This window comes from Tetrao urogallus (genome assembly GCF_951394365.1).
Source record: "Tetrao urogallus genome assembly, chromosome: 2".
NCBI classification, from domain to species: domain Eukaryota; kingdom Metazoa; phylum Chordata; class Aves; order Galliformes; family Phasianidae; genus Tetrao; species Tetrao urogallus.
The window spans coordinates 26,383,557-26,654,298 of NC_136814.1; the positions used below are offsets into that span (position 1 = coordinate 26,383,557).

At 42.5% G+C, this 270,742-nt stretch overlaps 3 protein-coding genes across 7 annotated transcripts; 1 reads left to right on the forward strand and 2 right to left on the reverse strand.

The window, feature by feature from the left end:
- Positions 1-4,853: 4,853 nt before the first annotated feature.
- Positions 4,854-6,804, reverse strand: MCFD2 (multiple coagulation factor deficiency 2, ER cargo receptor complex subunit; the record flags this gene model as incomplete). The annotated part of the gene is made up of 3 exons (XM_079532873.1): positions 4,854-4,985; positions 5,798-5,957; positions 6,665-6,804. The coding sequence occupies 3 exons, from the start codon at positions 6,802-6,804 to the stop codon at positions 4,854-4,856; spliced, it is 432 nt and encodes a 143-aa protein (XP_079388999.1).
- Positions 6,805-7,469: 665 nt separating this feature from the next.
- Positions 7,470-168,659, forward strand: TTC7A (tetratricopeptide repeat domain 7A; the record flags this gene model as incomplete). Of its 5 annotated transcripts, none has more annotated exons than XM_079532944.1 (20): positions 7,470-7,632; positions 8,256-8,419; positions 9,954-10,122; positions 25,625-25,755; positions 27,413-27,534; positions 34,982-35,060; positions 38,126-38,286; positions 38,717-38,780; positions 46,752-46,889; positions 47,306-47,389; positions 58,244-58,348; positions 68,599-68,737; positions 75,122-75,179; positions 78,055-78,127; positions 83,625-83,785; positions 117,580-117,696; positions 120,729-120,826; positions 125,650-125,784; positions 136,587-136,789; positions 168,438-168,659. In XM_079532944.1, the coding sequence occupies 20 exons, from the start codon at positions 7,470-7,472 to the stop codon at positions 168,657-168,659; spliced, it is 2,586 nt and encodes an 861-aa protein (XP_079389070.1). The 5 variants fall into 5 exon arrangements, with proteins under 5 accessions (XP_079389070.1, XP_079389071.1, XP_079389072.1 ...); XM_079532945.1 differs by having other exon boundaries at positions 68,599-68,716; XM_079532946.1 differs by having other exon boundaries at positions 27,422-27,534; positions 68,599-68,716.
- A 39,690-nt stretch (positions 168,660-208,349) lies between these two features.
- Positions 208,350-210,773, reverse strand: CALM2 (calmodulin 2; the record flags this gene model as incomplete). Its single annotated transcript, XM_079550238.1, has 4 exons — positions 208,350-208,378; positions 209,513-209,648; positions 210,521-210,627; positions 210,704-210,773. 4 exons carry the CDS (start codon positions 210,771-210,773, stop codon positions 208,350-208,352), a joined length of 342 nt encoding a protein of 113 aa, XP_079406364.1.
- Positions 210,774-270,742: the final 59,969 nt, after the last annotated feature.

A 270,742-nucleotide genomic window follows, 5' to 3' on the forward strand; every position in this document is an offset into this window, starting at 1 on the left:
GGGGACGTGATGGATGAAAAGCTTTACGTGAGCCATCAGTGTGCTCTTGCAGCCCTGAAGGCTGACAGTATACTGGGCTGCAGCAAAAGAGGGGTGGCCAGCAGGGGAAGGGAGCTGATTGCGTCCCTCTGCTTTGTCCTTGTGAGGCACCATCTGGAGCACTATGTGCAGGTCTAGGGCTCCCACTACAGGAGAGTTTTGGAGCTATTGGAGCAGGTCCAGAGGAGGGCCATGAGGATGATCAGAGGACTGGAACATGTCTCCTGTGAAGAAAGGTTGATGGAACTGGGCTTGTTAGCTTTGAGAAGGTTCTAGGGAGACCTCAATGAAGCCTTCCAGTGCTTATAAGCAGTAGAGAGACTGACATTTTACATGGTCTGATACTGATAGGATGGAGTAAATGGATTTAGGTCAGATGTTAGGAAGACGTTTTTCACTGAGAGGGCAGTGAGATGATGAAACAGATTGCGCAGAGAGATTGTGGATTCCCCCTCCTTGAAAGCATTCTACCCAAGGTTGGATGAGGTGCTGGGCAGCCTGAGCTGGTGGGTGACAGCCCTGCCCATGGAAGGGTGGTTAGAACCAGATGAGCTTTAAGGTCCCCTCCAACTTAAGCCGTTCTATGATTCTCTGATTCTGTGATATATACATACACACTTATGGATGACATATTTTTGTATGCTCTCCACTAGCTGACCTAGTTTCTTCTTTACAGATCTCTCTCTCATGCTTGTGGTCAATTAAAATGTTATACATTAGCTGACTTGTGCTGAATTTCCTTACCTTCCTCAAAAGTGGTATAGCTTGCAATTGGTTTCTTATTAGCATTTGTTGAAGGAGCTGACAGCTCTCTGTAATTTGTTTTTCCCCGAGGTTTGCCTTCTATGAGATCTTCCCTACCCATTCTCTGGGTTTATTGACATCTGCCTTCTTGACATATATTGCTGTCAGTCACTGGGATTAAGTGGCAGAGGTTGACACTATTTCATTGCAGAACTGAATTCTTGTAAAATGTCATACCTGACAGTATACTTTGAGTCGTGTGTTACACTGCCCTCTACCTAAGTGCAAAACTGCCACTCAGCTGAGCAAGGTAGTGACAATTAGAGCATGTATTAGCTCTTATATTTAGGATGTTTCAGAATTTAGAAGAGCAGGAACAAAAACGTAACCGAACTTAAACTTTCTGTAAGGCATAAATAATTGATCTTATAATAGATCTCATTCAATACAGACAGCTATCTGTGCCAATGAAACATTCAGAGCACAAACTCTTTCCAATGGTAAATAACACAAACTAAAGTATATAATGATCCTTGTTCTAATTTGTTGGCTAAAAACTTAGAATTGTTTCTTGATGCAGTAGGCAGACAGTGACAATGTCATGGGGGAGATGAAGAAAGTAGGAGATTGTACTTTAAGCCAACGCTTAAGCTTAACATCAGCTCACACTGTAAGTATGTCTCATAATAACTCTTACTAACATGAGATGCAAAAATGGTGAGGCTTCAGGTCCTACTAAAAACCCCTAACATTTTTTAACGTTGTTTGAGACTACTGTTGATACCTCAGCGGTCCTTCTCATAGTGGTCAACAACTAGTGATGGTCAAGAAGTCAAGTCAGGCCTGGTGCTTGCTTTATAAAGCCTTCTGTTACAACATTGTTTTTACTGACACTATTACATCAGTTGCTTTACTGTCACTTCAGGCAGGTTTGAGTCCCTAAGCAATGAAAATGAATTAGTAGTAACCAGCATTGTATTGGCAACATGCTCTTGTTAAAAGACAGAGGAGCAGGCCTTGCTGGTATTCGCAGTAGTGGTTGATACTATAAAGAAATCCATTATGAATCACTGCAAGTTGCATACTGCCAAGAACAAGTTTGTGGTGTTGATACGCTATCTAGCGGCTGTAAGGAGGAGAACATCATTCCTGAATTACTGTTTCCACTCTAGCAAATTGCCAATATTAAGAAAATGCTTTAGATGAGATCAGGATTTGTAAGTTTAACCATTTCGTAATGAATTTAAGACATTTTGAGGCTACAAGTTATGAGCCAAAAGAAGATACTGAAGTTTGTGCAAGTTTGCAAACAAAACAGTTGCTGAAAGCATTTTTGGCATTAATAATTTGCACTTTTTAAAAAGGCTTCTCCCCTTTTGACTGTGATCTAGGTGGACCAGTGACCAATAGCTCAGTTTATGAATATTCAGGAATCAGTTCAAGTGTTTTCTTTAGCTGCTGATTAGGTAGTATTGTTTAAGGTTGAAGCAGACAATCTAGATGCTTTAACTAAACTAAATGGTGCACAGTAATGTAAGGCCAGATGTACCTCTAATGGGGAAAACTAATTCTAGTTCCCTGAGATCATAGACTTGGAAGGGACGAAGACTGCACAGGTTTTATCCTAGTTTTCTGTTTCTGACAGGGATGCAGTTAACACTCAGTATATCAAACACTTCTCCTACTTTATTATCCATTTATTATCTTAACTGTGAAATAGATAGTACTGTTCTTCAGCAGGTAAAGCAGCTTTTTAGCTGGTGAGTACTTCTGCCATAAAGGCCCTGTTTTCTCCATTAAATACTCAAACTGGAGAACACTGTATGTCCACATGACTTGTACCACCATATTTAGGGTACTGCATGAGTTACAACAAGCACACAAATTACTTAAACTATAAAAAAAAAAAAAATTAAAAAAAATTGACTCAACCTTTTATCTTTAAGTGCACTTAATTAAATGGATGTCTTTGTTTTAGGATGATGATTAAACACATGATGCTGCAGGTTTCAGCTTGGATATTTCAAGAGCTGTACATCTTTCTAGGAAAGCAGAACTTTTACTTTACTCTCTCTTAAAGCACTGTGAAATGAAAGGTGCCAATTTTATTCTCCATTTTTGGCAAGCAATTTCTCAATTTGTACAAGCTTCTGACTCCATAAAAACATGTTTAAATTATTTGGTAAAAAATGCTATCCACAATATCTGTATTTATCATCATTACTCCTGATACAAGACATCCCTTGCCACATAGGATAACTATTAATAACCATGTAAACAAGATATTTATATAAATACATGCCACGTAACTGGTTGCTAGACTAAGCTTAAGCATTTTTCTTAGTCTTTAAGACTACTGCACTTGATAAGTAAACAATGATTCTTAAGAGCTGGACACAGAAGTCAGTTTCTTGGTCCAATGTAATTCCAAGAAAAGCTTATGAAATAAGCACGTAAGAGTTGCCAGGATCAATAATCTTTAAATGTTCAGAGCCCTTTGTCTCCCTTCCCTTCCTATCCATTAACAATTCTCTGTACTTTCTTCAGATTCAACTTTCACTCCAAATTTATTACCATGGAAATAAAAAATAATTATTTTGTTTTTAAGATGTCTGCTAGTAACACAGATGGGCTTTCTATTGGAAAATTAAGCACATGCCTCACTAGAACTTCCCACATTACATGTTGGCTCCTAAGTGCTACAATCCCAACTTCTTTTTATTCTTTGTACAACCAGCATGAGCCTGGTCACAAAGTAGTTATTACAAAAAAAAAAAAAAGTCCAACACAGGATCCATTGTGCAAACATTTAAACAAATGGAATAATTTCTTTTACAAATGTGTTTCTCTTGTATAAGAATAATTTTGTACAGAAAATAGCTCTTTATGCACTTTACAGAAATGCTAACATTTAGATTTTCTATTCATGGACAGTGTTTGAATGCAATTTAAGATTTCAGCTATGCTTAATAGTTACCAAATGTCAATAAAGCAGCAGTACATCATTGTACATCACTGTACATCACATCCTTAAACTGCTTGACCTAGCAAGTTTTGAGGACAGTGAAAACATTCCTAGAACCATGTTTGTTTACAAACATTCAAGTATCCTTAAACAGCGATTAAATACCTCCTGAAAGTAACACTGTAACTTATGTGTCAAGAAATATGAAATTAAACCTCAACAAGGCAGCATTACTTGCTCACAGATTATCCTGCTGGCTAATACTTTAAGAACCAAATTGAAAAGAAAGTTCAGCATTGAGCTGGTTTACAGTTAATGTGACCTTCAAAACGAGATAGCAGAAGGTATTCTAGTAGATGTTATGCAGCATTAATACAACATTGTATATGAATTAAAAATACTTTCATTTTCTTAACAAAAGACCACGAAAGGTAGAGAAAAATTTAAAAATAAAAAGTAAATTTGTGAAGGATGAGAAGAAACTGAAAAGTGTACATTTATATATAAATGTGTAAGGGTATGCTAGCAAGTACATATATTTAAAAATACTCGATTTCTTTGGAGATAGTATTAAAGTCCATACGGTATCAGAGGGACCTCAAACACAAACCACCTTCATCTTCTACAATTGCTGTTTCAAGCACCATACTATGAAAATTTCCTTTGAAATTAGCAAAAAGGAAATTTCTTCTTTATATACAACTTTACGCAGTCATCATCTTTTCTTTCTAGGTATGTCATAAATTAAAGTAGAAGACGTAAGCAAACAAGTTTTATACAACTCAATTAAAAAAAAAGAGGAATTTGGATTGTATTTGATTGTATTAAGTATTCACATTTAGCTTAAGAGTTTGCCAGCTGTGGCCTATGGAAATATTTTGATGCTTCCATCATTCGAGATTCATATACGTACCTACTTTTAGTCAAGCGTGGCTACCATTCTGAGATTAGCCAGCCTCTTAACACATAGAGTTTGCAAACAAATTCAACTGGACACTTCAGCTCACAAATACCTCAGCACAAAGGTTGACATGATTAATAAATCACATTATACTGGGTCACATTCCCATTCTGTTAGATGGAGAAACAAGCCCCCTTCAAAACCTTATTCCAGTGATTTTGCAAATTCTGCATAGTCAATGTATCCATCATTGTTCTTATCATCATCTCTTAAGACGTCATCTATTAGACTAATTAGCTCCTCTTCTTTCATTGCCTGGGTATTCTCACCACCTTCCTACAACAACAAAAAAACAAGACAACAGTTAAGCCATCTTTCTCATGCAGCGGCACATTTGACAGATTACTGACAACTGGTTTTTGTTAAGCAGCTCATGTTTGATGTTTAATGTGGCACTAGGTGTTATGTAATTATTTATTTCAATATAAGCAAATTTTACCAGATGCAAGCTATTAAGTCTACATTCTCTGCCTTTCAAAACAATATACATGAAGTTATATTCTGAATTGTAATTTTTGAAAGGTCAGTATGAGATACTGTGTCAGCATTATCTTTCCAAAGCAATTATATCTCCATTTGTCCTTAAATGTTCATAGCCAGGATGACAATGTGTTTAGGAAAAGATAAAGGCACGCTATGACTGGTTCTTGTCACACTATGTGCAGAGGTCTCCTGTACTTTGCATACTCACAGCAGCGACATTTTGGAATTGAAAACAGCAGTCTCAGGACCTGCAGCAGCATCACCACATGCTACTTCAATAACCTTGTTTTAGCTTAATTCCAATTTGGATAATTTCCCTTTCTCCTCTCCCCATCTCTGCCAATTGAAGAATCCTCTCTATCAAATCACTTCCACTCTTCATTCACACTGAAGTTTAAACTACAGCGGAATCTTCTTGAAAACTGTGATGTGAAACACTGTGATGAAGGCAGGACTTTTATAAGTCAAACCAAATGGGAGACAGTCTCATTTTCAGACCAAACTGTTGTACTGTAACTGCCCTGAAGGTGTATTGTAGATGCTCTACATCGAACTGCTTTTCAGAACTTTTTCTAAGCATACAAACTATTACAATATTCATCTACCTCTTTGTGGACATGTGATATAGCAGTAGCAAGCTCTAACCCATCTAGCAAATTATTGCCATCGTAATCATGCATTTTGAAGTAATGCAGCTGCAGCTCTTGTGGAGACATCTCAGACTCCGGTTTTTCAATAACTCCTTCTAAATGTTCCATGATGTGGCTATGGAAAAAAGAAGAAAAAAAAACACGACAAAACCCAGTGTTAACAGTTAATTATTAATTCTTGATTTACGTAAAATTTAGTCTTAGATCAAGCAGCCAAGTACATGGATACCACGTATCTCTAAAGCACCCTGCACACTGCCCACAACTGAAAGGTATTTTATAATGAAATGAGGAGGGTACAAAGGTTGTTTGCTACAGGTGCTGTGGTGGTCTCTGGTATCATAGATAGCTGTCCCTGTTTCTTCTGGCGTACTTAACAGATTATAGAAAAGTGAAGCAGTGCCCTGAATCTCCTTCTGGCTGCCTTCTAAAGCCCAGTAACTGGAGGAAGATCGCTCCCAGTCAAACGTGAAGCAGGGAATGTCATTGCTGCCAAGTCTCTTTTATGTATGAAGAAGCAAGGAAGAATAAAACTCTCCCCTACCTCTTCAAAACACAGCTTTGTTTATGTTACGCTGATCTAGGTAGCCAAGATGCCTGTAAGGAATGATTCATACTGTGAACGGGACTAAAGGTCCAGTACGACCTTTCCATATACCTCACATCCCTACTAAACTTACTGAGCGAATGCCTCATCTCTGACTCCACCCGTTCATACAACACCGCGAGGACAGAGGGTGCCCCAGGCTGCGACCCAGCTCACGTAACCTGACTTCAGAGACGAGCAAAGCACGGAGAAGTTCGTACTCGCAGAGCACCTACTCTTTATCCTGCACCAAGTTCTTATCGAGGCGGCCGTGTGAGGACAGACTCTCCGCCGCGGGCTCCTCGGCCGGGACAGGGCCGAGCCATGCGGCCACCAGGCAGAACAGCAGAGGGCTCCTAAAGCTCACGGGGGCCATCGTGGTCTCCTGGAAAAAAGAACACACACACACACACACTCCCTTAGACCAAAACGGGACGAAACAGCCCGGCCGAACTCCAGAACGCAGCCCTGCCCGCGGTAACGGGGCCAAAGTTCGCGCTCAGCACCGCGGCGCATCGATCCGGACACCGTGAAGCCAGCACAGCCGTTGTTTACATTTATCCCCCGCCCTCCTCGGCGCCCAGAGAAGGGGGCCATGACAGCGGCCCTACGCCCGGCCCTGCCCCTCGGCGCGGCTACACCGCGACCCGGCCGCGCTACGAACCCGCCGGCGGATAGCGGCCACCGCGCCGTGCCCAGCAGGTGGAGCCTCCCCGCGCCGGGCCCACCACCATCACACCGCCCCTCTGCTACTGCGCAGGCGCGCCCCGCCCATCGGCCGCACCGGACGTCACCGCCGCTGGAATTCCACGTGGAGCATTCGCTGACGGCCAGGTAGAGCGGGCGGGGCGAGGGCGGGGCTTACAGTGAGGGGCGTGGTTCGCGCGATTGAGGCGGGCCCTGCCTCGCGGCCCCTAGCTCGCCCGACAGCGCCAGGGGAAGCGTACTTACTGTTCCCGCCCCGCCCCGCCCCGCCGTGTCTGGGCGGCTTCGTGCAGGCCGGGGGCTGCCGCCGGACAGGGCGGGCACGCGCGCGCTAAGATGGCGGCTAAGGGCCCGCTGTCTCACGTGAAGCTGGAGGGGGAGATTGAGCGGTGCCGGGCGGAGGGGCACTGGGGGCAGCTCCGGCTCCTGGTGCAGCAGCAGCTGCTGCCGCCGGCGCGCACCCGGCGGAAAGTGGCGGCGGGGGGCACGGAGGAAACGGGTAAGCTTCTGTGCTCAGCGGGTCGGAGCCCTGCTGCGGCGGGGCTCGGGGGCGAGCGGGGCGCTCCGTGCGCGGGTCACTGTGCTCGGCTCGGCGGAGCGCTGTGCTGAAGCCCCCCGGCTCAGGGCTCCGAACCGGCCGTCTTCTGAGGATCCCGTCTGGGCTGAAGCGCGGGCTGCGCCTCGCCTGTCCGTGGGAGAACCGCTGAGGAGCGAGGCTGTGGCGCGTGGAGCTGGGACTTTGGCTTGTTCCCTTAAGCGTAACAGCGGTTTGGTTGCTCTGAAAGCATTATCTGTTGGTTTGCAGCCGTGTCACTCTAGCGCGAGAATGAACTGTGCTGTCAAAGCTATAGGATCCTATTGGGGAGAGATCTTCAAGTTAAAAGGAAGTGTCATAAGGTTTCAAGTAGCTCGAAGTTAGTGCAACTTCTCTTCCCCCTTCCCTCCCCCCCCCCCATTATTTCTTACTGTCTCTAGGGGTTATTACTATTTCTGTCTCTTGAAGGTGGTGCATTCTTTAACACTATTTAATTGCTAATTTAACGCTATTTATATTATAAAAATAGCATTCTTGAGTGATCAGCTCTTAAGTGATGTTTCTTGTTGATTGATGTGTGCTTTCAGAGGACTATGGGAGTATGCTGCTTGCAGAAGCTTTGCTGGAAGAATGCTTGAAGGAAAACTTTGCCAAACTGAAGGACTCTGTTCCACTGACAGAGAGGAATGAGCCAAAACTGAGTGAGGCTAAGCAGCATCTGACCAATGTCTTAATCAGAGGAAAACTGCGAGTAAGTGGGCTCTGTCACTGTGATTCCTGTTAATCTGATATTTTTCTTGTGCACTTGTTAGCCTGATAGGAAGGACATTGCCTTATCACGTCCCTCTGTGTACCATGCTGTATTTGTAGGCATTACTGATGTACTGGTAATTCAGTGCCCCTTTGCAGTGTCTTCTGTTGGATGTAGTGCATCCAAACAGATGATGTGCTGCAAATATATAGTGTTTATTTTTGATGAGGAAGAGGTAGAGCTCTCTGCAGTGTTGGGGCATGGCCACAGAACAGTGTTGCTGGGTTAGCCTGTCTGCTGGACCTCCTGCTGCTCATGGGCTGAGGGAACTGTGTGCAGCTCCTGATGGATGTGAGACCTGCTGTGAGCAGCTGCTGGGTGTCTGAGTTTGTAGCGCAGGTCCAGTATTACAGCCTGGCATTTCTCTCAGCCTCTGCTAGAGAAGTTAGGTGAAATTGTGCCTCAGGTTTATTTCATGGTCTGGGTACATGGTTTGTAGCTGCACATAAGCTAAGCTGCAGAGCTTTAGGAAAGTTTCAAGATCAACAATTGTTGGCATCCTTGGAGACACAGTTGTAAAAATAGCTTTAAGAAGTCTATGAATTACAACAGTCTGAAGTTCTAGACTTGTATTACTTTTAGTCCTGAAACTTATGGGCTAGTTATCCTTGAAGTGTGTGTTATACTTGGATTGCTTGCTGTGGCACACATGCTTAGTTTTTTTTTTTTTTCCCAGGGGTGCTCCTTGTTAACTTCTTGGAAGTATATTTAAAAAATATATGGTTAGGGAAGGAAGCATAATGCGTCCAGCTTTATAGTTCAACCCCAGTAACGGATGGAACCACTGAATTTTCTCAGGTCTTAGTGTTAGGTTTGGCTTCAGGAATTGCAATTACTGTTTCTTTCTTGGAGATGACTTAGCTACTGATGTAAGATTTGGCCTGTATTGATTGAGTGTGTTGAGAAAAGGAGGGCAAAGAGTTAGGAATCACTTCATGCTTTCTGAAGCACAAGAAGGGTCTGAACATTAGTATTTTACTGAGATTTTTTTTTTCTTCATCAGTTTGTATGGATGTTTTCAATCCTTAGGAAACCAGTCAAATCTTAAAAATGGTAGACATGCCTTCTTTTTTTCTACCTTGAGAAAGTTTGGGAGCTTTCCTGCTCTTTAGTTAAAGGTATGGAGGAGAGGATAGTAGCTGACTGAACAACACTTTCTCCCTAGTTTCAATGCAGGGGATTTATGCGTATGTGGCTAGTTCTGACACTGGTAAGCTTTTGTGTTAGCAGAGGCTGGTGAATGAATAGAATAGGGTCAGCTACTTCAGAGTAGGTCCTTGACATCTGTGGTTTGCTTCTCTCACAAGCTTATCCCAAAAATCACTAGACGCTTAAATCCTTCTTACTCCAACCTGTGTAGTTGGCAAGGTTAAGAATAAAGCATTCTTAGTTTTGCTCAGTTTGTTCTTGAGTACCTCATTTGTGCTGTCTGTTATTTACCATGTATTCACTCTTTCCCCCACCTCCTTTTCAGCCTAAATATATGACCGAAACGATGCTGATCCTTGGAAAGCTTCATTATGTAGAGGGATCCTACAGAGATGCCATCAGCGTGTATGCAAAAGCAGGAATTGATGACCTCTCAACAAAAGATGAACCTTTGTACATGCTGCGTCTGGTGGCTGAAGCCTTTGTTATTAAAGGTAAAGGATCACGTATGTATATTTGAAATATGCTGTTGAGGTTGAAGTTACATTTCCAAGATTGGAACAGAATTAGGGCAGTGTTGTACCTTTAGAAAATCCTACTGGCTGTGGTCGGTGTAGCTTAATTTTAAAGGCATTATGGAGTCTTAGTCCATGGTTTTTAAAACTGGCTGACTTGCAAAAAAAAGCTTGACATTGGAAATAGTGTGGTAACTGTTGGCTGTGAATCAGCAACACACCTATGCTATGTGTTTTTGTGAAAATCTAAATCAACCATTCAGCTTAATTGGGGCCTGTGTTTTCTCATAGAGTTCATCCACTTGTAAATGTTAATGATTTCTGTGAAATAAACGAGGACATTGTAACCAAGTGTTAAACTCTGGACTAATGCAATATGTGCTTTCAAATCAGGGTAGTATGTTTTCGCAATGTATATCACACGGAATCAGGCCTATTGTACAAACAGGAATCTCCTTCCCTTTTTATTTCTATGAATGTTGCACTGAGAGATTTTAATCAAAACTGCCTCTGTTGATAGTGAAAGTGTGTTTCAGTTTTGAGTGGGTGAAAGGAAGGCTCTAGTTGGATATTGATTTGGGAGGGGGAAGATCAGTAGCCTTCTCCTTCATTTGCTTTCAGTTTCTTTATAAATGTTGCTCAAGTACTGCTACCTATCTACTGCTTTCTACTCTTTTCAGCATGTCCACCAGCTAATTAGGTGAATGAGAACTCTGTGATGATCAGATACCTTCAACTGGTATGTAAAAGAGTGATGCCAAATCAACCCAACGTGCTGTTTGACTGGGCTGCTAGTATTGCTGATGATAATTGGGTGTTCTGTGAACTCACACATTCTCCTTTTTTTTTTTTTTTTTTTAAAAGCTGTTTTTGCTGCCTTGCTTGCTTTGGTTATGTTTGCTGTGGCACTGGTTGAATCTGCTTTGTTAATGAGCTTTTGTGGAGTAGGACTAATTTACCTGTAACTTATACTAATGCTTGCATGGTACAGAAGAGTGAGTGACTACTAGTCCATTTATTGTAGGGTTTTTTGTTTGTTTTTTGAGACTGACTAGTGGTACACTCTGGGAATTGGATAAGGTCCTTGGTGAGATGAGAGTATAACAAGGTATGCATGAATGCTGACACAATTACATTGCCCTGGAAGACTTCTGTGGTAGATGATGGCCACACTGCCTTATGAAGATGCAGGAGGTGGAGTTGTTTAGCTCAGAGGATCAGGCTTTAATTTTTTTTTTTTTCAACAGGTTAGTGTGGAATACAAATATTTTTTTTGCACATGTGTTTGTTTATAAACCATAAGGCGCTCCCAGTATTGCAAAGTTACCTCTTTGCAGTCCTGTTTCCCAGCATTTATCCTCTATAATGATTACTTCCAGATTAGCCTGGATATCAGGGTATATAGTAAGTCACTTGATATCCTACCAGAGCTTTTGACCAAAAAGTCCAGCAGAATGGAGCTTGCCCAGCTAACTTTGAAGAAAGTGCTCACTCCTGGGATCATGGTTTCAGCATTCTGTGTGATCGACACACCAGTTTTACAGAAGCAGGTGCTAGAAACTTGCACAGGAAACTGTGACAACAGAAGTGTGGATTTAAATTTTGTTTTCAAAATGTGTCTGCCCAAGCTACAGCTGCAGGATAAGTAGCAGAACATGAATTTGAATTACTTAAAATTTACTTAAATGTTAGTATAAGGACTTCTTCCTTTTTTTTTTCATTTGGTGTCTGTGTAGAAATTCTGTTGATCCATAATGCCTTTGGTTGAATTACTGTTAGCTTATACAAGCTGAAACCTTCTGTAAGGCCACTCATGAGAATCACTGATAACATTTCTGCAGGGATCATTAATGCAACAATCGAAAAAAGCCAGAACCCTATCTTTATTTTCTCTTTATTTCAGGAACTTCAATTTCCTGCTTAATTTTTCATTCTGATCTTTTGTAATGGGAGGAAGGGGCCAGAATACCCATGTTCACCCAGTAACACACCTGAGCTTGTTACCACTTAATATAAACATGAAGCCATCTTGTTTTTTTGTGTAGGTAGTACTGTTCTCAAGGATAGTGCAGGAAGGATCACAAGAAAAATAGTCACATCAGAGGCACTCATACTTAACCATTTTAATGTTGGAGACAAACTAAAACACAGTGAGAAAGAGGATCTGTGCAAATCCAGTATGGGGTAGAAATGAAACATGAGACAGTGAAACTGAGGTTGCTTTCTTAGAGCACCTTTTGAATTCCACAATACTGAAGGCTGGATGCTGAGCTAAATCTGAGTGACCTCTGAAGAATGGTAGCAGGTGGTTGTTTGATGGTATGGTAAGAAGAGATACAAATTTGCTGCCTTACTAATTGACCTGTAGAAGTTGAAGAGCAGGAAAAGTTTCCTTGCTTGCCTTGCTCTGTTGGCTTCCACGCAAATTGAGTTCACACATGAACTCCTGAAATTGTTTATGATTACTAGGGTTTGAGTTACCAACAAATTGCAGGATAAATGTCGGAAGTTAAGATTCTTTCAGTATCTAAGCTGATGGCTTCTGCTTCTCCTGTTCTCAAATCCCTGCACTGAAGGGAGAGGAGTAGCACATCATAGTCCTGTGGGCACTGAGTGGAGCACTAACAACAGTTTGATTCTTAGCAATGACTGTTAATCTCTGTTGTGAGTTAATGGGTGGTTGGACTGTATGTGTCTCTCTCCTTCTTCCTCATCTTCTGTGAGGTTAATTCCACCTTAAAACCTCTACTTGGTTTACAGTATGGCAGGTAATTGCTGATGCAAGTAGTTGCGAGAAACCATATTGAGTAATAAAACTTGCTTGTGTATTGCTTCTTATTCTTTTGGGATGCACTGTGGTTTTGTTACTTGTGTTGCCCATTTGAGATATGCAGACAGAACTACAAAACTGCACATGTAAATGTAAGTCCATTGGCTTGCTTTCCCTCTGGCAGTGCTTGCTGCGGAAACTGCAGTGATCCCCATCTGCTCCCAGTGGATAGATCTCTCGACTATGGTACAGTTGGTCACAACCTAACCCTTTTCAAAGCAAAGTATCTCTAGCCAGGACTTAAGCTCACCTAAATTCCTTATTTGTGGAATAGTTGTGTCTAAATAAATTAGCTTTTGTAGCTATATGAGGGTTATATATTCCTATATTTTTGTGTTTGGAGGTTTTAATTCCCTAGCTCACATCACTGATCTCTGCAGAAATGTGAATGGAGTAATTTCTTGCCTGGTGATATTGCTGCTTTGGGTATTTGGCTTTTTACAGTGAGTGTCATTGAAATAAATTTTATGTAGACAAGTGAAGTTCATTAAGTTGGTTGTTCAGATAGGAACTTAGAGTTGTGGAGAACTGAAGTGAGTTGCTTTCTGTCATGCTGTGAGTCAGTGGCAAAACTGAAAAAAGGAAGTAGGAAAAAGATCTCCCATAGCTAACTTGTCTGTTGACTCAGTCATTTTCTGTAGTGTCAGAGCCATTTTAAGCTCTTCTAGGGTAGGTTTTGTGTATATATATTAAAAATATGAAAAAGATGTAATGTGAATTGCATACTTGTGCTGTTTTTTGTTCTTTTTAAACGCTTTTTGGATTAGTCCCAATGGAATTGTGCTCTCTCCTCTTTTGTTTCCTAAGTACTTGGTGTGAGTGCAGGGAGGTGGTGCACCCAGAGGTCTGAAGCCTCTTTTGTTTGGGAGCTGCATGATGCCCAGCCTTTTTTTGCAGCCTGTTGCCAACCTGAGTCATGAAGGCGTGGGGAGGACTTAATCGGCATATGGGCCCTTGGCTCTGTCATGACTGGCAGTTCTGGAGACTTCTGCAGCACTTCTGATGGGATGTGCAGTGTCAGAGCTGCTGTGGGGTGAGTCACTCCGTAGGGAGGAGCTCCTTGCATCCAGCAGGGCTGATGCCAGGCCACTGACTTCCTATCTGAATCTCTGCATGCGAATCAGTGGTGAAATAAGAATGCAAATAGTTTCTAGCTGCTTTCCTGGGAAGTAGGGCTTTAGCAGTCCCGCTACCTCTTTGTTTCCTTTTGTCCATCCTTTAATGATTTTTGTGTCTTTACTGCTAATTTCAGCAGTATCAGATCTCTCAGTGTGAGAGACCAGGTCTGAATCTGTACAGTCAGAAGCTTGCAGTGCTGGGCTGACTCATGGCCTCCTCAGTCGGTGTCTGATGCGGATGGAGTGAAGGCCTGGTGTGGTGGCGGCTGGAAGGAAGCTGTGGGGTGATGTGCTTGCGGGAGGCTAAGGAATGCTGAGGTGAATCTCTGCTACGTTGATTTCTAACAGCTGTGAGATATTTGAAAACCTTAGAAAAGGAGCCCTGTTGTATCAAAAGGTTTCAATATGGAGCTCAGCGTTTTTGAAATCTCAGAAAAAAACATGTGGAAAAGATAATTAAATGTTGTGACTGTGAGAAGCCTTGGGGAGTTTGTATTTTGTTACAAGTCAACCACGAATCACATATATAAGAATTTTTTTCAGTCCCGTGGCTTGGAACGTTCTGTATTTTGTCCTATACCCTACTTCAGCCATTTGAAGGTGTTGAAGAGCAGTAATGTGACCCTTCTGCAGAACCATAAGGTCACGATGCCAATGCTTCTAGACCGAGCCATGCGCATGCTTCAAGTCAGCCACTATTCTTTGGAGCTTTCCCAGGAGCTGTGAGTTAGACTGATGGTAGCAGAGCTCTGAGCCCAGCATGTGAGGGCTTTTCCAGAGTTTAAAAATCCGTCAGGGATTCTGGGTTTAGATCAGCTCTGTGGGTTTTCAGAGTTCTGTGTTTGTTTAGTTGCCTTTAGGACTGGTCTCACACTTGCACGTTTCTTGTAAGGTTGTGTCTTTTAAAACTTCCAAGGTGAGGTCAGTATTGCTTGAAAGGATATTTTTCTGCTTTCTCTCCATGTAAAATCTCAATCTCAGATTTATAAAACCGGAACTGATTGCTTGCAGGTTGTAACAGTGCTCTGGATGGAAAATGGTGGTATCACAAGTATGCAGAGAAACAAATCTTTTAAGAAATAATAAAAAGAAAGATAGAACTTTTAGTCAGATCATTTGAGAACTACGTACTTGGTTTTAGCATGACTTGTAGATGGATCAGTTTGTGCCTCATTTTTTTTAATCATCTATTTTAAACTTCCTTTTTGCTTCTTCATTACATTCTTACTGTATTTCTTGTTGGTTTGAGAAGTATTAAAAATGTGGGTTTGCATCTGCTAAACATAGCTGTGGTATTATCATTATCTTTCATTCTACCTAATCAGAAGGTACTTCACCTATTCGTTCATATGCTTCAGGGAAGTCCTTTACATTTGCATGTCATTCATTATTTTTTAATACTGTTTTCTACAGCACGACTAATTCTCTAGGTGCAATTAAGTGCTGTATTGATTCTTCAGCTTTGAAAAGCTGTTCATTAGATTAAACAAATGGAGTTAGATGAGAGGAAGAAAGAGAGGAGGGGGTTGGTTTTTGTTTTTGTTTTTTCTTTTTTTTGCTTCATGGAAGAGAGCCTTTATTTTCAAGACTAATTTCAGCATTTCATCAAATTCTAACTTCAGTTTGCTTTCTTTTTTTTACTTAATGCTGCCCATTGCGTGCTGTGAAGATAAATTTTGTTCAAATAATTAAATAGTTCATGTTGTGGGCTTAACTCAAACAGTCATACTTCTAAGGAAAGTCCTTCCAAAACCTGAATTTCTAGTTAACTTTTGTGGTGTGGCATTTCTATGTACTTGGTCTTTGTTGAATAAGATGGCAATACCCAAACTAGTGAGTGTGCTGGAACAGTGACTGAAATAATTTCAAGAACCAGCAGTTTAAACAGTTGCAAGTGCAGATAAGCTGAGTTTAGAAATGCTGTGTAGTTTTGCAGAGTCATAATCTATTTTGTTATCCTCCTTTCAAAGGGAATTCACATTTCCAATTTCTTTTTGCTGGAAACATGTTTCGTCCAGGTGACAGTTTACAAACATGTTGCAGGCTAATTGTATACTTTCTCAGTTTGTCCTTTTTTCTGAGGACATAGAAGCTTGCAAGTCACACTCTCCTTTCCCAGACTAGCATTTAGAATGCTGTCCTGACTGTTTGATGCCAAAAAAACCCCACAACCATCACATCTATCCTTATGACTGTGTATTTCTGTGCCTGGTATTGTTCCATTGGCTGATCATAAGAGGTCAAGTTGTCCAAGAATAACTTTTCTGTAGAGCATAAGATTCCTACATCCTCTCTTTTTTGCTGTGTAAGGATATGACTTGTCTTGATAAGTAAGACAAATGTAGAAGAGAATTATTGGAAGGGTGATGACACTTTTCCATGTTCAGATAAATCATTTTCCTTGTCCTTTCTGGGCTGTAATAAGGGAAAGTAAAACATGTTGTAATTGCCTGTGTCAAGATAAAGACGATCCATTCCTGCATTACAGTTTGTTAGCCCTGTGACTGTAAGGAACACTTACAGTTTTGCTGTGGTACAAAGGGAGAATCCAGCTCTTCCTCTGTCCTTCCACCACTGCCTCTCACCTTACGTACATCCCGCCTGCATTGCTGCTTCTGGCTGACGGGAGGGCATCTTGCTGTAATGTACCCATAGAGCAAAGATGGGTGATAGGCTGTAAGGGGCAGGGAAAAATCCTGAGGGTGTGGATTCCCTCCCTGCTTACACCAATTCACTTTGGTATCAATATGGCACAATTGTCAGCGTGGCCTGCTTACTGTAGGCTTTTACTTGAGGGATTCTAAACATCTTCTACTCTAATCCAGTTCAGACCAGGAGAGCTGTTATCTGAACATATTTTGACATGGCTGGGACCCCCATTCGTTGCTCTGGAGCCTGGCAGCCTTGCAGATGGCATTGCTGGTTAATGCAGGAAAGTGTGGTGTAGTCTGATGCTGAGAATAAGGCATTTTGTTTGCAGAGCTTGTTTGCACTTTTGCTTAACAAAAACTGTCTCTTTTAAATGCTGATGCACATCAGAGGAAGAGACTTTGTTCTGTACCTCATGTATGCTTCAAAGCTACTGCCTACAATTATGTCAACTAGACAGGGAGCATGTAGTTTATTTGTGCTGACATCAGGGTAGCTGTCTGGTAGGCAAAAGCTCTGCTTTGTAGATGCAGGTGCTTTGTTAAGTTGTAGTCCCTTTTTTTTTCCTCTTCAGCTGCAAAAGTACATCACAGAATCACAGAGTGGCCTGGGTTGGAAGGGACCTCAAGGATCCTGAATCTCCAGTGCCTCTGCAACAAGCAGGGCCACCAACTTCCCCGTTTAATACTAGACCAGGCTGCCCAGGGCCCCATCCAACCTGGCCTTGAACACCCCCAGGGGCATATTGAAGTGTACTCTGATTCAGGGACTGCAGTTTTACACAAGAACTTTCTCACTGGTGCTGCTGCCTGGCAGTGATGCAGTGAGCCCAAACACTACATCCCAGTGCTAGATTATCAGTGCAGCCACACTCTGTTGTGCCCCGTCCGCTTGGCTTTTCTGCTTCTCCACTTTTGCCTGCTGCATTTAGACTAGAGACAAATGTAGTTCTTTGTCTGTGAAAGTATGTGGATGATGTTGACCAAGTCAGCAAGTTGTGAGAGAACGCTGCTCTCACCTGTTTGCTGTAGTCCAGCAGTGCCATCTCCTTTACTGCCGTCAGATGTATCATAGAGTGGAGGTGTCCTGGTACAAACCAGGGATGTACAAATGCTCCATTGGGGTTCAGAAGGAAAATATGTAGGTTGCTTTGAAAGCAATGCCTTTTATTTATTTTTGTGGAAACTGGAACAGATGCAGAGAACACAGTAGCACTATCTGGTACAGCAAATTCTCAGCTGCAGAGTGCTATTTTTCAGTGTAGTTGCCACCGTTAGATTCTCATTTTTCCAGCAATAAACAAGAGTCTATGAAAATCTGCATCCATGAAGGTGATCCACTGTTTCACAGCTGCTATGATGGCATCCTTGCTTAAATGCATCACTCACTACCTCAGTGTGCTTGCATGCCTTGTTTGGTCTCCATAAAGCTTCAGCAAATATTGATGAATGGCAGTGAGTGCCAATTTTCTGCATGGAGGAATTCAGACACTCCTTTGCTTCATGTGCACTTCCATATCAGACACCATTGCGTGAGACTGCCCTTCTGCTGCCATCTGACATACAGTGGAATAGTGGCAGGAATGTTCAATATCTACTGCCTATCACTAACACCTGCCTCTGATGTCATGGGCCAACATCATATAATAGAGGCATTACTTTTGGAGTAGCCCTTGTACCTTGAAGATTTCTATCAAGGTGTTGTGGATTGCTGATAATGCACGCAGAAGTGAGCAATAAGAAAATGGTGGAGCTGACATTTGTATTAGTATGAGCCTTTCATTAGTCACATTCTGCAGTCCTTGCTTTTACCTTTGTAATTAGGTCACACCAGAGATGCTTGAAGTCCAGCAACATTCAATTCAGTAACTAAAAAATTTAACTGAATCTCGCAATACATTTTTAGCAGCCTCTTTTAGGATTTCTTTCTCAATAGCAGAAGGGCCAAACCGCATACCGTTGCAGGAGCACTTGTTCTTCCTGCTGTGGTAAATGGCTGAAATGATAGAAAGACAATACTTTCACAAGCTAAAATGTATTCCTTTGTTAGCAAATAAATACTTTGCTTGAGATTTGAAGGAAGAAGTGTTACAAACAAGCCACTGAAGGAAAAACACTGGAGAATATACTGTAAGGTGTAAACGATTTCCTTAATAAAAGCAATGCTTCTGAAAAAAAAAAATCGTGCATGTGTAACAGCTTTTGGAGCCACTGCTTTGCAGTTAATGAAAAAGGGGTTTCTAGGATAAGACTGCAGAAGTGGCATCACAAGAAATTTGTTATCAGTTGTAGGTAAGATTTTGTAGAAAGAAGAGAAACCAGGAGGTGCACAGAGTGATCCAAGGTGTTAACAGTTTGGTAGTTCTGTAAACACAAAACCTTTGAACAGTAGAATTATTGCACTACTCTGTGATGCGGGGGGAAGTGAGCAGAAGCATCTTTCACTCACAGCCTCACTGGTTTTCTTGTGGACAAAGTGCTTAAAAGAGCTGTTGAACTTAAAAATGTTTAACAAAAGATGAGCGCTCCAAATTTGCTCATCTTTTCTGTGATGACAGATGGCTGTCAGTAGCATGCTACCTAGCATGTTTTTAAAAAAAAAAACCAAAAACCCAACATGTTTTAGCTGTCCTTTCAAGGTAGAGGTGATGTTTTAATGGCGAGGAAGCGACTGAAGCTGTTTTTACAGCAGATGTTGGCAAACGTTTCCATCATTGTCTGATTGTCACTATTTTTTTGCTGCAGTTGCTGAATATGCTACCTACAAAAACTCTTACCTATACACAAATTTCTAACCCATTTAAAAATTGTCCGAATAATGAATTTTGATGGGTTTTGAACCTATTTATTGTTAACATTGTTTATGACCAACAGGAAAGAGGGAAATATACTAGGTGAATTTAAAATTAAAAGAAATGTAGTCGGTGCAGCCTACAGTGCACTGCTTCCCTTTGGGTCTGCATGCCTTTGTCAGCTATGGCAGCCATTAAAACTGAGTATGAAATTAAACCCAAGAACCAGACTTTTCAATCACTGTATCAGTGTAAACCAAAGATTTTTTTTGCCAAAAAAAGTGCAGAACCACAATCCATCACACGGCTCTCTCTAAAAATATAATTCCTGTTTTTCTAATGATGCAAAAAATATTTTGTACTGTTAATGAAATTGAAAAATATTTTTAGTTTTCCTTTATCTCATTCTTCAAATTTTATTTTAGTAGGTTTTATAACATGCACATTATATTAGTTTAGAAGTCTGTGTATTATTTATGAATGTACTTATTGGAAATGCTTGCTCAGGAGAATAAGGATGTATGATCAAAAAGATGGAGACTGCTTTGTTGTCGTTTAAAGTCCAGGTTCAAAGATCTGCTGTGAAGCTGTAGAACAACCAGCCTGCAGGCGTCACATCTTGATATGCTCAGGAAAACAGATGTCCTTGGATTGAGGTGGCTGACTTTTGTGTTGCAGGGAGGCGTGCAGAGCCGATGTGGAGCTGGTCAGGGGGAGGTGACTGAAGTGGCTTCTCACAGCAGTGCTTGCCATCCCCTGGCTACACGTGTGCTCAATCAGGAAGGTTTCCTGGTTTTAGAGATCAGCTAGAGCTGTAGGTGCAAGTCTAAGCAGTTGATGTTCTCCTTTGCATAATGAGCATAACAGTGTTAGGATTAGGTTATTGCATCCAAAAGTTGAATGTCTGGGAGTAGGTGTTGAGTTCTGCTTTGGTGCAGCTAAGCAGCCTTGCAGAGGCAATTTCCCTGTTTCATTTTCCACGTTGTGGATTAAAAGGTCTTTGGAGGGTTTCAGCTGAGGTCACGAGTTTTCTGCACTTGCTGTAAGATGCAAGACTTTTGTGTGGCAGTAATTTGAAGCAATAGCACAAGAAGCTTGTGCAGCATTCTTGCAAAACAAAACCTCTTTCCTCCTGCCCTTTCACAAAATGTAATATAAATATATGGATATATTTAAAATCCAGGGCTTCTAGGCCTTTCCTGCTCCACTTGTGTTTGCATTGCAAGAAAATGCAATTAAACTGATAGGCCAGTTGCTGGGAGGATAAGTCAAGACCCCTGGTGTGAATTATTCAAGCTGCTGTGAGTTGTGGCAGAAATAATACATAACACTGGGTCTTGCTTATGTCAAGCCAATCCAGACAGCTTCGTTGTCTTGTTGAAGTTTGGGCTTTTTGCTTTCCAAGACATCATAATGTGATTGCTTGGTTGAGAGCTGTGCTGTAAAGTTGGCCTCTTGGCTGACAGTGGGAGGATGGCCATAATACCAATTCTACAAGGGTTTGGTTGTGCCTTTTAATTCTACTGTCTTTGAAAGAGTGTTTGGTGCATCTTTGAATTTTAGTTCATGTGTGTGTATGTGTTTCAGGAGCTGGTCTTGTTTTGGCGTGGGCTGACTTGCTAGAACTGTGCTGAAGTGGCTGCAGGTGCCCAGCAGAAGACATCCTGTGCTGGAAGGGCTGTGGGACTGAGGGTGTGCAGCTGCTGTGCTGTGGTTGACACCCTGGCTTACCTTGGGACAAATTATTTATGTTCCTGTAGTAACATCACTGCATGTCCTCAGCTTAGCAGCTCTGGCTTCTGGCCGGGGTAGCCTGTCTCTGTGGCTGTGAGCATAGGTATGTCTTGAGTTGCAGGCTGGAACTGATGCTTTTGACAGAGTTACAAGTCCACCCTAAGCTCTTTTTTGAGTTCCTATCGATGTGCTTGACACAGACATAACACCAGGCCACATGGAAGCCTATGTTAGAATGAAAATGATGAGAACTGTGATTAGACTGATATATCCCTCCTAATTCGTAGGAGTAATACTGCTATGTGAGGAACTAGTTAATGAATTGGAAGAAGCAGGCTACCTTAGCCTTCTCTTCTCCCTAGCAGCTGTGCAGTCTCCATCTATTCACAGAGGCTTAAAGACCTGCCTGGGTAAAGCCCTGATGGGGCTGTGCTGACCATTCTTCAAGCAGCAAGTCGGGCTATAAACCTCCCAGGACCCCATCCAACCTGAATTTTGCTGTGATCTCTTATGTCAGTTTGCACGTGTGTTTTCCAGTTCTTTTCATAACGTCACTTCAGAGCGTAGGAACCACATGACATGTTTTCTTCCTTTGGGAAGGACTGGATGAGATGAAGCTGGAAATAAACCTTCCTAAAATGTCCCCACTCAGGTTTTCATGAATGAAAGCAGTGCATTTCAACTTCAGGAAGGAATTTCTTCAGTCTGTGACAACTCTTATGTCCTTATGGTGTGTTTCTTTTCTGGCATAAATGCAAATTACTTTAGAATGGCAGAAGAGCAAGCAAAAATTAGAGAGATAAAGAGCCAGAGATGATTTTTTGGAGAAATAACGGAAGTGGATGGAAGCCTTTCCTTTATTCAAGAAAGAAAAGTAGTGCTTCTATACATAGAAAGCTGCTGTCTCTAAAGTAGGTAGAAGGAGTTTATTTTTTTATGAAAGATCTTTCTTTAACTTGAGCCAAATCCATTAGAAAATGGTATCTTCTGTATGTGAAATGTTTATGTAATATGTATTTGTGTATATTTGTTTACTTAAATCTGGGCATCTGATTTGTATGAGAAAAATCGTGGTATAGGTGAGTTATAAGTTGGTGTTGTCTTAAAGTAACTGGTTTTAAAAAATTCCTTAACCAGCTATCCAGAAAGCTTGTAGCTTTATGTTTTGCCCAGAAGTGAATTCAGTCTCAGCAGGAGCTATGCTTTGCTAAGTCCAGTGTGACACGTACCACGCATTTAGTGGTCTCCTGTGTCTTTTGGGGAATTGAGTTGAATTAAAAATGCATGGAATTCTGCAAAGGATTGTCTTTGCTGATAACTGGAGAATGGAGAATAGTTAGTGGAATTTGTGCCGTCGGGGCTGGTGGCTATTTAAGCAGAGCTATCCACACGCAGCTGCACCTCAAGCAAATCTGTAATTCTTGGGACTTTGCACTGTGAGAGCTGAATGGACGGCTGCAGAGTAGGAAATTTGTCCTTTATCTTTGTCTGCTGCATTTGCTGCCTGCCTGCTCTGATTTTTCTTGTATTTCTGTGGTGAATCTGGTTCAGATTCTGCAGAAAATCTTATGCTCTGATTGCATCAGGTCAGCACATACAGTATGAGCAGGAAGCGCTGTGACTAATTTCACATCATGTGGGTCATTCCTTTTTGCCCTTTGCAAGTGGAAAAATGTGTGCAGTGTAGCATACTGTCTCCTTTCAGTATGTTATACATTGCTCTGTGATCACTGTAGCAAGAATTCTTTTTGGAAACGTTGGTATCCCCATCTTCATTCTGCTCCACCTCTGTTTGTGTGGCTGTGCGGATGGGTTTGTTTGTTGTCGCTTGGTGCTGGCAAAGGCTGCTTGCTTTCCTCCCCCACATCAGAGCTTAAAGATAGTCGCTCCTTGCAGTGTGCGGCAGCCGGTATGGAAATGGTTTTTGTCAGCCTGTTCTGTGTGTGACATCTCCCACGATTGCTGCCCCCACACAGACGGTGCTCGGGTGGCTCTTGCAGCATCCTGATCAGAGTGGTGACTCTGAAATGCAACACTTTGTTGGTTTTATTTTTGGTTAAGGTGGATGGCTCGAAATTCAGAGGTGAGTTGAGTCAGATCTGAGAGTAATATTCGTAAGTCGATATAGCTTTACCACTGGATGTTTTCTCTTGAGAATTGAGTTAACATCCTTTTTTCCCTCTTAGTATGTAGAAACAGAGTGAAGAGAAACTTTGAAATAGTAGGGAAAAAATCTTGACATAAAGCCAGAGGCTTTAAAAGTGGATTGGAGGACAAAATCTGTTGGATTTTCTTCTATGCAAGATGGATGTCAGTAGAAAGGAGGCAACACAGAATGGTTGTTAGTGGTAAGCAGCAAGATAATTGTCCCCAGGATTTTCAAGGGTGCAGGATACTCACATGTGCTTCTCCTTGGTGGATCCTGGGGGGTGTGCCATGGATCTTTGATCTGGGACAGGGCAGTGGGGAGCCACCCCCTAAAAGGACATTGAGGTGCTGGAGCAGGTCCAAAGAAGGGCAACAAGGCTGGTGAAGGGCTTGGAGAATATGCCCTAGGAGGAGAGGCTGAAGGAACTGGGGCTGTTCAGTCTGGGGAAAAGGAGGCTGAGAGGAGACCTTGTTGCTCTCTTCCGACATCTGAGAGGTGCTCACAGCGAGAGCGGGGTTGGTCTCTTCTCACTGGTGACAGGATGAGGGGAAATGGCCTCAAGTTGCTCCAGGGTAAGTTCAGGTTGGATATCAGGAAAAACTTCTCTGCAGAAAGGGTTGTTAAGCACTGGAATGGGCTCCCAGGGGAGGCAGTTGAATCACCATCCCTGGATGTGTTTAAAAACCATTTGGATGTGGTGCTCAGGGACATGATTTAGCGGAGGGTTGTTGATTAGGGTAGTATGGTTAGGTTGTGGTTGGACTCGATGATCTTTAAGGTCTTTTCCAACCTGAGTGACTCTATGATTCTATGTGGGGCTTCTTCCACTGAAGTAACTGCTCGTGTTTGCCTCAAAGGTAGAGCTTGAGACAGGGAAACTCCTAGCACAGTTACCAAGGGGACAAAATAGAAACTTTGAATGTGAAAAATAAACAAAGCTAAGAATGTCTAGGAGTCTCAGACTCCTCTAGAATGAGTACTTCTACACATTGTTCATCAAGGAGTAGCCTGGCTCCCCTTTGCCATGGAGTCCTAAGGTGAGCTCTGTGGGGTGCCCTAGATTATGTACAAGAAAGGTGTGGTTCCTGGTTTGAGCTGCAGCTCTTCACATGGGGCACATTCTTTTGGCATATGCTATGGTGATCCTTATTGCTTCCCTGGAGAGCCTGTCCAAACAGCTCATCCTTTTGACCTGTGTCAGGAAGGCTAGGGTTGTGTATTACATCTTACAAGCTTTTCATTAGTATTGGAGTGTTGTTATATACAAAATTTTCTGGGAAATGCATACTAAACAATCTGTAACCTGTGTGGACTACTGGGCATCTGTGCAGTTGTTTGATGTAAAAGACCCAGGTTTCCAAGCAGTGTTGTGGGGGATAAGAATCTATATAGATCAGAATAAAATCAGTCTGCATATACATAGCCTCTCCAAGGGGATTTAGGGAAATAAAGGATATAGCAGTGAGAGGTCAGGCAAGGACTGGATAATAAGGGATTTTTGTGTAGGGACAGCAGCTATGGGTCTCTTTTTATGTGCTGTATGATTGTTAAAGGACCTAATGGTACAAAAAACAAATGTGGGTTGGGTTTTTTTTTCTTCTCTTTGGAATAGAGGGTGACTTTGTAGTTTTCTTGTGCTTTTCCAAGAACTCTCAGTATGTCCATGTGCAATTTGCGAGTGCTTAGATTTTCCACAAAAGGCTTCAGGTCTTCCAGTTCTGTATTGTTGTCTTTCTCCAAGTTTCTTCCTTAAAACTGCAGCTATTGAAAGCTTCACTTGGAATAGTGGATGCTCAGAAATTCTCACATCCGTTGCTAGGTTGTTTCTGACAACATTTATAACATTATTAAAATTATATTTTATAAACAGCATTTATATCGAATCACCCAAAATCTATAGCCATATTTGGAAATATAGGCCATAATTTCTCTACTTGCTCTTCCCTGACAGAGGATTTGTGTGTCCTTTCTTCATAAAATGTTTGAAAGGTGCTGTAGGAGCATGCAGTGGTACCATGTTAGAGCAGCATGACAAAAATGCCTTGCATGTGTAAGAATTTTGTTTTCTTGGGATTTTTTCCTAAAAGCCACTAAAACTGTGGGGAAATCTACATATGGAAAAACGTTGCGGTCAGACAGTAAATGGAAGTATAACATGGCTGCGTTGCTCTTAGTGGACTCCAGTTAAAGAAGGTGTTGCTCTTTTACAGGTCTGTCTCTGGAGCGCTCAACCAACTCAATAGCCTCACGTGCTCGCCTGTGCGAAAGGGAGGAAGAAGTCATGACTTGCTTTGAAACTGCGTGTGTCATTGCTCAAGTGTACCTGCAGGAGCTAGAAAAGGTAAGAAATGTGCTCAGGGTGTTGCCTGGTGACTTGAGTAGAACATCCAGGAATTTTGGCTGCAGAGTGGTGGTGAAAACGTCAAGCAATTATAGATAATGAAGTGAATGAGAACAAGTCTGAAGGAGCCAGGTGTCTTAGCATTTCTGCAGGCTGAGTTTTTTAGTATAAGCAGTTGCAAAACAGCTGTTTGTCTGGTCTCTGCCAGTTTCTTTTGAAAATGTAGAAACCAGTTTTGCCTGCAGTAAAGTACTGAATATTTGGTACGCTCAGATCCTTATCTCAAGTTCAGCTCTTACTAAGAAGGATTACAGACTTTATGGAGCAACTGCTGCCATGAAGGAGCCCTAGACATTTAATGTATCTGCCATTTATATGATACACAGTACTGGATATTGAGATCCCTAACAAGCTAGAAGTTACCTTTTGGCTTGATCATAGCACCTTAGCTGCCAAAGCTTTGCCATTTCCAGGTAAAAGTGGAGGAACCTGGATCAATAACAAGTAACTGCTCAACCTGATGTTGGCTAAGGATGCTGAGTAAGATGAGTACTGAGCTCTGTGTTGAGCTGTAGTACGTGCCAGTTCCTTGCTGGGTACATGCTTAGGTATGTCTATCTCTGTAACTTTGCCTAGCAGCATTTAACAGGGACACACCATAAGTTTTCACGCTCTGTCCTCTGCCACACACTGTGCTTGACATGAGCAGCAGTGAGGCAATGGACATTATCTGTTATTCTTTACAGCCTTAGACCTTCTGACCAGATATCCTCCTCTCAGCAGCAAGGCTGCTGGTTTTGTTTTCAGTTGTGTTAAAACAAAAATAAGCTTAAACCACACACAAAAATTCAGTAAGTAGCCAGCTAACAAATTGTTTGGTCTGTTTCTTTGCAAGAAAAAGCTAATTTACCTTTTTATTTAAAGTGAAGTGTAGCCTTTTCCTTGCAAGAGGACCACTTCCTGCAGTGCTAGGCACTGAGAGCTTGTGTCCACCAAGAAAGGAAAAAGTTTGAACGTTAATTTGTTCATCATCTAGACTCAGAAGGATGGAGGATTCCTGATTCACTCAGAGTCCATAGATCCTTTTTATTCCTGGAAATAAAATACTACTTTGGAGAGTATACACAGTGCAATTTCTAGCAGTGAAAGCTGTTTGTTAGCTGATCTGGAAGGTAGAGCTTCTAAGGAAGCCAAAGCAAGAAGACTCAAAGAGGAAATGCTGCAATTCTGCCATCAAGACTGCTTGTAGGTTACTAACCCTTACAAACATTTGTCATGTTAAGCTAGGTATCCCCACTTAAACATTGTGTTTCTATTTCTATGCAAGATGCTGGCTCTGTTGGTCGGAGTTGTACTTCTGAAGGCCTTGGTATTGATATGTAGCCTTCTGTTTTATTAGAATGGAAAGTAGCAGATGCTGGGTTTCAAAGCTCACATTGCACACGGAATATTTCACAGAAGTCACTATAGTTTATTTTAAAGTTGTCTTTGGAAGGTTTTTTGAATAGAATAGAATAGAATACCTCATGAAGGTAGGTTTTTAAGTAACCTGAAGAGGAATCTGATGACAGAAGCTAACATTTTATTTTTGGTATCTTGTGGGGAAGTGACTAGTTCAAAGAGGTGTCTGTAATCCCACTGGTTTCTTTCCTCACAGACTTTAAACAACACACATTCAAGGAATATGAAGGGCAGCAACACAACATACTCTGAGTTTGAACTGTCCTACTTCCTGGAAGCAGCTCTACAGAGTGCCTACGTGACTCATTTAAAAAAGGGGTAGGTGGATGCAGATGTTAGTAGAAATAGATAAAAAATAAAAAATACCGCATATTTTGTCTCAGAACGGATGAGACTTACGTCTTCATGTGTTCTGTTGTGACTTTTTTTTGCTGCTGTTGATTTGCTTCAAGTTTTCTCATATCCTACCCCTCCCATCTGCCTTTCCCTCTCATCCTAAGCCCAGACTCACAAGTAGGGTGGGGTTCGACTATTTTATTGTCTTGACTCAGCTCTGTTCCCTGTGGAGATGAGGAGTCTGACCATAGAGAGCGTGTGGAATGTAAATACTACTGAGTTCTTTTTGAATATTCAGCCCCAAGGCCTGGTGTAGAGCTCAGTGAAGTCTTAAGGGTTGTTTTCTTTTAGTTATTGAAGTTCTTGAATGTCTTGATCAAACCTCCGAATCTGTGTGCTTTAACTAGAAAGAATGTCATCTTTCAAAGGCCATTGGTGAGAGCACAGCAACCCCTAAAATGGGCGGTATCTTCAAATCTATTTAGCTGATGGAGAGATTGCTGTGTGGGGAGAATGTCCTTTTATCATGTGTAAGCAATACTTATACGAGTTCATCCTTCCCTAGTCCTGTGTTTGCAGCAAAGTATCACTTTTGTTCTTAAGGAATCAGATAGTGAATTTCTCACTGTTCTGTAGAATATAATTGGTCAAAGTTTTGTAAACTTTTTTAAGCAAACCATCTTTGAAAGTATTTCATTTTGGTGGGTTTTATAATCTTCACACCCAAAGATGTTTTCTCTGCTTTTCTTTTCTCCTTTTTCCTTCTGAATGAAATATGGAGAGACAGAAAAGAAGGAAATGAGAAAAAAAAAATCACAGCAAAGATCGTTTTAAATTCTTCTGTATAAAAAAGAAACCAAACAAATTTTGTTTCTGTTGCTGGAGGAAGGACTGCTTCAGTTCAGTTTGTTTTTTTCTTTTTTTTTCCCCAGTAATGATTTAAATGCATCGATGAATATGCTTGATGTTCTCTATTGTTTTATTTGTAGCCAGGATTAAAAGCCTTTGTGTACAGTGCAGTTGTACTTACTATAGCATGTCCATACAGGGTGCCTTGAGGTAAGCCTTATTTAACCCAAAGGCTTTATTCATAGAGACCAGGTGTTGTGAAATGACCCCTTTAGCCAACTGCCTGCAAGTTTATTTGTAAAGAAGTACAAGGTCCCAGGTGCAAGATGTAGTCCCAGTGATACAGGATACACATGTGGTTTTCCCATGAGAGATGGTGGTTGACCATCTGTTGCTCAAAGAGTGGGCTTTACTGGCCCTTTGCCATTCTGGTAGCAAACAAAAAGCTCAGGTCTTGCCAGTAAACTCATTAACTATGTAATAAAATAAAATCTCATTTAGAACATATGGCACTGATGTCCTCTAGGCACCTTTTGAATAACAAACTCGCTCATGTTCATTTATTCAGCAACATTTGAAATTAAATCTTCATCACTTCAATATATCCAGTGGGTTGTTTTAGCTATTACTGTGAGCCCTGGTTGCTCTCTTTCCACGTTATTATAATGACAGCCTTTTAAAAAAGAAAAAAAAAACCCAACTCTACAGGAAAACAGTTGGGAATCAAAATACATGTGTGAATTAAGCACCACTTTGATTACATGCTGAATCGCTGCAATAGCAGCAAAATGTTCTCTGTAGCTGTCTCATGATGAAAAAACAGCCTCATTACTGCCGTGGAGCTGACATGGCTGTGACAAGAACAAAGCCCAGTTCGTTTGGCACCTCTTCCAGTGCAAATCAGAAGCAAAAGCCAGTGAAATTAAAGGATCACAGGGAGGAAAATGAGACAAGTGGGAATCCCCTGTTTGTGTCTGTGCCCCCTGCTTGTATATTAATGTGCAGTTTTTGCCACAAGAGGGCATAAACAGCTTTGGGATATGTGAAGGAAAAGGGTGGGAGGGTGAGAAGGGAAGAGGCTTTTTCAGATATTTTGTGCGTAGGTCCAGGGAGGTCCATGCCCTTCTCCTGGGCAGCTGTGTACAAAACAGGACTATAGGGGAGCTGAGGTGTCTCCCTCAGCAGATGATCCAGGAAAGGAATGGTACTGTCCTGCTTTGTTCCTGCTGGCAACCTCTTGGAACATGATCAGGGATCATAAAGTCATACAGTGGCTGGGTTGGATGCGACCTTAAGGATCATCTAGATCCAACCTCCCTGTCATTGGCAGGATTGCCACCCGGCATGTCAGATTAGGTCAGGGCCCGTCCTACCTGACCTTGACACCTCCAAGGATAGGGCACCCACAGCTTCTCTGGGCATCCTGTCCCAGTCCCTCACCACTCACTGAGTAAAACATTGAATTTAATGATCCTTATGTTCCCTTCCAACCCAGACCTTTCTTGGACACTGTGATGTGACTTTCCTGTGTATAGCTCTAGACAGCTCTCTGAGTGGACAGCCACCTCTGGAGAGCAAATAATCCAGGAGGCAGAGATGTCCTTTCCTCTTTCAGTGCAGGTTTAAAAGAAGGCACCTTCCTCACTCACATGCACCCATGCAAAACAAAGGTGCATGGTGCTAAGGAGCAAGCTGTGAGGGTCAGCAGGTCCTACAGCTGTGGCTATTCTTTTCCCTCTTAATAGATGTTAACTTAGAAATGCTGTGTTGCTGAAAGCGCATCTGCTGCAGTTGCAAATAGGATTCATCTATATGAAGTAACAGTTATTTCTGTGTGACTCTTCTAATGGTATTTGAAGTATGCATGGAGTAGCAAAGGCAAAGGAAATCAAAACGTCAGGGCGTTCCAGAGGAAGTGATGGTTTTGGAAGCTCTATGTGCTTCTGAAAATAATACTTACTTCTCAGAAAACCATTAAGAGCTTAGTAAAAATCAGATTTCCTTATGATCCCTCATGCTCGGGACCTTAGATACTTTGGAAAGCCCTGATAAAATTGCCTGCTAGGGAAAGCTTATGCAGTTCTTTCTTTTTATCTTTTCCTGTCATTTTTGCAGAGCCCTCAGTTCCATTTTTTGAAATGTTACAGGCTTCTGTTGCAAGGGCACTTGGAAAGAGTAACTTCATGTATGTGTTAGTGTTACAGTACAATCAAACAAAATTTTTGCCAGAATATTAATCTTTTTCTGAGGAATTTGTGTGGGTTTGCTTGTCATTTATCTCTTCTTCAGTCCTCCCAGTCTAGCACCTAATACAGGAAGCTTAGGACACTGCAGCTGTTAATTCACAAGTGAGTCTTACTGCCTACTAGATGAGTCTATGAAGGCTGGTCTGAAACTAATGCCTCTTATTTTATTATGTTGGCTCATGGTCAGAGGTGAATGTTGGTGGTACAGCAGTATCTGTAGAACCTTCCTGCCGCTTTGCCATTACCTGTTGTTGCTGTGTGATAGATGGCAGCAGAAGGGCAGTCTGACACAATGGTGTTTGACATGGAAGTGTGTCTGAAGCAAAACTGCGTCAATGAATTCCTCCATGAAGAAAAAATGGTACCCACTGACATTTCATCGATGCTTGCTGAATGTTTATGGAGTCCAGACACTGCTGCAGATTTTTATGAGTGTGGCATGCAGACTCTTACTCATTGCTGACCAAAAAAAAAAAAAGATTTGTAGCTGAGAGTATGCTTTATCAAGTAGTGCATTTGTGTTCTTTGTATTGGTTGTAGTTTCCATGGGAATAAATATGAGACATTGCTTTTGGAGCAGCCGACCTAGATAAGTGCCAAAGTTTTTTTTTAGTTGGTTGGTTAGTTTGGGATTTGGGGCTGTGGTTTTTTTGTTTGTTTTTTTTGGTGGTTTTTTTGAGTCTAGCTAGTTTGACAGGTTGACATTGGGAAACACTAAAGTGATTTGTTGTAGTTAGTTGTCTTGTATCTTTCATAAGAATCTGAGGTCTAGTCCTTTGAATACTTTTTATGCCTGTGCATGAGCTGCTGTTTAAGGAGAGAGTATGAATTCTTAGAAAGCTGGGAGAGATGTAGAAGGAGCTTCACTTCATAGTGGGCATGGTATTCCCACTTTTTGTGTGCTTTCCCCTGGACAAGTGACTCTGCAAACTGCCATGTAGCCATCTCCAGATAATCTCTTCCATTTGTTAGTGGCTATTTTCACAGTTACTAAATGGGGATAAGAACATGATCTTTTGGGGTCTACCTGAGCTCATTATCTGTATTTTTTTTTTCAGTGATTTTGCACAGAAAACAATGTATTTCTTAAGTTTCTTGCCTTAAAATTTTGTGTGGTGTTAACTAAATAATGTGACATAAAAGTGATATGACTATTTCCATTCATATCTGGTAATTACCCTATATTAATGAGGGTTTTTCTACAAAAAACAAACAAACAAAAAAAGCAAAACCAACCAAAAAAACAATCCATAGAGAACAAAAAACCACAGCAGCAAAAACAAAACAAAAAGCACAGATTTTCATTCCATGCTGGACTGAGTCATTACTCGATGTGCTCTCAGTTGCTGTTTACACTGATGATTTTCTGCATTCCTCTTTATTAAATTAGCTGTACTTGAATTCTAAAGCACATTTCATCATAACTTTTAAAATATCTCTCTTACCACCTTTGTGGCTAAAACCACAGCAGTTCATTTAATGGCCAGGTGCTGTTTCTTTCTGGTTTCTCTTTTTTTTTTTTTTTATTTCTGTGGCATTTTAGCAGTGCAGTAGGAGCCTACAAAATCTTTCAGCTCATTATTTCCATAATCTAATGTTGACTTACGATGCCTTGATTTGAACCAACAGTACCTGGGATTTCCAGGTAGTCTGTTGAAGTCATGAGGTGCTCGAGATTTTTTGGTTCCTGATCTAGACAAGATCAAGTGGATTTGCAATGGATTGCCAAGGGCTATGATTACATCCTCATCCACTCGTCTGCATATACTTACTGCTGTTCAAAGACCTACTCTTCTTTTTTGTATTCTTCAGGTTCTATTTTCAAAAATCTCATCATTTGCATGCTTTGTATGTGAAAGGCTTCTGTTAACAGAGCTGTAAGTTGGTTATTGTTATCAGTAGTATTCATGCTTATAGTGAAGCCTGTGCTTCTTGGCCTTCCAGTGCCTTGGAGTGGAAATGGGAGCTCCCTAGTGAGGTGGATTTGTTCAATAGCATTCAGAACATAAAAGCAAAGCCTTAGACCTGTAGAACTGGTATTGCTGTCACATGCTTTGTATGTTTCAGAGTTAAGAGCTTGGAGCGGGTGTTCTCAGAGAGGCTGACCACCATGTCCCTGTCTGGCCGTGGTGGGTGCAGGCTGCCTCTTGCAGCTGTCTGCCATGTGCTGCTACTCCTGTGAAGATGTTTTTGGTGTTTGTCTTGTGGTCTGTGTTCAGCCCCAAAGATTTGTGGAAGGGCCAGAGCTTCCCGTTTTTTCCTTCATTTACCTCAGGTTCATATTCCTTACTCTTCCTTTCCCCATCAGTTCAGAACAGGATGGTCCTCCTGTGAGGCATCGACATTGTTTATGGCCTTGTCTAAAAGCTGGAAGTTAAACAATTCTGTAATGTTCTGAGGAAAACTGTCTGTTTTTTAGCACATTCTCTAGGTTTTCAGTCTCTAACTAAAAGCCAAATGCGGAATTAATTGGCTTTGTAAATGATCACTAATCTTCTTTCTGTTACTAGTGAATGGAATTCATTGATGCTTTTAAGACAAATACCATTATCGTAACAAGAAATCCAAACGTATGCATTCTTGAAAATGTCATGGAAATATCATGTACAGCCTTTTTCTTCTTCTGAGCCTCTTAAGGAGCCCAAGGAAGCACAGGAATGGCCTATGCTTTTTAAGTAACTGAGGGGACCAGGTGCTTTCTGTTCAACCGGGGAAATGTCTTTTTGACTCTTCAGCATGAAATAGCCTGTGAATTATTCTGTTGGCTTTTGTGTGACTGCTTGTGTGTGAATATCACCACGTATCTAATTGCTTTCCTTAGTTTAAGATTCAGAAGTGCGTGTATGTGTGAGTATTCTTCCCCGAACCCACAAAATGCACCAGGTATCTTGGCTGTTTGGAACATTTGCTGAAGCTTTAACGTCCAGCTTACAAAAACTTCCTCAAGGAAGTTTTCCATCCGAAGCTGAGAACATCTTTTACTTAGGGGAGAGTGGAAAGGGAAAAAAGAAGAGATGGCATCTGGTAAAACTTGCATTATTTTTTAATCTTCCCTCTTTGCATGTCTGTAGATCACCCTCAACTGGATAGTTTTCAGAAGTCTTTTCTCTGAGTTTAAAACTTGAAGATTAAACTTGGTTGACAGGAAGGCCACACACATTTGCGTTGTGTGACTTGACGACTGTAGGCCTTAGGGTGGCATTTCAAGTAGCCAAGTCTTAAGACAAACAGCATCAACTTAATTTATTTTTTTCCCAGAAAATATTTTGCGATGTTTCTTCAAATGTTTACCATTGATTTTAGAGCACAAGAAGATTTGCAGTGCATGAAACACAATCTGTGTAATTACCTTCATAATTTAAACTGATTCGCAGAGGTGGTTGTTATGGTGTGTGGCTTTTTAACAAAACCAAGATGCTGCCTGCACAGAAGATTTTCCTGGAATAAGTTGAAGTGGCAATTTAATATACCAGAACTACCGCTGTCTGAATGTCTCTAATTCAGGGCAGCATTGCTCCTTTTCTGTTGGCTTGTATTTCTTTGTGTAGTTACCACCTTTCAGAGAAAGTGAGCAAAGCTGTTTTGTTACTGTGGTGGTAAGGCCATGTTCTTAACCTGGAGGAGCTTACAAGCTTCAGGTGCTGATATGTCCAGTGTTTAACTGTTCCTCTCTCCATCTCTTTCAGCACTCAGGCACATGGTTAAGATATCATTTGGCGACTAGGCTGGTTTAATTGCTAATGGTGTATGCATAGTAATGTGAAGATTTTTTTTTTCCAGCCTAGCCCTCTTTCACTGGAGGTTAAGCTGTGCTTGCAGTCAGCTACTCAACTTAGCTACTGGACAGTAAACTCTTTAAACTACTGTAATTTCATTATGTGTCTTGACTACCAGACACAAGATGCTTAAGTACCACCTGAAAGTCATCATCGTTTAAATCATGTATGCTCAGTATAATTCATACCAGTCCAGTCTGAGTGTGTGAAGAGGAGATGTGGATGCTTTTAAGAAGCAGCATCCGCTTTATGAATACGAACTATGAAAAGCTTCCAAATGTGCCCTCTGTTACTCAAATGCGAATGTGATCTTCTCTGAGGAAGCCATCTGGAGCAGGCATGCTACAGTCACTGCCTCACTTGGTGCCATTGTCCTCTGCCTCAGAGTGACTCGTCTCAGTGCTGCACACTTGGTGTGAGGGGTTCCTTTCTTGGCTTCTGTGAATTTCAAGTTTGTTGCCCACCTTTGGGTGCACCATCAAAATATTTCCTTTCATTCATTGCTGGTTTGCATTTGCTTTTTGTTTCATGGTGTTTTTTTTTCTGCCTTCTCCTTAGCGATATTGTGAAGGGAATGAGGAGTCTGCGAGAAGTATTACGGACTGTGGAAACAAAAGCTACTCAGACCTTCAAAATGGTAAGGGGAATGAACGGGAGAAGGGAAGGTGGGTGTAATGTGCTGTGCAAGGAATTCTGTTTCTTAACCACTGCTGTAGGACAAAAAATTTTCTTCACTTGACTGCTTGGAATTTTTTGTTTGTTTTAATACTTCTGGGAGTTATATTTGTAGTGATGCACTTCATTCAAAGTGTTATCTAATCTAAACCTCTGAGCCCTCAGGTCTGGACATATGGGTTACTTTTCTCTCACTCTCTCCTTTTTCTTTTTTTTCCACTTGCAGTACTTTTTTTTGACTGTGGTTTAAATAGGAATAGGAATGAATTTAGTTTGACAGTGCTGTCCCTTATTTTCTTTGTCTCTTTTGTCAATGTGTGCATGCACAACTTTTCAGATTTGCATGTAGCAGCATTAAGTACTTCTAGCTTTTGCAACAAATAAACAGCACTTTTTTTAGACTAAAGTGCTTCTGTGTTCCTCATATAAAACTCACTTTGATACAATGTAGTGCAGAGTGAGTGTTATTTTTTGTGTTGTTGTTCCATGTCTTGTAAATCCTGAGTACCTCTGATAAAGAAATTGTAGAGAAAGTTATGTGCCTCATTAATTGGGTAGTTTAACTTAGATGGTTCTTTCCTACCTCCACTTTAAGAAATTTTGTCATGAAGTTACTCAGGATGTGATGAAATCAACAGCATGGAGAATAGCAGTCCTGAACGTGAATGAGAAGTTTGCAGCCTTGGAAGCATTGCACTAATATGGCTAAACTTGTTTTGTGTTTTGTTCAGCTTTCTCTGTGTTTTGCTTAATATTTTGAAGGTGGGGAGCACTGGGTTCCAGTGAATGGGACTGATCTACGTGTGTCTTCTTCACATGCAAATGCAGAGCTGAAATGAAACCCCAGACAGAGAGGGTATCCTGAGTGCATTTTTTGCCTAGGTTTCTCATATTTGTCTATTTTGGAGCTTCTGTTCTAGAAATGTATCTTCTGGTTGCCTTCAGATCACCTTCCCTGCATAGTCAAGAATGCAGATGCACACACCAAAGTTGGTGCAGGGAATTAGAAAAGGTGACTTAATTGTCATGCTCAAATGGTCACATCCTTTCCCAGAGTGAGATCAGGACTCGGGATTTTTTTTTGCTCATCTGCTTTATTGCTATGCTGAAATGAACGTAACCATCTGCTGTTCTTATACCGTGACAGAATGTGATACTCAACTGCTCCTGTCCCAATGCAACGGCAGAGAGCTATGCAACACCCTTGGGGAAGAATGTTATTCCTTAAGGGGAAATTTGAAGATGTCCATCCAGTAGTTTTTCCTGGGATTTCCATTTTACTGGAAGTTGTGTTTTCATTTTCTTGTTTAGTTTTGAAGAGCTGTCAAGAGGGCAAAGGGAAGAATGTGCTTAATTAAACACATTTTTCATGCATGAAAATGAAACACAATTTTCTTTTTCCTAATTTGTGGGATCACAGTGTTCTTTAAGCATAATGATGCTGCTTTTTTTAGCCAAAGGCAGTAATAACATAAATCACAGTCTTGGCCTGTTCTGGTTTGTTTGGTCTTATTCAAAACAGGAGTGAAGCTAATTTACACAGCTACTGTACTGTATGTTAAAATCAAAGAAAATGCAAGTATGTGGTTCTTTCCTTTTGAAAGGCTTATCACAAACTGTACTGCTTCTTTTGTGTGAAACAGTAAAGATCTTTCTGTTGCTGGCACAATACTCTTCCCTCCATTCTAAGGCTGTAGGAAAAAATACAGGAGAGTTGGCTCCTTGGGGTAAAACTGACTAAATAATTACACACTGAGACAAAAAATGGTACTGGCTAATGTTGCAGTGCCCTCAGCCATTTTGCCTGTGGTTGCTTGCTATAAAAAGCATAGAAAAGCTTAGTTAGAAACAGAAGGCTTTCTGTAGGTTGTCTCTAGGAGTGTGGGGAAGGTCTCAGGGTGTCCAGGGAGTTGTGTGTGACAGTATTTCTTTAAGGCACTGCCGTACATCCAAATCAGTTTGCCATTTGCTAGATACAGCTATGAAACCTGTCTTTATCTGATGTTGAAAGGGCAGTGTGTGCTAGTGTGGCTGCATTTTAGACTAACTCAGATTTCATGTGTGGTGAGGCAGATGAAAATAAAGAATCTTGCATCAAAATAAGTTATTTTTCTGAATCTGATCACATGGATTTTCTTTAAACTCAGGGTGATTTATTTAATCCTACAGATACAACAGCTCAAGTGGAGTAATGTTTCAGTTTATCAATCATACTTACTCTTAAAAGAGAATGACTTTTGGCAGGCTCATACCACGTCATAGCACATAAATAGCATAGAAAATAAATATGCAGCAGTCAAAGAAAAGTTAAAAAATGTTTACTGGTGTTAGGACAGGAGGGCTGAAGTTTCAGTCTACCTCAGTTCTGTGCTGTGTTTGCTGTGGTGTAGAGCACCATGCTACTGAGAATTCCCAGAAGATACCCCTTGTTTTGATTTCTGCACTTGTTCGCATGCTTATCTATTTACACTGGGGAAAAAAAAAATAATTAGGGGTTTATTGGATGAGTCTAAACAGAGACAAATGCCAAAGACAGCTTCGCAAAGTCGAGTTAGCTGGCTGCCTTTTGGGCTCAACTTGACAGCTAATAGATATGAACTAGAAAGCAAGTATTTAAGGACACTCAATGGTCAAACTAGGGCATGTGACATTGCAGTCTCGATGTAAAGTTCCTAATCTTTTCTCTTCTTGCCACTATTGCATCAACAACAAAAGAGAGGGACAAATAATACTGAGGTGAGGCTATGAAGAGCTGCATTTACACCAACAGCTGAATGCTTGCTCTTTTAAACCTCTAGGCTGAGACTCACTCACAAAATCTTGGTGCTGCAAAAGCATTGGAGTACCATTATACTCAAACGTAGTTACATTTGTGAGACTCTCAGCAGTCTGTGTGGCAGTCAGTTGTCTTCATTCTCTAACTTGTCCCTTGTTGTTAGGCCTTTGTGATGTGTGTATGGTTGTTAGGTGTGTGGGGTGTGTGTGAAGGCTTCACTAATGCATCTTTCTCTGTTTACTGATCTCTAGACTGCGGCCAAACAGCTAGGCCAAGTGCTTCTCCATTCCTTGAGTGAAGACTGTTACTGGAGCCCTTTATCTGACCCTCTCCCTGAGTTCATGAACAAGGAAGATCAGTCTTACATTAGCAATGTGCTTTGTCGGAAGCCTGAGCTATACACAGAAGAGAAGTAAGCATTTTTTAATTTTGGATTATTGACAGAAGGAAGAGAGGATGTTTGAATGCACTGCAGTATTGCTAATTATGTCACTGATTGATGTAGTAGCTTTGGGAGTTCTTGTTTTTGACTTCTTATCAAAAAGCCTGGAAAAATAAAGCATTAAACCTAGAGTATTTGATTTTTTTCCACATGAAGGTAGAAAATCCAACCAAATAGCTGTCTTTGCTAAGAAGTGGAAGTAATCTATTTATGGTTTGAAATAGCTCATCTTGGATATGTTTCAGAGCTTTTAATTGTGTAAACCTGCAAAAGAAGGTATTACCTAACAAATGAATTATGTATGAGATGTTTCAAGTTACTGCTCCTCTTGTGAAATGAGAAGGGGAGGCTGATAGGATAATTCTTGACCTTCTTCAGAAAAATGTGTTCTGTCTTTCAGTGTTTACTGCCCTCAGGACAACGTAGAAGAGGCTCTGCTTCTCCTCTTAATCAGTGAATCCATGGTAAGCAAAAAAGGAGTTTGTAATATTGATAGCTCAAAAAGAATATCTAGAATTTCCATGTCAAGTCTTCTGGTTGATTTTGTGTACAGAATCTTCCCTAAATAAAGAGAAATGAGGACTCTACTATATTAACAGGAAATGCCATTTCTTCCTTTACTGGTGATATCACTTCTATTAAGTGAAACTTCAGTGAAGGATTTGCAGAATTACCAAGAAAAGGAAATGCCTGTGTTCAGCATAGCTGCATACAGTTTCTCTTCAGTGCCTCTGCTTTACTTTTTCAAGGGCTTTTTCTGCAGTTAGGAAGGGCTTTTTGTAATTAACATAGAGACGGCTGGACCTGGGTCTTGTAGCATGCCAAGTGCAGTGGTACACTTCTGTTAAAATCAGAAGAGCTCGTGTCAGTGTGGCTTGTCTGGGCTGATCCATGTAGGAGGAAGATTTGGAGCAGCAATAATACTGACTGCTGCAGCCATCTCTAGGGCTGGGCTTGCAGTTGAGCAATCGTATGGGCTCTTGAGCACTATAGTTTTGTTCTGCTGAGGGTAATACAGGTTATCTCTGTGTTATCCAGTAGTATGCAAAATGATGAACCGATCTTATAACTGTTACGGATGAAGCAGTATGAAAATGCTATTGATAGAGTCTGGATTGCTGTGCTGACTTCAAGATTAAATAAGTATGCTTGTATTTAAGTACTGTCTTACAGGAACTGTCTGGAGATAGATGGAAAGCATTTTGATCTGCTGCACAAAAAGCCCTTAAATAAACAAAGGTCTGTGGTAGAGCAGCACAGGAACGATAACAGACCGTTTTTGGGGAATAGAACATCTGAGTATCCACCTTCCTCTTGAGTTAACAGTAGGCTTGCCATTGGCTTATCATTTTAACTGCTTAGTTTATTGTTTCTACTGCTGTGGAAGAGGAAATTTTGCTTAATTCATTATATAATGAGGTGTCTTTTCCATTACACTGTTTTGTTGTAAGCTAGTGAATTTTCTCATGTACAGGTTTGTCTGGAGATATGTTGGTTTTGATTTATTTATTTGTTTATTTATTTTTATGTTTTGAATTTGCTGAAGCTTACAAAAAATAAGTTAACGAGAATAAGATTTCCAGTCGAGGTCTCCCTTGCGATATAATGTTAACAACCAAGTAAAACACATTCCTTCCTGCAGGGAGTATTCGTGGCAAGTGATAATGATATGGTTCTGTGAGCCTGTAAGCAACATGATTGGTAATCCTACATATTGGCTGGATTGGTTGTTCTTTTGGTTTTACAGTTTTACAGTTAAGAACCTCTTAAAATTAAACAGAAGTTGTACAATGAAGTTAACCTGTTTGGAGCTATCCAGCTTCTCTGACACTTTGATTGCTCTATCAGAGCAAAAATCACCAGAACAGTACTTTTGTCACTTTACAAATCAGAAGGAAAAAAGAGCAGCCATGTCACTATAATTCTTTTGCTGGACTGTAACGCCAAGGGCTGTTGCACCTACTCATTTCTGATTTTAGCCACTCCAAAAAGAGCTAAGTGGGACAACGTGGGAAGGAGTGACTGAGAACAGGCAAGTGTGTCAGCACATGAAGGGGGCATGGAACAAAGACATGTCCTGTGCAAGAATGTTGATCATTAGAGAACCACAGTGTACATATGTGAGAAATTGGCTGAAAGAAAATGCATTTAAGGTGTTGTAAGCCTCATCCTACTGTCCAAAAAACCTTCTCTGACTCTTAGTGGTGCTGGGTTTCAGCTTGTGACACCGTGCTTTTTGCTTCTTTGCCTCTACTTCCATTGCTTTTGAAGGGTGTAGCCTTGCATATTCTGGTGGAATGAAATGAGAGTATCTTCTAAAGTGTTAATAAAGTGCTCCTTCAGTGTTTTGCTCACTTAGAGCCTAAATATGTAAAAATCTAGTAGTGTGGTAGACTCTTCCATAGCCTTAAAAATGTTCCAGAAAGTGTTTTAACACTTGCAGGAAAAGCTTTTTCCTCGTGGTCCTTTTCTTAGTTGCCTCCTGTATTTTATCTGTTCTTTTGATAACAGGAACCTGTTTCCCCAAGCAAAGACATCTCAGTAAACAATGAAAAGCATCCAGTTATTGGGTTTGGCACATGCTCATCCTTTGTGCCAGCTATTATTTAGCTGCCATGAATGGCTGTGGAGCTCTCGTGGAGGAATCTGGTGAAACAAATCGGGTATCCTCAAGAGTACCACAGTCAGGGCTGTCTGTAGGGGCGTTGGAGGCCTTGTGGCTAGGTTCTCATTCCTTATGCACAGCCTGAGCAATGGTTTGGATGGATGGGCTGTTTGTGAGAGGAGAAAAACGCACTCCCTCTAACCTGGGAGGAGGCCAGCTTCTGCTGGCTCTCACAAGCTTGGGCTGCATTAGAATGATGGGTTCTAGTTATGCACTGGAAAAACGGGCCATCCTATTTTTAAACTGCCAGCCCCATTTCTGCCTGTGTTTAACCCATCAAACCCAATGGCACTGTCTCTGGGAGGGCTGAGTGCATGCCAGAGCTGGACACGGTTCCTTGCCCCCATGGTGGGTGGGAGAGGTGCTGGTTCTGCTGGTCCTGTCAGCACACTGGGGCTGTTGTGCTGCTGGAGGCAGCAGGGGAGGTTTGGCAGTACTGATTCTTAACCGCCGTTCTGTTTGTTTCAGTGTCTGTTCTCAGAAGTGCTGTTGGTTGTGCTGCCCCTTAAGATCAGCTTGAAGTTTCTCAGAACATGGAATGGAATGCTTTCTATTCCTTTTAGTGTGTATTTTTTAAGTTTAAAAAAGAAAACAAAACCAAAATAAGTTCTTGATTAGAAATCTTCCCTTCTTGAATCAGAGGTCTAAAATACAGTCTTGAATCCTTTATTTGGGCCTTGGCAATGCTGTCTCTTACAGCTAGGGATTCTGGCTGGTGTGGTCCACCAAACATACCAAATAATGTGACTTTTTTAAAAATCTTGTTGATTCTGTGTTCACTACTGTCATACTGGAAATGAAGCTCCTTGTGTCCAAAACTGATAAATTCTGTTCCTGTGTAACGAAGATTAGAAATGTCATCCCCATCTTACCTCTGATTTGAATCCCTAAAGGCTATTTGACCTTGGAAAGCCTGAGAACGCAGAGCAGATGGTGAGGAGGGAAGTAAGATACTGGGACTTGTCCTGTTCTTTTTGCTGGTGAGAGCAATCTCATGGTTCTCAGCACGCCTTTAAAGGAGTAAGTTTCAACACATTTGTATTTAAACACAGAAACACTTAAAATATATTAGCTCTGCAGTTCCTTACTTTATAAAATAATAGCATCCCACAACTGAAAGAGAAAAAACTTATTGCCTTTATGGAACCTTTCTTTCCTTTCCTTCTTTTTTTTATTATGGTTCCAAGCCCAGTGATGCAACTGGGCAGTCATGTATTTCTTTGAGGATCTTTGACTATAGCAGATGAAGGAAAAAACTGGGGACAGGATTGCCTGTTCTGTTTGTTCCTTGCTTGCTTTGTCTTTATGGCTGTGTTGTGCCTCCTTGATAGAAATGGAGTTACTTACTCATTTTAATTGAAGTTGCTACTCATACAAACCAAGTCCTTTACCATGCTCTGCTGTGTTTGTGCTGTGGGTGAGAAACTCAGCCTTCCAGCCTCTTTGTATTTATGGGCTTTTTAGCTGAGACAGTTAATGTGATCTTTTAATCTACAGGCTGTTGCCTACCAGAAATGAGACAGATGCCACGCGGTTCATACAGGCAGTAAGTTTTCATTCTCTGAGCTGCTGCTCTGAAATCGAGCAAGTTGTGGTATCTCAGTCTGAGCAGATGTGGGAGTGGTTGGGGTTTAGTATTTCCTCCTTATTCTGCCTGCTTCCTGTTCTCACAACAGCCTTGTGGTCAACCTTGAGCATTTTCTTTGTGTCTTCAAGTGCTGCATAGAGATCATCAGAAATGTAAGATGGGAATTCAGCAGCCTTTTACATCTGAATGAGTCTATGCTACTGCAAGGAGTTCATTCATTTTGTTGGCAGTACAGGCAAAGCAGCCTGAATGAAGACCCAAAGGATGTGGGCTGAGTATTTCCCATCTCTTAGCAGAAGCATCAACTGCATGATTTTAAAGCCTTGTTGTCAGTCTTACACACGTAGCATTTGTTTTTCCTCTCTTAATGTTAGTATTGAGTCACACCAATTACATTATTACAGTACACTGTAGAACATGCTGCAGTTCTGTATAGATGGGTTGCAGTGGATCTGGCAATTATGTCTCTTTTGAAAAGACACAAGTTGAACATTAGAATGCCCATGAATTAAGGGGCAGGCAGCAGGCACTCATTAAAGATTTTAATTGCTTTCTTTTTCTTATTTGAAACAAAGCAGGGGGAGCCATCTTTCAAAGAGAGCAATTAAAGGATACTTCATAGCTAATTGTAGTGTGAAGGGACTGCTACATGGAATATGCTCTATTGAGATGCATATGATTGCTTGATGTTTTATTAAGAAGCACATCTCTGTACTGTGGTAAAATTCGATTTTCTGCAACATAAATATGTGTGTGTAATAACTGCTGAAGTAATGGCTGTTTGGATTTGCTGTGGGCCTTTTCCTCTCTACAGATACATGTAATAAACATACCATAAATAAGCTGCAATTATCACGTGGCTGTGGCACAGCAATGTCAGTGACGTACAGCAAATCCCTGTGGATAGGTGGGTTGTCCTGATGCAGATGTGCTGTATATGTGGGTATGAAGATGCAAGCTGTCCACAGCTCAGCAGGACTGTATAGGCCAATTGCTGATCTGCATCAAAGCAGACATTCCCTGCTGTAACCTGGCTGGGCCTGTGCAGCTGGAGTGCCTGTGCTGGGCCAGAGACACCGTCATGGGGTAAGCTGTGTGAGCTTGTGGCACCAGTTGCAAGCCCTTTTGGGTGCATGCATCCTGCCACTGCTAGGAGGGTGCTTGCTGTTATTGGTGTTGTGTCTGTAATGAATCCCAAAATATGCAAACACAGCTCATCACTGGGTTGCCGTGTTACCCCAGATAGAGAGGGATTGATTTTATATTTTCCTCTGTGAATACAAGTCAGTCCTGCTGCTAGCGACCTTCTCCATCCTACACGTTCTTACAGAGGGTCTCTTCTGCCGGCGTGACTCACCCGCTCTCCATCCTGCCCGTGTGCAGTGAGGCACATCTGTGTGACAGTGGTAAAGGGAAGAATCACACATGGGGGTGTCAAAAATGTATTTGTAGCTCTTCTGATTCTGCTTAGAGTGGAGGAGAAAATAATGCAGTGGGACAAATCAGGGAATTGTTGCTTACCGATGCTCTATTTAGAGATCAGTGTTGGAGAAATAACCCTTTTTCCAGTTGTGTTCAGGAAAATTAGTGTAAAGAGCAGAAACACGGGTGTTAAATGATGGAAATGGCTTGCACCTGTGTTGACCAGTGACTGTCAGGATTTCTGGCTGCCCCAGTGATGTTTACACAAACATAAACAAAGACAGGAAGAATGGTGCTACAATCACAGCACCCATCATCTTTAGAAGCCAAAGAAATATTTGCATTTTTCTGGGGGATTTCAGGAAGTATTGATTCACACTTCCCTCCTCTTCCCTTCTGTATGTAACACTGCAAAGGTAAATGGTACCCTGAGCCTCGGGATGATGGTTTATCTTATTCGTACACAATCCATGCTCTTTCTACTACTAATGCATCAGTTTGTTGTGAGATTTGGTGTTCTATAAACAGCTCTGCATTAACATAAGGGTTTCTTGATTTTTGAATAGCTGGAATTAGTAATTGAAGATAGGGTCAGTATTTACATAACCATTAAAAGTTGTGAGGATGGAAGTGACTTGATAAATTTGCTCAGTGGCAACTTTTGTATGCGGAAGTAGAGTGATAGATTGTAGAGACCTTCTGTGGCATTGAGATTTAAAAGATGGAACAAAATACGGTTTATGACCTTGTAAAGAACATTAGTCATGCCTATGCATATGTTGTTTTTAACTACTCACTGCCTAGGTGAAGTACAATGTGTACGATATGTTCAGTATGACTGCAATTTTAGAACATTACCTCCTAGTAATACATCCCATTCCTACTTATTGTGGAATTAGGGCATGTTTTTGTATCTAGCACCAACATCTGCTAGCAGATGTTAATGGGCACTCTCCAGTTCTAGTTAATTTTCTATTTGTGCTAATGCGGCAACTCAGAAATCGTAGCTTGGTGCTAGATGGATACCCAAAAAAGCATCAGGCTATAATTGATTCTAATGGGAGGCTGATCAGACTACAGAACACGAGGGTGCTATTTTCTATCCAAAAAAAAGTCATCATTTAAATGATGTAGAAAATCATGTTAATGCTGTTGTATATACATAGGAGAATTCACATGGCAATGAGAATTGTTCTGTATAAGCTTTAACTCTTGTTAAAGTAGTAATCTTACAATCTCGGAAGCTTTCTTTCTTTGCTTTTTTTAAGAGGCTTTTAAAAATTTTATTTATTTAAGTGTCTTGGAGTTAAATCCAAACAGAGCCTGGAGAATTTTTTTAGTTATATCTGCTAAAGACAGATGAGCCATGCTTCTCAACACTGGTTGCAGAATTTTCTGTTTGAAGTTGCTCTCATTGTCTTATGCAGTGTCTCTCAACACGTCTTGTTCTGAACTATCTTTTTTGATCACTAATTGTCCTTTGCAGTAACATGAGAAAGAAACCACTTTTCTTGCTACAAGAGGTGGTATAAATTTTTGCACATGATCCAAACACTGTACTGAGTCTGACCTGTCAGTTTGACTTTAAATGCATTCACTGTATGGCTCTTGGTTGTGATTTGGTTGTCAGTAACTGTGTTTGCTGTTTCAGCTGTTATAAAGTGCTTGGAACTGGGTACTACACAGATAATGTAATGACGATACTGTTACAGCTTAATCATACTAAAATATGTGTGGGTTTCAAGGGCTGTATGTTCTGGAAATTTTTATTTCATTTAATTCTCATGTTTAACCTTTTTAGGAAAAAAGAAAAAATCTCCCTGCAATTAAAAAGAAATAACCTCCTTGCTTTGGGGAGGGAATGTTTTGTTTGTGTTTGCTTTGGGTGAAATTGTTGGCAGTGTCCTAATTTTTCTGATCTTTTAGGTGTCAGATCTGAATGTTTTCTTATGTTGCACCCCACTGAGCTGGGATGCCTGGGGTGCTGTCTCTGTGTGGTCAGCATGCTCAATAGCATACAGCTCTGTCTTTCTCAGAGGTCAGGCAGGCTGAGTGAAGCCCAGCCTGAATGTTTGGAAAATAGAAGGAGTTTTCTCTTTACTCTGGGATTAAGATTTTCCTCATTGTCCACAGAAAGCAGAGGCTGGGATCTTGAGGTAAATTTCAGTCTATGACATATGATGTTTTGGAACATCACAATTGTAGGCAATTGAATTAATAAAGAACACAGATTTGAACAAGTTGTCAAAGAGGTGATGAATGTCCCATCTCTGGGGACACTCAAGGTCAGGCTGGATGGGGCTGTGAGCAACCTGATGGAGCTGTAGGTTTCCTTGTTCATTGCAGGGGGGGAGTTGGACCAGATGGCCTTTGAAGGGTCCTTTCCAACTCAAACATTTCTGTGATAGATTAAGGATAGCTTTGGATTTTTGATTATGGAGAATCTAATCTGTTAGGTTTGTTTTCTAACTTTCTGATTCTGTGAAACAAACCAGATGAGGTATTCATACAGATCCTTTCTGTATGTGCAGCTGTCTTTTTGAGTTTACTTTGAGTGTGGATAAAAATCAAGTCTACTTCTGCATGGGAACATCTTCTGTATTTTTTTGTATTTTTAATTAAAAAAAAAAAAAAAAAAATTAAAAAAAACCCAAACTTGGTGATTTTACTTGGCATGCTATGGGTGATCGGCAGAACTTCTGAAGGTGTCAGTTCTGTTGCTGTATTGATGTCTGACTGTCCATTTATATCTGTACCCAGGCAAACCGGGATGCAGTGATCAGCCGTGCCCCTGACCAGCAGGATGACCGTGCCGTCAGCTTTCGGGATGCTTCTGAAGTCTATGACCTTCTCAGCATCACTCTGGGCAGAAGAGGGCAGTATGTCATGCTTTCTGAGGTACCTCTGGCTTCTCTTTCAACTTCCAGTTGAAATGTGCAAGAGTGACCCATATAGTCTGTAACTGCTGGTTCTTCATCAGAGAGGTGAAAAATCAAGCATGCTATTTGACAATTAGTAGAAACAGCTGCAGACCTACAGCCACACAGGCCAGAACTGTTTGAGACGTTAAGCTAATTTTTATGTAGGCACTTGAATAAAGCAGTCCTAATTTAAAGTGATGTTGTATGCTAGCAGGCCCCATTAATTAAGAGGAGGAAGATGATGTCATCATCAAAAAAACAACCTGACCTTCTTCACAACTGGTTTTCACTCCTTGTTTGATTTCTGAGTCATGCCAAAGCATCAGTCTTGACAGATGTATATTTAAACAACAATAAAAAAAATCTGACTTTTCTCCAATGTTTGTTTCTCAGTGCTTGGAGAGAGCCATGAAGTTTGCATTTGATGAATTCCACCTCTGGTACCAGCTTGCCCTGTCCATGGTGGCTTGTGGAAAGGTAAATTTGAAATCAAAGGACTTTAAAATGGCAATTTTTCCTCCAGTGGAATGCATCTAGGTTATCTTTTTGAATGTGTTCAATTGTGTTTTGTGTGGGTAGGCGCCACCAGACAGTTTATGTGAAAGGACAGTGCTCCCCTTTGAGACTTTGATTGCACTTCGTGTATGTGCGCTTCGTAACCTGTACTGTTCTTTCCATGTAGTGTTTAATCTTCATTATCAGAGGGAAAATGGATTTTACACATGGCTGTGGATTGACAAGCATTATATTCCTTTCCATTCCATGCTGTTTCAACGTAAAGAGTCTTAGCATAAGATGGCTACTGATGTCTCACTGTCAATCAACTCTGTGTTTTTGGGCAGTTGACTTAACGTCTCTTTAAGTTGTTTTTCCATCTGATCATAGCATGAGTTGGACTGGAAGAGACCTTAAAGATTTTCAAGAATATGTTGATGCTTTTTCTGTAGAAAAACAAAGGATGTTTGAATGCATGTACTTTTGTCCTAACACAAGTTTTTTAAAATTAATGTAGTATTTGTCAAAGTTACCAGTAAGCCACTGATTTGTCTGAAGTCTGGTTGCAAAAGATAGGCAAAGGTAGTACAAATCTTGTCTTAAAAGAAGAGATTTCCTGCAGGAAAAGTAGGTGATTAAAAAAAAAAAAAAAAAAAAAACTGGTTTGTGCTGAGAGTCTCTACCTACAACTGTTAGGAATTGTGAGCAGATTAATGCTGTGTGGTAAAAGACCGTTATAGCATAGTCTTATACTGCATGCCCATGGAGTATATGTGGTCAGGTGGAACTTGGCAGAGATCACCAACTAACTATCACGAGCCACATGATACCTTCTCTTGGCCTTTCATGGCCTTGAGCAGAATTGGAAACTGTATTTGGAGTGAAAGCTGGAGATAAATACACAGTGTAATACTTTTGCAAAAAAAATTGTCATCCTGCAATTTATAAGTGACAGTAAAGCGTGGAAAATGTCTGAAGGGATTCCTTTCTTTTTATGAGCATAGACAAAGCCTTAAGCTGTTGGGTTAAGAAAATGGCAGACCAACAAGAGAAGGTCTATTAAGAGCATCAAGGATGTCTAAGGGTATAGTTAAGAACACTGTGGAGAAAGGCAAAAAAAAAAATTTAGCCTTGAAGGGAGAGGGAAAAAAAGACCAAGATAAACAAATCTTCAAGAGTTTTTGTAAAGAGGTGTTTCATTCTGTCTGTAATGAATAGGATAAGATGTGGTATCTTCCAGTTGCAGCAACCCAAGTTCATGTTTCCAATTAGGAAGAAAAAAAATGAATTGCAGTACACTGGAAAAGACTGCCTGTGGAGCTTGTGTGGAGCTTTTGTCACTGGTGATTTGTGTAACACCGTGGATTACAATTGGATATGGAAAATGATAGCTTGACTCAGTCACATACACGGAAATATGAAGCTCCTGGAGGAATAGGGGAACAGCAAGCTTGGTGTCATGGTGGTAATACCTTGCGTTGGCCTTTGTCAGTTGAGGGCTATAGAAGTTGGGTGCAGCTCCCCTGGGCATTCAGCTGGAGCTAGCACATAGCTGCCCTCTCTGCCTTTCCAAATCCTCTGGAAACCTGATTTGTTGATATTCAGGGTAACAATGACTAGATACCCAGTGATGGAAGGCGTAGTATCTACCCATAAACTCTCTTGACTTAACTTGGAAGGTTTATTGCCATTAAAGGTTGTGTAGCCTATTTCTGATGGCAAACAGTGCTGTAACCTGAATCATCTGTTCTAGAGCAAACCTGGATTTTAATTGCTGATAGTTGAGAGTGTATCCAGAGAGTAACTTTGGTTTATTCTTAGACTTGTCTGTAAATGAGAGAGATGGAGCTTGATCTTTAGCTTCTAACAATTTGCATGAGAAGTCTGTCCTCCTTATACACTTGCATATCTTCTCAGCTTTTCTAGAAGCTACTGTATACATGAGAGAGCTACGTAAGCATCCATATCTCTGTAACTCTGTCCTATCTTTTCAGATATCCTATTATGTCATGTCTTTTTGCCTGAACTTCTAATATTTAGAAGGTAAAGTGGCCTGATCTTGCCTGTTAACGTAAAAGCTCTCAATTTTCTGAGCCTCCTATGGGGCAGAGGAGATTCCCTTACACAGCAATCTTGCCTGTGCAGCATTTCGCTCCTAATCCACAAGTATTCTCTGAGGGTTCCTGTCGTATACTCTGCAATGCGTCATCTTGCTAATGGGAGATACAGCATACATTTTTATTCTTCTTTGCAGCTTGATAGCAGAACAGATTTCATTTACATGAAAGTACTCTAGTGCAGCAGGAAGAACTGCTGATAACAGTGTAGCTTGCCTAGAATGCAGAATGGAGAGCACACATGAGGTTTTATAGGTAAAAGATCTATTTTCACCTATCTCAGTCACAGCCAATTCCTGATCTTATTTCTTGGTAATGAAATCTCACATCCTGCAGTGTTACTTGTTCTGCAGTACAGCAAATTGTGCTCATAAATCTTGGGCATGACAGGAACCCTTTTACCACCAACCTGTGAATGCTGGAACTTGGTCTTTTTTTTTTTTTCTTTCTTTTTTTTTTTTCAAATACATTTTTAGGATTTGCACAATCTGACTTTCTTAAAAATGCTGTAAAGGTCTGTCTTGTCCCCTGTTCTGTGCTGTGTTGTTCTAGCCAAAAAATTTCCAAACGGTGGCTCTCAATTTTCACAAGTGATCACTGTGAATGTTAAGTCAACCAGCTAAGATTGTTACTGTGTGTATGCTTGAGTTTATTCATTAGTTTAAAAAGGATGTGCCTTAATAAAAATAGGCATGCCACTTCAGAAATTTCTTACAGAGCAGGCAAGGCCTTAGGGATTTATAAAACAGTGAATAAGAAAGCTCAAAGAAGCATAACCTTCCTATTGTTCTTCTATCCACTTAAAGCAGTAGAAATAATGGAGTGACAGCAATTTAACTTGCCTGTGCTTCTCAGAATCTCCCTTAATGAGAAAAATGGTGTCATCTGGTTCTTCTTGTGGTTTTTTGTTTCGTTTGTTTTTAAGGCTGTTCTTGGGAATGCACGTACTGTGCATTTTCCAAACAAAAGGAGCATTTTTTTAAAATTTATGATTGCAGTATGGCCTGAAATTTGAAATACTTTTATGGACAATTTTAGATGAAATGCTGGGAAGGCATAGACAATGGCATGAGACATACCTGCTATAGAAAGGGAAGACTGAGAGATGTCCTGTTTCAGCAAGTGTAGTTCTGTATAGGCGAGAGAAAAGCTTAAATCAGACTGATGCAGAACCCTTGTGCTTCTGCATTGTTGCTAGAAAGCGATGCAGAACTCTGCGCAGATGCTTTGAGTTGCTTCTGCTGGTAGTAACATTCGTAATTTGGTGACATGACAGCCAGGGGTGGAGTGGGCATAGCAGCTCCCTGTGCCTGCCATGCGCAGACTGACCGAGCCCCAGTGGTGAGCACTGTGATAGCCTGATGCCATCTGGCACAGTCCTCAGGCTGTGAGATGAGCCACTGTCCTGCTGCCAGCCTAAAATGAGTGCAGTAGGTTGCATCTGCTTGTCTTGAGACTTTCAAAAAGTAAAAATGACCTGTTTTCAGAAGAATGGCAAAGGAGCAAACTTGTATTTACAGAGTAGAAGACTGCGTACGATGAGAATCTGCAGCTTTTCAGCTAAATGTTTTGCACTGAAGGCCATGGTGATAACCAGCACACAGCTGCTGGTGTCTGAAGTTGGAGGCAAAATTGTCAGTCTAGGTGATGTATTATAGGCAAGAGGGATGTGAAATAGGGTCCTCGTGCACTTGCAAGCATTTCTCTGGCCTCAGACCAGTTGGATCAGTTACATGTTCAGACTCTTGTCCCTTTCCACACTTCACAGCCCCACACAGGACCCATCCCGAGTCCCAAAATGTCACTGGAGCTCTTTGGGATTAGAGACCCTGAGGTACATCATGGGATTGAATTCTGACTTAGATCAACAGTATTTGATGGTTTTCTGGTTCTGCATCACGTGTTTTTTTTTGTGCTGCAGCTGAAGGGAAAGGTGAACCAATAAACAGTGCACCTTGTGAAAGCACGCATAAAGCAGTGTTGATGCTTCTCTTTTAAGTACCAGTCCAAGGGGACAGTATTTGTCTTTCATGACGGTGATGTGCTGTTTCCCCAAGAGTGGTGAGGAAGGATTCTGCTGCAGGGAGAACTGAAATTATTAGGTGAATGATGAATGTACTTGATCTATGAGTTCTGGATGTCCTAGCTGAGCCTTTCAACCTGCAGCAGTCTTAGTCAGCTTTCATGTCCAGTGGATATTTATTGCTAGTATATTCATTGCATGAAACGTTTTCATGCTCAAATTTAATATTTCTGCTCTATTTATTATTGTTTTTTTCATTACTGACTTAAAAGCTCTAGGATTGTTTATATGTTTCCTGACAGCAGAAATGGGGAGCGATACAGTCTCGGCCTTCCTGAGGGATGTCAGGAGTATTTGCTGAGGGGAGACAATCTGCCCTTGCCCCTCACTCTCTCATACTCATTTAGGGGATGAAGAACAGCAGGATGTCAATGAGAGAAGAGGTCTGGAGTTGGTGGAGAGGCTGCAGAGAAGAGCCTCTGTGATGGGAGTCCAATGGAGCAGGAGGAAGTTCTCTGGAGGCAAGAGCTGTGCTCAGCAGACCTTGTGCTGGGGCTGCCGGTGCCTGCAGAACACCATCACATCAGCCCAGTGCTTGCCTTCAGGACAGCAATTGCATGAGTCCAAAAACAATTGTGTGGTTGCTGATCCCCCTGTTCTGAATGGCTGCCAGTAGAGGAATTGAAGCCAGAAGGATGGCACTTTGCAAAACCAAGCAGAGAAACCTGATTTCAACTGCGCAAAATGCTCCTGTCTCCTCTTAGCCTTCTTGTGTTTGCTCATGTTTAAGACAAGAAGGAAGAAAGAGCCACACTTGTCTACCTGAATGGTTCTTAATAACATAGCACTTCAAGGAAGCATCTGATGCTATACAAAGGGAAATAATTGCATCCTCCTTGGCACCTGTGATTCAGCTGGTTTTAGGAGGGAGCAGGCTGCAGCTGACCCAGAGCCTGGAGTGCAGTCATGGTGCTCCCTTCAGCTGCTCCGCAGGGGAGATAAAGCAGCCTTGCCCAGGGCTTGCGCCAGCAGCACTTCTAGGGCTTTGAAACCAGCCTTACACAGACATGAACTTTGGTTTCTGAGCCCTTTGAGAGTTGCTGATATGTGCTGGTCATAGCCCAAATAGAGACAGCTAATGTCTGAGCTGCTCATATCTGTGTTGCACCCAAAAAAGGAATACTTCTCCTTATTTAAAACAGTGCAGCAAAAGCGGATGTCTTTGGTAGCTTCAAGAAGCTTCAAGTTTGACTCAGCCATGTCTGCAATGCCAACATACAGCTTTCCAGAAGGTTAGAAAGAAAGATATAAATATATTTGATACATAATTCTGCAGCAACAGCAGACAAATTTTCTGATTTAGGCTGTTCCTTCTGTTGGTTTTTTTGCTAAAGCTTAGGCTGGTTGCTAAGCAACTGGCAAAAAAATAGTTCATTTCTCTTCGCATTGCAGGCAGGAACCTTGGGAGCAGCAGAGGTCTCAGATGGCTCCTTAAATAGCATTGCTGGGGACTGGAAGTTAAAATATTGAACAGTCATTGGTTAAAGATCCCGTTACAAAGGTCAGCCATCTCGGGGATATGCAATAGTTCGGTTTCTTTCGGTGCAAAAGAAAGATCAGAAGTGTATGTGTGTGTGTTGTAGGCAGTGCTAAAAATGGAAAATTCTTGCCTGTTGAGCAGAGTACCTGGGTGGGCTGCAGGGTTGCTTTGAGGCTTTAACTCTTTTCGTGACAGGAAGTGTGAAGTAGGGCATTTGTCACATTATTGTGGACAGATTTGTTCTATTAAATCCTAAGATTTGAGAGGTACTTCTAAAAGTGAATGTATGAAGCTGCTTAACTGCAGTGTTCCAGTTTGCAAACCATGAGGTAAAAGAAAAAGCTCCCTGTATTGGAAGAAGCGAATGTCTTTGGGGAATGTTGTTTATATTGAGGGATTCACAGAATTATATTGTATATTATATATATACATTATATATATATATATGTTATATTAATTCAGTGAACAGCTAACATCAGAATAACTGATACCCATGTTCTCAATTGCTTTCTCCCTCTTATGTCATCTTCCCTTGAGGTTCAAGATCTCTTATAGTTAGATGGCTGTGAATCCCAGGGTAAGGGAGGTACTTATTCTCACATACTGGCAAAACACCCCTCCCCACTCCCAAACATCACCTTCCCCCCAAATCCCCTTCAGACAGCATAGTTTCTGTGATCAGGCAGGAAGGTTCTAGGAGTAAAGCAACGTTATTTGTGAAGATTCAGCTGTGTCCTGAGCTGCCTATTGAATGGGGCACAAGGCTATCTACCAAGAACACCTTCTTGAACATTTTTTTTCTCTCTGGCTGGAAGATATTACTGAAAAGAAAAAGTCAGGGAAGATTTTTTGGAACCTCTGCAAGAGAAAAGCAACTGTATATGGCGTGTCAGGTCTGGTTGGCACAATTTGTTGTCTAGAAATTCTTCCTTTTACTTACTTTTTTTTTTGTCTTCTAAGTATGAAATGAATTCTCTGACATCCTTCTTTTCTTTGGTACAGTGGAAGAGAAGAGGAAAGAAAGATAAATAGTATTGAAGTGCACTAGGAAATCCAGTATCTGGGCATCATCAATCCATTTACCTAAATGGAGTGCAGAAGCTCTTAAGCCTTTTTGAAAAGCAAGGAAACTAGCAGTAAACTAACTTTTCATTCTGTACTGATTGATCATGTGCAAACATCTTTCAGGAGCATGCTTGTGTACTTTGTTGTATAGTTAGCAAATGGGGAAGAAGACTATATTTAGTATTTGAAATAAGAGTTTTTGGTTGTTTTATTCCCCTATAGGATTCAAAATCATGGTAGCTTTAATTACTTAGGGGAAGATGTCTTTTGCATCCTTCTTCCCAATAGCTTCTTTGTGTAATCACAATTGCACTCTGTATATTGAATGCAGTGCATGGAGCTCTTTCAGAAGTTAAAACTGAAAGCAGCCATTTGTCAGTGTTGGCAGTTACTTCCCTGCAACTGCCTTTCCTAATTTTCCTTCTCAGCAGAAGGAGAATATTGTTTGCAAATAGATTAGGTGAAGAAAAATTAACAGAGAGAAGAATGGATTCCTACGTAGATACTGGATTTAAACATGGAACAGTAGTGCAATATCCTTTCTCTGTTGTTGGAAAAACCTTAGAGGTGGTATATGAAGGATGGAGATGCTCAACTCTTGTAATAGAGGTTCTTAAGTCCTTCAAAGAGCTCACTCTTTTGTGGCGGAACATTCCCATTAAGTCAGTATTTTCACTCCATAATCTGTTTTGAGGTCTATGCCTTGGTGGACCTAACAAAAAATAGAGTCGTCATGGATCTCCTTAAACCTGGTGAGGATCTCAAGGCTGAGAACTCCTGTATTAGACCTTCCATAAACAAAATTAAAACCCACACAAGGCCTTTTTCCCAGTGAGATTTCAGATGAGACCCAGAGGCAAACCCATTTTTTTCCTGAAATCCTTGAGAACTGATTCCAGTGCAGTCTTTAGAATCCAGCAATTAGAAATCCAAACAGAATTTAATTCTGGCTAGGGTTTGTTTTTTTAAGTGAGCTGCTCTGAAGCTCAGAATTATGAGCAGGAAGCACACAGTCACTTGCAGTTCAAGCTCTGCTCTTCTCAAAACATGCCCCACCAATAAATCCAATCATTATTGCCTTGTAGAGAATCTCACAAACAATGCTCTTGGCTGCTTGATCCACCCACACTAAGTGAAAGAATATGTACGTTTTAATTGTCAGATTATTTCAGTGTTGCACAAATGCTTTTTCACAGTAAATATTTTTGCTAACCAATGACGTCCATGTTCAATACTTGATGTTTGTTCCCAGCCAAATGCCTGTAATGAGTATCTGTGTCACAGCTTAGTAGTATATTTCTCACCAATGTCCTCTAAGGTTCCATCGGGAGTGGGATATTCTTTCTACAGTTATTCCTTGTCTAACAGTTTCATCTAGGTGTAATTTCTGCTAGGTGAAGTTTTTGAGTTGAAATTATATAGTTCCCTTGAATTTTTAAATGCGGCTGGATAGAAAGGCTTCATGTCACTCTGTTTCTGAAACCATTTCTGCTCCCTGGATTTAATTGCAATTTTTATAAACTTGCTTAAAGTGACATATCTTTGTAAATGTTTTAAGAGCAGTGTGGGAACAGTGTCTCTCCCTTTGTCAATTTGCATTCAGAAGCTCCCGAGTGCATGCAATAAAGCTGCTCTGCACAGGGAGAGGCGTTTGGGTGTGGACTCAAGGCAGGATTTTGTGCTTAGTTGCATTCAGCAGTGGCTGTTGTGCTGTTGGCTCCTGAACTGTCTCTGGACAGCTTGCAGAAGCACTTCTTGGGGCTGTAGGGGCTGCAAAGCTGGCGTGCATCCTGGCCAGCCTTACTCAGTGGTCTGCAAAAGGGGACAGAGCTCAAGAGGAGCTGGCAGGGAGCCAGGCTGTATGGCTTCTCTTCTGGAGTGGGCCCTGAAAGATTTTGCAGCTGTGGCTCAAATTAGAACAGACGTCTCGCTGCTCCAATTTGTGCTGGCTGGCATCATGGCTGTAGCCAGCACCCAGGTGCCTACTGCTTTCTCCTTCAGGGAACTGAGAAACCACCACCCTGTTCAGTCAGTATAGGATTTTGAAAAGCAGTGGCACTGGACAGGGTATACTCTGTATAAACTTGGCCCTTCCATTTTGATTTTGCCTGGTGGGATAGCAAAGGTTGGAGGTGTTTTTCAGCTGCACGCGCACTGGCAGATGGGGTGGCACATAGTCCTATGGTGCTGCTTGGGTTTTTGGTCTACAAACACCTGTGGGCTGGAGTAGAGGCACAAAGGAAGATGATGTGCTGGGCTAAGACACTTCTGAACAGCAGCACACCCACTGGTGGTACTGGAAATACCAGCTTCCGGCAGTGCAGGCAGCCTTCTGTAAGGGGAGGATAAGATGCCCTGAGATACTATTTGTTCTAAACAAATAGGTGTCACGAAGGTTCATTCTGAGGGATGAGAGTCATCTAGTAACAGCAGATGTGTTTCTGTCTGTAATTCAGAGCTGAAGTCTTTATTTCTGAAAGGAGTGAGGTAACAGTTTAAATTCTGGTCTTTGCTCTTAGGCAAGCATCCTTCTGGCTTTGGAAAAACTGTTGAATTGTCTGAAACTGTAAAACAGCAGATATTCCATTACTTGTACTGACGGTATTTGATGGCCCACATAGGCGGGGAGCAATCTGGAGAATGTAGGGCCAAGATTCTAGACCATGCTACAGGTACCCAAGCTTTCAAGCAGGAGGCTTCACACTGTGCCACTGCAGAGCCTATGTTCTCTTTTATAGAACTCATCTTTTCCTTGGCAGAACTGCTGTACATCCCTTCTTCCCTTTCCAGGGCTCCCTTCCAAGCCAGTTTTTAGCCAAGCTTTGAATCCCTTAGCAAGAGCTGGACCTTCAGTTCTGTGGAGAAAAGAGGAGGCAGGCTGCGCCAGATCTGTACAGTGTGAGGGAGGGGAAGTGCTGATAGCCCGTGGGAGTGTGAAGCTGTCGTGTGGAGCTGCCAATTCCTTGGGATTAGAGAAGACTCCAGACCCAGCAGTGTGATTGTCAGGAGGTCTGGTGGGGAGAGTTTTTGTGGGTCAGGGTCGGGAGGAGATGGCCATGGCCTGATAGGAATAGCCATTAGTTTGGTTCTGCAAGCTTAGTAGTGCGTTTACTGCTCTCCTGTAATGTAAAAAGTCCATGGGTATTTGACATGGTTAGGAGCAATGGGGCATGTAAGAAGAAATTATGAGAAAACTTCCCCTCGAGTTCCCAGGTGAGAGCATTAGAGGGGCTCTGAGTCATTAAAGACGAAAATTAGAAATTTCAAAGAAACTGTTTTGAGCATGATGGGGTGGGCTATGAAACTGACAGAGCTGAGCAGACCAACCTGCCAGTCTCTCAGACCTGAGCTTTCCTTATTCCCCATTCAGCTTTCTGAAATATGGCAGCTGTGAATGGCACTGCTGTAAAAAGCAGTGTTTATAGAGCACATTGAATATCAGGAGGGCTGTGTGACTGCTTGGCTTCATAAACACCATTCGTGCATTCATGAATGGTAACCTAACACCAGGAAGATTTCTATGGGCTTTCTTCTCATGCTATTCAGACCACCCGCTGAGGAATGTAGTGCTCTGCAACTGCCTGCTTCACCCTTTGCGTGGTGGGATCCCAGTTGTATTCTTTTATGTACTAGAAAAGACAGAAAACGGTCTACAGAACAGATTATTTTAGCTCTCTGAATATAGTTGGCCTAAAATGTAATGTACTGTAGGATAAGCTCTTTATGATCTCTTCTGGCTTACTAGAAGATGATTGCATACAGGGAAAGCTGTGTCAGAGTTCTTGTGAGTTAGAAGGGCAGCTTTAAAATTACCAGCATGTTAACAGCTTTTTGTGTAGTGCACAGACTACGCTGGTTCTTTGGTGTATTTCTTCTGAATGTGGGAAGTGTGTGTGTGTTCATATGCACACGTGTGTGTCTGTCTGTGCAGGTGAGAATAAAGTTGCTAGCTTTTTGCCCATGTGATTGTTTTTAACCTCATATCACTGTTTTGTATGTTTCACTGAAATATATTGTGTGGACCCCATAACAACATTGTCTAATCAGCCTTTTTTTATTTCTTCCTTCTCTCTCCCCTCCTCCTCCTCCAGTCAGCATATGCTGTATCAGTGCTCAAAGAGTGTGCTAAACTGCGACCAACAGATCCCACCGTTCCTCTTCTGGCTGCCAAGGTCTGCATTGGGTCACTGCACTGGGTAAGCAAGCTGATGCAATTGTCATTGTGCAATGTGTCTAATGCTGCAGTGACAGTACCATTGTGTAGTTGGAGTGCTGAGAATGGAAATCCATGTTAAAAATCATACACATAGGCACACGTTTTGAAGAAAAGAAAAATATTACTAATAAATATTGCAGTAAGACACAGGAATGGGTTTTGCTGGCCTTTGATCAAAAGGATGGGATAAATCCATAATGGCTATTCTTGAGACTGCCTCTTCAAATGAGTATCCAGAGGTGGATCTGCCATGCCGCTAGCCCCTGGAAGACAAAAGTTAATAAGTGAGTCTGACCCTTGAACTCCTAGATAGCTGAGGTCTGCTGTATGATTCAATCCTTTGTTCTTAAAGTTCCCGTGTCAGTGTTTTCTGTTCTGGATGTGTTAATGTATGCTCCAGAAGCAGAGTGGGAGTTGAAGTCTGTGCCTGTGAAATTCTCATTATCCCAGGGAGCTGAAACATCTGTCAGTCCTATACTGTTTGGTTTTATTAATTGAATTGCAGCCTGCTGTTTTCACCTGTCCTCACCACGAGGTGTCCCTGCAGTCAGTGAAGGATTATAATTGCTAACACAAGTAAAAGATACAAGAAAAAAAAAGCACGAAAGAAAATACCAGAAGAATCTGCTCAGATTTTGGTGACAAAATATTCTTCCTCCTGCTGCAATCCTCAGCATCTCTGTATGGTAAAAATTGGTATAAAGATGAATTTGACTGAATGCTATCAATTTACATGGCTGTCAATGAGAAGACTTGGTTATGTATGTATTTGAATCAACTGTAATTGTTGAACTTGTACGTGAGTCAGCAGAAACTGGGAAGCATTGTGTTCTAGGAAAAAAATCCGTCAGGTCTGAGGGTGATGGGGGAATCCTTGCTGACCTACATGACTTACAGAGCAATTTAGCTCTCTTGTAACCTTAGCTTAGTATGTAAGTTTTGACGGCTGAAAGCTATTGAGCAGCTTAAAATAATACAGTAAATACATTTAAATAAAGCCAATACTTTTTTCTGATTCTTAGAGATTTTAAAACTACAAGCGAGTCAGACATTACAGCTGTATTGAAGACTTATTAGCATCTCTGCTGATGGTTTCAAAACATCAATTTATTATTAGTCTAAAACATAATGCTGAGGTTTTTTCTCTGTGTAGGCTCTGAAGTTAGAGTTGCTTCATGGGTTGAATTCCTATATTCATCTGGAGTGATAGTGGGGGACTTGGAGTCTAAGAGCTTACCCTATCAATTCTACTGCCTCAATGATTGCCAGGAGGAGGGGAAAAAAAAAAAGCTGGCAGGAACAGTCAAATTTAAGGAAAATCTTTCAGAAATCAAGCTAGGAGCCTATTTTGCCTAGGAGCCAGGACTTTAGTATGTCAGGCAAACTTGAGATCTCCTTGTTGCCCATAGTTTTTCAGCTCTTCTGACTTCCTGCTTGGTGAACAAAGTGAGGGGCACTTGAACTAATAAGGAAGGTGTTCTGTGGGACCTGATACTTACAAACAAGAACTGGTTGGGAATGCAAAGGAGAGTAGACTTGACTACAGTGACCATGAAATGTTTAAGATTAGGATGCTGAGAGGAGGGAACAAAGAAGATAGCAGAATTGTCCATTCAGATGTACAGGAAGTCAAACAAGAGTGACAGGAGCATGGAGAAGTGACCTGGGAGGAGTGTATGAAGACACTGTCCAAGTGAGCAGGGAAAAACTAGAAAAAATCTCAAAGCCCACCTGCAATTGAATCAGTCCACCATTCACATGGATGTTAATTGGCTGGAGAAATGGGCCTACAGAAATCTTGCTAAGTTCCACGAAGAGAAATGCATCTGGGGAGGAATAATCACATGCTGGAGTGCCAACTAGCTGGAAAGCAGCTTTGCAGAAAAGGACTTGGGGTTCTGGTAGACAAATAGAATATGAATCATCAATGTCAACTACTTCTAAACAGAAATAGTGGCTTCAGAGAGGCTGTGGTCTCTCAGTATTTGCTTGACACATGACTTCTGCCTTAATTAGACTTTGGACAAAATTCTGAGAGAGTGTATTCATCTTGAAAGACTCCATGCTAAAATCGAGATCCCTGTGATGGTCTGACATTTAACAGGAATGGTGAAGTTTTAACGAAGGCACTGTGCTAGATACTGGGTCATTGGTGTTTGTTGAGGTGAAAGGACCAGATTTCTGTAAGGTGAGAAAAGAAATGTCAGACTGCTTGTTCTTCTTATGTTACCCTGGTGTTTATGCAACTTTCAGTAGTGAGGACAAAATCTCATATGGTACTGTTAAAGTCTGATGCCTGTTATGGATGAGGGGTTGAATGTGTAAGTATTAGCCCAAATTAAAGATGCTGCTTTGCCAGTAAAATAGGCAAAGGTAAAATTTGTTTTTTTCCTTGATGCTTCTCTTCAACATCACTTTGGATCCTCTAGTGCAGCTGACAAAGAAAGAATGCTTTGTTTTAGAGACATATAGAAAAAAAGGTGAAACTGTACCAGTCACAGCTCTGTCCTCAGTCAATCTGGTATGTCCAGAATTTCTCACACATGGCAAAAAATGTTAAAGCAACAGTCTAATCTTAAAAAAATAGAAGAAAGAAGAGAGAAGAGAACTGTTTTTGACTATTTCAAAGAAAGGGTTTTTCCCTCTAACAGTTGCTTTTTCTTTGTATGGAACACTTTCCAGTGTTTTTGGATCAGAAGTGAGGTTCAATCTGAAATAATAACATTTTTTCACAAGAGCATAATTTTACTGTAGTTATTTAGAAAATAATCTTATAAACTCAAACCAAATCCAGTAATATTCCTCTCTCCTCTTCTTTTTTCTCAGTGGCCTATACTCTATTCTGACACCAAACTTTAATGATGCCATAGAATAGTTTTAATTAAGGGGAGCCAGAGAGAAATCTGAGCATCTTAGCATGATAGGTTTCTGCATTTCATAGTTAAAGGGATGCCTCTGATACTATTGGCAAACTCCACTGTCTAATAAAAACCTTTCTGCTTAGCAGAGCTGTTTTTCTAAATGTCATCCTTACAGTAATTATTTGCATTTAAATTACATGGCAATCACAACAGAATTGAATCATTTAAACTGGAAGTGAACAAATTGATCAATGCCAGTATAAATAGAAAGGAGGATAGACAGGGCACTGGAACAATCTAATGGACAAATATCAACAGTAGCAAATATTCAGATGCATCTTGCTTTTCAAAACATACAGAATGAATAATTTCTCAGTTAGGAGGTTTATCTGTGTACTTCATTGCTAGTTAGGCAGGAAAAGGGCAAAACCAGATCACTGTTTGTACAAACAAAACATGCTGTTTGTATGTCCTACATCTGTCTATTGTGTGCTTTTGGTGTGATGTTGTATTCAGTTCATTTATAGTCTGTGGACTAGTTTAGTCTTACTTCAGTTACTAGCAAAAAAAAAAAAAAGACAATTTATTCTGTCAGATAAATGCAAAATGATATGAGGAACACAGAACAGTCTCCTTCCTAATTAATGTAATGGTCATTTTAACTTGTTTTGCTGACTTTTTACATGGAATCTCCATACACTCTGAAAAACAAAAACCCAACCCAAATAAACTAATTGATACCATTCTGATTTGGAACAGTGAGGATACCCAGATCATGGAAAAAATATCACAGAGCAAAACAAAAGTACAAAATGTATGCATTTGTACTGTGCCATGCAAATCAATGTATACCAGATGTGGAAAAGAACTGGATGCAGTCAGCTTCTGTTGTGACATTATGACTGGTTTATTAGCTGATGTAAATTGGCACTACTCCACTGCCATATTTCTAGCACCATGCTGGCTTACATCAGCTCATGATCCGCCCCTCAACCATTAGCTTTCAGAATTTGGCCTGCTTTAAACATCTCAATGAAGTAAGGAATGTTTCCATTTTCAGAATTATAGATTTTCACAAATTAAAGGAAAAAAAAAAAACACCGGAGAGTGAACAGCAAATTAGTCCTTCAGTTGTTCTAAAGCTTACGCCAAATGTCTTGGAGGACCACTTCAAAATAGTGCACCTATATGGATCACACTTGTCTGGCCAAGATGCAGTTTGACCTGTACTTAATAAAGCTGATAGCATGCAAATTTTTTAACAAAGTTGGAACTCTTATACTGTATTTATCCCATTACCCTGGTGTGTTTTAAAAGAGTTTTTATGGTGAACTCAAAATTGCTTTTGAGGTGCCATGCTGCCTGGCATTCCAGTTTGCCAAGATTTCAGCAGAACGGTCTGATGAACTTAAATGTGAACAATTGTATCAAGGGAACACAAAGGCTATTTGTGTTTAACCAGCTGTCTTCTGGCTTTCCAAAAATTACTATGAAGTTTTGGACTACTGAAGTTCAGAGTGTTATTTTAGATTTTCTTAAAGTCCCTGTAGCTTGGAGTGGAGTGTCCATACTGGGGTTGTCCTGTCTTGATCTGCTGTCAATTTAGAGTGCCACTTTGTAAAAGACTTGCTGCAGTTTTCTCCTTCACTTAGCACTCCTTCTCAGCTGTACTGGTGGAGATTTTGAGCTACAACATGAGTTGTTGTTTTTAGTATCTTTATATTAAGGTGCTGGTAGTTTCACTACTCATCTAGGTTCCACAATACAGTTGTGACAGGTGTTGTAAGAATATTAAAAACTGAACACTAGGTGTCAAATACTGACTTTATCAATTTTATAAGTATTATTTAATGGCATCGATAGTTACTAAGATGCTTTCAATGGAGATGCATTCAGAATTTGATAAATACCCATAGAGATGAATTGTGATCTTAGGATAGCTTGAATCTTCTACGACAGTGGTCTAACAGAGAGTAGGAGGGCGTGAGACATGCTCTTACTGTTTCCAGCGACCCACAGTTGACACCACAGAAATAGTACTGTTTGGAGTTAAATGTGTGTAATACCACACGATGCCAGTGTTATCAGCTAGCACAAAGTTTTAGAGAGACTTCACCCTATGGCAAAAACTGCAGCACGAGTGCGTGCTGCACCTCACTACCACTTCCCTTGCTTCTTTTGACTTGCAGATCCTAGTGTGGGAAAATGGAGATTGTGTTGTCTGTTAGGGCAAAGGCAGAAGAGCAGCAGGGTAAGGCCAGGTCAGACAGTGCACGAAATCTGTAAAGTGTAAGTTGTACGGTGAGGTCAGTACATGGTGGGGGCAGGAAGGAGGGTTGGAAGGTTGGCAGCATGGAGATTTAGAGTTGCATGCTTCTGAGGTAACAGCTTATCGTTCATTACTTTCACAGACCACTTAATCCAAGAGTGTTTCTTTCTCTTCTCTCTGTTGTTGACCCTGTCATTACAGATGATAAATGGTGTGCATGTGCTTGTACCCAGTCACCTAGGAGCCCTGGAATTGCATGGCATTGCGTAGGTTTTACTGTGGTATGAGTAACATTGTAAGATCAAATCTAGCCCCATTATCCGAGTTATTCCACCTGCTAAGCAGACTCTGTAAAGGACTGACATCACTGTGAGGAGAGGCTACTGAGAAAACAGTGAATGGTGAGGAGGTGCTGAAGATTTCTTCCATCTTTTAAAATAGATTCTCACTGACATCACAGCTTCTGTTACTGAGGTAATCCAAAGGATTTTAGATGTTAAAGGCAACCAAGGATTTTATACATTTTCCTTGTGAACAAACCACTCTTGATACAGTGGAGGAAAGGATCAAGTATTACTAAGTACAGTGGGCTGGGTTTACATGCTGAATATGTTGACAAGCAATCAGCAATATTGAAGGACCAACAATAGAAAGCATGGGATTTTTTTATTTCCTGGCATGTAATGTGGTTTGTGTTGTATATTGTGAACAGCAGTGGGACAGAGCTTTCTGTTACACAATACCTTACTGGGCACTTTTTTCCTATGTAGTTTTTCCCTTTTCTCTTAATCTTCTCATTATTTAATTTTTCCTGTTCTTTACCCTAGCCTCCAAACCTACAAGCCTGTATAACAAAGAAGATAAAAGCCTAATTCATCTAGTTAACAGTATATAGCTTTGTGTGGAAGCTCTTCCTATAAGATTTGGATCTCTGAGATACTTGGGTGTTTCTCAGTCCTGGGGTGCCCAAGCTCCTATTTCACTAACCTTGTCTGCTGTCCTAGTCCAGTGTCACGTGCTGTGTTTCCTGCCTCCTCCCTTGTGCACTCCCCTTCTCAGCGCAGTAGAATGTCATTTCTGTGCTGCAGTGTAACGTCAGTTTTGCTTGTCTTCATCTGTTCTAAATCCATCCAGGTGGGAACTGCAGTCCACTTGCAGTCCTGGAAGGTGTAGATTCAGTGGTGTAGGGCTTGAGCTTTTCTAAAAACACACTGGGTGGTGGTTGGAAACCAGCTGGATGGCGATAGGCCAGGCGACAGCACCTGCTGTTCCCCACTTGTCAGTGTGCCTCTGGGCTTGGCTGCAGCACTCACCTAACCTGCGGTCAAATAACAGGAGTAGCTGGAACAGCCTACCCTCAGGGTTGTGCAACTACTCTGTTTTCATCAAAGATGATAGAGGAGGTGGAAGGGAAAAAAAAGAACAGCAACGCAGCATTACAATCTTATCAGTGTCAGCTTGTGGTTTGGCAGCCTTTTTCTTGCCAGGTGCCAGCTGCATGCTTCTTTTCTGGTGTGGGGGAAAAGTTATTTAGCTAGTGCTTCCAAGTGCCTCCTGACAGGTAGTATAGCTTCAGTTCAAAATATGGAAAGTTCCCTTTAGCTTGTTTTCCCCGACACCTGCTTTCTGCCATACAGATCTGAGAAGGCAGGAACCTCTCTCTGCAGCCCTTTACTCAAGAAGCTATTCAGTAGGGAGTATTCAGAGGAATTTAGCAAGAGTAAGGGCCAAATCAGAGATGTAGATGTGTGGGTATAAGACTTTGGGTTTTATTGTTTCTGAAGGAATAGCAAGTAATGATTCTAAGGGAAGTGAATTCAAGCTGTTACAAGCATACTGACGACCAAAGAGATGCCTTTTTTTGCATTCTTGCAAGCTGCTGTTGGCGCTGCTGGCAACTGGTTAATAGCAGTACTTAAGCATTTTCTGGTGGTGATGTGATGCTGTGCCATCCCTGCTGTCTGGGGGACACCTGGCATCCTGTGGCCTAGAATTTGCTAGCAATGGTCTATAAGATGCAACAGTTTTTATCCATGTTCCTTGCCCTCCCAATGCAGCATTGCACCATTTTAAGTTGGAGTCCTCATTTGAAGTGAACAAACTGTTTGAGTTCCCTTCATGTTGAGTCTGGCCATCTGGTTGTGCAACTGGAGTAGGAATGGCTGTCTTCTGCTGTGCCTTTTGTGTCTTAGCTGACTTCTGCATAGCTTGAACTTGCAACTTCTGAGAGTCTCAGAGTGAGATTTCACATGCCTCTCACCCCATGAGGAGAGGGGAAAGGAATAGTAGCTCCTGCTGCTTCAGGATATGTGGCAAACCATAGGAGCTGCAGCTGAGAGAAGTCGTACCTAGTGGGATCTAGAGGAATTGAGGCCTGATTCGGAGGCTTCTAATCCTCCCTTTCCTGTTGTTATAGCAGAGTGCGGACACCTCATGTGTGTAAGGATCCCCTTGGACACAGCTCATCTGACAGATCTCAGCTCAGGCTGGCTCCTGGCGCCTCAGTCAATGAAGTGTGTAGAGAAGGATTTTTCACCTGGAGTGCGGGCAGGTTAGGGGCAGTTTGCACTGCAGAGTTGAAACGTTGCATTGGATGATTTGAATGGAAGGTTTTGCTTTTCATGGTTGCTCAGGGTGATTTAAGAGCAGGCAAATGAGAGAAGAGGGGGCAGATGGCAGTCACAGCAGGGCTGGCAGGGAAAGTGGCTGAGTGCTGTAAGTAGGAAAAGTAAATGTTCTCATAAGCAGAACCAGCTGCTGAGCTGTGCCGAAGTTTACAATGCTGTTTTTTTTTCAGTGCAGCCTTCAACTGACCAAAGTTTGCATTCATGAGAGCCTTTGTAGCTAGTCAAAGTGCGATTAGTGTTAGTATGAATAAAGTTTACAAGAATATTGCATTAGAAGCGCTCTTTCAGTCATTCTGAGAAGCTGTGGTTTTAATTATTCATACGAAATATTAATCTGGCACTCAGAAGTGGCCCTAGATAAGTGGCAGGCAAGAAAACTGAAAGGTGTGTTGCTGATTTATTCAGTGTGGGCCATCATTCAGGAACTAGAAACACCATCAGGTGACCATTCTGAGAAACAATGGAGCAAAATGTCCTCAATTTTAGACGTCTCCATTTCAGCTCCAAACCTTTCATTTAATCTGTTGTTTTTTTTTTCACAAACTCAACCTTCCCCTACTCTTGTTTGATAGTTATTAGAATTCCTTGCATAGCTTTTTTCTTCATCTGATAGAGACTTCTTAGCTGAAGGTGCATGTGGGGAGGAGAAACAATGAAGAAATAGAGTGGGAATAGTGCTGTTTATGGTAGCAAAAGAGGTGCATAATTAAATTTCTGATTGCAGAGATTTCATGCTTTATGTAAAAGTTCCTGAGAGTTGAAGAATTCAGTTATCGTTTCATGGGGTTTTTTTTTTTTTGGTGTTTTCCCCTCCCACCCCATGCCGAGTCATGGGACTTTTTCTTCTTCCATTGTCCTAGGCTCTGGTCCAGAATATGCTTTAGTTTGTGGCAGGGAAGTCGGTAGAGCTGACTACAAGATTAAAAAGTATCCTGGAACAAACTTCAGGCTTCCTGTTGTGATTGTGAGCTTAAAGGGTGGCATCTGAGCATCACTGAAGTCAGCAGAATTATTTCCAGTGTTTGCAGTAGACTTTGGAATATACTGTTAAAGATGATCCTTGCAATTTGCTTGGTGTTTCTGAGAGGTATTCCTTTTTCAATTAGTATTTTTCAGAGTCATTATTGGCTAGGTAATCAGCAACACTATGGCAGTTCATAGTGCTTCCAGTCAACAGTTTGATGACCAAATACATTTTGGTCCTTGGGTGACTGTTGGCCATTGACTTATTGGAGATTTTGGAAATTTTAAATTATGGGCCTGCATCTAGTTTGAAGTGTTGTGGCCTCTGGGAGCTGCACAAATGGGGAAAAGACCCAAGCAATGGAGACTCCCTCTTCATTTGCAGACTTTTCAGTCTTTTTCCATACACAGATTATCAGGTAAAGACTTCGTTGTGTTTGATGTCATCTAATAAATACCAGCTCTTCTGTTTATGTAGCTGCTAATTCGTGTCATCACCTGCATGTCTACAAGGGATGTAACTAGGACTTGACAGGCTGCTGTGTATCAAGTCAATTCTATTCTTAAGTAATATACACACAGATTGCTGCAGAAGGAGAATTTCTCATCTGATGGTATATTTTTGATTCCAGTTCCTTATGAGTTTTCAATGTCAAAGAAATATGAGGTGCTGAAATCTGACAAAACTGAGTAATAAGAGCCCATTTCAGTTACTGCTGCAGTATTTGCATCTAAAATGGCTGGATTTCAAACAAAAATATTTCCCCCAAACAAAGTAATTCCATTCCATAAAATCGGTAATCTTGTCATAAAAGTTTCCAATAGTAGGATTTCTGGGGTGGTGTAACGCTGTCTGATTGCTGGTCCCTCTGATTATGGCTGACAGGATCTGCAAATCACCTTGTATGCACATGAGGTATTCCTGTAGGTTCTGTGCCTTTCAAGCATCGCTTACAGCTTTTGCCTGTACTTGTCTAACCTTGACCTTTCCATATACGCCTACAGGCCTTAGTCTTTTCTATGGATTAAGGGTGTGTTAACCCTTAAGATCAGAAGTGAGGAGCACTATTCGAAGTTTTAAAGGCAATGTAGAGAAAACCTAGAAGTTCTTCCTTTAAAGGAAGACACCTGTTAGAACTTTTTATCTACTGCCAGAATAGTATGTAAGTAGCTAGTCCATTGATATTTAAGATTACATTATTTCCCGGTAGAGAAATACAAAAATAAGATATTCCTTAACCTTGAACATCTGGAAATAGTTTAGGGCAGGTGCTTAAAACAAAACCAAAACCTTTCTGAAAACTGTGGCTGTGCATCAGGGTCTAATAATCTGGTCTTCTATGTTCTCTTGTCTGTAAGTGCTTAGTCACTTGGGCACTGAAGTCACTGTTGTGTCTCTCAGATGACTGTATGGGTATGTATAAAAGGATAACCTTATTGAAGCAGGTGTAGTAGACATGCAGTTATCGTAGAAATGCCTGAAATTCTCAACCTCTGTCTTCTTTTGCAGCTGGAAGAAGGAGAATACTTTGCTAAAATGGTGATAGACCTGGGTGAGGATGCTGGAGAGTCCCTGGCAAAGGGTTACTTGGCACTGGGTCTGTCATATAGTCTTCAGGCTACTGATGGTGAGTTATCCTGTTTGTCAGGTGTGCTATATGAAACATCTGTTCTGATTCTTGGGTGCAAGCAGTAGGAAATTAATTAGAAACTTTGCCTTTAGTGGTGGCTGGATTTAGAAAATAATCAGATCCCAAGACAAGCAGGGACTGTTCAATTCCTCAGAGAACTGTCCTCTATGGTAATAAAAGTGAAGCTGTTAAGTAAAGGAAGAAACTCAAATCATTGCTTAGGAGATGTTTCTCTGACTGTATGCAATGATTCTTGGTGTGATTCATTTAGATATTTGTAATACACTTATTTCACTTATTTGCACAACAAAAAATGGAACTTTCGATCTATTTTCGTATTTTTGTCACCCACTCATGTATCACATAAAGAAATCCAGTCCAAGAACTGGAGGCAGAAATGCCTGACTTCGGTTCCTGGCATGATACTCATTCCCTGCAGAGATTCAACCTCTCCCTGATGTAGTTTCTTTCTCTGCTTAGAAGTAAACAAGATAAAAATATCTCTCTCATTGGTACATATGGATTGACTAGATACAAATCACTGAAAGTAAAAACTTAATTTTTTAATACTGATTACTTGGTTTTTATGTGATTAGACTGTGCTTCTGTAGAATTGGTGCTTTGTAGCCTGGAGGGCTGAAAGTCCTGGTGGCTGGGTGAGATCTAGATTTGACCTTCATCAGGCTCACAGCTGGGGACAGCCTTCCTTTCTCTGTGATTTCTAACATAGGTAAAAGGCCTCCTAATACAGCTTCTTTAAATAATAGCTGAGCTGTTTTGTTTCCTAAGCAGTTTGGCAGTCCAAACCACATGTTTTTCTGTTAGATGTGTTCCACAGAAAGAAATTTCTTAGGGCAAATGAGCCTGAAACAAAGCTAAAGTGACAGTTCGTATAGCGTTGTGGAAGTGCTCAGATCTTGCAAGTTACACCAAAATTCTGTAAAGCATGTGATTGAGGAAGTGGCCTGTACTCTTCAGTAGTGCAGTATCTTGGTTTTTTTTCACCCAGTCATCAATCAGGCCTTCTGAGAACAGCTTTCCAGCATGGAGAAAAACATGCATTGTTGCTTTCTGTAGTTCTCCATGTCTCTGACTTTGAATAGTTCCCCTTACAAAGGCTGTGTCAAGAAATGTGTGTCCTTCCTAATCTGAATTTTGTTGTTTTTGTTTTTCTTAATGTTGTTTTTTTGTTTTGTTTTTAAATAGTTCATTAAACATTGAGTTCTGCTTTACAGCCTAGTTCCTTAGGGCATTTGGCCTAGATTTTGTATGAACTGTCCCTAAAGCTGTATGAGATCCCAGAGACTGTTTTCAGAGATAGGAAGATTTTTGTCTTAAGTCCATTACAATCTATTTATTATTCTCTATGGAAAGAAGAAGGTTTTTGAAGAATGGAGTTGTAGAGGCATGTATTGTGGTCTGGCTCTAAACATACCTTGGTAAAGCAAAATGGAAATTGGAAACTCTCATGGAAGAGAAGTTTTCCAGGTATACAGCTGTTTAGCTCAAGTGTTGTAGTAAGTGATCTTTGTAACATAAAATAAACAATCATTGCAACAGTTACCTGGTATGATTTTGTTGTGCAACATTGAAATACCTGCCTTCTCATCTTCTTTGTATCTGTAGCCAGTAGATCAGTAGAACCACTGTGCAGTTATTTGGGAAAAATCTGAAGCATGTATTTTCATCTTCAGGCTACATTTTATTAATTCTAATAAAATAGATCATTGTTCTTCAAAAACATGGTAATCATGGATACACAGCAGCATTTTAGTAGCAAAGTCAAATTTACACTAGTGAGACATTAAAAAACAAAAAACAAAAAACAAAAACAAAAAAAAAACAAGCTTTTGTTAGTGAAGAATCACAAATAGAACACGTTGAAAGGAAGACAACTACTCTGCTATTATGCTGTTTTATAGTCTTATGTCACTGTGTTTGTACCAGTTTGTAGTGATATATGCAGACATGCAAACATCTGTGTGTATATATATGACTTATGTAGCTTCCCACTTAAGCTGATATTCAGTTAATCATCGTGTTCAGAGATCTTCAACCAACTGTCTTATAAAGGTTGCAGCAGTAATATAAAGCTGCCTTCCAACCGAGGTTAGATTTTCTCTCTTTAATATAATTTCAGTAAATATTTATCATCCTGTGTGCCAAAGGCGCTGAGGAGCTGTATTGGAGCCCTTCCTTTATGACCACTTTTTAGCACGTGCATTTAGCAGAGATGAGAAGATAGAATCCTACTGAATGATGATTCAAAGAACTCATGGGAGCATTCGATAGACTCATTTTACAACTATTAGATTTACTCCTGGATGAAATAAGATTTTCTGAAACTTGTGCTGGCTATAAGTATGTAGCTTTGCAGTCCTTAATGTCTAATTATGTGGTTTTTGGAAGAGGACTCTATGAAGTTGCTGAAAGATGTGTCCTCAGAGGAAGTCATAGCTGCTTTTGTCTCATTCTTAAAAGCATATATTTCTTGTTCATACAGAATGTCCATACATCTAAATTTTCTACATCCCAAATTTGTTCCCAATGATGCAATTTTCAACAGCACACCTTTTGCTTCTTGTAATTCCAGTTTTGGTGTAAGCTGCATTGTCAATTTTGCCTCATGAAGGATTCACTAGAGAAGGGAAAAGTGAGACGAATTTAGCACAGGCTGAAGAGGAGAGACAAGTCCAGCATGCTTTGTGAAATAAAACTGCTCTTATCTAACGTCAGTTGCACGCATACTGTTAAAGCTCAGTACAAGCAAACAACAGTAACAAACCTTCACTCTCTTTACAGAAATGAAAGAGTGTACTGCATCTCTGTTTTCATTTAGAATTCTGTTGCAAGGCCACAAAGTCAGAGACTGAATTGGAAAATTTTCCTGGTGTTTATAAATAATCGGTAAACTGTTAATGGTAAATGTTAATCAGTATGCTAATGTTAATCAGTACCAGTTAATGTTAAAAAGAGACATTAAAATTAAAAATGCATTATTAGTGAACAAACACACCTTTTTTGCATCTGGAGATGACGATCAGCACATGCAATCATAAATTGTGATTTTGGATACTGAAACTGCATAACTTGCTGTATTAGTTGTCAGAAATGTATTTTTGAATTCCATCTCTCCAACCCACTTCTTAATATTGTGATTCACGTAATAGAAGAGTGCTGGAAAACACAAACTAGATTATTTTCTCATAAAATTAATGTGCTACAAAAATAGACCTGATTATGCTGCAGTTGCTTATGGTTTTTCAGTCCACAGTGTATGGACTGTCTCAGTGTATATTTAGTTTTGATGCTGACCCCCAGCATTGCTATTTCAGTCTATGCACTCACTGCTTACTATGCCGCACCTTCCTACTAACACAGTTTACCTTCCTCTGTTTTCAAATGTGACTTCAGAGCTTTGTATTTTGGTATCCAAAGGTTGAAAAATCTGCTGATTTTTAGTCAACAAAGAGTGCTTCAGAGAGTAAATATTAAGCTTCTAAGGTGATGTTTGAAAAGTACTGTTCTTAGAGGAACATCTGAGGTTTTAGAAACTTAAAATCCCCCGTGCTGTCTCTCTTACTTCGGTTAGACTGTGCTTTGCTCTGCTTTTATTGTAGTCTAAATAATGTGTTCTGTTGTCTTTTTATTTGTAAAACTGTCACAGCTGAGCTCTTGCTATGTAAGAAAAAAAAAGTCTAATTCTGGTAAGGAGGGGGAAAGGGCATGTGTGAGGAGGGGCATCGGAGTAGGAGGAACTTGCAGAGGTTTTGTCAACTTGAAGCATAAATATTGAACACTGAGTCATGTCATCTCTGTATTTATTCATCTAGCGTGTACATGTGTTATCTCTGATGAAGACCTAGCAATATATGGGAGGGAAAGGAGCAGTAGAAAGAACCTAAAAGATCGCAATAAAGATGTTCCCAATCTGTTAACTATTTCAGCTTGCTGCTCTCATGTCTGCCCTCCAGTACCAGTACATTTGGGAGTTTTGTTCATTTTATGCAAAGCTGACTTAAATGTGCTAAAAATAGATTGAGCTGAGCTAGATGTGTAAAGGTACAGTGTTCTTCCAAACCAACCTTCCGAGTTCAGCTCCCTGTTTTTCTGCATTTTGTTTGAAAATTTTTGCCATATTGAGGTAATGATCAATGGCCCAGCCTCTCTTGCAGACAGATTTTGTGTAAAAATGCACATTTTTCTGCTTTGAAAGAGAGGGAAGAACTTAAGAATTGCTTTTAAGAGCTTCCTCTTAACTCTACTTGGCCTCTGTGCTTGGGATTGGTCTTGAAGACTGTGTTGTAAAACATTGGATCAGAGCCTGTGAATCACATTTTGAGCTTGGTTTTCGTTTAGCGGAAATACGATTTGATTTTAACTATAAACGTGTTCAGTCATCACTTCAGCTTTCCTTCTCTTTCATCTCTCCCAAAATCACTTAGTTGCTTTTTTATAGAAATGGAAGAACTCAAATTTCGATTTGTTTGGCCAAATCAAACACAAATCTAGAGACAGACAAGCAGATTTGCAACTTTGCAACTGAATATGCAGTTCATGCTGTGGGAAGTGGGACTCGCATGTCCCACCTCATCAGTGCCAACATCATTTCCACCAAATGTTGGTACTCTTACTTTCTAAGTTGAACAGCCATTCAGTCAAGTCATACCAGACTGAGCCCAAAAGTTCTTCTAGCTTTTCCTTTTCGTGGTTATTTGGAGGGTGAATGTTAAATCTCTTTCCATCTTCCTCATTGTGTAATGTGTCTCTAGAATTACTTGGTTGCGTGTATATATATAGGGAATCTTGTAGTTTCCATAAGGAGCACAATCTCACATGTTCTTTCTGGGTGAACGCTCACAGCTGTGATCAAATCCTTTCTAGCGTCTCTTCAGGTATTTTTACATGAATGTCAATCATGATTTTCTAAAATACTTTTCTGTAAGCTTTGCCCCTTCATTGTTTTTTTGGTATTTGGCAGTGGACCAGAATATTCAACTTAAGGATATTGAGAGTGAAGTGTTTCCAGCTTTTTATAAATGCTATGTTTTGCATGAAAGCACATATTTTCAGATTTGTTCTTTGAATTATGTATTTTTGTTCAGTTTTTACTATTTAGAGCAGAATTTATGAGGTAAGCAGTTTTTTTTATTTATGTGATTTGGAAAATCCTGAAGATTGCTGTTCCTCCCAGATAGAGCTGATGTTTAGAAGAACTATTGAAAGGCATAGGAGTGAAAAAGGTTTGATGACTGCAACTACTTAGGAAAAATAAATTGTTTTTAAAGTTGCACTTACTAGCATGTTGGATAATCTAAAGAAACTTATTACCTTTGTACAACTTGTAGAAGAACACAACTCTTAACTTATGCGAGTATTTGATTTTGGGGGGGTTTTGTTGCTGAAGTAGATACTATTTACTATCTTCCCTTTTTGGGAAGCTTGATGAGCTTACATTGGCTTGACATAGGAAGTGAAATATATTTATAGGTGGATATTTGCTGAATGATTAACTGCTTGTCTCTTTCTTGTACTGTTGATCAGCAGCTTCCAAGTTCAAAACAAGTAGAATGAGAACTGCTATGTAAAATCTAAAAACTTGAGATCCAGAGCAAAGCAGCCAACTAGTGTGCTTCTGAACTTTGTTGTTAGCTTTCCAGATATTCTGGATTTAAGGCAGCCCTTCTTCTCTAAGTTCTTCTTCCTTTAATGATGATGGTATTTTATGATGCTCTGGTGTAACAAGAGATTGATGATTCTTCTCATTAGAGCTCAAATTAAGTCATACATCGGATGAGCCTAGTGGATGGGATCCTTAGGCAATTAGATGCACCAAGGAGGGCATAAGTGGCTCCTCCTTGCCACTTATCTGCCACATCTGAAGTAACCTGAATGTTTGTTGTGTCCAGGGGAAATGCTATGTTGTCAAGGACTGTGTCATGGAGTTGTAAATCTGGCTTCTGGTATTCCTGTTCCACCTGCAACATCGTCCTACATGAAGATGGTGTTGGAGGCACTCTGAGTCAAAATGCCAAGCTAGTTACTGCCATTAACATGTACACTGGGCTGGCAGAGGTCTAGAATCTAGTTAGATACAATAAGAGATTGTGTCTCCTGATCGTTCCAGACCCCTTTAGTGGCATACGTTAATAAAAAATACTTCAGAATTTCAGACAAGAGAGTTTGAAGAGTTGTTAATAGAAAAAAAAATGGAGAATTTGAGTTAAAATATTATTTTTGTGCTGTCCATTAAAAACAAAAGGGCATGTTTTCCAGCCCTGAGCAGGCACCATGAGATTGCAACACTTTTCATGCTTCTGGTTTGAAGCATGTGTAGCTGTTTTTTATTGAATCTGAAACATTGAATTCAATTCTTAAAGCACATTGTATATTGCCCTGCAGCTACTTTGAAGAGCACTCAGGATGAATACAACAAGAAAGCACTTCAGGCTTTGGAGAGGTGAGTAAGAATGGTACTTATTCCTGTTTTATGTAGTTCCTTTGATGAATCCAGAATAATTTTTAAAAAATGTTTTACTTTCTGTATGATGTTACTCAGAAATTTTAAAAACACTTCCATAAATTTCAGCAGTCACATGTCAAAAACATCCTTGTGATGGTGAAATGTGGCAATTATTTGGTTGAATATCCAAGGTAAGAGTACTTGTTCTGCCTCTAAAAGCATTGTGCAGGTGGTAGGATAGTTAACATTTATAAGCGTAAATGCTTACAGATCTCAAGTGGCAACTAAATGGAAGCTTATGTGGTCTAAGTCTTGGACTGAAGTATCCAATTCTGGTTTTGTTGTGGTCATAAATGCATTATAATAAGTGATGAAAACTTGAATTCTTTGGTATCTCCAAGTACAGATACTGTACAGTGTAAGTACAGTACAGATACAGTAGCAAGTTGAGCACTTTACTGGATCCTAGCTGCTTTTCTGATGCTGTCCAAAACATTTTTCCTGCAGTGATTGCAAGGAGCAAGTGGCAGTAGAAACTTGCTTTTGCCAAACTGAAACTACGAATGTAATTCTGGATATTTACCCCATAAGGATCTGAAAGATTAAAAAGTATATATTTTAAAAGCCATTTATATGGTCACTATTTAGATCAGCAGTATACTTAAAGTCACACCAATTCCCAGGCTCCAATGTAATACCTTCACTACTGCCCAATTTTTCTGTAATTGCAGTGCTGCAGTGCTTTTAAAGTGCATTTATTTTTATGCTTTGACCTTTCCCACTGGCTGTAGCTTGTTTTCCCCGTATCTTAACACTAGCTAGGAAGCAGACAAGCTTCTAGTCAGAAATTAGGTACTCAGATTTCAGCCAACAGGAGTGTTCTGACAGTAACTGCTACTATCTCCCTATATGCATGGGTTTGGTTTTCTTTTCCTTGTTGGGTTGTTGTTTGTTTTTTTTTTTCCCCTTGTTTTTCACCTCTTTTTAAGTTACTTCTAGAATTTCTCAGACCACGGTTTGGCTTGTAGCCATCCTTATCAGTGGCCTTTTCAGCTGGAAGTTTGAATGAAGTATTTTTCTAGTACATTTTGAGGAAATTTAATAGTAGTTTGAAAACTCTGTCTCTTTTCTGTTCCCCCTCAGTCTTCTTTTCTCCAGGCTGAACAGACCCAGGTTACTCAATCTTTCTTTATACGGGAGATGCTCCAGGCCTTTGATCATCTTTGTGGCCCTCCTGGATCTGCTGGCCATGGTCTTTTTAATTAACCCTAGGATTCCGTTGGCCTTCTCGGCCACCAGGGCACACTGCTGGCTCCTTGCCAACCTGTTGTTCACAGAAACACCCAGATCCTTCTCCACAGAGCTCCTCTCCAGCAGGTCATCCCCTAACCTGTACTGGTGCATGTGGTTATTCCTCACCAGGTGCAAGATGCTACACTTGCTCTTTTTAAACCTCACCGCTAGGTTAAACTAATTGTTCCCTCTCAACTCTCCTGTCTGTCCAGGTCTTGTTGAATGGTAGCACAGCCTTCTGGTGTGTCAGCCACTCCTCCACGTTTGTATCATCAACCTTACTCAGTTTTTATTTCCAAATTCCTTGATTTTTCATTTGCTTATTCTTGGCAAATGAGTAGTTTTGGCAGGTTTCTAACCACTAGCCTTGCCAGCTTGTCATTTCTTCCTCATAAAGACTTTTGACTGTGATTGCTTTGAACAGTGCAGTGCAGGTGCAGGCTTTTTTTATCATCCCCGAGCACCACCCATGAAGAGGTCAGGAATGTCAGCTTGCTATAACGAACCTTCCTCTTCTCCATCTTTCCTATGTGCAATGGCTTTACTGCATGACAGAGCCAGGAACGAGCTTCTTGCATCTGCAACTCACTCAACGGGGAAAATCCACTGGTATTGGACATGGGCTGCTACATGGAAGGAGCCAGTGTTCAGCATTGCTGCTAGGTTAGGTACCTTAAACTTTGCCTGGTAGTTAGCCTGGTTAAGGGCTTCTCTGCAGAGTGGTGAACTCAGGTTGCATTTTCATGCTGAGCATAGCTGGGGAGGAATGGTTCTTCCCTGTCTGTCCAGAATTGAGTTCTGGAAGCCACATTGAGTTCTGGAGATGCTGCAGTCTTCACTAGCCAACCACTTTCTGCAGTATGAACTATTCCTAGCCATTGACCAGAAGTTAATATCTGAGAAGTCCAAGCTGGTTTAATGGGAGAAGCCCTAGCCTGAGACACAAAGGCTCTGGTTCTCGACTAGGCTCAGCTTCTGCCATCAAAACCTGAACCCTCCTACTGAATCTTCCGTTTTCAAATTAGGAGCATGCTGTCAACAGTTAGAATAGGAGATTGTAGGGTGGAAGGTATTTTGCTTTTGGGCATTAGCTTGGCATTAGCAGATATCTTGGGCTCCTGATCCTGTTCATAGCCAAAATAGTAGCAGAAATGATGATTACTTTTTGGTGCCAGCCCAACCCTCTCCTATTATTTGAAAAGTGGTAATATAGAAACAAGTTAAACAGCTATCTTGTTTCACCTAAGTTACTTAAAATAATGCCTTAAACAGTTGGTGTCGTGAATTAAAGCTATTTTCTCCATTAGATATTTACGTTCCAAAATATGTGCTGACAAATGAACATTTAAGTTATATAAACCCTAACAGTTGTATTTTTCACCTGTTTTCCTGCGAGCTTGGCTTATCCAGGTAAGTGTCAGTGTACTTTTTGTCAAGTTTCAGTATGCTATCCCATTACTGGTCTAGTTTTCTATTGGACAGGGCTCAGGTTTGTTCTGCTCGTGTGTGAGTCATGGCAACGTAGTTGTAGAAAGTACAATCTAACAGTCACTTTTCTTTTTGTGTTGTGTTCTTAAAGAGCACGGGAATTGGACCGAGACGATCACCAAATCATCCTCTACTTATCGCTGCAGCTGGCTCTTGTCAGACAGGTATGTGCAATAATTAGCAACCACTGAGGCATTAAGAAGGTGGGAGAAGGACAGTCATTGTACAAGATCAAGCCATGCTAGACAGGGTTCATTCCTACCTTCATTAGTAGTCAGTAACAATCAGAATTTGTTTGTGTAAGATTTTTATTTTTTGAAGCAGTAATTCCACAGTGCGTGTGACCCCTGGGAATATCGTTTCCAATGTTTTTAGCCCTAACTTCTGGGTGGTGCCGTTCCCACTCTGAGCAACTTTGTCTGGGTAGGCTGAGTGAGAGGTATTTACTCTGGATATCATGCTGCGTCCTGCCACAGGCTGCTCTTGTTACTGCCTGGTTCTGTATCGCACCAGATCTCGTGTTCTCAGCACTGGGCACTGGTTTATTCCATACTTGGGCACATTCAGCGTTAGACTTTGACGGGTGCTGGAGCTCTGCAGTGAGTGGGATTAGTTGGCATTTGAATGCTGCTGCAGGTGTTAGTTCATAAACATTACACTGATCAGTAAATACACTGCACCATCTTATTTCTCTGTCCCTTCTTTTTAAAAGCCAAAGACTTTAATATTAGAGTTGTCTCTATTTATTAAATGCTCTTCTAGCTAGATTTGATATTTCATGGCCTTTTCCTTCTTTGGCAGGCTTTCTGCTTGCTGTGTCCAGAGTCAAAAAGTTGGATCCTTTTTACTTTCCTGAGATAATTAGGGGAGTTGTGTGTTCATTAGGTTAAACTAATTGTTCCAGGAGAGCACGCTCTTGATAATGTCGCTTTTGTAACCCTTTAATGAGAGCGCTGTGTTGTGAGGAAGCTTGCAATAAGAAAGGATAATTAAAATGGCTTACTTACGTTGTCATCAGCCTACTGCCTGTTTTATGATGCAGTTTGCTCAGGGTCTTTGGTTTAAAAATACCCAGCTACCCCTCTTTCTCCCACAGCTTCTGCCTCACAGGGATGTTGTTTGATTTGCTTCCCCTTTTGCTTCTTGCCCAGAATAAAAGCATTACAGCTTTTCAACTGCTGCTGAGAATAAAAATATAAATATTCAAAGTAAAAGAGATCTTCATGGTTATTTGTTCTTTCTTCTCTTTACCGGACTATTGCAGTTTAACTCATTATGCTTTCTTTTTCTCCAGTTATAGCCTTTTTTTTACAGTGCTGTTTCATGTTCATCTTTTCATTATTCTTTACACCCCCCCCCCCCCCCCCCGTTCTTTCCTTCAAACTCTTGTCCTTATGTTCACTTTCTCCTGTGTCTTCCTCACCTGTATGTTCTTATCCTTGATGTTTTGCCAGTGGCCTCTGCTACCCTAGCTGTGTGATCTAAGTGTGTTATGTAGTGTCAGCCTGAGCCCTGCTATGTTGCTCTTGCTCTTCCCCATCTAGTGAGATATAAATCTTTAACGCGTGCTTGCAGAGAAGGAGATACCTGAGATATCTTTATTTTTAGACTGCTGTAAAATATCATACTCTTCTTTTGCCAGTTTACGCAATGATAAAAATTTGGTAATGTGTTTTTAATATGCTTAATTATTTAATGTATCCAATATATTATCCTTCTGATTAACTGAAAGATAAATGATACCTTTTTTTTTTTTTGATAGGTTGCATTAACTATTGAATGTCACAGGTAGGGTTTCCATCAGGCTATGCTGCAGTACCATACACAAGATAATATCTGATAATACCTCAGCAATCAGCCTTTTTGTTTCCATAGCCAAGGTCAATAAGTGGTCAATTTCATACCTTACCTGTATGAAAAATCTAGATATCAGCTTGCATAGATAAGAGAGCATTTTCATGGAACAAAGCAAAAGAGGCAGATGACTGGTAGAGTGCTGAATAAAGTTTGAGCCATCATCTTCCTTGGAAGACTAAAATATTTCCAATAGCAGTCAGCCGTCTGCCAGCACTGGGCACATGGAGGGAGAAATGGAAAAATATAAGCCTCCCTCCAAAACACATTGAGAACGCGGCAAGAAGGGGAGTGGTTATAAAAAGTTTTCATGGAGTTGGATGTTGAATGCTATGATCAACCAGAATAAAAGATGGCGTCATGCTTGATGTTCGTGGTATGGACTGTGTCTTAAAGAACAGAGTAACTGGAAGGACAGTGCCATCACTCTGAGGTTAGCTGGTGCTGAGGTGGGTTTCTCCAGGTACATCTGGATCATCAGTCTGATGACCACTGGCCAGGCCAGTAGACAAGCCAGGCTCCCAGCTCTGGGCTGCTGGTTCAGCTGCCTCTCTTGTTTCTGTGGTAACAGAATGTGGATCAGCACAAACAAGGTAGCCTGAAGATTTTAAAGCTGACTGATTTTTAATGCCTTGCCTTGCTTTTTTAGCAGGCCAGTTTCTATGGAAATGACTCTAGAGAGTCAGAGCTCATGTTAATTTTAAGTGCTGATTCCATTCTCCTTTTGGGGATGGTGTTCTGTGTTGTGTGTTTTTTTTTTTTTTTTACCTCAAATGCCATGTAAATCAGTACCGGATACATGAAAACAACACATGGGTTTTCATACCATTTTAATATTTGATTTGACCTTTCTTTACATGAAAATAGGAAGGCAAAGACAGCCATGGCCAGCAGCTGAGAATTAGAGGTCTCACTTATCAATTTCGTCTGTGGGCTGCCAGCAGACCCGAAGTTTCAAGTGGCAATATCCAGAAAACACCTACTGCCTTCCTTCCAGTATATAAAAAACAGAAACAGGAGTTATGAATACCAGAGAAAACATTCCAGTTGTTTTCTCTGCAGTTTTTATTCTGGTTTCAGGGAGGAGCAAATGTGTTAGCTTTTGTTTGCCTGTTTCCATTTAGTGGCTGCTAACGGGGATAGCTGTGTTCTTTGTCCCAGACCTGCTAAGGCCTTCTCTGCTGAAGAGCAACATGCAGCTTTTCTGTCAAGGTCTTGATTTTTCCAGTGATGAAGAACAACTTGCAGCAAGAATTAAGTTCTAACATAGCTCACAGATTTGTTCATGCTTGCTTTCTGATGGTGTGCAGCAGGTCTGTTTTGAGCAAGCATTCTTGACTGTCAATGAAGCTTTCTCTTTTCTCTAATCCTTGTACTATAAAGGCAGATGGAAAGGGATAGCTTTAGTGGTTAATTAACTGCAACTCACAACTGATATGAAAATGTAAGGTCTGAAAACTCATTTGGATCAAATACTTATGAGATCCTATTTCATTTAGCACTCTCAATGTGTAGGTGCGTTCTACCATTGTGAAATGGTAGAAAAACATCATACTATTTTCCTTTTTATACCTACAGTTATAACTTCCAAATGGTTTTAAGGAAGCATGTAGCATTATCAAAATAAAGCCTATTATAAGAGGCAGTCTAAACAATCCACAGTATTTTATTAGTGCTGCAGGATGCTATTTCTGGCTTGCTGCAGTATTTTTGCTTCCTGATCGATGTGATCTGAACGTACCTGTGTGCCATGCAGAATAGATGTGGTATATTTATTAATGGAAAGACGAATCAGAGAAGGGTAGAATGGTCTAATTGCTGGCTCCACTTGGACTTGCTGTCCAGCTGAAATAGGATTACTTTAAGGCGTAGCACTTGTGGGGAATTTAAACTGGCAGCCTACCTCTGAGTTTCAGAGTGCCATCTGTGCTGCCAGCTTCCATCTTTCTCATATTACATAGTTACTTAAATAAATAAGCTTTGGCTTCTTCAATAGATCAATGATCTCTACTTTTCAAAAGAAGTTTGTGTTTGCTGCTGCCAAATATCTTGTTTTTATTGTTCTAGAAATTCAGTTTAAATTTTGTTGTGACTGTTTTGTTGAAAGTTATTGTGTGTTTCCTGTAGTTGAAAAGAATATCCTGAAATTATTAAAGGGTATTTTTTTTTACTGGTGTTGACCACTGCAGCAGGAGAACTGTAGGCTACTAATGGTGTTACAGGGCTAAGGATTTTTGGGGGGCTTAAGTTAGAATAGTTAGGGGTCAGGCAGCATGACTAATGTCCAAAACCAGTCATTTCCTGCAACTCTACAACAGGTTGCTCAAGACCCTCTCTGGTTTGTTGTTTGTTTGTTTGTTTTAGACCTGGGGATAATGAAAGTCTTGATGGCAGTCTTATTTTAGCAAGCCAGATTTATACATCTCTGGTGTACCTCCTGAACAGCTTCATAGACTGGCAGACCTGGACCTACAGCAGTCTCACATCTGTTGCCCTGCATCCAAGTTCTCTTGTCATTGACAGCATTTTTACATAGTAATGAAGAAGTGTCCTAGGAAGCTGCTGAAGAATCATTGATGATTTCAGTCAATATATTTACGCTAGCTTTGCAGTAGGCTACAATAACACATGACAGACAGTAGTTCATTAAAGCCGAGAACTCAGTCGTATATCCAAACCTGAACCTAGGCCAGGACACTCGGCAGTGTCACCAGATGCCAGTTTGGGGTTATGTCTGTGGATCAATCACTTATCTGCAGGCTTGCATGAAGGCACCAGTAATTACTGTAGTTAAGTATTTTTGCTTGCTTAAGTGCAGTAAGAGTGAAAAGTCATTTGGACATTTGCATGAACAAAATATGGACTGGTCTCTTAGAGGTATGTCTGGGATCTAGATGTTCCACAGACTGTTGTGACTGCAGGCAGTGTAATGGCTGCTCTCCATTGTTATGTGCAACCTCTTCTCCTGAGTGAACTGTGGAGATGGTGGGAATTTCGCATTGCTGGTACGCCAGGCCAGAAGAAGAAATCTATATATTGTTCTGTTTTGCTTGCTGCAAGCTTTCAGGGCCAAACACAGATCTGGAAAGAAGCAAATAAGAATAATTTCTAAACTAGAGGAACTTAGAGAAAATTCTCTGTGTAAAACTTACTGGTAATCAAAGAAAAAAGATCTACTAAAAAATTCCTTTTTGAATATATAGCTGAAGTTACTTGGTCACTAAGATCTTGTGATATAAATGCATTTGTTACAGATGTTAGATTTTCTGCCAAAGGGGACTTGGTTCTAAAAGACATGCCACTGATGTGTCTGGACTACTCTTCACCTAGCTGATATTTATTTTTCTGGTCGTATTTTGAATCTTGCCTCTTATACTTTTAAGCACTTCTACTTAGTTTTTATGTGCCTGATCCAAATCACAAAGAAACACAACGCTGCTAACATTTGTAATGCTGTCACGCTGCTGAAGTGGCATCTGCCCATCCTAGAAGATGGAGTTGAGAGTTGGGCCCTTGTAGCGTGTTTTTACAGTGTAAAAGCACCATGGATTAATTGGGTCTAGACTGCTGCTCCTGCTCATAAGCAGTAATTCAATAATGCTGCAGACTTTTTGCTAAAATGTGTGGGTTTTCTCAAGCAATGCAGCCTTTTAATTTTGGCAGGCTGTTCAGATAGTAGAACTCTTCCTCATAAGATGCCCAAATAAGATTTTTTCAGAATTTCAAATGACTATATTTGCTCTTATCTTTGGGAATATCTGAAGGAGAAAAATGTTTTCTTTTTATGTCTACCCCATTTCCTTCCAGATTTCTGATGCTATAGAATATCTTCAGGAAGCACTACAGCTGTGCAGAGATGACATGAACTCACTACATCTACTGGCCCTCCTCTTTTCAGCTCAGAAGCACTATCAGCATGCACTGGAAGTTATCAACATGGCTGTTGCTGAGTACCCAGAAAGCTTTAGGTAAGAGTTATTACACATTTTCTTATGTGGTGCATCCACTTGGGAATGATGCTAACTAGCTCTTTTCTTCTTGGTTATACATCAGAAGCCTGTTAAATCAGGTGCTACTAGTATGTTACTCTGCATGTAGGTATACTGTAAAGCTAAAATATGTGAGGCTCAGTGTATTTTGTGTGTGTGTGTGTGTGTGTGTGTGTGTGTGTGTGTGTGTGTGTGTTCATGGTCTTTATATAGTAATCCTTGTGTTTGCTTGCTTTTCTGCTGTCTGCCTTTTGGTATTGTGCTGATGGTATTTTCTTCTACATACATTCCTGTACATTTCTATACATCACTTTTCACATGTAGAGGAATGAGTTTGAGACACCTATGATGATGTCTGTATCAAGAATTATTTTGTAATTTGGTGAACTTCCTGGTTAAAGAGAAAATATCATTCATATATTGACCATTGGTTTGATTTTCATATATGACACAATTTGCTGCAATAACACAACTGGGGGAAAAGAGCAGTTGAGTGTCATAAACTGTAATAATGTGTCGTTGAAAAAATGGTTTGGCTGCCTAAAACCAGGTTTCAACCAGCACAGATTTCCTGGAGCAAGAATTTTCCACTGTTTCCACTATGGACACTCGAAGACAGCTAAGGCAGTGGGTGGGTGAGAAAGAAGAAACTGGTTCTATGATAAACAGAATATTTGCAATATGAGGTGAAGCAACTGATAGAAGTCTGGGATCCTTTCTCTAATACTCATAATCTATGTTTCAGGAGGGGGTCAGAACAAAGAAAACGTGGTGTGCAGAGTCAGCTTGAAGGGCTGCTGGGTAGGTTGCTTTGTGATGTCTGGCAATCTGATTTCTCTAAAGCAGGAAATAACATCTCCTCTGCTTCTCAGTGCCAGTCTTCATAGAAAAAAACTTGCAAGGAAAAGCAGAATGGTTTGTTTCTGTGAGAAGTGTGACAGTGAAAACCACAGGTTCATATCTACTCCTAGATGCAGAGTTGCTAGAATGTGTGCTCTTTTGCTGTTGTATGTGGTGTTTCATGTAACACAACTAGCAGAGGGGCTCATTTACAGATATGCTAGGGTGCAGGAGCAAGGCTGGCTTTGTGTTCAGCTGCTCTGAGTAGCCTGTCTCTGTGAGTCTTTCTCTAAACCCACCAACTGATGAGTGAGAGAACGGAGAAAGAATGTTAGAGTTGCAAGAAAGAAAAATGGAAAGAAAAAAAAAAAACATTTATAAAAATGAAAATTAAAAAAGAACAACAGAAATCCAGTGGAGGGAGAAGCAAAAATAATATACATAATATAAATATACAGTTTAAATATAGCAAGTATTGCAACTGTTTCAGTCTTTGAAAAAGGATCTAAGTGCAGCTTGTGATAGGAGAGCTCTACTCATTGTGAAACTTCTTTGTAGGGAGAGAGAGCTGATGCTATTATGTAGCTCTAGTTTTAACTACCTTGAAGGAAAATTGTGGTATGTTGAACTACTGCATGAAATAACTATAGATTACCTCATGTAAATGGTACAGACAAGTTCTACTGCATTATTTTAAAGCTATATTTAAAAGAGGTTGAATATTCTTCCCAGTTCTCATTGATAAGAACCAGGCAACTGTGTAATCTGGTGTTTGAGTGTTCCTTTACTAATGACAACTCTTCTTGGATGCATAGTTTGATTGCATGTACTGATATGCCAATAAAAGCAGATGAAAGCTGCTTTAAGGGACCTTAGAGCACTATATAAGGCAAAACATGAAAGTATTACCTGAATGTATACCCTAAACAAAAGAGAGAATAATACATAAAAATAACACATAAAAATTAAGTTCTCAGTTAGCCCAAACATCTACTGTTTCCTTGGTCTCTTGCTGTATATAATTAAGATGAGTTTGCTCTTACTTTTTTTTTTTTTTTTTTTTCCATTGAATTTTTTCAGTATGTATTTTAAAGAAATAGTAATTCAGAATCACATAGTTGGTTAGAGTGGTTCTCTATGCTGCACTGCTGAGCTAACATGCAACTTTCTTTGGTGTGAGCCCCATAAGACTGACCTAAATATGTCTGGAAGTGCCCCTTGATGAAGTGCTTAAACTTACACATTTACTTGACAGTTCAGTGCTCTGTGTGGTGCATAATGAGCAGAGATAGAAAGACTAGACCCTCAGAACAGTGAGGGATGAACTGAATGTTTTGGATCTAGCCATTGGAGCAGAATGTTAAAGAACAGCTGAATATCCAAAAGCACTACAAGAAAAATGTACTTAGGAAGAGCACTATTGCTTGAAAAACTGCGTGTTGTAACAAGTACATTACATTACAGTCTGACTGTAAATGACTGAATTTGAGCACTTGAATGTATCTTCAAGCAAGACAGAAAAAGATTAGATAGAGGAAGAGTGGGAGCTACCTAGGTTGGAAACATTGCAAGGTGGGGTCAACCAAAATACGTAGTATGTATGTCATATTTACCATTGCTGAAAAAGATAATATCATAGAATCATAGAATCACTCAGGTTGGAAAAGACCTTAAAGATCATCGAGTCCAACCATGACCTAACCATGCTACCCTAACCAACAACCCTCTGCTAAATCATGTCCCTGAGCACCACATCCAAATGGTTTTTAAACACATCCAGGGATGGTGACTCAACTGCCTCCCTGGGAAGCCCATTCCAGTGCTAACAACTTTCTGTAAAGAAGTTTGTCCTGATATCCAACCTGAACTTACCCTGGAGCAACTTGAGGCCATTTCCCCTCGTCCTGTCACCAGTAAGAAGAGACCAATTCCGCTGTTGCTGTAAGCACCTTTCAGATGTCGGAAGAGAGCAATAAGGTTTCCCCTCAGCCTCCTTTTCCCCAGACTAAACAGCCCCAGTTCCTTCAGTCTCTCTTCCTAGGGCATATTCTCCAAGTTCTTCACCAGCCTCGTTGCCCTTCTTTGGACCTGCTCCAGCATCTCAATGTCCTTTCTTTACTGTGGTGCCCAAAACTGAACACAGCACTCGAGGTGAGGCCTCACCAATGCCAAGTACAGGGACAGGGTAACTTCCCTAGTCCTGCTCACCACACCATTCCTGATACAAACCAGGATGCCATTGGCCTTCTGGGCCGCCTGGGCACACTGCTGGCTCATATTCACCTGACTGTACACCAAGGTCCCTTTCCATCAGGCAACTTTCCAGCCACTCCTCCCCAAGCCTGTAGGGTTGCCTGGGCTTGTTGTGACCAAAATGCAGGACCCTACACTTGGCCCCATTGAAACTCATACAGATTGCCTTGGCTCATTGATCCAGTCTATCCAGGTCCTCTGTAGTGCCCTTCTTTCCTCAGGCAGAGTAACTCTCCCTCCCAACTTGGTGTTGTCTGCAAAATAGAGATAATAGCAGTCTTTACGTGGGAGATATCTCCTGATAAATGGCTGACTCTTACAGAAGCAGTGTGTCTAGAAAAAGGCCTTATGTTTTTGTATCCTGCTGGTGTTGGTATGCTCTTAAAATAAGTCAGTGAATGCAAGTCCACCACAATCTCAAGTATGTTTAGGAGTAAAGAATCCTGCTAGCTTCAGGTATTTCCCATGTAGGTCAGTGATGCTGATAATTATAAGTCCTTCTTAAGATGAATTCCTTTGATTATTTTCTAACTCAAAGGTCAGTGTTTCACATGGGATCAGCTGAGATTACTCTCCCAGGCTTGTCTTAAGGATTGATCTTTTACCTGGAAGAAATAATGTTAGTGAGCATCTCTTGCATCCCTCAGATGATCTACTTAAAATTAAGCATTGCTTATTTAGAAAGAAAGGATTTCCATTTGTAAAGCCTGTATTCGCATCTCACAGAATGTTCTGTGCAGAAGTCTCATAGGTCTGATAGCCTGCAGAAGTTACCACAAAGACTGGATGATATGTTCTTTCCTTCCTGTTTTACTAATGTAAAATTGGTTTTATCATTCTGACTCTCCCACTCTTTCAGAGACTGTTTTGGTCTTAGGTCATCTTTTAGTTGTACTTGGTTAGCTCTCAGCACTGGAAAACAAAACAATTGTTAGAAAGCTGGAAATAGGCTATCAATTTTACTGATGCTGTGTAATGGATCCTGGACTACTTATCTGAACCTTTTCTGTTGTTTGCTGGCTTGTTTTTTCCCTCCTACATGGAACCCTACACTACAGTCTTAAGGCATAACTTCCAGCAATTTCTAGTCACTGCCCAGTGTGACTGTGCATGTTTTGTTAAATGATCCCATCTTCACAGCAGTTGTACATTTGACTCCTGAGTTGTAATGCTTTTAAGTGAATAGCCTTGAATATACCTTTTCTTCCTAAGCTATAAGTCACAACTGTGCTTACAGAGTCTCAAAACTCATTGTAAAGAGAAATAACAGAGAATTAGGCAAAAAGAGGCAGGTGGGTTGCGGTTTGATAGCAGTACAGCTGTCAGTTGCAGATGCTTTTGTTCTGTCAATGTACTTGATGCTACAGAAGCAATTACTGTAAGTGTAGTGCAAAGCACTCAGAAGGCAAGAGATATTAAATATGTATCCTGGATACTACCAATAAAGTGAAGTAAATTTTGCCTGGAGAATTGCTAGTGATGATGTTTTAGCAGAAAGCATTTTTTTGTTGTTTTGGAGGGGGTGTTTGTTATGGCCGGCCTTCGAAATACAGTCATCTTCTAGATTGTAAGTGGTCTACTGACAGCAAGTGTCCTTGACTTCATCACTACTGTACTGATTTTATTAAGGACATGTAAAGTAATCTTCTGGCAACATTTATATGTTATAGTCTGTTGCAGACTTACTGTTGAGAGAGCAATTATGTGATATGTAAGTGATGTCATTGACCAGGTGCTTCTGCTCACTGCAAAATAAACAAACAAAGCCAACAGCATATAATCAAGATCTCAAGTGCATTACTAATGTATCATCTTCAGTTTTTCTATTACTTCTTAGACTATGTATTTTATGTTGAAAATAAACAATTCATGCTTGCTTTGGGCAACATCTTTGGGACACTGGTGAAGTACTACTTACTGACAAACCATAAATTAGAATTGTCTTTTTGCCTTTAGTCTTCATGGAAAATAAGGAGTCAATTGTCCCTAAATTGCTGGTTTGTAAACCTTTGTGTTATACCTAGTCTGTATTACAGTTTTTATGTCAGCATAGTTGTAGCCCCTTCTCAACTATCTGTGCTGTTTTACCACTTTTCTCCTGAAAGTGGTGGTGGCCTCACTTCGCTTTCAAAGCATGGCTTTAGAGGATCAGATCATCATGTTTATATGATTCCATTTCATCATTATGCAAGAGGCAATGAAGCCTGGTACATCTTGTGAGCAGTCATGGTGATAAAAACAGCTTGTTAAAATTCTCAGAATATTGTATAGTATTCTGAACTCCTCAAGGACACAAAGTCTGAGGATCTAAAGCAGCAATAAATTCATATTTTTCTGTAGCACATAATCATGTTACACAAGTCTTGGAATATTCAAAACTCTGAGGGTGGAGCTTTGTAAGTTGACTTCTTGTACTTGTGTGTTCGCACCGTGGTTCATGGGAGTAACCCACAAATGTTTTCTGTATTGATGCCTTAGGTGACAGTACAGAGTAGTAATAAAAAGAAAGGAGTATGTTCTTGGGATGATGTGACCCATCTGTGCTATAAGAATACAAAACATTTTAGGCATCTATGATTCACTTGAACAAGAAGGAGATATATCAGAAGGGTTGTTCTACATTGAGTTTTTGCTGTACTAACCCCTAACATTTGCTTTTGTTGGTTTGTTAGGTTCTGTTTTTGTTTCAGTAAAATTAACATTAAAAAAAAAAAAACAAGTGATATATTGCAATAATCATTACTTTACTCTGGGGAAGTGGGAATGATACGGAGCATTTGTATGCCAAATATATGAAAGAAAATCTTTAAGCTCCTCTCCTGGCTCTTATTAGTGGTAACATACTTAAAGCTGGAAGAATTTTAGAACTAGGAATCTAGGTTTGTTTCTACTTTGGATTTATTTCCACAATTTTAGCTTGTTTGGCTTTGGTTTTTGCCCTGGATAATTTTCTTTTCTTGTATGAGAAGGAAACAGAAAGCACTTTTATGTTATCCAAGATCAGATTCCCCTTCTGGTGGATTTTAAAGAAATACATGCACCCTTTTCTAAGGATGACAATCTTACCTAAGACAAAAATGCGGTAGATGAGCATGATAGTCTTCCATCTGCCAATTTAGTGTAGTGGGAATAAATATCCCCTATCTAGTTTGTGTCTGTGTATGCCATGTGTTAGTGTACGTCTCAATTCATTTTACAATTTTATGGAGATATTCAGTGATACCTGGGGATACTTCCATGCCCACACAGTACAGGTTTCAGAAAACTAATAAAAGGCATTTGACAGAACTTAGAGAGGAAACCTACTGCAGACTTGCTTTCTTGGTAGAGTATGAAAGGAAAGAGCCATGCTGTTTTAAAAGCAACAGTTTGAGTTTTTCCTTTGGAGGAAAAAAAAAAGAAAGAAAAAAAGATTTCTAAGAACTTTTTTTTTTCTTCCACCTAAGAGTAAATGATTGCTGTTGCAGTTCATTTAAGATCTTTGTAGAGAGCAACAGGGCTTCCAAATACTGTTTTTGGCACTGGTGAAGTAATGCAAGTTCTGCGGATACGTAGGCATAGGCATCACTTTCAGAAAGCAGGAGTATGATTTGAAACACTATACACAAGGTTCTGTACTTAAGAGCGATTTATTTGTGTAAAAGCAGGAAATTCCGTAAGGAAATGTCACTAACTTTGTGTTTTAGATTTCAAGCTCAGATTTTGTGGGCTTCCCCGTTGGTTCCTGCTGTGTGCTCGTTGTCCTTAACATTTTGTTTAAGGCTTAGTGACTACTGATAAGCTAGAGGAAAATAAAATCTTTAAACCACTTTGTGATAGTAATAACTAGTGAACTTATTCGTGGATCTTAAAATTTGTGCTTCTTTCAAGGGTCAAGCCTCAAGAGAATAAGTTTTGACTATTCAGCACAGCTGCTTTTTGAAAGAGCAAAATGTCAGTTTTGTATTCATCTATTCAAAATTAATTCCTTTCCATTAGTTCCCTATCTGAATAGGAAGTTGGATGTTTTTCAGTTCCTGCTGGCTCACTTCGGTGTGTTGTATATTCTGCCCTATCAGTTCCTGTCCCCACACACTTTTCTCCCTGCTAAATGTCATTTTCTTTCCAATGGCTGTAGGGAGTTCTGCTTTATATTCAAAGGATGTGTTTAGGAGCCCTGACTGTCTATGTTGAATGCCAGAGTATATTGAAAAATAGCATGTGCATGTTGATGAGGATTAGCAGAGAGTGAGGTTGCCACCAGGAACTCTGCTGACTGGAATTCGTCTATGTTGTTCACACATGGATTCACACGGGTGAGGAGGGGCTTGGTGATTGGGATCACTGTGTTTCTGCTAGGCACTTTTGTGAACTCCAGAGGCAGAGCTGGGTAATGGAAACCAGAATGAGGACCTGAGAATGGTAATGACTGCACAGGAAGCCCAGCTCTGGGCTTTACCTGCTGCTGGGCTTTACCTGCTGCCAGGCTTCGTGGGGAGGCTACATAGGATGCCATCATTTACTAGCAGCTTCAGATATCAGGTTCTGCTGACATCACAATGACAGCCTTTCTGAACTAAATACTTTTGAGACTGTTCAATTATAGATATGAAGGAGAGAGCAAGATGCCCTTGCTTGGCTATTTTTCATCTTTGTGTATCTGGAAGGAAAAGGAAAAGAAAGTATGTTGTCAAACATGCAGATCTGATAATCTCAGAGTGCTTCTTGAGGTTCCCAGAAGCCAATCACCAAAGGTATACAGGAATAGATGTTGGTTTTCTCTGTCTTACCAGAGAGTTCTGTTTTTACTGAAACCTTTGAAAATGGAAGGGTGAACACAAGTCTCATTTTTAGGTTAGAATTTATTTTTTGGAACAAAGAACATCACCTTTATTAGTGTTCACTGAGAAACAGATGCTCAGGTACATAAAGGCATGGGTGTCATACTTAGCAAATTGCTCTTTGATGTAGTAAATGGCTTTCCAAGAAGTTTGCAATGCAGTCAGGCTGTGTTTTTCTACAGATGAGAAAGGGTTTTTTTTTCATATCCAGCTGGAAATTCCAGACTTGAGTGATTTCTACTGTAAGGTCCTAGGAGTGTTTATCTAATGAAAAAGCACAAAAGAGATTGATTTTTATTATTTTCTGTGAAAAGAAAAGGGAACGAAAAGTATTTAGACTTTCTAAAGAACTCATCGGGGAACAGAAACTAAGCATAGCAATTTTTCAGTCACAAATGTTTTTGCCATCTGAAAACAGAGAAAGCTTTGCTCCTCACTCTCTCAGAGTCACTAGTAGTAATTGCTTCTTATGTGGTAAGTCTGCTTCTGCTTCTGTTGACAATATCATTAACGTCTGCAGAACCCAGTATGTGAGCAGACAGAGTCATATTATTCAACATTAGTCAATATTCGTGTTACTTAATATTTTTGTCTTCTTTAGTAAAGAAAGCAATGAATGGAGACACTATAATGGAGAGACTGCAGTGTAGAAGTTCTGCATTATCATCATGCCTTTAAATATAAAAACATACAGACATATTCCTCAGTATGTGAACATTTTATCAAAATAAAAAAAAAAAACAACCAAAAAACCAAACCCCAAACAACAGATAGTGTGAGTCATTTTAATCTTTGCCTTATTCATTTGTAGCTTAGCTTGAAATTTTCTATTATGTATATAGTTCAGGAATAAATTCGTCTTATGACCATATTTTTGGAGGAGGGACAAATATGAGGATGGAGAGCTAGGTGATCTAATCCAGTGTCATTAGCAAAGTTCTTCTTGCTGTATATTTCTCCTGGAAATATGAACTGCTGGAAGTCTAACAGGCTAAGAAATGAATGCAGTGACCTCTGCTCCATATGTCTCTATCAGCTGGAGAACTGGGAGGAGGCTGGTAACTAGCACCTCGAGCGAGGATCATAGCAGTAAGCAGTTGCACTGAAATTCATAGTGAAAGGACTCCTGCATATCTTTTTTCCTCTGGAATCTGGCCATCTGAGCACTTGCAATGATTTGAAGTTATTTGGTAGTTTTTCCTGCATTTTCTCAGAACAAAGTCGCTGTCTTTCAGGTGTTGCTAGAACATACTGCACAGTAGGGCTCTGAGCCCAGCTGAGAATATGGCATGCCACTGCAATGCATTTGATGAACAGAAGAGCAGCCAGTTGGTCCTTCTGCAGGCCTGCAGGGGAGCTGTATGACCAGTTAAAGGAGGAAGCCATGCCTCTCACCCTGTAATTTACCCAAACAGTTGTTCTGTCCTGTTCAAGAATTAGATATTTGGTGCGTGGAACAGAAAAAAAAACAACTGTGTGGTTTAATAAATTTGTTTAAGTGGGAAAAGTAGGGATTGCCTTTTTAAGGTGAGTGAGCCTCCTTCAACCCTCTCTTGATTATTTGCAGAGGAAGTGTTTGGAGAGGTTGCTTAGACAGTGGGTGACAAAAATGGCACTTGAGAGGAATGTGTGCCCTCTGCCCACCTCCAGGCCCACAAGGAGGGTGCTTCCTGCCAGATTATGCTGCAAAAGAGATGTGCACCAGATGCGAGACCCTCTTAAAACAGCTGTTGTGTGCAAGGGAGTACCAGTTGCATGGCAGATATCTGCCCTGCTGGAAATACTTCCCACAGGGACCTGCAGCCCAGCTCCTCAGGGCACTGCTGGCAGAGCCATTGTGGGGACATGGGCCTATTAGGGCCATCTGCCCAGCTGTTTGGTCTTGCAATCTTGAGTCTTATGGAACCCATAGGCTGCCCTTAGCATCTCTTTGATTAAACATTGACTGTGACTGCAAGTTAGATGAGCAAAGCAGTCTGTGGTAACCAGGGCAAGGTAGCAGATGAGAAAAATGCTGAAGGTTCTCCTGGGTAACACAAACCATATACGTGCTAGTGCTGAGAAGTGCCTGAGGCTTAAAGATCCTTGCAAAACTCCCACTCTGTGCAGCCTTACCTCAAGCACTATGTGCAGTTCTGGGCCCCACAGTAGAAGAGCATATTACAAAGATGTGAGCAGATTAGAGGGCGAGATGAATGAGGAGGGGCTGAGATCCCTGGGTTTGCTGAGCTTAGAACAGAGGAGCTGAGGGGAGGCCTGATGGCGGCTGTGGCTCCTCACAGGGAGCGGAGGGCAGCACTGAGCTCTGCTCTGTGTGACAGCGACAGAGCCCAAGGGAACGGCATGGAGCTGTGTCAGGGGAGGGGCAGCTGGGGGTTGGGGGCAGGGCTGCACCAGAGGGTGGTGGGCATGGAACAGGTTGCCCAAGGCAGTGGGCACAGCTCTGAGCTGCTGGAGTTCAAGGGACAGTTGAACAGTGCTCTCAGACATGGGGTTTCGGTGTTGGGTGATGCTGCATGGAGCCAGGGATAGGACTTGATGATCTTTGTGGGTTCTTTCCAACTCAGGTTATTCTATGATTCTATGGAATGTATCGGGTTAAAACAAACAAAGGCACCTGGTGAAACTACTGGTGAGTGGAAACAGTGTTCCTATGTGGGAATGTTCCTGTGTATCTAAGTGGGTTCCCACTTGAGATGGTTCATGCCACCACCAACCAGCTGTGCTGATCTCACTCTTGGGGGGGACTTTTGATCAGTGTGGGAGGGCTTTAATCTGTGCTTTTCCTACACCTCCAGTAGGATGTGTTTCTGTGATGGATGATCACACACCCCCTACTTTCCAGAGCTGTGGCTCTCTTGTGTAGAGAGGCTTGTTCAGAGCTGTGCGCTCCTATGTTGGGAGATTATTGCTTGGAGAGGGTGGGTTCGTTTGTTTTTGCATCAGGACTCATTCACATAAAACTGCCCATTGGAATCAGGATGCATATACTGAATTGCCTTTCAGTCAGGAAAAGTTCTTTTGTTACTAAACTAGATGGTACATTCTGCTGTTCCTGTAGTGCTAAAGCAGATGGAAGTGTTTGGAATCTCCTTTGTTGCCAAGGGTATAAACAATGTCAAAGGGCTCTACATTGTCAGTTTAGAAATGCCAGCTGGAAAGAGGTTTCATTTTTAAGTCCACTTGAGAAAAAAATAAGGGGAGGAGCCAATATATGCCCCCTTTTCAGCCTTCACACTGGATGATTTTCTCCTGCAAACTTTCGATAGTAGAAACTACGTTTTTAGATACAGCAGTATTCAATTCTCATGCCATATAATTGATCTGTGCACATGAGCTGGTGTCTCATTTTACAAGTACAGCAGTATGTACTGTGAATCTGGAAATTCTTGGTGTAAGCAGCATTGTAACTGAGCAACAATTTGTTTTTTTTTTCCTCTAACATAGTAAAGCAAGGAGGCATTGTAAAATTGCAGTACCAGGAAAAGGTGGTAGTAGTATGCACAAATTATGTATTCCAGCAGGTACTCATTATTTGCCTACATGGACTATGTCATTAATCTGGGATTAGCTGCAAGATGTGGAAGAGACAGAAATCATGGTTTTAGGTGTCAGTCTGAGTACTGTTATTACAGGGAAGAACTAGTGAAGCAGTTCTGTATCCAAATGGCACCTTAAGGAAATCATGTTTCTTTCAGGGTAGGGCAGATGTGCTCTTCAGCACTTATGGGGCTGTAATAAGCTGCAAGATGGGTTGCAAATGATGCTGCGAATGAGAAAAAAAAAAAAAAGAAAAAAAAAAGCATGTGTCTGTATCATTAAGGACAAAACCATATACAGGTTCTCACAAATGAATGAATAAATTCTGAGTGTTTCCTCTGATGTGTGAACTCCGAAATTAGCACCGCTGAGTTCTGCACTCTAAGAATAGTACAGCATGTCAGCAGCGAGAGAGGAAGGAAAAGGAAAATCAGGAGAAATATGACTTTCCAGCCTTCCGTAACTTTTGAATTGCTTGAAGCTTAAGCTTTGGAGCATACAGGCTATATCTGTCACTGCAGAAGTTAACTAAATAGCCCTGCATCAGCACTGTAGTAGAAAAATTACTAGTGATTGGCTTTACTCCAACCTGAGAGAGATGCTTACTGCAGGAAAACAAGTATACAAACAGGACTGTATTTTCTGTCCTCAGCACTTGTAAGTGCTTATCTTTGCTTGCAAGCAGGATCTCTTTGGACTGATGGCCTTTTAATAAAAAGCATAGTGTCTAGATTTCAAGCAAAAGAGAAGGAAAGCCACTCTGGCAAAGCTGATATGCCTGACTCAAGTAGGGGAAAAATTACACCTGAGAATAGTGTAGATGGCCTGAATCTGACTGGAACATAGTAGCTGAGTGTGAGCATCCACTGGCTACCTTAGGCAGCGAGGACTTGTCATCTCTGTTTCCACTGGGGATCTTATAAGCCACTTTTCCAATAATATACATAGTAACATGGCTGAAAATATTTTCCAGAAGAAAAACAAAAATGTGAAGCTAGAATACATTAAAGGCCAAGGGAGAGAGCATATATTTTTCTTGCTGAAATTAAACTTATCAGACTATGCTGGTTAAAAAAAAAAACAACAACTGGCAAAACAAAAAATCGTAGTGCTTCAGTATGTGCCTTTCCTACCAACTGCTCTTCAAAGTACGTTACATGCATTTTTTCCATGAAATTCAAAGGCCTCTCAACAAATGTTATTAAACTTTATTGCCACTTTCTCTTGTACATGACAGCTGCTGCTAACAGCATAATTGGCTGGGGAGGAAGTCACTGTGTGTCTTGTTCTGTGCATGGTCCCTCTAAATTCCTTCTGGCACTGACAACGGCTTCGGTATGTATTACGAACAATGCTGCTTATGCTTGCAGCAGTTTAATAGTGCCATTAAACTGCTTCTCCAGAGTATACAGTAATCATCATTAACGCATGTCAAGTTTGGTCTTTGAATAGAGATTGAAACAGGACCGGTAGTTTCTGAAGTTTAAGGCTGTAGTTGTGTGGAGGTTTTATGTAACAAATACCTCCAGCCTTAGTCAGGGCCACTTGTAGTGAGAGTAACTATAGCAACAAAACAAAATTTCTGGCTAATGAAGGAATATTTCCAGCCAGTAGGACATCAGTCTCTGATCCAACCCCTGAAATACATGTATTTATCAGTTTTTTGTGTAATGCTATTTTGATAGTTACTGCCATCTTGTCAAAGATATATTTTTTTTTTTTAGAAAATGTCATTTCTTTGCTTTCAATGTGTTCTGGGTTTTTTGTTGTTGTTGTTGTTTTGGTGTTTTTTTTTGTTTTTTTTTTTCCATAAAAATCTGTGGAGGGACTGTTCCATTTTTTCCCTTTGAATGGAAACATTCTGATTGTTTATTTTTTAACCTGCTTTCCTAAAGAAAATAGTGCAGTTGGGCTTTTTATAACATTGAACGCTTTTGAAAATACTGTCTGATTTGAAACAGGTTTTAGTGGAATGGTAGACATCCCGTCAACTAATATTATTGCCCAACTTTCCCAGGAGCAAATGGCTGCATGGGGGAACCCAGACAAGGAGGTGCAGTGCTTTGCTGTGCTGTGTTCAGGCTGGCAGCAGGACAGCAAGCAGACATGGCGGGGACCTGCCACATGGCTCATGGCTCCAGGGGGGTGGACAGGGTGGTCAAAGCTGTAGGGAATTAAATGCCACTGGGGAAATGAGCAGTTTATTGCATTTAATGAAGAGACTTGTGAACACATATTGTTTCTCTGTCTTACGCAGTCATTGGCATTCATAAGAGATGACAGCAAAATGAGTAAGGAAGGTAATGAGGGATGCTGCAAGAGGTGATCAGTGCAGCCATCCAAATGCGCATGTTCTGGAGGTGCAATAAAGGCTGGGGTTTTGAGGGGCCCCCAGGAATCAACCTCCTTAGCAGACCAGGGAATCCTAGCCTAAAAGCGACAGCCATTTATATAATGGCAGGAAGAATTATTATTCCATAAATAAAATGGTAACATAAAACCTCGGTTAGAGCTTTTCTTTTGCCAAACCGATGTTATGTGAGGAGCAGGAGTACATTTTTAAAAGAATAATGGCATTTGCTGAAGCAAGCTGAAATTGTGGTGCTAGACTCTGGCCTTGCCACCTCAAAGCTGTAATAGCATTTGGATAGTCTGTGTGCAAGTCCTGTCCTTATCCCAACTTAATAAACCAAAAAAGCACTAGTTTTTAAAGAGATCCTTGATCCTATGCTAGCTTGTCTGAATAATTGTCATTTCTAAAGTTCAGTAATTTTCTGTTCGAGTGGGTTAGCGACACTTTAAGTGCACAAACCTCCAATAAAATTAAATGTATTTTTGGACTGGACTGCACCTCCTCTTTCAAGCAACAGCTTCTTGCTCCTAATAATTCCCTAGCCATTTAGCAGCAAGGGCAGCATGCAAGTAAATTGAGATGTGGAAAACAAGGGAAAGCAGAGAAAAGTGTAGACTGTTATTTGGCTTTTTGAAGAGCATAGGAAGTCTGTCTGATGCATTTGTGTAGTTTTCTGAGGCTGTTCCTGCATAGAATCATAGAATCATTAAGGTCAGAGAAGACCACTAAGATCATCTAGTCCAACTGCCAACCCATCACCACAGCCCGCTGACCCATGTTCCTCACAACAACATCTACACATTCCATGAACAGCTCCAGGAATGGAGCTCCACCACTGCCCTGGGCAGCCTGTTCTGATAGAATTAGGCAGTCTGGTAATGCCCTTTTTCTACATAGTAAGAAAGGTGTTTGTCTATCAGTAAGCTGGAAGGAGACAGTCATTCTCTTGCAAAACTGTGTTTCCTGGATAGTATATTGCTATAGTAAACCATATCAACCCCAGGCCCTGCCTCTTTCTGATAGCATTCTCTTTGACCTTGCCAGCGTCCTCGTGATGTATCACATGTTTTATGATCTGTCTGTACACCAGTGAAAAGATGGGGCAGAGCAGCAGTTTAACAGGGAGTAGCATAGCAAACGTCAGATTATGCTGTAAGAAAGAATAATCTGCCCAGCTCAAGTTGGTGAGATGGTTGTAGAGAGGCAGAACGTAAAGGCCAGCACTGGAATTTTACCATATCATATGATTTAACACCTACGTTCATAGAAAAATGTGACATAGACTCTTTAATATCTTCAGTTAATTAAAACTTGGGGCTTACACTTCATCTAAAATGATTTAATGGCTCTAACAAAATATGGGAGCAGGTATTAAAAAGGATGAATCTTAAGGGGATGAATGTAATCTTAAAGACCCAAATAAAAGCAATTTAGTTCAATGTATTAAGGAAAGCTGGCCAGATATTACTGAATCCATCTCTTTCATTTGATGGTTGGAATTTTTCTTTTGCTCCCCCCAAGTCAGCTACAGCACTAAATCCTATAATAGAAACCTTCTAAAATTAGTAGAACTGGCTGAGCTTTCCATCTTGCTGCACTGTTCTGGTTAAGATTATTAATGAAAACCTGAACTTTTGCCTTTCTTTCTCTGTTTTATAAATTAATAATAGGATGAGTTAATGCAGGCGGTAAGTTTCAGGCTTCATTTTATATCATATCAGCTTGTGTTGTTTTCCCTGAGTATTTAACCTTGTGGTGTTCTGTAGCGGCTCTAACACTAGAGGTTTGGTTTGGTTTGGTTTGACATAAGTGCAGAATTATGCTCTTGATTTGTGGTCCACAAGTTAATGCTTGTGGATTGGACCGGCTCATCTCTTGGATTCTCTAGAACAAAGATCCTAAAACTGTAGATCACAACTTTGTTCTGGATTGTAATAGTGTTAGCAGATAGCATTGCAACAGTCAGAAGTAGGTCAGAAGCAATCGTGGCTTCCAAGGTTGTCCCTTCCTTCTTCTCCCAGCCCACCATGCTCATAAAAAGTAATCCTAGGTGCTTTGGAACTGGCCTGCGCTCTAAAATGCAAGGAAAAAAGTGACTAAGGATCCAAGCAGAATGGTTATGTTGTTTCTTTCACTCTGTAATTTAGACCTCCTTCCTGAGTAGCAGTAGTAAGCAACAGAGTTGCTCATTTGACAAAATGAGTTGCAGTTTGATTTCTATTTATGGCAGCAAAAGAAAAATTTGTCACATGAATGTGTCCTGAGGCACAACAACCCATGGGAGGGGAAAGGGAGGTATGAGTCCAGTGCCCTGGCTTTTGGTTGCAAGAGGAGTTTTGCAGTGTAGGTAGAGAGGAAAGATGTACCTGAATGAAACCTCTTGTCTGCTGCTGCAGGTGCATGAAACAACACTAAGCGTGGTGTTTAAAAGACAGGAGATGGTTCACAGTGGTGCAAAGCTGTACCAAGCTGTGCCATGCAGCCGCATCAATGCAATTAGTTAATTTAACAAGAGAGCACATGCAGCTTAGGGGAGAAATGTTTCAGTGGCTTAATCCGTTTCCCAGGGTTGTCTTTGCTGGAATAACTTCAACAAAACTGTATTATGAAGCAAACCGAGTAGATTATGTTTTACAACTTAAATAGTATCTAGATGATAACTCTTATGGGCTTGGAAATTTATGTGCTAGGATTGTTGCCATGCAGTGGCTTTGCAAAGGTGATATTTTTGTACATCAGGCTTCAGATGCCCATTGGCTGTAGTCCTGAATATAGCGATCAGAATTTGTATCCCTTGGAAACAGCAAACCATGCTCAGAACAGATGGTAGTCTGAAATACATGGATCTGCAAGGTTTACTGAAGCAGACTTCATCAGATTTGAGTGAATTAAGTGCATGACGTTATTTACAGTTTTCAGTAGAGAAGCTTTAGTACAACTGGAATGACACTAAAAATCCTGCACTTAGAATGACTGAATAGCAGGTATTACCTGGAAAATAAGTTTATGTGTGGAGAGACCTGACAAACAAAGCTGTGAGCTTGGCATAGAGTGGGAGCAGAAGGGGAACATTTAAAACGGGAAGGCCTATATCTGTATCAGACAGGCAAATGCAGCTACTGTGGAAGTTTATTATAAATAAGGAACAAGGTGGAAGTAAAAAAGCACAAGGAGCAAATTCAGTCATGCCATAAGGAATCACAAATCTGACCCATCAAGGATCCTGTCAGCTTCTAACAGAGACCATGTTTCTCTGAATTAATCCATTCTGTGTCTCATTCATGCTAAAAGTGCCCTGAAGTTCATGTGTTCATGCTTTTAGTAACTTCTGCGGGGATTCCTGGAGAAAGATACTCAAGGCTATTGTTTTGAATACTCTGTGTACAGGAATTGACTCTGAGGACATAATTCACGGTATTGTACAGTTAGTGTGTTGGAATTTATGCTGTTGTTTCTGCTCAAGAAAATAACTTGTGCAGGCTGATGCAGGATTTCCTTGAGCCACTGGATAGCAAATATCATAGTTATCCTGAGCAAGGATGTAGTTGTGCGGTGCTGGGATTGCACAAGTGAAATGCTCTCACATGCCTCCTCAGGCAGCATGGCAGTAAGCTGTACCAGCTCTGTACGTCACCCACTGACATCCCCTCTCTTTTAGCTGTTTCCCTAGGTAGCCACGCAGAGTGGGCTGTAGCTGAGTCAGAACCACAGGGTACATGAAAGCATTAATTCACTGCTGCAGGTTTGAGGAGCTGCTTCACTCAGGCAGCATCCCTCCCTGCCCCCTTTTTTTCAACCCCTCCGAAGGCCCTTTTATGTGGTAGGTGGACTTGATACTTTCACATGCTCATGCCCTTTCTCATACCTGTAATTTAGCATAATTATGACTTGACAAATGCATGCAATGTGCTCTCATCACCGTTCAGTTTGGTACGTATATCTAGTGAAGTTTTCATAGCTGGCTACTCCATTTCTCTTCTGCTTGGGGTCATCTTGTGCTGAAGCCTGATAAACAGGGTAATTATATGAAAAAGGATTACAGCTCCGAATCTTTTCCAGTAAGGCTGAAGGAAGCTATTACTTCATATTCTGTTAAATGGCACATGGTAATTCTAAACATCTTCTGGATTTCTAAGGAATTGAATAGAATCTGTTCAAGAACAAAGAACACCGATTTTTATCTGTATGGTTCAATAGTTTTTAAGCCCTTCTCTTTACAACAGGATTTAGTTAATGGCATATAGCTGCAGTCAAGAAAAATAAAAGTGTCACGTTTCTCTCCAGATGCATCTTGGTCCTGGGGATCTGATGCAAAATGTCAAATTTCAGGTGCACACTGTGTATTTGAACTGTGCTTCCTCTGGATGTCATTCCCTGAGGGAATTAATTATGGTAGGATATATCACATGCACAATGACAGGCTCTGTTAAGCCTTCTCGAGGCAAAGCTGCCGATCAGGTCAGTGAGAGCCTGAGTGCTTTCAGTTGCGCTGGAGTGAATAAGGAGTTCTGTGCAGTGGCTTTGGGTATCCTTTCAGCAAGGTACTTCAGGACACAAGAGTGCAAGTACAGTGCCCTTATTGTGATGGGAGCAGGGAGGAACACTGCCCATGTGTTGGATTTATTGGTTTAGAAAGGAAGGGAAATAGAAATTAAATTGTGCACTCTGGATTATAGTTGGCTTTCATGGTGGCCTCATTCAAGAGGGAAAATAAAGGCATACATAAATGCAAAGCATTTTTTATGCCTAATGGTTAAAAGACAGGGCAGATATGATACTGTTATACTTTGAGGTTGACATCTGTTCCTCCCCTTCAGACTTATTTCAAGGAAACATTGGTACATGCTGCTAGCTTATCAGAAGGCACAGATTATAAATACACGCTTCTCATTTATCCCAGTATGCTCAGTTCTCTTATTCTGCAGAGAGCTCTGTACTGAATTACCAGGATACATGAAAGAGAATAAATGTGGAGATGTCATTATGTCCTTGTCAGCAGGAGCAGGTGCGACAGAGCTCACTCCAGCCCCTTTCTGTCTCCTGTCTCGGATGGGCTTGGAGGTGCAGCGTCTTCCCCCAGGCACCTCTCAGATCAGCTGCAGGGCTGCATCACCAATCAGCGTCAGCAGCCCCGCAGAATAAGCCAGGCATTTCCATGAAAGGCTTCTCGGCACAAAGGAAAAGGGAAAATATAAAGCTTTTCCTCGTGAAAGGCTGGGGCTTGCTATTTGTCATCGCTTCTCTTCCTTTCCTTTTTTCAGTTGCAGTATCCTTATGGAAGAACTGAACAGTTGTGTTTTTTTGGTGAGTCACCGAGAGTCTTTCAGGCAGCTCATTCCTTTTTTTAATTTGTGGGCTAGAATTCTGAAAATCTATGGTTTATTTAAGGGATAAGGGAGGAAGTCAGCTGGTACAAACTGATCAAATTGCACTGACGCTGTACTTCACTTCTGTGTTTATCTGAGGTGTGCTGGTTTTAGGGAGATGAAGACAGCCTGCCTCAGCTTTTCTGACTTGAAACTTGACTGCCAGATCCCCAGTTAGTATGAAGAGATGAAAATCATTCGTTTCAGTTGAACAGAGCTGACTCCCTTTGGTTCTCTGGTCCTGATTGTTCAGTTCCTTGTAACTGTTTCACTGCAGCTGTTAGCTCCAAATTATGGAATAGAGTTCAGTTCTATAAAGCACTATGATGTTAGAAATACGTGAAGATCAATGGTTGTAAAGTGCTGGACCATTTCTCCAAAAAAACAAAAGGTCTCAGTAACATGTGGATAAAGAATCAAAAAAGGTATCCCACACCACTAATCCCATCACCTGTACTGAACTGTATCAGTGAGACATTTTTTCAACAGCCGAGCTTATTTTACTCTGTAGTATTTAAGTTGTATTCACGATTGCTGACTGAGGAGCATTTTCAGGCTATTACTGTTAAGAAGGCCAAATGTCACCATTTTTGAATGCTTAGAATATAATAACTATGCATGTTTTCCCTCAAGGATTTTCTTAATCACACATGCGGTGCTTGAGATCTATAATACTGTGTCATCTTTTATCAGCACATCTGGAAGACCTGTCATGTTGGGAAGATACTAGATGTAACAGATACTGTAGAAAAAGAAACCATTAATCTGATTTAAGGTTATATCTTCCATGGATTATCTCTTTTCTTTTTTCTTTTTTCTTTTTTCTTTTTTCTTTTTTCTTTTTTCTTTTTTCTTTTTTCTTTTTTCTTTTTTCTTTTTTCTTTTTTCTTTTTTCTTTTTTCTTTTTTCTTTTTTCTTTTTTCTTTTTTCTTTTTTTTTTTAAACCTTGGCTGTGTTTCTCATCTTTCTCTTGAGGTTTTCTGTTTTTGTTGGCAGTTAGTGAAATTTGTAGAGTATTTCTGACAGGCTGAGAGACAATGCTGGCATTTCTTTGTTAGTCAGGAGCAGTGACTCAGCTGAAGCCTTCCGCCTGCGGAAGACCTCATACAGGTGTTCGCAATCGTTAGGGACTCATCGGTCTGTCCATCTACCTCGGTGCACACCAATGTGGTGAATGGTAAAATGGCACTTACTGCAAGCAACACACTCTTCTTATAGTTGTCCCTTATATCACTGTGCTACCAATCACCCTTGCTACGGTTATCTGTGCCCAATAGACGTGTGGCATGTCTTGTCTTGCCATGTCTCATCATGGTTTCTCATGAGTCAAGGAGCCCCCGCAGAGCCTGATGATTGTTACAGCCCCCCTTTCACGTATTCGCTAACCACGCAAGGGGGCCCACACAGATTACGCCTGGTTACGCCTGATGACCTTGACAGCCCCCACTTTACGTATTTCGTTGACTACATCTCTAACTTGCGTATTTTGTTAACTACATCTCCCCCTCCCTAAGCTCAAGCAAATCTACTACAACTCGAGAGGACCCTAACCGCGTACAACCCGAAATCCCCGCATTGCGCCTATACATGCCATTGTCCTCTCGGTTAAGCCTTGCCCCGTTACATCGCGATTTGCCAAATAATCCTACCCTAATGTCTTAAACCATACTTATAAATGTAATATACCTATATGCCTATATATAATATGACTATAAGCGTAAAGCATATTAATATTAGACCTAATACAACTATAACTGAATACAGAATAGAGTTAAACAGAGTTAAACATTCCCGTCGCTTTGGTGGACCATCCCAGAAGCACTTGCCATCAGTGGTGTTCTCCGTCCTTCTTTACTCTCTCTAGGACACGATGTATCTCTTCTGTGTCATGGTGAACGGTGATCAAGGTTTTCTGTCCATTATCTCTTACATGTTTCAGCAACTGGTGCAGGTCATCATGTTGCAAAAGCTTCCTTACCAAGTTCCTTCCTTGGTAAGCCAAAACGAGATTCATCCCACTTGGAACAGGTGATAGGTCTTTAATCACCGTGTAATTATCCTGCAAGAACTGATGTGATGTCACTGACACTTAATAATTAAAGCCACATCCTACAATACTAATAAAGTTATAGACAGAGAGATTAGAGATTAGAGTGATTGCTGATAGCTTCAGTGGCACTATCTATGAGTGTGAAATTACAAAGATCCTTATACAAACATAACCTTTCCCAGTATATACCAACATTGTCTCAGGTACCTGTTGGAGTGTACCTCAAAATGAAAAACATTTGTTCAATAACAAGGCAGATGTCTCAGGCTTTGAGAGCATTGCTCTCACAAACCAGCTGTATGGACTTGCTTGTTCTCCAGGCCTCAATCTGGCCACCTCTCCCTGAAGGGAAACCATTCTGATGCCCACAATGTATACTGCACTGGCTTAAGCACCATGCACATAAGATTTGTTACATGAGGAAAGAGAAGGCCTGATGCTGTCAGGACTTCTAATGCATTTAAAGTGAGGGGTGATTTCAATCCCCATTTCTCTGCACAATCTATCAGGCGTGTGATGCCTTTCAGATCAAGGGATACCTCTTCCGGGCCTCTGTTATCATTCCCTACTATCAGGAAGATCTCCAGTACTCTTCCTTCCTCTATCAGGCTAGATCTATACTTCTCACAATCTGTTAGTGCATCTGTCTTAACTCCCAAATGCAGATTCACCTCTCTCCTTTCACTATCCTTTTCAGACACAGCTGGAAGCTGCGGGCTCCGCACCGCTCCCACTGTGCCCATCTCCCTTTGATCATGCACTGACTGTTGTAGAGGCTTCTGATTGGTTGCATGCGCACTCAATCTTGTAAAAGGATGTGTGGGTCGAGTCAATGGGTCTGAACACTGTGGCAGAGAGTGGGTCCGGAGACTATCGTTATTTCTTTCTCCGTCGGGTGCAACCTGAGCAGAGGGCGCCGGCCGGACGCCACCTACTCCTTCAGACGCAGTCAGGGTGGACAGTGCTGGCCGGACACTATCATCCCAGCGCCTGTAAGTTACATCGCTTCCCTTTCTCTCTGCTGTTTTTTCTTCTACTACCTCCCTAACTTTTGACCAATCCGTACCCGAGCCTTGCCAGCAGTCCCCACCCCCCTGGGTGTTACTGCATTCCACCTCCTGAGAGGAGACAGCAAGTGTCCCATCCCAGCTCACTATTCCCCCTGCCCCCACAGGTGGTGTTAGGTTACACAGAGAAGGATACAGCGGTTGTCCTGGATACGGCTGGGGAGTTTCGGCGACCTTGGATTCCTGCACTTGAGCCGTTTTGCAAGATAAAAGTGCAGACAGTTCAGCGCAGTCTTCTTCTACTTGTTTATGCGAAGCTCGAGCCGAGGGGGGAGCAGAAGGGGGTGCCGATGGTGCGGACGAGATGTTAGTCGCCATAGCTGAGAGCATATTTGCGGTGTTCTCTTCCTCAGGGGACCTGCAAGAAAGTACGCTTCCCGCGCCGTTTCTCACGGTGTTATTAAATTCCAAACCCATCATAACGCGCGCAGCTTCAGGAATTCTATCTTCTTCTCTCGCGGCTCGGAGAGCGCCGAGGACCAACCCCCAGATTTTCAACTCTCCTGACTTCCCGAGTACCATCGCCCGCTGGGAAAGCGCTGCGGTGATGGGATCCCAGGACCCCGGGGTATATAAATCTGAGGGAGATGTAAGCAATCCCTCCTTTTGTAAAAGGGACAACATTGCCCCTATTTCCTTCTTAGAAGGAGAAGTTTTCCCGCAATAGGTCTTACACGCGGACGAAATCACCTTTATGACGGCCTCCATGTTCACTCCGCCGGGTGTTCCTCCCCCGCGGATCACACAGCCACCGGGCTTCTCTTCCGATGGCTTCCTGGGTCCTCGGCAGGTTAAGCAGGCTCCTGGCGCCGTGGAGCCCCCTCCGACGCTACCCAGCTTCCACTCTCCTAAGCCGCAGCCCCCTCTTCTAGGGTCATCGCCTCCTTCCCCACGGGAGACGGATGAGAGTAGGATCGCCACGCCGCCTGTGGCCGACCACTATTCCCTAACGATCACGTCGGGGTCACCAAATGAAGCCTTCCGCCTGCGGAAGACCTCATACAGGTGTTCGCAATCGTTAGGGACTCATCGGTCTGTCCATCTACCTCGGTGCACACCAATGTGGTGAATGGTAAAATGGCACTTACTGCAAGCAACACACTCTTCTTATAGTTGTCCCTTATATCACTGTGCTACCAATCACCCTTGCTACGGTTATCTGTGCCCAATAGACGTGTGGCATGTCTTGTCTTGCCATGTCTCATCATGGTTTCTCATGAGTCAAGGAGCCCCCGCAGAGCCTGATGATTGTTACAGCCCCCCTTTCACGTATTCGCTAACCACGCAAGGGGGCCCACACAGATTACGCCTGGTTACGCCTGATGACCTTGACAGCCCCCACTTTACGTATTTCGTTGACTACATCTCTAACTTGCGTATTTTGTTAACTACACTCAGCTTATTTGTACAGCATAATGCGCACCTGCTGGAGTCGTATGTGCAACATTGAAGTTTCCGGCAAAGCTAAGAAATGAATCTTCACTTCTACAATAGAGCCTGCAAGATTCTGAACTCTATCTGTGTTCACCAGGGTTGTATGGGGCTCTCTCCTAAGAAAAACTTGTGGTGAAGTAGTAATCAAGGAGTCAAGCTGTGAATATGCATTCTGTAAGTAGGCTGATGAGTATAGTCTTTTTAGGAAGAAAATCTTAAGTACTGTTTTATGCTTAGTTATATGTTTGTGCTGAAAAAAACAAAACTATTCCAGTTAAGCTGAAATGCTTGAAGGGCTTTACACATAAGTCAGTGTCTGTATGTACACTGAAGAAACTGGATTTATTTGGAAAAAAAGCTACAGTTGGTTGGACTGTATTTCCATTGTGCGTTTAAATCATCACGTCACAGAATGGCTTGGGCTGGAAGGGACCTTTAAGCCCACCCATTTCCAACCTCCTGCTGTGGGCAGGGCTGCCCCCACCAACTCAGGCTGCCCAGGGCCCCATCCAACCTGACTTTGACACCTCCAGGGATGGGGCATCCACAGCCTCTCAGGGCAGCCTGTGCCAGCACCTCACTGCGCATAACTGGAAACATATAGTGCTGGTGGTGCACGTCTTAAGTTTGGTTTTGACACTTGGTAGCAGTTGTAGAAAGGTATGAAGATAGGACATCATCCTGTTGTTGCCTATACTGGGAAGGTAACATGATGAAAAGCTGCCAGTCTCAGGTCTGCATGTTCTCAGACCTAATATAGATTAAGAACTATGAGACCTGACCCTGCAATTAGCTTTGTGCAGAGTGAAGAAAGGAACTTTGGTAATATGTTTGCAAAAACAAGCTGTGGTAAAGAAGCAGGCCAGTGTTGCCATGAATGCAGTTTTATCATTTTCTTAAGGCAGAGTGCAGTGCAGCACCAAATGGTAAGCACAGGTTTTGTTGGGTTAACTGAAGCTCACCGGTTAAAGGAGGAGTGAAAGTGCAGCAGCACATTCCATAGCACTTCTGACTGCTGAAATCTAGCCCTAGATCTGCCTTAAAGGTCATGCTCCTGTGTCTTCCTGCTGCTGTGTTCAGCTGGCAGTGGTGCTAACACAGACTGTAATTACATCATGGCTTTGCTTTGCAGATGTAGATAAATATGATTCCTGCTGGTAGCAAAATATCCATTTCTTTCTCTCCGATTTTCTGCAGTGAAGTCAGCAGTTTTGTGTCTACTTACCACAACATGGATTTGTTCTAGATTCTGTGGGGCTTTCCCTGAAGTAAAGGAGCTTTTATCTGCTTGCTTCATTCCTGCAACTTCTTTCACCTTTCTAGTGTGCCTTTGCCTTTTTTCCCAGCTAGCAGTGAAACCTTCTCTCCCATAACTCCCTGAACATCTTCTCACAAAAAGCACTGTTTCTGAGCTGTCATACTGTATGGTGGGTTGTCATAGTCAGAACACAGGCTAAAACTTGCCCACACGCACCTGAGAGTCAGTATGCTATAGTGAATTCCTTGGCTTTTGGCAGGTTGATTTCCGTTGTCACCTTCACTGAGAGGCATGGGCAGTGAGCTTGAAATATCAGCAGACAGGCTCTGGCCCCTCTAGTGTTACTCATGTTTACACTCAGTCCTCTGTGAGAGTCTCTCATAATCTTTCTCCTCAAAAAGAGCTTGATCCACCAAGGTCCTTAAGCACATGCTTAGTTTTAAGTGGACGAGTAATTGACTTGTTGATTTCGGCAGGACTACTCATGCTTAAAGATGAAGACCTTTTGTAAGTGCTTTGTTGGAGCAGCGCCAAAATGGAGTAAATCATATTGCCCTAAAGCAAAGCGATAGAAGGAGTGAGGTCTATTTGACAGCAGTGCATAATGCATTTTAAAAAGAAACAAATGCCTTGTTTAAACTAGGCATATTGTTCTTATAGCAAAGCTGAATTTTGTGTGGTTCTCTCCTCCTAATACATTGGGTGTGTGACGCAGTTTTTCTGTTAGCTCCAAACATCTCCGATATGGAAGATTTTGTTAATGTGTTAGGTTGGGTAGAAATGTTTTACTAATCCTGTGGGGAGAGTTCTGCTTTACTATATTTTGTTGTATAATTTATACAACTGTGAGCACGCTATTACTTCCTACTACTTTGACACTCGGTTAATTAGAAAGTATTTTACTCTATCTTAGTGATGCCACACAGGATTCAGACTTATCTTCTCAGGCAGAAGACATGTACTTGGTTACAGTTTAAGGTGACTTGGAGGCTGATGTTGAATGCTACTTCAGTAACCACAGTCCTGATATTCTTTCCTCTAAAAGCTGCCTAAACTGCATCTCCTAGAAGCTTTTCTGAAAAGCACAGCAGTTGAGAAGTGTAAATGAAGCATCCAGTTCTGCAGTCTTTGGGGAGAGGAGGAATTGGCAGCGTAAAAAGTACTTCGACTTTGTCCTGTAAATGCTCTTTTCTTGTCTGGCAGGATCTCAGCTTAGCAATTAGAGAGCCTAGGCCTTGTTTCCTTTTTCATTTCTGTAAATGGAGAGTCCAGTGGTTGTGACAGCATGGTAGCTCTCAGTTCTGCCCTTCTAAATTAATTTCTATTTAATCAGGACTGGCTGGATTTACCCAAGGGCACATCTGATGACATCCTGAAGGCTCAGGCCCAAGAGATGAGAAAATGTTTTAAAAGTGGTGACAGTTTTGTGGGGTCCCAACCTCCTTTCCTTCCTGTCCACAGATTACTCTGAAGTTGCGAGCACCAACATTAATAGATTAAATATAAAAGATAGTAGGAAGTGTTGGTGAATAGATAGTAGATAGTAGATAGATGATGAGTAGATGATGAATAGATAGTAGATAGTGTTGATGAATAACCTTTGCAGAGATTATTCCCGCTGTCTATCCTGCAGGGAACAGAACATGGCTCTTGCGTGTCATATGGGCCATATGATGCTGGTCCCACTGTCTGCCCTGAGTGGATGTCAGGGGGAAATTCTTCACAGAGAAGTGGTGAGGTACTGGAACAGGCTGCCAGAGAAGTTGTGGATGCCCCGTCCCTGGCGGTGTTCCAGGCCAGATTGGATGGGGCCCTGGGCAGCCTGGTCTGGTATTGAATGGGGAGGTTGGTGGCCCTGCCTGTGGCAGGGGGGCTGGAGATTCATGATCCTTGAGGTTCCTTCCAACCCCGTGTGATTCTGTGATTTCTGAGTGCAATGTAGTGCACCAAGGTTCCCAGTACACTCCTGAAATAGCACTGCTAAATGCACATTTTTGTGTGGATCCTGGCCTTTGGAGGCTTGAAAACTGTCCTTTCTTTTTCTTGGTACTCATGCAGAGTCGAGTGCGATGGCAATTATTCCTTTTAGCTGGGCTTGTCAAAAAAAAAAAAAAAACCAACAAAAAAACCCACAGTAATTCACACACACACACACACACACACAAAAGCGACCCAACACTTGCAAACTAAACCTCAGTTTAAGATCTTTCAAAATGTTCCAACACAATATCTAGTATGTAGTCCTAATGGAAGAAGTTGATATCAACACTCCACATAGCAAGACTGTAATCTCCTTTTTCTATTTAGTGTAAGGGTAGTAATTTGGCTATGCAGTCAGTTAATGTTCCTTAAAGCACTGCTGTATCTGCATGATGGAAACCTCCATCCACCATCTTGTGACAATGCAAGTAAACAGAAAAAATGGGCGGCTTAGATCTGATGACCCAGGCAGGTCAGATAATCCTGGTGACTTCTGCCAGACTGTGACTTTGTCACATCTGTAGTGAAATGCAAGTGCTATGACCAAGGTTGGTGCTTTTCCTTCTTGTCACAAAGTTAACACTGTTTTTGGTGAGTAGCTTTTAGTCAGAAATTTCTTGTTTTCTGATGAGAAGGTTTGTGGGGATCATCTTGGTTTTTACCAGTGTACTGTTCTGTGAGCTGAGCCAGATGCTTTCATTCTCCTGGCAGTTTGCTTTCAGAACCAGAAGGAAAAATTCCTTTGTGCTTAAGAGTTTCCAGATTTTGCTGTAAGCAGTTGTGAAAATTATCTTTGTCTTTACTCAGGCTAGATGTAGTGTGAAATGCATGTGTTTTTTGATGACACAGAATCATTTTGTTGCCAGCTCCTCATCAGGGCGAGAGGAAGGTCAAAGTTCCTTTCAGATGTGTCACCCAAAGGATCCTATATAACACAGAGAAAAAAGAGAAAGAGCAGGGCTTTCATCACCTCTGCTAACAGCTAGCTCGATTCCGATGTTCTTAACAAAAAGCAAAATATTGCAAATCTAGGCTTCAAAATGAACATTCTAATTAAAGGAAAGGAAAAAAAAGAATGCTGATCACTCATTTTTGTGCCTCGGTTTTTGGGGTGTAGCCAGATATGGCTTAGTTCTAGAGAAAGATGGAGATGAAGACTTTCAATGCTTTCTTTTCCAGCAAGTAATTGTGTTTTTTCTTCCAGCAGACTATTAGTTGCTTTGTTGTTGTTTTTTAAGTGACAGCCTGCGTATGTTTAGTGGATTAAGGGGATTTGTTTCAAGGCCTCCTTCTAAGTGTAAGTAGCAGTTTCTGGGTGGGCTGTATTAATAATGAATCATATTTGCACTCTGCATCACAAGTGAACCTTAAGGAACTGAATGACCAAATAGGACTGGCTGCAGACATGTTTGTCTTGGAATGTTTGGATCCATGCATAGTTTCCCTCCTACGCTGTGTACAGGAACTTTCTAGGTGCCTTTTACTGGGGGGCTAAGCTTACAAAATTACCTTCATAATGTGAATGTTAAATAGGTAAGAATCTACCTCTCTGGAAACTGCTCATCCTGTGCAGTCATGGCTTGTGGAGCAGCAGTAGCTGAATTACTCTTGTGGAGAATCTGGGCTCTGAACAGGGCATTCTTCTAAAGAGGGGTGTCATCTTTGAATCTGCTTGTTTTTCCGGGCTGAGGCTTGTGGTTCTTGTCTTTATTTTTTGTTGATATTGGGGGGGGAGGTGGGGATAAATGGGCAATGAGCCATAGGCAGTATGTCTGTAAAAGTATATGACCAATTTATTTTTGTAGGGAAAGTGATAGATTACATGGCACAGCATGAAGTTATAAAAGGAGGTTGCAGTCAGCACTGCTGGCATTAATTTAACTAGAGAATGTGCCCTTAAATGTCAGGAGACTGCAAGAAGCACTGAGTTATTTGAGAAGACAGCAACTTTGATGTTGATGTTATCAAGTAGAATGTAGAAGATTAAGAGCAGCTTACCAATTTTGCCATTTTTTTCATATTGATAACATGGCAAGGGCTTTAGCAGGTGCTCTGGGAAGGTTAATTGTTACGATAAAAGAACTTGAACTAATTGGCTTGTGTAGGTGACTCACCATTGTAGCTAAACTCAGCAACGATAAACTAAACAGCTAATTCGCTGTGAAGAAACTGCAGTTCTAGATACAATTTCTCTTTGTACTAGCAGATAAAACAAGACCATACAATCTGGGTTATAAAAAGAATACAAGCTGTAATTATATTTATGCTATCACAAAATGTAGGAATGGCCATTCTTGATCAAACTAAGGGCTTCTCTGTCTTCAGCAGGACATCTGGTGAATGCACAGGGAAAAGCATGCAGAAACGTGGCAGTGGGATGATCCTTCCCCTCATGTGTTATCCCTGCTTCTGTCAGCTGAGTCGTTCTGAGGCTTTCTGTGCCAGACGTTGCATTAAGGCAGAGTTTAATGCCTCTGATGGGTCTGTCATCCATGAATTTGTCTAATCCCTTTTTGAACCTGTTTATGTGTTTGCTCCCAGATCGTCCCCTAGCAATGGGTTTTGCATTTTACTTTTGCATTGTACAAAAATACACTTCACTTGCTCATTTAAAATCCACAGCTTCATTGCTTTATTGGATACCCCCTACTTGTTCAATTAAAACAACACAGACTGCTTTTATTTCTTATTTTCTTCACACTATTCGTGATTTTATAAGTCTGTCATCTCTTCTCCCAGTCTCTTTTCCAGGCTGAGAAGGCCACTTAACAGCTCCATGCACCGAAAGCATTCCCAAACTTTCATCATTCACCTCATCTTCTCCATCCTCTTCCTAGATCTGTTAAATCAATCTGTGTTCTGTATCACCTTGTAGCCTCCTTTTGCATCTGCTACCTTAATGGGGAGGAAGCAGATTCAGAGAGTTCAGTGCTGGGGGAGCATTGTTGGGCCACCTACCCACAGGTCATGGCATCCCCCAGGTTTTCATTGGAGCTGGAATGGTGTATTTCTTTGTGTTTCTGTACGGAAAAGGACCGTACGTAATGCTGAGAGGTAAGGGAGGGTAAGCTAGGCTGTGCTTCCCAGTGGCACTTGCTGTACCAACACCCCATTAATCTGTCACTGGATAAACTGCATTTGCTGTCCTCAGAGCTGTGACCAGGACTCTGGTTTCTTTCTCCAGGCATAAGGCTGTAAACACACACAAACAGACATGCACATGCATCCTGTCATTTAATGAAGGACACACACAGGCTGCAAACATTAGTTGCAGAGGATCAGTATCTTCATTCTAAGGTCGATAATTGTCTCCACAAATTGGGACGTATTACTGCTGTGCTTGGTGACAGAGTTTTGTTTGTCTGTTTTTCCTTTGCATGCAGATTCAGAATAAGTCAGCAGTTGTGTGTGTAGGTGGGCAAAGTCTAGGTCAATAAAGAAAGACTTTGGGAAATCATGGCCTTGATCTGGTAAATCTCAGAGACGTTGATTAATTAACTTCATTAATTGACAAGCTCTGATGAACTGAAAGGGCTAAAAGCAGCCGGTGAATGACAAAACATATAGATAAGTGATAACATAGTGCTTATTATTTCTAATTCAGTCTCTCAAGCTCAAAATCAGTGGAATGTGGTGTTGTTTGTATTTGTATCGATTATTGCTTGTGATGTAGTAGAACAAAGAGATCCCATTGTGGTGCTGTAAAAATGCATCATTACTACATTTAAAACTAAAAACTCCATTTTAAAGAAGCTTTAAGAACTCTTAATTAACCATTTAATAAATTTACTATATTTTTAGAGCATCTGCAAAGTCAGTAGGTTATTATTAGACATAGCATCTCCCAACTTCATCCACATTGATAATATGCTGTAATAGTGAAACCTAATTTTTCAAGCTTCGCAAATGAATTTATCTAAACAAAGTCAGCTATATACAGATTTTAATTTGAGTTAATGTTGCTGTGATTGATCAGTATGTTTACTTGTGGCAGTTACTTGACCTTATGGCAGGGAACAGAGACTTTTGATACTGTCCACGTAAGTGTTAGAAGAAAACCTGTGCTGAGAGGGAGCTTAGAGTCCAGTATCAAGAGAGTAAGCACTGGTTATTTTCCACTGTTGCTGTTCCTGAAATTGTACACATTACAAGAATGACTTGGGTTTTTTTTCCTCTCTTTTCCTATGCTTATGTACCTGCAATTTATGTATTTACTTTAGTTCAATCTCTGTTTTCATTTTCAGAGGCTAACAGAATTAACAATGACTATATTGATAATCTCAGGGCTATTTTTAGATGTGGAATCTCTTTAGGAGTCTGCTCTGTTTAATATTACAAGCATCATATGAAAGTACAGTAAAATGATACTAAGAAAATACAATAAAGTGAGATCTTCTGCGGATCTTTTGTTTATGCACTTGAGAGTTGTGTGCAGACACTGATACAACATGATACCCATTAGATTTATTTGTTGCAAGAGTGCTATCTCTGTAATAAAATGATAAACTTGAGATAAAAATGATACTGTGCCATCTACTTCATTGGTCTCTCTGTATTTTTATTTATCTAGTTTTACTGTTACAAAACTTACTAGGAGCTGAGAAATGCAAACAACATATAACATATATAATGCAATGATTTTCTTTCCAGCTTGCAACTGTCATGTTGAATTTCATTGTTTACTACTGTTGTCAGTACAGCCTGAATCCTTTTGCCACTTACGTTCTTCCTGTTTGCCTTTTGGTTTTGTTCATTATATTATTGCTTGATAGCATGAACAGCAGTATTCCAGAGTCTCATTACCACAACAGTTAACTATGCATGGTATTTCTAAGATCTGCTAATGTTCCATTGCAGTGACGCTTGCAAAAATTGTGTTATTTCTTTGTTATTTTTTTTTAACCTTTGTGTGCCTATGTCTTACAACTGATGATAATATTCTGCTGAGACATTGTTATGTTTTTGTTAGGGATTTGCTCTTTTTCTGTATTTCATTAGTTGTTCTCACTCTTCAGATAGAATTTTGCATCTTCATCCAAAGAAGTTGATATGTAGTCACTGTAAAAGCAGCAGAATGATGGAAAAAAAGAATGTAATATTCACCTTCATAATGCTTAATTACAATGTTTAAGTATACTGTGTAGTGATTTTGTGTGCGGATAACTAAACTATCTATATCCATACAGGTATGAAATGAAGGAGGAACACTGTTAATGTATCCCTTCTGCATAGTAGTTTGACTGTTAACAGATTATTCATTCTTGTATGTTCTATTTGATTAGTATTAAGAGTGTTATCCTTTAGCATCCATGAGCGTGGTGTTATTTGGGGATATAATACGAGTATTTTCTTCTCAAGGCCCTCGGGTCTCCTTGACCACTACTCTTCTGCTGCAATGGATGTCATACATTGGTTATGAAGGTCTTTCACCTTGAAAGTTTGGATGGTTTAAAAATATTCTGCACTTGTAAAATAACATCGATAGTTCATGGTAGTAGGTGCTTGGACTGATAGAATATTTTTCAGAATTGAATTGCCAAAAGGGCAATGAGTGATGGTGCAGGTCCATTCCTCCGCTGAACAGACTGCAAAGAATCTAACTTGTGAGCCTCTCCATCAAGCCCATAGCTTCAATTTGTCTAATACCATTGCCTTCCAGAAGTTACCCTGTCTTGCTGAAAAAACTTTAAAGAATGTACTCTACACACAAGGTAGATGCTGCAAAGGTTATTTGCTTTCATAATTGCATGTTTGCATTTACTCACCATCTTCATTTGATAAGTTTCAGCTTCCAACAAAACCTTGAATCTTCTGATTTTCTGTTAGATCTAAACCTCACTATTAAGTACATTTTCTCCATTGCAGGCTGAAGCAAAATATTTTCTCTGCTGTTCCTTGGTTAAACTAAATCAACTAAGCTTCTTGAGCCTCTGATGAACTACATTTTTGGGGGCTCAGTGCACTAGTATAACCATTTTCTGAACCTCATCCAATTTGAGTTGCAGATGAGAACTAGACACTGGATACTATTGTAGTATGTGTCTTGCTGATGCTGTGAACAGGAATAAGAAATTTTTTTTACATGTTTGTAAGAGACAGTGTTAAAAGCCATTCTAGCAGCAAGTGGTGAGTTGTGTCATTACTGAATCTGTCTTCTAACCTGAAGTTGACCTAATTCTGCTGCATTCCCATGGTCTGTGCAAGTGTGTATTCTCTAGGTACAAGAACAGTAGCTGTTCTTACACTATGTAGTACAAAAACATACCAGGGCTATCAGCTGTCTTGCCTAGGGGCACAAGATGATGCCAGGTGGAGTGAAGAGGAAATATTTCCTTCCTGTGAGGCATTACATAATTGTTTAAGTATATTAGGTGCTTTGGATTTTTCCCAAACATATTGTCTGATATTTATTATGTAAGTCATTGTCATAGGAGGATGGCAGACTGAAAAAGCATTCTGGTTTCTGTGTTTTGCCAGTTCCTTTTTATTTTGTTTTTAATGCTGTCCACAATAAAATGAGATTCAATGTATGCTTCACCTTGTTGGCATTGTAACACATTGCTTTTAACACATCCTGCCAGCTTTGTGATATAGATCTGACTGCAGCTGAGGAATACTGGTAATCCTCTCATCTCCTTGTCAGGAACTAAAGTTGAGCCAAATTAAATGTTTTGTGTTCCAGTGTTTTCTTTTAGAACTGGACATACTAAGAAAGCAAAATTGCTGGCTGCCAGGATCTTACTAGAGTGATACTGATTTTCAACATTTATGAGGTGCCAATAAAACAGAAGTTGTTCTTTTTCATCTTGCAGCTTGCTCTTCACCAAAGTGAAGCTGGAATGGATTCATAAAGGACCTGAGGAGGCTCTGGTGACATGCAGACGTATGTTGCAGATGTGGCAGATGGCTTATAGTGTTTTACAGCACAGGTAGGCTTTCTCCACTGTCCAACTGTTCAGATTTCACAATGGGGATGTAGCTATCTTCTTTAATTGTCCAGATACTTAAATTACTTTGTGAAAGGGATAATAAGTAATAATAATATTCAAACAAGCAACAGAAGTAGATTTTTATCCACGATTAAAAAAAAAAAAAAAAAAAAAAGAATTTGAATAGTGCTGAAAGAGGTCATAGTTATGTTCTCTTTCTGCCATCTGCTTCCCCTCCAGAAAAGAGTTTAGAAAGTGTGAAGGTTGACAGTTTGAATTTTCTTCCTTCTCTCTTCCTTTGGTTATTTTCACAGTCATGATACCAATGTACAGCCCTTCCCCCCTTGGAAATGTCCCAACACTATACTTACCTCTCTCTTGTAATGTTTGTAGAGGTTGTGTCTGATGGAAAATAAAACATGCTTGACAGCAGCGGTCATGGCACCCAGTTGATAAAGAAGTTTTATTGTTCCCCTGTTTGTGAGTACATTTACACGGGCTTTATAAACACCAGAATGGTGGTACAGAATGATGCGTGTCTAGGTACAAGCTGTCCTTAAAGGATTCTTAGTAATTCCGTGTTGGTTTAGCAAATGAGCAGCAGACCACACACTACATATATTTACACAGCACTAGAAATAGTCTCTTACATGCTGGAATCATTGATTTCCATAGCCTTAGTGTCTTTAGCTGATGATTCAATCTTGTATTTTTCACATGAATAATCTTTACACTCATGAGTCGTCCTCGTGAAGGTGATCAAATCCACACTGAACATGTAGAACTGGATGTGACTTACTGTTGCAAGCTGGGGGGTTGCAATCTTGAGACTGAAGGGACTGAGTTGGAGAACAGACAAATACTTCAAGCATTTGGATTGCATTTGGATCTCAAGCTGTGCTTTGGCTGTTATGTTTAAAAGACCAAGATGTGACAGCTTTAGGGGCTTTTGATAAGCTTTAGCCATAGAAGCCTAAACAAAACAAATTGCTCTGCTTTTGCTTTTAGGACCTCTAATGTGTATTTCATTGCTATTCCCAGTAGTATTTTTTGGCTTTCTCAAAAAAATGCTTCAGAAAGCATCTTGCATTAGGAAATAGTGCTTGAAAAGTAGCAGAAATTAACTTGGTACCTGCAGTTTTTGACTGGATTTAGTGCTGCAGGAAGTACCTTTTTTAATGCAAATTGCAGCACTATCAGCTAACAAATATTTAAAATATTCTGGGTTGGGCTTTCAAAGGAACTGAAGGGGAATTCTTATCAGTGGGACTTAGAGGCAGCCATTTGTTAGGGCCTCTTGGAAAAGAAAAGCCTGTTTTTATATGAGGTTGAGAGCTGTTACACTCCAAACTCTTTACTAGTTCAATCAGTAGCTAATCACCCACAGTTAAATTGCACTTCAGTTGCATTTGGTTGTATTGTTTGGCCCTGGTTTCTCAGCTGCACAATCTTACTGTAACTTTGTCAGTCTACAGAGTCTTCTAGGGCCCAGTACTTTCTCCCTACTTTCTCCCCTGGCAGGTATTTATGTACCATGCTAAGTGCCTGTCCTTTCTGTAGTAATCTAACGCCTAAATCAGTGTTCGGCCATGTGCCTAAGCACTGACCTCACGGTGACTGCTGCATCAAAGCACCATGTTAGTAATATTATAAAGCAAAGCTGGCAGGTTTGCACATACCTCTGCTGTTCCACCAGCATCCTCCAGCCAAGGCAGTGACACTTGTGTCAGTGATGGCTGAGCAAGACAGAGGTGCAGGACTAAGCATTGAATTCTCCCTTCTATCTTTCACCACATAATAATTTCAAATGGGACATCAGTCTGGAAACCAGTATGTAAAACGAGGAGGCCTAGTCAAGGCCAGACTTAGATGAGCAGTCAGTCGCCGAGAATTCATGGTCCACTAACAAAAACTGTAATGTTTGATTCCTAAGCCTAGTAAGAGGTTAATTAGCTATTATAAATGCGATTACCAGTATGACAAATGACAGTAAGTGGCTTTCAGTCCTAGACTGTTTGTTGGCAAGGGCAAGATTTGGTTTATCTTCTGCTGTTGTTTTTTGTGATTACAGCACAATTGTATTTAAAACCAAATCCCAATCCCAAGGTAATTCTTCTGCTGGATTAATACAAATTCAAGGGAATCCTATGCAGTCTGTACCATAGGACTAATTAAACTGGAAGACTGGGCATCCACAGCAATCACGATTCTGTGACAGCTCCTTTCCTGGAAGGAATATTATCCAAAAGCTGAGCTGCAGGGCTTGGAAGTGTGCCAGTAAAAATAGCCAGGGCAGTTACTTTTCCTTTTGATATTTTGTCTCTTAATGGATGGTGAGAGGAGATATCATCACCATCCGTCTGGTCCTAGAGAGGTGGCAGTCCTTTGGTGACAGGAAGGTTCAGGAGATCAACACTAAGTGATTATCATTAGATACAGGGTTATTATTATTTTGGAGTTCCTCTTTTGAAGAGCTGTCGTGTAAGAACAGAAGTCTAGAAGAGAAGCAGACCAAATAGGCTTCCCTTCATAAAGTGGTACTGTGTGGTAGCTTTTATCTTCTTTCTCTGTTGAAATAGAATAAAAGTGAGAGAAGAGATAATCTTCTTGAAATAAAGGAGTTTAGAAAGTGGTTGGTCTGTTTCAAAAGGATTAGAGCAGCACACTCACGAATCTAACTTCTACAGAAAATCCCAAGGGGCAGTGGTTCTTCTGTATGCGGGACATTGGTAGTTGGCCTTCTCTTACTTGTTTTTTTAGCTGGCAACACATTGCCCATCCAGTAGTTGGCAAAGATTGCAGCAGTCAAATAAACTGAAAGCAGCACACAAACTGGAGCCCTTGCTGGTCGTGGTTTTTCAGTGACCGAATTTCTCATCCATTGCTGGGTAGGTGGTGTTAGAATGACACATTCAAGAAACACCTGAAGTTTTCAGTTCCAGAAGACAGTTAGGTGAAATTATTGCCTGCTTCGAGGAGAACATTGTCTCCCTGCTGAAAGGTGGCCAGATAACAGTTTTGTTTCTTTACAGTGGCTCTGAGAAAGGAAGTAGTGTGACCGAAACACCAGTGATCAAAAAGCATAACGGACTTCATCTCACGCTCCCGGATGCTCATGATAATGATTCTGGTGAGGAAATGATCTGTGCTGTCTCATCTTAAACACATCAGCTTTCTACGCATGTGCATGTAGAGAAAAACTTGGGGGGGAATCTTACTTTTAAAAACCTTATATTTTGAGTGAGTCTCATGCTTTCAGGTTAGGGAATTAGTGATTGTCTGAGAACTGGTAAAACTGATGTCATGTCCTCAGTGCATACAGCTGAAGAGGATGACAAGTTCTTATTCTGTATGTGGCTTTTATTAAATCACACGTGTTCAAACATGTGGAAGAACTTCTTTACATAATAGTGATGGAGCACTGGAACAGGTTGCCCAGGGAGATTGTGGAGTCTCCATCTCTGGAGATATTAGAGACCCATCTGGACATCTACCCATGCAACCTACTGTAGGGTACCTGCTTTAGCAGGGGAGTTGGACTCAGTGATCTCTTGAGGTCTCTTCCATCGCCTGCCATTCTGTAGTTCTGTGTGTTTAACCCCCGTTTATATTCATCAGTGGTTTAAAAAGCATTACAAGGGTAAGTCTTGAGCCTGCAAACACTCAAGCATCAAAACATTAGTCAGTGTGTCTGCTCTTTTGTTCACAGTGTCGAGCCCTGAGGGTTTGTATTTATGACATTGTAATCTTCCTGGTTCTATACGCATATATTTATGTAATTCTTAATCTGTTTATTTCCTTTCCCTTGTAATATCCTTTGCTGTGATATGTTTCTATATTTTGTGTAGTCTGTTTTCTCATTGTATGTGTGAATCACTTTTTTGTAGTTCTTTAGATTACTGAAAGAGAAAAGACCAAATTCAACACAGATGGATGAAGAGAGTTTATCTAATGAATAAGGAATGAATAAGTGCTGCTTGGCATATTAAAAGTGATGGAAAAGGGAGCAAATGTGAATGTTTTCTGGTGGTTGGTGCAAAATCATTTGAGACTGTAATCACTTGAAGGTCACTGTGAAGATTTACACAAGCATCCCTTATGATCCCTGATGCTGGGCAGACAAATCAGCCTTCACTCCCTGGGTTATCTCCTCCACAGTACTGTCCTGGAGGCAGCAGCTGGGCACATGTCCCAGTTGGGGGCCCTTTTGGAGGAAGCAAGAGGTGAGGCAGCAGAGCGCTGCTCCAGCCGCGCTCTCCCCTCGTGCCTCCCAGTGCTGCAGCAGAAGGGAGGGAGGAGGCCTGGTGCTGGCAGCCTGCAGCAGGCTCCAGTTTCCGGCATGCAGCCTCCAGGGAGCGTGCGGCAGTATCACTGCAATACACAGTGCTCTGTGATCCCCCCGTGACCGAAGGGAGATTACTGCAGCTGGGTCTGACACCGGCCTCCCCCTCCTCGGTTAGGTCACAATGAGATTATTTGCTGTGCTAGAATTTTAGGTTTCCTGCCAGGAAGATTAATTCCTCTTTATTTTCTTCATCTTCCCCTAACTGAAGCAGCGTTCCTAACTAAATTCACTGGTATCAGTCAGCTGTCTTGCTATTTCATTCTTTTTGTGATTTAGTCTTATCTAATAATGTTCTTGCCTCAAGTGATTTAGGCTGGGGAATTCTACATTTCTTATAAGCCCAGTAAATCTATGGAGGTGCATTCCTATTCTCATAGTAGTTTTTCCATAAATGTAAAATATTTAACTTAGTCCTTCTTGGTCTTATAACAGTGCTGCAGCAAAATTATTTAGGTATGTTTTTGCAAGGTTTCTATGTGGAGCTCATGATGAAATATTTTTTTTAATCATTTCTTTCAAAAAATGTGTAGAGGGCTTTGTTGTAAAACGCAAAGTTTATATTCTGTCTGGTGGAGCTGTTAAAAAGAGAAAGAAAATGCACTAAAATAACAAATTGAGGTGCTGTCTTCTTATGCCAACATTTGCATGTATTTTCAGGCTTGACATTTAAGTTCTGTGAGACAGGTTTTGTGGGTTTTTTTTAGCCTATAAAGTTCTTCATTCCTTTAGGAATAGGCATTCTGAGCCAGAAGCCATTGCTTCTGGCTCTGGCAGCATTCCTTGGCCTGAGGTCACTGGTATATACACCTGAGGGTCAGGTCTGTGGCTAGATGCCTTTTGTCTATAAAGGCCAAGCCAGCAAAGTCCTGCCCTTAAAGGGTTTATTGGAGCCTTCCTACAAGGGCTTGCGGAGGTGAGAAGAAATAGCAGTGGCAAACTGCTACTGTTTGGATTTGGGCTGGAATGGAGCCTTTCCATGTACGTGTGTGCTGAGAGCAAGGAACATATCTGTCTGAGACTGTGCAGGGCTGGGGACAGATCAGCTGATCACTGCCTGGTGTGGCTTGCTTCCTTGTTTAGGCTGGAATGGAAAAGAAATATCAAAGGACTGCAACATGAAAAGGAAGCCCAAGTTACTTAGCAATTTACAGCAGAGGCTCTTTGCATATAACTGCCAAAGGCAGTAAATTGCTAAGTAACTCAAGTTCCCTTTTTAAGGCTGCACAGGCTGAAGCACACACAGCAGTGGACAAAGATCAGTGTCACACTGCAGGCTCTCTGCCTTCAGCAGCTACCTGCCTGGCTAAGAGGGAGAGGAGAAGCTAGCCTGTGCTTCTTCAAGTTCCTCATAGTGATGTTCTTTAAAGCCTTATTTGTGAGGAAAGGATGTTTCATTAAACCTGAAATGGCTGTTCAGCCCTGCAGCAACACATGAACCTGTCCAAAATGCAGAGTTCCCTCATAGTAACATCATCCCCATGCATTGACTTGCAAGGAAAAGAGGATTTCCCCAAGCAGATGTGAATAAGGCACAGCCCATCTGCCCACTCACTGCAGTCAGAACAGCGTTAGGTATAGGTGCTGCACATCTCCAGAAAGCCTCTCTGAAAGAGGACAGCCTTGGCAGAGGAATGTAATGCTGAATGTTGCTTTTAAAGCACACCACTCTGATCAGGAATGCTAATACAAGAATCTGCTTAGGCTGACTACCAAGTCCACGAAGCCCATGCAGTTTGAATTTGACCATGTGAGTCTGCCCTAAACAGCATCAATAATTGTTCACATGGCAATTTTCATGTTGCCTCTCTGCTGGGGATGAGTGCCTGTTTGTTTTCCCTGCATTAAACAACCTCATTCTGCCTGCGAGTTCCTGGGAGCCCTTTTGCAGTGAAATTTCTTCTAAATGGAGGGAGAGAGATGAGCAGGAGTGGACACGGCAGAGGGAGGAATTCCATACAGTGAAACAGGCAGAAGAAGATTGATCTGTTAAATAAACTGTTACAATAAATTCTCCATACAATGTGGAATGACTTTTACGGTACTATCGTAGCCATAATTACTGCATTACTGCACTGTCATCTCTTGGAACATTAGGTCAGGAATGTCTTTGAAAATATGCAGGAATGTTAAAAATGCATTTAGGAGGAGCACATCTGCATTTTGCAAGGGAGCTGTGGGAGGCGTCTGTGCTGAGCGCTGGGGAGCTGTTTTGAAGTTCTGCTGCTGGAAATGAATGACATTGGTTAGCAGTGAGATAACAGGACAAGCGTTTCCCGTGGCAGTTTGAGGCAATTGTGGTCTCTCCATAGAGAGTATGCTCTCAGAGGCTTTGGCTTGTATGAAAGCTGTGGGCAGTGTTCTGCCCAGTCTGCACAGTCTTTGCAGAGGAGCATGGGGTGCACAGAGGCCTGCTGACACCATGGCCCCCATAGATGATGCTCAGCTGTCAAGATGTGCTTCAGCTTCAGCCCTCTCCAGCTGGAAAAACTGGAGAGGGCTGAAACTAAAGCACATCTTGACAGCTGACCATCACCTATGGGGGGCCATGGTGTCAGCAGGCCTCTGTGCTGGATCTTTCTTCAAAAGACTGCTTAATGTATATATCCCGTGACAGGCTTTTGCACTTCTTTCCCATGCTCAGAGCTACCACAGCTTCTCCAAATACCTGTTACTGTGCTCTTTCTGGAGGGCTGCTGTGAGAGAACATGGGATTTTAGCTCCAAGATCTTGTCATCTACCAGATCAGCCCAAGTGCTTTAGTCACAACAACTCTCTAGAGAAAGAGCTTATTAACTTTAAAATCACATTAAACCTATATATACTAAAATATTTAGTTCTCAAAACTTCACAAAGCCAGCTCTGGAGTCCCATTTCATAGCTCCATGCTTTGTGACTATCCTCTTGGTAGTCCTGCGAAAGGGTGGCTCACCAGTAAATGACTGCATACCGCACTTGAGAATATGGTTTCTGTTTGTACCTTCTTTCTGGAATCACCTTTTGATGTGATGTTTTGTTCCCTGAGCTGTGGGTGTGAATCCTTTGTTCTTACATAAATGTTACAGCACATGCTAAAGGTTAATGTAGTCAAAGCACTGAACTCTCTGCTCCCTGAGGTTAAGTGAAAAACCACGCTGTCTCTAAACCAACAGGACAGTATTGATGTCACTTGAAATCTGCGTTCTTTGAATGCTGCTGACCTACTCTGTAGCTCTGTACTAGCATTTTACATTAGTGAGCCACGTTCTGCAGTTGTATAGTGATGGTATGCTTATAAAACAGGTTACTAATAAATATTCTTAAGAAATAATTTGATGATAGAATTCAACTATCCAAATGAGCAAAATACAGTTGCTTCCTCAATGAAGCTGATAAGCAGACTTCTATAAAATTACTGTCTCTTGATTCACTTGCTTGAGGTGCAGCCCATGGGTAATACAGTCTTTTCAATAAAATAACCTTTTATAGGGCATATTTCTCCAGTTCAGAATTCAATGTAAGTCTTACGACACAAAACGGGCTTTCGAGAAGACAATCAGACCTGTCTAGCTAAGGAGCCAAATATGCCGAAGTATAAAATACACTGCTGTTCTTGTTTGTTTGGTCCGTAGGATCACAGCGAGCCTCTTCCCTTGCCGCATCAAGAATGGAACAAGCCATATCTGAAATAACAATGCGGAGCAGCATGATGAAGCAAGGACCTATGCAGCTGTGGACAACTCTTGAACAAATCTGGCTACAAGCTGGTAAGTTTTGGCATTCATGGACAACCTGGAATTCCTTCACTTTCCAGTGGTGAATAAGATGACATGGGTATTAAAGGAATAGTTAAAATCAGGGCTGTTTCAACACCTTACACCAACAGTAAATTTGCCCATCTATCCCACTTGGTTTTTGAAATACTGCTTGGTTAAATGTTAACAAATAAAATGTTGGAGTAATGTGATTTTTCTGCTCACCTCTATTTTTCCGTAACACAGAAAACTTCAAGTATAACTAAAATATGTTTCTAAATGAGGAGAGGAAGCAGTTCTTCATTAAGAAATGTCATTTGATAGTAGCAATTAGTTTCATTTTGCTGAACATGATTGGGCAAACAGCCCATTAAATGTTATTTAGGCTGTCAGCATTCCAGTTTTTCCCAAGTTTTAAGTGAAAATTTTTGAACAAGAAAAAGTCCTCCACTCGTCTTATTCTTGGCTGCTTGAATCTCCCAAGGACTTGAAAGATTTGCACATCACTTTGAAACATATTGTAGCAAAGCTCAGGCAGGGAAAGGAGAATAGAAGGAACTCTACCCAGTGGTGACATCCAAACTCATGAAGGAGTTTTATACAGGGCCCTTGGTGAGGAGGAGAGTTGCACGGCACATTCTACCATTTGCATTTCAGGACTGGTAAAAGGAGTTCTGACCCTGCAGTCTTGCTTTTAAGAGACACAGTTTTTCTTCCACCATTGTGAGCCTGAAATAACGTGAAATAAAGTGCTGTGATTACTTCTTAGATGTCTCTGCTACTACATGCAACAAGAAAAAAAGCAGAGCACACCAGAACATTGCTGATAATTTACTGTTACATATGCAGAACTTGTCAAATTCTATCAATTATCTACAATTGACAATTTTCGCATAAAACCTGGTAGTCTCACGCTATTTCTCAGCAAAGACTTTTATAGCTGTTTTTATGGGGCTGTTTTCTATCAAACCAGACCTCAATTCTGGTTCAAAATATGTGACATTCTGTTTGCTACAATCTGGCTAATTGTTAAGAAAAAAAGAACTTACCTAATGGAGTGCGTCATCCTTTAAGTTAATCACGTGTTATTTGCTTAGGATTTCACTGCTGTACTATGGTCCTCAAAATCACTAGATCACTAGCAGGGTTTTCTTTTATTCCACTTATGCTTCTGACTTAAGGCTGAAGAGGAGGCTGGTGGGATTGGAAAAAAAAAAAAAAAGGAGTTTATTGTGGTGAGAAGTCAGGTGCCTGTTGTCCATCATCCTGCAGAGAGCTGGAGGCAGTTCTTATTTTTACTGCTGTGTGAAAAGACAAAAGTAATAAAGGCCTAGTGCTTGCTGTGACCTCGCTGTGAATTGCTACAATTACTTTTCAGCGTGCCTTCCTCAGAGATGTTAATTCTTTTAGGCAGAAATTATAAGCTGTAACTTTTCTGTCCTGTTGGCTTATTTTAAACTTTGTTTTTCTTCATGTTTAATTTAACTGGATTTGAAATAGGATCAATGTTTTGACAGTATATATTGTGACTGCTTTGAGATTTCATTACTGAGACCAGTTACTGTTACGGATGCATCTTTGTGGTCTTGGTGGGCTTAGTGACTCAAATAGCCCAAAAAAGCATCACTGGCCCTCTGTGTCAAAACCTCTCCCATCAGGAAGGAGAGGAAGACAGGAATAGTTACAAGGTAATAACTTCCAAAATAGAAATATTTTGTAAACAACAGCTAAGGTCATCACATGCTCTTGTGCTACAGCTCACCACAAAATTAACAGCTGTGGAAAGCAACAAGCAATTAGCATAACCTTCTGATGCCTGCATCTGGACTCACTTCATGTTTATGAAAGAGCCACATCAGTGTGCTGTAGATTTCTATCAGGTTTAGCTGGGACTTGTCCTTTTTCAGTCAATGACTCATCTTGTGACTCTAGGCAAGTTGCCTAGCTTTTTTATACCTCAGTTTCCTATCTGTAAATGGAGGGAAATGTTTGTTTGCCTTTGGGAAAAGACTTGCATGCTGCTGTTTTTACCATTATTAACACTTTAACCTTTCTAGTGCTAATCATAAATCTCCAGATAAATCGTTACCCTCATACTACAGTAAATTAATAACAAAGCATCTGTCTTTCTCAGACACAGGGAGGATGCAGCTGGTCATGTGTCTGTGTGCGGGTGTGGTATGGATGCAGAGCACCAGGCTGTGAGCCTGTCAGTCTGGGTTCCATCAGAGCCATTCCAGGTCCCATACCTCTTCATATCCGAGGGCATGAAAGCTGATGAATCCAGGCAAAGTTCTCTGGGCCTTCACTGAAGAGAGGTGCTCTAAGCAAACTATCCTACAGATATGTGAGGCTAGTTTTGCAGTCTTCAGCAGCCAGATTCCACTAAGGAGCTAGTGCACAGCGTAGTGCTAGTGTGTGGTAGTCATCAGATGGTGCCAGTATAGGGGAATGGTTACAGCATCACCGTCTACCCATTGCTGCAGTAGGAATTCAGGGCTAGCCTGCCTTTTGCACAAGCATCCTCAGTCTCTTGGAACTGGGGAACTTTTGTTTGTCTCCTGATTCATCTCTTATTTAGCACATTCTGTAATTAGTGCACGAGAACATTTGCAGTTAGCAGCTACTGAAGGCAAGGCTGTCAATTCTGCCCAAATAATGACTTTTTTGTGCTGTGCTAAAAGTACTTGTGTATAAGTGGGCATAGACCTGTGGTTTTCATCTGCAATTTTTCTGGGTTTATGAACAGCCACATAGAAAATAATAAAGCAGCAGCTTTGAAAGTACAGCTGCAAAGCCTGCATGTGCTGCACCATTGTTTTTTGCTTTCCCTGCAGTGGTGTTTCATGAACTTCATCTTGGCCATTTGGCAAGCTAACTTCTTGTAGCTTCTGGTAAGCATCCAAATCGAAGCATCTATGGTCTCTAGAACAAGTCCTCTTCTTCTTTTTCATACATCCACATAAAACTAAATTGTCACTGTTTATCTTATGTCTACCCATCTCTTGTAGGACCAGTGGGGAGTGCAATGATCCCATCTGCATCAGGGAACTTAACACGTTTCTTTAGAGGGCTTCCATACCTTCCTGTCCCCTGCAGGCAGCCACAGTTGGCTTTGGAAGAGTGAGGGGTCTGTTGTCTTCAGAGACAACAGAGGTGGACTTGGAGAGGTATGCTTTGGGAAATACTTCAAGGCATGCTGTTTTCAAGTGTTCTTCAGCAAGGACTGTGATTAATACAGCTTGTCTGGTCCCTTTTAAAAATAACCCCCCCTGCAGCTTCTTGAAATGTAATGGCTTTTTAAAAGGGTAGAGTCATCTCATTAGGTTTTACATTAACAAGCCTAAACATTATTCTTGGCCCAAGTCTGAAAGCAGCCCTGTGTCAGGGCCCTACTTCAGGGAATACTTGGAGAGGCAGCTCCCAGCAGTTCACAGTTCTGCTGTGGTGCAGCTCCAGGTGAGATGATCTTTATGTGATCCATATGCCCATTTTTTTCTCTTTTTTTCCTGCTTTTCATGACTGACAGGTTAAATCAGGCTTGAGAAAACTTCCGTGGCATTGGTAAAGCTTGTTAACTCCTTCCACTTCTTGGAGCAGAAGGAGCTATGAGAATACTAGAGTTTATTGGTGATAATAGTACCAAGACGAATGTAGCTGGTGGCTGTTTCTGTCCCTTTTTTCCTTTACAGAATTATGCCAGTACTCCTCCTTTCTGTTTAAAAAATACAATCATGCTGTTTGGCTAAAGAAAATATGTTTGGAATGGTTCAGATTTATGACCAAAACTTACTTTCATTACGCGTTTTTACAAGATTGCTTTTGACCTGGAGAGCAAAGTGAGTCAGTTCTGAAAGTAAATAGTTTTAGTAGTTTTAAACTCCTTTGGTAACAAGTGATTTCTTGCCCAAAGTATGTGTGAGTGTATTTCCAGGCAGTAATAATAGTATACTCTGTTTATGTGGAGTATTTTAGAATACTGCAAACCAGTTTAATAAGAGTTCAAATACTCCAGCTCCCGTTGCTATATTATTTTAAGCTTTACTTTTAACTACAATGTCCACTTTGTTTGTCTTTGCCAGTACTTTATATCTGACAATTGAGCTTCTTGACTAGCCCAGTACTTTACCAAATATGGCCACTCACAGCAAAGTAGGTCTGGTAATTTGATCTTAGATTGGCTAAATGCCTGCTAAATGCAGCCTGCAAACCTTACCAGGTAGACCTAATGCTTATTTCAAGGAGCTTTTAAAGAAAAATCACCCTGATAACTGTTCTGTGTAGTCACAGTGGGCTGGAGAGAGCTACCTGCTGGCTCACTAATGTGCTAGAAGTTTAGAAAAAAATATTCTCATGAACACGCCATAAACAAGAAATGTAAAGAGAGCCAGTGTAGCAGGGAACAGTGAGCTAATGGAAAAACATCTGTTCCCCTGAGTTATGTACAGCAGAAATATTTTTTTTTCCCCTTCACAAAACGCTTGTGATTTATTTATTTTATTCAGCGTGGGCCAGTTCCTGGGAAAAAAACTGTGTTAGAGGAGATGGGCTTTGTTCCACGAGAAAATGTCGTAGGAGCCAGTGGGCTGGAATCTGCAATCCCAACTGGCCCATGGCCACAGCCACACGTGGGCAGGGGCAGCCCAGGGACAGCAAAGGGAGCAGCTCACCAGCACAGCTTAGGTTTGCACAGCTTGCAATGTGTAATTAAATGCTCTCCCTCTCTAAGCTTTTAGCAATCCTAATCCGCCCTCAAATTATAAGCTCAGATATTAAAGGTGTTTATCAGGTTTGGGAGACATCTTTATTGATGTTGCGGAACAGCTGAGGTCAGATACTCTCCTGCAATACAGCAGGAGTTGTTGATGCAATTCCAATATTTTACTTTTTCTTGGGTTTTTGTTTTTAGTGTGTTTTTATTTTTAAAGTTCATTGAAATTTTAGAGCTCCCCCTTTATTGCTCAGATTCTTGAGCTCCATGATTTTTTGGCTCTTTACAGTAATACAGGGCAATGCGAGAAGCTGGAGGCTGGTGAAGGGCAACAGGAGGAAATGTTTTACTATGAAGCTATTACTGAGAGAAGTAAAGGTGTACTGCAAAGGACTGATCTACAATGTTTACTTACTAGGAGGGATTAGGAATGCTTCATGCTGGAGCTAGAAATGGTGAAGTGAGCTGGTTTGGTTCCCTTTAAAATATTACTGATGCAGTTAATAATCCAGCAGGGTTCTGCTAGAGTTCTGATTTAGCAAGCTCTGGCCTGGTCTTCTAATGCAGGCTAAAGATGGCCAAATTCCCCACGTCTCTTCAACTTAGTGTCTTCAGGGAGATAGTAGGTCTTCATACATGCTCTGCAGGTTGGTTTTGTTTATTTCTTGTCAACAATATTAATTAAAGAATTAAAGGAGTCAAAAGCATTCTTGGCTGCTTCTTATCCATACTGGACATTTTGGATTGCTTCTCCTGTTCCTGAGGCTTCTGGATGTTTCTCGTTGCTTAGAGAAGGATGTGAAGCTTTGAGACTGATAATCCATTTTTCATGGGTGGTCTTCAAAGCATACATGGCATTTCTCGATATCTGGGCCATGCACATGCTCACGTATGTGAACTCTCACTTAGGAAAGCAGGCAGCAGCTCCTTGTTAAGCATTCTCTGGATCCTTTGGCAGCGGATGGAGAGGAACCTGCTGCACTGCCAGCAGTACCCACATTATGGCAGAGGGTACCAAATACTAGCATTTCTCAGCTGCTCAGCACCTTTCGGGTTAGTGACAAAATATGCTTGGTCCTGAAGAAAGCAACAGGACAATTATCCATATGAGGGACAGAAGATAGGAATTTATACTTAACTAGGTTGGAATTTAGAAGTATTTCCTTTGACTATAGCAGTAATCAGTGTTATAAAAGGGGATACAGAAAAAAAAAAGATGCCCATCCAATAGTATTTTGCTACCATTATCAATGGTGGCCTTATTGCCAAAAGCATTTTTTGTTTGCTCCCAACGTTTTGATTTTGCTCCCCCAACTCTCCCAGTTGAGAAGGAACGCTTCTGTCACCAGTGAGCACCATCCTACTTCATATAGAGGAACCAGGTGTCTTGTGGCAAGTTTCGTTGTATTTCAAATGATTTTTTGCCTGCACCATTTAGCATAGAGAGTAACTTGTGATGGTTCTGCATCTTTTCCAGAAATGCTTGCTCTAATGCTGCATTTGTAATTAAAGAAGCCCATTTGCCATTTCAGCTCCTGGGAGACCTGCAGCTCGGAAATTTAAAGCAGGTCCCTGGGCTCCAGTTAGCTACCAGCTTGCTTGCAAGAATGACTTTTAAGAATGTACATCTCTTGCGTCATTCGGAAGAGCTAGTGGTTGAGCTCAGGTAGATGGGGTTATGTTCTCCTTCGTTTATGTATTGAAGGCTTCATCAAATGAAGTGATTACAGTTGGGATACAGCATGAATCTTCAATCTGATCTGCCTGCAAATTGCTGCATGCATGGTTGTGTCATAATAAGGGACGATGACTAAACGTCATCTGACAGCAAGAAAAGACAGAGGGAGAACCCTTTGTCATGGTAATAGCTCTGCATTCACTGATGAAAGAGCTGTCTCAGAGGAGTGGGTCTTTCCAGCTGGCTGTGGGCTGCTGCAATAACAAGTATTAATAGATCCTGCAACCAGATGGATTCTGTGGAACAAAAAACACCTCTCCACACATCCTTGCAGGCTGTCTCACCTTCTTTGGGTGTGAAGGACTGCTCCCCAGTGTGCCATCCTGCTGGTCATCTGGCTACATGGTGTTGGCCATGTCACACAGTAGTATTTTTGGGGTAGGTGAGAGCGAATTGGGCTGACACAGAACAGTGATGTGGAACAGTCTGCCTGTGGGAGTAAGTGCTGCATCTTGGATAACGCTGAACGTGATTCACAAGGAATGAGATTTTAACTCTTGGGTGTTTCACACTGCAGAAGCATGTTTCAAATTTATTTTATTTTGTTGGCTAGAATTACAGTTGTTGCTGCTTCTGTGGTGACAAGTACAATCACTCTTGACACTGCTTTGAAATGCTTAGGAAATAGGGAATAGAGTCAGTGTTCAAGGTGATGGCAGACAACTCTGTTCCTCAGACTGGCGCTGTGATGCAGACATGACTAGATTACACTGCCTTGCTGCTCAGATGGATTTCTCTGCAGAGCCCTGGCAAGCCATTTATCTTGGAGACAAAAAGAGGAGCCTGACTGCAGGAGGCCCAGCTTTGTCAGTCTTCTGCAAGCGCTCCTGGTCTGTGTATCTGCTACCTGTCCTTGGAGAGTGAGTAGATGATATGCTTCTGGCAGCTCTCACTTGACTGAGGGTCCTCACTATAGACGAGCTAAAGGTGCTAGTAGACACAACCAGAAAAACTAGGAGTTAGTGGTATGTAGTCAGAGGTGTGGTGTGCTCACATGAGCTGAAGTCAGCCTTAAGGCTGGTGCATCAGGTGGAACTGGGATCGCAAGTTGAGACAAAGGAAGTTGAAGCCACAAGAAGAGATGACAGCGGAGAAGGATGGACAGTACTGCAAAAGAGCACATGTGTGAACTTTGAAGTGGATTTGGGAGCTGTGTGAAGCATAAGGTGGATCTGGGACAGAAATGAATCACGCTAGGCTGGTTCTTGGAGTCAGTTGGATAGCTGCTCAAGGTCTCAGTAGTTATGGCAAAAATGCTTGTAGTGCACTGAGGATGATTATTTTTGTGCTTTGTAGCACTGGGAGTGCCTTTAGTAATATTTAGTTCAAAACACTTTGAAAACTTAAACATTTATCAAGATGATGTTAAGTAAGAGATAGGAAGAAAGCTTGTAAAAGATAGCCTTTGAATTCAAAGCTGCAAAGAATGGCAGCACTGAGAACAATGTAATCCAGCAGCTTGAGGTTTATAGACTGCTTCCCTGAAGCAGTGAACCTTTCATGGCAAATCCCACATCCTGTATACCTGTTTCACCCTGAGGAAATGCTGTCTGCTTTGGAGAGGCATCGAGTACCACGTCTCTTATACGGAGCTGCCTTGTGAATGCCGCTTGTTTGGTCAGGTTTTTATGTACAGCATGATTAGGTGATACAGGAAGATATCCTGAATAGCCAAACAGACAGGAAGCTGCTAACCCAGGTAACGCAAAGGCAGGCATTTCAGTACTTCCAGCACTATTAAGGAAGTGGGAGTGGTAATCTGTGATAAATTCATTGAATCCTTGGTTTTTGGCTTTGATCTCTGCCTCAGTTCTTACTCCATGTTGCGTAAGCACATCTTGTTCATCTGTAAATGAAATGAGTATGCAATAGAAGTAAAAAAAAAAAAATGAGTTTACAGAAAGCACATTTTAGTGCAGGCCTAAATGATTTCCCTTAGTGTTTATTTTTAGCTGGGTGGGTAACCCAGCTTGTGGCTTGTAACCCACAAGCACCTCTCTCATTCTTTTTTGATGCAAATTAGGCCTCCCACACCATTAAATCGTTTTTTACTGACTATTGAGCCTGTGAAGAAATGGATTGAACTTTAATATGCTACATTACTGTACCATAAAATACAATTTGTAGATCTTATTCAGATTCTGTGTTGCTGCACTTCCTCTAAATAATTGTTATTACCGAAGAAGATTTACAGGCATCGTTGAAAGAAAGAATAAGTACTCCCTATTTTCTATGCATTGAATCACAGGCTGTGCATGATTTCACATCTAAACCGCCTTGCTCCTCATGCTTTTTTGAAATTAAACAAGTCACATTATGCTGTTAGTTGCTAATAGAGATTTTAATACAGCAGCAGCCAGAACTTCTGCTGCCTTCAAATAGTGCCAGGATTTCACCTCTTCTTTTGCTCTGCTAGGGCTGTGCTAAGTGTTTATCTTCAGGCTGTGAATCGTCACTTTGCACATCTCCATCCTCATTATTACCACATGTATAGCATCAGCTGCTGCACAGCTCTTGGCAGGAAAATGCTCTGTTCTTTGGGAAGCACAAGTAAAATGCTGTCCTCCCACAAACTCTTGAATAAGGTTGTGCGCATACTCGGCTTGACAAGATGGATGGCCTTCCTTTCTGCTATTAGATGGCTGCACCCTCTTGGAGCCGAAGAAGGGGATGCATACTGAGATTTTGTAATGATTAACCAGACAGAAATGAATATGAGTCACTTTTTAAGTACATCGCTCTTACCAAGGAGCTGTTGTGCTCATGTTGACAGCCTCAGAGAAGGATGTTTATCTGAAGTACAACTTTGGGAGGGCTAAGAAATATTCCAGCTTTTTATCGATGTTGTCTCACTCTGCTCTCAGGAGGAGCACTTAGATCTGGGTGTTAAGCCATGCTGCCACCTCAGTGGACATCATGGTCAGCATGCCAGCAGCAGAGCTAGCTGTGCTCCCAGGCTCACATCTGATGGGCTGAGGAGGAGCCTCCTCTGTTCAGGCAGGGCTGGTGCTGGGATGCTCTCCTGCTTGCCTCTTGGCCAGCAAGCTCCATGTCAGTATGCCAAGTCCCCAGAGTCTTCATGGTCTTCCTAGCACTCCAAAACTGTCAGTTTAAGAGCTGTACAAGAGACCTAATTTTTAAATCTACTTTACTCCCGCACAGAGTCTTTCTGAGAGCATACCTTTGAAAGTAAGGGCATGTAAGGTTGGATCTGAATTCAGAATTGTTTATCTAACTCTGGAGCCTGAACTTGTCATTTCAAATTGAACTCTAGAGCTGTCAATACCTACTTCACTACCACATCACTTAAAAAAAATAAAGGGACTTCAAATTTTTCCAGTAATAAGGGATAGAATGCTAACAGGTTATGGACTAAAGGGTGATGTACAAAGAGAAAATTATTTTGTGTACATGCATGGATATACACACACCTGCCTATAAAAAAACAATTTCCCTTTTCATTTGTGTGTGGATGAAAATGGAGTATCACTTCTGAAGCCTTCTGCTAGAATTTAATGCATATGAAATCCTGAGAAGTTCTAAAATCTAACAATGAAATACATTTAGAAATTTGTTTAACTTAAGAAAAGATTTGATTAACAAACAAACTGACAGTCAAACATCTCAGTGTGCCTTTGTAAGAAAAATGCCAGCATCATTGCTAAGAGATGAGAAAGCAAATTACTGAGCAGTCTCTTCCAAAAACTGCTTTTTAATTTCTGTAGAATATGTGTGAGGAGGTAAGTTTGTGAATATGCAATATAAATAAGTCTCTGTGATGTAAGCCTTTGGATTTTAATGGAGACTTTGAAAACTTCAGAGACAGCTATTTCGTAAACTAGACAAGTAAGCAGAGGAAAAACACTTTTAATTATTTTTTCAAAATATGGAAATACTCTTTTGAGTAAGTTATTTAACATCCAGCTTGGTCAGATGTATTCTATTACTCTGACATGTTTAAACTACTCAGTTGACAGTAATGGCTTATTCTGTCCTCTGTTTCCACAGATTACTTGGAAACACACATGATGGCTCCAAGTGGCCACCAGCCCTGCTTCCTCAGAGCTCAGTTCAGCACATGTTTACATCCCCTCTGAGGAAGCGCTCCGGTGTATCACTAAGGCCATCCTCTCTCAACATCTAAAGAGGTCCATGAAAGTCTGTGTAAAGACTTTAACATTACAGAATATCCATTCACTGTCTCCACTTTGTGTTAATAAACACTAAATAATCATAATAAGCACTGTGCAGGATGGTGACCTCGTGGTTTAATATGTTTAAGGAAGATGATACATAGTTAAAATGAAGAAAGGTGTCTAAATTATTTCAACTAATGGTAGGGTGTTTTTGTGTTATTTTTTTCAGCTGAACTTTTCATGGAACAGCAGCATCTCAAGGAAGCAGGCTTTTGTATCCAGGAGGCAGCTAGTCTTTTCCCCACATCTCATGCTGTACTGTACATGCGTGGGAGGCTTGCAGAGATGAAAGGCAATTTGGAGGTGGCTAGGCAATTGTATGATGAGGCGCTCACAGTGAATCCAGATGGAGTCGAAATTATGCACAGCCTGGTGAGTTTGCAGGGGCTCAGCTCCATTATCGTATGTACATTCATGATTAACTGTAATAAGATGGAAGAGGGTTCATGCTTGCTCTGAATGCCACTGTCTTCCTAATCCTTACAGCAAGTGACTGTTTCGAGAGTAAATGGGGTAGCCTCAACATCTATTTTAAGATTAGATCAAATGTTTTTAACTAATTAGTACTTGATCAAAAATAAATACTTTAATTGACAAATGCTGATAGTTTTGGAAATTCTCTGCTTGATCGTCCTTACTACTTTTTCTACTACCTGTTATGCATTTTAAATAAGGAATGTATTGATGTTAAGAAGATCTGAAATAATAGCTATATAGATATATATGGGGTTCGTAAACCTTGAGCCAGAGTCATGTCTACTCACATGTCTATCACAAACTATGAGTTTATGATAAAACTATTGTCTTAAGCTGGGGCTTAACTCCAGTCTTTTATAGGAGCAGTGACTCCCTATTTGATGCTCATGGGTGGTTTTTTTTGGTAGCGTTCCTATCTGACAAATATTTTTTTCTGTTGCACCGTCCCTAAAACACACTTAGAGACATAAGGCCTATGCTTTCAGGTTGTTGTTGCTATCAATTTATTATTATTATTGCTATTGTTATTATTATACAAGATGCTGTGTAGAGGCTTAAAACCCACTTAATTTATGAAATCACAACTTTTAATTGTATTTCATCAGTGATGTATCTTGTTAACTATAGCCCTTATTGTGTCTCTCTTGAGTTTTATAAGACTTTCTTGACCAGTTTAATTTTTACAGGAACTATATATCCAGGTGACTACTTTATGTCTTTGCTAGCAGAGCTGTATTCTCTGGTGTCAATTTAAGCATGATAAGGTTTGCAGACAACTTCAAAACTGAAGGGCTATCAGTGCACAGGAGGACAAACATACAGATGATCAAGAGAAAGTAGTAGCTCCTACAGGCAAGGGAGGAGAAAGCTGTGAGAACTTTTGTTCAGTGCAAAACCAGTAAATGAATAGCTACTGCATTTGTTAGGAGGAGGTCACAAAACAGCAATGCACATACCATACTCATATGCTTAATGGAACAGTAGAATTTACTTGGTTGTGATCCGACCTTTGCACAATCTAGAAAGCCAGAATGATATGCTTTGCTTAGTTATTGTCATGATTTCAGACAAGTAACCAGCATCAGGCAAGCCATCGAGTTAGATGCCAACATGGTATAAATATCTCTCATTTTTGTCTTACTTCATGAGCAAAGCCACATACTGTGTCATCTCATTTCAGTTACTTGCAATTTTCTGAAACTGTAGTCATTTGGAATAACATTTTCTGAGATGCTCAGTTTTCTTTGGAAAATGTCACCCAGCATGGCTTAACTCTTTCTGAAAATGAGGCTAAAGAAGAGGCTTTAAAGGTTTCTGTGATGTCTTCTTTATTGAGCTGTGATGTTCCCACTTTCTGTCAGATGTGAGTGGTTTTCGTAACATATTAATGTGCTTTTCTTAAGAAAATCCTTCCAAGGTCATCCAAGTTACAATCTTTAATAAACACATTTTGTGTACGCTTAGTAGATTAGTATTTCTAAACTCTGTATGGATATTCTTTTCCCTCAAGACCCAGTAAGTTCCACCATCTCTTAGCGAAGGTATGGGACTAAGATCAAGGAAGAGGCAGAGAAGACAGAGAGATGCAGAATTTGAGTGTAAGGACTAAATTTATGAACAAATAGGGAAAAGGAAAGGCATAATAGTGACGGAGAGAGAGAAGGATGGATAGTAAAGTAGATGCAATAAGTGCAATAAGGTAGATGATGCTGGATATGGCTGGACAGATGAGAAGAATGAGACTGGATTGAGAAACCAGGCAAGGCATATGAGGAACTGAACCTGTGAGAGTACTTCTATTCCACAGCTCTTGGTCTCCATAAAATCTTTCTGTTCTGGTATCAGTAAATATCAGTGAAAATGACTTGTTTATCCGTGTTCCTCATCTCCTTTAGCTTGGCATGCTGGCAGCTGATGGTTTACACCTGCTAGCTGCAATATCAAAAGGCTGGTCTATCTCTGCTGAGATGAAGCACAGCAGTAGTTCTAGGATGCCACGTAACGGCTTTCCTTTCTGTGCTTTTCCAAAAGTGAGGAAATTGCACATAGCAAGTTTGAAGCATCTGATGAGCACTATTGAAAAGCCTATACAGAAATTAATCATTCTGCCTTCAGAATAGAGCTTGAATAACGCATGGTAAACAAGGCTTTTATGGACTATGCATTAAAAAGAAAGGGCAAAAGTAAAATATTGAGAGGCTGCTAGCTATGTGAATGTCTTGTATACTGAATGTGACAGTGTCCTCATGGAGAACTTAGATGAGATTTAGGTAATTGAAGATGCAGCGAAGCAAGTGGTGAAGAAGGTGAATTTTGCACCTCTTTGAGACCATCAAAAGAAAGCTGAATACCCTTCTGAAAGGTATGTGTTAGATAAATACTAGCCATGCTGTTATTAAAAAAACAGGTTCTTGGATATAGCTGATTCTTCCACCTACTTGAGGGAAATGTGTGACTTAGGTTATGCCAGAGGCCAAATTGTATTATCAACTAGGTACAAGGGACTTAAAGCTATCCAAGCTGAATATACAGACAGCTGACATTAAATTCACATGCAGTTTCAGTGCTGATCTCCAAAAACATTTGAGCACTTAGTTGTTACTGTGTAATGATTGAGGGAAAGTGGAACTGGTTATGAGAACTACTGTCTGACTTAGTGCAGTTGCCATCCAACTGGCCTAGTCCACTTTAAGGGAAAACTGCTGTAGACAGTGCTGGTTCTCCCTGGTGTACCAGCATCAATTAGCAAAGTAGTCATGTCTCTTCCCCTGGGCTCCCAGAACTGGGTTGTCAAAGCTATATTTGGAAAGTTCCAACTTGAAGAGTGTTGCTGGCTGTAAATGAAGGGCACAGATGTAGCGATGAATGCGTCCACTGGGTGTCAATAACTTTTACTCAGGGCAGAGTCACCACCATAATAAACACAAGCTCTCTCTGCACAGCTGAAAACAATTGTGTTTTACTGTGACCGTAGGTGTTTACAATAGCTGTCAGTTTGGTGTGCTTCCCTTACAAAGCTCCCTTCTGTGTGGGAGCTGCAGGTGCAGCAGGGATGTGTTGCTGGGTGTCCCTGAAGAGATGGGCAGCACACTCAGCCTCATCGCAAGGCTCTTGGCAGCTCTGGTGTTTGATACTGTGGTAAGCAAACCACGGGCACATAGGAAATACTAGACTAGGAGCAGTGCTGCTTCCTGCCAGAGCTTGCAGTTTGTAAGTGGTGCTGCAGGATCCTTAAGCTCCTGCTGAGAACCCACCAATGGCCTTTACAAAGTAGATATTAAAGAAAGCTCTCATTGAGAAGTTATTGTCATTGGGAAGACCATAGACAATCAGGCTTTGGGGCTATTTGGAACTTATCAAAGAATAAAATTATTCCTGTTGAAGTATAGAGTTACCATTTGCTTTGATTTGCTGTCAGAAACAGGCTGGCTTGATACCTAGAAATTGTACACGCTATAGGAGCACAGCTCTCTTCAGGAAATAAGCCTTCCACATTTCTCCTTGTTCATACATTTCCATCTCCCCTCCCTTTCTATAAGAGTTCCATTCTTGTCAAAATAAGACTTTCTGGGGCCTTTCCTGCAAGAATCAGCCTTGTAGACGGGCTAGTGGGATAGATGTCTTCACTGATGCACAAGGAAGAGCTTATCCCTTACCCCCTCATACTGCACAGTGACTAGACAGCTCTGTCGCATCCTAATCAGTTTGCCAGCATATTTCAAAACCCAGTAGCAAATGCTTATTTCTCTCATTACGTACCTAATACATAATTCATTACATACGTAGCTTTGGGACAGTGGTAACAAAACTGTCGTGTGCCCAACCAAGTCAGAAAATGAAACATAAGCTGCAACAGATGACGCTCCCTTATAAAGCAATATATGACTCTATCTACATGTATGTCACTGAGGAAGAATGTTGAAGTTTGCTAGTTCCCAGTAATTGGTGCCTTGAGCACCATTCTCCCTTTTGATTCAGAGAAGGGAAAAATCAATGCCAGCGTGTTGAATTTGAGTCCAAATGCTCAGTATGTAACACTGTAATACAAACTAAAAACATTCTGAGATATTCAGAAGACTCTTGCCCAGCAAACATCTCACATAGCAGAGATGTTTCACAGAGCTAGAAAAAAAATTAACATTTTAAGGGAAGGAGAAGGAGAGACATGTATTTCAAAAGGAAGGAAATGAGCATTTTCATCTCCCTCTCTACATCAGAGTTAATGAATACAACCTGGGACTTCCTGAAATAGATGTAGGTTTTATTTGTTTAGTAATCCACAGTACATTACTCCTTTGTGAGCTTGTCCTGTCTGGAGCCTGTGTTAGTTTTCAGATTCGCAATGCCCTTCAGTAAGGAGGCTCACGGGTCTGTTCTCTGCTCTGTAACCTTGTATGTCAAATTTTGTATGTTCCTGCTGCAGCTCCTCCCAGCCGCACTGATCCATTTCATGTTCCCCATTCTTCCCGTGGAAGATATTGCACGCCATCGTTTGTTATTCATCCCCTGCTGCTATTACTGATTTCATAGATAACTGAGACAGAACTGATCCCATTTCTTTCATTATTGTATTGCCTCTCTCTACACTCTTTACAGTTCTTTCTAAGGTGAGAAAACTTAAGCAAATAGCACACTTACAAAAAATACTGTGTTTAATATTTAGCTTAGCTTCAAAGACAGTGGTGTAGATTCAGTGTGTAAAGAAAACACCATATTATCCTTTGGTCTTCTACTCATGTAAATTATTACCGATATGCATTTCCATACAAATACAGTAGACTAGTTCAATTGCTTTGTATTAACCTGATCTCATTACGGAAGCTCTATTTCCATCTCCTGTGCCTGTTGGGGCTAGTTTTGTTGGCTTTTTTCTGAAAGGTCAGCAGCTCTAATGAATGGGTTGTGATTTATGATAGCAATGAGCAGTGTAACAGTGTTATCTTGGGTCCTTGCAAAAGTGTGGGTGTCCGGGTCTGTGAATACAGCATAACCAGCAAGCATGCAGTTCTGGTCTTTGATAATATTTATTCCGCTTCCCAGAGACATCCTTTTAGCTGACGGAACACAAATTTCTCTCTCCTAGTAATGCTAGAAACAGAAGAACATGACTGAAAACCATTCTTTTCTTTATTATGGTCCTTTTGCATACAATAAGTAGCTTACTTTTTGTTAGATTTCAGCATTTAAAAACTATCCAATGCTTTGTTCAAATCTTCTGTTCTTAATTGTTCAGCAGGATGCAAGGGCTGAATAAAAAGAAACAAACTTTACAGAGAGACTTGAACTGTTAAATTTGTCCTTCATTGTGTACTTACGATGCAATTTCATGTTCAGTTTAGTAGCATAGTCAACCTATTGTCTCCAGACTCGCACTTGGAAGCATCAGGATAATTTGAAGACTACAGTCTCCACTGATTAAAACATGGAAATGAATTATTTCTGTTCATTTATTTCATTTTAACTCCCAGTATGGTGCATGCATCCTTGTTTTCAAAGGCATCCATTCACATAATAAAAACATGGCTTGATTGCTTAATATTTTTAAGGATGACATGCGTTCCTTCCTAGGGGATTTGCATCATGCTGGCATGGAGTAGTCATATAAATCACAAGACAGATTCTCAGCAAGGGTAGGTGATTGTAGTTTCATCATACCAAGGTCTGTGTGTCTCACATGGTAGCCAGGACAACTAATTAAAAGCATTTTTACCTTGAAAGCTGAAGTTAGAATGCTTTCTGTGTTTAAATGTGGGAACAAAACAGCATCATTTTCATATTAATGTGGTTACTTATCATCTAAGGAGCTGCTTTATGTCTACAGATAATCCAGTTTGTTTCTTGTTTTATAGATAAGTATGCCACAGTCTGTCTCTGTTTTCTAGTGACACGTCTTGCTCCATTTTTTTTTTTTATAGTTGTATACAGAGAATTGAACATCACAATTAAAATGCATCCCTCTGCAGTTAGGACTACTGTGCATTTGCCCACCTAATTGTAATGAGGTGGATAATTGTGCCTAGAGATGCAAGGAATGACCTACTTTTATGTGTTCCAGAGATAGTTCTTTCTAGCTGCATTGGATGGCACCCTGCTCTTGTTTGGCACAGACGATAAGCAGAGATAGAGACCAGGTAAATTTCAGTTGAGAGGACAGTTGTACTATTTCTGTGATAAATTCTGAGCATATTTTTCTTATCACATCTTCTGCATTTACAAATATTCAAAGTGAATCCTTGAGGAATTACTGCCATAAGAACTTGAATTTGAGTAGATAATGACTGCAGAATGAATTTCAAAATATTCTTTGCATCTCAGAGTCGACCAAATGTTTTGGTTGAGGTTTTGAATACATGGATCCACTTACTTTTCTTAAACAATGCATTTTGAAGTTGGAAGTACTTCACAACATTTTTCTTCTTTTAAACACCTTTGGATGGTATCACGTGTGTTTGTCGCTTACAGACTTCATGCTTTTTTTCAAAGCCCTTCAGGCCAAGTGCTTGCTAGCATAGTGCAGCAGGGTGGGTGCTCCCTCTCCCAGTACAAAGCCCCTCTCAGCCCTTTTCCATTGAAAGCAGCCCAGGTAGCTGGAGGGGCAGCTCTGATGTTCAGCCCCTGCACGCCCAGCTCCAGCTCCTCCTGTCAGCTGTGGTGTGTCACGCTTTGCTCTAAACCTCTGTAAAACAGGGATGAAGCTGCTAATCTACTTCATCTGGGGTTAGAGAGCTTAATTAATATCTGTGCATACTTTCAGATGACAGGCGCTCTATCAGCACAAAATCTTATTTATTCTGATTATGTATCTCAAGTCCTGTGGTGCTTTATTCACTCGGGCTTTTGGAACCCAAAATATTTTGAGTAATGTGCTGTGACTGTTTATACCCTCCTGTCCCTAGATGTGAGCAGTGCTGAAAACATTATTGCAGCAGGAGTGGGTTTTAGCAGGCAGATCTGTGAGCTACTTCATCCTCTGCTAAGGATTTGTTTTCGTTAGAGGACTCTGCCTAGCCTGCGTGTTGCCAGTTGCCCTCCCTTGTATTGATAAGCAATGCCATGCTGTGAAGGACAGAGCAAAAGAGAGCGAATGTGAATCTGAAGACTTTCTAGCACAGCCCTCTTCTCTTCCTGGGGATAAGATATGACAACGCCTGCAAAAAATAGCTTTTTGTGGGGGGAAGGAGGAGGGTGCTTCCTTTCTGCTCTGACAGTGAATATATCCTTCTGCTCTACAAATTCAGCGCAAGCAGAACATCGTTGTGCCAGCACAGCTTTGCAGTTTCCCCCGATGAGAAGATTTGGGATTTTTAAGGAGAGGGATGACAGACCTAAAGGTGGAAAAAGCATTAGAGTAGACAGTCATTGCAGGCCTTTCCAAAAATGGAGCAACCTTGAACAAAGTGCCTTTTTTTTTTTTTTTTTTTTTAATTAAGTAAGTAATAGTGACAGCCAACGGGAGATTCTAGCAGCCCAAAGGAAGACCAGTGACGTCCGCTGTGATGCTGCTTGGAGAGCTACAGACTCAGGGACTCTTTTAGGTCTTCCTAATACAGTGTGTACAGGAAAATACTGGAAGGGTGAATTACAAAGCTCTTTGATAAGTCTAGTCTCCAGCAGGATGTTTTTGAACTGTGCTGCTAGTACAAAGCACTCCAACAGTTTAGCCCACCCCATAAGTATTCCTCAATTGGGAAAATCTCTGCATGCTATAACCAAGTTTTCTCACGGTCTTCTATTCAGTACTGCATTTCTCCAGTGCATGTGGAGAACCAGCAAATGGGGATATATAGGTGTAGAGGAGGGAAGGCAAAGGAAAAGAATTGTAAAGGATGCAGAAGAGACTGCTTACTTTAAAATAACAAGGTAAAGCATTGACCAGAGACAATTAAATCACTTGTTTTCTCGTCCATTATTTGCTGTCCACACAGCTGTTCACCAGATTGTTTCTTCCTTTTCTGTCCAGCTCTGCCTAGTATATTTCTGCAGATGAGCCCAGCCTTGTTTTGCCCCAGCAGGCTCTTTCAATGGTATTTCTTCGCTGTTTCATCCAAGAAAAGCAAAATTCTCTACAAAGAATCTGAAAGAATCCAGTGGTGTTGAAAGAGTGTCTGAAAACATCCAAACAGGCAATTCCAAACTCCTCAGCAGTTTGGAAAATTCAACTCCTTTCCACAGGGACTTAGTGTAGGTTTCCTGTTTTTCTTTGTGACTTTTTTTTTACATGTTGAGAAGACTCCTCTTGTTCCTTTCCTGTCTTCCTTCCCTGTTGCTGCTATAAAGCTCCACTCTATCACTGAGCTGCTTTTTCATATTGCTAAGATGACTGTTGCCTATTTTTTTCCAAAGTGCAAAAATATAAAGGGAGAGAGGGAAAACGCTGTCTAGAAAAAGAGGATGGAGAAAACTATTCCCATGATGGTCCTCGTGTATGAGCTGAAACCCAGTGTCCAGCTAAAAAAAGTCTTGCAGGCCCACCTGCAGTCTTTTCTTTCAGTTTCCTTTTTTTCTGCTGAAGATATTCTATTCCCATAAGCATTTTGTAATTATTTTGTGTTATTTCTTTTTTAAATTAGATGCGGGGTTTCAATGTTAGTAGGGCTGACCTCCATTATACACATATATATTTTTAATGAGTTGTTAAGAGGCTCGTGTGTATCATGGAGTGGAATGATGAATGTAGCTGGAATGGCTTAAAAAATAGCCAGCATTGTGGCAGCTGAGTTCTATTGACAATATCGCCAAGTCAGCTTTAATAGCATAGTTCCTTATTGAATGAATCCTCCCTGTAGGAAACACTGTGACCTTCCTGTTTGTGTGCAAGATAAAAAAAAAATCAATGTTAATCCCTAGGGAGGAAAAATATAAGATGAGCAGAACAGCTGAGTGAGTCTAATGAGAATCAGATGGCAAGAATGTTAATTTGGAAAGAGATACTCATATAAACTGTCCAAAGACACAATGCAGTAGTTTCCATCTATCACCAACTGCCATGTATTCTCCTCAGATACCTATCTACAAGACGTGATTTGATGGATTTGCAGCTCTTCTGTGTTTTTCTGACAGAACGACAGGAGATTTTGAACTTAATCACCTTTTGGTGGGGAGATTTATGACCAGTGCTGCTAGCTGAGCCTTCCCTCAAGAAAGGCAGGGCTGGAGGCAGTTGTTGGGCACAGCATGCCAACTGCATGTGGGATCTGCATAATCAGAAACAGGCATGAACATCTCTGTCTTGCGGTTGTTTTCTGGAGTCATGCAGCTCACTGGCATTGTCAAATATAATGTTTGCCTAAATCCTTCTCATTATTAGTATTTTTGGAAGTTGGGTGGGTAGTAATTTTCTGTCTTGCTTTATTTAATAGCCATCAACTTTGTAAAAAATAAAACAATTGGTTTTTATTTTTCGTCTTTAATTCTGAGAGGCTGAGGTGGCAATTTCATTTTAACTCCCTTTAAGTGGTAAGTGAAAAATTACATTGCCTTTAGCTTTGGTCGCTTCCTCTACTTCTTGCCCATAGAAAGGGATTTCTGTGAGGCTGATGCAGAGCCCTTTTGTTAGGCACTGTCTCTGTTCTTCCTTGAAGATGCAGAGAAACTGTGTAATTAAGGGGGTGTTTGTGTTTGTGTAGGCCGTCTTCCTCTTCAGATTAGTCCTGTGAGGGTCTCCTAGTGCAAGGTTTATGGCAGGAAATGAGGTGAAATTACCTTGACTTGTTCCAGAGAAATTACTGCAATAATGTTTAGCCTGATTCTCTTTTTGCTTGCATTCTCCTGTCAGCATTCATTTTAATACAAAGAGTAGGCTTGTAAAAACATCACTTTTCCAGCTGCATTGCTTAGTGGGCTGCATGTGCTTTCCAAGATTGTCTGCGGCATCAGAGACTGAGAATAAAAATCAGCTGTAGCACAAATGGCAGCATTGCAGTAGTGCCAAGCTGTACAGTGGAGATTATTTGTGTATGCATTTTTTTTTTGCCAGCCTTGACTAAACAAAGATAAGAATGCAAATGCTGCAGCAGAGCTTCCCAAACGGGTTTACTGGAGTGATAGCCACTAGCACTTAGCATTGCAGTAATAGATACCAATTTGGAAGGATGTCACTGACTGTTGCTCCCCAGTGTCCTAAGAGCAGACCAATGAGAGGAAGAGGCAGGTCTGTGGAGTTCTCTGTGAGATTTGTTCCTGAAAGGCATTCATCAACAAGGGTTTGATTCATTAGCTTTGTACTGTGTGCACTTTGCACTTATCCTCCTAAAATCCAGCTAATGTGACTATGAAGGAGAGAGAGGGCCCTACTGTGTGAGCCTGCGTTAAGTTTTGTAGCAAACCACACAAGCCCAGTATAAACTCTGAACTGGGTGGGGAAGAGGCCTCTATGTCAGCTAGTTTTGAATGTCAGCGTGCATGGTACAAGGCTAATTGAGATGCACAGAAACTGCCATGTGCCTTTCCAATCGCTTCTAGACAAGATGTACAGTATTTGAGTCAGCTCGGCAGCGCTCCAGTTGATGAAAGCGCTGGCGATACCCGACACCAGTGATGATACGTGAAGTGCGCTCAGTGTCTTAGCACGCATGGCACGAGGCGCATTAGAGTCACACAGGAATTCAGGTGAGGAAGGGCCTTCCCTCTGGAGGTCATCCGGTCCCACCTCCAGCTTCACACACACAGCGGGTTGCTCAGGGCCGCGTCCCCTTGAACCTTCAGTGTTTCTGAGGGTCAGTATTCCTCCACTTCCTGGGCCTGTGTTTTGATGCTGCATCGCTCTTTCTGTTGAATTTTTAATCCACTGCAACTGAGCACCTCTGAGAAAAATCTACTCCCTTCTTTATTCCAGTTGCCTGTTAGGTAGCTGGAGATGGGAACTGGACATCCCAGAAGAGACAGAGGAGAAGGCAGAATGTGATAACTCCAGACACTGTGCTGGCCCTGCACTTGCCCTTCACCAGTTTGTCATCATCTTTAGGGCACTGGGGAGCCCAAAAATCTGGAGGCAGCACTCCTCATCCAATGGCACAAATGCCAAAGGGGAGGAATAGTTCCTTCAGTCTGCTGTGACGCATTAACTACTGCAGCCCAGTATGCTGTCAGCTTACAGCACTGCAGGTGCTCCACCGGCTTGGTTCCCCCAAGGTTTCTGTAGAGGAGGTTTCTCCCCAGCTGGCATCCTCCTGTATGTGGGGTTATTCCATCCCAGGTGCAAAATGTCACCATTCAGCTAAAGCAAATCCTCACCAAGTTTGGTCAGTGTTTAAAATAGAGCTTCCATCTCTGTTTTGGTATCAACATAAATATTTTTCGGTAACTCACAGTGCCCTTGGTACAGATGCACAATGTTCAGTTTGTTTTTTTTTTCCCCACATCATAGACAATGACGAATGGTATTGACTAGGGCAACATGAACAAAAGCAGAGCAATGTGAGGAAGTTACTCCTGCTAGGAAATCACAAGCCACAGACAGCTATTAGAGTGGGACACTTTCAGTAGGAGGGACTCTGATGGGACCGTGTGGTTTTGTGCTTTCAGTGTTTGTAAGCAGTTGAGCTAGAATGGCCCGGTCATCCTTTGTGCCCTGAAGCAGGGAAGTAAATGCACATGTATGTGTATGCACACGCACAAACATACATGTATATGTACCTCGGAGATGCAAGATAAGTATTATCAGCTGATTTTAGCAGGCTGTGATAGAGTAGGGTTATGAAACTTAGATAGAATGAGCATGTTGTGCTTTTCTTGCTCACTCTCTTCTGGTTGGAGCTTCTTTTGATAAGGGCCAGGTCCCCAGTGCCATTTGCTGACTGGGCTATGTCCCATGGTAGAGTGGAGTAAGAAAAGGAAGAGCCAAGACGATGTTTTCTGTTGCATAAGCCAGGCAGAAGCAGGAGGACTTTCATTTGTTGAAACCATGAAAGCTTGCTTGTAAGCAGGTGGTGATGCTGAAGCTGGCAGAGTGGAAAGCTCAACAAGGGCAGTGCCAGATGCCTGAAGTGAAAAGCTTCTGGGAAACTACTGTGTTTACCTGGCTCTGGCATGCCTGGGGTCATGAAAAGCTGCTGCTCCATTTACTGGCATACCTGATACCATTGCAAGCTTAGCCTTATGGTTTTGATCTGTCCTTGCATTACAAGCAACAGCTCTCCCTTCTTCACCACTTGTCAAGCCAATCTGTGTATTGCAGACCTTAACACCTGAATTGAACGTGACATGGACCAGCTCTAGAGAGTCAGTGTATGGCTGAAATATAGCACTCTTGCAGCACATTCACGCATAACATGCCAGGCACGCCACACCTATTTGGTAGCTAAGGACGAGCTGTGGATTGCATTTGGAATAAATTCTGAAGCAGCAGTGAGATTGTGATTATTTTTTAAAATGAGAAGTAGTAGCTTCATCCTTATGTAAATATTCCCCTGTGCAGCTTTCCAAAGCAGATGATGGCAAGCAGGTTTGGCACTTCCAAGTAACTGCATGGTTTTTAATAAGAGAGCAGTATTATTCCCTTGCATCTAAACAAGACCTGCAGAATTTCTGAACTTTCAATTACAATCAGTGTGCCAGATTGGCAGGCAATGGTATTTTCTCTTTGCGTCTGTCACTTTCAGCTCAGCAGAGCACAGGAGTGACTAATACAGACAGATGAAGGTAAGTCAAATTAAACACGTGCCGCAATGAAGTATTCCTGAAATCATATATGATCCTGTACTAGGAAGACTGGCACAGTCAAAGATCAATGTTGTCTAGGCTTGTTAACATACAGCCAGACCCTACAGCGTTTAAATCTTTTGTGAGCTGAGAACTATGCACGAGGATAGTATGGGACAGGCTTCTGCCAGGTACAGGCTGATACTGGATCTCCTTTCAGCTTCAGTAAGAGATTTTGCACATTTTTTGCATGTTATGAACAAAATTGCTTGCTGTATCTTTGGCATGAGGCTTGTAGATCATTTAGCATCCTGTTTGCCTGAAAAATGCCTTCCCTTCAGAGCAAAAAAAAAAAAAAAGTAAATGTATAAAAAGGCTGATAAAATCTACAAGTTCCAGAGATTTCCAGACATCAGAAGTAGCAGAAATTCTCAATTTAGTATTCCTTGCTGTTATTTCTAGAGTACTGCAAATAGAGCAGATGAGCAACATTGAAAGCTTGGAACTGCTTTTCACCAATAATAAATGATTTGAGTAAATATGAGATCTGCTAATTTTAATTTTCTGCAGTGTTAAATTACCTTTCTTTGACTATCACCATAATCACCATTGGTTAGAATACTATCTTAGCTCTCAGGTAATGAGCTGTTACCTATTATTTGTTGGCTGACACAGCAGATGAGCAGACTGGAAGCATATACCATTTTTAATTTTAATTGCCCACTTTGAATAGTGAATGAAGAACAATCAAAGGAAGTGGTTTGGAAGTAACCCATTGTTTGAAATCAGTTTTCCCAAACTAGCAAATATAAATTAGCAGCATTAAAAATAGCAGCATCACAAAGTAAAAATGGAATGTAAAAGATACTTCAGCCGAAAGATAGCCTTTTTTTAAAATTTATTTTTAGCTTGGTCAGCTGTTCTAAGTGATTTTATCAATGTAACTAGTGTCTGGAATAAGAATGCTCACATAGTGCACTATCAGTGCAGGCAGATATACAGGTCACAGTATATACATGTAGCACAAACCTTTTCAAATCAAATTCATTCAACTGAATTTCTGTAAATAGATTAAATCTCGATTGTCCTGCACTACTCAATTTCTCCCTCACTAGCTGGCAGCCCTGTTGGAAGAGCTGCCCTGCTATTTTTGCTTACTTAGAACCAGATCTCTTGCAAACTTTTTCCATCTCTGTGGTCATAGGCCCTGTCACAGCTTGAGAAGAACCAGAGGGACTGCTCCACTGCATCTCGTATTAGAAGAGACTTCTGCTGCTCAGATACCAAAGAGATGATGGTAAATAGGGAGAGTTTCTAGTCCATCATAAGTTTGATATGAATCTTCCACTCCAGTACTGTCCAGCTTTCAAGACAGGATGAGTGCAGGCTACAGACCTGGCACCCAGCAAGGATTCATTGAAGTCAGAATGGCTACATCTTCATTTCAGGAAGTTATTTAAGGCTGGAGAAAATGAGAGGAAAATCCAAGTGCGAAGAGATTAGGAGAAATGGCTTTGCATTAATCAGAACTTCTAGCTGGGGAAGAAAAGCGACAATTTCAGTGAATCTTTAATGATTCACCATCTTTATCTAGGAAGATATACTGTGAATAATTTCCAGGAATCTTCAAAATTGGGAGGAATTATAGTGGCCTGGGAATCTATGGCAGCATATCTCAGTGCTTGGAGCGAGTAAGAAAAACCTGTACTGTGCCTTTAGTATTGCTCAGGCTTTTGATTTTAGGATTTGTTGTCAGCGAAGGGGTTTGGGGAAGCAGTGATGTAGGTGTGGAAATGTGACCCTTTAACAAGAGCAGGAGAGAGACTTTTGATCTTGCTTCAAAAACCTGAAAACAGGTTCAACATCCAGCCAGCATATAGATTTGAAGGCAAACAAAATTCTACTGCAGTAAAGTAGATGAGCAGTGCATAGCAGGTGTAAAGTTAGTTTGAAAATAATACATTGAATGATTTTTACCTTATTGTGTGTTGTATTTAAAGTGTTTGGAAAATTCCAGTTGGTGTATCTACGGAGGAAGCAGCTCTTCTTTGAAAGGCAGCCAGCACAAGCTGCCGGGACTAAGTTAGAAGTAGCTTTTCCTTTAGGACCAGCTCCCCAGCATCCTCTGATCTTTAGACTTTTCTGCGACAAATTTAGATCAGTGGCAATATTGTCACCTCTCTTTCCTCATCTTTACCCCTCCCTAGACAGCAGCAAGTGGCAGAACACAATGCAGGCATGTTGCTGGCTGAAAAGCAGCTAGTGGGTTGAAACTGTGCAGCAGCTTGATCTGAACATGACCTGCTGTGGCTTCCTTCATATGTGTTGTGATATACTGCAGCGTGAGGCTGTTTATGAGCAACAGAGCCTGTTTATGTATTCAACATTGTCCCTGCTATCCTCCCTACTACCACCACCCCGAATCAATATTCGCATCATGTGTTTGGCACAGGCATTTTATGCTAGTTCTGTCTGGAGTTATTTTGGCTTTCCACTGACCTTGCAAACGAGTTTGCCTCGCCTTTCCAAACCAAGTGCTCAAGTATACCTTTGCAGGGTGTTTTCAGCCCAAGCTAATGCCAGTGCGGAGTGAAGAGAAAGAAAACAGCTGATTTTTGGATCTAAGTGTGGCCTTTCAGTGCCACATAGATTTCTGCTGAAGAAAGTCCTGCAGCTGCCAGCAGCTTGCCAGCAGCAAGGGCTGGAAGCAGAGCAGAGGGGGAGGGATCTCCTCCTGCTGGGCCAGCTCCTCTGAACAATAAAGCCAAGTGGGTAAAAGCAAAAGACATGTTAACTGAAGCGAGCTGAACTGTTCCTTCATCAGTGCCGGAGGCTGACTTGCTTTATACTGCATTTAATTCTGTCATTTGGGGCCTAATCATGCACTGATGACAGGAGGGAGACTTTCACCTCCCGTGCTTCAGTCCACCAAAAAACCCTAGACCTTAGCATCACAAAACCAACATAGACACTCTAGACTTTCCTTTAAACCAAAGGTTTGAACAGAGGTGCTATTATTTCCTTTGAAGTTCCAGTTTAAAAACAAATAAAAATCCAGTATCTCTCACAATGAAGTTGGGACAGTTAGGCTGTACTCTAAAAACCACAAAATGGAAATGATGTGCAAAATCCTCCCACAGCCTCACCCTATTACAGCTACTGAAGATTTGCCAGCGTGTCCTCACTGGAGCTCTCTCCAAGGATTTAAGAGGTCCTTGTGTGCTTGAAATTGTCTCCAGAATACCTGGAACCAGAGGCCCAGATTTCCCCAGAGCCATCGGGCATCGTTTTTATTTGTTTTCATCTGTGCATGAATTTCTTTGAAAATACCCAGCAGAGCAATAAGAAGGGATTGTTTTTAATCTTTAGAGATGATAGCATGCTGTTTTGCATCAAGGACATTCAAAAACAAAGCATCAGATAAACTGTATCAGGAGAATTTTTTTTTTTTTTTTTTCAACCTCCAGGCTTTTCTGAAAATAAAACCCATTCTGCATAGAGCTTGCTGTTGATGAGGCATCTCCAGGGTTGTTTTGTCATCCCGGTAGCATTAACACCTCTGTGCTCAGACAATTTGTGTATGTGCGTGTGTGCAAATGTGGCAGCGTTGTGCTGACAGCCGCGGTGGAGGGCAGTCATCGTCCTGCAGCGACAGCTGGACCTGGCCTTGAGCCAAGAGGAGCTTAACACAATCAGAAGATTTGGGCAATACCGCCTGGATTTTACATCACCTCCTGCAGAAGAGGGTTGCTGCAGTCCAAATTCAGCGCTCCCCTTACCCTAGTGCCGCACAAAGAGCTGGCTTTAAACCAGGCGGTGTGTTTGTTGTGTTACGCAGGACAACGCAGTGGACGACAGGGCACCTGCCATCCAGGTTTCAGTTAATATTAACAGCAGTTATTTATGTAGCTGCAAATCTCCCATTTCTCTCATCCGAGGTCTCTTCTGCAATATCCTTCTCTGCCTGAATGAATGAGGTTATAAAACACAGTAATTATAAATCTCATTGACTGCCTCGCATTCAAGGGCGTGTTCCCTCCAAGCATTGCTGTGAAGCGTGTTACCCAGGAGACTGTCCTGTGCAATTCAAAACAGCGTTATTCTGACCCAGTGAGCTCGTTGGAGGGGAGAACACTTGAGATGCTGACCTGCTGCCACAGTCCAGTAAATGCATTTTTCTCATTTTGCAGCAGGGCAACGCCGCAGTACGACAAGACTGGTACGCTCAAATGTTCTTTTGAGGATGACTTACATCTCAGTGACAAGTGCTGGGTCGCTGCAGATGGAACAGGGGAGTCCAGGATTGCAGTTGGGAACCAGAAGCCCTGCTGGCATCCTGCACAATTTCAACAGCCTTCTCTGAATCTTTGGTTTTCTCAGAGCTTTCTGTCAAAACCTGAAGTATCTCAGGCAGTATTACACCGTATCAGTAAAACCCTTTATTCGCATGTCCAAGTCAGGCTGTGCTACTAAGACAGTCTAAGGAGAATTTAATAAGTGACAGCTGGCTGTTCTGCCTTACACTTGCAAGCCATAGCATGCTTCAATATCATCCTTTCCCCATCGATCCGAGCATAGTCAGAGTCTGTACAGGTGCTTTCCTCAGGGGTTTATTATCAGCATCAGTCGTGAAGCCCTACAGTCCAGAAAATACACAATGCCCTGCCAATCCCCCGCCCTCTCAAAGGGATTGTAAAACCTGAGCAGTCTCATCCTCTCAAAAAATAAATAAATCCCTACCTAAAAACAAAAAACTTGAAGAGAAAAGAAGGATCTTCTCAGAACTGTGCAAGCTCAAAACATGGCTGTTGCCATCCATTTTCTCAATTACTGTCAGTTTGCAAAAGGCACGCAGTGCTTTGTGGTAGCCTAGGCAGATGCATCATCTTTGTGCTCGGTAGGAGAGGGAGCTGAGGTGCAGCGGAGCCGCTCCCAGCAGGTGCGCAAGCCAATTGAGTTTAATTAGAAACATTCTGCTGAAAATGTAAATGTTTTACAAGTGCATCATCCCCATCAGGGGCTGCTGATGGAGCCTGTGTTTTGCCGAGGCTCTGACACACCAACAGCTGCTGATGCCCCTCTTCCTTGCTCACTGCAGTGCTACCCGAGCACATGGGCAGTGGATTTATGTCATGCTCCTGCATGGTATGTCTTTTCTACACCACCGCTGCCTCCTTGGGCAAGTTAAAGACACAGGCTGGTTCATCTGCCATCACAGTGCCTTCTTCTGCCAGCGCAGAGGTAGACCCACCTCAGTAGAGCAGAAGGGCTTTGTGAGTCACAGGAATGGATGCAGGCGTTGTGCCACTGTCTAAACATCCCCTCCACTCCATATGGATTTTAAAAACTCGATAGTGTTTGTGATTGTTTGGGGTTTTTTTTGCTTCGGTCTGTGAACAGCACTGAATTGTCTCTTGTGTCTGTGTCTCTGTGTGACTGCAGGAGTTAACCATTTAATTACAGTCAGTCAGTTGAGTTTCTCCACTCTCCTCCTGAAAATGATGAACAATTGATTTTAGCTTCTTTCTTGACAACCCAGTATTTTTCCTCAGGCAGTTCTCAAAAAATTTCTTCTCCAAATATGAAAGCTGTCATTAGACCAGCACCAAGCTTCACTGCCATGGTGTAACATGAAATAACTGGTCTGTAGCACAGGCAGCTCTGCTTCCATTTGAGCAACAGATACTCTACAGAAATAAATTCGTATTGGATTTTGGTTGCTAATCATTTGAAGGCACCCATTGGTTCTGGAGAGGCTGCAGCCATTTTTTCCATTGTCTTCATGTAAGTGATGGGCTTGTGAAGCCATATCTTCAAAAGGAAGTGTGTGGATGTTTTAAGAAATCCTGGTCGTGATTTCTATAGATAATAGGCTGCCTAGAGTCAGTCCTTTAATAAAAAAGGTTCAGCGATTTCTTCCCATGCGTGGCTTAGACAGCCCTGTATTGCTTTAGCATCAGTCAGAGCTCATATCTAGCCATGTTCCTGCCAAATAGTGGCTTCCATGGTGCTTTGTGAGGGATGAGGGCTTCTCCAAATGGTACTGTGCAGCAAGATAGTTTCCCTGCTGGGCCAGTCCTGTACAAGCCACGTGTGCAAAGATTTCTGTAAGTATAACTTCTTTTCTTGGTATACCTATGATTTAATGATTACTTACAAATCTAAATAGGAAATACTAGAGTATAAAGCTGAATATCTTAATCGTATTCCAACAAAAACAATTGCTACTATATTTCAGTTAAGTAGTTTAAGCTTAGGTTTCCATCTATAAAAGAGCATTGTATCACATTAGACATCTAACCAGCTACAGAACTACAGCCAGATCTGGACAAAATATGCTCATGGCTTGGATGAGTAACAGTTCTTTTCATGCTTGACTTCAGAAAGATGGCTGCTGTAAAAGTGTCTGGTGTGCTTATTACATTACAATTAGCAGTTGTTCCTGACAGATGTCCACGTCAAAAAGCACTGATTGTCTCTTGATAACAGTTTCAGGGATACTGTAATAAAGTAGCTCAGGCCATTTCCGAGAGACATTGTCCTCTGCACCAAAAGCACAGCCTCACTGCCTAGGTTAACAGCAGGGAAAGTCAGATTGCAAATCAGTATAGCAGAGAATTTATGTGAAAGTTTACATCATTTCTGACAGTACAGAAGTAAAAATTGCACTGTTTTGTTGGATAGATCTCTTAGCCAGCATAGACAAACCTGCTGAATTTCAGCATTTTGTTTACTAATGAACTATATAAACAATGTAACAGGAGACAGTATGCAGATGGACATTGGTGGTATTGCCTGTCTGGGGTTGGATGGCACACTAAGAAGCAAGGGAGGGGAAAGGAAAGATTTGTAAAGAAGGGGACAGTGATATAGCAGCACCTCACACGGCCACGTTCTAGTGAACAGAGTTCACAAATTCTCTTATTGCACAGCAATAGCATGTCCCAAAGCTTCTTAAAATGTTGCAGCCAAATAAGTTGTATCATTCAGATAAGTCAGGGGAAAAATATATGTTCTACATTAGTACTGAAAAGAATGCAGTGCAAACTGTGACCTAAATGAATTTCTCTGCCTGTGATCCAGAAGTCTGTCTTTTAAACCTTCCCATCATGCAGCCCACTGCAGTTAAAAGGAGGGCTTTTTGCCCCGAGGTATGGCTGCACAATGATACGCTGCGGCTGGCAGTGTGAGTTTGAAACATTTGCTAACAGGCAAAGGTCTGTGGGAGCAGACATGAGACTAGCAGGTGGGATTTGATAGCAGAGAGTTTGTACAGCTGCCAAAAAATCACAAGCCAGATGCTGGAATTGAACACATGCTGCCTGATAGCGCGATGTTCTGGGGAAAACAGCAAGGCTACAAGTGTCTGCCAGTGAGACCAATTTGATTCTGTTTCCACTGCTGCCTTACCTGGTCCTTCTCTTGTTGTCAGATAGGTCAGAGTGTCTCCTGTGCACAGGTAACTGTCTGGACATGGAGATGTACAGCTCTTTTTCGTTATCATGTATCCAAAAAGTGGCTTTCCAAATCAGACTCCTTTTTCCCTCTCCAGAAACTTGCTTAAATCCCTTACTTACCATCTGCGTTTCCCTCTCTCTCTTCTCAGCAGGAGCTGCTAACTCTCAGCTACCGATTCTCCTCACACATTCATTCTGCAAGGTACATTTCTACTCTTGCTCCTCAGATCATGCACTTCCCCAGATACTGATCTTCCTTCCTTTTTCCTCCATCCTTGCTTCATTGTTCTCTGAAAAGCACCAGCAGAGAGTGTGAATGCACTGAAACAAAAGCGAAGCAGCAGCCCAGTTCTCTTTTACCTACAAGCACCCTGATCAATAGGAAGTTAGGACCAGCAGTGTGTCCAGTCCAGTAAGGGCACCCACTGACCGACCAGAGGCTAACCTGCTCCCATACCCCTTAGCATGAAGGAGCTGGGCAAGGCCAGCAGCTTGCAAACCAGGCTAAGCACTTCACCCTTTCTGCCCAAAGGAGGAATTTCCTAAAAATACATGTCCTGACATACCACTGAGCCACATGGCACAGTGAGTGCAGTCCTATTTTCAGCCTGCTCTGCAGGGTGACATAGCTAGTTACACCTCCTCCCAGAAATGGCACGTCAGCGGTGCAACACTTGCTGGTGGACCATCAGCAGGACTCCTGTGGGACACTGCTGTCCACTGGAATTCCCTGACAAGCAATGGCATGCTCGTTGCTCACAGATCGGTGGTTACAGGAAGTATCTCCAGGCATGCTGAGTGTCCTTAGGACAGCTGCCTCCTGCCTGTCCTACAGCAGTGGTACTGTGCAGGTCACAGGGAGGTGGGATGCTGGGCTGGGGAGGAGAGAGGAGCCATGGTCACAGCTACTTCTTGTCTGGCCTGAGAGGAGCTCTCCCAGTGCATGCGATGCCTGCCTGACACCCACCTTTTGCAGCTTCACCAAGCAGTACTATGGTAAAGCAATAATATTTGGCCTTGGAGATGGTCAGTAGCATCCTTCCAAACCATGGCTGATTAGCAGATTCTGTTTTCCCAACACTGAGGCTTATTGCAGAATCCCAGGAATGTTCCTGTGCTCCAGATATCCCAAAATAACTGCTCTGTGCTCTCCGTGGGGAAAAGCAATCCTTAGAGCAGCATCTTAACTCTTTTTTTTTTTTTTCTGTGAAGCTGCTGAGCTTGAGGGAGAGAACTTGTCTTTGTGTCTGGCCCCTGTGGCTTCCAACAGGATAAGGGAGTATTTTGGACGCTCATATTAATAAGTTTGTATGTCAACTCACTGTCCAAGGAATTGTGAACACTTTGTTCTCTTTGTTTCTATTTGCTGCTGAAGAAAGCTTCCTCCTCCCTGCAAATCCAACTAGTTAACTGGCAGCTTCAGCAGCTGAGCCATTGGAGCAAATCCCTGTCTGTGCAGCAGGATCCTGGTCCCCAGCACCACTTAACAGAGCTGTTTTGCAAGCCTGTTGCCTGCTCTCTTTCTCCACAGTTGCCAGGTTTCCTTCCTCCATCCAGAGGAGATACTACAGCCATCACAAAGTGATAAGTGGTTCTCTGAAGCCCAAGCCATCACTTAGACACACTGAGTAGCCATTTCCTCTCCTGGGGGAACTGCGCATTTCCCTCATCAGGTGCTCGGGGTTGGTGGAAGGAGCAAAAGTGATTCATTCTGCAAACACAGAGATGTCAGCAAAGGTCCATTAATGGGAGAGCTGGTGTTCTGCTTCCCTGAGGTGAAGTAGTCTGGTTCCAGGGAATCTGTATGTGTATGTGGCAGTCACTTGCGTTCCTTTGTTGGGGTAGGTTACTCTGCATGTCCCTAAGGTGCTCATTACTGCATTATTCAGGGTGAGTTTATGTATCTTGGAGACCGCAATGAATTTCTGAAAGACAAGTCTCAACAGTTTTTCACTGATCCCCTCTTAAATGTGTGCAGCATTTTACAGAAGACTCTGAATGTTTCTGAAATCCCTTGAGTTCTTGGAGCGGTTCATTCACCTGTGGAGAACAAGACTTGCATCCAGGCCTTAAGATGTTGTCCTTGGCCTGATTGCTCTCTGTAGCCTGTTCTGCAGTGGATGCCTCTCTGCAGAGCTCCATCCTGACCTTCCAGAATATTATTAGCTTTCACTGCCATAGAATCATAGAATTGTTTGAGTTGGAAAGATCTTTAAAGGCTGTCTAGTCCAGCTCCTCTGCAGTGAGCATAGACATTTACAGCTAGCTGTGGTTTTCCATCTTCAGCTGTCTAGAGACCATGTAGCTCTTCTGATCAGTATTTCCCTCACAGTGTCTTTTGTGAGATCAAGTTAAAGCCTAGAAATTGTAGGAGTCAAGTTGCTTGTCTACAGATGAACTCACAAATTATACTTTGGAAGGTGCTCAGGGAATTATCAGGAGGGAGAAGGGATGGAACTATGTTTCAACCTTCAAACACTGTTTTTCACAAACCAGGAAACCAGTTATAATTAGTTTAAATTCTGTGCTATTTAGCTGCTGTTATCACACCAAAGACAGAAGAGAGTGATAGACTGTAGTACTCCAGTATATAAAATAGCATGTACTACAGTCACAGAATGTATTTCCTGCTGGCAGATAAGACACAGCTCACAAAGTGGGACAGGAGCTAGCAGGAATCCCAGGTTTTCTGCAGACTGTCCCCCTACACCGAGCTGACCACAGTCAAGAAGGAAGCAGGAGTTCCTTCTTGCCAAACAAATGGAAACATAGAAGTTTCCAGTGTCACTGGAACTTAATGTTACGTGTAATACTTAGCAAAAGGCTTTGATAATTATCTTCTCAATTAGTTTCTTCACTCAGTTCTCTTTTGAACATGTAAGAGAAAACACAGCTCTCTGTAATACAGCAAAATCTCTTTGGAAGATCATAATTTTTGAGACACATTGGGTTCAGGTGGTAGCTGGACATGCTGCTGCTTGGGTGGGAGGCACTGGGGTGGTGGGGGGAACTGGGAGCTGGCACACAGCAGCACACTCCTGCCCAGCTCTCACTCCATTTCCTAGCAGCTACATGAGCCTAGCACTGGGTCTGCATTCCCAGGCTCCAGCCATGGTTATGCAGAGGATGTCATTAATAACTTGTTATCCCAGAGACCGCCAGTAGCAGAAAAATAAGCAAATTAAGTTTTTGTTTTTACATATCTCGGCTCTCCTGCCAGGAGATTCTGCTGTAATCTGCATTGGCGTGCTGTGGGCTTGGATCAGCCGAGGTCTCAGTGTGCTGCACCCTTCCCTGGAGACGTGCTAAGTGCAGTGCTTGCTCTGGCAATTGGTTCAGGCAAACTGTTCTGAGGGACTGAGCTTCACAGGGACCCACAGCAGAACGGAAGCTGCTGTGTAGGACCTGTCCATGACCTGTGTTCAGACAAGATTTGGTCTGTCCAGAGAGGCAACGATAACAGGCATGGGAACAGAACACAGGAACCTGCTTGCTGTCAAATAGAGGTACAGGATCATTCCCCCCAGGGGGAAGGTGTGCTCAAATGTTGCCCTAATTTCTTTAAAACATTTGCTAGAAGTTAGTGCACGCACCCTGGTCACGGAGAGGCAAGTTCTGTCCCCTTCTCAGTCTGAGAGCATTTAAGCCTGGGACTTCTGCTTCCCAAAATGTGAGGCCTGTTCCCATTCTCTGAACTGTTTCTGAATATTGTCAAATTACTTAGCTTGAAATGCATTAGTAACAATGGACTAGAAGCAGTCTAGAGCAACTGCTTTCTAGTTGAATGCTGTAGCCAACGTTACCTACTGTCAGCTTCCTGCACATACATCTTACAGCTTTTCTCTCATTACTGAGGCTGATTGAGATAGATGGTGCACATTTTGAAATACTTGAATGTACTTAGGCTGAGTCTCACTAACTTCTGCAAGGCTTTCTGCCAAGGAAGTGGGGTATCAGTGTACACTGAAGAACAAAGTTGGGACCTTAAATTATGAATTACTTGTTATAAATTTCTGTCAGTTATTAGGTTTGGACCTTCTTGTACATACTCTTGCAGACAGCACTGTGAGGAGGAGTCCTCGAGTCCTAGCTGATGCTACTGTGTGCTCTACTGCAGCATTACTATGACAACTGCTATGATCAGGGCTTGGAGAAGTCTTTCCTTCTCTAGGAAAAAGGTGTGTGAAACAAGTGCTGCACTCTGTTAGTCTCAAGCATGTGGTCAGGACATCCTGCTAGATTTCATTGCTTCTTCATCTCCATGTAGGTTTCTCCAAAGGAGGAACTATCCAGAGAATATTCTCATGCAGCAAACAATTATTTGAATGAAGTTTAAGCGATGACAGTCCAACAAGGCAGAAAAACATTACTGTCTTCATGCTCCCTAGGCTTGTATGAGCCTCCCTGTGAAGAGATCAGAGCCTCCTGGTTTGAAATGCTGCCTTAGGGTTTGCTTTTTATGTCAATAAATGTTTTATCACATCTAAGCTTCAAACACAGTACAAACATCACTGCTAACATTTGATGAACCTAAATAGAGGCGGCCAGCCTGGGCAGGAGGCAGCATGTAGTGTGGCACTGTGCTTCCCTCCTGCATGGGTTGGGGGCTTGCCATGGCCTTGCTGAGAGGTCCTGTGCAGGGCTGTCTCCTCACAGTCATGCACTGCCTTGAAAAACAGCATGGGCAAGCTAAGGAAGGGCATGTTCCTCTCTTCACATTGTCGTCTCTTTGGATCTTCTATGACTTTTAGTCTTTTTTGTCTCCCTGGTGATGCTGCCCTGCCAAACATTAGTGCTAACTCCATATGGTTAGTTTGGCCCAAACTGATGGGCCAGAGACATCTCTGCCTTCCCTTGGCTGGGCTGTCCCTCTTGATGCTTCTTGCAGTCTCATCTCTTCTCTGGGCCCACCCTCCTCCACAGCACACAACAAGGCTGAAGGGAGGTGTGGGCAGCAAGTAGCTGCCTGTCCGCCCTTGGTGTCTCAGGCACCAGACCTGAAATCTCCAGGTCAGATCTCCTGAGTTGATCCCACAGACAGTGCATGAGTTCTACAAATCATGGTATAAACTCTGGTGTCTGCTTTTCTTAGCGCTGACCAGCCTTCCCTCCCAGTGTTTCTTCATTTTCCCATTCCATTTGCCATGTTTTGCCATGCCCGGCCTGCCTCCATCCCCTCCTCTGCTCTGTCTGACAACTGACACAAAGCACTTCAGCATCACTGACTGACAGGGGATGTGGTAGCTTCAGTGAGGGAGTCAGAGAAGGGGAAGGGAGAGCAAGAGAGGCTGCACTCAACAAAAGAGACAGCAGAGGCACTGGAAGAAGAGCTTCTTCCTCCGGATTTGAATCTGGTCACCCTTTGTCACACAGCAAATTAAGATGCATTTGGTAATTCAGTGCATTTGGCGAGCAACCCTGACTGCTCGCACAGCTCCATGTATTCCTACAGTGTATTTTCAGAGAATAAAGCTCAGATTTACAGCTCAGATTCACTACAGCCTGCACTGAATCAGCAAAATGGATGGTAGCTCTCCTGCACACTGGCAGCCCCTGCATGACTAAGTGACAGCTTAACAGAAACTTACTGCACTGCTCACAACTGAGAAAAAAATCCTGGTTCTTCAAAATGCAAAGATCGTGAGTGCAGGGGGAAAGAATGAGGAGAAATCAGCTGGTTGCATGTCTGCTCGTGTTCTGGGACCCAAGGTTTTCAGAGTTAATCTCCGTCATTTTCCGAAAGGATTGTCTGATATTTCATGGTTTATGCAACAGATTTTGCTTTCAACTTACTCTGATTGCTAAATAATTACAGAAGTGTCTGTTGCCCTGTAGCAGTGCACGTTTTTCCTTTACGTGAGGCTGTTATCAGTAAGTGCCAAATGCATCTTGAAAGGCTCTTTGTAGGCATCTGCTGAGTAAGCACACTTTTGACTGAGCCCTCTTCTCCAGCATGCCCAGGTCTTGCCAGCTGCTAATTACCCTTGTAGTAACCACTACTGACATGTCCATACTACAGACTGTAGTAGGCACTCTGTAGGAAGAACACCCCATTTACCTTGAAATCCATTAACTAGTGCACTAGCAGTACCCAGCAGCAAAGTTTGCATTTACTCTGGTAGCTTGTTAGGGTATTTAGACAATAATGGAACGGAATACTCTGCTCAGCTGAGAAAAGCAGCAGAGACAGTTAACTTTGGAGTTTAATGCTCATGAAGAAGAGAGAAAGAGAAATTGCATTCAAGGTAATTATTAAAACCAGTATGTAAAGGACAGTCTAGTCCTCCTATGCAGATGGTCCAAAAAAGAGATAACCATGCCAACAAAACAAAGAGCAGCCTTCTTGGAATGAAAAAAAAAATATTTTGCTGGATGCCTTTTTCCAGTGCAAGCCAGAGTACAGAGGAAAGAACAAATAAATCTGTGCCACCTTAGTGGAAGGAGAAATGCTGCCAAGACTTGAGAGAACTCCCTGCTGCTCATCAGGTGTTTGAGCTAAACATTTGCAAAGGAAGTTTTGACTTTCATTACTAAAAATAAACTCCTCCTTGTGCATGAGGCTTGTTTTGTGGTCTTCCACAATGTCTTTTCTGAACTATTTTGTGGGAATTTTACAAGCTAACAGCTTCTAAGGAGGTTCCTTGAAAACTAAGAAAATAAAGGCACTGGTCTAGAATTTTAAGACCTAATGAATTAGGACTTCAAGTGGGAGTTTTGTTCATTTTCTTCATTAATAGAAATTGAAGAAACCTTGCAGTTTTGCTCATCTGACTTAGACTGAAATATGGGTCTCCTCTCTCAAGTATCTATTTCTGGGTGAGTATTACATCACTGACGGCAGTGAAGTCCAGTCCAGTATCTTTATATGTGGCTTAGTTTATGTTTGGTTTGGGTGCAGCTGAGATCTGAAATACCTCTGGAAAAGTTTCCCAGGAGCACCTCTCCTGTGATGAAATTAAAAGAATTAATGTAGGCATCCAGCTACCAGTGTAAGGCACCCTAAATCAGATGACTAAATTCGCTGTCTCCATTCTGCCTTTATGCACTGCTGGACTGTGCCAGTTTCATTTCGCCATCACCCTTCACTACAAATGATTTTTCTCCAGTTCTTTCAGTGCCAGCTTTTAGTCTGGCTTGAAAGCATAACCTTCACTACTCTGCCTCTTGTTTACAAGATTTGAAGTATGTCTTCAGACCTAAAGAAGAAAATAATTTAATCTGCACAAGTTGCCCTCAGGCCTCCTTGAGTGAATTAGCATTCAAGCTCTGTACAGCTACATTAATGCACCTAGCACATGAAATGCCTACGTGTGGTTACCAGTGGATTGGTGCGAGCCCTGCTGACATTCTGCCTACAGGAGCTCAAAAGCAAAGTAATTGCCACACACCCTTTGGGCTGGTTGGTTTTTGGTGTTGGCTTTTTTTGTTTGTTTGTTTTTGTTTGTTTTTTGTGTATTTTTAGTTGGTTGGGTTTCTTTGGCACTTATGTTATGCTTGAGTTTAAAAAGAAGCTGATCCTCGTTGCCCCTGAAGGTCTGATTCAGTGCTGCCAACACTGATGGAGAAGACCATGCTTAGAGGTGCTCGCCAGCTTTGGGAGGAAAATAACTGGGCAAAACCAGAAGTGCCAGTGATAGCCAGGAGGTGGCAGAGGAGCCAGGCCACTTTGAACACTGGTTTCTGCATTCATTTGGCAAAATCGCAAATACAGACCAAAGCAAGACAACAGAACCCAGCCCCACCCTCCCTTTCCAAGAATAAGGGGATGGATGAAACCCTTAATCACTTTCCTGCTTGTATTTGTACTAATTGCTCATCTTCCTGAGATCTGAGTTTATGAAATTATGCATGCACACCAAGCAGATGAGTTTCCATAGAAACTCAGGAACTGAACTTTCATTAGAAAAATCTTGTAAAAAAATATCTTCCAGATAAAAATGCAAATTGCCTGTCAGTGGGTGGCTTTCTGAATTTATATATCAGTTTTTTCTTTTGCACTGTAGGCAGATTCCAGCTGGACCTACATAGCAACAACATGCAGGCATTGTTTATAACAAGCCAGACTCCATGGGGAAATAAGAAATTCAGTAGCAAGGAGAAGCTCTCAAGTGCAAATACCTTAGGGAAACAAAAAGCTGAAGTGCTCAGTGCTGTGTGTTAGTGAGGCCTGGGGACGGTGCAGCCTCCAGCTCTCAGAATGCTGGTGACTTGCAAGGAGCAGGGGATAGGAGAAGGAAAGAAGAAGCCCAAATGAAGAAGCTCTGCTGCAAACAGAATTAATGATGTTCAGTCTGTGCTTTAAACACCTAGCAGCATCTGCCAGTTCACTTAAGCCTCATGGAAAGGCTGACAGTGTCTGCTGCTGTTCACTTTCGGTGGAGGAGTATGTCTAAATTCTAAATATCTAAATGGTTTGGTGCCACTTGCAGCCTGAGCTGGGGAGCAGCCTGACTTCTTGAGGTGAGGGCTTGGGCAGTCTTTGGCCCAACCATATGTGCATGTCAGCAATCAGGCATATTTAGCTCCTTTAGCAAAAGTTATCTCATGTCAACGGGAGTCCTTCCACTGGCTTTGGAGAGCCTGAGACCGCCCTCTCTGCAGATTCACAGATGTTTTTGGAATTCTTGAAAGCCCTGAATACCAGCATGCAAACATTCACATGCTCTGTGCTGCTGGTGGGCTGTGCTTCAGCATCATCCGCAGGTGAACATGGTGCCCGGGTTTTGCATACAGCTCCTTCTCCCAGTGCTGCAGGGACCACTGGATGAGGAGATCTGTCCTGCTCAAGCACAGCCAAAATAAGATGCAGAGTCCACAGTGGGGAGCCATAGAAGGAGCCTCACCGGCTTCTGCTTCCAGTCCACCACGGGTGCTGGAGCACACAAGGGCACCGAGCTGCACGAGCACCGACGGAGTTTTACGAGGAGGTGGATTTCATTCTGGCATTGCTGAGAGGCGCGAGATGTCAGTTAGGGAGGGAATTCCCCTCCTCATTGGAGAGGGATGACAGGCAGCAGCTGCATGGGCTTGCAGCCGGTGTGCCGGCAGGGCTGTGGCCCTCTGGGAGCGAGGGGAGACTGTGGCAGGCCCAAAGGGCTTGGGCTGCTCGGTGTCAGGGTGAGGAGAGTGGTAGGGCCCTGGCCACCAGAGAGCAGAAGCAGCTCTGCTCAGTCAGCGCAACGGGAAGAGCTTTTAGGAAGAGTGGTTTTGTGGTTGAGGACAAACATGAGCTGAGATAGCTCCTGTCTATTCTTGGCTCTGCAGCAGACTTTCTATGGCCACATTACTTTCCCGTTCTGTACCTCATTATCACTGTCAAGCAGGTGACTCAAATTATATTTGAACAAATTCCTTCCAGTCTGTCATTACATGCCAGTGATCATTTCCAGGCAGTTACCTCCAGGGAAACCAACCTGTCCCATGGAAGCATCTCCCTTCTGCCCGTGTCTGCTTGCAAGAGAATTCTATCTGTGGCCTCGCTGTTTTCCAGCAGAGAGAGAAACCTGAAGGGAAAACATCCCCACTGAATCCCTGAATTGAAGTTTGGTTCTGAACTGAACATTCAAGTCAAAGTTATGTGCAAGAAAGAGGCAGTGAAACTTGCCACTGCATTACGTATATTTGATCAAACACGTGTTTCTTAATTTTCTCTGGCGAAGCAGTGTTCTTCTGTCAGTATTACTGATATCACTGGCTAGCAAGCCTTAGTCATGCTAATGTACTTTGCACCTATTGGCACTTTCTGAAAAGCAAACAAAACAAGACAAAAATCTGCATTGATTCTGAAAGTACCACCATTCTTTCATCAGAAATTTAGTTTGGGTTCTAGTTGCGAGAGATTTTGCGTTTCTTACATCTTGAAAAGTAAGTGGACCCATTAAGGGCAGAGCTTATGCTTCTCTTTATATATGTATGACTGACTGTGTCCACATATGGCTTAGTCTCAGGAAAAGCGTGAAGTCAGGCAGTCATCTCCCTTTACAACATTTCTGTGTTTGCTAAATAAAATTATACTTTTGTATGAAAAAGATTCCCAATACTTGCTATTTGATTACTGCACTAATAATATTCATGATACCATCCCTTGAGTTATTCTGGTATAGAAATCTTTGAATTGGTGAACTCTTTGATTGAGATACCAATGAAAGGAGCGCATGTATACCCTGCAGTCCCTCAGCCAGCATGGAGGACTGTTGTTTCTACACAGGAGATGGACAACAGAGCTGAGTTCAAGCACCGTATAAAACTTGGTGCTAAGAGAGACCCTTACGAGTTTCGAAGTCCCATTTACTTGCACTGTGGTGGTTGCTTTGGCAGTGTTGTGGGTATTTGATGTGCCCTGCTGGGTCATCCCTCACCCTGTAGGATGAGGCCTTTAACCACACCCTACGTGAAGCTGCCCAGAGAGGTCACCTCATAGTGGTCATGGCATCTGTTGAGGGTTGCAGCACCTGAACCTACTGAGCTCTTGGCAGGCAACATGAAAGTGCTGACAGCTTCTTCCAGAGGCCACATCTGGGTGGGACTGGTGAGGCATCCATCCTGGTGTGTGCACCTTGAGGAGGAAGCAAAAGAATGCCACTCACACATTGTGGCATGCGAAGCCCACGTGACCATCTGGGCTCAGTGAGGCTGAGTGCTGTGTAATTAAATGGGAGCCTGGCTCATTAGATGCTTTGTGGGTTCAGACGCATCTATGAGAGCCCTATAGGAAAACATGTTCTTCCTACCACTTCTTTCATCCTTTACCTCCTGTTCCTTCCAGATGGTTACACCCACTTGTGTCTTTTCTTACCCTAAGGACAGCTTTTTAAACAAGGTTCCTCTGTCCTTCTCCCCCACGCTGCTTTAGGCTCTGTATTGGAGTGCAGCTGATGGGAGGACGGAGCCCCCGTGATGCTACAGCCTGCCCCTGGAAGGGGCCTCATCCCTCTAGCCCACTTTGTGCTGAGGAAAGGACTTGCTGTATGGTCGGGCTGTGGGAGCTGAAGGACTTTACCTCCGTTGGATTTTCCAGACATGCAGGAGTTAATTTAGCTACTGGTGTAATTGAACCTATCTGTGTTCCTGAGGATTAGAAGCTTGTATACAAGGGAGGGATGCTTAAAGGGCCTGTAGCCTTTCCCCACGTAACTGGCATCATGATGGATATCAGTATACCATACCAATATGTGCTCTCCCACTAACACAGCAGGAGTGCTTGCGGGGCTGGATCCGTTGCTGCTTAGTCTTCACAGCTGTTGTTTTAAATTACAGAATCAAAAGGATGACCATCACAAAAAGCAGAACTTAAAAGCTGGCTGCTCCCCTCATTTCTCCTGCAGTGCTGGGAGGTCCTCCTCAGATGGCAGGGTGCCTGCATGCTCGGGACTGCATGGCCCGCTGGGAGCGTGGGCTCCTCCTGTGCCAGTGCTGTTGCTAACCACTCGTCTCTTGTTTGTTGGCAGGGCCTGGTGCTGAACAGACTTGAGCGGAGGGAGTTGGCACAGAAGGTCCTCAGAGATGCCATCCGGATCCAGAACACCAGCCACAGGGCCTGGAACAGCCTAGGGGAGGTCTTGCAAGCTCAGGGGAAAAACGAAGCAGCCGTCGAATGCTTTCTTACTGCTCTGGATCTCGAATCCAGCAGTCCTGTCATCCCGTTCACTGTAATACCCAGAGAGCTCTGAAGTGTCTTCATTCCATGGACAAACACTGAATAAACAAACAAAAACATCTGCAGCGAAGAAACTGGATTCAACAGAAGTGCCACTGTAACCTGGAATTGAGCAAAATAATTCTAATGTGGGGCTCAGGGGAACATGTTTAGCTGAGACGAGCCTAACTGCAGAGGAGTTTGCAAGAGGCAGAGAGAGATAATGCCTTTTTTTTCTTCGCAGATGCCTGGTTAACCCCCTGCTCAAGTTAATGGCAACTTATAGCAAGACTTATTTCAAAATGTTGGTTTGAACTGATTAACTGTAGAAAAGCTCATGCTGGAATACAGTTGTTCAAAGCACTTGCACCTTTCAGTTTCCATTAAGGATAAAATCCCAAATCCAAAGATAAAGCTTCCAAGCCCTGAGCTAAAGCCAGACCAGCTCTGAGCAGGAGTAAGTGCACCAGCAAATGTACCAAGGTTTATTTAAGCACATGGCTGCCTTCGCACAGACCTGACAGGAATGGAATGACAATTAAATCATAGAGACACGCAGTATATACCATTTACAAAATTATTTCAGCTATTATGATTGTCTTTCCTGCCTTGTCTTACGTGCTGCATATACACAGTATATATTTATATATATTTAGTGTGGCATTTGCCTAGATCAATTTAAATTAAAAATGCCTTTTTTTTTAATAGAGCTGCTATAGCAACACAATTCAAAAAAGCAGAAAGACCAAAGACCCATTTAACATTTGTCCTAGTGTTAAAGGCATGTATGTATCTCCAATTACATTTTTATTGAAAGGCCTCTCTTGAAGTATCATAAACTCTCTGAACTTCATTGTTGTTAATCACCTATTCCATCACTTTTAGTGAGGAATGAAGTGATTACCAATGTTTAGTGCCTGCAGTTTGTGCTCTGCTGCAGTGCTGCCCCTGGCACTATACACATTCATATCTGCCTTCTCATGATATAACAGGTAGCAGCAGTCTGTTCAGGGGAAGCATGCTGAAGGCAGCGTGCACATATGAAGAACTGTTTTTCTTCTACAACCAAATGCTTGGATTCTCTGCAAGCATTTCACATCAGAGTCAGGGAGCTGCACCTTCAGTGGGGCGGGCTGATGCTGAGCACTGTGTCAGATGAAAGAATGATCTTAGAGCTGTCTGAAGAGCTCCTAATCCACTTGCCTCTCGCTGGCTGGCATGGCCAGGCTGCAAGGCAGCTGCCTCACCTCACACTAAGCTGATCCGATCTGCACAGCCCCGTTTGACAGGCCCGTAGCCCTGCAGCACAGCACACACGTGCCAGCCCCACAACAAAAGGGGATGCAGAAATGAGCTGAGGGTGCTTTTCTATGCAAAAAGCTGGGGCCAGGTGCCCATTTCTGACCAAAGAATGTTTGTAACTTTTTCTTAAGTGGGTTTGCACTGAAACATGCTGCGTACGGTAGTTCTGTCCAGTATTGTGGTTCTTTCCAGAAATCATTATATCCTCAGGCAGCAAATGAGCAGGAGTTACTCTTCCAAGTCCTGAAGGCTCAGGAGCAAACCTGACATCAGCCATTTTTACAGTTGTTTTGGAGCTATGTTACCCAGCCACATCACTCATTTGCAGTAGCACCAGCAGCAGAGGAAGGAGTTGGTGTTGAAGTACCACAACTAAATGGATTTGTGAAGCCAGAAAGACACAGCAGAGACAGATTTTGCTGTGAAGGATGCTCTGAAGTTGACTTTGTGCTACAGGTAGGAGAAGAGGGTGCCATTGTTGACATGGCATGTAAATTGTTATTGAGGTGTTTTAAACCCAGTTTCACTGCTCGAAGCAGTTTGACTCGAAGTAGTAGGTTTCAGTAGATATAGATAGATTGGTATTATACTCCGATACTTATTTCTAGTCCACAGTTCCAGCATGGGAGTGAGCCTTCTGTACAGCACAGAGTCACTGTGGTCTGACATCACCGCTCTGCTTTGCAACATCTGTCTGTCAGGCACTGCCATAGTAACGCCTGTGTACCAGACAGCCATTTGAGTACATGCTGTGCATGTCTCTGTGACCGAGGAGCTGTTTGCAGAGGTCTGCAATGAGTCCAGTTCGAGCCCTGGCAGGAGGTACCCACTTTCCCAGCAGCAGCTGAGAAGCAAACTCACAGGCCTTGTTACTGCTGCATGCATGGTTTCCATGCAGCCACCAGTGTCGTGTATCTTACCTCCAAAGGGAGCTCTGGCTTGATGATATTTAACTCCACAGCAGTCACCTTCCTGGGAGAGCTGTGTGGTGTGCATCAGCCATTGGAACTGCAGTGCTGAGAGGCTGTGCTGGAGGTGTGGCTAGGAGGACATAGCTCCCATCAGCAGCAATAGGAGCTACACTGCTCAGCACACCACAGCCCCTGTATCAACTGCAGGCAAAGTTCTGCTTCAGTGCTGTGTTTGGACTCAGCCCTGAGATTTGCTGGACGTTTCCCAGCAGGTACGAAGCACGTTCACTGGAACTGTGTTGACATTGCTGGTACATTTCTGTATACTTCTTAATACTGACATGTTTAGAGCTTGAGATCATGCTGACCTGAGATGCTCTGCACAGGGCAGGAAAGAGGGTGGTATTTACTGACTTGTAAGTGTTTTTAGATAGATCCTGTATTTGTTCTTTGCTCATACTTCCAGGTACAGAAAAACAAAGACTACAAACAAGCCTATGTATTGTAGTATTTATTTATATAACAACATTGGTATATCTAATGGATCCGTTTCTCTGAGGTGATGAAATAATACTTCTTTGCATAGCAGGAAACCCAGCATCTTACTGCTCAGGGTTTTAGACTAAGCACATGAGGCTTATATCCCATCCCTCATCAGAATATTGCAGATGATTATAAATAATGGAAGTTTAGGGAACAACAAGGGAAGTACTGATTCTGGAGCCTTAGCACTGACTGGAGTCCAACAGTTTTCTCATTAGTTTGTAAGAAGGAGAGTAATATTGTATCATTGCCTGAAAGATGCAGGTAGATCCCAATCCCTTTCCCCCCACTACAAGGCTTTTTTTTTTTCCTTTGAGTTGGCAGGGTGCACACAAAAAGAATGTAATTAGCTCCTGTTTTGCTGTTGCACAGTGAAGGAGCAATACTTTCCATTGCCTTTAATCAACGAGGTTTGCATCTGGTCACAAAAAGGAATCTGCCTGTAGGTGGATGAAAGGAGAAGCCCCACAGCCAAGGAGCAGCCCCCTCCCTGCCTTAGCCCCCATGAGCTGGCACCAGTTGGCGGTGTCTGTGAGAATTCCCCCAGTGGAGGCCCTGCCCTCCGGTGTGCTCACTGTGCAGAACATGGCAGCACTGCCATATTCCTACACTGCGTGAGTACCCCAATCCGTTTCTATTGGTAACAGTTCACGCCACTGATTATCACAACGTTTCAGAAGTGCTAATTATCTTTTCTTGGTAATGACTAATAAATCCAAATGGAGAACAGTCCTGGAGGGTGTTTACTTTAAAATTCACTGGCTGAGAACCAAAGTAGGCACGGCACTGACTGCTGCAGCTTGAATTGCAGCTACTTTATCCCTGAGAAGTCCCGTCTTTGGATTTTTGGAGAGCCTTGGTAAAGGTGGAGCTTGGCTATTTTATTTCATTTTAGTGACAACAGGGCAAGAAGCAATCCTTTGGGGTGAAAAGAGATCGCTGACACGATCTTTTTTCCAACCAAACCCACTGAGATTTGATAGCTGCAATTCAGCCGAGGAAGGGAAGGCTCCCCAGAGCAGTGGTAATTGCCTTTGGCTGCATTGTATTACAGGCACATTGGACAATTATGCAAGGAGTGGGTGTAGCTGCGACTCCTCTCCCTCCCTGTGCCCCTTTGCTTTTGCTGACTGAACCAATCAGCCAGCCAGCCGTTCCCTTAGCCTGGCTGCAGGCAGTGGTCTCTCTGATACTAGGTAGTTGTTTGGTTCTGCAAGATGTTAGCTCTTTCTCCCCCCAGAAACATACCAGTCTGTAGCTGAAGGCGCTGAAGGGGACCACAGCATGACACCATTGCATAGCAGTGAGTGCTGGCTCAGGAGCCTCTTTGACCCGGACAGAGAGGCACTCTGCCTTTGGCACGTAAAAGGTGTTTCATACTCAGCAGTGCCACCCGAATAGTGTTAACATGGTTGTGGCTGTTGTTTTTCCATGTAACCTAACATTTTTTCTTGTTGTAAGACACTCTCACCAGATGAATAAAACTGATCCTGTGGAAAAAAAAAAGCTCCTAGTGCACAGTTATTTCCTGCTGATTTCAGTACTTCTAATATATTCATACCACTGCTATTTCAGGCCTTATGAAACAACTATTTGGTACATTAACTGGAACCTAGTGTGCCCAGCAAGTTACCATTTGCAAAGGGCATTTTGGCCTACACCCTGTAGTTCATGGGAAAGCTGAGAATGAGCATGCAAGTAGACTTCTTTCAGAGAGGACCAGAGCCAGGAAAAAGGATCGTTGTGGCCTCAGTGTTTGAATTTATGCAGATTTAAGCAAGCATCATGCTTTTCTTGTACTTATTCCCGTAAAAATAAACTCTAACATCAAGGTCATATGCAAATACGACGCCATCAAGTTTAGGGGCTCACCTTACTTTCGCCATGATGCCATTAATCATCCGTTTGCTACAGTCAGTTACTCCTGTGGCTGTTTGGAAATAACTGTCTTCATTCAAGAGCTTCCAGAGCATTCACACGTCAGTCTGTTGGGCTGGCTTCAAAGGGCTTTCTTAAAAAGCCAGGGCCTTGGTTTCATACCTGGATTAAGGAAAGGGATTTTGAAGAGCAGCTCTTCATAGCTGGCTGCTCCGGGTTCTAAGTGCATTCAGTACAACTCAAGCAGGACAAAGTTTCTCTACAGCAACAGCGGGGTTAAGTCCTTTGGTGGTTGCGACAAAATCTTAAAAACTGGAAATTGAAGTCATTGATTACATAGATTTCTCCAAACTGGAAAGACTAACTCAGATACTGTGCTGGAGTCCTACCTGGTGCGACACAGGGATGTTCAGCAGTTCCATGAGCAGTGAGGGAGGCGATGGGAAGCACTGCTGCTGCCCATATGCTCACTTGCACAAAAGCAGCAACATTGGCTCTGTCTTCAAACACATCCCTCAGGAGGTGCCACATCCCCCTCAGTGTGCCTGAGCCACTCTGTGTAACAGAGAAAATAAAATGCTCATAACCCGCTGATCTTTAAAGACTGCTACTTGAGAAGGTAGAATTAGGTATCTATCGCTGGTTTGTGTATTTGTCATTTGCAGCCACTGTAGCATTTAACTGAGCTCTGGCTGTCCAACCAGTTTCTTCTGATGTCATTTCCAAAATTAAGAGCCGCATCTCAAAGCCAAAAACATCACAGGTCCACCAGTTGAAGGGCCAGACTCAAAGGTTTTCTCAGTGCTCCAGGTCGTGCAAGTGTTGAATTATGGAGGAAGTACCCTTGCAGGTCATTCCTCTGAGTCTGCTGAGCTGGCCTCCTCCAGCTCTGATCCTGTGTAAAGCTGGTGTAGCAGCTGAATCCTTTGGCTGGAAGGCAAGCAGGTAGGCAAGCCAGGATGGGGCACTGGGCAGCCTGGTTTAGCATTAAATGAGGAGGTTGGTGGCCCTGCATGTGGCAGGGGGGTTGGAGATTCATGATCCTTGAGGTCCCTTCCAACCCTGGCCATTCTGTGATTCTGTGATTCTGTGACAGAACATCTCACATTTACAGAAATGACATACGGAGACGTGTCCTAAAGAAGCAAAAGAGGAATCACGAAATCGTAAAGAAGACATTTTCTTTACCGAAAAGCTCTCGCAGAGGCAAAGCCCAGCATTACCAGCACTTCTGACAGGAACACACAAAACCAGATTGTGGAGCAGATCCTCGATGGCATCTTGGCTGCAAAGGCTGCTCTGAACCTGAATTCTCCTCCTCTCACCACGGCTGGGGAGCCAAAAGCATTGTGACAGCACCAGGACCACTCTCCTGCAGCATGCCCGTGGCAATGCCAGTGCCGCACCCGGCTCTCATTAACTTTCAAAGGGCAGCACAGTCCTTGAAGCAAAGATCCATTATATCATGTGTGGCAAATCAGACATCTTTTTCATTAATGCAGCTGCCTGCGCTACCAGACTTATGTCTGGAAACTGGCATGGTCACAAATTAATCAGCAACGAGCAGTCCTCTGTGTGGCTGTGCCGTGAGAGAGGCCAGCACACGCCGGCTGAGCGCGTGGTGCCGGCTGCTGTTTCAGAAGGACGGGAGTTCAGGGCTGTAGTGATTTGCTGGGTGGTGTGGGTTAGAGGTGGTTCTGTCAGTGTATGTGACATTGTCTGGAAGGGACAATTAGCAAATGGGCCGCTGCCACGCGAGGGGGTGTGCAGCCCTGGGTTCCCTTCTGAGCTGACAGCAAAGAGAAATTGGAGCTGTTATCTCATGTTTCCGAAACAGGAAGCTGCCAAACCAAGAAAGCAACTAATTCATTTCCTAGTTACAATGGTGCTGCTCTTACACCTCCTTGGAGGATGTGAAGGGTTTTTCCGAGGGCAGTGAGAGAGGCACCACATCCTTCTTTGAAGAGAATGGAAAACCAAGCCTGTTGGGAGCTGAGAGGACCGCGAGCTGTTTCTCTCTGCAAAATGGCTGAAACTGCTGCTTCTGGGTTTGGGGCCTTGCTCCTGCCCCAGGGCAGTGCTGCCTGCCTCTGGCGGCCATGTCATGGTGGGAATGCGGCCATGTTGTGGTGGCAGCACAACACCGTTCCCCCTCAGTCCACACTGTGGGCTCATGCCCTGCAGCTGTCGCCTCTCCTGTATGGCAATGGAGCTGAGGGCACTGGCACAGGCTGCCCGGGAAGGTGGTGGTGTCCCCATCCCTGGAGGTGTTCAAGAACCGTGTGGATGTGGCACTGAAAGACATGGTCAGTGGGTATGGTGGGGGTGGGCTGGGGTTGAGTTGGATGATTTAGAGGTCTTTTCCAACCTTAATGATTCTATGAGGGAGGCCCCCACTGCCATGTTACATCAGTGCAGGCTATGTGCCCTCCTCCCCTATATCTATCTATCTATCTATTTTATCTATCTATCTATCTATCTATCTATCTATCTATCTATCTATCTATCTATCTATCTATCTATCATCTATCTATCCATCCCTAGAACAACATACACAAGACCCACAGGTTGATGCTGCCGGGAAGGCACAGGCAGCTCAGCACAGGCAGTCGTATCTGGACCCTGAGTGCTGCTGTGCTGAGGGGCTCGCTTACCACCGAGCCTTTTATGTGTGGATTTTTTCTCTTTTTCAACTTCCCATCATCCCCTTTGGGTACTTGCAAAGCACTTTCTGTACAAACTGCTGAGCGAGAAGTAATAAGCTGAAAGAAAATCATTTGTTTCAAGCTACATTCCAAAGGAAAACTTCAGAGATTTTCAACCAAATAGAGCTTAAAAAAATTTTCCAATTAAACAAACTATTGTTCTGACAGGAGTCCTCAAGCACTATCTTCAATAACTCAGATTTATATGACCAGAAGTTTTGAGAGAATTGCCAGAAGGGAGAGCATTTTGAAACAAAAATTCAAGATGTTTAATCCTGAAACAATCTACAGAGAACATTTAAATTTTCCATTTTGTCTCCCAGCCAAGAACTATTCACCGAAGTTATCTCAAGTTTAAGCACAGCTCCTGTTCTCTGGAACTTTTCTCCTCAGCATATACTGTGCTTGAAAGAGTTCAAAAGTGCATTCCAGTCCCACCCCTTGTTCCTATATGTGGCCAAAGCTCAAGTTCCTGCTGTGAAAGCTTCTCTGAGTGCTTCTGCACCACACACTACATCCCACAGCTACAGGTTGTTTTCTAGCAGCCACTGAGAACTGCTGGGTAAACACCAGCACACACTGCTTCACAAGGTGGGATTGCTCCTGCCAAAATAAATATGGACCAATACCAAGTGCTTTTGGAAATCCCATCCATGTACACATCTGCAGTTCAGGCGATGGTGATTAAAGCCTGGCCTGCTCAAATGCCTACTTGGACACACTGCAGCATCACACACAGCCACTCCAACGCAGTCCCGCCTTCCTCTCACTGCTCAGCAGGAGCCTATTACAGAATCCTTTAGGTTCTAGCGATCCCTAGGAATTTTTCCACAGGTATCTGGATCTGCAGGATACACTTCTGTAGATTTCCATGTAGGATATGACCTTTCTGAAAGAGACATGTTTAGGGCCCCTCGCTAGTTAGCCACAGACACCCCCGGGATCTGCAGCTCTCAGCCTGAAGACCAGTGACTTACACATTTTCGTCCAGATCCTATTAGAGCTTCTTAATTAAAAGTCCTCTTTGGGGACCCAAATTGAATTGGAAACCATGGTGATCACTTAGGTCAATCATGCACAGAGATGACTGAGTTTGGGAGGTTAGGGGGAGATGAGAATGTGTGTGTATGGAGGAGCTTAAAGAAAAAGAAGAAAACAAAATCCAAGTGTCTGTAAAAACAAGGAGCATGCATGCTTTGTGAAAGAGCAGCTAGAGGATATGTCTTACATTCACTATGGAATTAGGGACTAAAAGCTCTTCTACACTGCTGAGAAACTTATTCAACTCATACCTCTCTGAATATCTGATCAACAGATCCGACAGTGGATCCAATTTCTCCAACTCATGTATGTATCTTTTCACTCGTGTTGATGACTAACAGGAGAACCAAAATGCCAGCTGTGTGTCCTATCGTTCCACATGAAGGAATGGCACTGTTACCAACTTACAATGGAAACACAAATATTCATCAACAGACAAGGAGCTCTGCAACGTCACTATGCAAAAACAAAAATATGAAGAGATGTTCAGTGTCTGGGAAACCTTTCTGTTCAAGACCTGACTCTTTTTTTTACAGTTAGGAAATACACATTTGTGATAAGAGAACACTGGTAAGATGCACAGCGTTTTGTTTTAGCTTCAAGTTACTTAACTGCAGGACAGTGGCCTCTGTTTCAAAATGAGGGCTGATCTGGTTTCACTGGAAGAGCAAGTCTAAAATTCATGTTTGTTTTTTTCTTGCAGAAAGGATGAGGTGCCGCTAATCTACCTTAGTACCACCTTGTCCTCTCTTGCCTCTACTGAAGAAGGCTAAGTTGGTGCAATGTATGTTCTTGCAAGCCTCTGCCAGCAATAAATAACCTTGCTCTGTTTGTCACTGCAAATTACAGCTTTTGGATCAGGAGCTTTTACAGAATCCACTTCAGTAAACTTCACACTTCAGTTGATCAGCCCATATGTGAAACTGTTCATATTGCTCTTGAGAAATCTCCTGATCTCGATACGCAGAGTTAACCTGTTACAGCCTACAGCAATAAATATGAGTGTTCACATCATTCACAGGAGACTGAATCTGCTGATTCACAACCTCGCTAAATTAGCAGTTTCTTGCAAGCTATTTTCTTGCAGCAAGTGAAATGCCTTCACCTTGCCTCCCCCCATGCTCCTTTTCAGACCTGCTCCCTTCACTGGCAGTATTTGTGACACCCCTGTACCCAATCCTCCTTTCCCTGCCAGCGAGTATGCTGCAAGGAATCCACAGCGTCTAGATAGAAAGGTTAAAGGATTAAGTGACAGATGACGCTGATGTACAGAAGCAGCAAATACTGGCTTTTTCCTGCTTACTCTGTCACTCATTAGTTACAAAGCTCAGTGATGCTGACTGTGCAAGCATGCTCCAGGACCAGCACCACTCAGGTGCCTCATTTTCAGGCAGTTCAGGGCTCCAGCCCTTTGAGGAGGCTTGGGGCTCAGCCAGGTTAACACTGCCCGTCTTTTCATTTCAGTACAGCATGGCCTGTGCAATTGGTGCAATTACTCCAAGCAGCCTTTTGCTGACGCTTTCCCCTCAAGGCCAAAGTTTTCATGGCATTTCTACCATTGTCACCTGGAGTGTATCAGTAGGAGTCAACAACCTTCGTCCTCCACTAATGTGCTCTGCAGGGTTGTAATTATAGCTGTAGAAGATATAAGGGTGATAACACCCAGCAAACAATGACACGCATTCTCCCGGCAGAAGTAGAATTAACTCTGTGTCACAGGAGCAGCATCAGACCCCACAGCTCATGAATGCAGCATTTTCAGGGAATATCAGTTCTCATCAGAATTGCCATCTGCTTTCATTTCCATGAGCATGCCCCTGAAATAAGTCTGAACCAGTTTTTCTTTCCATTGGTTTTGTTTTGCAGCCCCAGGCCTGCATGATGTTGCCAGCAGCACGCTGCCCAGCAAGTCACCCCGCTGACATGCAGCCGCTGCTCCCCATTACCCGTCACACCAAGTGGGACGGCCATCGTGGTGCTGCCGTTGAGGTACCACAGAATTGGCAGTGAGCAATCACCAGCTGAGCACAGAAATACCATATGAAGCCTCAGGGATGCGTTGCCGCTGAGAGCACCTCCCCTCCTGCACACACACAGCTTCCTGCAGCGGCGTTTCTACACGGGCTGCTCAGCCCCGAGCGTGCTATTCCTGATGCATCCTGTTTGGGACTCCTTGCAGAATTAGCAGAGCTGCCATGTTCCTGCTAGCAGCCTTCCTGATGGAACCCTGTGCAGTCTGAGCATTGTTCTCTAACCAAAGCTGAGCCTTTGCCAAAGAAGCTGCTCTGCTCCCTCATCTCAATTTGCTGCTGGAGAAATATTTTCCCCAGCAAAACGTTCACCACAGAGCCCTTTATGAGGGCGGTGCAGGAAAGCTTCCTGCTTGCCATCTACATTTACCCATGGAAACCAAAGCCCTTCATCTTGTTTCCTTTCATCTTCCCTTCCCCAAAATAAGCTTAGCTCTGCATTGCTCGGTTCTGGTTTCAGAAGCCTTTGCACATGGCAGGTTTGGGAGAGCAGACAAGAACTCACATTTTACTTTCTATATAATTAGCACCTTCAGAGGCAGCCTTAATGTTGTAACATTAATTTTCAAATCTGGAGCATGTTTGCAGATAGCACAGAGATGTTACCTCAAAACAAAGCCATGGCATTAATAAACACGGTACCGGGAAATCTGCAAAGGTTAAGTGATTTTCTTCAGAGTAATTCATTCTGCTAATGAGTTTGCTGCAGACAATGCTCTCTGTGTGCGGTTATTGCGTCTGTGTCTTTAATTTGTGTGTTGGTGTCATTCATGGTGGCGCAAAATAGATTTCTTTGTAAAAAGTGTCCTAATAGATGAAGGGAGGCTATAATGCTCTTCCAGAGCTTGCTCGTTACAGCATGCACTGGCACGGAGTCCAGAGGGAGAGGAAGCCATTAAACATGGAGCAAAACAATTGCTGTCATCCTCCAGAGGGACCAGCTTTGTAAATGCTCTCGTTAATGCTATGCAAAAGATGTGAGCATTAAGGTAAAATTACGGTGATAAAGGGAGGCCAACACCTCGTCCTCGGTTCCGTGAGACGTGTTTGGGCAGTGAGAGCTACCTGCTCATCTGTCTTCCTCTCCCATCTGCAGGCCGAGCACTCCTGAGAAACAACCGTCCCTGGCAAGCAGAAAAGACAAAACAAAACAAACACGTTTCCAGTGTTTCCTATCCACAAAGCTGAAACACTCCCCTGTGTGTGTTTTCAATTTAACTAAAATAGATCACTGTGTGTAAACAGCCACTCTATCTGCATCATTCATATTTGATGGACTAGTCAGTACAAGAGATACTTTTATCCAGCCCGTAAGTGATGAGAAACCAGATGCCTCAGTGTCCTGTGCTCCTCTCAGTTAACACGAGAGGCAACAGCTGCTATTCCGGGCTCCAGCACAGAGCGCTTGAGGTAGAGACAGGAAAATTGGGGATGTATTTGGAGAGATTGGGTACAGCAGAAGTAAACGCCACGACCAAACCTTCCCAGGAGAATGCAAAGGAGAGAGCTCTTACAGCCCGAACGTTGATGTTCTTGGGTGTTAGAGGCCATAAGATAATAGTATTCCTACCAAGTTAAGCAGTAACTTACAGAAGGGACAAGGCATGATCGAGATGCCTTCATTGGCACCTTGACATTGGCAGTAGAGAGCAAAGGTAGTCCTGAACCCTGCAACCAGAGATTGTAAAGCACACACTGAGTAATGAGCCTGTGCTTCAATTGAGGCTTTACATATGATCTCGTATGCTCACAAGAATATGAGTAGGCATTTAAACCCATCCTTCTGCCAACCTTCTGCCTGCAGGAGGCACAAGCAGCCAGCTGACTCAGGGACAAGCTGCACCAAGGAGCTGCACAGCAGGAAGGCAGACTTTTTCGGCCTTCTCTGGGCTCCTGGCGTGACTCAGATGCAGGCCATGTTGGTTGTGGCAGTGAAGCACAAGAAATTCCATTTTAACATGAACTCAAACTTCTTGCAGTGAGTGTGGAGAAGCACTGGAACAGGTTGTCCCAATAGGCCATAGGGTACACACCCCTGGAAACAGCCAACAGTGCATGGGACCAGCCTTCTCTCAGTGACCCTGCTGCAGAAGGGTTTGGGCCACAAAGCCCTGCCATGGGGCCTCCAGACACCAGGTGTGCCATGAGCAATTGAGATGCTGCCGCTGTGTCTGGGCTCCAGCCTGGGCTGTGAGCTCTGCGCCAAGGAGAGAGCTGATGGAAAGAGCTGTAACTTCTGCCTTCTCCTCTGGGAAGCGGCACGGGAACGTTTGTGCAGAGGTCATTTTAATATTAAGCCAAAGCTCCGAGAAGCACCAGGCAAACAGCGCTGTTCTTCCAAATAAAGCGTTACTAACTGCCTGGATATAAAATGTTCTCCTCCCATTTTAGCCGGGTTGGTCCTTCCTCACTCCCAAGGGAATGCAGTCATTTCTCGGGCATGTTTTCCTACATGCTGCTGGGAGCTCCAAGAGGAGCCAGTGCTTGCCCTGGGCCTGCAGCGCGGAGCCTCTGAGGAGAGCGGGCACAGGGCCGAGCAGGACTCAGGCCTTCAAACCCTGCTTTAGGGCCAGCACGGCCCCCAGCTCCCAACAGCCCCTCGGTGGGCATCGCAACTCGCAGCTAAGGTGGGAAGATCGCTTCTCCCCGTTACTAAGAATACAGTCGCTGGAAACACTACCCCCCGGATCACTTTAATATGCATCACACTGCCACATATACTTTATGACTCTATTTGCATCCAATGTGTCAAGTCAGTTCAAACCTGGTGCTGCTGCCAAGTTCATGCAGCTCTTAGCTCCTGCCTCTTGCATGGAGGAGGAGCTGGCAAAGCACAAGAGCTCTGTGTGAGCCTTCTGCTAGGAGCAGCAGCGTGGCTCACCACCTCCCCAGCCACATTGCTTGGAAGCGCCAGGGACAGAACAGAGGGTGGAGAGAACTGCTCAGGAAGCAGGAGTGAAAACAGGTGACCTATGGCTATGGGACAGAAGCAGGTTCTTTGTTAGGTGAGATCAGCCCTAGCTGTGGACGTGGTCTGTGCGATATAAGCCATGTGGAACCACCATCGGAAGGTTTCCCTTAGCTTGTGAGGTGAATCAGTGACTGATGGTCACCAGGCATCATAGGTGACAGACATGAGGTGACCTCTGGCTACAGAAGCTACATGGATTGCATGCACAGAAGCAGAAAGAGCTATTCTATTACATACTATTAAGATTGGAAAAGACCACTAAAATCATCCAGTCCAACTCCAGCCCATCCCCACCGTGCCCACTAACCTTGTCCCTCAATGCCACATCTACCTGTTTCTTGAACACCTCCAGGGACGACAGCACCGCCTCCCTGTGCCAGTGCATCACTGTTCTTTCTGAGAAGAAACTTTTCCTAATATCCAACCTGAACCTACCCTGGTGCAACCTAAGGCTATTCCCTCTCACCCTAAGTAACAAATAAGAGTCCCTGCCTCCCTCCATATCATCACCCTGTAAAGGAGGCCCTGTAGGTCAGAGGGGCTCTTTCCACACCTAATCTCCTGGCAAGGAGCATGGCTGGTTGCTTACCCTGCTTACTCTGCAACTGGCTGAATGCAGGGAGGAACATCTTGCATGTTCTGATAATTTGATACTGTTCATGGTTAACAAAGATTAAGACTATGTTTGGGGGCTCTAGACAAAAGCATGAATGTTTTACACACCCCTCTTCTGAGCAGCCGAAGACCTAAAAATTGAGCACTCAGGGATTTATATATTCCTTATCTTGAACTATTGCTAAGCAACAGACTTCTAACCAAGGACATGTTTGTGAAACTGCCAGGCACATCCTTATCTGGTGAAGTGCAATAAACACACCTTTCCAGATTATCTCTGCAAGGATCACATATGTAGCAGATGATCCCACTGAACAGAAGGTTATCAGAGGTGGAGGCTCTTTCCATTTTAGCAATGCTAATAAAGCGATCTGGACCTGGGTGAATCAAAGACTTTTCACTGCAGAAGAGGTATCTTTGCATACCAAGTAGGTTGTTGACGGATGAGCACACAGCAGGGCTCAGAGCAACGCGGCTTCATGACTGCTGCTCCTTCGCGGAGCAGAGCAATGTGTGTGTGCATCCTGCAAGCCCTGGGTGTTCCCCTGACACCACCAGACGTGCATTGACTGAAGAACCCCGGGTTGGAAAAAAAGCTCACGCTATCTTAAACATGACTTCAGCAATCACCTCAAGGTCTGCCAACCCAGGTGTTCCATCAAGCAGTTAACAGGGCAAAGCTTAGCACAATTATCCTGCCTCAGAATGGATTGTATCTTATGGTTCAAGGTTGAACTTCTCAGTGATGTTGTATGGGAAGTTTCCTCTTCCAGCTACCAGGATGCAATTTTCCCCAGTATCAGTCACAGTGTGAAAACTGGGCTGGAAAGACAGGTGGGTGCACGGGCTTCTCTAACCCCACTGCATCCTCCAGCCCCACAGTTGGCAGGGGTGCTCAGCAAGACTGTCCTGAGGAGCACTCACCATGGTTTTCTGGAGCTTTGGGTTCTGTCCTTTCCCTCGCTCCTTTCATGAGATGAAATGACAAGATGAATTTCACTTTTTCTTTGGGCTCAAGGGAGAAAGACCGCTTTCCCACACTGAGCAGGGCTGGATGCTAGAGGTGCATTAAAACTCATAGTGCCTGTTCAGAGCTACAGTAAGGGATGGAAAGCCCTTCAAACTGGAGGGAACATGAAGCAAAGAGCATAGAATAATGGAATCATTAATGTTGGAAAGATTATTAGGATCATCTATTCCAACCATCAACCCATCAAAGTACGTCCCTGCTTAGGTCAGAGTGTAATCAGGAGCACTGGTCCTGCACCAGCAGGAATAAGCCACTTCTATTGGTGTTCAGCAAGCTGAAGGAGCACAGGAGATTAAAATCCTTCCTGAAACCCTGACAAGAGGCAACACAGTTCTCACATTATCCTTGTGCAGATAAATATTTGAAAGCAACTACAAGGAAAACTCAGCCATGAGTCCCCTACTGCCTTGAAGGCAGCCATGTCAGTATGATGGGAGCCACAGTCCAGACAAGGAGCAGCAGGAGGTGGTTGGAGTCACCAAGTTCACTGGTATGTTCTGATTTCTGCAGAGTGCTTCTATTTAACATCGATATTGGTTTATTTTAAAGCTATCAAAAGATGCATTTTCTCTACAACGTGGGAATAGCTGTATTGCAGTCTGTGAGGTTTGTTTTCAAAGGGGAGATGAGAGAACATCTGAACCACCTCACCTACTCCTAGGGAAATCCTAGGGTTGCACCAGCATAAAATAACTGGTTGCAAAATTGCTGTATGGGTCAAGTTGCTGCCTTGAGATATTCATCAGCCTTTTCCTTCCGTTTGTTTGGAAAGGGGACAAAGCAACCACTTCTCACAGCACCTCATTAACTCAGGCACAACAGCTCCATTCACAGCAAAGTAATGTGAGAGCAAAGGACAGCCATGGAGCAGGCACCAGCCAGGGTCTGCCTTTGGTGGTTAGTGGCTGAAGGGTCGGTGGTGAGGCACAAGCACTGCTGTACACCAGGAGCTCCACGGACAAAGCAAGTTAAAGAAACCTTTCCACATTCCAAAATTAAGGAGTTGCACATAATTTATCTGCCCAGAAGGGCGCATAGGTTTAACCAGACTCATCTCCATGCATCTTGCCCCTGTCATAAAATCATAGAACCACCATGGTTGGAAAAGTCCTCTAAGGTCATCCAGCCCAACCATATACCTACAACCAATATTTCCCCACTAAAACATTTTCCTTAATATCACATCTTCACATTCCTTGAACACCTCCAGGGACGGTGACTCACCCACCTCCCTGAGCAGCCTGTTCCAGTGCCTCACCACTCTTTTGGAGAATAAGTTTTTCCTAATATCCTTTCAAAGCCATCTATTATATAGGGGGAACAACAAAATCCTGCTGTCACACACCTCTCATATTACCATGTGCTCACAACACAGAAGTGATGACACCCATGTTCTCTCCTGCCATAAGGCACAAGACTTCACCCGGCTTCCACAGGAACAGCAACCTTTAGAACTATTCAAAATGCTAGAGAGTTCAAAGTTCCAGCTGGGATTGGTTCCCTCTGGGCTAGGCACTATAAAACCAAAGCAGTCTTTCCCATAGTGTTTGTCGTCTTAGCAGGTGATGCTTGGGCTTCCTAGCAAAGAATGCAATTTGTCCATGATAAACAACAGGGCACAGAATGGGGGCTAAAATAACAGGGGTGTTTCCTTACTAGCTGCCCAGAACTGCAGGCCAGCCTGGAAGCATGCACATCCCAACAGCAAGTCTCTTCCCCTACCCGTTCAGAAGCACCGTGCTGGAAGAAATACCAACAGGGCACAGGCGGAATTGGTTGGTATGCACAAGTCCACACTATTTCCAATATTTAAAATGGTTCACGTGCACAAGTGCCACTCCTCTATCCTTAGCTAGTTACTGATTACCAGAGCCAGTCACGCCACTGCGGATAAATCCCTGCTGCAAAGGCCTTGTTCGTCCCTTGGGGAGGAACATTTCCCAGAGCCACCTGACACAAGGGTCAAGCCTGCTCTGGGCTGACCCAACTCTGTGGTGATAGATTGAAGTAAGACATGCTAGAAGATGTTGCAGCTCTCTGCTTTGATGTGCCTCAATCAAAGGGAGATGCATCATGCCTGATAAAGGCAGCTTTCCCACCCCTGCATTTCTCCATTTGTCTTCACTCTCCTTGGAGGCGACTCCACCTACCCACTCCACCCTCTTTTTGCCCATCTTTCCATAACGAAGAGGAGCAACACAGCAACAACAGCTTTCTCCTGGGCATGGGGCGGCCTGAGGAGGAACCACAGCCTCCAGATTTCATTTCTTCCAGTTTATCCCAAAATAGCAGGCTGGGCGTGGGCCATGTTGACATCTGCTGAGGAAACCATGTCACCAAAGAGGGCTGTAAAGCAGCATCTGAGACAAGGAGGACTTTTTGTCTCTTGGAACCATATTCCCACCCACGAAGGGCCAGACTCGCACACAGTGCTGAGAACACAGGTTCTTTGCTCTCACTCCTCTCTCCTTCCTTCCCCTTTCTCTGCATTAACTACACCCCGGGTAGCAGGAAGCAGCACAAAGTAACCCAACCCAAACCCCACAGGCCAAAGCCACAGACCACTAAAAAAATGGCAGCCACTGACATTCATTGACACTTGTTTGAATGTTTATGAAGACCAAACAGTGGATTTGGGCATAGTGAAAGCTGAACTGTGTGGACAACATTTCTCCAGCAATGATGCCATCATAGCAGCTGTGAAACAGTGGGTCACCTTCACTGGCGCAGGCTTTCATGAGCGCAGCATGCAGGCTCTTGTTCATCACCAGTAAAAATGCTCAGCTAATGGTGATGACTGTGTTGAAAAACAGTTTTTTGTAGCTGAGAACTTCCTCTATCAAACTGTGTTGTTGTGCTGTAGTGTCTGAAAATGAATAGGAGGCGTTACTTTCAGAGTGGCCTACATAGTTATAACATTTTAAATTTCAGCAAGAGCAAAAGAGATGAATTTAATACAAAAGAGCTTATTATACAGTTTACTTCAAATATATCCCACTTTGCTTTCAGTATTAAGGCCCAGTTATTTATTTCACTCACATGAGCAGAAACAGAAGGCCTTATCCATGCTGGAAACACAGCACACCAATACCATACCATGAATAATTTTTAACATTTCTTCAAGAAAACACCTAAAAACAAATGAAAAAGAGATAAACTTAGTATGCATATGAAATGTTCACTCTCAGGGATCTTAGAAAAGAAAGTCCTTGCACCATGCACTACTGGCCTCCAGCTGGGAACATGTATGGTTTTGAAAGCATTTCTGAAATTTTAAAGCCAGAACATGGAAATAAAGGCCATTCCTTCTCTAAAATGGCTGAACTGGTTTTCCTCAGACACCCATGCATGAAGCCATTCTCAAAAGGAAACTATCTATAGCAGCTCAACTTGGCACATGGAGTATCAGAAAGTTATAAGCAAATGTAAAGTGCCAGAGATGGAACAAAAGGAGAACAAAAAACACTTCAGCAACCTTAACCAGAATAGAGTGCCATTCGTGCCACAGCCCAACACAAAGACTTTTAACGCATGCACAGCCCTCAGAGCACAAGAATTCCCACTGAAGTCAATACTTCAAATTATTCTTTGACCTAAGTACAATCCTGAGCTAAGGCCAGAAAGTAAAACCATACAATCCTGGCTAAGGGACACCCCAAGCAAGCCCCCAAGGCCAGCTGCCAACTCCTACCACCACAGAGGGCACCCAGCTGGCCACTCTATGGCCACATGCACCCCCTGACAGTGCTGTTTAGGACAGACAGGTGAGTGGTGAATCGTAAGTACAGTGGGGTGAGAAATTGTGCCTGAAGACAAGGGACATTGCCTTCCCCCTCATATTCCTCCCCATATTTCACATGCTGAAGGAGGTGTGGTGCTCATGACCCGAACAAGCAGCAGTTCATCACTGCTTTGGAAACCACTATGTGGGTGTATAGTTTCCAGGCCCTGGTGTTTCCTGCACAAATGGAAAACAAGAAATACCAGATAAAGGAGGGAGGAGCAAACAGAAAACTCCCAGATTAGGGCTGTTGGAAAAAAAACTTCCTTCAGGAATAGTGTTTCAAAAATACACTTGAAAGCTCCAAATAAGAGCTGAACAATTTTGTGCCGTTTATTGTTCACTAACAATTAATGCCTTTGAATAGTCATTTTCATCCTGAGGTCTTAAAAGTAGTCTTCAGAGGAAAAGAGTGTCATTATCTCTACGTATGTGTAGGGAAGTCAAATGGAAAGACAAAATGACTTGCTGTGGTCATCATGCCCCCTCTGCTCCCCTGAGAGTGCTGCTGAGCCTCACTGCCTGCAGCAGTGGAAAGCCCAGAGAAGAAAGACCAGGAAGGTCTCCAGATTTTACACATTTACAAACATAGTAAACCTTTTTTTCTGTATTGTTTTTTTTTTTTTCTCAGTTCATTGATTTAAAGGGAAGCACAGACATAAATCACTGCAAAGTGAAGGGCTGGGTGTGAGTTGGAGGATGGGAGCTGAGATGACAGACAAGCTGGCCATTGACAAACTCAATGAGAGTAGGTATCTAGGGCAGTTTCCCTGAAACCATCCTGTGACATGCTTCTCTCCTTTCCGTCCAGCCTGTTTCAGCAGCTTGCAGCTGCCATGGATCAAATTTAATTGTTAACAAATGTAAGGAGCAAGGAGTGGGAGAGACTATGGCTGGTCTGCACATCTGCAAGTATCCACACAGGTTGTTGTAGCTCTTCTCAGACTCCTCCTCTCCTGACAGTGAAGTTCAATATCCTTACTAAAAGTTGGGTCCCTCTGTCTCCCTTCTATCTTGTCCATCTTTCTCACATCTAAATTTATCAGAACAATCTCTGAAGCTCAGCTGTCACAGCTAACCTGCTCTGGCAGCCACGGCCAGCATGGCTGGGAGATGCCACCACAACTGGGCTGAAACAAACACCTGAAGGGCTTGTACCAATGCTCAAGTGACCAAGTGCCTAAAGTGTTTCTCTCCAGCTGACATTCCTGTACAGTAAGAGTGTCACCTATCTCAGTACTAGCAAACGTTTCCCAAAATGAGCCTCTGCAATTGTTTCTCCCAGGGGTGACCACAGGTGACTAACCTCAGGCTGCTGCCACATGCTGCTTCTCAGACAACATTTCAGATTACTCACTGAGCTGAATGGTAGCATCTTGGGTGATTTGAACAGGAGCACATGACGCAAGATGGTTCCTTCTTTACTAGCAGAAAGAAGAACAGCATGGCAAATAACAATTATTTCCCATTTTGGGGGGGATATTGCTTTTAAAAATGTATTATCTCCTTTGCAGACCATGGGCAGACTGTGGAGCTCTGTGCACCTGAGGGCTTACAGCATATCACCCTCTGTGCAGAGCCATGCACCAGTCTGAGGCTCCTGGGCTCTTGGCTGATTCAGTAAAGCTAAACTCTTACATCAGTTACTTGCTTTTCTTATAAAAAAAAGTTATTTTCTTGACTGCACCTGGTGAGGCCAGGGTTTAATTTTTTGGATTTGAAAGGATCTCCAGGCCAGAGCTGGGGTTGCTGAGGCAGTACAGCACCAGGACCTACATGCTACTGGTGAAGATCCATCATCAGTCATCTGTGACTTAAACCAGTTCTTAAAGAAGTTGCATCTTCCAACAAAGAAATAAACTTTCTCCCGCAGGATTTGCAACCACTCAGTCACTGAAGACCTGTGCTAATACAGCGGGAGCCTGGAGTGAAATTCAATATGAAATAATCATAAACCATCTAAGAGGTATTATCCACGCTGAAAAGTAATGCAAGTAAGCAAGCACAAATAAGTAACACTGGATTTCTTTTTAAACTGCTCGGCTATAAATGTGCAAAGTCTTACATAGAATACTTCTACATCTACATTTTTCATGTTATTTTGAACGTTATGGGGCTGTAAAACAGTGTCATTGGAATAGGTTATTGAAGCAAGCTATTGGTCTCCTACAGCTACAGAAATTAAGAATGAAACAGAAATGTATATTCATTTTCTTCTCCAAGGCAGAAGTAAATGTCCTGTGATCATTTCTGTCTCCAATGGAAGAACCACTGAGCTGCATTTAGTGGTTTTCTAAATAACATTCATAAAAGAGAAAGGATACTCAGAGGCACTGAGTACAGCTGAGTATTGCTGGCTGGCCCCAGAGCTAGCTGAATATCCAGATCCCCAGGAGAATTAAGAGATGCTTGATAAGGAAATCATTGTGATACCTACGCTTGGATAAACTGAGAACAATCTCCCTCCTCATTTACATTCCATTTTCACCATTGTCTAATTAGACTCAATCCCACTGTCACCAAGATTTGTCATCTGTGGATATACATCCTCACAGTTATCGTGTTAACCAAATTGTATGCATTTAAGATACTTTACATAGAAGATAAATGGCATCAGGCAAGTGATGCTGAGTAAAAAGTAGAGCAACCAAAGATCTTTTTTTCCTCCAAACCTGGTCAGATGGAGCAACAGATTACAGGAATCACAAGTGCCAACCAAGTTGCATACTGTGCTGCAATCACAATTCTGTGATCCTATTGGGGAGTTCTGCTTCCCTGCACACAGTGCCTTCCTGGCAGACAGAAGTTTCCAGATACCACTTCAAGGTGCCCTGATATTTACAAGCCTTGACCTGCCAGGTTCTTCCTGCAGAGAGTGAAGGCTGAAGCACTCTTTAGCCTTCGCAGTTTATGAGAGGCCCATTTGCCACACTGTCCGTCTTTTGCTGGGTGTTCAGATTTAGTCACTTCTCTTGATGTGCCTCTCAATTTAGTGAAAGACTTGGAAGATGAATGACTGTTTTTTCTGGCTAATACAATGTCAAGATAAGAACAATCCAGTTGCCTTTAAAATGTTCTCAGATCCATTTTAGAGAGCTGTTGCCTCTGCTTAAGAGGCAAGAAAACTGGAGAGCATAGATATTAAGCAATGTGCTCAACGTTAGGCATTGTGCCAGAAGGACAGAACCCGCTACTCAAACTGAGATGCGTATTTCCTACCCTCTCTATTCTGGTGTCAGCCAACCTTGGCAATATGGAACAATATTTTCTCACATACGATTTTGCTCTTTAGCTCTTTTTTTTTCTTACTCCCATAATCGTTTCCTTGAAGGGTTTCTTCTGTAATTAACAGCGAACATTTTTCCATTTCTGTGCAGATGGAAAATGCACTGGAATAGAACGGGATGTTTTAAGTTCATCATCTGTTCATCTCTTGATAGAGATCAATATAAATTAGAGATAAGTCTGTTTACCAATATTCATTTTCAAAAACCAGAATGATATGCAACAGATTTATAATTAAGCAGAAGTGATGATGTTGTACAGCTTAGTTAAATGGATTTGCTACCATCTATTAAAGAGGTAGCTATAAAAACAGAGCAGATGTTACAATTCTTTTCTCCTGGCTGCAATTTGCATGAGAACCCTATATCCTAAACAAGATATGAGCTAAAAGTTTAGAGATCTGTAGGGCTAGTATTAGACTTCTAAAACCATTCTGGGTATCCTGTTGAATTCAAAGCTTCTCATGGATCTCCTGCCCTGTTGCCTGGATGTGCATTTCTGCTGTGACAAAAGCCAACAGAGCCATACCACCACTAGGCTGATCTCACAAGCGAGCTGCAGCAGGAATCCTGCACTGCATCACCCCGCCAAATTAATGCAAGCCCTCAGCACACACAGCGTCCTGAATATACAGGGGAAGTCAGAGAGACAAAGAGTGGCACCTCTGCATGTCTGAGGCCTGCAAGTTGCAAGCTTTGCTTTCTTAACCTCACTTTGCCAAACCCAGGGCCTGGGACTCCCATGGACTTTGTGGGAGTGCTTGGTTGAAAGCAGGATTTGGCCTAAGCATATAAAAACTAGACTGCATAAAGCAACACAAACTTTGAAACTTGAAGACATTGACAAACACTTCCATGCTGGAGGCTGGCCAACATTTCAGCCCTCTCTCTTGGCGAGGACATCAGAGCACTCCGGCCCCACGACTCTTTCCCAGCTGACAGAGCTGCAGGAGAAACCTTGTCCTCTCTGAGCACAAAGGGTGCTTTGCCATCATCGTTGGTGGAGTCGGGATTTCAGGATAATTTGTATTGCATTCACAGTGTAGTCACCAGGGTAATTCATGAGGCAGAGATACCAGGAGATAGCTCTCACATCATGGAAAAGAACGGGCTCGGGTTAAAATCAACATTACCCAACTGCTGCCATGGAGAGCTGTTTTCGCCCGTTATTAGCCACAGTGATTGAGTGTCTTGGGTGACTCACAGACCTTGTGTTGCCCATCAACAGCAAAAGCTGAGTGGGGTTAGATAAATGTATTTTTTAACATACAAAGCTTGAAATAGCATTGATAGCTGCAATGTGAATCATCTGGATGCACTGAAACTTTGCTTGTTGCTACCCAGGTTTTTAAACAAACAGCTCTTAAAAACTACGAGGCGGCCCCCATCAAGAACAAGGAATGAGCACTGATGCTGATGGAGATGTTTGTTTAATGCATTCAGTTTCTAACGTCCTGGCCTTACAGCGAGCTCCACACCCAGCACTGCCTTGGTGCAGCCAACAGGGAGAGCATGCAACTAAGGAAAACCGTTCTGACGTGTGTGACAAATTACTATTTTTAGAGCTAAAAGGAGACAATTATTTTTCACTTCTAGGGTCTCTTTAATTCCCAATTGTCTCTCTACAAAAATATCTTAGTTTTTGAGCTCTGCATACTGCTCACAGCACTTCTACTGGTGTGAGAAATTTTAAAGAGGGAAGAAACTAGTTGTAAGTAATGGTATCAGAACAACCAGGGATTTTTGAAGAAATGTGGTTGCTCAAAGTATGCTGAGATGTTAAAAAGGCCTAAATACATCATTAGCATCTCTAGGCAGCTAAATGTCTTGTTTAACACCTGTCCTTTAGTGTCTGGGATTGATTAATGGGACATTTCTTGTGAATAATTCAATGCTTTTAATAGTATTCCAATCACAGTTGATTATAAATGAACACTCGTTGTAACTGATGCAGATAATCATGCCAACACTACAGCAAATACATTACCAAGCATTACATATGGATACTACAAGGAAATAAGAAACTGAGAATTCCATCATCTGGCAATGCATCGCTATCGAGTAATGCCTAAATATTTCACCACTGTTTAGACTGCATTCAGATTGCATAGAATAGCTTGTTCCTGATAAACTGGTTCCTTAGGTATCATTAGCAACATAAATGAGCCACATTCCCTTTGTTAACAGTTTAAACTCTTGCTCGGGATACTGGAAATCAAAACTCCTTCCACGACTCCCATTATAGGCCACAGCTCCCTTCCAGCAAGTAAAGAGCAGGGGAAAGGAATAACAAATGACTGATAAATAAGTTCATGTTTTTATACAGGATCAAAGGAAAACACAACTGCTCAAAGCACTGCAGACAACAACTTGCCTCAGGTTTCCCTCCTTTCTACGACTGGCACAGCTACAGTCCTCTTGCCATTACTTGCTTTCTGCTCCCTGCACCATCCTCACATTCTGTGAGAGCCTGCAGAAAGGAAATGGCTGCTGTCCCCAGAGCACATTGCTGCCAGCTGTCCTTTTCCAAACACAGTCCTCCTGCCTTGTTGCCTGGCCACCAAGAGCTGCTGTGGTGCTCAGCAAGATTTTTCTGCTTGTTTCCTCACAGCTTTTTAACCCATAGCTTTTTTTAATGACTGAATCAGAGCAGGACTACACACAGGTATCTCATTATTGGACTATATTCTGCCACTACTTTTTTTTTTTTTTTTTTTAATTTGCCCATGTCACCTTAAAGGCTTTGTATTATTAGGCTTGTTACACTCTAGTATAAAACTCACACATTATTTAAGGATCCCCTGTTATTTCAGGGTGAAAGGAGAATTACTAGAAGAACTAATTAGGAATGTTTCTCCTGAAAGGAAAGTCCTACCTAGATCACTTGTTTGCAGACACAGTCACCACAGTAAACTACTCCATAACTCAAGTTTTCCCTTATGCATTCCTTTCTTGTTTTCACAGAATCACAGAATTGCAGAGGTTGGAAGGGACCTCAGTAGATCATGGAGTCCAACATCCTCGCCAGACCAGGTACACTACAACAGGTCACACAGGTAGGTGTCCAGATGGGTCTTAAAAGTCTCCATAGAAGGGGACTGCGCAATCTCAGGGCAACCTGTTCCAGTGCTCCAAAGGGAGATTTTTTGCAATCAAATGCAATCTAGAAAAAGGCACTTCTAGTCATGTGTGGAAGTTGATCTCAGCAATTAAATATATACAGATACGTAGTAACTCTGTGGAAAGGAAAAATGCATAGATTAAAATAACCCTAGAATATTACTCTAGCAGAAATGCTAAGTCATGGCTTGAACCAGTGATTGAGCACCTGGTGGGAAGGCAGGGCCAACCTAGGAGAGCTCAGGTGCATGCAATGTATCCTGAGTGACCAGAAGGGGTGGAGCTAGGATCCACCCCATCCCAGACCTCATTTAAGGGTTGGCAGTGGAGACAAGGGTATTTCCATGGTGATTCTTGTATATCTGAGGCTTTCTTAAGGTAAGCTAATTTTTTTTTTTTTTTTTTTTTTTTTTTTTTTTTTGTGTGTGTGTGACTGTTGTTGCTGCCTTTGGGCTTGTTCTTATTTGCTGTGGCCTAGAATTGTGCTTTCTGTTCTTATTGCTACACATTCCATTACATTATAGTAGTTTAGCTTTCCACAAACCAACTTCTACTAGTCAGTTCTGAGTTTTTATCTTCTGTAAAAGGCTTTCATGTTTGTCTCCAGAAATAGAACCTTGTTCTTTAATAGCTGTGGTCTAGCCTAATCTGCTTCATAACCATTAGTAATGATAATGTATATTTATTAATTCTCATCTCTCCCCTTCCTTATTTTTGATTGTCAGTTGTAGCCAGGCATAAAAATGAAGCCTTTGTGCAGTCATAGCCTCCTGATTTTTTTTTTTCATGTGTACTTTGCTTTGTTTGTCTTTGGGAAGGATTATGAATTTGAGGTGTGTAGAGATAACAGGACAGTTCACCCAGCCATCACATTTTGACATTTGATAATTTTTCTAAGGGAAAGAACAGCTGTTAAGAAGATGCTTAGTGGCAGCACGGTGATGACTCTAGGCCAATCCACGAACCCCATAAGCCCCATTCAAATCTAAAACGTCATGAGATGCTCAGCAAAAAAATCACATGATGCCCCTTCTTTACAATCTCACAAAGAATTAGCCTTCATCAGCTTGAATATCTGAATGCACCATCAAATAGTCCTGTTCTCTAGTGCGAGAAGCTTACATGGCCATACGTAAAGACCATGTAAGAACGTTTGACGTATAGCAAGTACAAAACAAGACATTTTTACAAAAGGGATCTTATTGGATTTCTTTCTTATGTATTAGCTAGCTTTCATGATACAGATTTTCTTGTGTCAATAACTTTAAGAGATCAGATAGATTAAAGTTGGTATGTCTGAAAAAGCAGGTGGTGAGTTAATTGCAACACTGGACAAGATAGAGAAGAGGTTAAGAAGTACAGGCAATACAGGAAAAGAGTGATAGAGGTGATAGATAAAACAGGACAGCAGGCTTATGAATGAAACATTTGGAGAGCTGAAAAGTCAGCTGACCTGTGACCAATAAAAGACTATGCATAAAACCATATTATTAGTTTGCATGATACGGATGGGAAACAAATAATTTTGCTTCTCTAAAGATACCTTATTGAGGTACCTTCTTAACCTGGATCCTAGCTTAGAATGTTATTAATAGATTTCTCTTAGCTCCACAAGAAGTTTGAACTCAGATGGCTGCAGTAGTAGGTAGGGGATGTGCCAACCACCAAACTAGCCAGCATGTGCCTCAGCCAGTCATTACAAATTCTGCCATTCTCATTTTGCATTCATTGCGTTCAACTGTGTCATTGAGGGGTCATTGTTCTAGGACAAGCATTCAACTGCAGGTGATTAATAATATTTCTTATGTATGCTTCAAAAGAGAGGAAAAAAAATGAGGTAGGAGGTACTGAACACCATTCTCCATAGCTGCTGACTGAAATGGATTTGTCCCAGACAAGCAGAAAATCTTGCCATGTCTCCTAACTGCTTGCTGGTGATATTGCTGTAGACATCTGGCAGATCTGAGTGTCCTAGGAAGAGGATGAGAGGAATCCTTTTGGCTGGAGGTCACTGTGCCACATGGGACTGGTTCTGTCAAAGAAAAGACCGACTGGATAAACGCTGCAGGGATGAAATTAATTCTGCTTCTAGAAATGAGGAAGAGTAAAAACATTGTCCAGCCCTGATAACAGAACCCTAGGGAAGTATCAAGATGCCTGTAAACATGAGTTGGGGAGTGCAAGCAGATGAGCTAGCAGGGGAAGGCCACCATGGATGCCATCCAAAACAAGTCAGTGAAGTGGTAAAACAAATACTGCAGTGTCCAAGCATTGCAAGACAAAACAACCATCAAAGCTTCACAGAGAGACAAGCGTGCTCTAGGCAGAAGTTTTATTAGAATGACAGGCATAACTGGACTACAGAAAATTGAAGGCATGCTAAATGCCAGGGATAGAGCCTGCAGCCCGCTGCAGTGGTAGAGATGTGCATTTCTGGGGTTGTAGGGGTTCTGACTACACGAAGCTGTACTGCAGCTCAGATGCCACATTAGACTAGTGATTAGTAGTGGGGAAGGGAAAAGCTTCAGCAAGCTGTTGGAAGCCTGTGACCTTTCTCACTGAGCTAAAACAAAGTGTTGCAAATTCCTTGAGTAACTGCCAATAACAGGTTGGACACGTGTTAGTGTGGCAAATCTGACCTGGGGATGAATGGCAAAGCAAAGGTGATTAATAGGAAAGGCACTTCCCAGCATGTCCAGGAGGTCCAAGAACCCCAGAAGAAACAGGAGCCATTAATCTTGACAGTCACAAACCACTGGGATCATAAATATTGAAAGACTTTCCTGTTTTAAAATAGAATTTATATTGGAAATGTAAAATATGACCGAATATTCTTGTACATTGAGAAGCTGACATTCAACAATAGATGTGAAATTGTTCATAGCACAGAGTTTTCTCATGACAATACCAACTGGAAAGTAAGACTTGTGTATATTATGATGTTTATATTCAGCATTAATATAGAATGCAGAGCCCTTGCTTCTACAAAATCCCTTCCCTGACTGTAAGTGCATTTTAAGCCATTCACAGGATGTTGCAGTGCATTTATGAGAATTGAAAAGTGAGACCTTGCAGGCAGCAGCACTGTGCTGGGGCCTCGTTTTGTGTCGTCATTTTTATGATGAGATTTAGAAGTGGAGCAGTTGCTTATGAGATTACTGGGGTTTCACAACCAAAACCCTCCATGTGGTTGCTGTTTATAACTAGTTGCTAGCTTGAGGTCAGCTGAAAAGGCAAGGAACAATTGGACAGCAAAATAAATAGAAAGTGTAAGGCTGTTCTACAAAACAGCAGCCAAACAGATCCTATCTGACACTATGGCATACCAGTTTCAGGCTGAGATTCCAAGGCTGGAAGTACAGTTTTAAAGGGTGCTACACATAACTTGTTGCAAATTACTGTAAAACAGATGCACCTGTAACTCATTTAAGTTGTTTACTCAGAATGGCTCTCCTACAGCAACAGGCAGCCTTGCATAGAGCTCTTAATGAGATCCTAAAGGATTTTCAAATGAAAGTTTAGCATCTACATATCACAGGGCAGAGTGTCTCAGATAATTTGTATTAGTACACTGCTTCACTATTCTTCCAAGTAAGCACTGCAGAACTGTGCTAATGCTTATTTTATTTCTTAACAACACTGTTCTGGAGCATGTCTCCTTTGAGTAAAGGCTGAGGGAGTTGTGCTTGTTCAGCCTGGAGATGAGAAAGCTCCATGGAGAGCCCACTGTGGCCTTCCAGCAACTGAAGGGAGCTTACAAACAGGAGGGAAGATGACTTTTCACACAAGCAGATAGTGGTAGGACAAGGGGGAATGGCTTTAAAGAGAGAAAATTTAGGTCATGTGGTAGGAGGAAATTTTTAACCGGAGGTTGATGACGCAGTGGCACAGGCTGCCCAGAGAAGCTGTGGGTGCCCCTTCGTTGGAGGTGTTAAGGCCAGGTTGGATAGGGCTGTGGGAAGCCCAAACCATTCCTTCTAGAACTCTAGATGTGACAGATACAGCATAGATAACTTGCTTTGCATGACAAAAATCCTCTTTTCATTTCCATCTAGTACCTAGAAGTGAACAATACCGTGAAATTCTTGGCTAGTAAATAGATTCAGCCCCAAAAGGGAAAAGGGCCTTTCTACTGTGAGACATACTGCCAAGACCATGGCTGAGTTATGCATGAATTCCTTACAGGCAAGGGACTAAATGTATACAGGCATTAACTGTGCTGATACTGCTTTACTAACAATATCAGCAGCTGCAATACATTGCCTGTTCCAGTAGGAGCTTCTATGCTTACATTTGTGCATACATTTTCCCAGAGTCATGCAGAAGTTGTATTTCAAAGGCTCTTGGGAGGTTTGTGTTAATCTGTTTATAATTTATATATATAAATTTATAATTTATCAACATTAGCTGAAGTTCCCCCTTCTATCCACTGCAAACCTCTCTTAGCCAGCGTTGCCATGCCTTTGGAGTTCATAGAAGTCCTTGCAAGCAGTATGTTATCCTTGAAGTGCTGGCTATGCCAAGCATGAGAGGGTCCTAAGAACACATTGAGGGAAGCAACACCCACATTTTCATATTTCAGATGACATCCAGCTGAGTGCTCTCAGCAGCGTTGTTTTCATTTTTCAGTTGTGGTGGGGGAAGAACAATCTGCCAGAGCTCAGCCTACTCACAGCCTTCTCTCTGCCAAGCGTGTTCCACGGGGAATATGTGGGCAGCAGCCTGAGCTCCCCAGATCTGCTGTTCAGCCAGCCCTTATGCGCCCTGGATTTGACAAGGGGCTGTACGTGGGACAGCAATGCCACAGTCAACCTGTTAGGGAATAGCAGTGCTCGGTCCTATTTGGAGCATATCATTTTTTTCAAGCACAGCACATGTTTTCTGTTCAAAGCAAAGCCTGGCACCAAGGCTTGCCTGGTAATGAAGGTAGCCTTGAGTGGATGTCCAGCAAGCTTTGACGTGTCACCTCTCTTTGAATTATCACCTTCCTTGAGTTCAAGCAGCCTGCTGGCATCACTTGCTGTTAGACCAATGGTTTTCCTTTTATGGTTTAGAGCTTTTTCTAGCTAATTGTGAAGAAGGCCATTTTTAGAATGCCTGGTACATGCAAGCATCACAGCAGCGAGCCCTTGCCTCTGTCTCCTCATCATGGCACTGTTTGCTGCCATCCTTTTTGTAGTACAGTACATTCTATGTTGTGAATCATTTTCATGCAGAAATGGAAAACGCCAATGCTTCTGTGTTCATTTCATAACAGAATCAAAAGCTGGCACCCTGTAATTAAGGGGCCAGGTTTAGTGGCATTGTAACAAAGGGCTGCACAGACAGGCTTGAGTGGCAGCTGCAGAGAGATTAAGAGACCCCTGAACAAATGTTTCCTAAAAAAAGAAATAATTCAATTCTGGTCCTTAGGGAAGATTCAAAATAACACATGTAGTGCCAGGTTCAAAAAAAAGGGCTCAGATACTATAATAATAATGCTGTATCTAAAGGTAAATTGAAATGCTCTTGTGCACAGTGCTAAGTTGATTATGATCCCTGTGCTGTGAATGGGGGAATTAAGAGCCCCAGAATCAGCTCACACTGATTCAACCTGCTGGAGATGGGAAGGCAGATGCTGGGACCTGGCAGCATTTTGGCCATCTCGTTGATCTGCAGACAGCTTCTGCTGAGCTGTTCCTCCTGGACATGAGCCACTCCAGGCCAGGAGCAGAGTGCCAAGTCTGGCCCAGTAATCCTGCTGGATTACTCGGGCTTGCTGCTACTCTAATATGGCTGCTCAACTTCTTCCCTAGCCCACAGCTTGGCACCTGCCTCGGATGTGGGCACAGACGGTCCAAGCCTCATGCAGAAGATCACGAAGGCATCCCCTTAGGAGCCTGACTTGGGCCAGGACAAATCTTCCTTTTGTGACTGGGGACTTTACTGCTTTCCAGCTGCTCAGCTGCTCAGCTTGGCTGTTATTTAGTCCTGCTGGAAGAAGAGGCTGTGTCAGTACTTTCACTTCTGATTTAGCAAGTTCAGTCAGGTAAGCATAGACAGCTGCTGTTTCATCTTATGTAATAATCCAGCAGTAGAATAACTTAAGTATTCTTGAGTGGAAATACTTTTTTTTTTTTTTTTTTTTTTTCCCCCAAACTGAAAGTTCTATGACTAGAGAGTCATTCAGCAAGGTACAGAATGCACAGAGGTGAACCACAGCTATCTCATTGCTTGGCATGGCCTTTGTGTTGCTGGCAATTGAATAAATTACATACGTGACATTCTGAAGGAAGAACTAAAATGGAGCTTCTGTGGCCTTGATTTTCATCTCTCGCAGTAAATCAGGAAGTGTATTACAGAAGCCAGAGGAATCATGTGATAGAGTGCTGCTACCAAAGTGATTAGGATCAGCCTTGGTGTGGCGAGAGCTTGAAGGCATTTCAAATTGTATGCAATTGTAATTTAAGCAAGAATGGAATTTTATACATTATGCCTGTGCCACATTGGCATGCAGTCAATTCACCTGCTACTGCTTTAAAGTGAATACGCAGTCTCAGCTTGGAGATGACTTCATCCTTACTGTGCCTCCTTTGAACCTGACAGATGCTCTCAGTCCTTTCAAACCCACAGAAGGTAAGACGACCATATTCTTGCCCATTTTTATGGGATGTTTAACAGCAACAACAACATGGATTGCTTTTCAGTAAGCACACCATTAATTGTCTCCAGGATTGAAAAGTCAGGAGGAGAATGCTGATGGCTTTAGTAGCCTTCCTAATGCACCTTGGCCAGAATCATGTAAAAAGGAGCTCATGTGTGACCTCCCTTCCAGCAGGGCCCTTGAGGCCATTACAAAGACACTTCATGCAGTACAGCTCTGTGTGAGCTGTGCTTAGAAGATTGATGCCCTCGTGTTCTACAAAAGCCACAGGTATGGGGATAAATGGTCATGAGGGTAACAAGATACCACACACCAGCTGAGGGGAAGTTACTGTTGATTGTTAGGGTTTTAGTTGCTGAGCTTGTTATGTCTTTCTGCAGTTACCTGAGGAGGCACTGTCCCATAGTTGTGGTTACCACACTGAAGTTGAAATAGGAGAACACACTCAGTGCCTTTACAGCTTCAGTGTGAAGCCCAGTGGCTCTGCCTACATTTAGAGGCAGAGGTGCAGGCACATGTTCTGCTCAGCTGGCTTTGCTGCAGACAGGGCAGTGACCAAGGCAGGACTACCAGCAACACCTGAGCTGATGATCCAGAGAGCACAGCTGATTTGAATTACAGACATGTGCTAGGCATACACAGAGCTCCAATGCCTCAGCTGGCATAAGGTGATTTATGTATGTTTTGCATCTCAGTTATCCATGTGTGCTTTAGGAGTGGAAATCTTCATTTGCATAACACTTACTGGAATGAAGTAAATGCTTGAAACTCTTGAGACAGCAGAATGAAACAAGTTGTGTTCAAGGAGAGAAGGTTTAGATTGGATGTCGGGGGGAAGTTCTTCACACGGAGAGTGGTGAGATGCTGGACCAGGCTGCCCAGAGAGAACGTGGAGATGTTGAAGACTGGGTTGGATGGAGCCCCAGGGAACTTGTTCTAGTATCAGATCTGGAGGTTGGTGGCCCTGCCTGTGGCAGTGGGATGGAACTTGATGATTCTTGGGGTCCTTTCCAACCCCAGCCATCCTATGATTTTTAAGAAAGAATAATGGTCAATTCTGGTACTATGTTGACTGTTCCAGATTTTGCAATGGCTTCTATTAGTTTTTACTACATAACTGTTTATAATTATGAATACCAACATGCAGTACAAAAGAGTTTACCATAAAATGAAGCACTTCTGTGCTTGATCGGGTGTTGGGCTTTTTTTTTCTCTCCTTCAAAATAGCTGGATTTTAAACAGTTCTGGGCAGAAAATACTGTAACTGCCACGATACCTACCAGGGCTACATGCCAGCAGGAACTCTATGTTTCAGGATGCAGAGTGGGGATGTTATCTAATGATATTTACTATTTCATGCCCCATTGATAAATTCTGTGCTAAAATTTCAGCACAAGTTACTTCTTATTCTAGTTCAGCATGTTTAATTGAATGGGAATGAACCTGAGTATATCCTTAAAAATGACTATACCCACACCTACCCCAGAAATGGTCAAGATATTGAGGACTTAGACCGCTGAAATCAATTTGAGACTGCAGTGCCCTTTAGTTGAAGTGTATAAAAGAGAGTGACAGGTGTACTCCAGTGCTGAAATACATACATCAGTCTTTCCAGCATGTGATTTTCATGTGATTTACTTACTTGCAAACTTGGGAGCTAGAGAACTGAGAATATTTTCTGGTGTGAAGTTAATAACCTGGAAGGAAAGGTCAGTATAGTCAGGAAGGTGACAGGACCTCCATGTTACTGGGTCTTCCCAGGTTTCCCTACACTGGATGAAAATGATACAGTGGTAAAATCCAACTCACAAATACAGGAGGGTTGGACTAGACGATCTCCAGAGGTCCCTTGCACCCCTGTAATTCTGTGGGGGAAAACAAAAACCTCACAACCTTAGAATAAGAACTTAATCCTCAAGTATTGAGGCATAAATAGAAGAAACTCAGATTTGATCTGGTGCTGTTTTCTGCCTCGTGATGGATTTACATAGGCACTTGTACGTGTCCTGAGCATCCTTCTAATCATCACCTGAACCTGAAAACCAAAACATGTCTGTTCTTGCAAGGTCAGGAGCTTTGTTACTGGGTACTGGGCACTGTTTCCAGATCTCCGTGGTATCTTGAGTACAGAGATTCAGGACAGAAGTACTGCCCAACCCAATACAGAGAAGACAATTTTAGAGCAGAGTTGAGAGCAAGTGAAGAGTCCAGTGCCTCAGCTTCAATTTGCCAACAAATAGAGCAATCCACAGAAATGACCATGGATCAGAGCACTTCAGAATTGCTGGAGTTCAGCAAAGAACTAAACCCACCTGCTCCATAATTTGAACAGAAAAATAAGAACAAGGCTCAGAGGCAGCAGCAGCAGCAGTGCCTTTCGCCAAGGGAAACTCAGAAATTGAACATAGATGCAGTTCTGTCTTGTGATTGCTTGCATTCAGTGGGACAGCTGGGCAAGTAGGCAATGAAAACCTTTTACTACACCACTCAGAGCAATCTTCTGGGGAATTGAAGGATCATGTATATGAAAAGTGTTGAAATAACATTACTTGGCATATTATGTTTTTAAAGCTCAGGTGAAATAGATAATTCAGGTCACATGGATCCAACAGTCACCAGAGCCATTCCCCACTTACATCCTGAAAGTGAGCTACAACTGCCATCACTCCCTCATTTATATCTACGTACCTAGAAGTGCTTACCTAGTCTTCACAACACAGGGCACCAGGGTTTCTTCTTTGTGCATTTCTAATACGGTTAGTATTTTCCCTGTGAAATCTACTGAAGTAGGAAAAATTCTAAGCAGAAAGACTTGGCAGCAAAATACTAGCTTTTGGTTTGAAAATGGATACTCTCCTGCCTCCTCCTTTAGAATTGCATGTGGCCTTCACAGGATTGAGCTGGGCTGCTTGAAGAAAATTGCATACTGTGTGAACTGATGGAGTGTGTGAATTGAGTTTGTGTAGTTTATCCCCCAAGACACTATTGAAAATGTGATCATTTCAGTTTCTCCTTATGTTCGTTAAGCATTCCTCAAGGACTGATGAAAAGGCAAACTGACATTAGATCCCAATTGTTCTATCAGTGAAACCTTTAAAAAGGGAGGAGAGTAGCTGCTTAGAAAAATTATTGAAATAGCTGATCATAAATAGCACTACAGCGTGACACCATTATAAACTAACAGGAGTCTGCTCTGGAAGGACTCCAGGCTCCTCCCCAGAAGCATGTCAGGTCAGCAGTAAAGCTTTGCCTTTCAGCGTAATTGGCAAAGCAGTGTACCTCTGCCCACAGAGGAAACAAGGTGCAGCTCTCCTCATTCTACAGTACTAACAGTGGATAACTATTGGCATTCCCAGTGAAAACATCCTTTTAGTAGGTGCGGAAGAGAAGGTTGCATTAGAGCTAGAAGAAGAAATAGATTTGAACACTGGATGCTTTTTTCCCCATGCTTCTGGTATTAGAAATATAACTGCACCAGGTGTTCTCTGACTACTCCGTGTTTGCTTTAGACTTATTCAGCAAATGACTGCAGCAGCTGCTTGCCTACACTTCATAAACTGCAAAGAGGTGCATTTCCTAAGATGCAGAATAAAGTCTTTGAATTGATGTAGATGTTTCCAATTTACTGCAGTGAGCAATGACTTTTTTTTCCCTGAAGTACTAACATGGCAGACAGACCATCAGAGGCAGCAAAGAAACTAAGACCATAAAACAAAGCCCATACAATTTCTGCTGCAATTCAATCAAATTTCATCCAATTGTTTTGGTAATTCAAGGATTACAGCAACATCATGATGCTTCTCTTCCGTAGCCAAACAAAACTGATCAGACTCTTGAAAATAAAAGCCATCATCAAACCTGATTTCTACCAGCTAAATCCTAAATCTGCTGCACAGTAACTTGAGCTACTCCACAAAGGGCCTCCAGCCTTGATCTCATGGAGGTTTCTTCAGCATTTATTCTCCTTGGGTGAAGCATTCTTAAGCAAGCAAAAGCTGCCCAAAGGTTTTCTGTAGCATCCATTTCAAAGCTCAGCAAAGGATCAGACAAGGATTTTAAAAGGTTTCTTGAGATGCTTCAGGGGAGCCATGGCCTGTAGGGATCCCTAAGCTTGGCCTAGTGAAACTTTAGTTTCACTTTAGTTACTTCACCAGATGCTGTCAAACAGTTGTGCATGGAATGCCTCTTCTTAAGCTGCTTTTACTTACTCTTCTAGTCCTGAAGACTTCAGCTTAAGGTATTCTGCCTAGACTGCATCTTCGCAGTTTCCTTAATTATCTCAAGACTCCCAAGTTTAAGACACTGAAGTAAACACTCTCCCTTCTATAGCTCAGACTGAGAAATCAGTGGCGATTTCTCTTCCAGGGAGCAGCCAGCAAAGAGGTATCACTCTAAATTTAAAACAGACATTTCATCATCTGAAGAGGACACTATCTGGTATCAGAATACTTCCTGGAAATCAGAAAACTGGGGTTCTCATCTCCATCTCAGTACAGTTCTCACTCCAGCCACAAACAGATATTAAATACAGAATGCTACGTGTAAGCAGAAAAAGATAAGGAAATACTTCAATGTACAGATTTACTTACACTAACTCTCCATTCTTTCTCTTCTGGTTCCCTTTCTCAACCCCGAAGATTATTATCTTATTCTCTGTTGAGCACAGATTTATTATGTGTGCCCATATTATTTTGCCATCACTCCTTTTGGCAGAACAGGACACTTTTTGACTCTGATTAGCCCAGTATATTCATTCAAATCATCATCTTAAATACCTACTTCTCTCACTCAGTGAAGACTGAAGTGCTTCTCAAGATTGACCGTGCAGAAGTTCTCAGCTAGTTTGGTTATGTAATCCAAAATCTATATCTTCCTTATTCATTAGCTGCCCTCAATTTACTGGCTCTATCTTAACAGACCACAAGCTCACCAGCTCCTATTACTTACTTATCCAGTTATGCCTTCCTCCACCAAAAATCCACAACTCCAGCTGACCAGGGAAGTATTTTCAGAATTCACAGCCTTCTCAGTCTTGAAATACATAGCATCTTCTTGCTTCCTCCCCCTTCTTTGCTAACTGTAGGCCTGCTTGATGTCTTCTGCAACTACTAGGAGGAGTGAGAGACACTACCATTCATCAGGCTACAGCAGCAATTGCCCATCTTCCTTTAGATAGCCAGCAGATTCTCCCAGCAAAAGCAGCACACCACAGCAGTCCTCCTACAAAGCCAGAAGGCAGCACTATGACTCCAGAGCCATTTAGATTGCCACGGACAAGGTAGTCACTTCACACAAAACCCTGTTCAAAGAAGGTCAGGAACCAATGGCCCAGAAGTTGCAGTTAAATTTTGAACATGCAGAAACTCTGTACAACATAAGTGTTCTCCTGTTCGGAGAATTTGTACTGATTGCCATTAGCTTCCACTTACTTACCATCTTTACTTCCAAAGACAGGCTCCTGCCATTCTACAGAAAGTACCAGAAAGAACTACAATCTGTGTTTTCCATTTTAACTACAAGACTTCAATATTTGACCTAGAAACTTTTTACGTATCAGTAACATGAACACTGACATTAGAATCAAGCCTGCTCTTTCATTAGTTACAGAATGCTGAACCATGTGCAGCTGAGACAGTGTTAGAGCCACCTTCTTAACCCACTCATAGTCTTCACCCATTCATTGTATGAATTGCAACCATCTTGGCCAAGGCGGTCTCTCAGAAAAGTGAGGCCCTTTCTCTCTTTTTACTCTAAGTTAGACACATTCAAATGCATGCTGAGATGTAATAGCAGACTGTGGCTGCTGAAAGACACTGAATTGACAAACAGGGCTTCCAGTCAGACTCTTGCATACTTTCCTTACCTCAGAAGTGACACTTCCAGTAGCCCTACAAATTGAATCTCAAATTCTTATCCCATACCAGTTAGAAACCAATATCTTATACCCAGATGCTAAGCCACAGGATGAGCGCTGCGTAAATGGCCTTTCCAGTTCCTCATATTCAGCCTCCACGAACTTTGTGAATCCAGTTGTCAAGGCACAAACAACTTAAGGCACGCTGATGGATGCCTTTTAACCACTTTTGATAAGCCCTCAAAATGGAGGTACTTATAGTCCTTTGGAAGCTGTGCTTTTGGAGATCACTGACCACGAGCATTTTTCAAGTTATTTGTGCAATCAGGGACACCAGCTGTCTTAATTCTGCAAGAATCATCGTATTTGATGTCTTTAAAAACATGAGGTAAATGCTCTGCAGGAACCAGTGGGGATAATCAGGTGCCAGAACACCCAACTAAGACAACCCCACAGCATATATAGAAGTCAGCCAATTCTCATCCAGGGTACAGAGGCAAAACAACATGAATAGCCTCTGCCATGCCTCTGAGGTCTTGGATTTGCCCTTGGTCAAAAGGAGGTTTGTTTTCCATGTTAGAAGATTGTAATTGTCAACAAAAAGGGGTACAAGCACAATCATGCTTACTAGCAGATCAGTAAGAAAAGGTTTTCCTTACATACTTTGAGTTGACCACATCCTGAAGAGCAACAGACTCAGACATGGCAGTTTCAGAAAAGCCCAGGTGTGAGACTATGTTACCCCAAAGTAGCAGCTGATAGGGAATAAACTCCAAAAAATAATTAAAAGAAAGCAAACAGGTTTAGTTGTCTGAACAAGGAATTTTAATTTTAGGTCAACTATTGAACTAGGTCAACATCCAGTTCACAATGTCTACAGATAGTGGGCAAAGCCAGTCACTATGGTAAGTATATTGAAGCACCAAGCTCCACACAAGACTGTAAAATACATTTTAAACTACTAGTAAGAAAGCTTCTTCAAGTCAACAATACTAATAAAGGGCCAGAGTTTACGGTCTAGGATTTCACCTTCCAAGCTCTTAAGACAGCCAATCCATCGCATAAGCAAATCAAACTGCTACATACTGAAACACAGAGCAGCAACTGTATTGAACAAATCCTGTAAATAATTCAAGGATACATTGAAACAGTATGGGTAAATTGTAATTTTTTATTGGAAAACAAATATACAACTTGGAATGGATTTGAGGCAAATCGTGCCATAAGCAGATTTTTTTTTTTTTTTGAAAATAAGTGGCTAAACAAAGTTTAAAAAGCATAGTAACAAGAGGAGAAAATGTTTTCTGGTACAGGACCAGCAGTACAAAAAAAATTGTGTACGAGTACCTGGATAATACACCCGTTTTGCATTAGTGCAACTTTTAAGATTCATATTGTTGACTGTCAATCGTCCACAATGTTAAGACTCCACATTTCAACAACATGTTACAGGTATGGCCACAAACAAGTTACTATGAAGTAAGTCAGAATACTTTCTACAGCGCATTAGCCACATATGCTATCCACATGGTTTTATCCTGCAGTCAACTGTAGGAATCTTTAATCTCCATTAGCAGAAGCGGAATAAACTCTTGTGCACTGGAAAACTGGAGTCAGCATCTTGCTTTAAATAAGGAACTGCTAATGCATGGTAAAACCTAACTTACTTTATGTAACTTGTTACACTAGTCATACCTACGTCTTCTAGAGAAAGCTACTTTTAAACAATCCAGATGTTCCCTCATTGAACCAACTCCATCTAACATTAGATGTGCAGAAGGGCTTAAATATCCAGAGTAAGCCACATGCAACATTTGTTACTTAGATCAATTTTCCAAAAATCAGAACAATGACAGTAAGATAAAGGAGAAAAACATGGAGGAATGGCCTTCTAATTACTATACATGCATATTCTTTTGACAGTAAGGGAAAAACCTTTTACAGATAAGTTACAAACAGAGAAAAGGCAAATAAACAATTTTGTACAAGAAATTTAACACATTCTGTACAACGTCTTCACTTCGCTGTCATCATTTGTACAAACTCTGCAAAAGGAAAGAGGCCAGAAGTTATTTAGAGAAGAACAAGAGTTGCAACATCTGGCAAGTGACTTGCCTCACTAGTGGCCAATGACATTTCAAAATGTCATTTCCAGTTACATTAAAAAAAGACATTTCCCTTTTCTACCAGTCATGCCTATGCACCTCCTTTTAAAAAAAAAAAAAAAAAAAGGCAATTAACAGCTAACGGCCTCTACTTCCATCAAAACTGTCAGTCCACCACAGACTTCCAAATAAGACTGTTCAGAGTCATCTCCTGTCAACCTGCAGTCACCCTTTACACGCCAAGAGAGGAGCCAATGCTGCTGAAGTTACAGTCAGCTACAGACACAAAACAGGTACAAGCATTGGCATGGACTTCACAGCAGAATAGCTTACTGAACCACAGACTCAGTTTAGTGTCAGGAACAACAATAAAGTTTTAAAGAGAAGCCACACCTATTCCTTGGGAACAGTACCCTGGATGAGAAAAACTGGAAATACCCTAGCTGGTACTTCTAATATGCTTGGAAAGCTAAAATGAAAGCAAGCTTAGACAGCTTGCGTGCTCCTCAGAAGAGGAAAAAAAACTTTTGCTTGCATGAGTTTATCTAAGTTTCAACATCACAAAAGAGAAGTAGAAAGTTAGCACCGCAGCTGATTTGTGTTAAAGTTTATTTTAAAGGTTTTCTAAAGATTGTGAAATTGATAGGTATTTTACAGGCTTTTCCTCTTAATTTTTGAAATATTATGGAAAGATCAGTGACCTGCCAGAGGTCATAACATTCACTTTCCTGATGCAGTTTCAGATCAACATTTGTTAATAAACAGAACAGTATGTGAATAGCTTAACTAGCTTTCTTATACTAATGGCTATTAGCATTAAGAGTTTGTTGTTGTTTTGTGTGGTTTGTTTTTTTTTTTTTTTTAATGCTGCATAGTTCACAGCTGCCTTAGGAACAAAATGGCAGTGACCCACTCAAACCTATGTATGTACTAAAAAGATGTTAGCTTGAAGAGACACTAAAACTGCTGAGGACCTCCCTTGTGAATGCTGTCCTATTTAAATTCTGCCATTACCAGCAACTGGAAAGTGCACCAGCATGGAAAGCGCACCACAATCTGTTAACAGCTCCTTACCTTCATAGTTTACTTGACCATCACCATCAATGTCTGCTTCCCTAATCATTTCATCAACTTCTTCATCTGTTAGCTTCTCCCCAAGATTTGTCATCACATGACGAAGTTCTGCAGCACTAATGTAACCGTTACCATCCTGGGAGGGGAAAAAAGACATGTTTATTCCAGTTCCCCTCAGGCCTAGCAACTCAAAGCTACGATTCTTAAGATCAGCACTGAAAGTTTACACAGATTGAACCACTAACATTTGCATGAGGCAATAAAGAGCCACAAGCATATCTTATGTACTGCCCAGGATCTCAGAGGATAGGTGGATCCAGGTGAGATCCTTAAGGTTTCTTCCACTCCAAGCTGCTCTACAATTCTGTGACTACACGATCTTAGAGAGGTCTTTCAGAAAGAGCTTACACGACACAGTCTACTTTACTGTCCTGAGGCATTACCATCACTGATGGTGACAAGCATCTCAGCCATGGGCCATTTGGGTCACTTGCCTATTTCTCAGACCAGGAGCAGTTTCTCACACTCCCACTTTGTGGCAATCCAGCACGAAACCACAAGGCCTTCAGAGGCCACTTTTACACATCCCAGCCAGGATAGAATATCAAAATACTGGTGCATATGGACTCAAAGCTGCTTATTTCTTCCCCACACTGCATGATACTTGTGTGTTTTCTGATTAAAATTACATTTCATTTAAGGAGCTGATTAACAGTAGACAGCAATTTACTTGAAGTGAAAGATTCACAATGTATTTATTCAATTCCCCTGCCAGCCAACAAGTACTTAGGTACCACAGCAAGCAAAACAATATAGCAGATCACTACTGTCACCCACAATGACTCATTTGGCTTTCAGGTACAGCACCATAGTATAACTCAACTTCAGCACAACTAATTAACTAGTTCTAGACAGTAGGACTACAAACGCCCCTTGTTCACTAAGGAATCTTATCAGAAGTCTGAGCTCTTCCAACAGAAGGATTTGTCGAGGCAAACATCTCAGTACCTTGTCAAACACACGGAACGCTTCTCTAATTTCTTCTTCACTATCTGTATCTTTCATTTTTCTTGCCATCATTGTCAGAAACTCTGGGAAGTCAATTGTGCCATTGCCTGCAAGATAATCGCTTTGTTAGAAAAAACATTTCTCAATACTTCAGTAAACAGTTACTTATTGTTAAGATCTTACCATCAGCGTCTACTTCATTGATCATATCCTGTAATTCTGCTTCTGTGGGGTTCTGACCAAGTGATCTCATCACAGTCCCCAACTCCTTTGTAGTTATAGTACCATCACCATCCTTGTCAAATAGTGAAAAGGCTTCTTTGAATTCTGTACAACAACAAAAAGGAGTTAGTGCTTCCAGTTTTCCAATGGAGAGCTTATTTAACCTTTTCAGAACCACTGCTGTTTATTGGAGCAAATTATTAAACCTGACTTCATATTCTTGAAGGTATAGAGCTCAGCCTGCTGGAACTGAAACATCAACAGAGTTGATGCCCTGATGCTGATGTTTCTATCAGTCTAATCACCACGTTTTGGCTTGAAGAAAATGGAAGGTCGTCCATTTCAGGACCAGTTGGACATTTGCTACAAATCACCTTGAAGAATCCTCGATACAGAGCTACTCCTTTCAGCTACCAACTAGAATAACACATCCTTAGCAAGATTTCTCTTATGAAAAAGTAGTGGGAATTACATTAAGAAAAAGCTTGAAAGTTGTACTCAAAATGCAAATGCTACGGCTTAATACACTTCTATTAGTAGTAAGAGACCATTCAATGGGCAGATTGTAATTAAGACTCAATGCGGAACAGCTTCACTGCATCTCACTTCTGCTGGACACACAACTCTGAACAGCTACTTCAAGCCACAGTCCAGCACCATGGATCCCACATTTGGCCATACCTTGCCAAAAAGGAACACGACTGCAGTACTGCAGCTTTTCAGTCTAGACTGTATCACAGCAGCTTCTGTAATCACTTGTTCAAGAGAAAAGGTCACTGCAGTCACACCAATTTCTGCAAACTTGCCTGGAAAACTGTTTCAGCCCTACTGTATCTTGAAACAGCCCTCAACAGAACTAGTTAAAAGCAGCTGCAAGACTGGCTGTTTTTCAGTGCTACCTCTCAGGCCCCTACAATAGCTGTACTGTCGCCAGCAATATTAATACAAGCATAACATGTTTAATTGTCTAGTCCAAAAATGGAGTTGGTTTTAATCCATGCCATCTGTTTGTCTTCAGCTACAGACCTTCAACTATTTCACTGGACTGTAGCCGTTCACAGAAAAATTACAGTTAAGCCTGAAAAACTGATTTATTCCCTTATGCCATTCAGATCCTTTTGCAGCACTCAAGGCCACTCAATATCATGCCTTTGGGGAAGTTAGCTAAAGAGCATTAGAAATACTTCCACGAATTACAATTCCTCCCCCATTTCCAAGTAACCTCCTTTCCAGATAGTGGATTTCCCAGATCTGAATTAATCAAGTACAGCATAAAGCCTTCACCCATTTCTTACTCTGAAATGCTAGATATATTGAGATACAAACTGGCAAGTGCTGGAAATGCAACTAAAAAATGCTGTTTGTAGTTCATGGATGCAGCTATCATATCAGAACCAAAGCCAAGTTCCATTCAAAAACAAAACAAAACGCAACTCTTCCACATCTTCAGCTCCAAAAAGCCAGCACTTGCTGTTCAGCACACAAGGCTTAGAGGAAGGCTACCACAGGACCAGATTGAACAGTTCTCTCTGCAGTGTGATTGTAAGAATATGTGCTTAGAAGCCTACCCAAACAAGAAGCTACAACCTGTACCTACAATAACTTGCAAGTAATCTTCAGGGCTAGGTTCCAGAAAGCTTAGAGGCAAATGAGTTTGCTAGGATCAGACTTTACATGAAGGAAGAAAGGGCTTTTTGGTCAAGCCCAGTAGCAACAACCATAGGCTGCCATCATTCAAGAACCTCAGAAGACTGTCTCCAACAAGCATCAGATACTCAGGTGTTGCTCAGAAGAGCCACCTGTTAGCCACAGCCATAGACAAAGTCAGAACAGACTGCCACTGTAACCCAAACACGAAGCAGACTACACAGCACTGCAGCAATTCCCGCAAGTCCAAATACTTGCTTTCTACACTTCAGTAGTGTGCCCTGAGTACTTGAGATAACCAAAAGACAACTTCATCTTTTTTATTCAACGACGCTGAAGTTATAACCACCATTCTACTCAGCCTCAGCATAACATCACCTTCCTTCAGTTAATTGCTACTGTCACTCTTGAACAGCTTAGACAGCTATTTCCAAACTTTCACAGGTGAATGGGAATTGCTCTCCTATGACCCACCAAAAGTTTGTAACTTAAACATGACTATTTCAGCTATGAAACGAATTTAAATAGCTGTTGTGGTCAGCTCCCCAGAGGGCTGCAGCACACTAAGAACAAAGCACAGCAAAACACCATACATAGGTCTACTTATTCTGAGAGTCTATTTAGAGACCTCTGAGGTTTGGTGAAGGAAGAACTGCTCACTACACCAGTTGCCTTGGGACAAAAAGTATCTTAAAATTAGCCATCCACATCAAACAGTTCTGGCCTATTTACCTTGCTTAACACAATGCTTAAGCAAAAGGAAATCCATCCAGCCTGGCAAATTCAGTTCTGAACAGAGCTACAGCCACCATCCACATTCTGTACATCCCCAACTCACGCAGTTAAGTCACTCATACAACAGATAGGCCCAACAGGTTTTTCGCCTCAGCCCATAACAAACAAACAAAAAAAACCTCCAGCCTTACATCAAGGCAAGAATTTCCAGCATTTTCAGAGCAGAAATAACATATGGAATCTTTAATTGTATTCTGGCAAGAAAACCGTATTTCAGATGAGAACTGCATTTTACCAAATTAAATAAATAAAAATTCTACTCAATGAAGGGAAGTATGTCTCTACCTTTATTACTGTTTCCTTAAGCCCATATTCAAATCAAAAGCTAAATAACTTTTGAAACTGAAATGGATTAGCAAGGGTTCAAGACCACCACGTAACCACAATCCTCATCAATCACTTGAACTGGTACCTTTAACAGGTTCCCCATGCAAAGTACTGACCTTCATAGCAAAGCTAAGCAGTACACTTAGGCATCTGCAACTGTTCCTAAACATTCAAGCTAGCTGCTTTACAGACTAGCCTTGTTTTTGCATCAGAGGGCCATGGCTTTACTTGCAGACATTTACTTCATGAAATACCACAGCTGAGCTCTAAGTTCAGCCAATTATCCAGGCCATTATTCTTCCCAAGCAGATGAAAACTCTATTCTAGCATGACACACTTATTAATACCCACTTTTGGCTCCAGGAATTACTATACTATCATCGCTAATCCCGAGGTAGTGTTAAGAATAAGCTTCCTGTTTATACTCCATAATCAGCCAGATCAACTAATAAAGCTTCAACAGTTAAGAACTGAAACAATGAACCATTATCAAAGCAGCAGCAGCAACAATTGATAAAGCCTGCTCCCAAACCCCTTTAAGATATGAGGCAACTCAAAGAAGTATGTAGCTGAACTAGATCTGACGTGTGCTTACAAGACAGCACCATGACAACACATAAATAGACTAAGAGCTTTCCACAAAACCATAATAGTCTCTTATGAGTTAGAGCAAGCTTCTGAAGTCTAAAAGCCACCAGAATATTCTTACTCTTAAAATTTAGCCGTTAAAGTAAAAACAAACTAGCTCACTTCTGTTTAATAGTGCCTGCAAGAACCACACCACAGCTAAATACCAAAGCCTCTCAGAGGTTGAATGCTTGAGTTGGTACCACGCTTCATCAGCTGAATCCAAACATCCCCAAACATCATTTCATCTGACAGTCACACAGACATCCCAGTACTGTAGCTACATCCTTGTTAGAACAGAAATCTCAAATTGGAAAGCATCTGCAGCAAGGCTGAGTTCTGCATTACCAACACATGGATATGACTCCAGGCTACAGTTAGTCAAGCTGAAATCAATCTTCAGAGAGAGCAGCAACAGATGCTGTTTGTGCAGGGTGCACAAGAATGAGACCAGTCTCAGGGGCCAGCACTAACACTTGGGAGTTAAATCTCTGCTTAAGCATTTCAGAGCATGTACCAGACCTTCGGAACAGTCCAAGTACACAATGCAGTTCCAAATATGGAACATCAACAGTTATCGTGAAAGCACTGTCTGCCACTACCTGAACAGCTAGTCTGAAATACCTCCACTGACAACAGGAGAGCACCATGTAAATTATTTTGCCTTATGCTGGAAGGTGGTTTCAAACTCCAAGTCTTTACCACAGACCTCCCCCGTCCTCCCCCACAACCCACACACACTTGTTTGCATTTAAATAATCTTCACAGCTTCAATAAATAGTTCCAGTGCCTACAGAACTATTTGCAACTGTTTTAGCAGACAAAGCTTCAAATTCATCTTATTCATTGGTGTTTTACAGAATAAGCTTTTAAGATTTAGGCAATAAGTAACAGCATCCACCAGTATCTCCTCAGTATTTAAGAAAGCTAGGTAACTTGCATAACATGGACTGTCACTGGATTAAGAGATGTGCCAGGTTAAGTAGGAGTATCAGCACAGCATATGAAAACCTCACCTGCGATCTGCTCTTCTGTCAGTTGATCAGCCTGCAACAGAAAAGAACAGCATTATAGTTACTGAAAAATTTCAGCAAAGATACATATTTGTAGTTGCCTTTGAATCAGGCAACTTCTCCTCAGGATTTGCCTTCCTCATTTGTAAATAATTCCAATGAACACAGCTCAGAAGTCATCGAGATAGCCTGCTAAGAACTAGCAGATTGTCATTTCCTGACCCCATAAATATCTGATACACCAAGAATGGATTTCCATGTGCAATTACCCAAGCTACGCTAGGAAACCCAAGGCCTGCAGGTCCCCCCAGATCAGTTGAAGGGGTTCATTAACACACCAGGCTATCAGTGCTTCCATTAGACACTTTATACCTTGCAACAGTATCCCCCTACATCCCAAATTTAAGGTAGGTTCTTGTCTCTTCTCAGAAGTTACAATCCTGTAACTACGAAAAAAAAGATGTTCTTCCCTCGAATCAAGTACACCCTCCACTAACAGAACCTCAGGTCCAAGGCAAGATAGCAAAAAACAGAGTCCACATAATAAGTACTAACAGCTCCCACCCAATCTGGTAGTTTCCATGTATTTGCATTTTAGTTGCCTAGACTTCTTTCAAACTTATCTGCAGACAGCAGTAATGCAAGGCAGCTTACAGACTCGCCAGGCAAAGGCCCAGCAATACAAAGGTTTACAGGTTTGGCATCAGTAGTTAAGTAAGCACCACTTCATACATTCTGTTATCAGGGACCAGTTTAAGACCAATTGGATTTGACAATAAAAAAAACCCTTACAGTCTTCAAGGACAAATCCAACTAAGCTTCAGCCTTGATAGAACACAAAGGTGTTTAAGAACAGTAGAAATGTCTTCCCTAGGTTTCCAAGTCAGCTGGTTCTTCAAACAACTTCAGGACAGCTCCATTAGAGTGGTGAGGTACTGGAACAGGCTGCCCAGAGAGGTTGTGGATGCCCCGTCCCTGGAGGTGCTCAAGGCCAGGTTGGACGGGGACCTGGGCAGCTCCTTAAATGGGGAGTTTAGTGGCCCTGCATGTGGCAGGGGGGTTGGAGCTTCATGATCCTTGAGGTCCCTTCCAACCCTGGCAATTCTGTGACATTAACAAGGCAATCCATTTCATCAAGGAATCTCTTTTGAGCTCCTTACCTCATAAAACACTTAATAGTCAAGACTTCAGAACACCAAAGACACCTTCTCACTGCATCACTGCAACACTATTTCAGTTCATTCCCATCGTGATCATTTTATCAAAAACCTTTCTATTATCTCTACAATATCAATAGCATTGTTTTCAATTGCGTTTGCCTACAAAGGTTGCCCTACACAACAGCATTCTGTTAGTGTAGTACTGAGATAGGTAAGCATCACCTGCCCATTTCTGCTGATTTTGATGTACATTACATCTCCACATTGTTTGCACTGAGCTCACACACACGGCTAAACCGCTTACAAGAAATTATGCATGGTAATAGCCCAAAATAAAATAGCCCAAGATAAGGGCAACGATAAGCAGTTTCCCATACAGCCTCTGACTCATCTACACCAGAAATCAAGATCACAACCACAAGCAACTTCTAAAAGATCAGGTGAGAAGCATTCAATAGCTATACCCTCTACTTGCTCCCATTTCAGCAGCTGTAGGCAGTATTTCTTTAATGAGCTTCTCAACAGTGGTATCAAGACAAGCGAGGAAGTCATCAATTCCACATCAGGCTTTGAGAAAGTGTAAGCATCCTGCTGGACACTTAACAGAAGCCTAACAGATTTCTGCTCAGCAGGAATGTACCATTAACACAGACATGTACCTCTGTATAGTATTTACATTTTTATCACTCAAGTGAAGAGAGTTATGTGCTACATTTCCACAGGATATTTTTAACCCCAGAGAGCAGTACATCAAGTGCAAGTAGCAAGAACCTACTTTATTTAGGTCAGTACTTCAGGGTTACCAAGTTGAGTCACATACTGTTTTATATAAACCATTTTATGTAAAGACATGACATTAAGCAATGTTTAAGCTTCTAAGTGTTCCTGAACTCTTGCAGAGACTTCCAACTTCCTATAGCCAGCAGCCACAAATTTGGATGAGCTCTGTCACTAGCTTCAATAGGCATGGCCTTTGTGAAGAGCACGATGCTTACTAGGAGCCATAGGTACAGGGCAGCTGAAAGATAAGCAAAGAGGTGGGGCAGGGCTGAACAAACACCATCTGCACTCCGCAGTGCCGGGCACTGCAGGGAGCACTGCGCAACAGCAGCCAGAGGCGGAGCCAGCAAGGCAGCCACCCACTGGGCTGCATGGAGGCAGCAGCGGCCCTCAGCCCTGTTCCAAGTACAGGCCAATGCATTTCTGGTGGAGGGCCTTTGGGGGTTCCAAGCCAAACTGCAGCTAGGTACTCCCACATCACGTCATTGGCCAGTACACGCACCTTAGTAACACAACCTGACTCCAATAACAGTCACATTATGACCACCTAGTGCTCCTCACTTTAGCTCAACATGCTTCTTTCTTAAAGAAAACCTCCTTCTGAAAGCCTCCTCCTCAAAGGCTTCGCAGCTTGGGTACGACCTCCTCTCATCTACACTGCAGCATTTTTACTGCAGTACCTCCCCTCCCCCATTAAGTCAGGGGCCTGACAACGTATCCACACTGCCTAGGGAAGAGGGAGCTGCAATATGCAGCAAACGCAGCCTCTGGAGGTAGTGTTTCATTACAGCCAGGGCTGTTATGCAGTAACGCCCCTGAATATCCCTCAACAGATCCACATCTCACCAACACTACCTGACATGGAGCTAGAGGCAAATCACAGAACAGATAAGGCAGCTCCCTTCAAAACCTGGCAGTCTGGTATACCTCACACGTGCCAGATCAGAACAAACAGCTCTGTTCTGCCAGAATTAACCAAAGAACGAGAACCACAAGCACACACAGACTAGAGTGACACCTGCAGCGGGTCGGCTTACACCGGCACGAAGTGCTTTACTTCCCCCAACACATGCAGCACCAGCCCGGGAGCCCTGAGGCTCAGCCCGCAGGGGCTGCTAGGAGCCATGACCGCGCCTCCTGGACACACCCATTTCCACACACACAGCCCTCACTGGAAGATACTCCATTTTTGGTTCTGTACCGATGGCCACGGCCAGCCAGCTTGGAATTACTGCTCTTTACAGACAGCCTACCGATTATGCTCACAATTAAAGAAAAGGCACAAAAATCGAGCTTCAGTTCATTTAACTTCTTTAATTAAAGCGGCTGAAAAAGCTCTAAGTGCCCATCTTTCGTGTTACACAGCAGGAGTCCATAACGGTGGCAATGAATGAAAGCAGTCAGTCCCACCGCACTGCACCTTCTCTTCGTGCACAGGTCGCTCTGAGCAGCCATCGGTGGAGGCTTTGCGACACAATTATTTTCTGTATATTTCAGCATCCGCTGAAATTTCAGCAACCGAATCCGTATCCTTCGCGATTCTCCAATCCCAACCTGCTTTAACTCGGCAGAATCGATCAGAACCCTAAACAAACGCACCGCTTAAAAAAAAAAAAACTGCACTGTGCTTGACCAAGACAACGCAGTACCGTCCACCGCAATGACCAAAACGGGAAACCAGAACCGCTCAAAAAAAAAAAAAAAAAAAAAAAAAAGAAAAAAAAAAAAAACAGCTCACACAGAGCAGCAGCAGGGCGGTACCGCGGCCTCGGCCCCACCGCGGGGCCAGCGGGAAGGAGGGAGGAGGGAGCGAGCCAGCCGCGCTGCCGGTGCTGCCCAGGGGCTGTGGGCTGCGCAGCGCGCCGTGCCAGGCGCAGCGCCCTCCAGCCGACCGCACTCCGGCCGCGTTCCGCAGGGGCAGAGGCAGAAGGCGGGAGGCTGAGCGGCGCGGGTGCCGCCGTGGCAGGGTTTCCCCCCCCACTCCGCCGCTCCCGCGCTCTCCTCCCTGAAGGAACCGTTATCCGCCGCCCCCACCTCCCCCTCCCCCCCCCCACCCGACATGGCGCCCGAGCTCAGGGCAGTTTGAATTTTGAATCCGCACCAACGCCCCAGGGCGGGAAAGGGACCCGAGCGGGACTCGCCCGACGCCACTTCCTCCTACGCGCAGGTCGCCTCCGAGTGGGACCCTCTGCCCCTGCCCGCCCCGCCGCGCTCTGCCCGCGGCCAGCGGACCCCTCACCTCGCCCCACCCCGTCCCACCGCCCGCACGGCGCCTCACCCCGCAGCCCCCCGCCTCCCTCCCTCATCCCGCAGGCGCCTCCACCACCCGGCCCTCCGCCCGCACGGCCCCGGCGCGGCCCCGCGGACTCACCATGATGTCTCGTCCCGGCTGCGGGGTGCGGTGAGAGCTAACGGCTGCACGAGGCGCACCAGCGACCTACCCGCTCGACGGCTCGCCTCACACTGAGCCCTGCCCGGCCGCCAGCCGTGCCTCATAAACCGCCTCACAGCCCGCGCGGATCGCTCCGCGCCGCTCCCTCCCCCCACTCCTCTCCCCGTCAGGGAACGGCGCTGCGAAACGAGTCCCGGCTCCCCGCGCTCTGCCCGCCGGGTCCTCCCGCGCCCCCGCCTCGCCCTGTTTTTGCCCCCGGACCCCCGGGACCCGGCGCCGGGAGGCAGGGGGAGAAGCGAAAAGGGTCGGACGCTCGTCGAACGCCGGCGGTGGGCGCCGGAGGGGCGACCCGCGGGACTATTTGTCCGAGCGGAGGAGGATTCTAGAAAAAACGTCGCTCCGTAGCTGGGACTCCGAGCGGAGGGCGCCGATTGGTGGATTCGTACCTGCAATGCGTCACTGGGACATGCACAGTCTGGGCTGGAGCGGCCCCCTCCCCCAGCGCGCCCGCAGTGCGCGGAGCCCGGCCCGGTGCGGTGGGTTCGGCCTTAGGCCGGGCTGCGCCGCCGCCTGCCCCGCCGCCTGCCCTAAGGCGGCCCGGCCCGGTCCGGTCCGGTCGGGTCCGGTCCGGCACCGCACGGCTCTGCGGCAGGGTGTGCCGGGCAGCGCTGCGGCGGGCAGTCGGACTGTGCCACGGGCCCATCGGCGGCGCCCGCCGCTGGCGGTGGTGCTGGGCGTCGCGGCTCCCCGAGGGCTGCAGGACGGCCTCTCGAGCTGACACCCCGCCGACACGCGTTGGTTGAAGGCGGCCGGATTGTCCAGCTTACAGATGGGTGTTCATATGGCTATGGTAGTGTAAGGTAACAGATAGCTGCTGATTTTTCAGTATGAGCAAGGCTGCCCGGTGTCTGAGAATCACAGCTTCAGGGCCGTGAACGTGCTGTGAAACCTGGAGCCCGAGTGTGGGTGTTCTGACCCAAGTTGGAAAACAAATCTTCCTTCACCACTCAATAAAAGTGATCTGCTTCCATTCTGCATCTGTTGCAAAGATGGTTGGGTTGGCGCCGGCACAGTGCTCACCAACAAGCCTATCTACCCATCACTGTCCCACGCACGGGGCAGCAGGCTCTGCTCAGTGCAGGGAGGGATGCTTCGCCCAGCTCTGCTCTCACAGCTCCTCTGGCTCGGGGCCATGGGAACGTGGTGGGGGTTGTGGGCCCTCGGCAAAAGCTCTGAGTTCTTCCCTCCAATCCTTAACTGAAATTCCTGGGCTTGCTGTCTTCATGGAGCTGGTGTCTGCTGAATTTGGAACTGAAGGGGAGCATCAGCACAAAGCCTTGTTCCCAAGAGTGCACAGACCTTCTACAAGCCCAGGGCCTCTCGCCCTTCGCTCCCTGCCTGCGTTGTTACTGAGAACATAGAAAACACCATGATATGCTTAAATTCAGCTTCCTGCCTTGAAACCCAAAGTTGTGCTACATTAGCTTTTTAGGCCTTCTTTCAACCTAATGCATTCATCGTCCAAAAATCAAGCACACTGAAGCTGCTGTCCTTTCAAACCCTGGCAATGTTGTAAAAACGTGTAAATACTTTTAGATGAAGAAAAGTTTCCAGAGAAAGCAGCGAGCATCCCAACCATCGCCATGTGTGCTTCCCCACGCCTCTGTGGTGTGGAGCAGCAAGCCCTCACCTGCAGCTCCATGCCAATGAGCGAGGAGCAATGCAGCACTGCTCCCCATGTCACTCTGGTACACCACCTAGGAGTGACACGGCCTCTGTGGAGCTGCTAGCACAGGTCCTGGGAAGGCAGCAGCTCCATCTGCACGGTGCCATGCCATGCAGATTGAGCCCTGTGCTGGCACGTGGTTTTGACATTGTGGCACTGGAGCCGCAACGATGCTTGTGTGCTCCGTATGGGCCACTTGACGGCTCTTTACACACTGATCTGCACAGCATCTCAAGTGGGACAAGACATCACACACTGCCCTCACAGGCGGGTTACGCCTCTAGTTCAAAGAACCACCTGAAATGAGGCGTATGGACATTTCCATGCATTGGCCCCAGGGGCTTGCCCAGAGGGCCGTGGCAGTGCTGTCTGAGGCATCGCATCCTGCCCCTGTCCTGCTCCTGGCATCTGCTGCTGGCCTCTTGGGAGCACTGAGGCTATGGGAAACACAGGGCCCAGGGCTTAAACAAAATGTAGGCTCTGTAATTACAGCCTGAGGGTCTGTGGTGCAGTCGGGACTTGAACACAAGTCCCTTGGAACCCAGCCACTGTAGCGCTTTTTTTCTGTATGTGTCCTTTTAAACTACTGGGTATCTGTACTGTATTCAATTATTCATACCATTCAGTTTCCTTTAAAGGCTGAGGAAGTCATGAAGATAATCCTCTTTCTGCCGTATGTTTCCCGTGCCCTCTGCTTCTCTCCTCTATTCCTCTCCCCTTTCCCTGTTCTCATGTGTCTCCTGCTTTCCATCTGCATTTCCCTCAGCAGCACCCATTTCCTGTGGGTTTCATCACCACCCCCACCTCGACTCCATCTGTTGCAGAGATCAGCAGTGAAGTTAACTCGCAATTACACTCGCAGGGAATCTCGCCAACAGTGTGGCACTGCCGGGTATTAAAACGAACGCTGTGATGCCAGGAGGAGCACAGAGGAGAGGTCACTCCTCTCCCGTGCAGCCACCGCAGACAGGTGAAGCTGCAGCTTCCCATCTCCTGGAACAGGTGCCTTTGCTCGCAGCCAAGCTGCTGAGAGCTGCTATGCAGCAGCCAGGCTGGCAGCCCGTGGGTCCGTGCTGTGGGAGGCTGGCAATGCAGCAGTGGGCTGGGTGCTGACGGAGCAGCCCCGGGAGCTGCCTATCATTGCCCTGTCACAACAGCCCGGTGACTGGGACTTGTTAATGTGATAGTTTCTCTCCCTGGTATGTAATATAATAGATTTGTCAATGTTTGTGTGCTTTGGGTTGTGGGTTTTGTTGTTGTTGTTTCTTTTTTTTCCATGTAGAAATATAGCCTTATGTAAGCCTGGTTCCAGGACTGGAGCAACAAATTTGGAAAGCAGTTTGAGGTAGGAGGTTAGGTGAGCTGCATATGCCAGCAATGCACACAGCTACTTTATCTGGTATATTTAATATTGTGTAAATTTGATTTATTCCCTAGTTCTAACAATGCTTTAATGGACTGTGGGTTGATGTATACAGAGCACTGTGCAGTGATATAAAATGCCAGGCCTGTCTCCTAAAGTTTTGCTATGTCATTTCTATGTAGATCATAACAATAAGTTGAACAACCTAATTAGAAATTAACTGCAAATTTTATAAGTGAACTTCTCAAGTAAGAAGGAAAAGTTCTCCACTTAAAATTGGGACTTAAGCTAAGCATTTAACTGCACATAGAAAGAAAATAGCTTATGGCTCATTTTGTGTAGTGGTTCTAATTTCATTTCAGGTTTGTCTGTAACAGAGAACCTGCCACCCTAAGAAAGGGCTTCAGCTCCAGTCCCAACTTTAAATCACAGAGTCAGTGCCGCGGGGATGAAACTGAGGAGCAAACCAATATTTAGCTGCCCAGATGTATGTGGAGGGCCCGTTCAGCCTTCAGCAAGGGAAAACTTCAGTGCTGTGTCCAAAATTTCAAGGTGCTGAATGAGAAGTTCATCTTCCTGGCACCCTGACAGCAAATATTGATCGAATAAACCCGAGTGCAGAGAATTTGCAGGAACTAGGCGGCTGCTCATCCAGCTAACCACACCTCACCTGGATGGTAGCAGCTGGTAGGAAAAAATATTGGTCTGTTGACCATGTTAAATGGATGACACCGCCTCTAATAAAAATATATTATAGAGAAACAGGGCAGGGGATGCCTCCCGACACCTGTCTTTAATCTCTGGATGCTCTGAATCCCCAAGATAAGGTAATACATGAAATGCATTCAGAATATGATGTTGAATAGTTTTTTCAATAATGAAGGTAATACTGATATATCCAAATTAGTGATTAAGCGACTTGGGTACAGACAGCAAAGCAGCTCTAGCAGTGATGAATCATCAGAGCCCCTCAGAAAGCTATTCAGTTCTGTGGTTAGCAGATACAGAGCTCCTCTGCTGGGATTACATGGCTCCCCAACTAGAGGCTGGATGTTGCAAAGCTTATTTAGATGACCTAGAGCTTTACTGGAGACTTTAACTGGACTGTAACCAAGCACCAAAAGAAAACAAGACAGGGGAGTCCAAAAATGTAGGTGAGTGCACTCAGACAAAACTGAGGAATGGAGGAGGATGATGTGAGATCTAGTTATAGGCTATAGGCTGGGAGTAAGAGTAGAGAGCTGGTGGGACTCACAATCTCCCCTCCCCTCCCTTCCCCTCCTTCCTTTCTTTCTTTCTTTAAAAACAAACAATTAACCAAACAGCTGCTTCAATTTTATGTGGCCTTCTAATGAAACATTGCCCATAAGCCTACAGTATCTTTAAGACTCCTATGAAGGAAACATAGCTATAGGTCTTCATTACACTTTATACTTCTGGAGCAGTCTCATTGGAGATGCAGAATGTGGGAGGGTAGCCTGTGCAGGAGCAGCAGACGCTCCCATTTCCAGCCTATGTTCTTGAAATACAAGAATTGATGGCCCATAACACTCAATTATGAATTAGATTTTGCTTTTTCTATTTTGTTTTCTGAAATACCTCAATAGGAAGGAAAGCATAAAAAATGTGTTTGCTCCAAGATGACAGAAATGTGCTAATCAGTAATCAAACAGTTATTACCTACTGGACATATAAGACTCTGTTTTTCAGAGACTGAAGACAGTAACAAGAGGTAGCATTAAATCCAGAAAATGACTGGGTGCATTCCGATTTCTCCAGTTTCTGCAAAGGCTTATTTTGATTTCCTTCAAAGAGATCTGAGAGAGAGTCTGCATGAGTCACCTGCACTTCCACTGGTAGGCCAGAAGGCTTCATTGAAGGGAAGTCCTGCATGGCCACCCAGTATGCCATCACACTTGGGTTGCGTGCAGCATATCTGCAGGCATCGGGTCAAACCTTCGTCTCCTGTGGAGACTCTTTGGCTTGATGAACACAATGGGCAGAATACCCGTGAACGTTCAGTGGCTGGAATTTTGCCATTTTCAGTGGGAAAACACATACAAATTAGACTGCTTCACTAATCAGACTGTGCCACTGCTGAAGATTCATTTCTGTTTGCCTATAGCTAATCTGCCTGATATGAAGTGAAGAAAGGGTATAATGGAGATATCAGTCTTGACAAAACACATCCGAGCACGTGGTGCTCAAGTCACTGCTTAAACTTCTCTGGGTGTGGGAGCAGGCCTAGGAAGACAGCAGTCAGGGAAGAATTTAGTGGTCGTCCATTCCGATGGGAAGACAGAAAAAAAGAAATGCTTTTCCAGGTCTGATGACAGCTAGCTTTGGTTGCTTCCTACTTAGGAGGCTTTCACTGTAACATTTTTTTCTTTATTAGCAAACCAAAATAACAGAATAATAGCTAACTCCTATTAAAAAATTACCAGGGGAGACAAAGCAGTGCTTATAATAAAATTACTGCTACAACCTTAATTAGGGCATGCTGCCAAATACCTCTGTGATGACAAACAAATCAATATAATGATGTTTTCCCATTACCTTTTGTTTGGGGAATGAAATGTCACAAAATATTTTGCATATTTCGTCTTGGAGACCAGGCTGTATTGGACCAAATTAGAGGAGAACATTAAAGGATTTTGTTTAAGATTGGTATAGGCAGACAGACAATTCCTGGAACCAAAGGTTGAAAACATTTTTGCTTTCTAATGAGGGCAGAGGATGCAGCACTGGTACTTACTGACTATAAAAGTTTCAAATATAGCATAGAATCTGACTGGACTAAACATGGTATATCTGCTTCCCTTTTTCGCCCACCTAAACGTTGTTTCAACTAACCTGAACCTGCTCTGGCAATTCATGCCATGCTGTAAGGTCCTGCCCTTCTGAGGTGGCTTTTCCCCACGTACCTGCCATGCAGATGCTCACTGCTGCTGGAGCTCCTGGCCGGACATGCTGCCTCTCAACAGGGCATATCCCCAGCACCTGATTCAGTTTTTCCCTTATGTGCCATCATGCATGCTTTCACAGGAGTTTGTCCATGTAAGAGCTGTCTAAACAATGAGCAAATGGTTCAGAATTTGGCTGTCTTTTATAAATAATGATTCAAAGGTTTGATTTAGATACAGACGAGCCCAAGCCACAAAAACTGCAGCTGGCTCCTAACAGCATCAACTTGCTTTTTTCTTTCCCTATTGCGTTTTATTTCAGCCAGAGCCTGGCCTGAAAGTCCATGTGGAAAGACAAACTAACTGTGAACCAGACACAGACATCAGTGCCCAGGGTGCAGCACGTACCAAGATAGCCCACAGCCACCTGCCAGCTTGCCACTGACCTTTTATCTGCATAAATAGTTGTGACCTTTGGGCTGCTCAAATTAGTGCTAGCTGCTCACCCAGGCCAGCATCGTGGCCCCATCGTGCACAGGCCTTCCGCTACTTTGACTCTGTTGCCTTTGCTTGGTGAGCCAACAGGCAGGGGCACTGGGCTCGTGGCCTCTGTACGCTGCAAACATTAACTGAAGCCTTCATCCACCACTGAAGGTCACAAAAACCAAGGGAGAGGTCCTGCCACCCGTGGTTGTGTTGTCACTTCTTGCAGGGCATGGTGAGCCTTCAGCTGCACTCTTGTTTGGGGCATTAGTTCGGCATGTCCTTCAGGAGAAGTCCTGAAGGAGTTTAAAAATCAACAAAAAGAAGTCATTACCAAAATGGCTACTCTTTCGGTAAGCCTCAAAATGAGTTATTTTGGTTAATAGAGAAGTAGTTCATTACATCACAGATGCTTCTTTCCAATAAAGTCTATGTTTTATTCAGTGGACTGTTAAGTTGTGTAGGGTTTAATGCACATTATTTTCTCAGTAGATGAAAACTAGCATGCTCTTTCATGTAAATAAGCATTTAGTTCTAGTTCCAAATGCAGCATTTCTAATCCTGAAACCACAGCAGTTTTTTGTTTTTTGTTTTTTTTTTTTTAATATATATATTTATGTATGTATTTGCACGGTTTTACGAGCATGTTCTTTCAGATAGCTGACGATATTGACTAGGTCTGAAAAAAGAAGAGTCGGATACTTTAAAGACATAAAGCAGAAAAAAAATTAAAAAATAGGTTCTAGGTTCTTTAAATTGAAGACTGCATAGACATATTCCAGAGAGACTTTACTGTGCGTGAAATTTGCTCCAAAGCTCCTATCTTCTGCTTAACTTTAACTAGAGCTTTTTTCTTTTTTTTTTTTTCTCTGCTCTAGTCATGGGATAGTGGATTCCAAGAGCATTTTTCCACCTGATGTCCCTTGTGTGCACAATGCTTTAAAAATTCAATTGACTCCTTTCAACATGAGAGACTGGAGACTTGTTAAGTTGCACCAAGGCGAACTATCAGGCACAGAATGAGAAGGTGCTGTTTACAACCACAGCCCTTGCTGCCTGCTTTTACCTATGACAGCTGTGGACAGGAATAGGAAACTCCACAAGGTTGGGAGGTCAACTTGTTTCACTTGGCTAGCGTCCCCAGACTAGCACAAGTCATAGAATGGGTTGGGTTGGAAAGAATCTTAAAGCTTATCCAGTTCCAACCCCCTGCCGTGGACAGGGCTGCTACCCACCAGCTTGGGCTGCTCAGGGCCCCCTCCAACCTGGCCTTGACACTTCCAGGGATGGGGCATCCACAGCTTCTCTGGGCTGCCCATAGCTCAGATGTACAATTGCTTGCAGAAAGTGAATCCCAGCCATAGTTTTTAGCTCCTTCTTTTGTTTTATCTTTTACAGCAGCTCCAAAAGTGCATTCATTTGAAATTTCTTCTAAAAGCAATTTGGTTTGCTTTCACTTGTTCCACGTTTCAGCTATCTGGCCTTCCCTATCTGTGGCTGCACCGGCAGCAATGCTAGCCTGAGCCACTCACAGGTAAATAAGAAGTCAACACGCATGTTTGCAAAGCATGTTTAACTTGCGTCTTTCATCTGTGATTAATATTAAATCTATTGAGCTACATAAATAAGTAATTCACTTACAGACCTCTCAAACCAATAGTGATTTCTTCCCCTCTGAAGCTCTAAGCTATTCGTTCTAATTGTTTAATTTCCTTTTGTGTACCTGGAGATAAAAACAGCCTGCTAGGCCACTTTCACTTGGAGAGAAGGGAGGGCTGCCCAGTCTCTTCTGCCTCCATCCCACTGCCTACAAGGTCTGCAAATATCCTTAAAAACCTTGAGTCATTTTGCACATCATTTCTGTGGTGGTAGTTTGTGCATGGAAAGTGGACTCCTGCTCGGCCTTCTGGCTTGGATCACAGCCCTGCAAAATCATCTCCACCAAGAGACTATGGATCTGTTTCTGTTCTCCTGCAAATGAAATTAGGAAAATTATATAAACATAAAACCACGGGGCAAATGAGAGGAAACTCTTGTTTTCTCTTTTGTTGATATGGAGTTGTGCTCCTTGAACACTAATAAGGCAGTGCTCTTGTGGAAGATTGAGAGCATGTATTCAGACCCCTGGCCTCCCAGCGACTGTGCTTAGCACTCAGCTTCTGTAAGTTTACAGGTAGTTTACAGGTTGCTTATAGAGAAGAGTATGAAGTTTGTTTGAGGGAAAATAATCCCCAGGTAGGGAAGTCCCTTCTAGCTGAAGAAAGCACAGGGAGTCGAGAGGAAACCTCATCCCCTCTCTAGTTCATCTAGGTGCCTGTATCAAAGCAGTAGGGGAGGATCTCAGCAGCAAGGGATCCTTTCCTAAACGCACTTGTGTAGGACCTCTCTTTGGAAGCAGTGATGAGAGAGCACTCCCTCAAAACCCACCCCAGCACCATTTCAGGCTGGTGGAGGTGGTGGTATTGGGCTACAGCTCTCAATCTGTGGGAATTTTCCTCCTCCCAGCATTTGCTGCATATGTAAAGCCCTGCATAAGCCATTGTTGTCTCTGGGATCTGGGGGTGGAAAGAGGAATGGAAGAAATCTTGAAGCAGAATATATTTAGCTTCCTTCCCTTCCAGGATGCTTCTTCACACCTCACTGTTCAGCGCATCCAGCCCTGCACTGAGCAGGGGAAATGCAGCAAAATCAGCAGAGCTTTCTGCAGCAATGAAGGGGCTTTCAGTAAAGCAGCCTCAGTACTGAAAACATGAAAGGAACACCATGGTTATTTATCAAAGGACGTTTCAACACAATCCATGTAAGGGATGCTAAGTTAGTTCCTAACACTATTTAGCTATACTGAAAGAAAGGGAAAATGTTGCTGTGCAGAAATAAAAAATGGGATCAAGATTACAGGCAAAGGGCAGAAATGACATTTACTAAGCTGCCTTTTGCCTGTGATGTTTGTTCTTTACTGTTTTTCACTTAACAAGACTGCAGAAGGCATTACTTGTCCTTAAAGAGTGCTACTGCATGCAGAGAGGAACCAGACGGTGGTTATCTGCTGTAACCGAAAAGCTGACATTTTGAAATGGTCATTATTCATTGCAACTGCTCAGATTGAAGCCATTTCACATGGAAACAATTAAGAGGCAGAATGCATATCATAACAAAGGAATGAGAAAGAAAGATCAGGAAATACAGGCCGAGTGGATTAATCTCTTAAAATGAATACCATATTTACTGCTAGTGATTATAACAAATCTAAGACTTGTATTACCACCGGAGAGCAGACATGACTGAATTGCAGATTTTCTCATGCAACTTCAGAGGAAAAAAAATAAGATTATTGATTAATTTATAATTTAGGTCCAGAATGGAAAAAACCTGCATCTCATTTCATACGTGTGCGGGATGGAAGGCGCCTGAAAATAATGAATTCTAAAAGTGGTCACAACTGGAAATCACAGAGAAATGAAAACCAAATCGGAATTCAAAACAACATAGTCCATTTGTATTTCTGTAAAAGCAAGGGAAAAATGAAAATGTGCATGGAAGGGCATCCACAGGGATTTGCACATTCTTCTCGAGATCAGTCTAAGTGCAACTGGAAAGAAGAAAAAAGGATAAAGAACAAAATCTACTTCTAAAGAGGCGTGTTGTCTTACATGCAGGAGATATGGGGGCAGGGTTTCTTTACACTATCAGAGAATGAGCGAGGTAATTACTGGAAGGCATATATTGCAATAAAGATTTATGAAACACCATTTAGTACTCCTTTCTGGTTGAGTAATTAAACAAACAGAATATCAGCACTAAACGGTGTGAGATAGATGAGACACCATGAGCCATATACAGCCCGGAGCCAGGATGTCCATGTCCCTCAATCCTAAAACAGTCATCTGTGTTTGCAAGGAAGATTGGAAATCACTTAGAGAAGATATCAATACTGGATCTCTTAGTGGCATAAACATCACACCTCTCTGCTGTGTATACATTCACACACACAATTTCGTTATGCCCCCCAAAATGAGTGACTTAAACTTGTACAGTTAAGTGACAGCAAACTACCCTCCAATTCCTTCCCCCCTGACCACTGTCTGGGAGACTAATTTTTATTGCCATTGAAATCAATTTGAGTTTTATGACTAACCTCACTGGAGCCAGGATGCAAGCAGCTAATGGTCTGCTGACAATAGCTGGGAACTGGTGCAAGTCAGAGCAGATGCCTTAATTTTTATTTAATTTAATGCCTTGTGACTTTGCGAATATTTCATTTGCACTGTCAGCTTACCTGGTAAAGGGGATTTCAGGTGTGGAGGCATTAATTCCTCTTCAGATATCCAGTTTTCCCCCTTAAGTATAGAATCACAGCATGGCTGAGGTGGGAAGTGACCTCTGGTCCCACCCCTGCTCAAACAGCAAGCTGTCCCGTGTCCAAGAGCCACATCCAAGTGGCTTTTGAGCAACTTGAAGGAAGAAGACTCCACAGCCTCCCTGGGCAACCTGCGCTAGTGAAAAACAGTAAGTCCTAAGTGGAAGGCATCAAACATCTTCAGGAGGCCGAGCGTGCACTATACAAAATTAGCTAATACAGATGGAAGAGCAGAAAGGCTGAAAGGGCACATCTGAGCCTCTGCAGGGGCAGAGCAGACCCAGTGTGTTACCTGTGCTATCTGCCTCCACCATCCTCATCCCTGCACCTCAACAACGAGGGATATTTCACAGTCATACTTCTTTGAAAGTAGGGGCTGGCGGGAAGAGCTGTGCTGCTGAGGCATGTGGTGTTTGCCCACACTGCTCCCCTCCTGCTGGGGCCTCAAGCTGTAATTATTCCAGGTTACCCTTGGACTTTCCAGTTGGAAAATCGTGCCGTTTCCATTCCTTTCCCATCTTTCAGAGATGCTTTTGCCTAAAAAGTAGTCCATCTGCAGAAATCAGCATCTGCAGAAAGAGTCATCTTGGGTGCCATTCTAGAAAGGGCCATTTGACATAGTTTATACAGAAGATCCCTTTAAATAGTAAAACTGTCGCACATTTGTATTCAGAGCTGTTACGATTTTATTTTTGAAGGGAATGTAGGTGTTCGTGAGCAGTGGGTGGGAGACTGACAGCACTAGACCAGAGCTCGCCATTGCGGAACAACTGCTGCATAGCCTACTATACTGCAAACCTCTGTGATGAAGACACAAAGGTTTGAGATAAGCTGTCCTTCTCAAGCCTGTTACTGTTCCTGTGCCTGTTCTCTCCTTGTGCTCAAAGGGAATCAGCTGCTAAGATGGCCTGTGTGTGTGCACTTGCAGGAGCAGACACAAGATTACCAGGCCTTCCAGACAGAAATTACTTTTAAGCTTTAGCACTGCATTTGGATTTTGCACTCCAGTGCCAAAGAAGTAGCTTTCTGTGCAACGTCACACTCACTTAACCACACGCCTGGGTCTGTTTTTCCTTTATTTGTCAACTGTTTGTTCTTAAAAATGAACAGCTCAAACTCTGATGCAAAAGCTCTTACCAGCTTTCTGAGGGCTGGTACGTACGCATGCTGGTCTCTTCAAGAAACCACCCTTGATATGCAGTTTTCCATAACTGAGGTAGCTTATGCCTCTCAGCATCATTTAATGGGGACTCTGCAAGGAATCACACTGATCCTTTTTCCCACTCCACCCCACTCAGAAACACAATGTGGAAAAAAAAACCAAACAACACAAAAAACACCTCCAGGACAGAACCCCTCTGAACTTTTAAAACCCTCTTTTAGTTCTTACCTGATTCCACATATGATAAGGTCAGTGGTGGTGCCAGCACAGTGTAGATACTTCCTCTTTCTTCAGCTGAGCCAGGTAAATTACTAAATTGAGTTCACACATTTTCCTCCAAGACTATAAAGAAATTTCCTTCATGCTATTTCTCTGGACCTTCCAGCTCATGTGCTTCAGATTTTGGTTCAAGTTATTCAGAAGAATTCTTTAGCCTATATTTTATTTCCTGGGTTCCTTTGAATAATTTAGGGTCAGACTACTGGCTGTAGTCTTGTACAGAGAACTCTGAGCTGCAAGCCCAAATACCAGAGCCAAGATGCTCCGAATTCTGACCTTGCAGAGAAATTCTGCCTCTGCACAAAATAACAGTCTCTTGCTGTGAGATCATCTAAGGCTTCTTGTTCATTCTCTAGATTTTATGGTAGGATCTTTTGTGATGAGTTGCAGCTCTGCCCTCCCTTCTTTCATGTTTTGAAGCACTTTTGCTGTAATCACTCCTCTGAAGCACCAATCTTTCCTTTGAGAATTTGGGTTAAAGTGACTGAAGGGAGTGACAACAAAGGAGTGATTGTCATCAGGTCCCAAGGATTTGATATGCTGTTGGTTATACAATGCATTTGGACAGCCCAAGTTGTGTGCCAGATTAATATTTGATGTCATTGGATTTGACTGGCTGTAAAGAAAGAAGCTGGAGACAGCGTTGGGAAAATGGCCATCTCCCTTTCACCGAGGAGCTGGTGCTCATGGAAGTTGACAGCCTGACAGCCCAATCTCCCATCCACCCATACACTCTAGCCGGTGCAAGCCGTGAGCTGTGGCAATGCATGTTTTCCCATATTTAATCACTGGTAGGTGAAATTATCCTTGTCACCCCTATGTATCATGTTTACTTTATATTACCAGAAACAGCTTTGCTTAGTGTGTATTTTATCATTATTTCCTAAGTCATTAAATTACACTTATAGTACTGAGGTTTAATCTGTCCTTACTGCATATGTGTGGGACTCCTCTGTGTAGTCCATGAAGGTATGTGGTCACTTGATATGCTCAGAAATTGTACATTCACTCACATATGTCTTAAACAAGTAGAAGTAAATTTTGGGCTGTATCATTAGAGATGTCGTAAATGGTCAGGTTTGGTTTGTCTTCTGATCCTTTATCTTAACTTATCCAAAATACTGCTAGGCTAATGAGGCCCACGTGCCAGTGGTACTTATTTAAAAAGGGGGAAAAAAAAAAAGTTAGTCTTGTGGCACACGGATATTAAAAAAATAAATCAAATAAAACTTGGCGTTGTAAATGGAAATCAATGGACTGCAAAATTGTATTTGTTCTAGCTGGATAGAGTACTTGCCGAGTTCCAAGCTGTCTGTCTCCTGCTGAGGAGAGGCAGGGTCTGCTCTATGTGTAGTGCAATTGCAAAGCTATTGTGTATAAACCTGCACCTCTCCATATTCCATGTAATTTATACCTTAAAAAAATAATAATTAATTTTACAACATCCCAGGAGACGCATATATTAGTTCTCTTTTACGGACAGCATGAAATGAGACTGGATATTTTGTCCAAAGCAAGTCCCTGTTAGGGTTGAAATTTTTGGCTCCTGGTCTTATCCTCAGGAAATTTGACTATGCCTGTCCTAAAATTCTTTCAGTATCTCTGAACTGCAGACAGCATAATATCTGAATAATAATACTAGGTATAGTGTTGCTCTGTAATCCCACGTGACTTCTGGCTCACGCTGACTTCTAGCTCATGTGGACATGTCACCAAGGACAGTGTTGCTTCTCAGCAGTGCTACACTCAACTTGGCTGCTTTTCTACAAGTCTGGTTCTTGATCTTTTGATAAAACCTAAGAAAACCATATGACATGGAACTCTGCTAAACTGAAATAACGGAATAAATAAAAATATTTCTATTATAAGCAGCTGATTACTGCTATGTCTAAAATATTTGGTTTTTGTCTTCTTCCCTATTCCGTAATTTTAATAATGATGACTATTCATATTAGGCCTATAAACAACTAGTGTTTCTTGTATGTCCTCATTGACTTATGATGCATGTATTTATCGTACAAAAGGTAACTTCTTCAAAGAATTGTTATTACATGAAACGGCATTGGTCCAAAACCCTCCAATACTCTTTTCCCAGGATTTCTATGTGTACAGTCTTGAGAACCCAAGTATTTCATTCTGCAAAGACTGGGTTTTGAAGTTTACCATCCTGAGGAAGGAAAGCCAACCAAACATACTTTGAGAGTCTAAAGAAGACTTTTTCAGGATGGACTGGACAGGAAGACTGGCAACCAGGATAACACCTGCCACCTCTGGCAACAGGCTGAAAGCTAAAATAGAAGAGAGAGGTAAAATTAGCACATCTAATTCTTTGAAGTTTCATCAGGTGATACTTGACATTAGAATAATGCAGTAAAGGATTATTAGAGCAAAATGCTGTGCTGTCAAAGAACCTGGATGCTACCAGGACTGTCCTACCAAGGAGTCCTGTCCTCTAAAACCGTTCTTTGAAAATGTTAACCATATGGAGTATGCTATGCAAAGCAGTTATCAAAAAATAGATACCAGCTCTGTCCTTGATATTAAATAGGATCATTTGGATTACTGCAATCAAATATGAAAAAACAGCATTCATTATGAATGTGAATTTACATCCCTTCAACTGTAGAAATTATCAGGAGAATATCTCATTTAAAATTAGCATTATTTAAGTAAGGCTTAAAAATTAAATTGATTGGAGAATAATAGCCTATCCAGACCTTCGGTGCCTTGAACTCCTGCGTGCATTTACTGCCAAAGTCTATAGTAAGAACTTTTTTCCTCAGAAGTATACAGAACATTATTCTTTTTAGCCCAGATCAGTTACACAGCCCAGATCTTGGGGCAGGAGTTATTTTTGGGGTGGTCCCTTTTGGGTGAGAAGGCTGATGGAGTCAGGTAGTTCTTTAAATGAACACCTTTGATTAACAAAAAATGCACAGAGCCTTTTTTCCTTGAACATTTAAAACAAAGGTCAAAGAAAAAGTGGGAGTTTCATTTGCAATTACAATTGTCTTTAGCTTGGAAAGAACTCTGCCCAAAATCCCATTCTTAGCTTTAGAGGTCACAATCCTGCGGGTTCCCCTAGGTAGGTCTCAGCCTTCCTGGCTCTCTGTCTTGTTTCTGTCCCTCTTCTATCCCACAAGGAATTGCTGTATTCAGGTTGATCTCTGCCTTAATGGGAATGCTAGCCCCTAGCCAAACCACCCTGCTGCTGGGTTCAGATTCCTGAAAAGCCTTGGGGAGCACCAAATATTTCTGTTATACGTCAACAAAAGAATGCTTAATTATTCTATTCTCATCCAGACCCAGCCCACTGGATATGATGCTGAGTACTTTCTGAAAACCCCTGAACTCAATCATCATCATTTCAAAGGCTGCCCCACCACTACTGTTTCCTTAAAGCTGGGGCCCAGGAATACATCAGCCCAGCATCAGGTGCTCCCCATCACTTTGTACAACCTGCTGGTGTGTCCAGATGCTGGATGTTTTTCAGAATGAACGGTACTAGGCCATGGGCAGCAGTTTGGGACTTGACTTTGCTGCTCATGCTGGTATCCTGGCTATAAGCTAGCATCATCTGTGATGGCTTTTCCTGTGTGGATTTCCTGACATGCTTAATGAGACATTACAGTGGAAACGGTGTTAAATGGGAACCTACTTTATGGCTCCTTAAACCTGGGCTCCTTCCTTCCCAGACACCATCTGCCATGAACTTGTCCACTGAACACTGTCATTCCTATGTCATACTGCCCAGGCTGGGGGGCACAAAGCTCTTCATTGGTCCATGGTCTACAGTAGAATTTATTATATTTTCAGAGGCTTTCAAGAGGGAAATATGCACTTTTGTGCTTAAAAAAAGGACAAGTTATCTGCAAAGTATGGACAAGTTCTGGCAGTCAGCATGACATGTTCATAGATTATGTGCTGAAGGAAAGGCAGATCATTTCTTAGGGATCATAATCCTTATAGTCCTTTTTGGTTCTGTGTTTTCTAGTCCGTGTTTCTTGTCAGTTGGCCAACTAGTTTTCCTTCTGTTTCAGAGGAAATGTGCTGAATGGCAGATCCCAGGCTGGTCACTCGACTGACATTTTATGTTAGGCTAGAACATGTGATCTTTGACCCTGATAAAAGCAAAAGTCAGCCACACGTACACAATATGTATATATATACACAGAGTGCGGAAAAAGAAAAGGTAAGAGATTAAGCCACACCACCACAAAAGTTATAAGTAACCAAGCAGAACAAAGGTCTGCCCTTAAATGCTAAAGATCAGTGTAACACTTTTTATGGCTGATAACATGCCATGCCCCATTGTTAGGCTGAGAACTTTTTACAGCTGAACAAAAGATAACAACCAGTTTTTATGTGGCATGCCTTGTAAAATAATAACTAACAAGAAAGTGCTCTGCAAAGAAGGCCTGTATTGTTATCTCCATGTCTCAGAAAGGAAACCTGAGCAGCAGAGGGAACTTGCTTAAGGTGCCTTACAGGTGCAGGTGACTTTCCATGTTCCAGCACAGATATCAGAAACAAGGATGGAGAAGCCAGCGTTGCTTTGTTGGGCAGCTGAAAGCAATGCCCTGCTTACAGCAAGTATCTCTGGAATGCTACAGGCATTGGCTCCACTCCGCAGGCTGCACTGCGGGCACTGTAGCAGCCAGTCTGGGGCTGTGCTGGAGGCAGAACTGGTGGAGCAGCCCTGCACCATCAGCTGGGTGGGAAACTGCAGCGCTTTGTCTGCTTCTGAAAGTGGGACACCAGCCATGCTGGGAGGGCAGCAGGCTAAGGAAGGGCAGGGTAGAAAGGCAGCCAGGAGAGAGGATTTACTGAGGCTGTCACTGCTCGGGGATGCTGGCTGGTCTGGTGTCCCGCATGCCCCTGAGAAGCAGTGATGGCATCCACTGCCTCCACAGGATTGCTTGCCCTCCATCCTGCATGTGCAGGGAAGAAACAACCTGTATAATAACTCATTAACCCAAATTGCCTCCTGTTCTTATCTAGCTCTGCCACTGAGGCGTAGCAACAGCTCTCCAGGAAGCCTTGGAGTGCCCAGTGAAGGGCCTTCATGTGGCTCCCTGGGCCCACCAGACACCCTCCAGCAACATGCTGCCGTGGGACTGAGCAGCTCAGCAACCAGAGCTCGAGTATACAGCTCACCCTCTGAGAAGGTTCTTTCATTTGACACCGGCTTATCCTGCTTGAATGATGAGCTGCAGTTTCCACATTAAATCCCAGCACCTTTCACTGCAGCAGCCCTTGGCCTGCCTTCAGCTCTGTAGTGGGTGAGCTAAGAGCAAGCCGTCTGCCCGTGTGGATGTATGGAGCAGAATGTGCATCTATACGTTGTCATGGAGATGCCATGGAATACATCCTCGGGTTTTGCTGGTTGGGCTTCTTCTGTATCACGCGTTTGTGCAGAAATGAGGCTTTTACTAAAATACAGTATCCAAGATTTTCTGGAGCATAAGTGGAATGTAGATCTGTGTCAGATCAGATGAGGTCACTTCATTTGTGATCACTTGCACGGGTCTTACTTTTTATTTTCCACTTACACTGCTCCTGATCACATATGCACATAGCATCAGCAGTTTAGAGAATTAAACAAGTCCGAAATCATGGAGGGGGGAGAGAAGCAGGCCATATGCTTCAATAGTAACAATTCAAAGATGCAAGATGAGGTGGCAGGATACAGTGGATTTTGCAAATACAGTGGACTTGAAATAATCAATGGGGAATTGCCCTTAGGAGCTAACTTGAGATATGTGAAATCTCTGTAATTTTCCTATATTACCTCATGTGTTAAGGTAAGCAGTTTTATTGTTCGTGTCCATCTGATCTTCTGTTTTTCCTTAGTAATAGTCTCACAAATATAGTAACAGATATTTTCAGTGAAACAGGGCCTTCAGAAAGAGAGTCATTAAAAAGGAGAAAGAATTATCGATTTCTAAATTATACCTTGTCCATAAAAGACAAATCACTTGGCCAGTGAAGATCACATTCCCAATATGTGTAAGCAGTCAAGGACTGCAATCAGAGGGGCCGAGGCCCTGTCTACCTGATAATTACATAACCAGAAGCTAACTCCAAAAGACAGCACCATCTCACAGCCTGCAGACCATCTTCAATCTAAGCACTGTTATAAAAATATCACCTTAGTCTTTCTACATAATGTGCTTCTGATACAAGCTTTCCTGTGTACCCACAGCTAAACCTCTACCCAAGCTCTCATCTGATTGTGCTAGATTTTTTTTCTAATTGTGCTTGGAAATGATCATCAGTTGTTGGCCTCTTTCTGAAGTTATTCAGATCTGAGATTACTCTGGAGAACCTGCTGCATTTTCATAGCACTGCTGCTGCAGGTCCGCCAACCAAGAAAAGCTCCCTTGTGCCTGTTGACATGAATAATCCCCAGCATTTTTAATACAGGCTGTCTTCGCCAGTTGGCTGACACTTGTGCTATGCCATGAATAAAAGCTATTTGATGACAGATGAAAAATGGATGTGAAACACTTGCTGCTATATTTCCTGTGCTGTATGGGAGCTGCTCCCTATTGTTTGTCATGTGCAGGAATGTTAAGATGCTAAAAGCAACTTGAGTGCAGACAGTGATGACATGAGAGTGCAAGGCAGTAGAGAAAACAAGACCCCATACCTATTCTAATAGCCTGCATCTTGCATATATTCCTCGAACAGCTTTAAGTATAAGTTCAAAAATGTGTGCTTTAATGTCTTTACCTAGCCAAAGTGTGCCCTCAAATCAGCACAGAAAAGATTCCCCTTGTTACCTGGCTGGAGACAGTTTAGTTTCACCAGGGAAGAAGATGGGGATTCAGGGTAGATTGGACAGAATGAGAGAGGGAATGTTTGGCTAATGGAAGATAGGAGATGGACCCAGCTGCCAGATGAGCACGAAGAAGAAAGGAGCGTTGAACCATCCAAGAACAAGATAAAATGAGCAGGAAAGAGGAAGGACTGAGAAACAGAGGCAGGAGAAGAAGGAGGAGGAGCAAATTCAGAGATTAAATTATGGGGGGCCTCAGAGGGGAGATTTGAAGGTTTCACTGGAGATGAGATGCTGGTGGGCCAATGTGTCACGGCTGTGGAATACTTAGCAGGAGCTTCCAAGCAAAGTGACGGAAAGAAAGTGTAAGGAGAGGAGGGAGGACAAGCTACTGCAGCACAAACTGCTGTGACACGGGCAGGAGTGTTCTGAAGATGGGCAGCAAAGGAAAGGCAGGCTATAATGAAGGTTTAAGACATCCTAACACCTTTGGAAACAAAGCTTACAGATGACCCCCTGAAGCCTTTTCATATGAAGAAAGCAAAATAAGCCCAAGTTTTAAAGGACTATCAGGAAGAGAGCGCGCATCATGTACTAAGCAGACAACAATCCTTAGAAAACATATCCAGTGGAACGCAAAAGACATCAACAAGAAAATGATCATTCTCTACCATTCACTTGACTGCAGACCACGTTGATCCTTGCTCTGGGTTTTGCATTCATTGAGAAGGATCAATAAGCAGACTTATAATCAACTCTGAGCTTTCTCTCCCACTTCAGTCTCCGCCAGGGCTCCCTGGAGAGCCTCCCTCCTCTCCCTTATCGTCAGCTCAGAGCTGGAGCTGGCAAAGCACACCTGCCGCAATGACTCGCTGCTCACAGCCCTGTGCCTCCAATATAAAGTTTCAAGCACCTGATATTAGTATGACGCAGGTGAGCTCTGCAGCATCTGTACACAGACCTGGGTTTTGCAGAGCCTTCAGCTGCTGCAGGGCACCTCAAGGCCAAGCAGTGCTGCTATAGTTGAGGGCTCAAACGAGGGGAGGTGGGATCGTGGCACTTCATAGCCAGCTCTGCAGCAGTAAGGCCTCTTTTCTCTGGCAAATGGCTGAGCCAAGAAGCAGTATGACCACAGCAGCATGAGAAACAGAGAAAGAAAAAAAGAATTTATTTTCCTCTAAAAGAGGAAAAAAATAGTGTGTGTGAGCACATATAGTGTCCGGGTGATTGCAAGGCAAGACACGGTGACAGCATGATGGCATAATTTCCAGATGACATATCAAGCAAAAATGCTTTGGAAAGCTCTGCTAGCCAGATCAGCTTTGGAGATGTGTGACTAACAGCAATGGGCCATAATAATTATTTTTTAAATGTCACTTTAAGCACAGTTTTCTCCTGATTATCACTAGAGCACATTTCTGGCACAAAGTGCCTTGTACAGTATATCTTCATAGTATGTGAAGCTAGCACTCAGCTCTAGGCAAGGATGGTAAAAAACAGTATATCATTTTGCTCTTGCAAGGGAGAATCTAACAATTTGGCCATCTGCTGCACTCCACAGCAGTGACAGCTCATGCTTGTGTTTGGTGCTAGAGCTGGGGCTGGCGATGCAAGAGCAGCCCTTCCTCCCCACCCTCCTCCAGACTTAGCAGCTATACCCATCCCCATTGTGCCATTGCTCCTCTTGTGCCCTTCCCACTACCAATTTCCCTTCTCACCTGAAGGTGGGTGAACTGTCGTGCTGCCTTGCTGCATTTCCCTGCAGCTGGTCTCTGCTCCTCTTGGTTTGCCCAGCCTTGCTCTGCCATTGCCACTGCTCAAGGTGGGGATGCTGTAGCTCTAGGTCACTGGTTGCACAATGTTCATTCCCATGTCATGGCAAATGGCCAGTGAGAAGAGAGCTGCTCCTGCCTGTCCTCATGCAGCTTGAGTCTTCAAGCCTATTTCAAAGAAGAATGAGAAAGCAATTATTTGGCTGCACTGATTTCAGCCTCCCTGCATTCATTATGAGGGGACCTGATAAAACGACATCTCTGCAAGTAACTGCACCCAGGCTCAGAGATATCCACTCTTCTTTGAAATGCAGTGGTCAGCTATGATGGCAAGGAGCTTGCCACAGCTGGGCTGAACCTTTAATGTCCCTGCTTGATCAGCAGTTGGACCAGATTGACCCAGAGTTCCCTGCTGCCATCAGCTGCAGCCCAGCTTTTCTCAGAGCCACAGCAGAGTAAATCCACTGCGGTGCTCCTCAGCCCTGGGCACATCCAGCTCCTGCTGCAAGCTCCATGTACAGCACAAGTAGATAGCATGCCCACCAGGCTGCCACAGTGCTACAGGCCCTCCCTTGCCTTTCCCACCCTGCATCTAAGCACACTGATGTGCATCAGGCACTCTCCTGTTCCTCTTACCCTCCATGTCTCCCCAAAAGACAGCTCCTACCTGCTGCTGGGGGCAGTGTGCCTGACTCACAAGGACTTGCTTTCTTTTAAAAAAGATGGATGTTTCTGAAGGTCACCATTTTTACAGCTTTAACATTCATAATCCTGTGATCCTGCAATAGTTACGTTCAGCATCTGAGTTACTACAGTGCACAAATTGTATTTGTGGTATCCTCAGAGGCCGAGTGCCAAGCTGGGAGCAGATAAACACATTGCACACGGCTTACGAGGCACAGAGGCGCAGAGCAGCCCCGTGCTCTCCGACACAGCAATTTGCCTTCTTGTGGCACATGAAACATATCAGCATGTGCTCATCGGGAACCAAAGACCCAAGCACAGGAAGGCAGACTTGGGGCTTAGCTTCACAACCAATTTTCCTCTGGTAGCTCTGTAGAAAGCTAAATATTCATGCACACTAAATAACACTCGTTTCTTTAAGAGGGTTTGCTCTCCTAGCGCTAATCTCTGCTGAATTGCTGAGTTCAGTGGGATGCATTCACCTGTGGGGTTTAGCGCAAGGGTCTCAGCATCCTGCATGCAGGCTGCTTTTGGCTCTCTATCCTGAGCAGGGATCTGGAGCCTGGGAGATGGTCGGGTCGATGGAGACGATGCTCAGTGCTCGTCATGGGGAAGAGGACGCGCGTGCTGCCAGGCAACGGCTCTGCAGCGCCCGTGCCAATGGCTGCAAACACCTCTGCAGAGGCAGGTCTGCAGCACGAGCATCCAACCCGGTCTGCTCACTGCCTGGGGGCCTGTGGGCACATGCCTGCCAGGCAGGGAGATTGAACTGTGCCCCTCATGCCTGCAGGGAGCAGGGCAGAGAGGACAAGCCCCTTTTGGAGTCTGGGCAGGGCTCTGGGGGTCTCAGTGCTAGTGTCAGTCAATGCTGCTCAGCGGCAGCTGAGAAATAAAGCCCTTGCCCCACTGTTTGTATTAGGGTGGGGAGGAACGGCAATTCAGGCACATGGGCTCCAGTGGAATGTCTGATGTTCTGGTCTTCATCTGGGTCTTTAATTGCCATCCCCAGGCTCTGCTGCAATCTGCCATACACAGCTTGGTAAAGGAGGATAGAACAGATTTTAATCGCAACAGATATGCATATGCACATGCATTCACATATACCTATGCATGAAAAATTCATTCAATGGGATTAGGTACAATTACCTTAGGGTGTGCAAAGCAGCAGTGCCATTCACAGCAAGCGTTCCCTTTGCTTACTCTTTTCAATGAACTACTTCGATTTCTCCAGTCCCTCACTCCATGAATATTCTTCCAAAAGCAGTGCAGTGGTCTTCCTACTCAGTTTCCAGAAGTTTGCCTGCAGTGGTAGTTAGGTCTTTACTACTTGATATTGCCCAAGGAAATGTTTGTAAAGATTCTTATTCAGCTTTTATTTTACAGCTTAGGGGCAGATACCTACAATGCTACGGAATAAATCTCTTTCCGTCCTGCTTTGTCCTTCCTGGGCAGGATTTGGCCACAAGTACAGAAGAGAGACATAACTTATTCTGAGACATGCAGATGACATGCAGTCTCGACACTCAGCACAGCTCAGACCCTAGAAATACCAATGTGAGGTGAGAGCAGGTGAAGAGAAGGGTGAGGCCAGATAATTTATTGCAGCTCCCCCTGCGGGAGTTACAGATAAATCTCAAGGGATAAAATAATGCTTGCGGAAGAAGTTTGCAGCTGGGGGATAAGAATTGCGTCTCCTCCTGGTCCCAGGAGCAATTCCACTGTGGGGACAGAGACTCTGCAGAAGTAGCACAGCACCATTCTGAAGCAGTGTTTGTTCCCGAAGCCCCCTCCCTTTCCCACTGAATTCCATCACTTGGGCTGTGGCAGGCGGGCAGCAGGGCTGCAGGCAAGCACCCCACCCATCAGCTGGCTTTTTGGAGTGCTGATGCCCCTATTTAAGGGGAACACCACAAAGGACTACTGCTAGGAGGTTTGGAGCAAGGGCTTAGACACCTGCCTCAATGTCCCATCGGTCCAGATGAAAGCCAGGGCTGAGCCCCAGGGCTCTGAGTCAGCTGGGTCCCTCTGTGGCGACAGGGAGGGATGCCAGCTGCCGGCCAGCCTGGGCACCACTGTCCCAGCACAGTGAGAGCACCTGAGTGTGACAGCCAGCACGCTGCTCTCCTATGCGTAATTTGCTGCGATCGTGTTATAAATCAAGATGAGACTGCTAAAATTACATATGACCTCATTTGATAGATTATCTAATAAGGAATTTGCTAATGCAGTTTATCACTTAAAAAGCCATATGACTGTTAAGGATGAGTACTTTGCTGCAGCACATTTAAACCTAATTGTCAGAGGAGAAAAGCAAGCAGATTTCAGAGGTGAGTTAGAAGAGCATCCTTATGAGGATGATGTCTTCACTAAATCAGTGGTGCAATGCAGCAAGCAGGGTGGAAAGGAGTCTCCTCTGGATAAAGGTACAGAAAGCTGCTAGATGAGACCGGCTGTGGGAGCATTCTGCATGCAGCACTGATCGGGAGAGCCTTCCTGCCTGTAAATATCCATACCCCAACGGCATGCTTGATCTTATTGTTTGACCTAATGCTATCTTTTGTCATTATAACATTTCAGTTCTGCTTCCCTGTCTTGCAAGTAGATCGAAAATCTCTGGTAGATTGAAAGGAGTTCTGTGCCCAGACCTCCAGCTCTAACTAACTAGCTATTCTGGTTATTGTGCTTGTCAGAATGAAAAGAGTAATTGTTTTGCTGCTATATGTTACCATCCAATATTTTTGTTCTTCCAGTCCTGTGACTCATTTAAAAATACTGAACATCGCTTCCACATACACAAACAGAACTATAAAGCAGCTCAAGCCAATGAAACAAAGCTCGTTTCGCAGGTTTGTTAACCAAGTGTTCTGTTCCAATCCTTGATTTATGATTAATATAGATGCCTTTTTATTTCTTGACGATTTTATAAAGCTCATTGTGGGGTCTGAATGTCTGCATACATTCCCTGGATGGATGATACCGTTCAAAGCCTCTGAGAAAAACATTAAACCTGCTCACAACTCCCTCCGTGTGTGGGGAGGGGGAGGTGTTAGAAAAGTGACGATTTTGAGCTCCATTTTAGGCTTGGGCAGAATGAGGTGGAGATGTGAAAGAGCTCACAAAAGGCCACACAGAAAATCGACAGCAGAGCCAGGGCTAAAGCTCTTGACTTCCCTGATCCCCACTTTGTCTCCTGGCTCCCAAGAGCAAAACCAGCAAATGTCCCCTTCCTATCCCCTGAGCACACCCTGTTTCATTTGCAACCCTCTGAAGGTGGAGCTTGTTCTTTCTCAGAGGAAATCATGTTTTATGGCAGGAATGGGGAAGTTGGACATTGCTTTACAGGTAATAGGATGTGATTGTTGGCAGAATAAGGGAGAAGGTAAATTTTGCAGTGTGCTACTGAGTCAAAATGGTAGGTGAACCCTGTATTGACTTAAGTGAACAACTGCTGATTTGGGATTGTACAAGAGCTGCCGGTGTCACAAGAACAGCAAAACTACCCACAAAACATTGCAAATGCCAGGGACAGTGACCAAGCGAGCTGAAGGAGGATATTTCAGTAGAGTCATACACTGGAAACATGCAAGGAAACCCCCTGTGACATTTGCATCGAGGCCCACCTGACCACTGTTATGCCTCAATTAGTAATGCAGTCCCAAGAGAGTAGTTGGGCCTGCTTCTGGGAGAACTGGAGTCTGTGTTTCTGCATGAACATGCCAATGTGTGCATGCATCTGGCTGGAATCATTTGCCTGCAGAAGAGGAGAACAGAAAGTAAAGGAAACATCACTGGCCTCACAGAATAGCCCTGTTCTAATCCAGAGAGGCCATGTGAGGGCTGAGCACAGTTCATCACTGTGCCACATCAGTGCTTGGGGTTTCCCCCCAACACTAGCTGATACAAACTGAGTCAGTGGATTTTACATTGAAAACACATCTCTACAGCAAGCTGGGCTCACTTACCCTGCACTGTCAAATAATGCCAGTGATAATCCTCAGTCACAGTTGACATAGACAAAAATTTCAACATAAAGCCCTCACTAGTCATTCCATGAGCCATCCAGCCTCATGAGCTCTTACCACCACCAAGATAAGATCTAGATAAGATATGATGATAAGCCTCATTCAAGACCAAGGGAAAACCGAGAAAACCAGGAAAGGTCACAAGGTTGTGGCTTTTAAGTATAATCATAGAATCACAGAATCATTAGAGTTGGAAAAGACCTCTAAGATCACCAACCGTTCTCCTTCCGCCAATATTGCCCACTGTACTATGTCCCTTAGTACAACATCTTCCTCTTCCTTAAAACACCTCCAGGGCCACTGACATAAAATCTCCCCAGAGCCTCCTCTACCCCAGACTGAACAATCCCAGTTCCTTCAGCTGCTTCCCATAAGACTCACGTTTTTCCCCCCAACACACAGCCATTCAAAATAGACGTTTTTCATTCCTTCCAGGCAGTAAGCCCTACCATGTAACTGCAGGCACTGTGTTTGGCCATATGGTTAGTAATGCACTATGAAGTTATACATGTCATAAAAATAGTACTTAGTCAAATTATTCTTAAAACGTCACTTACAGGGCAAAAAATATCCTCTAGAAACAGACTGTAAAATTACACTTTGAGGTTGCTATCTGGCACAACAGTTAAATTCTCCTGCTGTGCAAATCAGGAGGTGGACTGCTTTGAAAACACGAGGTAAACATTCCTAGAAGAACAGAACCAGAAGATGTGGCAGTGAGTTTCTGCTGATCAGCAGCTCAAGACCTCTCAGAACAGCTGAGGGTGCACAGGAGAGCAAGGCCTGTACTTGAGGGCCACATTCTGCTCTCCTAAAGGACAGAAATCCCACCCCATCATACGTCCTCTGAGATCATCTGGGAGATCTGCAGCTGAGTCACCATTAAATAGCAATGCAGAAATTTCCAAGACTATGAGCAGCAAAGTTTTACAGACATCCTATTATGTTCAGCTTACGTAATGTGAGTGCTTAGCTGCTCAGATAATACAGTTATAGAGCTTTGTGGAATTAAAAAAAGGAAACGCTTCCTTCAGTTAGTAGTATGGCAGGAATGGAATTGCAGTGCTCCAGAAATAAAGTCAGTGCCACTTTTTTCCAGGCTTTATCAGATATTTCCAAGAGGGACTTGCTGCAGCAAAGATGACACCTCAGCTCCTATAGTCGTGACATAATTTACACTGAACTTTGGCTTTTCAAAGCATTATCCTGCTTTTGGAAACAGAAGCCTCTGATGACTCAGAGGTACAAAAGAGCAATGGTCAAGGTTCAAGCAGGAGTCTAAAGACATCTGTTTTCTTCCTGCTGAACTGCAAGACTTGCTTTAACTTCTGCTTAAATTCTTACTTCTGTTTGTACACAGCACCAGCATTTTGCAAAAGACAGGCAACTCCAATCTCCATCTTCCCTAAAGATAAACATGAGCCTTGCACAAGCATCTGCAGCAAGAAACTGCAGCTAATATGGTGGAGTAATGGCAGAAACATGTTATACCTAGAAACATTCTTTGCTCAAAAATTTTTGAGCTTATCTATGTTACATAAAATACCAAGGAGTTCAATCTTCCACTGGCTTAAGTCACAGCTTTATCAAAGCAAGTGGAATTATGCTGATTTGTATTAGATGACCGCGTATTTGAGAAACATCTTTTGGCCTAGGTGGCTGATGGACTCCAGTGGGGCTCTCTAGGGGAAGATAAAGGCAGCAGTAGGAAATGAGCCCTATAGAAAGTAATACGCTATGCTTTAGTGAGAAGCTTGCAGGGTGAAAAATGCACCCTGTATATGTACAAGACACACCGTATCCCCAATAAAATAACAACAGCTCATGATCCAGATGCAGCATATGCACACACATAGACAACACAAATTAGTGCTTACTCCAGATGTGTTTCTTCTGCGTGGCTTCTGGTGACTTCCTCTGCTTTCTTTTCTGAAGTAGCATCTTTGGTGTCTCAGACTCCAAGTGGGTCATCTAAGGGCTCTTTTTCCAGCACTGCTGTAGTTAGAGAGATGTGATTTATCTGAAAGGCAGGCGATGCAAACAAACATACAATAAACTTATGCAGTTTCACATTTTTTCCACTCCGGAGATTCTTCCACCATCGCCTGACCCTTTGGTGCAAAACGCACCAGCAGCCTCAAAGCTGGTATGTAAACTTAACATGCCAGACAGGGGGAATGCTAAGGGCATCCATAGTCACACAGTTTCCATGATGGGAAGTGACTGTATTCGTGCGAGAGTGGAAAACTTGGTGTACAAGCAGCCAGATCATTTGCTGTGGAATAACTCATTCACTATTGAGCAATGACTACATGGTGCAACTTCCCCTGGGCTCACAGCTGCCATGATCAAAAGCAGGGCTGAAAAGAGCAAGGAATGGTAACAGAAGGACTCACACTCCCTGCTGCCACAAAGCAGGCCTGAGTTCCAACCAAACACTAGCTATTAAAAATTGGCTCACGACAACATCAGCATTTCCTCTGTGGAGTCTCATGCCCAAGGGATGAGAGATATGGTGCCAAGCCATCTTGCTTATTGACAAGAAAAGTCCGCCAGTTCTCTGCAGTAATAGTAATAAAAAGGTCACTACCAGCAATGCTGCTATCCCATTACTTTGAAACCGATGCTCAGGACTATTACTTTTTGTCTTTATTTATTACCAAGCATTATTGCTTGGCAGGCAAAACTCTTGGACTGTGATGTGTACCGATCCTTCCAGCATCTAGGTTTTCACAGTGATATTAATACTCAAGAGTACTGGAACAGATCTAAGATAAATATCCTAGTGTCCTCTCTGCTGAGTCCTACACATCAGCCACTGAGTTCAGATGGAGAAACATTCGGTGTTCCAGAACAGGATGGAGAACAGCCAAGGGAGCTTTCTGTATGCAAACGGAACAGAATACAAACCAAAGCTGCTCTTTGGGCCTGCTACCCTGCGACACACACTGTTTGACTTTACACCCACAGCCCGCAGCCCCTTCTCTCCTACACTTGCACAGATGCAAGGCACCACCTCGCGTCCCAGTGCTGCAAAGTGGCTGGGTTGGGTTGCTGCAGCATTAACAGGGCCAGAATGAAGACAGGCAGGACAAATAGGAGCGGAGGAGGTGCCACATCCCAAGGAACAGTGCAGCAAACCTCCCTGAGAGGAGCAGCAGGCTCTTTGTTCAGCATGCTTCCAGCTGATCGCCATCCCCCCCTGCTGCTCCCAGAGCAAGGTGTTCCCCAGATGCTATGACTTACCCCTCCCAGGCATCAGGCCTGTGCACCCATGTGAGGACAGCTGGGTGTTTAATGCTGAAACAGCCGAAGAATATATTCAAGAATCTTTGATAAAAGCTACAATTTTATGCACCATAGAGCATCCATCAAGGAAATGTGCGGAGCTACTGCCACAAAATAATTACATGTGCAGAGTCCATTGTAAACACAGCTTTTGTGTGCATCAGCACAGCTGGGGACAGTGTTTAAAAATATAATTATGTAGTGCATTTTATGTAGTCCGTGAGCCATTCAAGTGATACCATCAGTTCAGCAAAATTACATGCAGCAGTTCTGTGTCTATTGGCCCGAGCAAAGAAACATTTTTCAAGAGCATTATTTTTTTTTTCCTGCTATGAAATAGATTTGTCTCTGATGCTTACGGGGAAGTTGTGTTTCTGTCATTGGCCACTTTCTCTTCTCCTTTCACCAATGAAGGAGAAAGAAATGGGGAGTTATTTTTGGCCCTGCAACAGACTCCAGCATCTAAATCAGTTAGTCCTGCAACCACTTGGGGTGGTGGTGTTGGTTCTCTTTTAATGGCTTCACAGAGAAGGAATTTGTGATGTTTGACTGCTAGCAAAAGGAAACAAAGCAGCTGTCATTGGATAGAAGGGCAAAACAAGGTTAAGACACTGCGTAATGAAGCAGGGTCTGGCCTTTAACACTGAATCAGTGTGCAGCAAACGATGAGCTGTGGCCAGATCAGCACAGAAGAAGCTATTACTCAGCCATACATATGCTACAGCATAGTGGGTGATCTCCATCATAGCAGCTTTGCAGCTATGCTTATTTCTGACCCTCCCACTGTTTATTTTATCCTTGTAAAGCTTGTATCATATTAGCTGCAGAAAACATACAGGAAGCTTTCTTTTCCTTCTCATATAACTGCAGCTGCAGCTGAGTTGAGATGATGCAACAGTAAAATTCTGAGACAGTGCTTAACCACTGCTGCTAAATGGCAGTAGCAGCATGCACGCTTACCTGAGACAAAAATAGAGCTTTATAGATATTATTTGAAGGCCATTTTAAGGCCCCAACGCTTTCACTGCTTTGTAGACAGCAGCTTATGTGTGTTGGCCAAATCCCACCTGCAAAAATTACATTTGACCTACCAAAATCTACACCAAAAAAGCAGATGGCTTTTGCTTTTAAGACCATTAAAAAAATCTGTATCTAGTTTTATAATACGAGATTCACAGGTGGGAGTAGTGAGATAGCTTCTGCTGCTAGTCAGGAGCTGCTTGGCACAGAAATAGGACTTGATGCTAATTTCTAAATATGGGATCTGAAAGCTGCAAAGAGATTTCCTCTTCTCTGTTAGCTGCTGGGCCAGGTGTGGCATACTGGATTGCACAAAAAGGAGAACATGGACCAAATTTCAGGCATCTGTATTCTTGCTCCATGCTCATTCTGCTCCTCCCTAAGAATACTGTGTTTCTTTTTTCTTAGTGGAACAGCATTGATTGGAAGACAGAAGATACAGCCTGCCATGGCAGAGCCTACTGAAGTGGGAGCCGTGCACTGAGACCTCATTAGGATGATCAGCAGTATTCAATAGAACAGCAGAGCAGCTGAAAGTTCAGCATGGACATGTTTCTAAAGGGAAGTAAATACAACAGAGCTGTTTGAAAAATAGCAGAATTGCCATATATTTGTCTCCAGAGCTACTAAATGATTTAGGCCCTTCCTTCCCCACTGACATCTCTGTAAAATACATTTTGAAGATGTAGCTCTTTGTGCTCTCTGGTGGAGTCTGCATGCATTATCTAGATAAAGACTTGCATAGTGCATGCCACCTACAATTCACAAGGGAAGCTGAACAGCCATCATTCCTTTGCCTTCAATGCACAGACTGCTGACAAAGAGGTACGCTGGTGACCATATGTCAGGTCAGCTTACACAAGGAAAATGCGTATATGTATTCAGGCTTACATATATACGTAAGCGTATAAATACGCAGTGTATGGATACCGAGTAGAATTTTTATATGGTATTAGGGAAGACTGGCACTGGGGAGATCAAGGTAGATAAATGGCATCTATAATTAAACTTGAGGAAAAGCAAACTTCTGCATTTTTAAAGTTGCACTCAGAAGCAGAATTTTTGGAGAGAAATTTATCAACTGAAAACAATTGCTTCTTTGCAGTACGGAGGTACGTGGTGCAGTCAGTCAAAATGAAACTGTTACTGCTTCCTACCATGTAGACAAATGGAAGGTATAAACAAGCAGCACTTTTAATTCGACTTGCTAAGCAGAACTGGTCAGTAGCCCACTAAGAAATACTACACTGTGTGGTATCAGCATTGAATGTGGGAGTTTTGTGGCGGCTGAGTTGGTTTTCTCCCTCTAAAATGGAACATTTTATATTCTCATGGGATTTTGTGATTGTCAGCTCAAATGTGTTTGTTGCTCTGAAACAGGATGCATTTAACACCGTTCCTGTGTACAGTGAGCTGGATTTTCAAAAGCACATTGCTGAACAAATACTTTGATACGGATATACGTCTGCAGTTTGCTTATGCAGAAGGCAGTATCTTTGAAAGTCTGGCTCAAGAAGTATCTCTGTAACAGGTGAAGACCAAATTCTTCTTCATCTATCTTATCCAACCCAAGTGAAATGGTATCTCTAAGATGAGGTGACAGATTTACAGTCTTGGACCCTACAATGCTATACTAATTAACGTGTTTCCTTTGAAACGTAGTAGAGTTCTGTCAGCAGATGTGACATGGGGAAGAGGCAGGAACAGACAGGCAATGGAACTTCCTAAGGATCACATAACAGATTGGTAGAGGAATTCACAGCAGAGCTCCTGACTTGTGTGTCACACATTACTAATTGCACCTCAGGTCCAAACTGCTCATGGTATGCCTTTCTGTACAAATATCACAACACTGCTCTAACACAGCAGCATCAAAGAATGTGCTCACTGGACATTTGTTATACAGATATGTTTTAAAGTTCTTAACACAAAATTTACTTGAAGAGATATGATCTGTCCAGGCGCATTCAACACAGACATTTGGATCAAATGCTAACAGAAAAAAATTGATTGAGAAAAACACTTGTCAGTAGAAACTATTTTCGACAACCAGAAGGAATCTTCAAGAAGAAAAATGTAAATAATTCACTGAAGTATTTTCTAGGTGAAGCCTAGCTGTGAATTTTGAGGCAAAAACGTGCAGGCATCATACTGATGTCCTAGAAATAAAGGAACAATGCCACTTCTACCTTTACCAGCAAAAGGATCCCAGCATTGACATTTAGAGCGGAGAAAATAAAAGTTAAAAACAGAGGGAATCTTTCAGTCTGTGTCTGCAGATACTCCTGAACAGCCACAATGAGGTTAGTGCCAGATATATTCACTAGTTACCAGATTTACCTAGCTGTATCCACAACTCTCATTCCTTGAAACCAATCTATCATTCTTAAAATATGGTACATATGTGAAACTGTTACCTCTTCCAAAACAGACAACTGCCCTGGCACTGCAGAGTAAGTAATACTGCAGGGTAAACAGTGGGTTTTGGTAACATGTTCAAAAGAATATTGTAAGAAGAACCGTCAACCCTACGACCTTAAATTCCTACAATGCTCTTCTTTAATCCCTCATACTAATGTTATTTATCCAGTGTTAATTAAGGACTCAGTTTAAAAGTGGTTTCTAATTTCAGGTGCCTCACTTAAGTCACCCAACTGTTAGAAATATGGCACACCAAACTCCAGCTGAAATAATGGAAGCAGTGGGCAGTGTGTACATAATCCCATCTCATTCCCTGCAGTCACAGTAATAGCATCCCCACTCTTCTAAACACTGCAGCTAAGCCAACGTAGCTACTCAAACTGTATTTCCTTTCAAACTGGGAGTTAGGAAAGCACTGGATATTTGGAGAACATGCATCCACGATGTAATTTTTTAGGTAAGAAGATATCAACATATAGATTTCTTGAAGAAAAAAATGCTACCCAAAATACCATAGCCAAATTGTTAAAGAGAACAGGAAACATGAAACAAACTGAACCTGTAATGATGTCTTAGTGCTGTGCAGTTGCAGATACTAATCATCTTCACAGTTCAATTTCTCATCTACTTCCGTGCTCGTGAAATGGAAAGTTGAGAACATGGCTAACTTGACTGGCAGATAGAACAGGTAGATGGCAGTTTTGAACTGGGAAACTACAGGAGAGATTCAGCCTTCAGAACAGTAAGAAGGTGCCATGATGATCCTCAAACACCTCTGCTCATCAGTATGGTTCCTGCTACTTGCTATGCATGACAACAAGAGAAGTGGTGCTATGTCCTCTTCTCATCAACAAGGGTAACAACAAAACAAATTATTTAAGGAGTGTTGAGCATCATTACCTAAGAGCACTGAATGTTTTTTTCACCATGGAAATTGTGTAGGTAGATGTGGAAGAAGTTCCATACAAGTGCCTACCTGCTGTAATGTCCCAAGTTTTTATGGCTGTTTGCCAACACCTAGATCCAATTTTGGGTACCCTTTCAAGGCTCATGCAGTTGAGAACTTGGTCTGTTATAGATTCACAGAGTTTAAGTCAAGCAAGGACTATTACATCCTAATGCACATATCACTGCTCTTTTAATTTCATTCAGGAACTCTGTATAGAACAAAACAACTATTAAATAAATGGTTGATATAATCTGTCTTTTCAAAAGTTATTCAGTATTACCTTAAGGAAGGGTATATCAAAAGTTACTAGGAAGTTTTTCTTTAGCAACGTGTTACCTCAAACTCTAAGCCAAATTTCTGGTTTGAGTGTGCTTAGCCTCAAGTTCCAGATAGTTGAGCTGCTCTCCACCACTTTGCCACACATTCTTGAGCCATTCAAGATATTTTTTTTGTGTGTGTGTTTGTGACAAGTACAGTATTACCATGAAATAACTTTATACTAAGTAAACAACTCTTGTCTTCCTTTTAAAACTAAATAGAGAGATTCCAGGCTACTAATCTGTTTGTGGCTTTCAGCACAACTGTTAGAAATACCCGGGCAACCAATGTATCAGTCATAAACACTCAACGTTGTTTTGGTGTTCGATTTTTACATGCAAATATAGAAATAAGAGAAGGAGGAAAAAGTGCGTGTGCCCTAATCAACAAGTCAGCAACATCACAAGAGACATCATTCAGGTTTAGACTTCATCTGTCTTACTTTGTTTACCTAAGTTCAAACTTTACCTTGTAGCGCCATAGGAAAAAACCCAAACAAACAAGGGAAAACATTGCATTTCCAAATCTGAACAAAGATTTTAGATCCCTTGTGTTGTACATGGGACTGCTTAGCTGCTGCACAGAACAGCATTCAGACAAAGGCTGTGGCTGCAGCAGTGTAAGGAGCACAGCCAGGCCACAGATGCACCCCTCAGGCTGGCTAGAGGGGTGGCTGGGCAGCAGCATGCATCCCACTGCCAAGAGTGAACTGGGACTGCTTCCATGCAGCCCTTCTGTGGGTCACCTGTTTTGAGCTGGAACAGAGTGCTGATATTTGGGCTTCGGGCTGTGGCTATTCAAGGACTGAGTTCATGTTTGCTAAGCTGTTAATTACTGCGCAGGACTTAGTGTAATACCAATGACACAGCAGGAACTACAAGAAAGTGAAGAAAGTCTTCACTTTCTCATTCTCCACCAGTACCAAGGGGACTGTAAACCACTTCTTACTTGACATTATTCTGTCTTGAAAAGAGGTAACCATCCTAGGAATGGCAGATAGTTGAAAGAAAGGCAATTTCCAATTACTACACTGGGTAAAAGCCAGAGATCAGATTCAATTACACTGCACTTTGCAATTTACAATCTGTTGGTGTTCATTCCAGCAGAGGCTTGTTAAATGCTCTCTTACTGGAGACCTTCAAAATATGCTTACCTGCTGAAAAAGAAGAGGTTCTCAGCCCCCATCCTCGCCATAACTTATGCCATCAAAATCCAGGCCAGACCCCAGCCTCCACTTAAGCAAGAGCTGCACATGGCTGAGCTCTCTCTCTCTACAGAAACTTCATGGGTTACAGAGCAATACCGGTGGGAGACCAAATTTGAAACGCAAATTCATCAGAATGCACAATTCTATCATTCAGATTCTGACAGGCACACTGGCCTACTACTTACATGCTTCTAAATCTAATACTTGAATGTCTTCCTTCAGTTTTCCTTTTTTGAGAATCACACTCTTGCAGCTTCACAGTGTAGTTGCTATTGCTGCCATACATCAAATCTCCAACTTGCAAAATCCAAAGGACCGTAGACGTAGTGAGATATGCAGGAAGGTGTCCATTCAAGCCTCTTCTCATATCTGCAATGCAAATTATCCCTTAGGTTTGCCACTATAAGGAGCAAGCAGCAGTGCTTGCTTTTGGACCTCTGTAGCAAATAGCGTAACTATGATATATGGATTGACTGAAGACACCAACACAAGATTCCAACGATGTGATGGCTCAGGAGAAATGTGAGGTGACCTATGACCTGTCACAACTAAGCCAATTCAGTGCGTACCATCAAGAATGCCAACAAAAATATTTGTGAGAATGGAAAACGATTACATTTTTACACTCATCCCAGAACTGAATTCAACCCATTCACGGATCTACTCCTTTCCCCTTCCTGCACATTTACTTGTGCAGACCTTGTCAAACACCAGAAAACGTGTAAGAGAGGAACACCAACAGAAATAGCAGAACACATCTCTTAGTATTTAAAGATGAGACTCATTTCCAACAACAAAATCACCAGAAACAACGAATAGATCTTCTAACAAGGCAGATCAAAATGATCTAAACATTATTTGGGGGACTAGATATCAAAAAGAGTAATTTCCATCAAATCTTGGCCATTAATAACAGTAGAGTGTGAAATCAGAACACGCATCAATGGGCCACTGACCTTATATTGTGGTTATTTAAACTACTGTGTAATGGAGCAGCATACCATGAAAAAATGCAGTTCAAAGTGGGCAGCTGCCACTGTAGATTTCAGCCTCTCATTCATTTTGTGTGTTCAATTCACATCTACTTCTTTCAAAAGTTGTGACTTCTTTGCTCCCCTTTCTGCATTTCATTTTTAATGCTTGCCTTGCTGGGTGCTGGTAAGTTTTCATTTTTGTTTTGGTGCGTGGTTTGGTGGAAACTAAAGATACCTATCTGCTATTGTTCCTGCTAATAATGAACTACGTTACTAGTAACACGGGCTAAAGGGTCTTTGTATCATCAGAGCAATTTCAGAGAAAAGCATGGAGTCAAGCTCAGGTTGCATACATTACTCCAAAGTCACAGGAGGAACCAGGTCATGTAGCAGACGGCAATCTAAAACCTAGATTTGAACAGGTGTCAGTTGACCCTCCTACCATGAAAAATGATCAGACACAGCACCCGAGGAGGATGAGTGGAACGTATCCTGAACGAGCTGTGAGAGCCCCAGTGCTCGCAGATGCTTACCAGCGCTGTGCTCCTCCCTCTGCAGCCGTCGGGAAGCACAGCTGCAGCATGTGGGTTGCATCCAGTGAGAGGTTCTGCCCCTAAGCAGTGGTGCTGAGGAAGTTCTGAAGAGGAGGAGGAGAAGCTGACTTTGGCAGCCTTGAGGAAAATCCCAAGGCAGTCCCGAGGTTAAACAAGGGGAAATCTGGGAGTCAGGCAGACTTGGAAAGGCAGCAGCTGCATTATCTATGAAATGGAAGTCACGTGTTGATTCTGAGCTGCGAGTGTCATAGGGAAAAGGAGCCAAAGGGAGCTTTGGAGCTGCACGTTCCGAGCTAAACAAACTAAATGCTAACAGAAGGCACTGACATGAAATTGGCGTTTACAAGGAAGAACTTTCCCTTCCTCCCCCAGCCAGGCAGCCAGCCAGGCTGAGCACCAATGCCCAAAGGTCAGGCACCACTCCTCAGCCTCACTGGTTACCAGGATCTCTTCTGGAAACAAACGCTTTCACACCACCATTGGGCGTGTTACTAAGGGTTGCTGAGAGCTACGTTTCAATTAATGTGAGGTAATAAACACTGTGGTTCTGGGCAGCATTGGAATGACAGCTATCTCGTGTGGCAGCGTGTGGCAAGAATGTGGCATTACTCCATTCTTAGCAGGCAGCCAGCTACTGCTGGCTTTCCCCACCTGAAAGGGGACCAAGGGGCATGCACACATCACTGTGCCTGCACTGTATGAGGCTTTTGGATAAACTGAGTACTGTGGTTCCCATAATTATCAGCTGAGCACCACTACTACAGCCCTATATAAAATGTAATTGTAGAATTGTTGGGGTTGGAAGGGACTTCTGGAGATTGAGTTCAGACCCTACTAAACTGGTTTTCTACAGCAGGTTGCACAGGTCCAGCATGTTTTGAGGATCTCCAGAGAAGGAGACTCCACAGCATCTACGGGCGGCCTGTTCCAGTCCTCTGTCACCCTTGCAGTAAAAAGTTTTTCCTCATGTTCAGATAGAGCTTCCCATGTTCCAGTTCGTGCAAAGCACCTCTTGTCTTGTTGCTGCACACTGCTGAAAAGAGCCTGGCCTCATCCACTTGACTCTCATCCTTTAGATATTTATAGGCATTGATTAGGCCTCTTCTCACATATTTCTCCAGGCTGAACAGCCCCAGGGCTCTCAGCCTTTCCTCATAAGGGAGATGATTCAGGCCCCTCATCAGCTCAGTGGCTCTCAGCTGGACTTTCTCTGTAAGATCCCTGTCTTTCTTGAACTGGGGAGTCCAGAACTGAGCACAGTACTCCAGCTGTGGCCTCAAAATATGCTTCTGAAAAACCCAAGCTCCTGCAGGTGGAGGGGCTGCTAACACCAATTCTGAAAGCTGGCTTTCATCCACATTACTGCAATGCCCCTCCTGCCAGTGTTGGAGGCCTGCCTACACCCTGAAAGCAAGCATTTACTCACTTCTGCTGAAGTGTCATTTATATTACTCAGAAGACATCATGCATCTGGGGTCACAGAAATAATTACTAATAATTAGGAAACATGCAGCATTTCACATTTCCTGCACAGAAGACCTTTGATTTTTTCTCTACTTGGCTGTACTTGTCTTGGCTACAAACTGCATTCCAATTCTTAATCTTGAGCTGTCAGGAAGTAGCATCTGGGCTAGACAACAAGGAAGAAGCTCAAATCATATTTGAGTCTTTGTGTGTCATGCACATTTGAGAACAAGCTGCTAGGCCCATTGATGGAAGACAGCCCCAGAGCCCATGGGGATTTTCAGCCTCTCTCAAAATCGATCCTTGTACAAACAAGGACTTCCTTTGCCACCAAACAAAAGTTCTTAAAGAAAAAAAAACTGAAAAAATACTTAAAGATCTGTTTAAAAGGCCTCATACTGGTTAAGAGAAAGACAGGGAATTGGGTTGGATTTTTTTTTGCCACAGTACTGTGCTTGGCAACTCCATTCTGCTCTGTCATATGCACACATCACTGTGCTTGGCAGAAAAACTGCAAGAGCTTAGCAAGGGAAATGGCAAAATCACACATCCAGTACAGGTGGGCTAAAATGAAGCTCAAGGGAAATAAAAGATGATGTATCCATGAACACTGATTAAGTGTTCATGGAAAACAAAACTTATCTTTGTTGAGCTAAATAGTAGTTGAGACTGAACATTACACAAATTCAATAAGCAGAAATGAAATTGTATTTTTTTAATGAATGAAATTAACTTAAGAGAGGGTTGCCACAAAGACTAAGCAGAAATGTCAATTCGCTTCAGACCAAAAATTGAGCCTTAAAAGACAGGCTTGTCTCTTCACCAGGGCTCATTTCATTCTTTGACAGGCAGAGAAAAGAAAGGAAGAAAACAGAGGAAACCAGTGCTACAGCTTTGGGAAAAAAAAAAAAAAAAAAGCATCTAAATTGGAAAACAGCAGCTCAGCATGCTCTGTGGGTTTTCTTCCCCCTTCTAACTTATTGCAGCATTTATTCCTCCACAGTGTATTCAAGTTCCTTGCATGCTCATAGCTTCAGAAAGGAGTCTGAGAGCAGAGTGGGAGTGATAGCTGAGTATATGATTTGGATTACCTGCGGCTTTCTCCAAAGATGCATATTTGTCCCTAGATTGGCTGATTTTGGAGATGTGCCAGGTAACACAGAAGTCACCCCATTCTTTTCTTCTTAGCAATTACCTCTCCGCAGTTGGAAACAATTTTTTTTTTTTTTCTCAAGGCTTTGTCATATTGCCAAAATATATTTGAATGCAATATCTCTTGTGCAGCCAATAATCCCTACTCCATGCAGTGTCTCGGACCCTGTGATGACAGAAATCTCTGCACAGGGCACTTCCCCACTTGTGCACAGCTTCCTGGCTTCACTGTGGCTCTGGAAAGATGTGGAGCTCATTGCACACAGAGTCCACATCAGCAAAAACCATCAAGAAAGGTTTGCAGGTTGCCAATAAACAACAAGAGATTTCTATGTACCTTCTTGCCTAAGCAATGCCAGTGTCAAAAAACTGAAACAAAGAGGGCAAAATTTGCTTTCCTGCTCCATATCAGGGCAAGGAAAAGCAGGCTTATGCTTGCTGCTTTTCCTCTAGGTCTACCTGTTCTCGTTAACCTTGAATGGGGCAGATCATAGAGCAGAAGGCAGTGCTGTACTTCAGCTTTCTTGAATCACCTGGTGAAGTTTAACCTCATTATCAACAGCTCTCACTGTCACACTCAGAAAAGGGCCCTTGAAATCCACAGGCTATAAGTTAATCAGTGCTGCAACTCCCACAGAGTGCTTAGTACTGAAACAAGGATGACTGTGTTTCTTTGGAAGTTTGTCACATTTTATTCCGCAGATTTAAAAATTATGCCATCATGCATACCAAATTCATCTACTTCAGCTATTTTGCATGTAGGTCTTGATTTCACTAGTTGTTCAGTATTCTGCATTCATTTTGTGTTCAAAGACGAAAACCCCAGTCAGAGTCAGGTCCTGCTGAAAGCTCTGACTCACATTCCTTTTTGCTCCAGGGCCTTTCTTCCTAACCTTTCTATTCTCTCTAAGAAAGAAAAAAAAAATCTTTTCCCCCCACATTTACCGATGCCAGTGAGAGTAATGGCTTTTGTTCATGGTCTTTATATAGCAACATCTCCATTCTCGTCCAGGTTTTTGAACAAAGAGCACGCTTCATCTCATCACCAGTCACCAAAGTCAGTGGAAATGATTCTGTGGATTCCAACGGGTATTGAAATAAGATCTTAGAAAAACCAACATGTGTAGTTTTACTAAAATCTGTACTTTATATTAGGAGATCTTTTTCAGGAAAGATTTTAATATTCACATTGATTATGTAAGTTACAGAACAAGCCGTAGGCCCACAGCTGCCAAAGTGAAAATAAATGGAAACACTCACTGAAACCTTGGCTGCATTTCACACAAGACCTGCTTCCCTCAGTCTTCTACAACTAGGATGGGAAAGTGTTTGTCAGGCTCAACGACTTAATGGCCACCACCCGAAATCTTTAAGCACATTCAGCTCACTGGGTAGCCGCCAGTCGGGAGGCCAACGAGAAGCCAGTCTTACCAGTGAGCTCCAGTCCTTGCTCACCTCTGACACATACCCAAGCCTTCTCCAGGTGACAGCTCACAGCTGTTCTTGTTCTCTTGTTAATCCATTCTGAGGACAAGTGCAGCATTTCAGCTACAGTACCAGAAGTACATGGCTCACATGATGAAGTTTTGATCAGACGAAGGCCCCTGGAAAAGGGGAGGAAAAAGAAAAACTCCACTACCTAGTTGCTATTTGCAATACAGAAAATACCTCAGCAGAGGATCAAAATTTCAAGATGGATCACTTTTTTTTTTTTTTTTTTTAAAATTTTATTTTATTTTATTTTAAGCAATTTCCTCATCGGATCACAAAAGTTTTTGTTCCCTGTGAGCTTACCACAACTTCAGATGCATTACGTGCTAGGACTGCTCATGTAGCAGTGAGCACTGAGCAAGGTGACTACCTGGTGAAGCACAGCTACTACTATACTGAGCAGAGCAGAGCTCTCTCAAGCAGGGGATTATTTGGTCTAGCCTCAGGCTCATTCTTATCACTTGTTTTAATCGTGGGATCATAATTCATCTGAGCTTAACTTAAGTTACTCCAGTTTCCAGAACCAAAGTCCAAGCAGAAGAAAAAACCTCAATAACCTCATTTTCCTTCCTTCATTCCTTTTCCTCCTTCCTCGCAAGGGAAACACTATCATATTCTTGGGTACAGGATCATGCAACTCCCATTGTTTCTAAAGCAGGAGTCTCACCACTCCCAGTCTCATACTAATCCCAGTGTCTCTTCCCAGACACTATCTGCAAGCTCAACCTACGGATTTGGGGCATTACAAAATGGCCTTGCTTCATTAACATGAGCACTCACTGTCAGATCTTCAGTGCAGGTGTCCTGTATCTCATAGCAAGCCTGCTTCCCCTCATGTAAAGTGAAACTGAGCCCCCTGTTCTCCAGGAGGATCTAGTTCTCCATATGACACAATTCTGAAGGTAGATGCGTGCACAGATTGATTTGGCCCATCAGCATCAAGTCCTCTTTTTACCCGAGCTTCTGGGACACAGGTTGCAGCTCAGCAAAGCAGACAGATGTGTTTAACTTGACACAGGACTGTCCCAAGCAGTTGCACTTGTGACACTGCCTATTCACCAACTTAGATGCTTCGCTGCATCAGTTGGTGTGACCTGGCTTTGGTTCTGGAATTCTCAATTGCTGCTTCAAAGGAACACAATGAGCCTCATTTTGCAGAGATATTGAACTCCACAGAAGGCTTAGCTAATGTCAGGGGAAATCATGAGTCCTCTGGAAATCTCTGGAAACGTAGGCACATCATGTACAAAGGAAGATTGTACAAACAATGCAGCCAAATAAGTAAATCTTGGAATAAAACAGTCATTTACTGAGGAAACAGCATACAGAGAGGAAGAATCAACTGGGAAACACTCTTTTGTAAAATTATTTGTCCAATTTCCATGTGAGCTATCAGTGAATCTTGGAAATGACCATAGGGATTTCCAGTCACTGAAGCACTATTGCCAGCTATTTCCATGCCCACAAAGATGACGAAGACCCACTGAACACCTCTCTCTTCTTCCACGTTGGTTTAAGGCAACTTTTCCACTACTTTCAAAGTGGTGACATTTTCAAATGACAATTCTGTCTGGCATGGCACTGTCCCTCTCCTCCCCTCCACTTCCAAAGCACTGCAGGACCTGTGATTTGCCATTGCCACATGCACAGTGCTCAAAGGGGATGCAGAGCAGCTTCAGAAATAAAAAAAACCAAAACACTGTGCATAGGAGTCCACAACTTTGCAATGCAAAGCCAACTTCACCATCTGCACTGCCACTGCAGCACATAGATCTAGATGCAGGAAAGTCACCAAGACTTAAAGCAATATCAGAGAAAGCTGCAATCCAGCCTGCTCTCCCAAGATGGGCTGCAGAAAGACTGTAAGTTAGGTCACTTGATTTCCACATTAACTCCACTGTATAGAAGTGGGCTGGGCATGAGGACTAATGCAGCAATAAGCCCAGTCGTCAGTCCAAATCTTGAGGCTTGACACAAGCACGAAAATGGAATAGTAAATATCTTTTTTAAGAGGTTCCACTTCTATCAAATATATAGATATACTTATCTCCAAGATTGCAGCTGCCAGCCAAAATTCTATCCATCTCAAAAGATGAACAGTTAATGTGATAATGAGAACATATCCTCTGAAATTAATTCCCTGGTACTCAGTTTGTCCAGCTTCAATTCATGGATTCTGCACAAACTGTTTCAGGGAACATCTCAGCTTAAGATGACTTGTTAATAAACAAGATGATGTTATGAACACAAATTAGAAAAGGTCAATAAACAAACTCTATTTTAATAACATCTTTTCATTTTTTTCCCCAAGAGAAAGAGAGAAGCTAGTAAATACGTTCGTATGAAAACTATATCTCCACTTATTCTGCTGCTGTTAATCAGCATGCTTAATTGCTGTGGGGCAAGCCTATTTGTATCAGCTGAGGATGAGCCTCTGCTAGATTTGATTCACCACTGGATATCAAAGACAACTATGCTAAAAGAGCAATAATAATACTGATACCAAACAAGAATAAGTTGCAGGAGAATGTGACCTCCAAGAAAAGCAGAGTGCACCTGAGGCAGGCAGCCTTACTGTTTTAGAAATAGTTCCTAATTAAATCTTCCACCTGTAAGTGGATGAATGGACTTCTTTTGATTGCACAATGAGCAGGAGAGCCTAACAGTCTGATAAAAACATCTTACCCCCTGCACAGCCATTTGCAGCCTATCTACAGAGTGCCTTTTGAGGTGCTGCCATGTTAAAAATGTTCTTGCCTGAAGGTATTACCTCACTGTGGCAGATGTCACCAACTTGGCACTATCTGAAAGGTCTATTAAAAGCAATGCAATTAATTACTCGGGTTGTCATTGCAGCACTGCTTTTGAGATATTTAAAATGGTTTATTATTGATAGCCTAATCCTGGAAAGTGCTGAGCATCTTCACTTCTACCCATGGACACCCAGAGAGATGAGGGCTGGAGCAGAGGCTCCCCAGATGCTGGACACCCTTGGGTCTGCTCTGGCTGCTCTGTGTGCCTCCACTGCCGGGAGACCTGACCCAGCAGCAGACACTGGGCTGCCAATGGTGCTCAGAGTCTTGAGTCCTGTCTGCTTTAGTGATCTGAGGAAATTGTATTGATGGCAGCCTGTGGAGGCACCAGAAAAAGTGGGTGAGGAAAGACAAATATTTTTTTGCTTCCCAATACCCAAATCTGTGATTAAATACATATACATTCATAAGCAATATATCAACTTAATTTCCCCCAAATTGAGTCTGTTTTGCCCATGATGGCAACTGATCTATCTCCATCTTGACATCTTGACTCACAAGCTTTCTCATTCCTGTTTTTCCTACTTTATCCCCTATCCTGCCGAGGCATTGAGTAGTAAGAAAGTAGTTGGATTGACCTTTTGCTACTAACTGGGGTCACCTGACCACACTTAGGTACCAAACATGATATGGACAAATGGTGAACCAGGAGCTACAGCACCTACGGAAGCTCCTGGTGCCCACTGAGCACTGAAAGCAGCTGGAGCTGGAAGAATGCTTCTGCTGGCCCATCTGGCTGCATCTTATTTCTTTATGAGGAAGAAATATCTCTTGGGTTCTGCTATGTTTCTGCCAACACATTGGACTTCCATCTTGGGACACAAAACACAATATAGCAAAGCATCCTTGAAAAATTGCTCAGCTTTCCTATGTGGCAGTAATGACTACAACTATTGCCAATAAAATGAAGAGGAACAAATTCTGGGAGAGGAAAAAATATCTATAGGTGTACAGAGGATAAGTGAAGTAAGAGTAATTTGCTGCATGGGTCTCTAAGGTACAAATCTTTGGTTAATTTCAGCTGTTGATATTGCTGTTGTTTGTTTCAGTTTAGACATACCACCAAGAGACAAAAAGGAAGCATCAGATATAGATTATAGAAGAGAATTTACACACAGCTTCCTCTTAAATTGATTCAAATTGTCTCAGATATCAACCAGGTCATGCAAACTAAGATATCCCTAACCACTGCAAGCAGTCAGAATAAATATGGATTTGAAATGAAAAAATGGTTAGTCTCCAGGCACCTCTTTCCCAGCATCCTTGATGGTATGAAAGAGAATAATTGGCACATTAACAACAGTCATGTACAGTATTAAACTCTAACTTCTCAAGTGCTACCAAGGGCTGAGAAATATTACAGGGAAACAATAAGTCTGGTTAAAGCAGAAGGAAGATATAACTCACGCAGATTTAGGACCTACTGAATTGGTCTAGGGCACAAAACCCTGGATGCAATGATACTTCAGATTTTTTTTAACTGAGAATTCAATCTAGTATCTTTTCTTTTCTTTGCAGGAAACAATTGATGCCACAGATAATCCTGAAAGACCAGAGAGAGAGATGTGAAAAGAACCAATAACGAAAGAACTAGAAAATTCTAGAAGTAAAAGGAGGGAGCTACCAAAGCATCAGTGCACCACGCAGTTTGGCAGCTAGGTAAACTGATGCATTTTGGGCTGCAAGCACATACAGACCAGTGCTGTGCCAAGACACACAGGCCAGACCTGAATGAGGTACTTGTGTTACCAAAGCTCCTGTGGCCACATGGCCTTGATACCCCATTCAGTCTTAAAGGAGCAGGACACATAAGCTCAGCAGCAGGCAGTGATAGAGCAGCACACCAGCAGGGCTGCACGCTGGCAGAACCCAAGCTGACTAATATTCAGCTACAATGCAGATTTCAAACCCATGAATGTTTTTCCAGCTGTTGAAAGAAGGACTGCAGAAAAAGAAATCATCCCAGAATCACTTATCTACACAGGCTGCCATGGCTGCCTGCACTAACTTCAACAGCTACAGTGTTCCTTGTAGCTGCTAGAGGACGTCCCAGACATTGCCTGCTTGCAGCAGTAGTGTCCCCAATGAGACTCTCATATGAAATTGGAAAAATTTGTCCTTGGTCCCCAAGTAGACAGTGTGGATGAGCAGGCCAGCCTTACATCTGTGAAATTACATGATAAGATTACCATTGGAGTGCCATTCTATTCCACAATGATTTCTATTTTTCTCTTCTTTCTTGGGAGTTGAAAGAAAAGGATTAATGGGAATTCAGTTGACCTTCTGTTGTTAAAGGCCAAATCTTACTTGTTACGTTCACACAAGGTGGCACAGCACTAAACAGACATCTAACCTAGACAGGCAGGCTTTTATGTTATGTAAAGCATAAGCAGATTTCAAAGAAAAGCTGCTATTAACCTCTGCCTAATTTTTTCTAAAAAAGATTTTTAAAGAATTTGAGAGCAGGACAAAGTGAAGGCTGTATTTCAGAATAAGGCCTGTTAAACAAAGGCCAGTGAGATAATACAGGACTTAAGCATACTGTAGTGCTTCCTTATATCTTTTCTATCAAGCTTGAACCCTTCCGCACGGGGTGCTCCCTCCTGTACTACATGCTGCACACCCTGCAACAACAAACTCTCAATCCCTGGGGTGCCCAGGTATTTATGTAATAGCAACGATCATAACTGTTCTGAGATAGCATAGGGTGTTATTCCAAGAAAGATTAGATCATGGTATAGACCTCGAGTTTACTTCTTAGCTGGGGAAACATTTCTTGAATATAAAGAAGCAATTGAATTGATCTCTTCTTCCTTAATCACGTACTATAAGCTTCTTAAGGACATTCAAGTGATCTGCACGACAAAATACTGCTTGAATACTTTTTCTTGCAAGCATTGCTACAGTCATGCTGTCACAAATCCTGCTAGTAACATTACAGTGACATTTTAGCACCATCAGGAGCAGACCAGAGCAAACTAGGACAGACAGTTAAGTTCCTGAATGACACAGATACGGAACCCAATTTCCCCTTAATTCCTGCCCAGTGCAAGGAGTCAGGTAAACACTCCAACTCTTCCCACTGCTTCATCATCTATCACTTTGAAGAGGACTGAGTATCTATCTCAGACACTGACAAACAGAAGACCTATCACATAATGCAGCACCTCCCTCCTTTAACAAGGATAGCATCATTATTTCTAGGTTACTGTATTCTAAGCATATAAGGTGGGGCTGACACCATTGTATTATCTAGTCCTCAACAGCTGGATGCTCTACTACTAAATTTTTCAGTGCATTTGGATAAATGCTGTCTTTTTTGAATCCTTTCCATTTCTTTCCTCAAATATGTCTATCAACAACGTGTGATCAAAACACAGAACTTCCACAGCATGGGGAATTCCAATCACAATGAAGTCCCACACCCTGCACTAGGATTTTTAACATTTCTGGACAGTCTTTGGTTCCAAATCAGCTACAGGTAGGCACATTAAAGCAGCTATCCTTTAAAAGTCTGAACAAGGTTAGACCTGCAGGGTGATACCTAGGGGTGAATATTTGTTTCTCTATACTCTCCTAACTTTCAAACATTTTCAATTCTTTCTCTTTAGTAATTTTGCTTGTTCACTCAAGAGCTGATGATTATTTTCCTCATTTTCTGACAGTAAGTGGGACTTAAGCATAAGCAAGGTACCACTGCACAGGAGAGGCTTACTGAATACCACACAGCATACACGGTGCTCTGAATTGGATAGTGTGGATTAGTTTTTACTCCATATTTCCAGTTATCCTGGACTCCCTTAAAATGACAGAGAAACAGCAAATATTCACATAAAAAACCTATAATGAAAAAACAAAATTTGAATTTAAATACAAAAATTCCCCTTAGTCAGCTATGCTTTTTGTCTTTGCAATCCCAGTTTACTTGATCAATCTGTCTTCTGATGACCTACAGAAAAAATAACTTTGACACCCATCTGCACAGCAGGCTGGGCTGAGAACAGAGGTTCCCTTCAAAATGCATTCTTCTCATTTCATGGTGAAACTGTGACAATATACCATACAGTGTACATTTAAGGACTTTTAAAACTTCATGAGTCTGTTATATTCCATTCGCTGTTCGCTCACATACAAGACACTTACCATCATTTATCAGCAGTTCCAGTCAACAGGGGAGATCCAAGACAAGTGCAGACTTACCAGTGTGACACCTACCTACAGGAAGGGTCAGAAGGAAGACTGAGAGCACTACTGGCCTGTCAGCCTGACCTTAGCATTGAGGTCCTTGGAGGTGTTCAAGGCCAGATTGGATGGGGCACTGGGCAGCCTGGTTTAGCATTAAACGTGGAGGTTGGTGGCCCTGCATGTGGCAGGGGGGTTGGAGATTCATGATCCTTGAGGTCCCTTCCAACCCTGGCCATTCTGTGATTCTGTGATAACCAGGTGACTCGTCTACTGGATGACAGAAAGGCTGTTGATGTAGTCTACCTAAACTTTGCCAAAGCCTTTGACACTGCCTCCCACAGTATTCTTCTAGAGATGGTGGCAGCCCATAGACTAGATCAGTACACTCTTTACTAAGTAAAGAAGTGGCAGGAGTGCTGGGCCCAGAACAGTGGTGAATGGAGTTAAATTTAGCTGTTGAACACTCGTGAGTGGTGTTTCCCAGGAGTTGATATTGGGGCCCGTCCTCTTCAACATCTTCACTGAAGATCTGGACGAGGGCATTGAGTGCACTCTCAGTAAATTTGCAGATGACACCAAGTTGAGAGGAAGAGTCAATCTGCTTGTGGGTAGGAAGTCTCTACAGAAGGATCTGGACAGGTTGGATCACTGGGCTGAGGCAAATGGGATGAAGCTCAACACAACCAAGTGTCGGGTCCTGCACTTCAGTTACAACAACCCCAGGCAATGGAACAGGCTTGGTGCAGAGTGGCTGGAAAGCAGAATGGAGGAAAAGGATCTAGGGGGGTATTAGTCAACAGCCAGCAGTGTGCCCAGATAGCCAAGAAGGCCAGTGGCATCCTGCCTTGTATCAGAAACAGTGCTGTCAGCAGGAGCAGGGATGCGTCCCTCTGTATTCAGCACTGGTGAGGCCATACCTCAAGTACTGTGTTCGGTTTTGGTCCCACACTACAAGAAATACACTGAGGCCCTGGAACCTGTCCGGAGAAGGGCAACAAATCTGTGATGGGTCTGCAACACAAGTCTTATGGGGAGAGGCCAAAGGAACTGGGATTGTTCATTCTGGAGAAGAGAAGGCTCGCTCTCTACAGCTGGCTGAGAGGAGGTCGTAGCAAGATGGGAGTCAGCTTCGTCTCCCCGGTAACTAGGATAATGGCCTTAAGTTACAGCGGGGGAGATTTAGATTGGATAGTAGGAATAATTTCTTTCCAGAAAGAGCGGTGAGGTGTTGGAACAGGCTGCCCAGAGGTGATGGAGACACTGTCCCTGGGGGTTTTCAAGGAAATGGTATATTTGGCACTGAGGGACATGGTTAGTGGGCAGGGTGGTGATGTGTTGACAGCTAAGCAGATCATCTTAGAGGTTTTTTCCAATCTTAATGATTTAATGAATTATGAAATTCAGGCTTAAATGTACCTTTGGTACACACCTGTCTGTCTACACAGTTACTTTTTTTTTAATCACAAATTTCCTATCTTATGATCATGTCACTGATTGGTCAATTGGTCAATTTAGTGGCTTGTAACATAGTTTTGCTAAATCAATCTGTATAGGTATACACAGTGAAGCTGGTTTCTGAAAGGAATTTTGTGGGGATATTTAGCTTGAAAATATAGAAGTCCTAGAGAGGCACATATTCTCTGCACAGTACCTAGTGGGCAGTTCTGCATCAGAGCATCCTGGGCACAATCCTCAGAAGGATGCAGACACTCAAGCCTTCCCTGACCCCATGAGCATGATGGCATGGCACAAAGAGAAGGGTCAGCTGAACACAGAAAGCTGCAGTAACGCAGTGGTGGAGTTATGACAATGCTACAATGTGACAAGCTACAAACATTACCAAAGTAAAAGCTTTCAATAATTCATTTTCCTCGCTCCCCTCCTGGTACTTGCCCTACAAGTCTGCTATCTACCCAAAACAGGACTTCATTTGGCATGTGCTTAACCTCAAATATGAAAAGAATTTGCCAGAATGAAATATGTGGGGTTTTTGGAAGATGCAGCTCACCTCCTCTTTTACAAGCATATAGGTAAGCAAAGAAAGGAAATAAATAAGATAAAAGAAAAAGCAGGCCATCTAGCAACATCTCAGTTTGACAAACATCACCGCAAAAGTTAGGAGCTTGTACAGACAGCCATGTCCATAGTACCCCTGTGCACAGTACGTGCAATTGGTAGTATTTTTTACCTTTCTGCAAGATGGGCAGTACATATCCCACAGTTACCAGGGAGAAGTTGAAAATATACCCCTAGGTGCAACAAAATGTAAGGCAGATCCTCACCAGTAAACTAGGACATGAGTAAATCCCCCATTCTTCTGAACAGTTCTTCACAATGACAACTCCCTCCTTCCCACACGCACACTCGCACACACAGGGAAGCGGGAGGTGGGGAAAAGCTGAGCTTTACGATGTTGTCTGGAAGCTCATCATACCCAGGCTACTTCCAAGCAGAGAAAGGAAGCAAGTTCCAAAGCCTCTGCTGAGCTCAGCTGTGAACCGGCACTATACTCTGAGACGTCTGCGTGCACTGTTGAGACTGGAGCTCACTGAACCAGAGAAGAGAGAAGAGAGTATTTCCATATCTCTCATCAGAAAATAAGAACGGGATGGGAGGGAATCCCCAGACCTGCTGAGATGGCTTGCAGCACTGGAACTGACAGGAGGCAGTGACAACCAAACCCAAGTAAAGTCCTGTGGCTCCTGACCACTGCCAAGATGCTGAGGGTGAGCAGAGATACAGAGGAGATGCACAGAGTGGAGGTAACCCTGGCACTGCTGACATCGCCGTGATGTATGGGTCTGAACAGTGCCCAGCTGAAGCTGCTTTGCAGCACTGTTTTTCTTCTTTAAATGCATGAACTTACCAAGCATGGTTATCTGACCTCAGTTATCATACTGTGAAATAAATTATTAAAAAAAAATAGTTTTTTGGTAGAGGATTAAGAGACTTCAGCAACTAGCAGGAGAACATGGTGCAGGATAAACCGTACAGCTTGTCACTTCATTTCCCCTTCTACTGTTACAGGATTCTGCACAGAAATAGAAACTACCTGGTTTCAGCTATCAGCTTGGACCTGAATTCGTCGCAGCATACATCAAATTTACAGAATCAGCTCCATGTCTAGAAATGGATCCATAAACACAGACCTCGCATTCAGTAGCACTGCGACAGCTCTTGTGGCAGCCCCCCTCTATTGGCCTTATCTAGCCTTTGGGTATCATCATAGCAGGGAGAAGGAGTGAAGGGGAAAAACATGTACTCATGTTTGTGATACAGAACAACTTCAAGCAGTGGAAGGTTCCTACTGCCCTCTGGTGTAACTTGCTTATAAAACTTCTGAGATGGAAGAATCAAACAAGGCAGGTTAACACACACTATATATTAGCAGCTTAAATTTAAACAGTGGTAAATGGAACATGGCTGCTAAAAATAATAAGCTTTGATTTCTTTTTTCTTCTAATTCTCTAAGCTCATATGCATTTTCTGTACGTACACAGAAAACTGACCATAGGCCGATTCCTCCTTGCTACATTTTTGCTTATAAGGTTATGTGTTTTGGATTTTCTTAATACCCACAACTTACAGACTATTGAAAAGACAAACACGGCCTTATCTGTACCATTTGCCCACTCCCTTCTGCTTTAAGGACTTCGCAGGTGTTAATTAAGAGTGTACCAAGTTACCAACCAGTAAGTCTCTAGCAAAGTGCACCATGAAGATGGCACTACACAGTCAGCACAGTGCCAAAACCATACCAAATTTCCACAGCAGCAAGGCTGTCCAGTGAAAACTTCATATTAAGTAGTTTGCGTACAAAAGGAAAAAAATCCTGGCCTGAAGAACTTACAGTGAAATTCTCTGCCTTAAAAATATGACAGCAGTACTACT